This window comes from Dromiciops gliroides, chromosome 2 (assembly GCF_019393635.1).
Source record: "Dromiciops gliroides isolate mDroGli1 chromosome 2, mDroGli1.pri, whole genome shotgun sequence".
Taxonomy (NCBI): domain Eukaryota; kingdom Metazoa; phylum Chordata; class Mammalia; order Microbiotheria; family Microbiotheriidae; genus Dromiciops; species Dromiciops gliroides.
This window is the reverse complement of record NC_057862.1, coordinates 397,572,420-397,847,033: the sequence shown is the minus strand read 5'-3', so window position 1 is coordinate 397,847,033 and position 274,614 is coordinate 397,572,420. Positions and strand designations below refer to the sequence as shown.

Sequence of the window (274,614 nt, the reverse complement as noted above, 5' to 3'; positions counted from 1 at the left end):
AAGCTTCATCTCTAAGCATGTCTTCTTTCAGGTCAGTCTCTGATGAGGAGGTGGCCCTTTTCCTTGCCAAGAACAACATGCATTCTTGATCCCATCTACAGTCATTCTTTTTTTTTGGGGGGTGGGCAATGAGGGTTAAGTGACTTGCCCAGGGTCACACAGCTTGTAAGTGTCAAGGGTCTGAGACCGGATTTGAACTCAGGTCCTCCTGAATCCAGGGCCGGTGCTCTATCTACTGCACCACCTAGCTGCCCCCACAGTCATCTCCTACAGCAAATTACCCCTATCATCATCCCTACTTACTCTACAGTCTTCTATCACTCCCTATCTACAGGCTTCTGTCCTGTTGTCTACAAATGCTCATGTCTCCCCTCCATCCTCAAAAACACCTCATTTCATCCAACCATATCTGCTAGCTATCAGTTCTTTTATCTTTCCTTCCCTTCTCTGCTAAACTCCTTTAAAAAGCTGCTTATATTCTGTGCCTCTACTTCCTCTTCTCTCATTCTCTTCTAAACCCTCTATTATCTGGCTTCTGATATTATCATTCTATTAAAACTGTTCTCTCCAGAGTTACCAATGATCCCTTAATTCCAAATTAATCTTCATCCTTGACCTCTCTGGGGAATTTGATGCTGTTGATCGCCTTATCCTGTTAGACATGCTCTCAGAAATTCTGAGTTTTCCTCGTTTTGCTCTCTCCTGGCTCTCCTTTTTCCTTTCTCTAAGCCCCTTCTTGGATTCCTTTGCTGACAGAACTCATTAATTCTCCCCCCTCCAAGTCTTCCTCTTTTCTGAACGTTTCTATTACTGTGGAGGGCACCACCACCCAGGTTTGAAACTTCTGTGACATCCCTGACTCCTCTCTCTCACTCACCTTCAAAGATGAACATAGAACCTGCCACATTAATAAGTGCTTGTTGTTTCAATGATTCCTTTCCTCCCTTTCTCCTTCAGATTCACACTTAAACAACTTCTGGTGTCCCTCATCACAGTCACTCTCCAAGTCACTTAAACCAACTGACATCTACACTAAGAAAACATTATCAATTGCATTGTTCTTCACTCTGTGAGGGGTGGGAGGGGTCTCTCCTCTGGGCTCTCTCTATCCCCTGACCTGTCTATTCTGTCTACACTAGCAATAACAACAATAATGACATGGGTTTTCATTTTTCTTGAGACCAGGGGGAAGCTGAAAAGTGAGGGAAGAACAGGGCCAAAGTCACTGGTATGTTCAAAGGATGGAGAGTTTGGGTTAATCGTATAACCTGGTTAATTGAGTTACTACACATTTCTAATATTTATCCAAGATTAAAATGATGGCACATGATTGTGTTGAGATATTTTTGTGCTGAAAGAAGTAATAGAAAGTCAGTGTGGCTTAGCAGCTTAGCTGGCATCAGATTCAGGGAAATTTTTGGGTCCCAGTCTTGCTTCTGACACGTATGACTGTGTGACACATTTACCATCCACACTAAGGGATTTTCAAGGAGTTCTTAATACTGGTGAAATCTTAGATATGGTTTAAAAAAGACTAATATGAATAATTAAGAGAAACTTGGGTAGAATAATATGAACTGGTACAGAGTAAAATAAGTAGAACCAGGAGAACAATTCATATAATGAATGTATAATGTAAAGAAAAACAAAACACTGAAAATGTTCAGGACTGATCAATGCAGTGACCTATCCTAATTTTAGAGGGCCAATGGCATAGAAGCTTCCTGCCTCTCAGCAGAGAGATGGAATACCATAGGAACAGACTGAGGCACATGTCTTTTCAGACGGAGTCATCATGTTTATTTTTTTTTTTTGCTGAAATATATTTATTTGTTACCAGAGGGTTCTTGGGGAGTATTAATGAAACATTTAAAAAGGACACCCTCCATCTCCACCCCTTTCTCCAACAAGGACACAGAATGAAAATTCTTCTTCTTCTTCTTCTTCTTCTTCTTTTTTTTTGGTGGGGCAATGAGGGTTAAGTGACTTGCTCAGGGTCACACAGCTAGTAAGTGTCAAGTGTCTGAGGCCAAATTTGAACTCGGGTCCTCCTGAATCCAGGGCCAGTGCTTTATCCACTGTGCCACCCAGCTGCCCTCACAGAATGAAAATTCTACTGAACACAATCCCACCTGGCTTCGGGATTACAGAAGGCACTTATGGGTCCCAATGAGCATGACATTTCACTAGACTGTGTGAGTTAAGTTTACACACAGACAGACCTGAATGCTCTGGATTTCCTGCAGTGGAAAATATTGGCTTCAAGGAAAGTTTCCTGGCAAAGAGGAAGGGCTATTACTGAATTACTTCCGCAATATTATTTTCAGCTGCAGAAGGCACATACTCTGTGATGAAAGTAAAGGTCAGAGAACATAACTCATCGCCACATGACTTTCCTTCCTGCCATGCTCCTGTCCCCTTCCTCTATTCTTCTGGGCTTCGATCATTTATTATAAGGTAGACCCTAAATATTAACTTCCAGGAATGTGTGTTGCTCCCCTTTACCATGGCATGTCAATGACACACAATTCTGGGCATTTCCCAGTCATCTTTCACCATTACTGTAAAGGCAAGGAATACATGTGTCATTTGTCCTTCATTCTCCAAGAGGATCAATGGCATCACAATTTTGGGAAAGGGTCTGGTCAGCGTGTTGGGGTCAGCGTATCTGGCTGTGGCGGATCAAGCCAGTATGAGTTCAGAAGGCTCTACCACAGGTCAGGCACAGATAGTTCCATATGAATGTTTGGTGTGGAGATAGCTCTAGATTTATACAGCTCATGCTTCCTTTGTGCTACTATGATTTTACTCTGCTCATAGAGCACAGAGTCTTCATTGATGTGGGCACACCATGCTGGTTGTCCTGTACCACCATCTCCCATGACTCACAATTGATATTAAAGTTCTTCAGAAAGTGTCCTTGTACCATTTCTTCTGATCACCATGTGAGGGCCTCGATGTCTGGTACCTTCTCTTGCAAGGTGATCTTCAGAATCTTCCTAAGACAATTCAAGTAGAAGAGGTTCAGCTTTCTGGCATGGTATTAATAGACTGTCTAGGTTTCACAGGCACACAACAATAAGGTCAGCACAACCACTCTATAGAACTTTAGTTTGGTAGGCAGTCTAATACTTCCTCTCTCCCACACTTTCCCTTGGAGCCTCCCAAACACTCAGTTAGCTCTGGCAATATGTGCATCAACCTATCATCTATGTGGATATTCCTAGAAAGTATATTGCTAAAGTAAGTGAACTTATCCACAGCATTCAAAATTTCTCCATTTACTGTGCCCAGTGGTTCCATGTATGGATGGTGCCATGCTATCTGGTAGAGGGCCTCTATTTTCTTGGTGTTGATTGTCGGGCCAAAATTAGCATAAGAGGGAGAGAACGGATTCATACTCTGTTGCATCTCAGCCTCAGAGGCTGCATTGAGTACACAATCACTCAGGAACAGAAGTCTCACACCAGCTCTCCACTTTGGTCTTAGCTTATAGCCTTTTAAAGTTAAATAGTTTACCATCAAAAGCAATGCATGTAGTGCCTGTTTTAATGCAGATATGAAAAGGGTTCTATGACACTTCTTCCAGGCAAGCAATTCTTCCAGGTAAGAAAAGGAATGTGCTGCACACATTTTCAAATGTGAGTGAGTCCAACTGGCCCCTCCTACTCAGTTCCGGGCAGATTGTCAGACCACACATAGGACCTATCCAAATATACCTGCATCTGTGATTTTAAGAGTGAGACACAGATCCTACTCTTGTACAACTTAGTAGACAAGTCTTAGAATTGCCCAAGGCACAGAGGAGTTAAGTGACTTGCCTAGCAGTCACAAAGGTAGCAGGAGAGAAAAAAGTAAACATTCATTAATTTTTTTTGTCCACCTAAGTATTCTATTTTTAAAATCTTTTAAATTCAATTTTATTTTCAGTTCCAGATTCTTTCCCTCCCCCCTCTTTGAGAAAGCAAGAAATGCAACACCCATTATAAATGTGAAGTCATGCACATTAGTTGTGCTGTGGAAAAAGAAAAGAAAAAGGAAGAAAGAAGGAAAAATAGACTTCATTTTACACTCTGAGTTAATCAGTTCTCTATCCGAAGATAGCCTTTTTCATCATGAGTTCTTTGGAACTGTGGAGGGTCATTGAGTTGATCAGAGTTATTAAGTCTTTCACTGTTGCTTATTTTTAATACATTACTGTTAACTGTAAATTATTGTTCTCCAGGTTCTCTCACTTCACTTTTTTTTTTTTTTGGTGAGGCAATTGGGGTTAAGTGACTTGCCTAGGGTCACACAGCTAGTAAGTGTCAAGTGTCTGAGGCCAGATTTGAACTCAGGTCCTCCTGACTCCAGGGCTGGTGCTGTATCCACTGTGCCACCTAGCTGCCCCTCACTTCACTTTTCATCAGTGCAAACAAGTCTTCCCAAGTCTTTCTGAAACCATGCTTTTCACCATTTCAGACAGGGTAATAGTATCCCATCATATTAATGTACCATACCCTTTTCAGACATTCCCTAATTGATGAACATACCCTTAGTTTCCAATTCTTTGCCACCACAAAAAGAGATGCTATAAATCTTTTTTGTATAAATAGGCCCTTTCATTTTTCTTTGATCACTTTGTGATATAGACCTAGTGGTAGTATTTCTGGGTGAGAGGATGTGCTTAGTTTGCTTTTGGGACATAGATACAAATCCAGAATGCGTTGGACTAGTTCACAATTCTACCAACAGTGCATTGGTGTCCCTATATTCCCACATCTCTTTCAGCATTTGTCATTTTCCTTTTCTGTTAGCCAGTCTGATAGTTGTGAGGTGGTAGTACAGAGTTACTTTAATTTGTATTTCTCTCATTATTAGTGATTTAGAGTATTTTTTCATATGATTTGATAGCTTTAATTTCTGCCTCCAAAAACTGCTTTTTTATATCCCTTGACTATTTATCAATTGGGAAATCATTCTTAAAAATTTGGTTTAAGGGGCAGCTAGGTGGCGCAGTGGATAAAGCATTGGCCCTGGATTCAGGAGGACCTGAATTCAAATCTAGCCTCAGACACTTGACACTTACTAGCTGTGTGACCCTGGGCAAGTCACTTAACTTCAATTGCCTCACCAAAAAAAAAAAACAAAAAAACCCCCCAAAATTTGGTTTAGTTCCCTACATATTTGAGAAATAAGATTTTTATCAGAGAAACTTGCTGCAAATATTTTCCCCCAGTTTCCTGCTTTTCTTCTAATTTTAGTTGTATAGCATTGTTTCTACAAAAACTTCAACTTTATGTCATCAAAATTATCCATTTTACCTTCTGTGAACCTCTCTGTCTCTTATTTGGTCATGAACTCTTTCTCTGACAGGTAATTTCTTCCATGTTCCATTAATTTGTATATATCATCCTTTATGTCTAAATCATGTACCCACTTTGAGCTTATCTTGGTATATAATAGCAAATAAGCATTTATTAAGGAAGGAAAGAAAGGAAGGGAACATTCATTTATATAGCACCTACTGTGTGCCAGGCACTCTGCTAAGAGCTTTACAATATAATCTCATTTGATCCTTACAACAACCCTGGAAGGTAGGTGCTATTATTTCCCCCATTTTACAGTTTAAGAAACTGAGGTAGACAGAGATTAAGTGACTTACCTGGAGTCACATAACTAGTAAATGTCTGAGGCTGGAAATGAAGTTAGGTCTTTTTGATTGCAGGCCCAGTGAGTTATCCACTGAACCACCTAGCTTCTTCTAAGTGTCAGAGATAGGACTTCAATTCAGGTCTTCCTGACTCCATATCTAGCACTACATCCTCTATATTATGGGATTTATGTACATATGAAAAAACAGGAATATGACAGAGCAGATAGATGAGATCATGACCTTACTCCTTCCTTGGGTTTCATTTCCTATTCGTGCCTTTCCTTCTCCCACACATCTACATGGGAGAACAGAAAGGGTTCAGAGTTTTTTAAAAGCTGGGAGACCCAGACCCATAATGTTGTTTGACTGTTATTGGGCAAAGAAGTCTTTACATGGATAATGATCAGATATAGTCTTCCAGGGATTGTTGTTGTTATTTGTCCTTCCTTCTTGAAGAGGATCATGACATCAAGGTGATGTCATGACTTGCAATGAATTGGATTTAAGTTGAAGGAGGGCTGTGCAAGGTCACCAACCTCACTCTCTCCTCTGGAGTCATCTGGGTCTAGTGGCAAGATAGCTATCAGAACAACTGGAGATTTTGAAGTGAAGGTCTTTTCTAGCTCTTAGTTTGCTTCAGGCAAAGTCCATGATTAATGCTAAATAAGAAATAAGGCTAAGGATGGCCTCCTTTACCTAGCCAAAAATAAACAAAATATGCGTGTGTGTGTGTGTGTGTGTGTATACACACACACATATACCTACATATATATAAAAATAAGTGAATAAATGAATGAATTAATGAATACATGAATGAATAAGTAAATAAATAAATAAAACTAGGAAGGGAAGATCCTCAGGGCTTCTAGCCTATTAGGAGGTATGAGGAATGCTCTCCATAAACCACAGTGAGGCTATCATAGAGAAGCAAGGACCAGGAAGTAAGGATAAGGCTGAGGACTTTAACTAGAGAACCTTGCTTTGTATCCTAAGAAACTAGTATATTATCTGAAACAAAAAATCTTCCAGTGGAAATTCTTTTTTTTTTTTTTTACATGTCAGACTGCAGCACACGTGGTGCTCTTTATTGAGGCTTGCACGGCGGCTGCAGCATACACTAAGGCACTTTTCTTATATAAAAAATGGGCGGGGCTTGAATTTCTCCGTGCCAGCCTCCAGTGGAAATTCTACACAATATTTTGCAAAGGATAGCCAGGACACTCCTTTCTTCCTGAGTCTGTCCCCATATTTTACATTTTTTATTTTTATTTTTTAAGTAACAAGCATTTTGTAATTCACCTGTCCCTCCCACTACTACCCATATTAAGCAATTTTTAATAAAAGAAAAACAAAAACAAATCCCTCAGTACATATCATTCAGAATAGCAAATTCCTGCATGAGGCATGATCAAATATGTGTATCTCTTTCTGCATCTTAAGTTTTTCATCACTCTATCATGAGGTGAGTAGCATACTTCATTTTTTATCCCTTTGGACTTGGGGTTTGTCATTGCACTGATCAAAATTCTGAAGTCTTCCAAAGTTGTTTTTCTTCATTATATTGTTATTGTATAAATTGTTCTTGGGGCAGCTAGGTGGCGCAATGGATAAAACATCGGCCCTGGATTCAGGAGGACCTGAGTTAAAATCTGGCTTCAGACACTTGACACTTACTAGATGTGTGACCTTAGGCAAGTCACTTAACCCTCATTGCCCCGCCAAAAAAAAAAAAAAAAAAGGAGAAATGGATTGTTCTTGTTCTGCTCACTCCAACCTGCATTAGTTCATAAAGGTCTTCTGAAATTGTTTGTTTAAAAATTTATGGGACTTTTGAGTCCCACAAACCTGGGATCAAGAAGATGGAAGACTAGATACTTTCTCCAATCCGTACAAACCTCTCAACCTCCAAAACAGAAATTATAACCCAGAGATAAAAACTTGAATCCACTGTGACAAGTTTCATCAGAGAAACAAATAAGAGGATAACTGATGGGATTACAAATACTTGGAAGTAAAAGACAACCCTAAAGAAGAGAAACAAAAAAGCAAAGACATTAAAAGAAAGCATTATATCCATAAAATAAAGCATAATAAATTAGAAGACAGAATGAGTAGAGACAATCTAAGGATTATGGGTCTCCCAGAAGAATACAACATGAACACCAACCAAAATGCAAGAAATAACACAAGAAAACTGCCTATAGCTTCTGAATACAGAAGCCAAAGTCACAATTGGAAGTATCCACAGATCACTTCCAAGAAAAAAAAAACACTTCAAAATTAATATACTACAATTTATTCAGTTATTCTCTAACAGGACAACCCTCGGTTTCTGCTATTTGGCTACCACAAAAAGAGCTTCTATAAATATTTTTACCACGTAGATTCTTTTTTTTTTCCCTTTATTTGATTTCTTTGGAGGTATAGGCCTAGTAGTGATACTAGTTGGGCCAAATGGTACATGCAGTTTGGTAACTTTCTGGACAAAGTTCTAAAATGCTTTTCAGAATGACTGGATCAAACTAATTCACAGCTCCACCAACAGCACAATAGTGCTCCTGTTTGTTTTTTTGTTTTGTTTTAACATTTGTCATTTTCTTCTTTTGTCATCTTTGCCAAGCTTATAAGTGTGAGGCATAGTTTCAAAGTTGCTTTAATTTTCATTTCTCTAATTATGAATGATTAAGGGCATTTTTCATATAACTTTTGATATCTTAGATCTCATCTTTTGAAAACTATTTGGTCATATCCTTTGACCATCTATTGGAGAATGTCTCTTAGTCTTTTAAAATTCCTTATATATCTTGATATGAGATCTCTATTAAAGAAACATATTGCAAAGATTTTCCCACAGTTACCTGTTTCCCTTCTAAGTTTTACTACATTGAATTTGTTTTGGAAAACATTTTCAATTTGATATAGACAAAATTGTGCATTTTAAATTGTGTGATCCTTTCTAACACTTGTTTAGTCATGAACTCTTTCCCTATCCATAGTCCTTAATATTCTAATTTGTTTATAATGTGAACTTTCATATCTGGGATATGTATCTGGACATTCTTGGAACTTATCTTTGTGTACGTTATGAAATATTGATCTAAAACCTAATTTTTTGCCAGACTGATATTTAATTTTCTTAGCAGTGTTTGTCAGTGAGTCCTTACCCCAGTATTTGGAGGTCTCTGGTTTTATTGAACATTATGCCACTATTTGTTTACTTTTACAAGTTGCATATATAATTTCTTCCACTGATCGACCTCTTTTTTAAAAAAGCACCATTTTTTTAAATGATTACTGCTTTGTAATCAGCTTAAAATCTGATACTGATAGACCCCCCTCCTTTCCACTTTTAAAATTATTACCCTTGATCTTTTGTTCCTTTAAATGAATTTCATTCTTACTTTTTCTAGCTCCATAAAATAGTCTTTTGGGAGTTTGATTCAGCACTGAATAAGCAAATTCATTTCGGTAGTACTGTTATTTTTATTTAATTCTCTCAATTAGCCACTCCAAAAATAAAAAAAAATGTTTCTAGAGTTGCTATTGACCCCATGGCTGATAAAAGGGTGACTGCTTTTCTAAAAGGGCATGGAAGATTGTACTCTTCTCATTTGGAAGAGCTAGTACAATAGCCATGGAGTTTAACTGAAGCCAGAAACAAAGTGAAACATAACTTCTTACCCAGTAGAGTCATCCCTAACAGTATCCAGTGGTGTAGGATTCAGTTGAGCAGACTCAGCAGTGGCATCGATAGAAGGTAATACCAACCTTGAAATCTCAGAAGCATGACTTGCCTCTATATTCATGGGCCCTAGTCACACATATTTCTCACATATATCTCTTCAAGTGTGCATCCTGGTCTTTCTATGTCTCCCACTTATGTACTCTGGTCCCACGCGTTCCTTCCATGTATGCCCCATCATATTCATTCCCTAATTCACTTCCACCAAACTTGTCACTAGTGGTATGTGTATTTGCAAGAGAATGTACTCCAGGTTTATGGGGGAAATGTTTCATTGCTAATGTTCTTAATATGTCATTTTATCAAATGCCTTTGTTTTAAATTAATTGTGTCCTGTGACTAAGGCTTTTCCTGATTCATCCCTTCTAACTCCCTCATATTCTGGTACTTCCTCCTCCTGAATTCAAATCCTACACCAGCTGTGTGATCCTATTCAAGTCACTAAACTTCTCTATGTTTCAGTTTCATCATCTGTAAATCACTATATAAATTCTAGCTATCATTGTTGTTAAGACTGGAATCAGGGCAGCTAGGTGGTGCAATAGATAGAGCACCGGCCCTGCAGTCAGGAGGACCTGAGTTCAAATCCGGCCTCAGACCCTTAACACTTACTAGCTGTGTGACCCTGGGCAAGTCACTTAACCCCAACTGCCTCACTTAAAAAAAAAAAAAGATTGGAATCAGAAGGTCTGAATTCATTTCCCTCAATAGAAGTATATCAGGGCTTATTTTCTAGTAACTTGTGGGGCTGGACTAGCTGGTGGCCCAGGACCAGCAGTTGGCACCAGTACAAGACAGCATGTACTCTGATCTTTGCACACAACTTCTCCTGTGTGGGAGGCAGGATCCCCCGGACAACTGCACTCAGCCCTCTAGAACCTGAGAAATCCATTCAGAAGGCAAACTGTGTGCATAGAGCCCATGATTCAGCACAACTTTGGGGCTGTGTGCAGGAGGCTGGCCTTGGACAGAGGGGAGGAGGAGGGAAAGGGAGCGGTGCCTTTGCACTCCAGGGGAAGATATGATTATCACTCTAAAACTTTTAGCCCTCCAGCTGACCCTTGCGTAAGAGGTACTGCTTCCTGACATCTGTCAGCTATGGGCCCCAGTTGTGATGACTTGAGTAAAGGATTCCTGGGTTCTAAAACAAAAACAAAACACCTACAGGCCAGGGATTCTTTATCTATGCCAGGTGCAACTCAGGGGACAGACAGGACTCTGGGCTTCTGTGGTGACCAGGGTGGGCTGTGGGCATGGAAAGGATAGGTAATTGCATTTGTCTGTTTTCTCTCCCACAGTTCCATGGAACTAAAGCTTTGAACCATATCTCAAAATAATAATAGACTTCAGGAAACTTTCTAGAAATGTGCTCCTTGAGTTGTAGAGGAGGAAGGGTGATTGGGGAGTGACGAGTGTCAGGTTAGGGGCTCCCAATAATGAGAAACAAGAGAGGCAAAGGGACAGTCTGTCTAGGACTGGCAGTCCTGGGAAGATCTCAGGTCTGGTCCTTCTTCTTGGGGAAGCAAGGCCTCCATAGGGAGCCATAGGGAGCAGGGCTGGAAAATGGAAAATGAGAGAAAAAGGAGAATCTCCAACTTTTATCTTCTACTTTAAGTGTGTCCAGAACTCTGTCTGTATTTGATAACCCTGCCCATTTTTTCCCTCTTTCCTTTCCCTCCGGGTATCTCTTACACCTGTGCAGGTTCCTATAAATGGAATACAAAGAATGGCAAAAACAGTCCCTCCCCTCAAGAAATTCACAATCTAATGGGAGAGATAACATGCAAGCAACTATGTACAGAGAGAGAGAGACAGAGAGAGAGAGAAAGAGAGAGAGAGAGAAAGGAGGATGAAACAAAAAAACAGAAATGTATGTGTGGTTTATATATATATATATATATATATATATATATATATGTATATATATATATATATATATATATATAAACTTTCTCTGGATAAATAAACAAATAAATAAGTTAGTCTATACGCATACACGTGTGTATATATAACCCACATATCTACACACATACACACACACACACACACACACACACACACACATATATATATATATATATATATATATACAAATATGGGTTATAGGATCATTGGATTTGAAACTAAAAGGGAACTTAAAAAGATCAAATATTCCAATCGCTCCCCCTATAACGAAATTTTTAGAGAGTCTGTCCATATCCTCCATCCTCCACCCTTGTCTCCCTAACCCCCAGTTTCTATCCTTAGGAAATAAAGAATTGCCTCCATTTGAGAGAAAGTCCAGGGGTCTCTATGCGCTTGGTTTTAACCTCTCAATGGAAAAGCTCATCTCTGGTTTACCTGTGCTAGAGACCAGCTGTCTTGGGAAGTAAAAAGGCAACTCTGTGGGTCAGCTACTCCCAGGGCCATAGTGATTCTCAGTTTCTTGTCTTTGAACAAAATACCCTGAAGTGATCATGATGGGAGCTACCTCACCTTCCAATACTTAATACAATAGTGATTTTTTCCTCTCTCCTGCTAGTCCCCTGAGCACAGTGCTTGGTGCTGTGGACTGAACTGTCTGATGGAGAAAGAATGGGAAGGGAAGTCAGAAGCTCTGGGGGCCATGAAATCTGTGATGCCTGCTCTGCACACAGTTCTTGCTGTCTAGGAAGCAACAGCAAGGGCATCTGCCCTCAGCACCCTCTGTTCTGAGAAGTATCCTCTGCACCTGGCCCAGATACTGAGCACAGAAACCATGATTCAGGTCTACCTCTCTATGTCCAGGGGCCATGGAAGGCTAGCCTTGGGAAAAAGGGAAGTTAGAGGGGAAAAAGGAAGCTACAGGAGAAAAGCCCACTGGGCCTTTGCACGCACTCTCCTTTATAGCCATTATCCCTTAGTATGTGTTTCTTCCCTGCCTATTCTACCTCGAAGAATTAGCCTTGTCACACAATCCTTTGTTCAAGACCATGCTGGCCCCTAAGGCTTGCAGAGGCAAGGCAGACATCTCTACATATACTGGACTGAAACTTGGGAGACTTAGTTTCTCATTCAGATTCTGCCCCTCACTAGATGTGTGACCTCAGGCAAGTCACAACTCCTCCCAGGGTCCCAGTTCCTACCTTTATATAATGAAAGTGTGCTTCTTTTAGGAACATTGAAAACCTTAACTCTTCTCTATTACTTGGCAAGCCAGGATGATTCTCTCTGATTTACAAATATGGGAGACACAGTAGATGCCCTGGCTTGCAGATGGGGATACTGAAGATGAGAAGGTTAAGTGACTTGTACAAAGTCCCAGAGCAAGTCAGGGACAATTCTTGAGAATGAAGCATGTGCTCAGTACTGTGCTGAGCACTGGAAACATAAGATGTGGTAACTGTCTTCAAAGTTTATAATGCTTGTGGGGAATTACCAAGATACCCAGGAAAAGAGATAATGAACAGTATAAAGTAGTCTGTGATAAGTGCTGAATATTTGATGTAAGGTAAGAGAAATTTGGAAAAAGGAAACTAGGGCTATTTACTATGGAGAGACTTAGGGGAAACATGATTAATGGCTTCAAGGATTAAAGGGCTGTCACACAGGAGAGAGATTAGACTTGTTCTGTTTGTCCCCACTGGGCAGAACTAGGAAAAATAGGTAAAAGTTTCAAAGAGGCAGATAAAAGCTCAATGTCAGGAAAAACTAAGTATTGAGCAGTCCAGGGGTGGAATGAGCTGCCCCTGGAAGTGGTGAGCTCCCTTTCACAGGAAATCTTGAATCCAAGGTCAGATGACCACTATTGCTTATGCCTCTTAGAAGCTTGAATTTCCATCAAAGCTCAGCTCAAACATTACCTTCAACAGCAAACCTCTCCTGATGCCCTCTATCCACCATTGCCATCTCCTGCCAAATTACATTATGTTAATTTCATATATTTTGCATATGCTTGTACATGTATGTGCGATCTCCCCTGATAGATGGTAGGTTCCTTAAGGGTGGGGATTATTTCATTTTTGTTTTGGAATTCTTAGGGCTTAGTACAGACACAAATATATTAGTAATTTCCCAGCTATTTACAAAGGATGCTGCCTATACTCCCCTCCTACTCTTCTCTCCTAACCTCACTTTTCACCCTTCCTGACTTTCTACCCTTTATGTTTTGTTTTCTCTTGAATGTAAGCTTCTTGAGGGTTCCCATTCTGAGCTTCACCTCTCATGGACTGTGTGAGCTGTGTTCACATATAAATGGACCATAATGCACTGTTTTGCCTATAGCAGAAAATATGAACCACAAGGCAAGTTAACTGGTGAATAGGCAAAAAAATATTATCCTTAACTTCTGTCAATGTTCGCCCTTGCAGATGACACATATTCTATGATGAAATAAGGTTCAGTGAGTACAACTTGTTTTCATCTGACTTTCCTCTGCTTCTACCCTCCCCATTTACTTTATTTTCTGGGCATCTTCCATCATTTATTGCACAAGCTCTGTTCTAAATCTGAATTTCCAGGACTGTGTGTTTTTCACTCTCATTATGGCATATTGATGGCAAATTCCTGGACACCCCCAGGGCAGCTCCCTTCAGTTCTGTTACTGGACAAAACCTATGTGCTGTCAACTGCAGGTCAAGGGAATAGAGGGACACACACACACACACAGAGGGAGAGAGAGAGAGAGAAGACAGGGAAAAAGAGACAGAGAGACACATAAGGAAGAAAATATATAGTTAGAACAGGTGAGAATGAGACAAAATACAAAAAGGTAGACTCAGAAAAGCAATGAGACAGAGATAGAGAGCTATTCCTCTGCATGAGGCAATTGTGGGAAGACATGTTCATTTCCTATTTCTTGAATCTTTCTGTAGGGAGGGAAACATTTTCTCTACATTTGAGGCAGTTGCAAATGGTCTCCATCTTTCCTTTTTATTAACCCTTTTCAAGTGTCCCAGCTTTCCTACATCCCCTCCAACATCCAATATTTTCCAAGGTATATTCCTTAAGGCCCTGATCCGCATCTAGCATGAAACCTTGATGAATAACCTTTCCCTGCTATTGCTAAGAAGGATCAAATGATCACAGATTTAGAGTTGGAAGAGTTCTTAGAGTCATTGAGTCCAACCCCTTCCTCATTTGACAAATAAGGAAAATAAGGATTAGAGAGGTTAAGTGACTTGCCTAGAGCTATATAGTTATTAAGTGTTTAAAGCAAGATTTGAACCCAGGTATTCCTGACTCCAAGTCCAGTGTTCTACACACTATAAATAAACTTCCTCTATTTACTAGATAGTAGTCTATGAATGCTTCACTTCATTTAAATACTGATTCTGAATCTGAATCACTGGGCTAGCCTGAGACAGTCCTGGACCACAACATCAGAGAATCTCAAGAACAAGGAAACACGATATACTGGGGACCAGGAAAATTAGTCCCAGTCAATACTAAGAATTACTCTACTTGTGTACCATGTGCTTCTCCTTCTTTCGAGATTTCTGTTAGAGGAAACCAACATTGACCCTCTTCTGACCCACATTTTAAAATTTGTCATCACTGACTCTTCCTCATCCCTTACTTCTTCTTTTTTTTTTTTTGTTTTTTTTTTTTAAGTGAGGCAATTGGGGTTAAGTGACTTGCCCAGGGTCACACAGCTAGTAAGTGTTAAGTGTCTGAGGCCGGATTTGAACTCAGGTACTCCTGACTCCAGGGCCGGTGCTCTATCCACTGCGCCACCTAGCTGCCCTCATCCCTTACTTCTTACTATGAGGGTGCTTTCAAATCCACCTCTGCAATAGCTAGGGCATTCTTCCTCCTTATTTTCCTTTATGCCATCTTAGTACAGACCCTCATCATCACCCAACTGGAGTATTGAAGTATTCTTCTAACAAGTATTCCTGACTCTCCCCTCTACCCCTTCTAATGTATAATTCACATGATATCAGATATAACTTCTTTATCAAGCAATTTGATCATGTCAATTTTCTGCTTGAAATTATTTTTTTTCCTAGGCATTCAAAGCCCTCTACAATCTGGTATCATTCATTCTACCTTTCCAGCCTTGTCTCATACTACTTATGATCACCATTCCTGCACAAACTGACTATTATGTGTTTCCCAAACACCCCATGAGTTTTCTTGCTCATATTTCCCCCTATATTTGCAATTTCCTTGTCCTCTGTTTTTTCTGTTGGAAAATGAAATGGACCCAGAGATCAGAACCAGGAAGAAGACTTTTCTAGAGTTGTTGAATTATGGGATTTAGAGTTAGAAAGGACTTTTAAAATAATCTAGTCAAACCCCCTCATTTTTTTTTTGGTGAGGCAATTGGGGTTAAGTGACTTGCCCAGGGTCACACAGCTAGTAAGTGTTAAGTGTCTGAGGCTGGATTTGAACTCAGGTCCTCCTGAATCTAAGGCTGGTGCTCTATGTACTACACCACCTAGCTGCCCCCAAACCCCCTCATTTTACAGGTAAGGAAACTGAGGCCCAGAAAAATTAAGTAATAAGTAGCAGAAATGGGATTCATACTCACATTGAATGACTTCAAATACTCTTTCCATTACATGACTCAATCATACAAGCACAAGAGGGCCTGGAACTTGTCTTGACATTCCAGGACTGTTCAAATCTAGAAAACCCCCAGACCTCAAATATTCACTTTATTTCCCTGGGCCTGATGTCTAAAATTAGACTATGAGTAACACATTGCTTTTGGTTAAGCATTGCCCTCATTCTCTCAGAGACTTTGTAAGTGCAAGCTCCCCTAGGAGAGGGAATACACTGGGGCATTAAGCCTTTGTTGTGAATAAGTATATGCACCTCCCAGTGACAAAGAGGACATGAGGCAGCTTGAGAGAAGCAGCCCCAGAGAGATGGTAGAAGTACTTTTCTAAAGACTCCATTATTTTCCTTCCTTTGAAAATGAGGGCTCTATCTTGTTTGACTACAGACCTGGCAATTGAGAGCAATGAAGCATAAATGAAATGTGAAGCTTTGCTGGAGAGAGAATTAATAACCTCTGAGCTGCTGTCCAAGGTAGAAAAAGAAAAGTGAGGAGGAGGGGAGAGATTCCCAATCCATACAACCAGTCTTCCTAAAACAAAAAACAACTGCAGTACGTGTGCCCAGGAATGAGAGAGAGACAGATACAGAAAGAGAAACAGAGAGAGACAGTGAGATAGAGAGACAGAGACACACAGAGAGACAGGGACAGGGCGGGGTGGGGGGCGCAAAGGACATATGTGTGTATATAAAATACATTTATATGTGTTTTATATACACACATATATATATACATGAATATATATTTTCCAAACTTCTGAATGAGATTACAGGATCACTAATTTACAGATGGAAGGACCCTTAGACCTGTCTGGATAACCTCTCTCTCTGCCTGATTTTTTAAAAGTAAAACATTCCATCAGTATACACTTAGAGATGTTTGGTGTTTTATTTTTTGTTTTTTTAATCAGCCTTGATTTTTTTGGGGGGCATCAAATCTGTGAGTTTATTTGTATAGGGAATACTGATGAAGACTTTCCCTCTACTAGTGCAGATTATCACTTGCTTTTAAAACAATTTATAGTCTTAGAGAGATTCCTGGGGCACTAGAGTCACACTGCCAGTATGGATTAGAGTCAGAACTTCAACCCAAATCTTGATTCTACAGATGGTTACCTCTCTCCTTTTTTATAGTATGGTTAAGGTGTATGTTTTATAGTTTTAGTATATTGTATGTGTAGTATAAGGTAGCCAAATGGCTCAGTGGATAGAGTGCTGATGCTGAAGTCAGTAAGACCTGAGTTCAAATCTGGCTTTAGACATTTTCTAGCTGTCTGACCCTGAGCAAGTCACTTAACTTCTGTTTGCCTTGGAAGCAGCTAAGTGGTTCAGTGGATAGAGTGCTGGGCCTAAAGTGAGGAAGACCTGAGTTCAAATCCAGCCTCAAACAGTTGCTAGCTGTATGATCCTGGGCAAGTCACTTAATTTCTGTTTGCTTTAATCCACTGGAGAAGGAAATGGCAAACCATTCCAATATCTTTGCCAAGAAAACCCAATGGACCATATTTGTGTGCTATGGTCTACTTGATCACAAAAAGTCAGACATGACTGAATGACTGAACAACAACAACAACAACAAATGTGCAGTGTACCTCAAAGATCATTAAATCCATAAGTAGGAAGTTGTCCTACCCACACAAATTGCTACCCATCTATAATATAGTGTAATGGGATCCTGGCACACACACAATGAAAAAAGCCTCCTCCCAACCATGTGGTTGGCCAACTGGAACCCATTACAGAATGTCTACTTGCTCTCCACAGTCTGTCCAATGTACTTCCCTTACACGTCATTATGGTTCTCCTGGAAGTAGATCCTTAGCTTCTTCCATGTGGAAAGGTGCCATCTGCTCCCTAGCATCTTCCATGTTGTGATCCCATCTGAGCAAGCCCAGGGCAGTGAGAAATCCACAAGCCATAGAGGCCTCAGAGTAGAAAGCCAGTGACACAACCCCTACCTCCCAGCACAAAAAAAGATATCTGATGTTAAGTGGTTTAAAAAATTGGCATGGGGGGCAGCTAGGTGGTGCAGTGGATAAAGCACCGGCCCTGGATTCAGGAGGACCTGAGTTCAAATCCGGCCTCAGACACTTGACACTTACTAGCTGTGTGACCCTGGGCAAGTCACTTAACCCTTATTGCCCTGCAAAAAAAAAATTGGGATGGTAGTCACTAACCCTTAACAAACATGGGAACTACAGTCAGCAATTGGTTAAGCTGAAGACAGTAGAGAATAAGCCTCCCCACTGCACTTTGGAACCCTAAGGACAAGGTAGCAGACCTGGATCTGGGAGAGAGCGCCAGAGGGCTTACATCTTATAATAATAACATCATCATCAACAATAATAATTATAGCTAACATTCATATAGTGTTTTAGATTTTACAAAACACTTTACATTTGTTATCTCATTTAATCCTCACAACAATCCTATGAGGTAGATATTATTATTATCCCCATTTTACTGATGAAGAAACTGAGACTGAGATAGGTTAAGAGGGTCACACAGCTGGTAAGCTTCTGAAGTAGGAGTCAAACTCAATTCTCCCTAACTCCAAGTGCAGTACTCAATCTACTGAGCCACTTAGCTGCCTCACAGATTTCATTGTTGTTGTTTAGTGGTTTTCAGTTGTGTCCAACTCTTTGTGACTCCATTTGGGGTTTTCTTGGCAGAGATACTAGAGTGGTTTATTTTCTTCTCCAGCTCAGATGAGGAAACTGAGGTAAAAAGGATTACTTGCCCAGGGTCACATAACTAGTAAGTATCTGAGGCTAGATTTGAACTTAGGAAGAGGAGTCTTCCTGACTCCAAGCACCATGCTCTATCCACTGCACCACCTAGCTGCCCATGCTTCATAGATACCTTAGGGAATTGTCTGAGACTGAGCTGTCAAATGAATTCCCTATGATTCCCACAGATGGCAAGTGTCTGAGGTAGGATTTAAACTAAGGTCTTCCTGACCCTGAATCCATCATTCTCAATAAAAGTTGCACTATCCTGTTATATCCTGTAGTAGTTATAGTAACATAAACACACACTATATGGTATCTTGTACATTGTCTAGCAAAATTGTTGATTTTAAGGTCATAGTACAGCTACCTGTTAAATTATGGTAAAATAAGCAGAACAAAATGGCACTCAGATATGAATTTTAAAAGAAAATACATCAGAAAAACTATCAAAAGTCAATCTATAAAAAAAAAAGTCAATCTATTCCCACATCAAGCCCTGAAAATACATTATGTATCCTCACAGCTGTCAGCCTCTGTTTTTAGACACTAAACTAGACTAGTTCTTGAAAGAAAAAAAGATGTACCCTACAATGGCTTTCTGTGCAGCAATCTTCTTGTCTGTACAGAGAAGGAATAAATGTTTGCAAGATCAGAAAAGGCAAAAGAAAAAAGATTTGTTAGAACAAACACCATTTCTGTATAAATCCCTACCAGGGGAAAGGAAGGAGTCACAATGACATCTGTGTATTTAGAGGACTTGTGTTGAAATTCTGTCTCTGATACTGAGACCTTGGGCAGACTCCTTAACCTCTTGGCTTTTAATTGCCTCATCTGTAAAATGAGGAACTTGAACTAGATAGTTCCTTAGGCCCCTTCCAGCTCCAAGACCCTATTCTGCAGTTTGAAATATATGTAAACAAATATACATCAATATATTTCATCTATTACCACTAAAATCACCATATATACATTCATACACATATATGTATGCATACATATATGTGTGGCATGCATCTAAAAGCTTATCCATGAAGCAAAAATTGCCTATGGTAACATCCTTCTGTGTGCTTAATAAATTTCTATACCTGCTTTCAAAGAAAGGCTTGTGAAAGTGTGAATTGTTAAGGACAATAATCTCAAAAACTGTCAAAACTGAAAGATCCCAAGTTCATGCATGAGACTCAGGGCATATATACCCATTAAAGAGTGTCTTTTTTTTTTTGCAGGGCAATGGGGGTTAAGTGACTTGCCCAGGGTCACACAGCTAGTGAGTGTCAAGTGTCTGAGGCCAGATTTGAACTCAGGGAGTCCTGAATCCAGGGCCGGTGCTTTATCCTCTGCACCACCTAGCCGCCCCCTAGAGTGTCTTGCTAAACAGACAAATGGCTCTGAGAAATGTCTTTTATTTTTGGTTGATTCTAAGAAGAGTTGGTTCAAATAAACAAAACAAAAAAACCTCACCTTCCCTGTACTTTAGTTTCTTCAGCTATCTAATGGAGTTCCCTGCCATGCCTCTTCCCATTTTTGTTGAAACACATTGGAGAACTAAAAATACCTGGCAGCTAGGTGGTACAGTGGATAGAGCACAGGCCTTGGAGATAGGAGGACCTGAGCTCAAATCTGGTCTCAGACACTTGACACTTACTAGCTGTGTGCCTCTGCACAAGTCACTTAACCCTGATTGCCTTGCCAAAAAAAAATACAAAAGTGCCATTTGTAGGTGAGTTGACATTTTTTGTTAGTACTGTCAATAATAATAATAACAACAATAATAATAACATGGTAATCTACTTTTCATCAAGTCAAGGGGAACAGCATGGGGAGGTTGGAAGGAACATGGCAAAAGACACTGGTTATGCAGTAGTTTTGAGGAATAGATTGCTTTTGTTACTCAAATATTGTGGCTAATAGAAAGTTCTCATATGTACTATACCCAAGATTAGAATAGAGCGAAGGACACTTAGAATAAACTGTACTGAGCACAAACCCATTTGGCTTTGAGGGTCACAGGAGGAGCTTCAAGTACCCTGAACATCACTGTGGATTCTTATTTTGGAGCATTTACATCAGTGGGCAGAGAAGCCTTAGAGTTTGGAATGGAGATGGAATGCTCCAGGCAAGGGTGTCAACCACTTGGTCTTCCCTGATTCACCTCCCTCTCTCCTTACTTTTTATTTCATGGGATTACCTCATCCTTCTTTAAGCAACTTGTATCCAACATCTGAATTTCCAGTATTTCATGTTGTCCACTTTCATTTTGGCATGTGGTTGACAAAATTCTGAACATCCTCTTGCAGTTTGTTCTGGTCCTAGGAAGTCATGCTACTAACTTGATCAAAGGATGAAGGAAGACAGAAGAAATGAAAGACATGGACAGAAACAGAGACAGAGATGGGAAGAGTAAGAAAGACAGAGAAAGGGAATAAGACAGCAAGAAAGACAGAGACACAGAGTGACCTAGAAAAACTCAGATCAGGAATGAGAAACACAATTATAGAAAAAAGAAAGAGCAGAAAAATCCTGGAGAGATCTCTATAAAGAGATAAGGCTGAGCAAAACAGAGAGGAGTGGAAGAGACAAAAAGACACCTGTAATCAAAGAAAGACAAAGGGAGAGTTGCATTCTTCCCAATGAAATCATTTTGGAGAGAGCTGTCTGTATTCTTTACTTGACAAAGCTTCTACCTCTTAGGTGGGAAAATGCCTTTCTATTGTAAGGCACTAAAATTCTAGCTAGTCTGTCTAAAATATCTAATGAGTGGTCACCAATAGATTATAAGTTTTAGAAAGAGTTAGACTTTTAAGCATTTATTAAGGAGAATAAGAATTTGGTGAAGAGAAAGAGAAAGGCCTAGATTCATCTATCTATTAAAGGGAGAGTGCATTTCTAGCTCCACTCTCCAGCAGAGTCCTGGCGAAAGAGAGAGAGAAATCCAGCCTCCCCCTTCTTCCTCCCCCAAGCAAACGTCACTTCCTGACGCCAAAGAAAAGCCTCATGGCTTGCCCTCAGGTGCCTTCTCCTCATGGCTGAGCCTTCCCACAGTAAGTCTCCAGCAGGTGGCATCATTCCAATGGTCATACTGTCTACATTTGAGAGATATGTCAGTGGTTTCCACGTTTTCTTATCAAGAATTTCTCAGCTGAGAATTCCACGTCTCTGGTTTTCCTTCCCAGGCCATATTACTAGAGATAGTTGGTGCAGAAAATGAGTAACTTTTCTTTGGGTCAACAGCTCTCTAGGGCATAGACATTCTCTCAGCTTTCTGGCTTTCAACAATTCAATTCACATAGCATTTATTAAACACTAAAGATCTGACACTCATCTTAGGCACCAGGGATACAAACAGAGGAAATATAATACAACTGCAGATAAGTAGATACAAACCATAGACAAAATAAGTACAGAATAATTTGGGGGAAGGACTTGGGAACTTGAAATCAGGAGAGACCTCGCATTTGAGCTGAACCTTGAAAAGAACAAGGGGTTCAGGGGCAGCTGAATAGAGCACCAGGCTGGAGTCAGGAGGACCTGAGTTCAAATCCGGCCTCAGCCGCTTAACACTTACTAGCTGTGTGACCTTGGGCAAGTCACTTAACCCCAATTGCCTCACTTAAAAAAAAAAGAGCTAGGGGTTCCAACAATCAGGGATAAGTATGGAGATCATTTTAGGTAGAGGAGGTGGTTTATGCAAAGGCACTGAGGAAGGAGATGAAATATCATGTGCAGGGAATATGTAAAGGGGAATAATGTGCAATTATCTTGGAAAGAACACCTGAAGGCAGCTTGGGAAGGGTTTTAAATGCCAAACAGAAGAATCTGTCATTTAAAACCACAAGACAATAGGGAGCCACTGTAGATGTTTCATAAGTAAACATAGAATGTTAGAGCTATAACCTAGAGCTAGAATGTTATAGCTCTTCTTGGGTACATGTGCACCCCTAAACTACATATCATTTGAGGGCAGTGATTATGCTTATGTTCCTCTTTGCACCCCACAATACCTAGTGCAAGCCTCTCTACAGTATATGTTCATTGAAAAAATAAATGTATGTTTGTATCCCCCAGGAAGAATGAATACAGAAGGAAACCCCACTGTGGTAGAGGATGGATGGCATGGCTTCTACCTTTGAGATGCCATGGTTCTGTGGGACCCAGTGGCTGAAAGGTCAGGACCAGCCTCAGGCCCCAGGGTGAGATTGCTGACCACTGAGAGCAAAGCTTTGATAACATCCTCATCAAAAGATGCTGGTCAGAGATGAGAAGCACACACCGCGAAATTAGACCAGGGAAATCCAGGGCCCCAAACTACTGTAGGATAGGTCCTTCTAGGATCAACGATACATACTGCTACCCATCACAGGACCCCCAGATACTTCCTCCCAACTCCCTCTGATATTCTCTCCTTCCACCTTCCACCTGCCTTCTGTCCTCTTATCTACCCAGATTCTCAACTATAACTTTAGACATGTCAGCAGTTCCCAAAGAAATGAGAAGTTAATGGACAGGAGGAACCCCGAGGACTCCTTAGGAGGTCTCTCCTCATCTGGAAAACATGGCTCTCCCCTAGGCTTTTGCAGAGGGCACCTAGCAAAGGAAATGCCCTCCCTGCCAAGCATATATAAGAATTCTGGGAATGGGAGCATCTGGACTTGTTGTCCCAGACAGAAGGAAAGGCACTAGGTTCCATTTTCTGGTAATCTTGGGACCCAAGGGTTGGGACTAGCTAGCCATGAGTAAAAAGCACAATTGGCAGGGCCCCAGAACCTCTTCCCTGCTTTGCACACAGTTCCTCCTGTGTGGGCAGTAACATCTGGGCCTTTCCCAGAAAACTACACTCAGCACCTTGGGCTATAGGGAATCCACCCACAAGGCAAACGCTGAGCATAGAGCCCATGACTCAGTCCAGAGGAGGATGGTGTGCAGAAGGCTAGCCTTGGGCAGAGGTAATCAGCAGGGAGGAGTTCAATTATATTCAACAAATATTTATCAAACACTGATTTGGCAATGTATTCTTTAAGCTACATACATTCAAAGAATGTACAGTGACAAGTTAGGTGGCACATAAAGCAGCTAGGTGGCACAGTGGATAGAGTACTGGGCTTGGAATCAGGAAGTCACATCTTCTGAGTTCAAATCGGACCTCAGACACCTAAAAGCTGTGTGACTCTGAGAAAGTTACTTAACCCTATTTGCCTCAGTTCCTCATTTATAAAATGAGCTGGAGAAGGAAATGACAAACCACTCCAGTATCTTTGCAAACAACAACAACAACAACAAAACCTAAAACCCAAATGGGGTCACAAAAAGTCAGACATGACTAAAAGGACAGAACAACCACCACAAAACAGAGACAAGAGGTAGAAATGAAGAGGATGTAAATCCAGGCATAGGAGATGCCCTGAACAAAGGCATAGAGAATAAAGGAGTGCCAAGGTCAGAGAACAGCTAATGAACCAGTTAGGCTAGAGCACTGAGTACCCAAAGGAAAGTAATGAGGAGCCATATTATGGAAGGTTTTAATTACCAGATTGATAAGTTCATGTTTTATCATAGAGGCAATAGGGAGACACTGAAGATTTTTGAGCAGGGGAATGACATGGTCAGACACATATTTTAGGACTATTAATTATGCATCTGCGTGGAAGATGCATTAGTGAAAGGAGTGGCTAGAAGCAGGGAGATAGATCAGAAGGCTATTAGTATGATCCAGGTAGAATTGATGAGGGTTGGAACCAGAGCAGAAGTTGTGTGAGTGGAAAGAGGAGGATGGATGTTAAATATGTCATCAAGGTAGAATTCAACAACTGATGTACTGACCAGTTAGAGAATGACTAAACAAATCGTTATATATGGATGTAACGGAATATTACTGCACTGCAAGAAATGAGAAATGTGATGAATCCAGAGAAGAATAGAAAGACTGATGTGAACCAATGAGAAACAAAATAAACAGAACCAGGAAATCAATATATACACAATGATGACAACAATGTAAATGGAAAGAACAATAAAACAATTGAATGTAAATTGTAGGAAATTATAAATTTAAGTTTGGTCCCAAAGAATAGGTATGAGAAAGCATTTTGTTGGGTTTATGGACATGGAATATTGCATGTAATGTAGACTTGGTTGATGTAGTTTAGTTTTTTGGATTTCTTTGGTGAGGCAATCTGTGTTAAGTGACTTGCCCAGGGTCACACAGCTAGTAAGTGTCAAGAGTCTGAGGCCAGATTTGAACTCAGATACTCCTGACTCCAGGGCCAGTGCTCTATCCACTGCACCACCTAGCTGCCGATGTCATTTAGTTTTGCTGAACTGTTTTCTCCCTCTAATTCTTTATACTAAGAGATGGTTTGCTGTGAAGGAAAGGGGTACTGGGAAATGTAAGTAATGTGATTATTTTGTTGTTTTTGTTGTTTGTTTTTGTTTGTTTTTGCTGGGCAATGAGGGTTAAGTGACTTGCCCAGGGTCACATAGCTAGTGTCAAGTGTCTGAGCCCAGATTTGAACTCAGGTCCTCCTGAATCCAGGGCCAGTGCATTATCCACTGTGCCACCTAGCTGCCCCAGGTAATGTGATTATAAAAGATATCAATATAAAAATAAATGGACAAAAGATAAAAAGTGATGGAGATGCTGGCGAATAGGATAGAACAGTGGAAAGATCACAGAGTCAAAGGACCTGGGTTGGAATCTCACCTCTGACACTCACTATCTGAGTGATCTTGGACAAGTCATTTAACCTCCCTGGGACTCATTTTCCTCATCTGTAAAATGAGGGGTTTGGACCAAATTGTTTGTAAGGTTCCTTCCAAACATACATCCATGCTCCTATGAAATATCCCTCCTGTCCCATCCTGGCAGAGAAGTGAGGAACTACTTGAATAGAATATTTTATACATTACCAGCTGTGGCCTCTGTTTTTGCTTAATTGTTTTTCTTTGTCATAAGGTAGAGAATCAATCTGTGATATAAGACAAATAACTTATAAATATGCATGTATATATGTCTAAAGCTTGCCTGTTTCTTTTTATTATAATCAGGAATCATCTCAATATATACTTGAATCATTCTCATAAAGATTTTTATAGAGATGAGATGAAAGGCATGTGAATTAGAAGAGAGCAGGCAGAATTGCATTAAGACAACTGTACAGCATTTTTAATAGTCCCAAATTGCTACCTGAAGAAAAAACACCATCTTTTAACTCTAATATTTTTTCAGTTACCTCAACAATATTAAATGAAGCATAAAACCACCCAAAGCCATGCTTGCTAAGCATTCCCTGCTATCCTGGTGGCTGTACAGCACAGTGCCCAAGGGGAAGAGAGATTTTATTTAGATGGTGAAGCTTTCCAGATGTTCCTAATCTCAGATAACATCCCCTTAATTGCATCAAGTCCTGGAATATTGTAGAATCTACTGAAAGAGATCCACAAAAAGTGTTTGGCTTAACAATACACACAAGAAAAATCAAATGGATGAAGAATGTTTACTGCTGTGGTATGCAGTTGATCTGTCAGTACACATATCTTGTATAAGCACCACAAATGGGCCCAGAACTGAAAAGAGGTAAAAGAACAGCTGGATTGTTATTGGGAAAATGTATAATACTACTCTCAAGGATCTCAAGCTGCTTCCTGAAGCAAAACCCCATCTATCTGGCATCAATATTTTCCTAGTGATACCATCTGACTGTAAATCATAAAAACAAAAACAAAAACACATTCCTAAATAATCAGGTTATGGGTGACTCAAAAAGGGCAATAGTGGGTGGAAATTGACTATAGTGTATTAAAATGATTTGTGTACAAGAAATAGCTTCAATTATATCATTCAGGAAATGTATGCTTGGAAGAGGAACAGTTAGCCACATAGCAATCAATCAATGCATCGACAAGCATTTATTAAGGATTTTCTATGCGTCAGGCCTTGTGCCAGGCACTGAGGACAAAAAGACTGAAACAAAACCATCCTTACCTCCAAGAAGTTTACATTCTATTAGGTGAAATAATATGTACATGCATAAGTAAATACAAAATCTATACAAAGTAAAGACAAGATCATTTCAGTGGGGAAACACCAACAGCTAGATGAATGAAGAAGGAGTTAGATTCTAAGAGGCAGAGGAGAGAAGGGAGTGCAATCAAATCATGGGGAACAGTCTGTAGAAAGACACAGAAACAAGAGATGGAATGTCATAAAAACAGGAAGAAGGTCAATTTGACTGAATTGTAGAATGCATAAAAGAGAATTTATTTTTATTTAATTTTTTCTCAATTACATGTAAATAAATATTTTTAACATTCATTTAAAAAAATTTTTAGTTCTAAATTCTCTCCCTAACTCCCCTCCCCCCACCCCTTTTGAGAAGGTAATCAATGATGAGGAATTTCTTTTAATAAGCCTGGGAAGGTAGGTTAAGGAGAAGGGTTATGAAGTGCTTTAAATGACAAGAAGAGGAATTCATATTTTATCTTAAAGACAAGAGAAAGCCACTGTGGTTTTTTGAACAGGGTAGGGGTGGGTGTGGGGGCTACCAAGTCAGGTATGTGCTTTAGGAGAATCACTTTGGCATCTGTGTGGTGGATGGATTAGAGAAAGAAAAGACTGGAGCTGGGGAGCACAATGAAGAAGCTAGTGCAATAGTCCAGGGGAAAGGTAATGAACATCTGAAGATAGTGGTTGTTCAAGGACAAATAAGGGGATGGATATTTAGAGATGTCATGGTGGTAGGACTGACAAGACTTGGTAATTGATTGGGCATGGAAGGTAAAGAAGAGTGAGAAATCAGAGGGGACTTTGAGGTGGCAAAGCTGAGCCACTGGAAGGAAGGAAGAATCATTGAACATATGGACAGCCTGAGGGCTACATTGATATCCATGGGATATTAAAAGACCTGGAAGGCATGTGGCATGTCTGGTGGCTCCTCTAAGGGAGAGTTATGGAAGTTTGAACAAGGTTTACACAAGATAAAGTGGTACAGATGAATTGTGATCTGCACCATGAGATGAGATTAGGGATCACATGGGGGGAAATAAGAAAAAGAGAGTTGGCACATACACCATTAGATTTCCCCAAACCATTAGAATTTAACAAGGAAAAGGTCCCATATACACCAAAATATTTTTAGAGCAGCAACATTTTATGGTAACAATGAACTGGAAAAAAGGAAATACTTATTAATTGGAGAATGGCTAAGCAAGTTGTGGTAATGAAGGTCATGGAATGTGACTGTGCTTTAAGAAATGATGAATATGATGAATACAAAGTAATAGGTAAAGACAATGGGAACTGATGGAAAATGAAGTAAGCTGAAAGAGGAAAACAATATACACAATGATTACAATATAAGTAGAAAGAATGGAAAATGAATTCTGGAAATTATAAATTTCAGTTTGGTCCCAAAGAATAGGTATAAGAAAGTACCTTGATGGAGCTATGTGGAACACTACATGTAATATAGATTTGGTCAATGTATTGGTTAGTTTTGCTGACCTGTTCTCCCTCTCTTTTTCAGTCTTTGTTCTAAAAGATAGCTCTCTGGGAAAGAGAGGGATACATTGGAAAATGTAGATGATGAAAAAACAAAAGATATCAATGACAGTAATTTTCAAAATGAATATCATAGGATGCCTCCAGTGAAAACACAACAGAACAAAAATCTGTCTTTGGTGACAAAGGAAGTTAATGGGTTTTGGAAGAGCTTTAAGGTCTCCATTCTAAACATCACCTCTCATTGGACATCAAAGGTAGACCTTAACATAGTGACTTCCCTGTAGCCAACACTTCTTTCTCTTGGGTAAGTTGGGGGAGGTGCAAGTAAGATGGAAGACAAGTAAGAAGGAGACAAGAATTGATCCTCTCATTTCCATAACCATTTTCAGACACAGATGACACAATCATTTGGTGATGACCATAACTATTGTCCCATGACTTCCCCTTTCTTCCTTTGGCATCTCCCAATAGTCAGTGAGTAACCTCTGTCCTAAATCTGAATTTCCAGAAACTTGTATTTCTCGTTTTTCCTACCACAAATCAATGACACAATCCTGGACTTGCCTAAGATAGCTGACTTCAGTTCTATTACACTTATATGGTTAGCCAGACAAAGATCATAGAGATGAACAGGAAGAGAGACAGGGAGAGATGACAGAGAGACAGAAGTAAAGTATGGGTGAGAGAAAGAGAAAGACTGAGAAAAATTTAAAAAAACAAAGACAAGTCAGGAACAGAAAGGAAAAGCAAGAAAAACAGAGACAGACAGAGATAGAAACAGAGAGTACAGAAAAGCCAATGCATTTGGTGTATATATATATACATATATATGTATATGTATGTATGTGTGTATATATATATATATACATATACATATATATGTGTGTGTGTGTGTATATATACATATATATATTCTAAGACTAATGGACTAATTCCAGTATACTCTGCACTGATCTGACCAAGTCTGAGAGTTTGACAGGATTGGAAATGACTCAACAACAAAAATCTCTTCTAAAAGCTTTTCCCCAGAGATCATTACCAGTCTCTTATGTCTCATCTTTCCTCTCAACTTTCTATAAACATGTTCAGGTCTACCTCATACTTAAAAACTTTCATTTGACTCCACCTTCCCCTCAAGCTATTATCCTATATCTGCCCTCTCTTTCAATGCCAAACTCTTAAGAAGAATAATTTACTCTCATTATCTCTACCTCCTTATCACTCACTCAGTTCTCAATCCCTTGAATCTTACTTCCCAACTGCACCACTTTACTGAAATTGCTCTCTACATTGTTACCAACAGTCATTCTTTATTTATTGGTTTCTTTCTTTCCTTTTTTGCAGGGCTGTGAGGGTTAAGTGACTTGCCCAGGGTCACACAGCTAGTAAGTATCTGAGGTCAAATTTGAATTCAGGTCTTTTACTTTAGGCCAAGAACTCTATCCACTTCACCATCTAGCTGCTTCTTTGTTACCAACAACATATCTGCCAAATCTGGTCTTTTTTCAGTCTTCATCAAACCTGACTTCTCTGCAGTTTTTGATACTGTCAATCACCCCTTTCCACTAAAAATTTTCTCCTCCCTTGGCCTCTGTGACATTATTCTCTCCTGGTTCTTTTCCTACCCATCTTCCTTGGTCTCTTTTACTGGATCATCACCTATTCTCTACCCCTTTAGGGTGGGTGTTTTCCAGGGCTCTGTCCTAGGCTCTTGTCTCCTCCCTTTCTGTACTCTCTTGGAATTCTGCAGATCTCTATGTTCAATCATAATCTCTTTCATCAACTTCCTAACTGCCTACTATATGTATTCATATAGATGTCATGATGTCACCTCACGCTCTACACATCCAAAAAAGAACTCATTATTTTTCCCTTTAAATCTGCTCCTCTTCTAAACTTCCCTATTTCTGCTAAGGACATTACTGTCCTTCAAGTTACCCATGTTGATCATCTCTGAGTCATCCTCAACTCTTCCTTCCTCTCTGTAGTTAATCAGGTGCCAAATCTTGAAGAATGGAACCCTTCCAACTGCCTTGAAGCTGGACTCTTCTGTATGTGTTGTCTTCCCTACTTAGAAAATGAACTCTGCATACAAGAACTGTCTGCTTTTTTATTTGTATTCCTAGCACTAAGCACAGTGTATGGAACATTGTAACTTAATAAATGATTTTCTTTTTTTAAAATTGTCTTTATCTTATTCTGAACTTAAGAAATATAACAAACATTTCCATAACATAATAGAATACAAAAATAGATGATTGTACATGAAACTGCAAATCTAGTATGTACAACTTGCTATTTTAAATATGTAATAAAATAATCATGTAACTTTCTTTTTCTTTTCTTTCTTTTCCTTTTTTCTCTCCCCCACCCCCACCCCTTGGCTACCACTGGACACAAATATGTATACATATGTAAAACTATTCTATATATACTTCTTCTTCTTTTTGCAGGGCAATGAGAGTTAAGTGACATGTCCAGGGTTGCACAGCTAGTAAGTGTCAAGTGTCTGAGGCTGGCTTTGAACTCAGGTCCTCCTGAATCCAGGGCCAGTGCTTTATCCACTGTGCCACCTAGCTGCCCCCCATATACTTCTATTTATCAGTTCTTTTTCTGTCTTCCTGCATATATCCTTTGTAGTTAATTTGGATATGTACAATAGTCAAGATGATAGATTCTACCTCTATAACATCTCTCCCTTCTCTCCACTTGTATAGACCCTCATCACCTCTTATTACCCATCATTGTCTCCTTACTGGTCTTCCCACTTCTCCATACAGTGCTCCAAATAATCTTCTGGCAAATCTGACCATGTCACTCCCACTCACAAACCTCCAGGAGCTCCCTACTGCCTATAGGATAAAATAGAGAGATTCCTTAGGGCAGCATTTAATGCCTCTCACAATCTGACTCCCACTTACCTTTCCTGTCTTGTTTCTATATTACTCTCACTTGCTAAACTTGGAGTTCCCTCTCTACCTCTGAGCATTTGAGTAATCCATTTCCAGGGCCACCTCATTTTTGCCTCTCAGCAACCTTGTCTTCCTTTGAGGCTCGATTCTGGTGCTAGCTCATCTGTGAAGTCTTCCCTGACCCCTCACTATTTTCCTCCTCCTTATACTATAGCAATTTATATGGCATAGTAGACAAAATATTGGAGTCAGAATAGACTTGAGTTCCAATCCTCCCTCAGAAAAATGGAGATAATTATAACAGCTCCTACTTCATGGTGTGAGAATCGAATGAGAAAATGTAGTTTACCTACATTTTCCTTTGCAAAATTAAAACGCATTGTAAATAACAACTAGCATCATTATTTACAAAGTGTATCCTTACTATGGAACAGAAGCTCCCCGAGGGAAAAGATTGTTTCATTTTTGCCCATCTTCCCAGTGCCTAACACATAGTAGGGACTTGATAACTGTTGAATTGAATCACTGGATTTAAGAGAAGCTTACTGACTCACTCTTGGGTGCTGTACTATCCTGTCTCCTTTTATCTCTCCACATTCCTAGTATGCAGAATATGTCATGGATTTTATCATTTTGCAATCACTTCTCCTCCAGGGATCTCGAAGTGAACTTGGATTGGGCAGAGGAAGGTTGGTTTATTTACTTGTTGCTAGTTATTTCTGTTTCTCTAAACCAAAGACATTATAAGCCTGGGGTGTGAGTGCGAGTACATAGGAATGAAGATAACCCAGCCTTTTGCCTTCAAGCCCTCTGTCTGCTTCACAGATTAACATCTTGTCAAGGCTCCCAAAGAAGTTGAGTCAAAGGGCACAGGTGCCTGTACTTGGCAAGTCTGTTTGGAACACTCTCCTCTTGGGAATTTAAGGAAAATAACCTTTAGCAACGCATCCTAGAAACCTGCCAGTTCAGCTGTGAGGAAGGAGTACCAGGTATGGAAGAAGGATTGAGCTATTTGCCCAATGAAAATAAGAGGCTGTGGGACTGAACCAGGAGAGAGCAGATCTTAGCCTGGGATTAGTTTGGAGAATACTTTTAGAACCTCCATCAGACCCAAGGGCTCATGAGCTTTGGTTTTGACTGAATGCAGACCAATAGAATACTTTGAACCTGGAGAAACCAACTCTGAGGGGAACCAGCCTATAGGAAGAAGGTTGGAATAGTAGCCTGAGGGTACAAATCTCTATTGCTGCACAGAAATCATTTCCTAAATCCTGCCAAAACTTCCACAACTGGCTTCTTTCCTCCATTCACACAGCCACCATCCTAGTTTAGGCTCTAATCACTTCTGGCCTAAACTACTGTAATAGATTCCTAATAATTAGACCCCTCCCTTCAGTCTCTCCTTTCTCCAATACATCCTTCCCACAACTTTCAAAATAATCTTCCTAAGGCAAAAGCTTGATGATGTCACTGCTGTGCTCATAAACCTCCAGTGGCTTTTTTTTTTTAATTTTTTTTTGCCAGAAATCAGGACTTGATTTATTGTTTTGTTGACTGTCTAGGCTTAAGAAAGTAACGACAAGAATAATAATGCAGATTAAATTTTAAAGTGCTCTATTTTTCAGAGAGCAGGTTGGTTTTTTTTTTTTTAGATTTTAGAATAGAATTTTATTTTCCAAAATATATGTAAAAACAAATTTTAACATCAATTTTTTTAAAAAAAATTGTTCCAACTTCTCTTCCTCCTCTATTCCCACCCCCACCCACTAGAACTCAAGCATTTCAAAATAAATTATACATGAGTAGTCATGGAAAACATTCCCACATTAGCTAGGTTGTGAGGAAAAAACAGTCAAAAAACTCCCAAAACTTCAGACTGAGGAATTGTCAAAGAGAAAAAACATTTTTTTAAAAAATGTGTTTCCAGGGGCAGCTAGGTGGTGCAGCGGACAGAGCACCAGCCCTGGAACCCACACACCCAACACCCACCAGCCACATGACCCCGGGCAAGCCACCCAACCCCAATTGCCTCACCAAAAAATAAAAAAAAAAAGAGAAAAGAAAAAAAAATGTGTTTCCAACTATTTCAGATACTATCACTTCTTTCTCTGTAGATGGGTTGCCATTTTCATAGTCCTTCAGGGTTATATTGGACCATTGCCTTGCTGAAAATAACCACATGCTTCCCAACAGATCATTTTACACTATTGCTGTTATTTTGTATACAGTGCATTTCACTCTGCTTCAGTTCATGTAGGTCTTTCCAGGTTTTTCTAATAGTATCCTGTTCATCATACCCTAAATAATGTACCTTAAGCTTGACAAAGAATTTTCTTCGTATTAGCCCAGCAAAGTCATCATAACTATTTCCCTCCATCCTATTCCCTTCCCATGATATTTACTCTATTTTCCATCTTCTTTTAAACTATTCCTCCTCAAAAGTATTTTACTTCTGACTGTCCCCTCCCCTACTCTACACTCCCTTTTTTCCCACCCTTCCTTCCTTATCCTCTTCCCCTCATACTTTCCTGTAAGGTTAAATAGATTACTCCTCCCAACTGGGTGTGAATGTTATTCCCTCCATGAGCCAACTCTGATGAGTTTAAGGTCTTTGAGTTAATTCTATGTTCCAAATTTTCTTCCTCCCTCTCTCCTCAACCCTCCCTATGAAATCAAGCAATTCAATATTTCATACTTGTGCCGTTATGCAGAACGCCTTCACCTTCCTTGAAAGTATTTTGCTTTTTACTACTCTCTCCCAGAATCTGCCCTTCCCTCCTTCCCCTCCCCCCCCCTTATCTCCCTCCCCTCCCTCAGGGCAAAATATATTACTATACCCACTTGAGTATATATGTTAGCCCTTCTTTGAGTCAATTCTGATGATATTAAGGTTCAATCACTCCCCAATTCCTTCCCCCTCTTCCCCTCCCCTCCATAAGCTTTTTTCTTGTTTCCTTCATATGAAAACCTCTCCCCAGACCATCTCTCCCCTTCCCCCTCCCCCAGTCTATTTCTCCTACACCTCAACCCTATTTTAAGGATGTCATTATGGGTTAGTTAGGTGGCACAGTGGACAATGCACCAGCCCTGGACCCAGGAGGCCCCAAGCCCAAATCCGGCCCCATACATAAGACACCCCACAAAGAACAAAACATAACTTCCCTTCGTATTCAGTTCAGACCTGTGTCCTCTGTATTATCTTCCTATATAGGAATGTTAACAGTTTGATCTTTTAATATCCCTCATGAAGTCTTTTTCCTGTTTATCTTTTTATGCTTCTCCGGGGTGTTGTATTTGAAAGTCAAATTTTCTATTCAGTTCAGGTCTTTTCATAACAAATGCCTGAAAGTCTTCTTTCTCCTTGAAGTTCCATGTTTGCCTCTGAAAGAGGATGCTTAGTTTTGCTGGGTACGTGATTTTTGGCTGTAGTCCCAGTTCCTTTGCCCTCTGGAATATCATATTCCATGCCCTCCGGTCCTTTAATGTAGAAGCTGCTAGATCTTGCTTTATCCTTAAAGGAGCTCCACAGTATTTAAATTCCTTTTTTCTAGCTGCTTGCAATATTTTCTCCTTGACCTGGGAGTTCTGGAATTTGGCTATAATATTCCTGGAGGTTTTCCTTTTGGGATCTCTTTCAGGAGGTGATCGGTGGATTTTTTCAATTTCTATTTTAGCTTCTGCTTCAAGAATATCAGGGCAATTTTCCCTCACAATCTCTTGGAGGATGGTGTCTAAACTCTTGTTTTGGTCATGGTTTTCAGGTAGTCCAATGATTTTCAAATTATCTCTCCTAGATTTATTTTCTAGGTCAGCTGTTTTTCCAAGGAGATATTTCACATTGCCTTCTATTTTTCCATTCAATTGGATTTGCTTTACTGTGTCTTGGTTTCTCATAAGCTCACTAGCTTCCATTTGTTCAATCCTAATTCTTAGGCAATTATTTTCAGCAGATAGTTTTTTAATCTCCTTTTCCATTTGGCTTTTCAAACTGTTGACTTTTTTCTCATGACTCTCCTGCATTGCTCTCACTTCTCTTTCCATTCCTTCCTCTCTTTCTCTACATCTTCGTTCTATCTCTCCTACTTTCTCTTCAAAGTCCCTTTTGAGAGCTTCCATGGCCTGAGACCAGTTCATATTTTTCTTGGAAGCTTTGGATGTTGGAGCTTTGACCCTATTATTATCTTCTTTTTCTGAGGATGTATTGTGGTCTACCTTTCCCCCAAAGAAGTTTTCGATGGTCTTCTGCTTTCTCTGCCTACTCATCCTGGCTTACTGTTTCTTGGCTTTTTACTCCTTAAAGTGTAGCGCTGCTTCCCGGACACACCGTTCGTGCTACAGCGTGGCCCAGGGGGTGATTGGGCTTCTTCTCAGCCTGCCTGGCTTGTGAGTAATCACAGCAGCTTTCTCTTTGACCCGGAAACAGGCTCCAGTGGCTTTTGATAGCCTATTGGATAAAATAAAAAATATAAATTCTTTAGCATTCAAAGCCTTCCACAATCTGGTTCCCACCTATCTTGCCAGCCTTATTCCACATTACCCTGTTTCACTCCATGTCTTAGGCAAATTGGACCATTGGTTGTTTCCCAAACTCGATATTCCATGTCTCAATTCTACATCAACTCACCCACATGCCTTGAATGTAATCTCTACTTCACCATCTTTATCTTCCTCTCAAGGTTCAACTCAGGGACCAGGAAGCTTTTGCTGATCACTACTATTCCTATCTCTTCCAGTTGCTAGTATACTCTTTCTCTCCTCAAATTACCTTGTATTATACTTAGTCAATAGTCAATAAACATTGATCAAGTGCTCACTTCGTGCCGGACACTGTGCTAAGCACCAGGGATATGATTATAAAAAAAAGACAGTCCCTGTCTTCAAGGAGCTTACAGTCTAATGGGGAAAGACAACACATAAAAAGAACCTGGGGCAGCTAGGTGATGCAGTGGATAAAGCACTGACCCTGGATTCAGAAGGACCTGAGTTCAAATCCGGCCTCAGACACTTGACACTTACTAGCTGTGTGACCCTGGACAAGTCACTTAATTCTCACTCTCCCACAAAACAAAAAAACAAAACAAACAAACAAAAAGAACCTAAGAAGCTGGGGGGGGGGGGCGGGAGGCGCGGGGGAGAGAAGAAATGTATTTCATGCAGGAGCATTGTGGGTAAGTCAGAGAATTCCTAAAGTAGGGCAGCCATGTGAGAAATGTACACTTATCTGTGTACAACATGCATCTCCCCAGTGGAATGTAAAATGATGAGGGAGAGATGCAGAGGTGTGCCTGTAAATGTTTAACAACCACCTTTACAGAAAAAAGCGCCCTCACTCCCTTTTTTTTTTTTTCAGTGAGGCAATTGGGGTTAAGTGAGTTGCCCAGGGTCACACAGCTAGTAAGTGTTAAGTGTCTGAGGCTGGATTTGAACTCAGGTACTCCTGACTCCAGGGCCGGTGCTCTATCCACTGTGCCAATAGCTGCCCCCCCCACTCACTTTTAATCTGTGTTATTAACATTTTCTCCAACACTTTCTTTTAAGTCTAGGAGATAAATATTTTTAAAAATAAGCAGAGCCCTTGATTTGGAGGGTTTGCTGATTTCTGAGATGTAAATGCCCACATTGAGAAGCCAGTTGAAGCTGGTTGCAGTACAAGTCTGTGTGTACTTGACTTCTCAGATCCCTTAGAGCTCTAAATCTTGATCCTAGATGGTAAACAAAGCATTCTGTCAAAGGTGCTGACAATCAAAAGACAAAAACAAAACAGTTTTTGCCCACAAGGAGTCCACATTCTCCTGAATTGGGGAACAGGAGGGGAAAGAACATGTACATAGAAAACTAAATACAAAATAATTTCAGGAAGAAGAGAGCATGTATTGAGACTTCTGTTTTAGTAGCCCCAAACCATCTTGTAAACAATGGAGGGAGTCAGGCGGATGTGGGATGCAAATTCCAGCTGGGAACCAGGTATCACTAATGGCCTCATACATCTTTGCCTTTAAACTTTGTTTCTTCCTCAAAGTTGGAAGGAACAGTTGCCTCAGAAATGCTAAACCTTAAACAGAGTACTTCTAGATTAACTGAGAACAGGATCAGACTTATTTATGGAAGGCTTCATCCCTGCCTAGTAGTATGACTTGGAGAGCCCAGGAAATCTTTCTTCCCTAAAATTTCAATGTTAGAGAACCATTCCTTGGGTGCAAGTCATTGTCTCCTTTTCACATAAAAATATTTTCAGAAGGTCTAATGCATTAAGAGGTTATTGGCTATTAACACATTGGCATAATTAAGGAGATAGTTTGTGGCAGTACAAAGGAGGCCTAGAATTGAGGCTCCCAAGGCTCAAGCCCCAGTACAGTTGCCAGCTAGCTGTGTGGCCTTGGGCAAATTAACCTGGTCTCTGTTTAGGCCTCCAGGACTCTCTTCATCTGTAAAACAAGGGGTTTGGTGGTAGGAAGGAGTACTGGATTTAGCACCAGAGAGCTAGGTTCAAATCCTTACTTTACCATTTATTCCTTGTATGACCTTGAACAAATTATTTAACATCTCTGGGCCTCAATTTCCTCATCTGTAAAATGTACCCTAAGTCTAGATGACCTTTAGGATCCCTTCCTGTTCTAGGTCTATGATACAATGACAAGATGATCTCCAAGGTTCATTTTAGCTCTAACATCCTTTTACTCTCAGATTATGGTGGATTAATAGGTGACCAGGCACAGCCTACTTATACTGGTGTTGGGATGAAGGGGATGAGAGAGACAGGAAAGTGGCTCAAGGACACCAAAGTCTTCATACTTGTAGCAGAGGTGCTATGTGGGAACTTCTGGTTCAAAAGGGAGGGAATTCAAGGAGTGTTCAAAGTTTCTAGGTTCTCTAAAAGCAATTCCCAGGACATTGTGTAGGTGTGGCCTCTCTGTTCACACCTACAGTCCTTGGGCATGTCTGTTCAGAGTTCTACAAAGAGTGAATTTGTTAACCCCATGACCTCCGCCCCGCCCCTGGCATTGCTTGTGAGAAGGGATTATCTTTTCTTTGGCACATTCCTCAGTACATCAAGTAGTCTTTAAGCCAGTCTTTTAAATGCATGGCGTCCCTGACAGAGCCCAATTGATGGGCTTTGTGTTGATTGATTCTTATATTCAGAGACAACCCAAGACAAAACTCTGAAGTAAGGGAGATTTGGTTTCAATGTCTTCCTCCCTTTCTGGGTCTATATTCCCATTTTCAAGGTTTCTTTCTCTTCTTTCCACACCTGATGCTCTTCTCAGGCAGTCCTAGACCCACCCTACCAGAGAACCACAGATTCACAGAATTTCAGATTTGGAATGGACCACAAAGGTCATCTAGTCTAATGCATGCCTGAAAAGCATTTCCAAGTCATCCTCAATGAATGGCCACCCAACCTTCACTTAAAGAATTAGACAGGGTACACATATGAGGATCATATAGGAAAGTTTATCTTAGGGAAGAAAAGAGGCATGTGTGAGGGTAGGAATGGATAAGAGAAGGCTGGTAGAAATGATAGCTGTCTTCAAGTATTTGAAGGACTGTCAGATGGAAGAAGGATTAGATTTATTCTGCCTGCTGCCATGGGGCAAAGCAGGAACGGCAAATGGGTGGAAATAAGAGAGAGATAGATTTCAGAACATCATCAACCTGCTAACCAAGGGAACTGACCAAAAATTGTTCCCTACTAGCATATTTTCAAGTGGGAGTTGGATGGTGACTTGCCAGGGATACCATAGGGGTAGGTATGGGTTCAACTCAATGATTTTGGGGTTCCTTTTTAGTTCTAAGATTCTCTGTTTAATGGGTCATGCCTCTAAGAGATGTTTACTTTTTTTTGGTTTGTTTTGTTTTTGTGGGGCAATTGGGGTTAAGTGACTTGTCCAGGGTCACCCAGATAGTAAGTGTCAAGTGTCTGAGGCCAGATTTGAACTCAGGTCCTTCTGAATCCAGGGCCGGTGTTTTATTCATTGCTCCACCTAGCTGCCCCGAGATGTTTACTTTTTCTAAGAGGACTTGCAAGTAGAAAGCAATGCTTAACCCAAAGGCGTAAAACTAATGGTGGAACTCCAGGGGGTACAAGATAGCTCACCCTGTCCAGAAGTTGTTAAATTTTCAGTGTGAATATTTACACTGTAGAAAATGGCAAATACTACAAATAAGGTCTTGGTTTATCATTTAGTTGATTGTCCAGACTTTAAAAAGTGATGGAGAAAGTGTAAATAATACAAATTAAACTTAAAAGGATGTCCTGCATCCTTTTCCCCCCTTAAACAGAAGGTCATTAACCATTTATCCTGATTGAGCACCTTTTTGGTCATTGAAATGGTTTTCCCCAAGAGCAATGGATTTTCTATCACTGCAGATCTTAGAGTAGAAGCCCCTGACCACTTATCAGATATATTGTATTTATTTCAAAGACAGTTGAGGTTTTTTAGAAGTGTTATTTGTATGGAAGGATTTTTTGTTTGTTTTTTGGTGGGGCAATTGGAGTTAAGTGACTTGCCTAGGGTCACACAGCTAGTAAGTGTTAAGTGTCTGAGGCGATTTGAACTCAGGTCCTCCTGAATCCAGGGTGCTCTATCCACTGTGCCACCTAGCTGCCCCTATCAGATATATTGTAAAGAAGAAATTCCTCTCCAAGCATAGGTTGGACTAGCCAACCTTTGAGGACCCTTTCAGCTCTCAACTAGACTGGATCACACTGCTCCCTTCTATGATTCTGGAGGTTCAGAAAGTATCAACATTTAAATGATCCCATATAACAGTACAAGATGGAGCCCTGGGTTCAAATCTTGGCTCCAACACTTGCTAGCCATTTGACAATGAACATGTCACTTTAACTTTGAGCCTGAATTTTTTCAACAATAAAAGATGAGCATAATATTTGTACCACCTACTTCATAGGGATGTTAGGAGGAAAGTACTTTGTAACAGTCTCAAAACTCAATTGTTTTAATTCTATCTTTGTATAAAGGGATATGCTCTATCTATGAGTGTCCCAGGGTAAATTCCATAAAGGTAAATAAAACCTATGAGACTTGATCATAACATGAGTTCTGGGAACAGATGCTTGCCCATTGGTAATGGAACTTAGTGCCTGTCAGGACTCGTGAGACACACCTTTGGGTGTTGCCAATTCTGATGCTTCTAAAAGGAGTTTCTAACCCTGAGGGAATTATCCCTTTCTGAGAAGGGAAGACAGGCTTCCTAGGGGGAGACCTTTGGTTATCAAAATAGCCAAAAGCTGCTTTTGAGAAGGTCTGTCCCCTTACAGCTAACTCCCCAGGAAGCCAAGCTTTTTCTGTGGGCCCAACCCTGTGCTAAGCACTGGGCACTGTGAAGGAGCAGAAGGTGAACAAGAAAGGAGTGAAGCAGGGTCCTTGCTCTTAAGTAGCTCATAAGTCCAGTTGGGAGGCCAGACTCATACCCATGAAAAAATCAAAGAAGGGGGCAAGATGCTAGAAAATGAGCCATCAGTTGTTTAGGATAGATTCTAAGCACTGTATGAGTTCAGAAAATGGAGGATTAGTGTGGACTGGGGCAGGTAAAGAAGACTCCATATAGGAGCTGGGATTTGAACTGATACTTAAAGGATTTGGGCAAGGGGAGGAAGGGAATGGAATGGGGGTGATATTCCAGGCAGAGGGAACAGCTCGAGCAAAGGAAAAGAGGTAGGGATAATCATGTTGTCAACCTCTCTCCCCAACACTCTGCATATGTCCCCTCTACTCTGTTCACATGGCTACCATTTTTGCTCAGTCCCTCATTTCTTGCCTGCAATGCTGCAATAGTTTCCTATCATAATGGATCTCAAATTGCCCTCCTTTCATCCATTCTCTCCCTTCTCCAATCAATCACATTGTTCCTCTTCTCAAAAAAAAGTTTTCTAATTGCCTATAGGATAAAATACTCTTTAGCTTTATCATTTCTACCTCCAAAATATTTCTTTCATCCTCCCATATACACCACTCTCTACTTTAAAACGGGATGGAGAAAATAATACAAATTAAACTTAAAAGTATGTCCTACATCCTTTCTCTCTACTTCCATATCTACCACTTTAATTCAGGCTCTTATCATTACTGCTGTAATGGCTTACTAATTAGCCCCCTCTACATGGCTGACAGTGATTTTCTTGAAGAACAGATCTGATGCTGTTGCTCCCTTACTTAATAAGATCCAATGACTTCCTATTTTATTTTCTTTAAGATAAAATTAAAGCTGTTTGGTTTTTTAAATCCTTTATAACTTGGATGGACTTAACTATATTTCCAGCCTCATTATACATTATTATCCTTCATGTATTCTGGGGTCCAGCCAAACTAGCATGCTTCTCTGTTCCTCGCATTGGGAATTCTATCTCATGTCTCCGTCTCTGTACACTGGCTATGCCCAATGTCTGCAATGCTTTCCAATTCATAGAAGCCCTCTTTTCATTCAAAACTCAGTAGAAGCATCACCTTCTACAGGAAGTCTTTTCTGATCCCCACAATTACTAGTACCCCCCTTCCCTAACTACCTTGTTGTTATTGTTTGTCCTTCATTTTCAAAGAGGACCAATGACTTTGGGAGGGTGATGTCTTGACTTGCAAGTGAATTGGATTTAAGTGAAGCAGGACTGTGCAGAGTCATCAGCCTCACTCTCTCCTCCAGAGTTTTGGAGTCCAGTGGCAAGACACAGGTCAGGATGACTGGTGATGGCTCCAGATGCCTTGGGAGACCTTGGCTTTTTTAAGCTAAGATCTTTACCAGGTCTCAGTTTGTCTGGGGCAATGCCCATTTAGTCATTAAAGTATAGGTGACAATTGAGGCAAAAGATAACCCCCTTGTATTTAATCTGTAGAATCATGGGGAAGACTGTGGAATGTAAGCTCCTTAAGGACAGGGACTGTTTCATCTCTTGTCTTTGTGTACCCAACATTTGGCATAGTGATTATAAATGCTTGTGGGCTGATTGATGTTCCATAAGAAGTTGGAGATGTTTCTGAAGTCCAAAAGGTCAGAACTAGTGTTAAAGATACAAGAGTCCTCTGTTTAGACATGTTAGTTGAAACCATCACACCAAATGAGGCTGCCAAGAGTATGTGTATAGAAAGAGGGGAAAATAGGCCAAGAATATAACTATGGGAGCATAATCACATCAAGGAGCTGGGAAAAGATGGTGAAAAGTCAGTGAAGGAAACAGAAGGTGCAGTTAGGGAGGTAGGAGGAGAACCAGTAGCCTTTGGTGGAGGGAGAAGAGAATATCAAATGTGAGGAGGGAATCAACACGGTAGAAAGTTGTAGAGAAGTTAAGAAGGATGAGGACTGGGGTAATTTAATTTGATAATTAGGTATTCTTAAGTAATTGGGGGGGTCTTCAAACAGAGGCTGGATGACCATTTGTCAAGTACATTATAATGGAGATTACTTTCAGGTATGAAATGGGATTTATGGCCAATCCAACTCTCAAAAATCCTATAATTCTGTGGTGATAGAAGTCTAACCTCATGGGGTTAAAGAGAGAGCATGTCAAAAGAAAATATAGGGGCAGCTAGGTGGCACAGTGGGTAGAGCACCGGCCCTGAATTCAGGAGGACCTGAGTTCAAATGTGACCTCAGACCTGTGACACTTACTACTGGGCAAGTCACTTAACCCTAATTGCCTCACCAAAAAAAAAAAAAAACCCCAAAAAAGAAATATAGACAACTTTTTCAGTAAGTGTTATCAGTTAAGGAAAGAAGAGATACAATATAGTAACTGGATCCTCTGAAAGGGTCAAAGGAAGGCCTTTCAAATCTGGCCTCAGATCCTTACTAGTTCTTTGACCCTGGACAAGCCATTTAATGTCTGTTTGCCTCAGTTTCTTCAACTGTAAAATATCAATATTTATCTTGCAAGGCTGTTAAAAGGCTTAAATTAAACGAGATTATATTTATAAAGTGTATAGTGTATGGGAGGAACTGTATAAAATGTCTATTCCTTTTCCCCTCTTCTGTGAGCAGAGGGAAAGAGAGAATGATGATGATGCTGAGAAAGTTTGAGGAAAGGAGATGGGAGTTCAAATCAGGTGGCCTCAGTCTTCTCGATGATGTAGAAGACAAAGTCATCTGTGCAAAAAAAAAGTAGGGATTATAGAGGATGGGTTTTAGCTGCAGGACAGAATCTAAAAAAAAGAAGAATGGATTGTAATGAAGTGGAAAGAATCCTGGACTTGGAATCAGAAGGTTTAAGTTAGAGTATTAGCTTTGCCACTTTGTCCTTGGGTGACTGTTTCTTTTCTGCACCTCAGTTTCTCCATCTGGAAAGATCCCCTGCAGCTTTAATGAAAGTTCTGTGACCATCATTGTTCCTTTACTCCAAGGGTACATTGCTAAAGATTTCTAGAAGCAGATTCAATGTCTTATTGTAGTATTATATGATGTATCTTATATAGTATTGTGTCATATCTTATATCTTTTGTAGTATTGATTTATAAAATATACAAGAAAAAGGGAAAAGGACCTATATATACAAAAATATTTATGGCAGCTTTCTTTGTGGTGGCAAAAAATTGGAAATTGAGACGATGCCCATCAAATGTGGAATGGCTAAACAAGTTGTGGTATATGAATGTAATGGTATAAGAAATGATGAGGGGGCAGCTGGGTGGTGCAGTGGATGGAGCACCAGCCCTGGATTCAGAAGGACCTGAGTTCAAATCCGGCCTCAGACACTTGACACATACTGGCTGTGTGACCCTGGGAAAGTCAGTTAACCCCCATTGCCCTGCCAAAAAAAAGAAAGAAATGATGAGCAGGAGGATTTAAAAAAAACAAACCTGGAGGAGCAGCTAGGTGGTGCAGTGGATAAAGCACTGGCCCTGGATTCAGGACCTGAGTTCAAATCTGCCTCAGACACTTGACACTTACTAGCTGTGTGACCTTGAGCAAGTCACTTAACTCCCATTGCCCCACAAAAATAAAATAAAAAAAAACTGGAAAGATTTACATGAACTGATGCCAAGTGAAATGAACAGAACTAGGAAAACATTGTACACAGTAACAGCAACATTGTGTAGTGATCAACTATGGATGATTTAGTTCTTCTCAGCAAAATAATGATGCAAGATAATTCCAAAGGACTCATGATGGAAAATGCTAAGTACATCCAGAGAAAGAACTGTTACACTCTGAATGCAAATTGAAGTGTACTATTATCACTTTATTTTGGGGTTTTTTTCCCTTTTGTCTGTTTCTTCTTTCACAACATAACTAACATGGAAATGCTTTACATGTATATAACCCATATCAAATAGCTTACTGTTTTAGGGGAGGGGGAGAAGGAGAAAAGATGAAAAATGTGGAACTCAATTTGTTTAATTGAATGTTAAAATTGTCCTTACATGTAATTGGAAAATAAAATACTATAAAAAATAACATGCAAGAAATGTGATATAACTCAATTTTCAAAAAAAAAAAAAACCTAAAAAACAAAAAACAACCCATGGAAGACTTCACTATGGGGGATCTATTTGGACTGTCTTCAGGACATCCTTCATAACAGTGGCAAAGACCTTAGGTAAAGATGTGTTTTTCTGTTTTATAACTCACTAGGTAGTGGGAAGAGAAGAAGGAGAAGGAGAAGGAGAAGAAGAAGAAGAAGAAGAAGAAGAAGAAGAAGAAGAAGAAGAAGAAGAAGAAGAAGAAGAAGAAGAAGAAGAAGAAGAAGAAGAAGGAGGAGGAGGAGGAGGAGGAGGAGGAGGAGGAGGAGGAGGAGGAGGAGGAGGAGGAGGAGGAGGAGGAGGAGGAGGAGAAGGAGAAGAAGGAGAAGAAGAAGGAGAAGAAGAAGGAGAAGAAAAGAAGCAGTTTCAAGGCAAAGAGATACATTTTTCTCCTTGCCATGATGTCTTATTGACATTTATGTTACTTTACTGTTGCCAAGTGCTTTACTTACATTATTCCTTATGACAATTCTGGGAGACAAGTAAAGAAGATTCTATTATTCTCATTTTATATCAAAGGAAGCTGAATCCATACAAGTTAAGTGAATTGCCTAAGGTTAAACAGCTAGTAGCTATAGAGGCCGACCAGGTCTTATGGGGCAGGGCAGTAAACCTCTTTCCTGAAATATCCTCTCCCAGTGTTAATAACAGTAGTCATAATAATGATAATCTTTTACATTGACATAGTCCTTTCCAATTCATTAGCTCCTTGTGTAGGCATATAAAGGAATAGTTCTCAAGTTCCACCAAGATTCTCTGTTGTCTAAAGTACAATCCACACAGAAACCAAGAAAAATTATATGAGGAACTTAATATAGATATTGTCATTTATAATTCATTGTCAGATATTTCAGTTTTTCTGCTTAGCTTCTGCCACCAGGGTCAGGAAGTTACAAACCTTTTCTCCTTGTGTGAGCCAGATCTGGATATTTGGTCTCAGGGTCATTCGCTGGAGATTGTGATTGCTCTTGGTCTTTGCTGCCATCGTGTGGTTATCTCTCTTCATGACAACATAGCATGTAATGGCTGCAAGAATGCATTCTTGACAACACTTCTATCAAATCAGGCTTATTTCCTCCTTCCTCACCCCTAAGCTCCTCTCCCTCTCTGCCCCACCTTAGCCCAGGAGAAGCTATCTATTAGATGATAGAATTTTAGATTTGGATAAGACATTTTACTGTTAAACTACTCCAACTTCCTAAGCATTCATTAAGTCTGGAACCAAAAATTGGTGTGGAAGATTATAAAGCCAATATATGAAGTAACCTTAGAGAAGCAAATTGACCTAATATTAAAAAAAAAAAAGAAGGGGGAGGAAATTAATAAGCATTCGTACACCACCTACAATTTGCCAAAGGATCTGCAAATATCTCATTTGATTCTCACAACAACCTGCAAGATAGATGTTGTTATTATAACATTTTACAATTAAGAAAACTGAGACAAACAAGACATTAAGTGATTTGCCCAGGATCACACAGTAAGGCACTTGTAAATTGGGTCTTCTTGACTTCTGGCCCAGCAGTCCATCTATCTACTGTGCCACTTCACTGCCTCAGCTTAAAAAAATTTTTTTTAAAAGACTACTAACATTTTTGAATTTTTTTCTTTTGGAGATAGTGTCATAGAATCATTGAGTATTAGAGTTGAAAGGGACCTCAGATAACAAAAAATCCAATCCCCCATTTTCATAGATTTAAAAAAAAACATAGCCCAGATAAGGAAAGTGATTTTTTCAAGTTCACACAGCTTGTAGGCCAGAGGCAGGATTTGAACCCAGGTCCTTTGACTTCAGAGCTAATATTCTTTTCACTATACCCTGCTGCACAGGCAGATTTCAGCAAGGCATTTAGTTAAAATTTCCCATGTTATCTTTGTGAATAAGATGGAAGAACTGGCTAGAAAACAGTATAGTTTAGGCAAATTCAGAACTGATTGCATAAGCAGACCCAAAGAGTAGTCATGAATGAATTTGATGTCAACTTGGATAGGGGATAGATGACTACTTTGGTGGGGGGAATGTTATATTTTATTTATTTGTTTGTTTGTTTGTTTATTGCAGGGCAATGGGGATTAAGTGACTTGCCCAGGGTCACACAGCTAGTGTCACGTGTCTGAGGCTGGATTTGAACTCAGGTCCTCCCGAATCCAGGGCCAGTACTCTATCCACTGTGCCACCTAGCTGCCCCAGGGGAATGTTATAGAGAGGATTCTTGGTCAAGATACTGGTTTGGCTTCAATGGCCTCTGAGGTCCCATATCACATTGAGATTCTGCGATTCTATTAAATGAAATGTAGGTAAAGCTCTTTGCAAAGTATAAGAAAATATGTGAACACAGATTATTCACAACAGTAATAGTAATAGCAGAAATATTGGAAAAAATATTTATCCTGATATTACTTGGTATTAAACTCTTGTCATTTTGCATATAAACATATTTTCAGCCTATGTGTTCTGAGGCTAATGGACACCCACATACTTCAATAGCACAAGGACCTTTGTGATGCCTATTTATGAGGGAACTTTCATAAGAAGCATCTATGAAGTTAAGCCAAAGCTTTAATGCTATTTAGATCTAATGTGAGGTTTTGGAGGGTGGTCAGATAAGCTTAATCTGTTTTCATATCTAGCTGCAAAGCCCTCATACATACAAGCTCAGGTTCGAACCAGAAATGGAATGAGATAAGAAATGTACTCCACGTGACTATCAAAACTGAATTTAAGAAAGAAAGGAGAGATAAATCAATAAAAGAGGGGGGGAAATGATCACTGTTTTTGACAGATTCATGGTCCTCAGGTCAGAGCCAGCTAGGAGGATTTCATGAGCTAGAAAAGCAAAGGCACTATTATGAGAAAAGAATATTTAGTTATTCTGTGACTGAGCTCCTATTTGTTACAAAAGATTGATGGCTCAAAAGTTTGTTGGGTTTTTTTTACAATGGAAATACACGAGCAAGCAGCAATGCAATAGCTTTTGTTCTCTATTTGCAATGCAACAGTGGAAAGTTCAGATTCAGTAAGCATCACTATTTGGGGGGTGGGTGGGGCTATGACGGTTAAGTGACTTGCCCAGGGTCACATAGCTAGTAAGTGTCAAGTGTCTCAGGTCAGATTTGAACTCAGGTCCTCCTGAATCCAGGGCCAGTGCTTTATCCACTGCGCCACCGAGCTGCCCCACAGCATCAGCATATTTTCAATTGATTTAATAGTTATTCTTAAATCCCAGGCCTGACCTTTCTCAAGAAGTCAGTAGTGTTTCCAAGGTATATGCTGTGCCCTGCCACAAAACCTGGAAGGGAGTGAAAGATCGTTCAAGGTAGCCTCTTCTTCCATTGAGGAGAGAATTCTTTAATAGTGGCTCTAAAAACTCCATATTTAGTCTTATTATGGTCTCATTATACATTTGTATAGGGGAATGGAACTTTTTCAGGTGAGAGGATGATAAGGAATAAAATGTTTTCTAAGACCCAAAATATGAAGAGTTAAACTTCAGGATGTCTAAGGAAGGAGAATTCTTCCCATCTGGGATCTGGCTCAGGAATAACACTATCAAGCCCTCCCCAGATACACCATATCTTTGATTTTAGGATCACTCCTCCTGCTTTAAATGGATTGGTTATTGTTGCAGGCCAGGACACTGGTGGAGCTGGGGACGTTTGAGTTAACACCCCACTCCATTCCCATTAATCCAATCCCCAGGGCTATTTAAAAAAAATTTTTTTTTTTTTTTAGTGAGGCAATTGGGGTTAAGTGACTTGCCCAGGGTCACACAGCTAGTAAGTGTTAAGTGTCTGAGGCTGTATTTGAACTCAGTACTCCTGAATCCAGGGCCGGTGCTCTATCTACTGCGCCACCTAGCTGCCCCCCCCCCCAGGGCTATTTTAACCAAAGAAGCTATGGAGCAGACCTCGAGCAGCTGGAATTAACTTTTCCCCCAAGTCAATTGATTTGGCCCTCAGATGTGAGCCCTTTTAGCAAGAAGCATATAAAAATAGTTTTAGGTCTGTGTCTGAGGATCTCCTGAGACACTAGGGAACCTCCTTGCCAGCAGCTTTTACCTGTTTTTCCTTTCTTTGATTGCTTTCTTCTACTTTGTGGGTTGTATTTTACCTGGAGATTGTTGTATGTTTTTATTAAGGGAACTATTTATCTGAACCCTCAGGCTCTGAGTGATCCATTACTTGAGACATTTAACCATGACTAAGACAGTAATGAAAATCAATATAACACAAAGTATTTGAAGTCCTAGTCCTAATGTTACTGTGACAGAAAACACTTCATTCAGGCCTGGATTCAGTTATATTGAGGGTCAAATTATGTTCCACTGTGTTTATACAGAACATGTATCTCTCATTAATATCCAGGAAGCAGAAAACTTTGAATGTGTGCTCTATTCACATCTGCCAGTAAGTCTTTCATTAACTGTGGTTGGATTAGAAAATCTGTTAAGGTTCTATATAAGTGAGATCCTGACTCTTAAGTACTTTTTTTTTTTCAGATGATACCAAAGGCAGCCTTGTAAACCAAGCATTTAAATCTTCAGGCACCCAGTGTCCTCTTGCACACAGTAGACATTTGATAAATGTTTTTAATGATGGAAGATGAGAGTGGTAGGGGTGGTGGTGGTGATGATGAAGAAGAAGATGATGAAGACTACAAAGAAGATTTCTACAAGTCAAATGAAATTCACTCAAACTCTGTTAGGATAATCATATCCCTTTCTGACTACCTTGCTAAGCAGCTACTCAATGTGGGACTATTTTTCCAATAGTAAAATAAAGAGGTGAGACTAAGTGATTTTAAAAATAGATATATTTTCTTTTTTTAAAAAAAATAATAAACATTTTTATTTGTAGTTTTGGGTTCCAATTTTCATCCCTCTTTCCCTTGCTCCCATCCCCTGTCCTTGAGGCAGCAAACAATCAAATATAGGTTATAGATGTTTGATTATATTAAACATTACCATATTTGTCATTTTGTACAAGCAAACTTGATTAAAAGAAAAAAATGAAAGATTTAAGAATAGCATGTTTCAGACTGTTCCATCAATATCAGTTCTTTCTTTGGAGATAGATAGTATGTTTCATCAATAGTCCTTTGGGATTGTCTTAGATCATTGTATTGCTGAGAATAGTCAAGTCATTCACAGTTCTTCATCAAACAATATTGCTATCTCTGTGCACAGTGTTCTCTTGGTTCTGCTCACTTCACAATACATCATTTCATACATGTCTTTCCAGGCCTTTCTGAAGTCATTCTGCTTGTCATTTCTTATAGCACAATAATATTCCTTTTTTTCCTTTTTTTTTTTGGCCGGTGCTTTATTGACCGTGCCACCTAGCTGCCCCCACAATAATATTCCATCACCATCATATACCACATTTTGTTTAGCCATTTCCCAATGGATGGGCATTCTTTTGATTTCCAATTCTTAGCCATCACAAAAATAGCTGCTATAAATATTTTTGTACAAATAGGTCTTTTTATCTTTTTTGGGATGTCTTTGGGATATAAACCTAGCAGTGGTATTGCTGGATCAAAGGGTATGCACAGTTCTATAGCCCTTTGGGTATAGTTCCAAATTGCTCCCCAGAATGGCTGGATCTTTTCATAACTCCACCAACAATAGATTAGCTGGGACACTTTCCCACATCCCCTCCAACATCCATTTTTGTTATATTTGCCATTCTGATAGGTGATACCTCAGAGTTGTTTTAATTTTCATTTCTCTGATCAATACTGATCTAGAGCATTTTTTTTTCATATGATTATAGCTAGCTTTGATTTCTTTGTCTGAAAACTGCCTGTTAATATCCTTTGACTGGGGAATGAGTAGTTGTTTAAGTGGAAAATATGGTGTTTTGTCAGAAAAAGTAGTAGTGGTGTGGTGTAGGGCAAAGATTCAAATGTGTAGCCCACAAGCCATATTGTCACCTGGAACATTCCCAAGTACAGCCTTGTCTTTGGGGGGCAGCTAGGTGGCACAGTGGTTAGAGCACCGGCCCTGGAGTCAGGAGTACCTGAGTTCAAATCCGACCTCAGACACTTAACACGTACTAGCTGTGTGACCCTGGGCAAGTCACTTAACCCCAATTGCCTCACTAAAAAAAAAATTGTCTTTGGGAAATATTTAACAAAATAAATAAAAATACAATAGAACATAGATAATGTTAATATGTGGTTTTCAAAGTCAGTCTGTGTCCTTCGAGGGTTCTTATATGTGACTTAGTGGCCCCCATTTCTGTTTAAATTTGACACCACTGTTATAGAGGATAAAGTATAGGATTTGGAGTCAGGAAGACACAATTTCATATTCTGTCTCTGACACCAGTTGTATGACTTTGGGCAAATTACGTAACCTCTCTGAGCCTTGGTTTAACCCTCATCTGTAAAATGAGGGGAACAAGATGACCTGTAAGGTCTTGTCCAACTCTAAATTCAGGGTGTCTACTAAAAGCTACTAAGCTACTAAAGTTTAAACTTGTACAAACCTAAAACTGCACTAATACTTTTGGAACACCTCAAGAAATGGTTCAAATATTCTTTGAACTGAGATCATGTCAGATTTAAATATTCCTGTAGTATAAAGTTGACTATGAAACCAAAGACCAGATTCTTTTTTTTTTTTTTTTTTGGTGAGGCAATTGGGGTTAAGTGACTTGCCCAGGGTCACACAGCTAGTAAGTGTCAAGGGTTTGAGGCTAGATTTGAACTCAGGTCCTCCTGAATCCAGGGCCAGTGCTTTATCCACTGTGCCACCTAGCTGCCCCCAAAGACCAGATTCTTTGTGATTTAAAACAAATGAAAATAAAAAAGTAAACTCAATGAATGACACATTGATTTTTTTCTTAATCTTTACACACTTAATAATTTAGACATTATTGGCTGGATGGCTAGAGAAATGCTTTTCACTGACCTTCCCTATTGCTTTGGGGGCACATTTATCTTTAATCTAATAAGTGGGCTATTTAAAACCTCTCTCATTGTTTTATTGACTGCCTTTATAACGGCGCACTCTTGAGTTTTATTAATATAAAGAATCCAAAAAGCCTGATCAGCTAGCTCTATACTTCTGTGGTTCAATGTTTCCTGTTAGCTATAAGCAAATAACATTTGAATTGTATCTCCAGAGAATTTTTCCAGTGCCCAGCCATGCAACTAAATAATCAACCAACCAGTTCCTAATAATGTCTGATTTTCAGAAGAGAGAACCATGCATACTGAAATCAGCATCATATGATTGGAAAGTGCCAGTTACTGACATTAGTTTAATTATGGCATAGCTTTAAAAAGCTGTATAGAGGAGGGCATCTAGGTGGTGCAGTAGATAAAGCACCGGCCCTGGATTCAGGAATACCTGAGTTCAAATTCAGCCTCAGACACTTGACACAAACTAGCTGTGTGACCTTGGGCAAGTCACTTAACCCTCATTGCCCCACCAAAAAAAAGCTGTATAGAATTGAACCTAGACTAAGACCTGAAATATTAGGTATATCTGAGAATGTTAAGATCTTCCATTAAATTCATCTTTATCTGGTACTTCAAAAGTAAAGAAATTGTGACTTCAGTACTCCCTCCACTGATGCCTTAATAGATATACGGCTTTATGATTTGTCATAGACAAAAACTTTGTCACTGGTAGACAACCTGCTGCTGTTGCTGCTGCTGAATTTCTCTGAACATAGGTTAAATGATTCTTGGGCCAAAATTTTCACTGGGAATATACTTGAAGCCTTTTCAGGTTGGTAGGACTCATCAGGACTTAATCTCCATTCGTGTCACCTTCAAAAACACTGAATCACCTTCATGCCATGATAAGATACCAGAGAAGGACTTTAGCACTCTGTTTATATATTTGGCCTAGTTCACACTGCATCAAGATTCAAAGCAGTCATGAAGTCTCCTGTCTGGTGACCATGCTTCAAAACTTAGCTATATGCAGATACTAAACCACTTTCTGGGAGAGGATGGGCAGAGCAGATTCATGTAAGTTTTGGCTGGCTCTAGGGCTAGAAAAAAAAAAAAAGATAACACGTCATCCATTCTGGGAATCATATCCTCTTTTCATCCAAGATCCTACACCTACAGGTTAATTAGGACATAGCTGCCAGATGAAAAAAAAAAAGCCTCTAAAACTGAAAACCCACTTCTCTCTCTCCTTTGAGTCACTAATTATTCCAGGGAGGTTTCTTCTTTTCTACTATACTCTAATTGGCCTCAATTTCCAAATGCCCATAGGGCAGATCAGTTACCAGGTGCAGAACCTGCTTGATGCTTGTCTCTAGCAAAAGGCAGCTTACCCCTTAAAGAGCAAATACTGATCAAGCTGAAAGATGTTCATTGATTCTTTGCTAGCAGCAGATTTCTTAGTCTTCAGAATAACTTACATACAGTATTATCTATGCCAAATGTTAATGCTTCTGAGAAGCATTTGTCAGGGATATTGGTATAGGTTCTCTGAGAGTATCAGAGGAGGCAATACATATTTAGGGAACTCCAAGCCCTTTGCTGGAGGGTCTAAAACATGGGATCTTAGCCTTTTTTGAGTTCCAGACCCTTTATGCATCTCGTTAAATCTATGGATTCCTTCTCAGGATATTTTTAAATGCATAAAACACATAAGATTACAAAGGAAACCAATTATAATGACAATTACCAAGTTGTTTTTTTTTAAGTTCACAGAGTTCTGGACCCACAGTGGTAAAGGACTATAGTAATCTCCTGTTTAATAAACTGAAAGACTCCAGCTTCTAGGATAGGAACTCACTATTTGACAAAAACTGCTGGGAAAACTGGAAGACAATGTGGCAGAAACTAGGCACAGACCAACATAAAAGAACCTCTGGACCAAAGTAAAGAGTGAATCATAGAATTAGAAACTTAGGGCTATAAGGGGTCTTAGTAGTCCAAGAATGAAAAAAAAAATTGTAGAATTTTGGCATTGGAAGGAACCTCGGAGTTAATTTTTCCCCAACCTTCTTAATGCAGGTATACCCTTTACACAATCCCTCAGTGAGGGGTCACCACAAGATTGTGTGATGAGTGAAAAGAGACAGACAGAATCAAAAGACTTGGCATTTGAACTCCATTGGTGTGCATAGTGTAGATGATCTGGGGAGCATTCTCATTGGCTCTTCCCTGGAAGGGCTATACAAATCTATAAAAATAGAGATCTGAGTACAAAGAATGTATGCAATGTGAGAATGGCACAGAGTGGGCACCTAACAAATATGTATTGATTGATTGATTGATTGATCACATGACTGTTGTGAGAAAGTGCTTTGTACAATATGAAGCACTATACATCGTGAGTGTATTCTGTCTATTTTCCAGCGTCTGATGGAACTCTTTTAGAAAGAAGGAGCTCACTACTTTATGAGGTAATCTGTTCTAATATTGGACAGCTCTATCAAGAAGCTCTACCTTATATGGGATGTCCCCCAAATTCTTTTTTTAAAAAAGGGGGCAGGGCAATGCGGGTTAAGTGACTTGCCCAGGGTCACACAGCTAGTAAGATGTCCCCGAAATTCTAAGGCTTTAATATCTTAAAAACAGCACTTAGACTTTTGGGACACACCATATAATTGCTAGTTCAGTCCTTGAGCTGAAATCCATCTTCCTGTAATTTACACCAGTTGCTTCTGGTTCTGGCTTCTGAGGCTAGTCAGAACAAGTATAATTACTATTCCATGTTACAGACCATCAAATACATCCCATTTCCTCCTGCTAATTCTCATACTAATCAGTTTTAAGACACTCTTATCATCCTGGTCATTCTATTCTAGACAGATTGCAGTTTGACAATGTCTTTCTTAAAATGTGGTGCCAAGAAAGAACACAATTATCAAGATGTGGTCTGACCCACACAGATTAAAAAAGTGGAATCCACTTCTCACCATATGTTACTCTAGGTTGAGCCCTTTCTGTGTCCATCCTTATTTCTGAATAATTTCTTCTTTAAAAAACAAAATGACATTTTGTGAAAACATTCATTTCTTTTTTTCTCACTTACACTGCCTGCTAGTGACACTAAGTACCAATCCACATGATGCTGATAATTTTCCAGAAATGCATCAATGCAGGAAGTGAGGATGGGCTAAGATTTTATAATGACACAGGGAGAAGGAAGAATACAAAGGTTCTTTGCATCTAGTGGTCAGATGTCTTGTGTTTTTTTTTTTGCTGTTGTTTATATGATAAATGTGAGGCTGTTTTTTTTATCTAGAAGAACAGGAAATGAGAGGGATATGCAAAGTGGTGATGAATCTGTTTTCTTTGTTCTTAGGCAATAATTCAAAATATAACATGATGTAGTGGTGTAGTAGGGGAAAAGATAGGATCTGTAGTCAGGAAACCTTGGTTTGGAATTTTGACTCCTGACCCTAACTAACAGAACGACTGTGAATAAGTATTTGGTTTGTATATGTCTTAGTTTCTATAAAATCTGGGTGACAATTTGAAAAATGGGAGTGATGATATACTACCTACTTCAAAATAAGGAAATAACTTTGTAAACCTAAAGGTATGAGTTAATTCAACAAACATGGATTAAGTGTCTTCCCTATGCAAGGTCCTAACCTAGGTTCTGAGGATAAAAGGATGAAAAATTTTTAAATGATTCTTCACAATGGACTCTTAACTATCAGTTGCCTGGCCTTCCCTCAGTGGCTGTGGTGCTGTCCACCATCTAGGTGCTGACAAGGGGGCAAAAGCACTTCTCAAGTCTGTCTGCCTAGAGTAGGAGTCAGGAGCTAGCCAGCTATCTATATCTCTTTCCTTTACCAAGGCCTTGCTTCTCTCTAGTTTGCTTCTCTCTACCTCATCATCATTCCTTTTCTTATTCTTCTCTCTACTGTTAGGATTCTAATTCTAAAATAGCTCTGAAACTGACACAGGTTAAATTTGGGTTCTTACAGAATGAATTATCTTATTAGAAATAATTACATTGAATTCATATGCTTTCCCATTTTTTTGGTCATTTGCTCAATTCTATTAACAAAAGACATTTATTAAATACCTACTATGTGCAAGGCACCATGCTAAGACAAAAATAAAACAGTTCCTACTGTTAGGTTCTTTTTGAAAAAAATAAATATTTTTTTAAAAATCTGTCTTCTCTCCCCTCACATTAAGAAAGAAAAAATAAACCCCATTATACACATGTATAGTCAAGCAAAACAAACTCTTGCATTGGCCACATGTAAAAAAGATGTTTTAATCTTCACTCCAAGTCCAACACTTCTCTGACATGAGGTGGGCAGTATGCTTTGTCATGAGTTCTCTAGAATCATGGTTTGTCATTGCACTGATCAGAATTCCCAAGTCTTTCAAAGCTGTTTGTTTTTACAATATTGTTGTTATTGCATAAATTGTTCTCCTGGTTCTGTTCACTTCTCTTTGCATTGGTTCATGTAAGTATTTCCAGGTTTCTCTAAAAACTATCTCTTTTATGATTTCTTATAGTACAAAGGTATTCCATCACATTCATATTTTAGTAACTGGGGAGGGAAGCATAGTTTCAAATTGTTTTCCAGAATGGCTAGATCACTTCACAGTTCTACCCATAGTACATTAATGTACTTGTTTTCTTATAGCCCTTCCTGCTTTTTTCATTGTTATTTTTATTTACTTTGCTAATCATATGTGTGTGTGGTAGAACCATAGATTAATTTGTATTTCTCTGATTATTAATGATTTAAAACACTTTAAAAGTATGCCTATTGATAGCTTGGATTTCTTCCTCTGAAAAATGCCTATTTATATCCTTTTTCCATTTATCCGTTGGGAGAGACCCTGTGTTTTATTGTTCTTCCTGCATTCCTCATTCAAAGCAAACTGGATTTCAAGCTATCCCCTAAAATTGTTTTGCCATCATCCACCTCTATACATTTGTGCAGCTATAGTGGAATATGTCACATTCTTATCTACGCCTTTCAGAATCCTTGTCTTCCTTCAAATTTCAGGTCAAGTGCTACCTCTTCCATTAAACCTTTCCTGATGCTCTCAGTTGAAAGTGTTTTCTCCATCAAACTTTCCTAGAATCCTCTGCTAAGATTTCTTCCTTTGTACCAATCACATCCTACTTTGTATCACATTTATTTGTGTATATATTTATATTCTTCTTCAACACCACAGTAGATTATATATTATTTGATGGCCAATATGTCATTTTTTATTTTTGCACAGACACATGCCTGAAATGCTCTTCTTCCTCATCTCTACCTCAAATAGTCCCTACCTTCCTTCAAAGCACAGCTCAGATGCTACCTCCTACGTGTCTCTTACTGATTTCTCCTGTTGTTCATGCTCTCCCCCATGCCTAGTAATTACTTTTTATTTACTTTGTAATTTGTTTTCCTCAAGCAGAATGTAAGTTTCTAGGAATACAGAGAAGCATGGTAAGATTTATATGAACTGATGCAAAGTGAAGGATTATGTTCTCCCTACCTCCATACTATCCTATTAAGTAGAATGAGGAAAACAACATACACGATGATAACAACAATGTAAATGGAAACAGCAAGCTCAAAAAAGCAATGGAAATTAAATTATATGAAATTATGGTGACCACGCCTAGGCCCAAAGAAGAAATATGGGAATATACTTCCTTTCCTTCTTTGTAAGGGTAAAGGTTACTGGTGTGGAACATTACATATAACATCAAACTCGGATGATGTATTGGTTATATTTCTTTCTTTCTTTCTTTTTTATTTTTGGTCAGGGCAATGAGGGTTAAGTGACTTGCCCAGGGTCAGTTGGTTATATTTCTAAAGAGTTTTCTTTCTCTCTTTTTTATTCTTTGTTACAATGAATGGCTTTCTAGGTTTGAGGTGGTACCTATTGGAAAATGTAGGTGATGTAAAATTTTAAAATACCAATAAAATTAAAAAAATAAAAAAATAACACAAACTCCTTGAAAGTAAGGACTGTTTTATTTTTATCTTTGTATCCCCTGTACCTCACAGTGTCAGGCACATAATAGGCACTCAATAAATGTTTGTTGTTATTGAATTTGTAATTCTATCACCTACTGTGGTCCTTTGCACAAAACAGACCCTAATGTATATGGATAGAGGGAAAGACAGATGTATAGATTAAACTGAATTGGGGCAGCTAGGTGGCGCAGTGGATAGAGCACTGGCCCTGGAGTCAGGAGTACCTGAGTTCAAATCCAGCCTCAGACACTTAACACTTACTAGCTGTGTGACCCTGGGCAAGGCACTTAACCCCAATTGCCTCACTAAACAAAAAAACAAACAAACAAACAAAAACTGAATTGAATTGAATAATGAAAGATTGAGGGAGATGAGAAAATAAGGTAGGATGAAGATAACTCTTTAGTTCCCTAGGGATTAAACCCAAATAAGGGCCTCTTCTTTAATAAAGGCATTACAGGACTAAATTGTGTGCATATAATACAGACTATAAGTGCCAGACAAAGAGTCAAGAAAGAGGGAGATGATTGAAAAAAGGGACATGATCCAGGCCTGGAAGAGCAGATAGGATTGAATTAAGTAGAAAGTAAAAGGGTGGATATTACAGTTGGGAAAATAATTGGATCAAAGGCTTTGAGATCTAAATGAGCATGGGGGAAAGGGAGGGATATTGAAGGCACCTTTGCAGTTCTTGAGGAAGAAGATGAAAAACTTAGAAGAAAAGAGAAAGAGGTAGGTAGCAAAGGAAAGAGAAGAGACGCACCAGAGGAGGAGAAAGAGGTAGAAAGGTATTTTGAAGCAAGAGAGCAGTCAAAAGCTGTCAACAAAATTGATACATCCTTTCCAATAGCTTCCTCAATTTATCTTCATGTCTGTCACAATTTATTAATCCTTTATTAACTCTTCATCTTGAAGTCTCTAGCATGTCCCAAAACATTCATTCTGAGGATTTTACACAGTCTCAGGTGGTAATTGTGGTCAGTTTCATTTGTGGTACCACAGAAAACTCATCAGAGAACATCAAGGTGATACCTATTCAGAGGGACTTGAAGAGCACTTCTGGATTTTTTTTTTTTTTTTGCAGAGCAATGAGGGCTAAGTGACTTGCCCAGTGTCACACAGCTAGGAAATGTAAATGTTTGAGGTTGGATTTGAACTCAGGTCCTCCTGAATCCAAGATCAGTGCTTTATCCACTGCACCACCTAGCTGCTCCCAAGGGGCACTTCTTAAGAAAGCCTCCCTGTTTCCAAACATGTCCCTAATTCAGATACCACAGTGCTGAAATTCCTCCATTAGAGATTCATTGATTTGTTCATGATTCTCTTATACATTCCATTTAAGAGGAAATATATAAAGCCAATAATATAATATATAATAATATAATTATTTGGGTGTATGTACATGTGTGTGAACTTATATTTGCATAGTATTTTATAAACAAAACACTTTTATCACAATAACTCTGTGAGGTATGTGGTGCAAGCATTATTTCCATTTTATTGATAAGGAAACTAAAGCTCTGAGATATTAAGTGACTTGGCCATGGTCACAAAATACTGCATCAAAAGCTCTGGATTCAAATCCCTACTTTGTTAATTGTGTGACCTTAGGCATGTCACTTCTCCTCCCCTCTGTTTTAGACAAGATGATCTTGAAAGTTTCTTCTAGTTCTAGGTTGTTATGATCCTACAGTCTTTTGACCTGGGAGAGCAGGAGAGCCCTGGTTGCCTCTAGAGGGAGAAGGTGTTTAGAAAGAGGAATGGGGGGGAGAACAGAAAAAGGCACTGAAGACCATCAAAGGTAAACCTGACTAATTGTGCAGTTTTCCTGATAGCCAGTCCTGCAGATAAGTCAAAAGGAAACTGATTATGATTCCATATGGCATCAGTGAAAAACCACTTGGAGGAGAGCCAGGCTGGTAGACTGGTCATTAGGGGTTGTTTCATTGCGACCTTCCAACTCATCTTTGAAAAGGAAGCAGGACAGACTCTGAGTTTGCCAGCTGTATAAAGATGAGTGTCGAGAAACAGAGTGATTTCCTTCCTGGCAGACAGGCATAAGTGACTTTGGCAGCCCACGTAGGAGCCTTGGAAACTGCTCAGTGTCTATTGCTTATTCATGTCAGATCTCACAGACGCAGAGAAGCTTAGTCTGGACAGCTGTTGGCTAAAAGGTAAGCAGAGGAGAAGAAAAAAGGATGCAAAGGAAGGAAACAAATGCAGAATCATTAGGACTGGGTTACAAGTGACATTTGGGGAGAACTGATGAGAGAGAAGGGAAATGAGGATACCTCTTTATTCCTCTTTTCATTGCCTCAATTCAATCATGTAATAATGACGATGATGACAACAACAACAAACCAACAATAAGAACTCATATAATATCCAGAGCCAGAGCATGATCACAGACCAAACTATTGCCTACAATTACCCAGGCATAATATTGGTCTAAAACAACTTAAGAACATTTTAAATAGATGCTGCCATTTCAAATAGTCATAATCCCCGAGCTGCATGGAATGAAAAGTTTTCAAAATATAGAGACCTAGAGAAAGAAATCAAAATCATGTGAACAGAATTGAGGGCCTTATCATTCCTATTGATCTGTCTGCTACTGAAGTTGTACTAAGAATGCTTTAAATGAGAGCAAAGAAGAGAAGATTACATCCTAACACTTTTATTCAACCATGAAAAGCCATTATTCTTTGTAATAGCTTATAGAATATAAAATATAAAAAGCCAAAGAACAATTTATCCCAAGACCATTTCTATCTGAACTTCATTGAACAAGATGAAATTTTTTTCAATATTAACAGTGACAATAAGATAACAAAAACAATACTGACAACAACTCACATTCCTATAGAAATGTAAAGTTTGAAATGGATTTTATTTAAAACATTCCCACAAGGTAGATAGTCCAAGGATTGTTGTCCATATTTTAAAAATAAGGAAACTGAAAATGAGAGTGGTCATGTGCCCAGGGTCACATGAGTTAAGACTCAAACCCAGGTCTTCTGACCCCATGTCAATTAAATGATGAATTAACAGGTGGAGCCAAGATGGCAGAGAGAAGCCAGGAAGTTGCCTGAGCTCTCCCAAGTTTCCCTCAAAAAGAACATTAAATCAAGTCTCTAAATGATGAAGTAAAAATATTTATATTGATTAAGATGCCCTTGGTTTAAACCCTCCTTTTGACACACACTGACTGAATGATCTTTCTTATGTCACCCAACTTCTCAGTGCCCCAAGCAACTCTCTAAGACTTTAAAGTTTCAGAACATGTGCCATTCTGTGTTAGCAGAGGGAGGTGTTTGGGGTTTTTTCCATCAGGAATTCCCTATAGCAATGAAATCTCAAGTCCAACTCCCTAGAAAGAAAAAACATTTACTGAGAAATTACTGCATGTTCTGTGCTGTGGAAGATGTAAGAGAAATCTGAGACATGGCCCCTGCCCTCAAGGAGTTTACACTCTAGTCAGAGAAATAAAACAAACACCCATGAATTAATGAACATTAAGCAAATCATTCTGGAATTCAGTACTTAGGTAAGGTGACCATGTAGTACCCCCAAAAGGGAAATGACTCCTAGAACCAGGAAGTCAGCATTCAACCATAGTCCTATAAGGCTACCTCTCTGATTCAGCTTTATACTTTGGATAGGAAGTAAGTTATACTTAAGTATCCTCCTACTTGCCAAGTTTGAATCTTAGAATCAGCTATATGGGTCAATTTGTTTTTGTGTGATTTTAAAAAAATACAGACACTACAGGAATGTTCTTTCAGTTCTGCAAGAACTGGACATGAAAGAGAGCAAATACACAGTTGCTAAATAGTGCTTAGCACAGAATTCTGTAAAGAAAAGTAGATGGGCACACAACTTTCCTTCTCCAAACTCATAGATCTCTGTGTTATGTTGGTTTGTAGTTTGGGAATTTAGGTGGGTTATTCTGGTAGTAGTAGCTGGGATATTTGAAATTGGAAAGAAATTTGAGAATAGTTAAAAGGTCATTCTTGCTTGAGAACAAAAAAAAAATTAGCTGCAAATAGTTCTGGTGTCAGCTTACCTTGCTAGTATATAAAATTATTAAGATTTGGAACAGAAAAATGTTTGGATTATTTGTGGAAATGTTTTAGAAAAGTTAGTGAAGTGCGATCTCTGGTTCAGGTTCAGAACTCCAAACTGAGTTTACACAGAGAAAGTTCAATCTTGGGGGCTTCTTCGTCTAGTTCCTCCACCCAGGTTTTCCCTGAAAACATCAGATTATTGTTCAAGTCTAGGGTTTTATAAACATAGACAAAAAGGGTCTTAAGCTCCAGTGCAAGCACTTAAGATAATACTATATCTCAAATACAACAAAACCTTTATTTCACCTCATAGAAAGAACATGAAAAGCACAGAAGACTCAAAGAACAACAAAATAGTTTTCCTTCACTCTCTGCTGAGTCCCACCTTCTCGCGGGGACAATTTGTAGTCATATGACCATTGGCAAATCACTTAATATCTCAGAATCTCGGTTTCCTCATTGAAAAAAATGGGGTAATAATACTTATAGTACCTACATTATAGGGTTGTTGTATGGAAAATGCTTTAGTAACTGCTGAAGTGCTACAGAAAGGTGAAATATTATTGTTAAGCACACATATTTATAAGAGCATTTATTGAAATCCATTTCTATGTTCACTACTATAGGGGCCAAATTTTAATTGGGGAGTGTTAGCTAGGCAGCCCACCTCAGTATTGGGGCAAGGAAGGAGACCAACAGCCTCCCTCAAAAACAGAATAGGGTTTATTAACAAGAACAAACTTAAAAACACAAGCAAGATCAGTAGAATTAAGGGAAAGAAAAAAATGGGGGAAGGGAAATAATACAACCTGAATAACACCACTGCCCAAGGAACAGATGAGAACACATGGCTGAGAACACACGGCTGTGTCCTGTTGCTTTCCAGCTTCAAGCTAGAATGGTGAAACTTCTCCTTCCTCCTTCCCAGAAGACCCCAGCCTGACCACACACAGCCCAAAGGTAATTGGCTGGCATACCTTACTGACAGTCACATGACTGCCCTCACTGGGCTTCCAGTCATTATAATTTTGCCAGATCCATGGCAATGGCTACAACCAGTGGATGGAGCACCATGCCATTGTGGAGGTAGCAGCACCTGAGCCCCAGGCCGGTGCGCACACCAGGGTTTTTTAAATTCTAGCCAAAAGATGGGGTTCTAAAAACCTCAAATAACTATTAATTCTTTACACTACTAAGAACAGGTTTTTCTCATTAATGATTTTCCTGAACATCCAGGTGTATATACATTTAATAATCACTCCCAACAAGGGGCAGCTAGGTGGAACAGTGGATAAAGCACTGTTCCTGGATTCAGGAGGACCTGAGTTCAAATTCGGCCTCAGACACTTGACACTTACTAGCTGTGTGACCCTGGGCAAGTCACTTAACCTTCATTGCCCCGCAAAAAAAAAAAAATCACTCCCAACATATGGGACCTCAGAATAGATGGCTTCTTAGGAAATTCAGCAATTAAAAATGGAGGGCATTTGGATAAAACAACTTACTTCGGTCTTTCAGAGGCAAACTTTCAGCAGATACCCAAACTACAGATTACAATTTCTTTTTATGTTTTTTTTTTTTTCAGTAAGCCTTCTTGTGGATAGGATCAACTTCTGTGAACATCTGGAACACCAAGAAAGAATATAGATAAGCCCCAGGGCATTGTCAGTCAAGTTGAGTTTTTCTTTTGGCTAATTCTTCACCAGCAGCGATTTGTACAGTTTGACATAAACAAAGTTGGTAGAAGTCTGCAGAGCTGTTTTGAAACAACATCAACACAGTGATGAATGGGATGCTTTCTCCCCCTCTCAACAGACAGTATGTTTAATAACAAACCAACTAAACAAACAGATGTTTTGAAAAAACCCTTCAAAATGTCATTAGAAAGTTAGCTGCCTTGAGATGATGACTAAATATAATGTAGGATTCAGTTTTAATGTTACTTCAAAGAGTTGGCACTAAACTCTACCAGTGGAATAACGGGTATTTTTTACACCAGAGTGGGCCAATGGACAGCTCATTATTATGGCCACTTAACAGGTTCCAAGAAGAGGTCTAGTTAATCTTACAGATCACATGGTACAGAGGAAATAGTACTTGATTGGAAGATGGAAAACCTAAGTCCCAGCTCCATCATTTGCAAGTTGTGATTTGGGGCAAGTCACCTGTCCTTTTTGAGTCTCTTTTTCCTCATCTGCAAGGAGGAGATATTAATACTTGAAGCTATTGTTCAAACTGGTCTACTTTGAAGATCAAATAAAACCATAAATGTTCAGTAAAATGCTTTGTTAACTGTAAGGTTGCTATGTAAGTATGAGCTGTTAATATAAATCTTTTGTAATTTCTTCTAGGCAGCCAGGTCGTGCAGTAGATGGGGTGTAGGCCTTGGAAGAAAGACCAGATATCAAATTCAGCCTCACTTACTAGCTTCATAACACTGGATAAGTCACTGTATCTCTCTCATATTCAGTTCTTCTTATCTATAAGATGGGGATATTCATACTACCTATATCCCAGAGTTGTTGTGGGGATGATATGAGATAATATTTGTAAAGAGCTTTGCAAGTCTTAAAGGGCTTTAAAAATGATAATATTAAACATAGTTAGCATTGATATGGTGCCTACTATGAGTCAGGCACTGTGCTAAGTGCTTTGCAAACATTATTTCATTTTATCCTCACAACAACCTTGTGAGGTAAGTAATATTATTATTATTCCCATTTAACAATTGAAGAAACTGAGGTAGACAGAGGTTAAGTGACTTGCTCAGGGTCACATAGATAGGAAGTATTTCAGGCAGGATTTGAATTCAGGTCTTCCTCACTTCAGGCTCAGCATTTTATCCACTGGGCCACCTAGCTGTCTTGCAATTTTTGATGTTGTTGTTATTGCTGCTGCTGCTGCCACTTGTGACTTTGTCGATATTAGAGGTTGTCCCTTTTATTAAATTAGATATGCATGACAAAATCTTGCAAATTCAGAGCAAATTGGGAGAAATCAAGCCTAATTCTCTCAAATTTGTAAGAATTTCAAATTTTAGAATATTTTAACAATGAAATACAGCATTTATTTTTTTCAGGTACTTTACCTCATATAATCTAAGATACAGATTCTTAGGCTTTAGAGCTGGAGGGAACCTTAGAGACCCTCTTGTTCAATGCCCTCCTCTACCTTTCCCAGCCCCCCATTTTACAAAGAAGCAAAGTGAGGCCAGAGAAAGGAAGTAACACAATTAGGTGATGGCAGAGCAGGGATTGAACCCAGATCTGAGATGATAAGTTCACAGCACTTAGAGCTAGAAGAGATCTTCTAGAGATCAACTAGGTCAACTTACTTGTTTTATGGATAAACGTTGAGGCCCATAGAGGTCAAATGATTTATCTAAGGTCACACATGTCCCCAGACTCCCAGATGGCAGCTTTTTAGTTGACCAAAAAAAATTTTAAATGAAAAAACTCTAATTCATAATAGGCATACATTATATAATAAGCTATTATAAACCAGAGGCCTTTAACTTGCTAGAATTAACTGCTTAATTAAGTACTTAAGGATCTTTTTACTCAATAAAAACCATGTATATTGTGTCCATATTATCACAAATTTCAAATTAGTAGGATTAAAGTAATTGTCATTTCCAGATCACTACAAATCATCTATGAGCCCTTGTCCCTGAGAAATTAGCAAAAGAAATGTACTAATCAGTATTGGATTCAGTTGAAACTGAAGGAATATTCTAGAGAAGTGGATATAAATCGTTAAACTGGTAATTTGACTTATGCAGCTGATGAGTATATTAATTGTCCTGCTGTGAAAAAGACCATTGGATAATTGTCAGCAAAAAGGAAATTATCAAAAACCCTAACTAAACAACAATTTATTTGGATTTCTAGATTACATTTACCTGAAGAGTTATCTAGAAGACTGATTTTTGGTACATTTCGAAATGCTTTGTTATCAGGTAATATTTTCATGTTGTGAAGAGGTAGAGCTGGTTAAGAATTCTGCTTTTTTGGCTTCCCCATTGTGTCCCAAGTATAGGTTACATTTCTTTCTAAAATAATATTCTGAATCTTTGCTATTTTATTTTGAATACTTTTATTGTTCAGTCATTTCAGTCATTCTTGACTCTTTGTGACCTCATTTGGGGTTTTCTTGACAATGATATTATTGGAGTGGTTTGCCGTTTACTTCTCCAGTTCATTTTATAGGTGAGGAAACTGAGGCAAACTGCATGGCCTAGCTGGAGACCTAGAGAGAAGAGTGCTGATAAATATTTAACAACCAGCTTTTGGGAGGGGGGAGCATGAAGGACACATTTTTCAGTCTAATATGTAGTATTAAATTTTTTTCTATCACTTCCTTAAGTACAAACCATAAAAAAATTTAAGTAATTAATCAAGCCCTGATTTGTAACATTTGCTCATTTCCATAGTGTAAATGCTCACACTGAAAATTTACCAATTGGCTCTGGAAAGCTAGTTCCAGCACACCCCTAGACCCAGAGGTCATCTAGTCAACCACATTCTCTTCATTTTACAAATGAGGAAGCTGAGGTTCAGAAAGGAAATTATTTAACCAAGATCATGCAGGTAGTAAGTAGCCTCAGATGGATTTTGAATCCAAAGGCATCGGTTCTTCCATTATGTTGTTCAGTCATGTCCAACTCTTCCGGACCCCATTTGGAGTTTTCTTAGCAAAGATACTGGAGTGATTTGACATTTCCTTCTCCAGATCTTTCCCATTATCAGTTTTAAAAGACATTACTTTATCAAAAGAAAAAAAATTTCCCATTCAGAATATTCATCAGTCAATTAACCAGCATTTATTTAGTGCCTACTAGATGTTAGGCACTATTATAGGTTCTAGGGATTCAAAGAAATGTTATTCCCAACATAAGTCCAGTTGATTAGCTAATTCTCCTTTCATTAAGTGGTCCATTGCTTTCCTACAACTACATTATCAGTTCTGGACATAAAAGTCCCTGGCAAATTATCAGTCAATCTTCTGAGTGTACTTCAAGCTTTTTTTGTTTGTCTGTTTATCTTCTGTCAATTTTTTTTTGCATAGTTATAGCTGATATGGGTCCTTCATTTTCTATTTTGCATTATTTGAGGTCATTTAAAGAATCAATTGAGAATAGAATATGATCAAACAAGAATGTGAGCTGAATAAGGCAGAAGAGAAGAGCTGTCAAAGGAGTGTGAGAAAGGGGGTTTCCCCCTTAATCAGGGATTTCAGAAAACCTGACTTTTTCAAGGGCAAATGATGCATCAGTTTTCCTTTCATTCCCAGTGTTGTTGAAAAAGAATTATGAAATGGACGTGGTAGTGGTGGCGAAAATACTAAGATCTACCAAAAGCCCTTGGTTTCCTCCTCTCTAAAAGGACGGATCTAGATTTCATCTCAATGGTCCCTTCCAGTTCTAAAATCCTATGATCTCTCCCTGTGAGCTTCAGTGTATCACCAAGAACAGACACTTCTAAGGCAGGTTGCTGTATCTCATGTCCTTGAGAGTTACCACCATCAGATGGTAGCATTATGAATGTCAGATACCAGACAATCACACAGCATCATGTCACCAGTGGGGCAGTCTGAATAAAACATATCCAGATGGCAGGAGTGGAGGAGGGAGGAGATGGAGGTAGCATGGATATGATGCTCTCTGAACGCCTTTGAAAGAATATTGTAAATCCCTTCAGCTACAGCACAGGAAGGATTATTAAGAATTGCTTTCCACACATTTCCCAGAAAGCTCCACACCTGGCATGGAAGTAGCTTAATACAGTCAGGAATGATCAGTTCCTGCTCACAAGGACTTTTACGAAGTGCAAGTGATGTGATGACAGCATTCAGAGAAATGGTGCTTCTCAGCTGTTTCATAGAGAAGTGGTGTTTCTCCATTGTTTCACACAGCCCAAATCAGCATTAGTAATGGCAATGCACAGTGCAGGGAAGATTTCCTGTCATAGTGTCCTAGGTTTAAAATGCTCATCCATAATCACAAAAGTCATGCCATTCAGAAGCATGGCCAACCTGCTTGGCATTTCAGATCTCTCATATAGTTTATTATTTATCGACATGGAGAAAGTTCAATTCAATTCAACAAACATTTATCAGGTGCCTATTATGTGCAAGGTATTATGTTAGGAGCTGGGGATGCAATGACAGTCTCTACTCTTAAGGAGCTTGCTTTCTCCTTGAAGAAAACATGTGAATAAGTAAATATAAAAATACATAAAGTGGGGGCAGCTAGGTGGCGCAGTGGATAGAGCACTGGCCCTGGATTTAGGAGGACCTGAGTTCAAATCTGGCCTCAGACACTTGACACTTGCTAGCTGTGTGACCCTGGGCAAGTCACTTAACCTCCATTGCCCCGAAAATAAAAAATACATAAAGTAATACAAAGTAGTTTTAAGAGGACAAGTTTCAATAACTGGGGAGAAGAGGGACACTAAGGAAGAGGAGAGAAGGTTGTCAAGAAACACCTCCAAGAGGGTGTAATGCTTGAGGGATTCTATGAGAGGGCAGAAGTAAGTTTGAGTGCATTCCAGATCCAGGGGCCCAGTTGTGTAAAGGCACCGATATTGAAGGGGGATTGTTGGGTGAAGAGATTATTTTTCTGGACAGAAAATGAAACAGAAGAGGAAGGGAGAGAGAGAGGAGAGAGAGAGAGAGAGAGAGAGAGAGAGAGAGAGAGAGAGAGAGAGAGAGAGAGAAAGAAGAGAAGAGAAGAGAAGAGAAGAGAAGAGAAGAGAAGAGAAGAGAAGAGAAGAGAAGAGAAGAGAAGAGAAGAGAAGAGAAGAGAAGAGAAGAGAAGAGAATTGAAGAAAAGAGTTTAGGTCCTTAGCTCTTCTTGAATGAACTATTGCAATGGCATCTCTTGGGTCTTCTTGCTTCTAGTTTCTCTCCTCTCCAAGTCACCCTTTCAAAGATGTCAGAAATGGTTCTGCTAAAGGACATGTCCTGCTCCCAGTCAAGAATGTTTAGGGGATCCCCATAGTCTATAAGGATAAAATGTAAACACCCTCGCTTAGCATTTGAGTATCATCTGCCCCAAACCTGAATTCTTCATCTCATTTCTCATTACTCCCCCTTTAATGCATTCTATACTTTGACTAAATCGGTCAAGTATGTATTTTTCAAGTTTGACCTGGGTCTCATGCTTCCATGTGTTCTCAGAGCCTGCAAAGATGCAAAATTTGTTCTGCCCTGATTATACCAATTGTAGGGTGGCAGACCCTTCAAGACAAATACCGAGATCCCTGAAGAAAGAAGGGCAGTACTCATCAGCATGGGTATGTATTTATGTACGTAGCTTTATTAGGGTTTATTGGGTTAATTGGGGGAGATTAGGGAGTTTACTCATGAGACTAGTCCTTGGCACCCAGAACACTGAATAGTGGATCCCCACCTCTGCCCTAAGGCCAGGTCAGATCTCATATAGAAATAGAACAAAGAAGGCATCGTGCCAAGGATGGCTCAGGGTCACATGCAAGTTTTCCCTGGGATAATCTAGAACTTCTAGAACTTCCTTTGCTGTTTACTTTAATTCAAAGTAACTTAGATTAACTGTGGAGTCATAGGTCATGTTCTCATATGCAGCTCCCACCATACAAGGCCAGGAATGCCTCCCACTTTGTTTTTGTCTGCTAAAAATTCTTCTCTTCCTTTAAGGCTCGGCTTAGCTCCTGTCTTCTCCATAAAGCCTTCTCTAGTCTAGCCAGCTGAAAGTATTCTCTCCCTCCTCAAATTTTCTTAGCATACATTTTGTGGATCTTCCCCTTGTTCCTATCATATTCTATAATGTAGCATACCTATTTCTGAGTCATATGACCTTCCCTCAGTAGATAGTAAATTTCTTGAATGCAAGAGCTGTGCCATTTTTCATCTGTGTACCTTGAAAGCTTGTCATAGTACCTGTATAAAACAGCTATTTTTTTCTATTGAGAGAAGCATGGGAAGACTTACACAAGCTGATGCAAAGTAAAGTAAGTAGAACCAGAAAAACAATATATACAATGGACTAAAAGAATACACATTTAAAAACAATGATAATTTAAAAAATTCACTTGAACTCCATGTAATTATAATGACCAAGTTTCCCCCAAAGAAAAGATATACCTCACTCCTTTCTTTGAGGACAAGTAGGAATTATAGATGTGGCATAAATTGTCAGACCTGATTGATATGGTGGTTTGTCTTCCTAAACTGCTATTTTCTCCTCTTTCTTTTACTATTTTTGATGTAAGGTATAGATTTCTGGGTATGGGAATAGGGAGGAATACATGCAGAAATGGAGAAAATAAAGCAATGAAAACAAGTGTTCTAAAAACAAAAATAATGTATATTTAATTGAATTCTACAGAGTATTCTTATAAAGAATGTAGAGGTACCAACTACTTTTCATCCTATGTTATTTGATCTTTATCTTCTAGGTATTAAAATTATTAATATTCTTATTTTACAAATATGAGGAAAAGGAGGCATAGAGAAATAAAGAAATTTATCCATCATCATGGATCTATCAGGTGGCAAAACCAGGACTGAAACTATGATCTTTCTACCACATAATCTTGGTACTCAGTCAACATGAAAAGTTAAATAATGATATAAAATAGTTTTCCCTCCCTTATTCCACTTAAACACTTATTAAGCATCTACTCTGAGGAAAGCCTCCACTAAAGTCTTCCTCCAAGAAGTCATGAGTAGTCCCTGGATTCTCAAAGGCCTTGACATGCAAAAGCTTGGGCAATTCCTAACAAGTTGGAAAGGTTTTGGATAGTAACTTAGTTAACTTTTCATATTTTAAAAAAACATTTGTATTGATATCATTTTTCAGCCCCTTGATTTTATTTTTTCAATCAGCAAAAATAAGCCCTCTGCACCTCTCCCCCCGAGAATGAAAGAAAAACAAATCCTAAAAACCAAATATTTTTAAATTTATTTTAAAAAATTATATAGAATTTAATTTTTTCCTAATTACATGTATAAACAATTTTTTAACATTTGTTTTTTGTTTTGTTTTTGTTTTCAGTTTTTTTTTTTTTTTCACAAAGCAATGAAGGTTAAGTGACTTGCCCAGGGTCACGCGGCTAGTAAGTGTCAGGTGTCTGAGGCCAGATTTGAACTCAGGTCTTCCTGAATCCAGGCCTGGTGCTTTATCCACTGCACCACCTAGCTGCACCACATTGGTTTTTTTTTTAATTTTGAATTCTAAATTCTCTCCCTCCCTCCCCGCCCCTCTCATTAAGAAGACAGGCAATTTGATATAGGTTATATATGTATAGCCATGTAATACATATTTCTATTAGTCATGTAATAAATATAATCAAGCAAAACAAATTTCTGCACTGGCCATATCTAAAAGAAACACATACATACATACATATATATGTATCTATGTATACACACACATAATACATTTTAAATATATATATATATATATATATATAAATTCTGCACTCTTGATTCTTTCACCTCTATCGAAAGATGGATAGCATGTTTCATCACTATTTTTCTGGAATCATGGTTGAGTGTTATGTTGATCAGAGTTTTTAAGTCTTTCAAAGTTGTTTGTCTTTACAATATTATCATAGTATGAATTTTTCTCCTGGTTCTGTTCACTTCACTCTATATCAGTTCATATAAGTCTCCTCAAGTTTCTCTGAAACCATCCTCTTCATCATTTCTTACAGCACAACAGTATTCCATTGCATTCACATACCACAATTTGTTTGGCCATTCCCCAATTGATGGGTACCCCCTTAAACTTCCAATTTTTGCCACCTCAAAAAAGAACTATAAATATTTTTGGATACCCTTAGTTAGAGTTTGTTTTGCTTTGGATTAATCCCTTCCTTAATCTGCCTTCCTTCTATTTCCTCCTTCTCCCTTCTCCCCTTTCCTTCCTATTTCCCTGTTGAGTGAAATGTATTTCTTTTTTCAGCTGTATATATTTTTCCTTCCTTTGATCAATTCAGATGAGAGTGAGATTTAAATGTCAGATGATCCCCTCAGCCCTTCCTGTTTGTGTAGACCAAATATCTGAGATAATTTTCCCTAATCTTCCTTTCCCTTCCTCATCCTAGTATTGTTTTCCCTTCCTTTCCCATTCTTCTTTTAAGAGAACATAACAGAATCACCTCCAGAGCACTTCTAGAGCTTCCCTCTATGAACTCTGATAAGATAGATTTCAAGGAAAACATGTATCATCTCTCCATATTGGAATGTAAGCAATTTATCCTTTCTTAGTTCCTTATGGTTGTTTATTCATGCTTACCTTTTCATATTTCTCCTAATTGTGTTTGAACTGAAGGATTTCTATGTACCTCTGATCATCAGTAATGCTTGGAAATCCTCTATTTCATCAAAGAGCCTTTTTTATGGCCTTTAGGATTAAACAGTTTTGCTGAGTAAGTTATTCTTGGTTCCAAGACTTCCTTTGCTTTCTGGCATATTGTATTTCAAGCTCTTCATTCCTTTATTGTGGTGGCTGCTAAATTGTGTGTAGTTCTGACTATGGCTTCTTGGTATTTGAATTCTTTTTTTCTGACTGCTTGTAATATTTTTTCTTTAACCTGGAAGCTCTGAATTTTGGCTATAATGTTCTCAGGGGTCTTTTGGGGGGATTTCTTTCAAGAGGTGGCTAGCAGATTCTTCCTATTTCTACTTTGCTTCTGGTTATCAGAAATTTGGCCATTTTTCTTTTAAAAATGAAATATTATGTCGAGGCTCTTTTTTTTTTTGGTCACAGAATTCAGGTAGTTCACTGATTCTTAATTTTTTCCCCCTCAATCTATTTTCATTTTTTGTTTTGTTTTTGTTTTTGTTTTTTTGGTGAGGCAATTGGAGTTAAGTGACTTGCCCAGGGTCACACAGCTAGTAAGTGTCAAGTGTCTGAGGCTGGATTTGAACTCAGGTCCTCCTGAATCCAGGGCGGGTGCTCTATCCACTATGCCACTTAGCTGCCCCCCTCAATCTATTTTCAAATTTAAGCTGTTTTAGCTATGAGATACCTTACATTTTCTTCTATTTTTTTCATTCTTTTGATTTTGTTTTAATATTTCTTGTCTCATGGAATCATTGGCTTTTGTTTGGTCTGTTCTAATTTTCAGGAGGTTTGTTGCATAAGCAAGGTTTTAATAGCTTGTGTCAAGCTATTAATTCCATTTCTAATTCTTTCATCCAAAGCTCTCATTTCTTTTCAAATTCTTTCCTCTATAGCTCCCTTTTCATATATATTTTATGTATGTATATATGCATATATACATATACATTTAACTGTTTTTTTAAACTCCTGCTTCATCTCTTCAAGGAATTCTGGTTGAGTTTGTGCCTAAGTTCTTGTTTTCTTGGAGGCTTACTTGTAGATGCTTGGAGTCCTTCTCTTCTGGGTTTGCATCTTGAACACCCCTGTCGGGGCAGCTAGGTGGCGCAGTGGATAGAGCACCAGCCCTGGAGTCAGGAGTACCTGAGTTCAAATCCAGCCTCAGACACTTAACACTTACTAGCTGTGTGACCCTGGGCAAGTCACTTAACCCCAATTGCCTCACTAAAAAAAAAAAAATCCTCATGCACACCCCTGTCACCACAATAGCTTTTTATGATAGGATCCATTTTTGTTTCCTAATTTTCAAAATTTTCTTTTTTGTTTGCTAATTCTTCCAGCCTACTTTCTGACCTCAGACTTTATGTTAGGTCAGAGCTCTGTGCCTGGGCATTTCTTTCCATTTCTTAAGGGGAAGTCTGGGCTTATCCTGCTCCTGCTTTCTTAGGGGTATTAAGTGTTGTGTTATGCTAAGACCTCAAGGACAATGCAGCCTGGGGTCTGTAAACTTCCAGTATACTCAAAGTGGTCCTTTCCAGAGCAAAGTGTGATAAATGCCCTTTGGTCTGAGCTCTACAAGTTTTTTACCTGGGTTTGGGTCTGAGAAATAGTAGAATATTCTCGGGCTGTTGAGCCCCTACTAGCCAAACTGGAAAGTATGGCTGGTTCAGAGTGATAGAACTGTATGTGACCCATCGGACTGGGATTCATATATTGGCTATTCCTCTGAAGGCTTCAGATTAGGCTAGAAGTTGAAACTGAGACAGTTCTTGACTCCTAGGGTCAGAACCACACCCCTGATGCTTGCTTCTGAACTTTCTCCTTGTTTAATACATAGGCGTTTTTCTACTTCTTACCCTGGAATACAGGGTCCTTTCCTCAATCTGTCCTGGATCTATAACCCAGAACTGGAGAGTATGTGATAAAGCTGTCAGTTAGCACCTGTTCCCACACAATTCACAAAACTGCAATGTCCCTATAAGGGTCAGTGACCTTGTCAAGCCCTTGGACACAGTCCCTGGATGTTAGAGTGCTTCCTTTAGCTGTGTTTCTGGCCAGATGCCGTCTCTAATGTACACATATCTCTCTATGGAGACCTAGGATGGACAAATGATTCACTGTGATTTTTTTTTTATTAGATTTCTCAATCAAGATTAGTCTATTGCATTTTCTATAGTTGTTTAGAGGAGTTTGCGGATGGGGGGAGCTTGCTGTACTTCCTGCTATTGCACCATCCCAACTCCATCTGACCTCAACTAACTCTTAAGAATCTCATTAACAGAAAGTTGGTCACCAGTTGTCGATTATTATTATTTTTATTTTTTCTTGCCACAGCAATTGATGAAGAACAACTACCAAGGTATAGAGGGCTGTGGTCAGCATCACTAGAAGAATCCACATTCATGAAATCATAGGAGATAATGCCATTTCTCATGTTTGGAATGTGCTGACTCCTCATCTTAATCTTTCATAATATTGATCTTCCTTTGAGATTCAACCCAGATACTACTACTCCTTTCTTTAATTTCCCAACGCTCAGCAAAGTGGCTTGCACATAGTAGGTACTTATTAAATCCTTATTGACTTATGTCCAGTAAATCCCCTTGTGTTTACTTATCTATTTGGATATTAAATTATACATTGTCCCCAATAAAATGTACATTCATTAAGGGAAGAGAAGCTCATTTTTTCTGTGTCCTTAACATGTAGCACAGTGCCTTGAACACAGTAGAAAATTAAAGTTAATTGTTGTACTGGATCCTTTAAGCACTGAAATAAATAAGAATGTGCAGAGCATTGAGTTGGGTGGTAGGTAGCAACAACAAAAACCAGTGACAGAATATGATCCTTCACCTAATGGACCCTACAGTCTAATTTTTTAAGGGCACATATTCTTGGGAAATGTTCTTACTATCTTCTCATTCTTCCTTACCTCATTCTTCTGCAAAGTCCAAATGACTGATTATTGGAAAAGTGGTATAATATGAAGTTGTATAATATATACAAACCTGTTGTAATTTGTAGTAACTGCTTTGTGAAATTCCATGGATGTTTTGTTTTATTTTGTTTTTCAATGCAATGAAGGTTAAGTGACTTGCCCAGGGTCACACAGCTAGCAAGTGTCAAGTGTCTGAGGCCAGATTTGAACTCAGCCATGGATGTTTTATAAGGTATACTTGCAAGTATAATCTGTACCTGTGGACTATACATTTGTACCTGGATATTTGTGAGGCCTGTATATTTTTTTTGTTTTGTTTTGTTTTTTGTTTTTTTGTGAGGCAATTGGGGTTAAGTGACTTGCCCAGGGTCACACAGCTAGTGTTAAATGTCTGAGGCCGGATTCGAACTCAGGTATTCCTGAATCCAGGGCTGGTGCTCTATCCACTGCGCCATCTAGCTGCCCCGGCCTGTATATTTTTTAACTGAGGAGAGTATAAAGGGGAAATGGGACTTTGCTGTGGCAACAGGTTGCTAGCAACAGCCATTAGATTGGTCCTCTCATCTCTTCTCCTGAGGTTTATAGTGTGTTCTCTGAGCCTCAGCATCCTGGTAAGGGAAGTGGAAGTAAGGAATGTTTAGAACTGGGGTGCAGCTAGATGGCGCAGTGGATAAAGCACCAGCCCTGGATTCAGGAGGACCTGAGTTCAAATTCGGACTCAGCTACTTGACACTTATTAGCTGTATGACCCTGGGCAAGTCATTTAATCCCCATTGCCCCGGGGGGAAAAAAGAAAAAAAAGGAATGTTTAGAACTGCAAAGGCAAATGGAAAGGATTGCAAATGTTTTTAAATTTGCAAAAAATGACCAGTGATTTCTGAGGTGAGGAAGAGGTTAATAGAATTGAATTATCCTAACTGAGATGGGAGGGAGGACTGGAGACAAATGGCTGAGATAGACAAGTCAGGAGGTCTTGACAGCCACCCGAGGGGCCCTTTCAAATGTAAGTTTGGCAAAGGTCAAAGGTCTGACTAAAAGAAAAAAAAAATGGAAATAAGTTATAGAATAGGTTAGGCACACAAAACACAGTAGTAAATGAATATAGCAATGACCTGTTTGATAAACCCAAAGACTCTAGCCTCCAGGATAAGAACTCACTATTTGACAAAATCTGCTGGGAAAACTAGAAAATAGTATGGCAGAAACTAGACATAGATCAATATCTTACACCATACACCAAAGTAAAGTCAAAATGGGTACAAGATCTAGCTATCAAGGGTGATATCATAGGTAAATTAGAAAAGAAAGGAATAGTTTACTTGTCAAGTCTATGAAAGGGAAAGAATTTATGACCAAAGATGAGATAGAAAACATTATGAAATACAGAATGGATCATTTTGACTACGTTAAATTAAAAAGTTTTTGCACAAACAAAACCAATGCAAGCAAGATTAGAAGGAAAGCAGAAATCTGGGAACAATTTTTACAGACAATGTTTCTGATAAAGGCCTCATATCTAGAATATATAGAGAACTGAATCAAATATATATGAATACAAGTCATTCCCCAATTGAGAAATGGTCAAAGGATATGAACAGGCAGTTTTCAGATGACAAAATTAAAACTATCTACAGCCATATGGAAAAAAATGTTCTCAATCACTACTAATTAGAGAAATACACATTAAAACTACTCTGAGGTACCACCTCACAACTATCCAATTGGCTAATATGACAAAAAAAGGAAAATGATAAATGTTGGAGAAGATGTGGGAAAATTGGAATACTAATGCACTGTTGGTGGAGCTGTGAACTGATCCAACCATTCTGGAGAGCAATTTGGAATTATGCCCAAAAGGCTTTAAAACTGTGCATACCCTTTGACCCAGCAATAATTCCACTACTAGGTCTATATCCCAAAGCTATCATCAAAAATAGAAAAGGACCCATATGTACAAAAATATTTATAGCTGCTTTTTTTGTGGTAGCAAAGAATTGGAAATTTAGGAGATGCCCATCAGTTGGGGAATGGATAAACAAGTTGTGGTATATGAATGTAATGGAATACTATTGTGCTGTAAGAAATAAGCAGATGGATTTCAGAAAAACCTGGAAAGACTTACATGAATTGATGTTGAATGAAATGAGCAGAACCAAGAGAACATTCTACACACTAGCAACAACACTGTATGATAGTCAGCTGTGATAGACTTAACTCTTCTCAGCAATACAATGATCTAAGATAATGCCAAAATGCTCTCTGCATCCAGAAAAAGAACTGTGGAATCTGAAAGCAGAGTGAAGCATATATACTATTTTCACTTTTGTTGTTGCTTTTTTGTTATTGTTCTTGTTTATTCTTTCTGTTTTTTTCTTTTCGTTCTGATCCTTCTCTTATAACATGACTAATGTAGCCATATGTTTAACATGATTGTAATGTATAGCCTATATCAGATTGCTCACTGGCCTCTGGAAGGGAGAGGGAAGGGAAGGGAAGGGAAGGTGTGAAAAAAATTTGGAACTCAATATCTTTACATGTAATTGTGAAACAAATTAAAAATTAAATTAAATTTTAAAAAATAAAATTAAAAATAAAAAAAAAAATCATAGAACCCAGAGGACCCAAGGAGTTCATTCTGGGAGAGCTTTAACACTTTCCTGAGGAGAGATAGCAGGAAGTGGTTGACAGGAGGAAGCAGAATAGCAACAGAATCTTGAAGTCTTCATAGGACTAAGAGATGGGAGTGATGCTGAGCATTATTGTGTGGAGTTGGAGATAGAAGTAATAGAGTGAATATTGAAGAATTCAAGGATTAAGCAGGGACCCTTAGAATAAAGAACTGGAGGAGAGACCAGAAACAAACTGCAATAAGCTACACTGGGGAGGAGTAAATCTGGGCCTTTCCTTTCATGGGTCTTGTGAGTCATGAGGACTGTGCTGTGCCAGATGGAAGGGGGGGTGTGTGTGTGTGTGTATTATTATTTTCCTACTAGCTGGGGATTTCACTTCAGGGTGGCTCTATAACAGTCATTGTATAGAATTCTTGGGGAAGGTGGAAAAGTGGGACCCAGCATATAAGAAACTTTTCTGGACTGGGCTTCAGTATAGATTCTTTTTGCTTTTGTCATTGTGGCAATTAACTTCTTCCATGTTCCATACCTTGCTATCCTGGGTCCTCGTCCCTAAGAGTAAGGTAGAAATGAATCAGATCCAGATGGTCCGAGGGTTTCTTTGGGTGGGAACGTGAGCCAAAGAATTATTGAAAGCTACTGAAAAGCTTCCAAGATTGAACTCAGTCTCTTCGAGTACAGAGGTGTGGGTTCTAGACTACAGTTTACAAATAATAAAGATCACAATATTTTACAATCATATGGTATTTTATATTTTCCAAAGACCATTGTCATGTTATCTACTCAGTTTCAGAGTCAGGTTTGTGAGCACGACAGAGTAGGAAAGGAAGAGAAATGGAACTAGTCAAACATCTTTCCTATATAAGTCATAGGAAGACTAGCATGGTTTCTAGATATATGTAGGGGCAATATGTAGATATGAATGGATGTTTCCCACAATGCCCAGGATACAGGGTTTCCTGGAAAGAAGAAAGGCTATTCTCAGGGCTGGAAGGAGTTTCCAGGGCCTACAGTGAAGATTAGGATCATGGAACTGACTGGACAAGTAGATATGTTAAGAAACCTAGTGGCAGAGAACAGCTGAACCCAGAACAGCATGGGCATTGCAACAATCTGTTTTGTGGTTCAGAAATTCCAGGACAAGACTGGCAACTGAGATAGAAGCATGAATGCCAAAGAATATGAAGAGTAGAGCCAAGACTCCAAGAAGGCCACAAGAGGGAACACAACTATTGGATTCCCTGAGGTTCCTAACTCTACTCATATTACTATGGATGTTCCCTTATGGAAGTTGTGAGTTTTGTCTCTGTGGGTATCTTTTGAAGGAGGAAAAACAGATTTGTTCTTCTGCTATCTAGGCTCAGATACGAGTCCAGTTTCTGTTTTCCACATGTTTTATAAGAAATTATTCATTTCCATATATTTTTTTGGCTGATGGAGAGGTCAAAAGTGGGGGCTGGGAAAGGAAGGTCTGACTATCCCTAATAGAGAGCTAGAAATGGGCCAATTTTAGATGTTTGCTGAGAGACCTCTTGTTGAGACAAACACAAGGCATATTAATTTTTAATAGAAGTTCCTCAGGATGGAACCTAATCTGTCTGTTAGTAGAAAGGGAGTATCAAGGAGCCCCACTGTGGTCCTAGGAACCCCAATTTTGATTCAACAGTTACAAAACTAAAATGCCCTGGGATATTAAGGATGTTTAACTGTTTTCTTAACTAAATGAAACACTAAGAAACAAGTGACACTGATAGCCTGGATCCAGGGTTGTATTATCATCATATTTTCCCCTAAAGCCATTTTTTAACTTAATTGTTATTTATTCATTGCAGGTGTGGACTTAAAGACAAACTGAGGCTATTATTAGCCCCATTTTACAGTTGAAAAAAACTGAGGCAGACAGGTTAAATGATTTTCCCAGGATCACACAGCTAATAAGTGACTGAATCCAAATTTGAACACAGGTCTTCACAACTCCAGAACCAGTGGTCTATCCTAATTGCTATGATAAACATAAATAGTATGTTTATCAGATTTACAGATGGCACAAAGTTGGGAAGGATAGCTAACACATTTTATGAGTCAGGATCGAAAAAGATGGGTCTTGATGACCTAGAATGTTAGGCTAAATATAATAATTTGAAACATAATAGGAATAAATGTAAAGAACTACACGATGCAAAGCTGTCTTAAAGGCAGCTAGCTAGGTAGTACAATGCACAGGGTGCTGAACTTGTAGTCAGAAAGACTGGATTTAAATTCCTCTTCAGACATTTACTTTATGACCCTGGGCCAGCCACTTAATGCCCTTCTGCCTCAGTTTTCTCATCTGTAAAATGGGGATGATAATGGTGCCTTTGCTTGCAGAGTTAGGGTCATAATTAATTTAATTCCAGTGCTTCCCTTCTGTTAATTAGTTCCTATTTATCCTGTATATAGCTTGCTCTGTATCTGTTTGCATATTATCTCCCCTATCCAACTGTATCCTCAGAGCTTAACACAGTACCTCGCACATAGTAGGCACTTAATAAATGTTTACTGAATTATTATGAGGATCCAAAGAGATAACACATATAGAGCACTTTGCAAACTTTAAAATACTATGCAAATGCTAGTGATAGTTATAATTATTATTATTACTCATTAACATAGATACAAGATGGGAAGGCTTGGCTACACAATAGTAAAAGATCTAGGGTCCTAGATGTACTGAAAGCTCTCATGAGCTTGGTATGACAGCCAAAAAGAAAACGTGATCTTTGGTTGTGTCAAGAGGCATAAAGCCCAGAACACAAATTCTCAAGAGTTAGGAGAGGCTATTTGCAGTCGTCCCTGACGAGGAATTCCCTCAACAACTAAATGGTCCCTTGGCCTTCACGAGAAGACCAGCATGCTCACGGCCTGTTTGTCCAGGTTTGTCTCCCCAAACACGGCTCCACGCTGCGAGTGTTCCTTGTTCCTGAACGCCCTTTTCCAATAAAGTTAATTTGGCGGAGAGTGCCGCGCGGAGGTTGCTGGGAGAAACCCCTCTCCGCCAATCAGGGAGCTTGGGCGAGCGGCGCGAGAAGCGGCAGCTCCCTCCGGCCTCGTTCCTGCTCCTCCTCCGAGCCGGCTCCGGCGGCAGTGGCGGTGGTGGCAGCTCCAGGGCCAGGTAAGGAAGCCTTCGCTGGCCTGCCCTCCATCCCGGGTTGCCGCCGGCTCCTGCCCCGGGCCGTGTCCGCCCCCTGCACCCCACCGGAAATAGCGCTCTTGAGCCGTTCCACCGCCCCCGGCCTTGCCGGAGTTGCGCTCGCTCGCGGTCGGACCTCGCCCCTGGACGGGGCCGGAGTCCGGCGTTGTGTCCGACCACCCTTCCGCCCCCAATTTCTTCCATGGCTGCCTGCCTGTCCCCTTCTCGCCCATGTATGGACTGGATTCTCTTTCATAGCCTTTTTGCTCCTGGGATAGCGCTGAGCACCCCAGGAGAGCGCCTGCCTCCCCAGTACGGTGGCCCATTGGTCCCCTCCTGTCATCCAGGCCTCTGTCCTCCCACCCTCCACTCCATTCTATCAGCTGCCTGGCAGCTCTGTATGGGGCTGGGCTCAGGTGGGTTCAAGGCTGCCAGCGATTTTGCCATCCCTTGTCTCCTCTCTTCAGACGCCTGGGTGCAAAGGCTAGGCAACTGCTGCCTGAAGTGGAATTATTTCCAGGAATAATAGAAATTAAATCTGGAAGCTACTTTAGAAGCAATCTAGGCATTAGGTCGTAGTTCTGAAAGGGATCTCTGAAGTCATTTCCAGGCTCAGCACCGCATTTTACAGTTGAGGACATTGGTTCCTGATTACCCAGGGAGTAGGAGGCAAGGCTGGGATTCAAAACCAATTCCTCTGATTACAAATCTGAGGCTTTTCCCACTCTACCATGCTGCCTCCCTAACTCCTTTATTTTATAGATGGAGAAACAGACCTGATGAAGGGAAATGATTTACCCTTGATCTCCTAGTTAGTGGGAAGATCAATCAGTCAGTGAAGAAGCATTTATTTTTTTTTATTTTTTATTTTTTTGGTGAGGCAATTGGGGTTAAGTGACTTGCCCAGGGTCACGCAGCTAGTAAGTGTTAAGTGTCTGAAGCCGGATTTGAACTCAGGTCCTCCTGAATCCAGGGCCGGTGCTTTATCCACTGCGCCATCTAGCTGCCCCAGTGAAGAAGCATTTATAAAAAAAGTGTTTAATAAACATTTATGAAGTGTCTACTCTGTATTGGACACTGGGCTAAGTCCAAAGGATACAAAAAAGAGGCAAAAAACAGTCTCTGCCCTCGATGAGCTTACAACTTAATGGAAGAGACAACACACAAATATCTACAAAGCAAACTATATACAGGTAATAATAGGTAATCGAGGGAAGGCACTAGAATTGAGGAGTTAGGGAAGTTTTTCTGTATAAGGTGGGATTTTATTTGAGACTTAAAGGAAGCCAGAGAGGTCAGTAATTGAAGAAGAGGGAAACAGCTGGGGCATAGCCAAAGAAAATGCCTGGAGCCAAGAGTTGCAGTGACTTTTTCATGGAATAGCCAGGAATTCAGTGGCAGTGGTTGGAAGAGTATTTGTAGGGAAGTAGGTATAGTAGTTCTTCCTGCTCAAAGAAAACCAAAATGACACCACTGTGTCAGGGTTAAGATACAGTGTGTTGGACTATGGCTGAATAGACCATTAGGAATTTGGAAGGCTCTATCACAGGTGGGACACAAATAGTCCAGTCCATATGAATGGTTGGAATGGAGCTGTCTCTAAATTTGTGCATCTCTCTTTTTTTTTTTTAAGTTTCTAAAATTCTGCTTTGCTCTCATAGAGGCACAATGTTGTCTTTTTTTTTTTTTTTTTTTTTTTTTTGCGGGGCAGTGGGAGTTAAGTGACTTGCCCGGGGTCACACAGCTAGTATGTGTCAAGTGTCTGAGGCCGGATTTGAACCCAGGTACTCCTGAATCCAGGGCAGGTGCTTTATCCACTGCGCCACCTAGCTGCCCCCCACAGTGTCTTCTTGATGCAGGTATACCATGCTGGGTGGTCCTGTGCCAGTGTCTCCCATGGAGTAAGGTATAAGAGGACTGGAAAGGTAGGAGCAGGCTAGGTTAATAAAGGGTTTCAAATGTCAAACAGCATTTAAAAAATTTGATCCTGGAGGCACGAGGGGAACCACTGGTGTTTATGGAGTCAGAATGGGGGTGTGACATGATCAGAACTGAGCTTTAAGAAAATCACTTTAGTGCCTGAATGGAGGATGGATTGGAGAGAGGAGAGACATGAGGCAGGCAGTCACAGCAGTAGGCTATTGCAATAATCCAGCCAATCCAACTGCACCAAAGTGGTGACAGTGTTAGAAAAGAGATGGGGTTGTGTTGGAGAGATGTTGGCAGTCATGGCAACAGATTGGGATATAGGAGGTGAGAAATAGTGATGATAGACACTGAGCTAAGCATTGGGGATATACGGAATTGCAAAAACATAGTTCCTACTCTCACAGAGCTTATATTCTAATAAGGGAAACAATTTGTAAGTAACTGTAATACTTCAAGACCCACACCAAAAATGGAAAGTAATCTCATGGGGAAGGCAGTAGTGATGAGAGGGGAGGGGGAATCAGAACTTGAAAAGTCCTCCTGTAGAAGTTGGGATTTGAGCTAAATCTTGAAGGAAGCCAATGGAAGTGGGAGGAAGAACATTCAGGAAAGGGAGTCATCCAGCGAAAATCCATGGAATTGAGAGAATGTCATGTATGAAGAACAGTTACATAGACTAGTATCACTGGATGGATGGGAGTAAAGTGTAAGAAGACAGGACAGGTGGGAAAGAAACCGATTGTGAAGGACTTTAAAATGTTAACCAGATTTTTATGTTTTTATTCTCAAGATAATAGATATCTATTGGAATTTATTGAGCAGAAGAGTAACATGATCAAACCTGCATTTTAGGAAAATCACTTTGGAAACGAGGATGAATTACAGTAAGGAAATACTTGATGTAGGGGTTACTGATTTGAAGGCTATTACAGAGTACGGGCATAAGGTGACAGAGCTTTCATCAGGGTGGTAGCATGTCAGAGGAGAGATAGGGGGACATATATGAGAGATGCTGTGGGGGCAGCTAGGTGTGCAGTGGATAGAGCACTGGGCCCTGGAGTCCGGGAGTTCCTGAGTTCAAAATCCAGCCTGTCAAACACTTGACACTTACTAAGCTCTGTGACCATGGTCAAGTCCACTTAACCCCAAGTGCCCTACTAAAAAAAAAGAGAGAGATGCTGTGAAAGTAGAGTCAACAGGCCTTGACACAGATTGGATATAGGAGAGTGAGGTGAGGAGTCAATGTGCAAGCCTGGTGTGGACCTAGAGGATAGTGGACCCTTGACAGTATCAGAAGTTGTGGAAGAGGAGAGCATTTTGGAGGGAAAGATAATGAGTTGTGTTTTGGACATGTTGAATTTGAGTTCCTTTGGGACATCCAATTTGGGATGTCTGAAAGACAGTTGGTAAGGTGGGATCAAGACTAGGAGAGAGATTTGGTTTCTATATATAGATCTGGAAATTATCTGTATAGAGATGATAATTGAAGCCATCGGGTCTGATGAGACCACCAGGCAAGATAATCTAGACTAGAGGTTCTTTACTTTTTTTCTTCATGGATCCCTGTGACAGTCTGGTAAAGCCTGTGGACCACTTCCCAGAATTTTTTTTTTTTAATCATAATTGGAAAAAATGCTAAATTTTAGTTGAAGGTTAGTACAAACTTTTTTTTTTCCTCATCTAAGTTCAAGGATACCTTGAAATCTACATTAAGTCCATGGATGCCATGTTAAGAACCCCATGTGTAGAGGGAAAAGAAAAACAGGCTTAAGACAGAGTCTTGGGGGAAAGCCACAAGTATGACCTGGATGAAGGGAGGGAATCATCACACTGTAGAAGTAACACTGGAACAGGAATAAGCAGGACTGTGTTCTATTTCTGGTTTGAGGAGCAATTTGCTGTATGCTAAAGAAATCATCTTGGAGCCTCAATTTGCCTATCTGTAAAATAGGAGGTACTGATAAGTGTCCTATCTAGAATACTGGGTTTTTGTGAAGATTAAAACACATAATGTGAGTTAAAGCTTGATATTTACTTGTAAAGTGTAGATAATGGGTTTGGGGGGGGTTGTTTGTTTGGTTTGGGGGTTTTGTTTTTGTTTTTGTTTTTTTGTATATTGGTCTTTTCAGGAAAAACAATTCATTTTTGCATCACCTGATAGGGCAATAGAATGTAAACTACTCAAGGACAGGGCTTGTCTCATTTTTGTTTTTATATCTTCAACTCCTGGAATTTGGTAGACACTTAATAAATGCTTCTTGTTTGGTTGTGTTCAGAATGAAAGATGGACAGCTCTCCCTCTGTCTTAAGGTTTCCTCAGTGATTTCTTTTAGAAGTGTCTAGTGTCTGGACCTTTTGTGTTTGTCATACTTCACATATCAGGTAATATATGAACTTTATCTAACACTTTGAAGTTTACAAAGTGCTTAATGTACTTTATCTCATTTTATTATTATAACAACCTAGGTAAAGTAGGTAGCAACGATATTCAGATAGGTGACTGGACCATATTCTATACCAGATGAGGCCTCAGCTAAACTGTTTTAGTCAACTTAGTCAACTGAGGGAATTGATGAGATGTGGCAACTGATTGGACAAGTGGAGTGGAGAGTGCAAAGCAGAGGCCCTCTGCCTCCAATCAAATCTCAATATTGTTCATATACCTTATGTGTCATTGCCTCTTTTCCTTTGCTCCTATCTCTTCCCTGACCTAGCCACACTTCATTATTGACTGCATACTGTGGTCCTAGCATTATTAGGCACTTGGAATGGGGAGGAATTACAGTCAAATACAACAGACTCATGGTTCCCTAACGCTCAGATTACAGTTTAAGGAGACAAGAGATATATTCATTCAACAAATATTTATAAATTACCTGCTATTTTTGTTGAAATGATTATATGTGATACAGTGTTAGGTGCCATGGAGGATGCAAATAAAAAGATAACTCAAAATACAAGACAGTTACTATATGATAAATATGAACTAAATGAGACACATTGTAAGTACTTTAGGTGTTCAGAGGAAGGAAAATTATTATGAAATGTGGTCAAGGAAAGCTACACACGAAGGAACTGCAACTTGAGATGGATTTTGGAAGATGTTCATGTGTCAGAGAAGAGGTGTGGGTGTGTTAGGATTATGTTAGCAAAGGAGCAGAGGCTGTAAGTCTCTCTGAATACCTTGCACCTCCATCTCCTGGCTTCCCTCAAGAGTCAGCTCAAATCCCACCTCCTGCAGTAAATTCCCATATTGTTCTCTGCCCTGGTCTCCCCCTTCAACTCACTTTTATTTACATTGTATATGTCTTGTTTGGGCAGCTAGGTGGTGCGATGGATAGAACACTGGGCTTGGAATCAAGAAGACTCATTCATAAGTTCAAATGTGGCCTCAGATACTTACTAGCTGTGTGACCCTGGGCACATCACTTAACCTTGTTTGTTTCGGTTCCTCATCTCTAAAATGAGCTGGAGAAGGAAATGACAAACCATTCCAGTATCTCTCTCAAGAAAAGTCCAAAATGGGTTTCAAAGAGTCTGACTGGACATACAACTTGTTTTACATGCTTATTTCTTTTGCACATTGACTTCTCCATTAAAATGTGAACTTCTCGAGGGCTGGATTGTGTTTTTATGTTTATGTACCTATCACTTAAAATAGTGCTTGGCACACAATAAGTGCTTAAATGCTTGTTGACTGACTGATTAAGCAAACTTTGCTGAGAACTGCCTGGAACTGGAATGTGACTACTCTGTAGCCTCCCTCACTCCATATATTGGATTAGTTGCTAAATTTTACCCTTTCTGCATCTACAACATCTTTCATATCCATCCCTTTATCCCCACACCCCATTAGAGTCCTAATTCAGGCTCTCATCACCTCTGTCCTAAACTATTGTAATGGTTATCTAATTTTTCTCCCTTAAGTCACTGCCCACTCCAGGAACTAATAGTCCATTTCCATTTTGGGGGAAAGTCAGGGTCGGGTGCCCAAAGTACAACTTTGCAAATAACCTTATTTCCTCCTACTTCTTATTAAACAAGCAACAAGCATTTATTAAACACCTACTGTGTATCAGGCATTGTGCCAGACACTGGGGATACAAAGACAAAACTAAAACAGCCCTTGTCCTCAAGGAGCTTACATTCTATCAGGGGAAACACCATGTATATAATAAGTATATACAAAATAAATACAAGGCCATTTTCAGGAGGAGGAGGAGGTCATTAATAGTTGGGGAAATCAGGAAAGGCATCATGGAGAAGATGACATTTGGTTTGAATTTCTAAGAGATGGAGGTGAAGGGAGAGCTCATTCCAGGTGTGGGGGGACAGCAAATCCAAAGGCATCTAGACAGAAGGTTGGATTGTTATGTGTGAGGAATAGCATAAGGGCCTGTCTGACTAGACTTCAGAGGGCAGAACGGAGAGTAATGTACATAGCAAGGCTGGAAAAGTAGGTTGGGGACCAAGTTGTTTAAAAGCCACAGGAATTCGTATTTTATCCCAAAGGGAGCCACTGGAGTTTTGAGCAGTTGAGCACACTCTTAGATCCATACTTGAGAAAAATCACTTTAGCTGTTGAGACAGGAGCTTAGGAAAGAGATCTAGGCTAGAGATATAGATTTGGGAGGTATTTACCTAGAATTGATAGCTAAAGCAGTGACGATGAAGGAAATATCAAAGAGAGAATATAGAGAAAAGAGTGGCAGGTTAAGGATTTAGACCTTATGATATTAGGGACCAGGAGACAGAAAAGGAGACATAGACAATCAGTTAAACTATCAATCATTTACTATGTGCCAGGCATTGGTCTGTGTAAGTGAATTAGAGGAGAATTGGTCAGAACCATAGGTTTAGAGATGAAAGGGACCTGGACATCAAGTCCAGTGTTTTTTTGCCTTTTTTATGTCATGAACCTCATTTGCTGTCGAAGTCTATGGATTCCTCAAGATAATGTTTTTAATGCATAAAATAGAACACAAAGGATCACAAGGAAACTGGTTATCACAATGTTCTGGTTGGGGTTTTTTTTGTTTTGTTTTGTTTTGAATTCAGGTAAAGAACCTCTCTGGTCTATTCCAGTGCTACCACTTCACAGCTAAGAAAACTCAGGTGCAGAGAGTTTAAATGACTTGCACAAATTGATTCCAAAATTACATGTCTGAGCCAGCAATCAATTCCATATCCTCAGACTCCAAATCCAATGTTCTTTCTACTATACTGCACCGAGTTTGTTGTTGAATTGAATTGGAGTCAGTGAGGCTATCATGGAAAGAGGCTGATTTAATCTCGGTGTTGGTTGATAGGGATCTAGACTGAGAATTTTTTAAAAATTTGTAATAAACATTTTTATTTATAGTTTTGGGTTCCAATTTTTATCTTTCTTTCCCTCCCTCCCCTCCCCCTTCCCTTAGGTGGCAAACAGATATGGGTTATACATGTATGATTATGTAAAACATTACCATATTGGTCATTTCGTACAAGAAAACTTGATTAAAAGAAAAAAATGAAAGAAAGTGGAAAATAGCATGCTTCAGTCTGTTTCATCAATATCAGTTCTTTCTTTGGAAGTGGATAGCATGTTTCATCCATAGTCCTTTGGGGTTGTCTTGGATCATTGTATTGTTGAGAATTAGACTGAAGATTTTTTTTTCCCAGGGCAGTGAGTGTTAAGTGGCTTGGCCAGGGTCACACAGCTAATAAGTGTCAAGTGTCTGAGGCCGGATTTGAACTCAGGTCCTCCTGACTCCAGTGCCAGTGCTTTATCCACTGCACCACCCAGCTGCCCCTAGACTGAGGATTTTAAGAGAGATCTTTTGAATTTGAAAAGACTTGGCCATAGACTTTGTGTGGGGAATAACATACAGGTCAGATCCTTATTGCCTACTAGTCTATTGCAGTAGTTTCATAATAGGTCTTCCCACCTCTATTATCTTGCCTCTAGGCCATCTTTCATCTTGCTGCTATGATAATCTTTATTCTTCAAAGATTGCTCAAAAATCTGAAGTAGCTTTACATTGTTCCATGGATAAAATTCAAACTCCTTTGTTTAGCATTCAGAGCCCTCCACAGTCTTGGAGAATCTGCTTGAGGATCCATTTTAAGAACCTGTGCTCTGACATTAAATACAACTTCCCATGTTTGGCATTTGAACCCCTTCACCATATGGCTCCATCCTGTTTGCCAGGCTGACTACACATTGCTTACCTTCAGGAGTCTACGTTCTAACCAAACTGTCCTATTTGCTGTTATTCATACATGACACGCCACGTGACATCACAGGCCTTTGCATAGTCTGTCATCCATGCCAGGAATGCTCTTCCTCTTCAGTTCTGTTTCTTGGAGGTCTTGGCTCCCTTCAAGGCTCAGGTTACATGCTATCTTCAGAGGACTTTTCTGACTCCACCAGTTGTTAGTGTCTCTCCTCTCCCTCCCTTCTATTATTTTGAGTTTATTTCTTGTATATTTTGTTTTTACTTATTTGTGTGTATCTTCCCCACCCCCAAAGAGGGACAAGCACATTTGTTTTTTGTCTTTGTGTCCCCAGCATCAACCTTAGGACCCAGAATATAATAAAATGCTTGATAAAAGCTTCTTTAATTGAATTGTTCCTTATGCCTGGAATGTTTTCCCCCTCCTGTTCTGTTGAATTCCTACCTACCTCGTAAAGCCCAATCAAAACATGTGCCCTTCCCTGATTACACCCTCCACCCTTTCCGGAAACAACTTTCCTCATAAGACTTGGCACTTCGTTTCACAACTCTATAATGCACTTACATAAAATAGTCAGTCAGTATATATTTATTAAGTGCCTGCTATGTGCTGGCACTGTGCTAAGTGCTGAGGAAAAAAAAAAGTGGAAAAAGAAAGTCCCTGACCTCAAGGAGCTTACAATCTTTTTTTTTTTTTTTTTGGCAGGGCAATGAGGGTTAAGTGACTTGCCCAGGGTCACACAGCTAGTAAGTGTCAAGTGTCTGAGGCTGGATTTGAACTCAGGTCCTCCTGAATCCAAGGCCAATGCTTTATCCACTGTGCCACCTAGCCACCCTCAAGGAGCTTATAATCTAATGAGGAAAAACAGCACATAAAAGGAAGCTAAAAGGGGTTAAGAGAGGACCATACCCTGTGCTGGAACCATGATAGCGAAGTGCAGAGGAATACAGTTAAGTGGGAAAATATTGTATATTTTCTATTTGACTTATCCTCTTCCCGGACTGTAAGCTCCTTGAAAGCAGAGACTGTGTCATATTTATATCTCCCAGAATTTAGCTTAGGGTCCTTCAACCAATATGTTCTCAATAAATATGTCATATGAATATGCCAAAGGCGGTAAGTGAGTTGAAAATTGCTCCTAAGGTTTTTGTTTGTTTGTTGTTTTGTTTTGTTTTTTTTGGTGAGGCAATTAGGGTTAAGTGACTTGCCCAAGGTCACACAGCTGAGAGGTGTTAAGTGTCTGAGGTCGGATTTGAACTCAGGTCCTCCTGAGTCCAGGGCTGATGCTCTATCCACTGCGCCACCTAGCTGCCCCTCCTAAGGTTTTTTTAACTTTTTTTTGTGATATGGACCTCTTTGACAGTCTGATGAACTCCATGGCCCCCTTCTCAGAATAATGTTATTAAATGCATACAATAAAATATAAAGGATTACAAAGGAAACTAATTACATTTAATAGCTGGCAGTTATTGAAATACAGTTAGCAAAATGTTTTGAAAAAAAGTTCATTAACTTCAAGTCAAGAACCCTTGTTCCCAAATTATCAGGAGAAATGTGTGGTTAACATAGGATCCTAGGATTTTAGAATTGAAACAGGCTTCATGTAGAGCTCATGTAGTCCAAAGGAGAAGAGACCCTTGAAAAAGGGGAATTGGCTTTAGTGGATGAGATGTTTGGCTCGAGGCACAATGAGTTGGAGGTAATAGCATCTAAATAAAAATATCCTTTGATAATTACTGGGGTGAAGAGAAGACTAGAAATGTAGATTTTTGGATTATCAACATAGCATTTACAATGAAGGCATTGGAAAAGATGAGCCCTCAGGGAGAAAGTACTAGCGAACAGAGATTTGTAGATTCTTTATGTGAGCCTTTTAAAAATACAGGATTCCAGAGAAGGTAGAAGATTGGATTTATTCATACATATACTTAGTCTGTTATAAATTATGACCACAGGGGCAGCTAGGTGGAGCAGTGGATAAAGCACTGGCCCTGGATTCAGGAGTACCTGAGTTCAAATCCAGCCTCAGACACTTGACACTTACTGGCTGTGTGACCGTGGGCAAGTCACTTAACCCTCATTGCCCTGCCCCCCCCCAAATTATGACCGCAAAGAATCATAGAACTTACATAGTTCTTGTAGCATGTTATATAGTATATATTATGTATGTTATTTATTATAATTCTTTGTTTTCTTTAGATATTTATATACTAAACAATGATCAGAACCGGTTTTCTTTAGCCTTATGTCTTAGACCATAAAAAATTGTCCAACAACACTTGTAATGTCTATTCTTTTCAACCTTCCCTCCTAACCCCTTCTGTTAGGCATTTGGAGATAATAGATGCTTACCAAAATACAGTTTTCTCTTTATGCTATGTGACAGTGGACACCTGCAGCAGGATGAGACCATAAAGATTATTTGTTTCATGTAGATATGCCTGATAATTTTCCTAACAACTAAAATGGGATTGTTTGGATGTCAGCAGACATGGTTCTATAGTTTGATAAAAATGAAATTTCCCTTATTTATAAAATGCTAGAGCCTAGCAGTCACCTAAGTCAGCCTCTCTCATTTTACTTTTTTTTTTTTTTGCGTGGCAATGAGGGTTAAATGACATGCCCAGGGTCATACAGTTAGTAAGTGCCAGGTGTTTGAGGTCGGATTTGAATTCAGGTCCTCCTGAATCCAGGGCCGATGCTTTTATCCACTGTGCCACCTAGCTGCCCCCTGCCTCTCATTTTACTATTGGGGAAATAGCCCCAAGAAAGATATGAACTTGCCCAAGGTTCCATAGATAATCAGTAGTGGAGCTGAGACTAGAACCCAGTTTTCTTGACTTTTTGTCCAGTGCCTTTTCTACTACATCATGGAATTGAAATCGTAGCATAAATTTTGTTAGACAGATTTTTTTTTGTTCTAATGATGCCACCTCTTGCCATAATAGAAAAATAATTATTTGAGTTGGACTTTATGATAATTCAAGATCATCATATCAGATATTTACTAGAGACAAGATTTTTGAAATGCCAAATCTGTAAGATGGTGATTAGGGCAGTCATGAGACTGCAAAACGCTTTCAAACCTGTTATTATTATTATCATATAAACAATGTCAGATGTTAAATTGGCAGTTTTGTAATGACACTTAAATATATTTGCATGTGATTTTCACATATAAAACATTTTTTAACTCATCAAGGAGAAAATTTTGTGAAGATGAAATAGGTTTCCTTAAATGATACATAAAATTTACTCTTCTACTGACAGCATCCCAAACATACTCCAGATACCTATTGTGCATCTGTTGGGATGTAGAGGAAATGATTTTGGGTGGGGTAGGGAAGATGAGATATGGAGTAAATCCAAACAGTTAATAATAACGAGTGTTTTGGGGACATATAGGAATCCCTCAGTGAGAGGATTCATGTAGTAGACTCAATTGAGAGCAATCTGTTCCCTTGCCATACAAAAAAGAAAGCTGGTCTTTTTCCTATTTTTTGATCTTTCTCTTTAGGTCCTTAGCATTTCTTGAGTGACTGTGTCATTTTGACTGGAGGGAATAAGAAGGAAAAGAAATAATTATTGTGTTGCTGAAGTGCTTTCAGGATTTTCTTATTAGAATAAAAGAAAAGCCTCACTCTCTTAAGCAGAAAACATTCCCTATAACAATCCACTGAATTAGGTCAGTAGATCATTTACATAACTAGTATCAGGTGAAGCCCACCTTCAGCTAAATCCCATAAGCCCTCATTTTAAGTACTTTTTTTTTTTAAACAAAGTAAAAAAGGCTTGCAGATTTCTGTTAGTCTGGTTGACTGTGAAGCTTTTTAATAGTTTCTTTTGCTTTATTTCTTGGCACTGTGGTCGCTATGATGGTGGTAACTTTCAGGGCCAGCTTCTTTCTGTTAGAAATAACGTAGAGAGTGGCAACCTTTAGTCTCACATGCCGTAATCATTTATGGGATGACATAAACCATAGTGTATTGAAAGCAGTAATTTTCAAGCTTTGGAGATCACCTGCTTGAACCTCCTTTTGTTAGCTTGGGGCTGGGCACAAAGATTTCAGCAGAATAAATGCTTTGTGCAGCTTTTCTTTAAAAAAATGAGACACCAGTGAAGTATTACAATGAAATTATTAGTACAAGATATAGAAAAATTAACCTTTTCATTTAACTGCTGTAAAAGTTTAGTCCTCAAACCAGAATTTTGCTGGGAATTACACTTTGGGAACTACTGATTTAAAAGACAACTGAGTGCTCAGCAATTTGAATATTGAAGTTTCAAGTCTTTTTTGGCCTGATTCAGAAAATGGAAATGATTACAGTTTTCATAATTAAGTCTTGTTAATACCAAGTAATGATTTAAAATAATTTCTCATGAAGGAATTTAACCTTTTTGCACTTTTATCTTTATTTCAATTTATTTCACACATGAAATATGGAAATTCCTTCTATAAAAATATTGGAGCTCAGTAAAATGTTGGAGTTTTATTGGACATAGAATATTAACATGAAGTAGCAGCCAATGGTCTTGGTGTCATTTAACAAGGTTTGCCCTGGTGTAAAATTGGTTATATGGAAGTCAGTAATAATTTTCCTGTATTCATCTTTTCTTATCAACTCAGAGTCTCCTAACCCAAATGCAGAAATCTAGAACCCTAGAATGCTCATACTACTGCTCAAAGTTCTCACTTTGAACAGTAAGAGTCTTATACTACAATCTCTAATTCACTTTAACAAATTTAAAAAATTAATCTCTTGCCATGTGCAAAGCACCATAAGCTACAAAGACAAAAATCAAAGTCCCTGCCCTCAGTGTGAATAGTTGTCTTTCAGTTTTGAATTAGATGTATTGACTGCTTATAATTTTTATGTACCAGAGCACCTAAAAAGTGTATAACCTGGAGTACATGGGATATTTGCCTTTGAATCCCCTTCTTTGCCATCTCCAGCCCACTTCTATTAATATAAAGAAAGACTTCACTTTTCTCATTTGGACAGAGATATAATTTTTTTTCTAACAATCTGAGTTAAATTTATTGGTCAAGATTCACTTTGTTTAATCCTTGCATTTTGTTAGACTTCTTTTCCATTTCTTATTTCATGAAGTAGATTGAAATTGTACTTTGAATCATAGATAAGCAAGACAGCTTTGAAAGCAACAGCTTGAATTTATTTTATAATTAAAAAGAAAAGCAAGCTGTACATAACAGAGATCTGTAGTTTCATGTACAATTCCTTTTTTGTTCTACTGTGTATATATTAATGCCATTTTGTTTTTTATTTGAATGAGAATAAATTTTTTAAATTGCCCCTTGATAATTAATCACCTTTACCTAGAGCAATGTTGGTATTAATGATGTAGCTTAAATGTAGATTTGGGAACTCTAATAAAATCTTCTTCTAACGCTTTCTAAACCTCAGATTCAATTATAGTGCAGGCCAAATCATATTTCTTCTGTACATAGTATTTTATAGAGTTTTTTCCTCTCTGGCCCCAATGTATGTTGTATCCTCAAGTGCCATGTAAGCTCATTGAAGGTAAGAACAGACAGTGCCTGGCAAATAGTGAGTATTTAATAAATGCTTGTTGAATTGAATTCTACTATGGAAACGACTAATAATAGTTGTTATATTTTTCTCCATTACCGGATTATAACATAGTTCTGTTTTCTTGTTCTGGGCTTTCATCCTTTTGGTTTTAGATTTTGGATAGCCTGAGAAATGAAGTATTATGTAGTATATTTGTATAAACTGTATAAGTAATATTATATAGCTATATAGTTATATGGTTTATACATAATACATTTATCTAGGTGATCTAAATAGAAGGCAAAGAATTAGATTCACTAGTTTGATAGGAATTCATACTTTCCAAAAAGCCTTTGCCTCAGAAATATTCAAGATGAGTGGTTAGTTTGTGAGAGTACTGTTTGCTCAGTGGCAAGGCCATGTTGTGTGTGCTGGGAGCCTTTGATAAAGGAAAACAGCTGATAAATAAAAGTGGATGCTGTCCTGTGCAATCTTTTATTTTCAGTGTCCTGTTACAGTCAAAGTATATCCATAATTAATTTTCCTATGATTCATTAATATTAAATCAATTGATTGCTTTTACTCAAATCCACCAAAGTGAAGATTTGCATAGGTAGGCTAGTTGAAAGTTTCTGACAGCTTTAGGACATGAGTCTAATACAATTATCTTTTTTAGCAAAATATATTTGAAAAGTAGAATATTTTAACTTATGTTCTTCAACTTGTATATTCATGAAAACAAATGCTCCACTGTCTAGACTTTTATTATTCAATCTGGTAGTAGGAGTTAGAGACAGTTGTACATACTGTTTCCTCAGAACTTTCCCTACAAAATGGAATAAAATAGTATTGATATTTGCTGTATTTCTTTCCCTTTCCAAGGAAAATTTCAGGCTTTTACTTTTCACTATTAAAGTTAGTAGAATGTATATGTTAATGTAGCTATATTCAGGTGAAGAGTGTGTGTGTGTCTGTGTGTTGAGTTTTGCAAACCTTTAAGCTCTATATGTTAACCATTATTGTTATTATGAAAGTGGAAATGATTATACATCCTTCAGTTACTGTTTTGTCCATTCCATTTCCACAACATTTCTAGCATCTGTCCCCTTTTTATCTGCTTTTAGGACCACTACCTTTTATTTGGATTATTGCAGTTGCCTCATAATTGGTTTCTCTGCTGCAGGTCTCTCTGTTTTCCAATATGTCCTCCATGATGTTCCAGACAGTGTGACATGTCAGTCCCCTAAAACCTCAGCAAACTCTAGTGGCACCCTATTACTTCTAGAATCAAATACAAATTCCTTCAGAAGGCATTTAAAAGCGTTTATAATCAGGCTCCAACCTACCTTTCTAGCCTTATTCTACACATTACTTCCCTTTATATATGCCAAACTGGCTTTCTTGCAATTTCTCATCCATGTCATATCTCATTGCCTTTGTACCAGCTTTGTCCCTTGTGGTTGGAATGCATTCCTGCCTTGTCTTTACTTCCTAGAGTCTCTATTTTCTGTCAAAGCTGAACTCAAGCTCGAAGTCTACATTGGACCTTTCCTGGTCCTCCCGCCTCCTAGTGCCTTCCCTAACTTACCTCATGTTTATTTTGAATATACTTATGTGTATCCTTGCTCCCTTAACAGAATTTAAGTTCCTTGAGGGCAGACAGTTTCATTTTTGGCTTTGTAGTCCCAGTGAGCCTACATAGTAGGCTCCTAATAAGTGCTTATTGCTTGATTAATGTCAAATATCACAAAACTAGGTGAGGAAAAAAAGTTACATTTTCAGTCAGTAACATTGGGAAACTACCATTTGAGAACATCATTTACCCTTGTTTTTCTTTCTTTACCTCCTCTTTCCCCTGACCTCAGACCATTCCAGAACCCTACCCAGGATGGCTGTATTTCAGGAAGAGTCACGGGCTCCTTTGGCGTCCTTCTTTCCTCTATAACCCAGGTTGCCTAAATATTTACAGGGATTTCATGAGATGGGTGGGAGTCAACAACTCCATTCCTTCTGATGAGATGGAAGGCCTTCAAACCCTGCCCCACCAATGCCTTCAATCCATAACATCTGCCCTGCTATTATATACTGTGTTAGCAGTGTCCGTCCCCTTCAACCTCTGCCTTCTCCCTCATTTTTTTTTTCTGAGTGGGCCCAGTGGGCACTTTTATTAGCACTGTATACATAATCCACTGCTCTAGCCTATGCACCCTTGATACTTCCAGACATTGCATCTGCCCTGAAGCTGTACTTTCTTTTACTTATGTCTCCTCCAATTAGAGTGTGAGCTCCCTAAGAGCAGGAATAGTTTCACTTTTCAGTTTGTGTTTCTAACACTTAGAAATGTGCTTGGCACTTCGTAAACACTTAATAAATGCTTTTTCCCTTTCATTCTGTCCTAGGAATGCTTTACTTAAAAAATCTCCCATTTTCCCATAGATATAGACTGTTTGGTCAAACATTTGAAATGATCATCATTTAATGTTAGGTGGAAAATAAGTGTTTATATGAGACTTAGTCTAGGATTAAAGTCTAATTTGTTCGATAAGGAACATTTCAAATTTTCTGCTCATTTACTCTAGCTCTAAGTAGCTATAGTTTTGCTTTGAGTGACACTTTACTTTCATGCCCTCTAGCACTGGCCTGTTCATATCAGAAAAATAATTATATTGCATCTAAAGATTATAACTATTCTAGTGCAGTAGTAGGACATCAATAAGCAGGGGAGAAGGTAGGAAGTGAAGGAAGAAAAAATATTATGATGAAGCTCTCCTGTTTAAACTGTCTTGTTTGTTTACTATCCTCTAATAGAATAATACTACTTATACCAATGAACTTTATATTCTGCATAGCTTAAATGTAGTAATTGTCAAAAATAGGGTTATAGGGGAAAAACATTTTTTTTTCCAGAAACATCTTTATTGATAAATTTAGTTTCAGTCATACAAATCCCCAGAATATTCTAGGTCAAATCCTTCACAGTATGTGCTCTCTGAAAATGACTAAGTGCAATAATGTATAATATAGAGCAGTGATTTAGAACAATAGATAGTATATGCTTCCTTGCACTTTAGTAGTTTTTTGCTTCTTAAAAGAAAGGGCAGGTATTTATTAGTTAGTTTCCATATTAGGCTTTGGTTTTTTGTTTTGTTTTGTTTTTGTTTTTTTAGTGAGGCAATTGGGGTTAAGTGACTTGCCCAGGGTCACACAGCTAGTACATGTTAAGTGTCTGAGGCTGGATTTGAACTCAGGTCCTCCTGATGCCAGGGCTGGTGCTCTATCCACTGTACCACCTAGCTGCCTCAGGCTTTGTTTTTGATCTAAGATTTATTGCCATTTAAAAGTTTTCTTGATTTACATAATTGTAGTAATTGTGTATATTGTTCTTTTGCTTCTGCTTTGTTTGCTCTGCATCCTTTCATACGTGTTTTCATATTTCTTCATATTTCCATATTCATTGTTCCTTATGGTTCATTAATATTTCATAACATTTATATAACACAATTTGTTCAACATTTGTTACTGTAATGGGTTATCAGATTTTCCTTTTGCAAATGGTACTGCTATTGATATTTTTTACATATTTTTTTTTTTTATTTATGCCATAGGATATAAACCTAATAGTGGGATAATTGGTTAAAAGGTATGAGCAGTTTTGTAAATTTTCTTACATAATTCTAGCATTTCAAAAATGGTTGGATCAGTTTACAGTTCCATCAGCAGTGTATCACTATGTCTTTTCCCATTAGAGTCAGAATTTTGCATGTGGTTCACAAGGCTTAAAATTTTATAATAATTTATTCAATATTGACGTTGGCTTTTCTTGATAGTATTTTAAAGCAGGTATTCCTGCTATCATTTGTGATCTGGAAGCCCTTCGGTGGTATCATCATCAATTCAGTGGTGGTACTAGTAGTAGTATCAACAGCAAAACAGCAATAATAACACTTATCAAGCCCTCATTGCCCTGAATTAACATAATACACAGAAGTGGATAACTGGCTCAGGAGTGATTTATTCTAAAGATATAATACACTAGTAATATCTGAGTGTACATACAACAATGGAGCTTTTGTGCTAATGAAAGAGAGACAAGGTGGTGCAGTGCAAAGAACCTGGGATTAACAGTGGAAGTCTAAACTTCTTGTCCTAACTGCCATTTGGCTACTGGTTATTATGAGTCTCAAATGCGAAAATTCTTTGAAAATGGTAATGTACCATAGAAGGTATTCTCCTTGAACATTCTTAGAAGAATGGGGGAAACAAGTAGTTAAGAGCTGTTGATCATTTTTAAAGCTCCCTGAGGGTGGTGCCAGAACTAGTACCTGTACTATTTTAGGTCTAGGGCAGCTAGGGAAGGGGTTCTGTGAACTTGGATGAGCCAAAAAAAATTTTTAAAAAAATTTCATCTTTATTTTTACTAACCTCTACCTGAAATTTAGCATTTCCTTCAGTTATTTAAAAACATGAAGGAGTCCCTAGGCTTTGCCAGACTGCTAAAGGGGGCCAGGACACAGAAAATGTTTTAAAAAAAACAAACAAAAAAAAACCCTTTGGTGCCATGAGAGAGGCAGGAATTCTGGTCTGCTTATTCATATCTTTGCATTTGATCCGTTTTTCATTTGATCTAGTATGCATATACAGAATATTTTAAATGAACTTGAGTCTTCATTGTGCATGCACATTCCAAATATATTTGCTTCTCCATCATCTGACTCATTTCCTCCATCAGTATTGTTCTTATGCTATGCATATAAGGGCCATTAATATCATTTGGTGCTAATCTCTATTGCTCCTTTTGTTTATAAAAAGGCCTAGTAATTTCTTAAGCTTTGCTGAAAACCTGCACAGTGTTTGAAGTTTGTCTTTTTCTTTCCTTAGGTTCCCTTTTTTTTCTGCATAATATCTGCATCAGAAATGGATACTGAAGGGTTTGGTGAGCTTCTTCAGCAGGCTGAACAGCTTGCCGCTGAGACTGAGGGCATTTCTGAGCTTCCTCATGTAGAACGTAACTTGCAAGAAATCCAGCAGGCGGGTGAGCGCCTGCGCTCTCGAACACTGACACGTACATCTCAGGAGACAGCTGATGTCAAGGCGTAAGTGCTTTATTGTGAAAATGTTGGACTATGTGAGTTGGGAAATAGAATACATTTTTTCTCTTACTATTTTAATATATTCTGTAAATGAAGGGGGGAACATAAATAATTACCCCAAGAACTTAAAATAGTTTTTGAAATATGTTAAAAGTCTTAATTTTGTCTACCTTGCCTATTTGGGTTATAAGGATATGTTGCCTACAGAGATATTTGAGGGATAGTAGAAGTAAGACAAAAGCCATTTGGTGCTATAGTTTTACAGCAATTATGTAGTAAAATGAGATAATATTTGTAAAGTGCTTTGTAAACCTTAAAGTATTATAGAAATACTAGCTGTTACTATGATTACTATTAGTCTTATGTTATGTCTTTAACCCCTGGCTCAGAAATGGCTGTTGCTACAGGTTAACAAATGTGAGCCATTTAGACAAGTCGTGTATTCAGAGCCCAGGGAGTATGCCACAAAGAACAGTGTTGGAGAGTACCAGGAAGAGCTTATGCTCAGTCAGTAGTAAGATAAATCATTAAAGCATGATGTGATCCTGATCTGCTTAGAGTCAGTGACTCCAGAGGCCAAGACGGAAGGAAATGAAAAGTGTTGAAAGTATAGCTTTTCCTTAGGGACAATAAAGCAGCAAAGCCAGAGAGCTCTGAGAGGGAGTAGCTAATGGACATTGCTGACTGGTAGCTATCCACAGTGATGATAATGTCTTATAGGCCATGGATGTGTCTACATTCAGGATTTGGTGTAAGAGCAAGTAGGAAATGGTTATTGCATATTTCCTCATTCTTCCAACCTCAGAAAAACATTTGTGTTTGTGTTTGATTTAGGGGACCAACATATGTGGTATGTTTTCAACAAATACATACCCAGTGTTAATTGTTTGAACCAAACTGTACCTATCTTAGGTAGCAGTAGCTTCTAAACTGGCTGAATGTTTTGATTTCAGAATAGAATCAGTAGGTACAGACTAGAGGATGGTTTTTTTGTTTTTGTTTTTTAGGCAATTGGGGTTAAGTGACTTGCCCAGGGTCACACAGCTAGTAAGTGTTAAGTGTCTGAGGCCGGATTTGAACTCAAGTCCTCCTGACTCCAGAGCCAGTACTCTATCCACTGTGCCACCTAGCTTCCCTGAGGTTTTTTTTCTTGATAGTATTTCATATTATTTTTTCCAATTACATGTAAAGATAGTTTTCAATATTTATTTTTGTAAGATTTTGAGTTCCAAATTTTTCTCTCCTTTCCTCCCTTCCCTCCCCCCTCTGTAAGACAGCAAGCAATCTAATGTAGGTTATTCAGTACAGTTATATTAAGTATATTTCCACATACTCATGTTGTGAAAGAAGAATCAGAACAAAAGGGAAAAGCCACAAGAAAGAAGCAGCAAAAAAAAAACCCAAACCCACAACATCAAAAAAAGAGGGAATATAGTATGCTTTGATTTGCATTCAGACTCCATAGTTCTTTTTTTTGGATGTGGAGAGCATTTTCCATCATGAGTCTTTTGGAATTATCTTGGGTCATTGTATTTGCTGAGAAGAGCCAATTCTAACACAGTTGATCATCACACAATGTTGCTGTTACTGTGTACAATGTTCTTCTGGTTCTGCTCACTTCACTTAGCATTAGTTCATGTAAGTCTTTCTAGGTTTTCCTGAAATCTGTCTGCTCATCATTTCTTATAGCACAATAATATTCAATTACATTCATATACTACAACTTATTCAGACATTCCTCAGTTCATGGGCATTCCCTCAATTTCTAATTCTCCTTTTTCTCACATCTTATGTTGGCTCTATATCTACTTGTGCTTATAGACACATATATTTTGTCCATTTTAAAGAGAGGCTAAAGGAATTCTGGGAAGGACCTTAACTAGGTACTCTGAAGCCACCTGCAAAAAAAAGTATCAGCCTCAGACATTTTCTTCAAGCTTGTCTTTTCTTCAGGATACTCATTATTCTGATCTACTAGAAAATTGATATACAGTTCCTGAACACATAGGCTATATGGAAGGCTTCCATTGAAAGTAGGAAAATGACATGATACTATTTTAGTTGCTACTATAACTTCATTTTATAATATATAACTATGTAGTATATATATTATACATATAATATATAACTATAATTATAATATGACTTGTAGAACTTAGGACCTAGAAAAGTGATTTTTTGGTAACTCATGTTCTCCTTTCCTATATCTTGTCAGTTCTATTCTTTTTTCCCTAAATTTCTTTAGGGAAGAATAATTAATGCACTGGAGGAATGGGAGTAGGCTAGGGTAGGTACATATATTAAAAATAACATGAATGGACAACAGTCTTTGTGCATTGTTTTTCTGATAGGTAGAGGAATATACCATAATTTGAAAAGAATGTTTTAATATAGGATAAGGCCAGAAAATGACAAGTTGAATGGGAAATTTTCTTCTTCAGATTGATAAGGTAAATCCAAGCTTTAAGATTTCAGTTTAGGGATAGAATTTAAGCTTGGCATTTTCTTGATTAGATGTAGTAGGGATAACATTGTAGGGGTTACTTCAATTAATTAATTAATTAATTAGTTTGTTTGTTTGTTTTACTGAGGCAATTGGGGTTAAGTGACTTGCCCAGGGTCACACAGCTGAGGCCAGATTTGAACTCAGGTACTCCTGACTCCAGGGCCGGTGCTCTATCCACTGCACCACCTAGCTGCCCCAGGGGTTAACTTTAAGATATAGGACTAATATATATTAGACTAATAAGTTACATGAAGCAACCCTCAAAATTTAAGCAAAATAAATCCTTAGCTCCCAAAACAGTATTTGGGATATTCCTGAATTAACACACACGTAATATTTTAATAGTTAAAAAGCTTGAGTAAATTTTGCTACTAATAAAGTGGCTGATTAGAATAGCAAATGAATTAAAGCAAAAGAAATCCTTTCACTTCTTAACTAAATATTTTAGAAAATGAGAACTTGAAGTATGATTAGCATGTACTTATTGCTTACAGGTATTAGAGTCAAAAGTTGTGTTAAGCTACATTTATTTGCTAGGCTTTGAGAGGGGGATCCAGAAAAAAATAAAAAAAGGAAGTATGTTCAGAGGCCTGGATTCTGGTCTGCTCATCTTCAATCTTAGGTCAAGCATACTGTCTGCCTTCTCCAAGCCACTTGATATTCCTGGAGGAATATTTCCAGAGCAGTAGATTCTTTCTGCTTCTACTTTACTTTCTGGTTCTAAAGGATCTAGTTAGTTTTCTTCTAAGATTTCTTGAAATATGATGTCCAGGCTTATCTTTTTTGTTTGTTTTTGTTTTGAAATGGGAGGTCATAGCTTTCAGGTAATCTAATGATTCTTGAATTTTTTCTCCTTGATCTCTTTTCCAGGTCATTTGTTTTTACTATAAGATAGTTTACATTTTCTTGTATTTTTTTTTCATTTTTTGACTTTGTTTTAATATTTTTTGTTGTCTCATGAAGTCATTGGCTTCTACTTAATCCGTTCTAATTTTCAGGGAGTTTGTTGCTTGGGCAAGATTTTATACCTCTTGTGCTAAGCTGTTAATTATCTCTGTAATTCTTTTTTTCATAGCCTTCATTTATTTTCCATTTGTTTCCTCTATTGCTCTCATTTCATTCATTTAAAAAAAAACATTTTTACTCTTTTTTAAAAAAGGAATCCTCTTGCTTTATCTCATCCAGGAATTCTAGTTTAGTTTGTAACCAAGCTCTAGTTTTCTTGGAGACTTTGCTTATCGATGCTTTGGAGTCACTCTCTTTTTTGGGGGGAGGGGGATGAGGCAATTCGGGTTAAGTGACTTGCCCAGAGTCACACAGCTAGTGTCAAGTGTCTGAGGCCGAATTTGAACTCAGGTTCTCCTGAATCTAGGGTTGGTGCTTTATCTACTGTGCCACCTAGCTTCCCCCACTTTCTTCTTTTTGATTTGTGTCTTGAACATCCCTGGCACAATAATAGCTTTTCATGGTGAGATTCTTTTTTTGTTTGCTCATTCTTCCAGACTACTTCCTGATTTTGGACTTTATGTTTGGTTACAGTTCTGCACACTTTTGTGTGCAGAAGGGAAGGTTTGGGCTGATTCTTTTTGGGGGGGGGGGCAGGGCAATGAGGGTTAAGTGACTTGCCCAAGGTCACACAGCTAGTAAGTGTCAAGTGGCTGATCCTAGACAGACAGCCCTTTATCCATAGACTTCTCTCTCACTGTGCTGACCTGGGCTGCAAAAATGACTGGCCCATAATTTAATTTAATTAGAAATATATACATATTTGTGTCTGATAGTAGCCACTTCTAGGATGGGGGGGGGAGGAAGGAAGAAAAAACTTAAACTTTATTGTATATTTAAATAGAACAGTAAGTTGTACATAGATTTGCAGTTTCATGTGTAGTCTTCCATTTTACTATGTTATGGAATTGCTTATTTTATCCCATAAATTAAAATTTTTTTAAAATTTTTAAAAATTTAAATGACGCTGACTTTTCCTTGGATTTCTACACCAGATTTCAGTCTGGTGTATTTTTTATTTGGAGTTTTGGGGAGGAACTCCTTGTACTGCTTTTTGCTAGTCCAACTTGGCTCTGTCCCTTTTCTCTGTTTTTAAAAATCTCCTTCTTTGAAGGTTTAATTGAGTTACTACATCCTCTATGAAATCTCTTACATCTTCCCGCCCCCGCCCCCAATGAGTACATTGTTTCTCTCCTCTGATTTTCCTAAAATACCTTTTCTGGATTTCCCCATTGCCTAACCCTGTTCAGCACTGGGCCGTCCTCACCTGGACATCCATTACACCTGCTTTGGCAGAATGGGTGCTCCTTGAGCTGGGCACTGAAACATTCCTCAAATTTTCTACCACCAGAATCTAGCACAGCACCTTGCACACCTTGCACATAATCAGTACTTAATAAATGTTTGTTAAATTGGCCTAACTCTGCTACTAAACAGTGGTATGATCTTAGTCAAACTGTTTTACCTATTTGGGACCTTTTGTTTTCTCATCTTTAGATGTGGGATTTAGACTCGATGAAGTTTAAGATCTCTTTCTAGGCCTTAAAAAGCTGTCATCTTAAACCTCTCCCCTCAAACTATTTATTGGTTTGGTGGAGACAAAACTTTGGTCTTTGAAACAGCTAGAGAACAGTACCCAAAGGAGCATCTTCAGGTGCTGAATTCTGAAATACTACCTGTGAGTGGTGAAAACCAGTCCTACCCCAAATCACTGGGGATTGGAGGTAAATACTGTCTGGCTAGAACCAGAGAAACTGAACTAGAACAGGAAGACCAATCACTATGCCAGTGTTTGTCTTTGAAGAAACAGTGACCTGGAAACATGACTCCCTTAGAGCGAGTCTTTGGTTAAATGTTGATGCTGTGGATGTTAGAGATGGATTTTAGATTAAGACAGAATGGAAAGCACAGATGAGAGGGGCTGGGGTAAACATTGAAAATAGGAGCATAGGGAAAAAAGAGGGGAATTATGAAAGAAACTCAGGGGAGCAGAACATGGTTTGTATATTCACAATAGATGACAGACTAGTTCTGGGAGTTTCATTGGGTACTGGTGGAATTGGGGTTCAGGTGTCTTCAAAGAAAGTGGTTTTGATCAGAGTTCAAGAGAATGTACCAGACACAAAAAGACCTTGCTTCACCAGGGGGTAAAGGAAGCTGAGAATAGCTCTGACATTTTCCTAGGAGGTGGAAATAGAGTAAATTAATAAGAAAGAACAGTGACCCCAAAGGATTGAGGCTAGAGGAAGAAGGTATAGATTGGAAAGGAGGGGTAAAATAGAGTGTCTGAACAAGATGAGTCAATGTTTTGAATGTGTTCCAAGCTAATTGAATAATGTGAGGCTATTTAACTGTAACTTATCTAATAGATGTATCATTTGGATTCTGAGATTTTATTTTACTATAGAAGAAAAACAGCAGCTTGTCTTGTACTGTAGTAGAAGCTGTGGGGGAAGGGCTGCTATAAGAGAATGGAAAAAGGGGAAGAATTTGAATCTTTGAAGAATGTGAATCTAGTTCTTTGGAAGAGTGAACTCTCCTCTATCCCACTGTGTATTGGAACCAGGAAATGACCTAGAGTAAATATAATAGGAACCTGCTTTGGAGAGCCTTCTGCTTTTTGTTGTTTATTGTTTGAGGAATTTCCATGTGTTTGTGCTATTTTTTTTTTATCACAAGTGTGTAGGAATTCAGTGAAGGAAAAGATCAACAATATGTGAAGGCTTCACAGAGGAGATGAGACTTCAACTGTGCTTTGAAGGGCAAGAAAGAATTTATTAAAATCTTCTATGGGGATACTTTTTTAGGTGCTATACTCTTAGCATAGTAATTAGAACCTGGTGCTACTGAGACTAGGTTGGGAGTTCCATCTCATGTGGGGTAGTGTTCCTCTTTTTCCACAGACTGTAGACTTTATCCTTAATCCTTAACTACCAACTACCTTGTAAATTTTCCACAGGAGGAACTGGAAAGATTGTATGAATGTACTGGTACAAACTCATCACCAGAAAATTCAAAGTATATCCCCTGCTGATGGTGCCTTAGTTATGCTATTTTTGTATAGGAAAAAAAAAAAGCACATTACTAATTTATTTAAATACACAAAGTCCCTGTCCTCTAATTTCATACTATGAGGCAGTGGAACCTGGAATCAGACCCCAGACCTCTTAATGTCTAATTGGAACCAAACTTTAAGTTAATAATTAAGTGAAGGGTCATGAGGCAGAGTGGATAGAGAACTGACCTTAAAGCAAGGAAAGCCTAGGTTCGAGGCCTGCCTTTGATACATACTGGCTATGTGTCTTTTGGGCAAGTCACTTAAACTCTTAGTGCTCTAAGAAACTCTTCAAAGACAGTAGGTTGCAGAGAAGGTTCCGATCTTTATTGGTAGAGGAAGATTCCTCACCAAGGAGTTCCCTTTGCCAGTGAAATCAGAGATGTAGTCCCTAACCCCTGACGAATAGTTGTCATTTATATCGATTTGGGGTTTGCAAAGCACTTTACATACTTTGTTTCCTTTGATCCTTACAACTTGTGGAGGAGGTGCTATCATCATCATTTTACAGATGAGAAAACTGAGAATTCCAGAGGTTAAATCTATTGCTCAGGGTCATGAAGCTATTGTGTCCAAGAAGAGACTCAAATTGTTTGGGGTATGACTGTTTTGTCAAAACAATATAACAATAATATATACATATTTATAAGCATGGGGCAGCTAGGTAGTGCAGTGGATAGAGTGCTGGGCCTGAAACCAGGAAGACTCATCTTCCTGAATTTTAATCTGGCCTCAAACACTTATAAACTGTGTGACCCTGGGCAAATCACTTAACTCTTTTGCCTCAATGTCCTCATCTGTAAAATGAGGTAGAGAAGGAAATGACAAGCCACTCCAGGAAAGCCTAATATGGGGTCATGAAGAGTCAGATACACCTAATCCACCAACCCCCCCCATAATACAATAAAAATAATTGAGACATTTATAAAAGGGCAAGAATAATCCATGTATATATAAAGTCTTTAATATAGAAAAATATTTCATATTCATAATGTAGTAATCCAATTTCTTTTCTCATTTTTGTCTTCCTATTCTTTCTGTCTTCCTGTTCTTCCCCTATGAAAAACCAGGTCAGTTCTTCTTGGGTCTAGAGGACTTGACATATCCCACATCTCACAGAGATTGGAGAGTTTGAGTGCTGCAACTACATTTGAACCTCTTGAGCCTGTGAAAGATACAGATATTCAGGTAAGAGTAATCTGACTTAATTGAAATGAAAATAAAATCCTTGACAAATAGTTGATTATCTGTTTTATAACAATTTACATTTGACCAGCTATCCAAAAAAGCAATATTATTATTGTTTTTCTTCTTTCTGATGAAGTGAAACATCTGACCAAAAAGACCCCAAACTTCTGATTGGGAGTATGGGGGTGGCAGTGAGGAGGGCCAGGATATAGTTGGATATATTTAGTTACTTTTAGGAGTTTTTGCAATACTACATTCTAGAAAACAAGCAATTTCCATCTTGAACATTTTCATTTCTTTATATTTCCTTTTTTTTAAACTTCAGTCCAAAGGACAGAAGTCATGGCCACAAGATCACATTTCAGAGTTGTCATGCTCTGTCTACTAGAAATCAAGTGGTGGTGTTACATTCCTTTTCATGTTCTTGGTTCTCAATTGGCAAAAGTTTAAAAAATTTTGGCCACTTATTAAAATCTTTTCTTTGTTGATTTCTTTCTTTTTTCCCCTCCAAACTTAAGAAACAACTGTAAATATGAATATTTCAACATATAAAGATCAGAAAAGAGGAGAGTAAACCTCTTTATGTAGGTTTTTTAAAAGGTGTTATTATATTTAGCACAGTAAATGTACAACTGCTTTGCTTGTTACCTTCTGAACTTTGCTCTCTTCTACATATTTTTAAATGTTTCATTGACATTCTAATGCTACTGCCCAACTCCTTTCTCTACTTTCTTCTTCCTAATATAAGCCTTCTCTTGTAACAAATAAGGATAGTTGAGTAAATCAAATCAACAACATTTTTTTTTCTTTGTTTTTTTTTTTTGGTGAGGCAGTTGGGGTTAAGTGACTTGCCTAAGGTCACACAGCTAGTAAGTGTCAAGTGTCGGAGGTCGGATTTGAACTCAGGTCCTCCTGACTCCAGGGCTGGTGCTCTATCCACTGCGCCACCTAACTGCCCCTAAATCAACAACATATTGAATAGGTCTGAAAATGTGTGTCTTGTTTTATATCTGTGTTTCATCATTTCTGTGACAAGAGGTGGGAAAAAATGCTTCATCATCATCATTTAGTCTTCTGAAGTCAAAATTGGTCATTATATTAATCAGAGGACTTTAACCTTTAAAGGTTATTTTTATTTGCATTATTCTAGACACTGCTAATTATTCTTGTGGTTCCGTTCACTTCATTCTGTGTTAGTTCATGCAAGTCTTCTCAAGTTTCTCTGAATCTGGTCCTTTAGTCACAATAGCACAATAGCACAATAGCATTCCATTGTTGTTGTTTTTGCATAATTTTCAACAATTCCACCAATTGCTGGGCAGCCACTTTGTTTCTGGTTCTTTGCTACTTCTTTATTGATTTCTAAGGAGTTTTGTTGCCTTTGTATTAGGTACATAGAAATAATATGAAAGAATGTTTCAGTAAAATTTAATGAAATGTGCTAACAGTATGAGACATGCATTAATCAGGAAAAAAAAATAAGACCGTTAAGAAAGGTATGTCTCCTATTAGTTTCAAGGACCTTCAGTACTGTATTTGCATTTGAATTCTTCCATGGGAGAGATGGAGGTGATCTTTGTTGTCATTTTGGCCACTAATACACCTTTCAGATAGCTTTGAGACATGTATCTTGAGGACTTACAGAGAAGGATACTATGTGCATGCTATAAGGGAAGAACTATAAGAGTTCTTCCATTATTCTAATTTTGCTTTACTTATGCTCTTTTCCCCAAACCTGAACAATTCTTATTTAGTTAATTTAGTACCCCAATTCCATTATATTAGGTTTCACTTGTAACTCATAAACTTTTTATACTAATTTTGTGTTTGAGAGTTTCACTATAGAATTGATAGAAAGCATTTCTTTTTCTCTAAGAAAATATAATAAGAACTCATATTTACATCGTGCATTAGAACTTGCAATGTTTTTCTCCCAACACTTCAGGGAAGTTTGTAATCTGTCAATCAGCAAGCATTAATTAAGCTCCTACTATGAGCTAAGCACTGGGGATACAAAGAAAGGTAAAAAACAATTCCTGCTTTCAAGGGTCTCACAGTCTAATGAGGATGATAATATACTCAAGTTAAAGCTATATACAGGATAAATTCGAAATAGTCAACAGAGGGAAGGGGAATAAGGAAAGGTTTCATACATATACATATATATATATTTTAGCTAGGACTTGAAGCTAGGAAAAGTAGGTTATAGAGGTGAGGAGAAAGAGAATACCAGATGTGGGCAACAGCTAATGAAAATGCATGGAATTGAGAAATAGAAATAGAATGTCTTGTGGAGCGAGCAGTATGTGGATTGAATAACAGCTGTAGGGGGAGCAAGGGGTAAGACTGCAGAGGTAGGTGGAGACCAGATTAAGAAGGCATTCAGGACTAGTGTATTTTATATTTGATTCTAGGGAGGTGATAAGGAGTTAAATGAGTGGTAGTGATATAGTCAGATCTGTGGTTTTGGAAGATTCGACAGCAGAGGAAGGTGAATTAGAGTGGTGAAAGACTTAAGACAGGAATACCAACCAGCAGGCTGTTTAACAGTCCAGGCATGAACTGCTGAGAACCTGTATTGGGGTGGTGGCAGTGTCAGGAGAAAGAGGCATATATGTAAGATGTTGGGAGAGTAGAGTCAGTAGACCTTGGCAACAGACTGGAATTGGGGGGAAAGAGTGACATGTGGGTGACTGAGAGCATAGTGGTGTTCTTGACAGTAATAGAGAAGTTAGGAAGAAGGGAGTCGGTTTGAAAATAAAGATAATGAGTTCAGTTGTGGACAGCTGTTGAATGTAAGATGTCTATGCGCTACGAAGTTTTAGATCTCTAATAAGCAGCTGAAGATGGAAGATTAGAGAGTAAGGGAGAAGTTAGGGCTGGGGAAGTATATCTGAGAATCATCAGCATAGAGGAAATTGAAATTGTTGAATCCATTGGAGTTGAAAAAAATCATCAAGCAAAGTAGTATAGAGGGTGAAAAGGACCTTGGGGAACACTCACAGTTAGCAGGCATGACCTGGATGAAGTTCCAGAAAAGGAGACTGAGAAGGAGCAGTCAGGAGAAGAGAACTATGAGAGAAAAATGTCATAAAAACATAAAGGGAAGAAATATTAAGAAGGAGGAGGGGGATTGACAATGTCAGAGATTACAGAAAGGTCAAGAAAGATAAGGATTTCCAAAAGGCCATGAAATTTGGCAGTTAAGATATCATTGTTAACTTTGGAGACAGGAATTTCTGTTGAATGATGAAGTCAGAAGTTAAACTACAGAGTTGAGAATGAGAAGAGAGACCAATTGTTGTTGGCTTTTTCAAAGAGTTTAGCCAGAAGAGGAAGAAGAAATATAGGATGATAGCTAGTGGGGAAGGGAAGCTCAGTGGTGCAGTGTCAGGCCTGAAGTCAGAAAGATTCATCTTCCTGAGTTCAAATCTGGCCACAGACATTCACTTGTTCTGTGACCCTAGGCAAGTCACTTAACCCTTTTGCCTGAGTTTCTTCATTTGTAAAATGATCCGGAGAAGGAAATGACAAACCACTTCGGTATCTTGGCCAAGAACATGGCCAAAAAAAACCACTGAACAAGAACAAAGCTAGTGGGGTTATATGGATCAAGTGAGGGTTTTTTGAAGATGGAGGAGACATGGGCAAGTTTGTATGTAGTAAATGAAGTAGCCAGTAGATAAGGACATTTTGAAGATTAGTAAGAAAGTAGAGTTGATAGAGGAAGCAATCTCCTGGAGAAGACAGAATGGAATGTGATCACTTGCATATGTGGAGTGTTAATCTGAACAAGGAGAAGGGCTACCTTTTCACTAATATTTATTCATTTATTTTGAATGATTAGCATTTTATTTAAAGTTTTGAATTCCAAATTTTATCCCTCTTTCTCTCCCTCCCCTCCCCCATCCCTGAGGCAGTAAGCACTCAGATATAGGTTATACATATACAATTATGTAAAACCTTACCATATTAGTCTTTTTGCATAAGAAAACTTGAATAAAAGAAAAAAATGAAAGAAAGCGAAAAATAACATGCTTCATGTTCAGTCAATATCAGTTCTTTCTTTGGAGGTGGATAGTATGCTTCATTATTAGTCCTTTGGGATTGTCTTGAATCATTCTATTGCTGAGAATAGTTGTCATTTACAGTTCTTCATACACTATTTCTGTCACTGTGTTCTGGTTCTGCTCCCTTCACTGTACATAAAGTTCATACAAGTCTTTCAAGGTCTTTCTGAAATCATCCTGCTTGTCATTTTTTATAGCATAATAATATTCCATCACCATCACATACCACAGTTTGTTTGGCCATCCCCCAGTTGATGGGCATTCTTTTGATTTCCAAGTCTTAGCCACCACAAAAAGAGTTGCTATAAATGTTTTTTGTACAAATAGGTCTTTTATTCTTTTTTGGTATTCTTTAGGATCTAAACCTAGCAATGGTATTGTTTGATCAAAGGGTATGCACAGTTCTATAGCCCTTTGGGGATAGTTCCAAATTGCTCTCCAGAATGGTTGGATCTTTTTTACAACTTCACCAACAGTGGATTAGTGTCCCAATTTTCCCACATCCCCTCCAACATCCAATATTTTCCTTTTTTGTTATATTTGCCACTCTAATACTACCTTTTTATTTGAGACAGAGGTGTAGGCAGAAGTAGTGGTGGAAAGCATCTTGGTGATGGAAGATGAGGAGACAGAGAGAAGAAGGACCTCCTAGTGAATGGCCTCAATTCTTTTTTTTTTTTTTTTAAGATTTATTAGTTATTCAGTATTATACTGACTAAAATATTTTGGCGATCATAATATATTGCACATGTACATGGACCCTCACATTGCTGCCCAGATATATATTTTTTTCAATCTTAATAGTATTTTTTTTTCCAGTTAAATGTTAAGATAGTTTTCATCATTTGTCTCCATAAGATTTAGAGTTCCAAATTTTTCTCCCTCCCTTCCCCCTTCCCAAGACAGAAAGCAATCCAATATAGGTTATGCAGGTATGATCGGCCTCAATTCTTAAAGTAAAATATGAGGCAAAGTTCTCAACTGAGAGAACTCTCAACTGGGAGCAGGAGCCATGGGAGGCTTAAGAAGTGATGAAAAGGTTTAGAAAAACACTGGGGTAAGTGGGCAATAGTGAATTGATTAGGACTGTGGAAAAGGATTGCCTAGCTGTAGTAAAGGTCCTTTGAGATTATTTAATATACATCTGTAGTAGACCCAGTCAGCATGGTTTTGTGATTTTTCTCCAGGCTTGCTCAACAGCACATTGAGTAAGAAGGAAGGTAGTGGATGGTGGAAGTAATCCAGGGCTGAGGCTTGGCAGGGCAGGATCTTTGATTGATAGGACAAAGGGGCAAGGGATTAAAGGTAAGAACACAGTGAAAAGTTGAATTAATTCACCAAGAAGTCATATGAAGAAGGGAGGAGGGTGTAGCCAGTGGAGGGGTGATGGCCTTGGAAATAAATGAGAGGTAGAGTGACTAGAGTTTACCACGAAGCCAGCAGGATTTGGGGTTGCAAGTCAGAGTGGACTTCCCTGACAACAGACTGTATTCAGATAAGGAAACTTTAGAGCTCATGGACATGGAAGTAGAGCACTACTTGTGGATGATGACAGGATTGATGTGTGTAGGGGAGGTGGAAGAGGAAATTAATTAATTAAGGAACTAGGAAGTTAGGGGGGTGTTTTGAAATTCCCTTTTGAAGGTGGGAATTTGGGAAGAGAGAAAGACCAAGCCAGGCACTGGATTTATTGAGGTAATGAGAGTGGTATTGCATAACAGCTATGAGAATTTTGACTGAGTGATAAGTATGGATTGAATGAATCTTAGAGAAACAGAGGTCACTGAGTGATGGTGGTAGAGAGAGAGTGTGGAGGTTACTTACTTTTAAGTCCCATTGTTTCTTTGGCTTCTTTGGCTTTAATTCTCTTGAAGTGAAACAAGAAAACATCAAGAGCTAAGCAGTGTTTCTTTAACCGTGGTCACCTACTTTAAATTATTTTGTATTTCATTTTATTTTTCAGTATTAAGCCATGACTGAGGTTTTGTAGTGATGTTTATTTTTCGACATGGTGAATTTTTTTGCTATGCATTAAAACAATTCACTGCCTCTAGTACTCTATTGGGTAACTTCAAAACGTTAAGACTAAGGGTGCTTCAGTTTTGAATTGAGATGAAATTACTTCTCTGGGTTGGGTTTTTCCGTAAGTAGCCTTTACAATGCAAAATGTTATCTTTTTTTCCCAATTAGACACAGAATGGCTTTAAAAACAATACCACACATTTGATATTTGAAACCATAAGAAGAGAATATTCATCTTCTAATTTAGAGTACCAGTAATCTAAATCCCAAGTAATAATTGAGGGAATATTAACATTGAAATAAGATGTTAGTAGAATTTATTTTTCTTACAAAAGTCTGAAGGAAGAAAACTCAGAGATGATAACCTTCTTTGCGGGGGTGTCATATTTTTACTTATAATTTGGGACTGTAGGCTTTGACCAAACTTAAGATTTCTTTTGTTTTTAAAAATTCATTTTAGTTTGGGCCTCATTTTTGTGGTTCTTAAACTGATTACATATTTGGTAACATTATGCCTTTCAAAAATGAAGCTGTTCACATTTTTTATGCCATTGAGTTTAGGAGCTAGCCATTATTCCTAGAGACAGGGCCTGAGATAACCCTCAGCTTTCAATAATTTGAAAATGTTGTGGTAGTTAAATTTATATAATCAATTATGTGTTAAGTCAGACCTTATCTTACTTTCAAATTTTTATTTTCCAGAATTATAAAGGCAGCTCTGTGATTTGATGGACTTATTGTGGGTAAAATGATATCTTCCAAACAGTGCTTTTTTTTTTTTTAAATAAAGGTACAGCAAAATTCTCTATGCTGAACATAAGTCAAAGTGAATTTATTATGTCAATTTACAATAGTCTTCAAGCATAGTTTATAAGTGGAAATGCTGATGCATTCTTAAAAGAATGCTGCCAAGTACTTTGCAAACCCCAACCATCATTTGTGCTGCTTAGAAGCTTGAAAAGGCATTTTCTTTTTACAGATCACCCTTTTCTATTTGGTAAACATTGATTTTTTTCCCCTTCTTTTTCTAATGGAGCTTGAAATTAATATTGTTTTTTGTTTGTTTCCTTGTTTGTCATAATCAGTGATGTTGACGTGCTTTGGGAAGACTTTTTTTAAAGTTGCCATGGCTAGCAAAGAGAACTTTTTAAAAACCATTTATACATGTATGAATGGTGTGAGTGGATTTTTTAAAAAAATATTAATTGCTTTTTTAAAAACATAGCTCTGGGGGCAGCTAGGTGGTGCAGTGGATAGAACACCGGCCCTGGAGTCAGGAGTACCTGAGTTCAAATCCGGCCTCAGACACTTAACACTTACTAGCTGTGTGACCCTAGGCAAGTCACTTAACCCCAATTGCCTCACTTAAAAAAAAAAAAAACATAGCTCTGAGAAACCACTGCAAAATTGTATAACAAAAGCTGAGCCATAGCTGTTAACTAGATATGGTAATAAAGAGCTTGTTTTGAGCCACCTGTGACTGAACTGTTGTTGGAACTAAAATCTTTACAGTTTTACAAAGATCATTTTACTTGTGTTTGTCTTTTGCAAACAAGCTTCTTAAGGGCAAATTTTACATTTTTGCTGCAGACTGATGCATAGTATTGGTTACCAGTATATTCTGTATGTCTTATATGTATTGAAGAAAAACAAATTGATGTGCCATTTGTTGTAGGCATAGCAAAATCCCCAGTGAGGAAACTCCCTCTATCCTACTAATGACAGCACTTTTTTTTGCAACTCGGAGTTTTCGAGAGTTGCTTAGAATAAATACAAGGTAGTTTAGGGAGAGCACTAACAGTTATGGGGCTCAGGGAATGTTTCATGTAGGAGGGGGTGCTTGAGTTGAATGTTAAAAAAAAGAAGAAGAAGAAGAAAAGGAACTGATTCTACCAGCCACAGGTGAGGAGGGAGTGGGTTCCAAGTCAGGGGATAGTCAGTGGTACAAAGGTATGGAAGCAGGAGATCACTCAATCAGCAGTTATTTATTTAGTGTCTATTATATGCCAGTTACGGTGTTGGGGATAAAAGTACAAAGAATGAAACAGTCTCTGCTTGAAGGGAGCTTATTCTTTTTTTTTAATTAATAAAGTATTTTATTTTATTTTCCCGTTACATGTAAAGATAGTTCTCAACTTTTGTTTATACAAGCTTTCCAATTTCAGATTTTTCTCCCTCCCTCCCCCCTCCCCTAGACAGCAGGTAATCTGACATAGGTCTTTATATATATATATATATGATAACATTAAACATATTTCTACATTAGTCATGTTATAAGAGAAAAATCAGAGCAATGACGACAAACCTCAAAATAGAAAAACATCAGCACCAAAAACAAAAGAAATAGTATGGTTCATTCAGCATCTATACTCCACAGTTCTTTTTTTTTTTTTTCCTGGATTTGGAGATCCTCTTCTATCATGAGTTCCCTGGAACTCTTCTGTACCATTGCATTGGTGAGAAGAATATAGTCCATCACAGTAGATCAACACTCAGTGTTGATGATACTGTGTACAATGTTCTTCTGGTTCTGAAGGGAGCTTATTCTAATGGGAGAAATAACAGCTACATATTTTAAAATGTACAGCATAAATGTAAAGTAAATAACAAATAACAAACTATATACAAATTAGTTACATACAAGGTAATTTGAGGAGGACACTAGCGATTGAGAGATGAACGGTCTTATTTAGAAGGCATGCTCTGGGCAAGTCACTTAACCCCACTTGCCTCACTAAATTAAAAAAATAAAAAAAAGAAATGACAACTTAAAAAAAATAGGGGCAGCTAGGTGGCGCAGTGGATAGAGTACCGGCCCTGGAGTCAGGAGTACCTGAGTTCAAATCCGGCCTCAGACACTTAACACTTACTAGCTGTGTGACTCTGGGCAAGTCACTTAACCCCACTTGCCTCACTAAATTAAAAAAAAAAAAAAGAAACGACAACTTAGAAGGCATGGAGAAAAGTGAAGGAGTGTCATGTAATGAATAGAGAGGACAGTTTGCCTGGATTGTATAGTGTGAGAGGAAAAGTAATGTCCAATGAGGCTGGAAAGAAAGTTTCAATCAGAGTTCTTTAGGGCTTTAAAAACTAAACAAAGAAATTTATATTTTTTTCTAGAGGCCATGGGAAGTCACTAGAGTTGATTGAGTAGGGAGATCACATCTTCAAATCTGTAGTGCTTAGGGTGGCCTGGAATGGGGAGAATCTTTTGAGGTGGTGACTGTTGTCATTAATGATCTAGGAAAGAAGTGAAAGTGGTAGCTGTTTGAGTGGAGAGAAGGGGTTAATGTGAAAAATAATTGTGGAGGTAGAAACAGGAAATTTTGGCATCTGATTGGATATAGGGGGTGAAGGAAAATCATGTTATTGAGATTAAATAACCTAAACTGCTTATTACCAAACCAACCATTCAGCTATTTGAAGTACCTGGCTATACCTTATCTCTGACATAACTCTGATTTAGTGAACAAGAGCACAGGATTTGGAGGGAGAGGACTGGGATTCAAATCCCAACTCTACCATTTATTAGCAGTGTGATCTTGGGCGTCACTGATCTCCCAGGGCCTCAGTTTCAACATCTCTAAAATGAGGGGCTGTACTAGATGGCTTCTAAGGTCCCTTCCAGCTTTCAGGCTCTAATCCTACGTGAATGCTTCTGGTAATAACTATCTACATGCATTATAGTAGCCATATGATTGCCTTGATAATAGTAGTGCTTTATAGTTTGCAAGATAATAAAAATAGTATTATCTTCATTTTTAGAAATGGAAAAAGCTGATGGTTGAAGAGGTCAAGTAACTTGCCCAGTCATTAGTACTTGAGCTGTCTCTCAAATCTAGGTCTTCTGACTCAAGTACAGTTGTCCTCAGTATGCTGAAACTTGTGTTAACTTTGGCAATGTGAATATTACTGTACTGTTTGTTGTATTAACATTTTGTCCTTTTCTCTCCCCTCAGTTATACTGTCTCTGTTCTATATTACACCTGTTTTAACACTTGGGAAAAGCCAAAGCTTCTTGAAACAAATCTGTATTATGAAGCTAGATGTTAGAAAGTAGTTCATATTGGGATAGCTAGGTGGCGCAGTGGTTAAAGCACCGGCCCTGAATTCAGGAGTACCTGAGTTCAAATGCGGCCTCAGACATTTGACACTTACTAGCTGTATGACCCTGGGCAAGTCACTTAACCCTCAATGCCCTGCAAAAAAAAGGAAAAAGAAAGTAGTTCATAGCCTAATCTTAGACATGTTGGAGAGTGTAATGGTCTCTAATGAGAGCTCACTTTTAAAAAATGTTTGCATAATCTGCCTTCATTGCTGAATTAGAATCTAGCCTGTTAATGAAGGGGGTCCAGGATAGAGAAACGGTTTTAAGTGATTAGGGTAAGGGAAATCTATGTGTCATTTATAAGAATAGATCTTCAACAATTGATTTTTACTCCACTATACAGTAACAATAATGAAATATTCATGATTCCCTTCCCTTTTCCGCTCATAGGCTTGTAAATGAAAAAGAAAATACTCAGAACTCTTTTAGCCTGTCTTTTAAATAGTTATAAGAAGCTAAAAGGCATTGACAGGCATAAAACTAATTCAGTACTGAAGTAATCCCATATACTTCTTTAAAAAGACAAATCAGTTACTTTAAAATAGTAAAAAGCTACAGAGTATAATGAATTCTATTTTAGGAAAGCTTAAAATTCTACTTTTTTCCCATTGGCTTTGTCTTTAATAATGTATTTGCATGGTTAAAGTTTTAAATTAATTTTTTCTTTGTTTTCCTTCTAATTTTATATATTTAGATTAAATCAGTAGATTTTTAAATAAAGATAAGGAGAAAGATGATTTCCAAGTGTAAAACAATAGTGCTGTTATTATCATCTTTATATCATTTCCATTGTTTAACTGGGGCTTAACTGGTATTTAGTATGGGATTTTTCCAAGCCAGCAAAATGGAAAATTGAATTAGGCATAAGTAGTTTGGAGAATTTATGTTTTTTCCTTGCTTCTTTTTGATTAAATACCATTAAATAAACAACCTATTCCTCCTCTTTCTTTGCAGTTCTTTGTTTTCTATACCTGCTTTAGTGTCTTCATCTATCTACCATCTTTTTTTTGCAATCTTAATATTTTATTTTTTCCAGTTACATGTAAAGATAGTTTTCAACATTTGTTTTTGTAAGATTTTGAATTCCAAATTTTTCTCCCTTCCTCCTTTCCTTCACCCCTCCCCAAGAAAGAAAACAATCTGATGTAGGTTATATACATACAATCACATTAAACATATTTCTTTATTAGTCATGTGAAAAAAGAATCAGAACAAAAGAGAAATTTTTCAAATCAAAAAGAAGTAGAATGGTGTGGTTCAATCTGCATTCAGATTCCACAGTTCTTTTTTCTAGATATGGAGAGCTCCATCATGAGTCCTTTGGAATTGTCTTGGATCATTGTATTGCTGAAAAGAGCTAAGTCTATCACAGTTGATCATCGCACACTGTTGCTGTTACTTTGTTCAGCATTCTCCTGGTTCTACTCACTTCACTCTCTACCTTATTTTCTAAGGTGAATATCTACATGAATTCCTTGCCCCAAATAATAATATTATACAGAACTTTAAGGTATGTAGAGTGATTTACTTAATCTCATTTGATCCTCAAGACAACCGTTTGAGTCGAGTACTAAAGATAAGGAGACTGGAGCTCATAGAGTTTAATGACTCTCTTTCCCTGAGACAAAGACCTACTGAGTGCCAGCAGTGGGATTTTAATCAATGGAACCACAAATGTTTATTGAGAACCTAGTATGTGCCACTCACTGAGTTAAGTACTAGAGATACAAGTACAAAGAATAAAACAACCGCTGTTCACAAGAAGCTTACATCCCAATGGGGGAGATTAGAAGTACATATGTAGGGGCAGCTAGGTGGTGCAGTACATAAAGCACTGGCCCCGGATTCAGGAGGACCTGAATTCAAATCCAATCTCAGACACTTGATGCTTACTAGCTGTGTGACCCTGGGCAAGTCACTTAACCCCAATTGGCTTACAAAAAGAAGAAGAAGAAGTACATATGTACAACATAAAAGGAATAAATATAAATTTAAGAGGTAAGGAGGGAGAATAGTCCAGGCAGGTGGGATGGCCGGTGCAAAAGCATGAAGACAAGTCTGACCATGTCACAATTCAGTCAGTTCCTGTCCCTCCCTATTGTTTTCAGGATCAAATATAAAATCCTCCATTTGGCTTTTAAAAGCTTCCTATTCAATCTTCTTTACTCCCTCCTCAACTCTCTCTTTCCTACACCCCCTCCCCCAAACCCCATCCAGTGACACTGACCTCCTTACTATTCTTCATGCACTACACTTTGGCTTGTGCCTATCCCTGGAATTCTCCCTTTTGATCTCTGCCTCCTGACTTCCCTGGTTTCTTTCAGATCTCACCTAAAGTCTGAGGTTTGCCTCTCCTTAATCTTAGTATCTTCCCTCTGAGATTGTCTTCAATTTACTCATTATATGCTGTTTGTACATAACTACATATTGTCTCCTCTGTTATACTCAACTCCTTGAAGGCAGGGACTGTGTTTTGTGTTTCTTTGTATGCCCAGTGTTTAGCACTGTGCCTGCCACAGAATAGAGCTGCTTAAATGCTTATTGACTTACTGACTGGTGGTGATGTGAGAAACAAAAAGGAGGCCTTTTTGGTGGATGGTGGATGGAAAAATGCAGGATGAGAAATAATGTCCAGTGAGGCTGGAAAAAATAGATTGGAATTAGGTCGTGTAGGGCTTTAAAAGCAAAACAAACTTTTTTCCTGAAGGCAATAGGAAACCACTGAAGTTTGCTTAATAGAGTAATCAGATTGGTAGATCTGCCCTTAAAGAAAGGATTCGATAAGGGAGAAATTTGAGGTAGGGAGACTAATTAGGAGACTATTGTAATCAACTGGGCAGGAGGTGATACAGGCCTAAACTGAGGTGGTAGCTTTGTGATTAGAGACAGTTTTATTTTGCAAGTAAGAACATCTATTTCACTCGCTTTCATTTACCACTCTAAAAAAAATCTACTTTGGATAAATTTTTTTTTTTTTTTTTTAGTGAGGCAATTGGGGTTAAGTGACTTGCCTAGGGTCACACAGCTAGTAAGTGTTAAGTGTCTAAGGTCGGATTTGAACTCAGGTACTCCTGACTCCAGGGCCAGTGCTCTATCCACTGCGCCACCTAGCTGCCCCTGGATAAAATATTTTTGAGAACCTTAACAAGTAAAATTTTTCTGTCAGGAAAAAGTAAATTTGGTTTGGGGAGACGTTAGTCTGATTGTGGCTCTCAAAACAACAGAAATACAGCTATGCCTGCCCCTAATCTAACTACAAGATTTAATAATTACATACGAACTCCTGACAGGGCACACAAAAATATACAAGGAAACAAAGTATTCCACCTCACTTCTCCCTTTAGGTCCTATTCTTGACCTGGTTCTGGAAAATGAAGTCCCACAGGTAAATGCACTCCAGGAAGTCAGTGATATTCAGACCATAGACCACCACAGATTAGGCTGAGGCAGGTAAAGTCTGTATAATTTTATATTGAGGTAGATAGGAACCTGAAGTCTTTTATAGATGTACCACTCAAAGTAAGCAGACCCTAAGCACCTTTGAATACACTACTCATGAATAGACTACATATGGATAAACACAAGGATTCTTAGAATTCCTTTAGTTTGAGGTCTGGGCTGCACTTAATGGTTCATCTTCAGTTTTTTTCAGCTATTTCTATTTAATTGTTCCCTCTTCCTTCCTCTGAAAGTACCCAGACTGATCAGTCTGTGTTAGAGGGAAACCAATCAGAAATATTGATACAAGACTATATTAACTGCAAGATTAACAACCTACTTGGCTGCAGGCTCGGTACAAACCCAGCCAAAAAAGCAAGCATAACATGGGATTGTATCTAGCAGAAGTATAGGAGCACAGCTGTAGAATAGTATCACAGCTATAGGTTCTGCTATACTCCAGTTGTAGTCTGACAGCAATGACATTTCTGTGTGTAAAATATTGCAGGACACTGGTAAATTATAGTATATTCAGAAGAGGGCGGCCAGAAGAGTGAGAGGTCTGAAAGCTATGTTGTAGAAACCATTTAAGGACCTAGGGATATAAGTCCCGAAGATAGATGATTAAGGGAGATATGACAGAGAGCTATCTTTATATATTGAAGGGCTGTGATGTGAGTTATGGACATAACCTCTGTAATTCCAGACACCAGAACTTGGGCTAAATAGATGAAAATTATAGGAGGGTATATTTCAGCTTAGTATTATGAAGAACTTCCAATAATTAGAACAGTCTAGCAATGGAAAGGCATGCCTCAAGTTGCATTGAAGTCCCCGTTTCTTGAAATACTTAAAAAGCTTAAGAATATTAGTCAGATGCAATGGAAGGGATTCCTTTTGGGATAAGGGGGCCTCCAAAGTCCCTTCTTACTCATGAGAAATCTGTAACTCAAGCCTAGGTACTAAGTAGAAGCCCTACCTAAGCATGAGTCTTATGAAACAGATAAGTAAGTGGTTATATAGGCAGACACTTTGTTCAGGTTCTTAAAAGTTTGTTTTAAAGTAGATGTATTCCCTTTCAAGAAGAGTTTACACTTGCTTTAGAAACTACTTTTGTAAATTATGTTATCCTCTAACTCCTAAGTGGATTGGCAATTAAGTTCATGGTAGCCTTGCTTATTTGATCTTTTGACATTTCCGTGGTGAAATGAGTTGTTGTTGTGGCCTTTCTTTTATTACAACCTACATTCTTTTTCTCCTGTGTTCATAGACAGACACCAGTCTTTTTCTCAGTGGATCTCAAATTCTGCTTAATTCAACATAACTGTTTTGAAAGAAGCCCTTTCCTGACATAGGAGGTTTCTTTTAGGTCAAGATTTAGCTATATAGACTACATCTGGGAAGTTCACAAATAGTATTTACCTGCCCTGTATCCTGTTTTCATACTACATGGTAGATAAACAGAAACCCTCAGAGCTGGGAATGAACTTGGAGATTATTAGTGTTGTATGTATCTTTGTCTCTTGCAAAAAAAAAAAAGAAAGAAAGAAAAATAGAGTTCACATCCTCTTCTTGTAAGTGTATTTGTTCTTCATTGTCACTGAACTCTGACACAGTGTGAAACTCAAAACCAGTAAACCTGAGATATAATATTTACATAGATTTGCTTAAAGCATCTGCTAGACTGTAAGCCCCTTCAAAATAGGGTCCATGTCTTATCTAAGCTTTGTGTCTCTATGAACACCTAGCACAAGTCTCTAAAGGGAGGTGGAGTTTATTGACTATTACTGGTCAGGTTAATGGACTGTCCTATTTTGTTTCCACTTAGAGTGGATATTTAGAGCTAACCTAATGATGATTGTTTTGGTCTGCATTGCATTGATTTACTTTTCCTGCTTTACTGTGATAAGAAAAGGTAGATTAGGTGGAATGTTCAGTCTAGTGACAAAGGAGGCAATTAACTACAAGTAGTCTGTGAATCAAATTAAAAACAGCAATTTTGGAATAGCAATGGATATTGCAGGCATCTTTTAAGAAGAATTTGAGGGAAAAACTGCATTTATGGTAAGCCAAGCATATAAGATTTCAGCTCTTCATCCATTCACAGTTTCTGTCTCAAGGCCATACATTCTAAACAAACAAGTAAATGGATGTTGAATGCATTTGGAACAAGCAGGAAATGACAAGCCTTTTTGTTTTCTCAGAGGTTTCTTAATATCCTGTAGTGAGTAAGGGAATATCAATTACGGACTTAAAAAAGAAGTAAGTTAAAGTAGTTCAGTAAGAGTATTTTGGAATAACCCCTGACTGAAATATTTATCCCACATTTTAGCATAGCTCTTTATTGACTAGGCAGTGGTATCTTTGAACTCGAGCTCAAGTAAAACCTGCATTTAGCTTGCAGTTCTCTTAGCCTGCCAATATCTATTGATATCTAGACCCTTTTGAAACATAGGTTGTCATATTCTAGTTTATTGGTTTCTACCACTTTAAGCTGTTTGTTTCCAGGAACTAAAAATGAGCATGCAGTTTTGTCTTTTAGAATATTTGATATACAAGTGGGTAGGACTTAAAAGAAAAATAACCTATAGAATAATGTATCTGTTGTTATAGAGCTGTAATATATCATGTGTGGCTTTTTCATGTTCAACCTGCCACTCTTTGAGACAACTAATTTCAGTACATGGGTAGTAATATTATATTGGTTTTGGACTCCCCAAGTTTCTTTCCCCTGCCAACATTGTGGTACTTGACTCTATTAGACGAGAGTTTTGAATAAGGGTCCTCATTAATGGTGCTTGTAGATGTGGCTCCAGATTTGCAGAACTATGAGAGTCATTATTATAGGACAGCCTATGGTAAATCATGTTAAGTAGTATGCTCATAGTATATTACCTCAGGGTTTGTCTGCTTTCTTTTAAATCTATTTTTGTTGTTGTTGTTTTTGTGTGTGTATATAGACAAGAGAAAAGGGTATATGTGGGAAGCACCTTTTTGGATATGTTGGGAGAAGAGAAAGCCATCACTCCCCTCATTCCCCAGTGTATTGTGATTGTACTGCTTTTTATTTAAATGCTTTTTGTTCACATCTACATTTTATATTTTGGATAGAGAAAGGTTAAGTGATTTCCCCCAAAGCAGAACGTTAGTGACAGAGCTGGGACCAAGTTGTCAGTGCTGTCATCCACTAATCTGAAACACTAGTGATTAGGCTTTGCAGACCCACTCCAATTATGTTGGATGACGGCAGGGTGAGTCCTTGCTCTTAATGGAGTGACTGTGAAGCTGAGACGTGATAAAGAAAAGCTTGCCTGTGCCTTCTTGAGACTGCAGTTTTTAAAGCACTGCAGCAGTGTAACACAGTTTCCAAGAAACTATATAAAAAGAGCCCTCATCTTGTAAAAATATACTTCCGACTAGGCATAATTCATTCGTTTTTTGAAACAAAGGGGCAGATTGTACCAGTGGCTTGGCAGTATGTAGGTGGGAGTTCAGAATTTATACCCTCATTTGGGGCCTTTAAAAGTGATTTGGCTTATTTCTTTAATTTTGTGGTGTGAGATGAAGGATTCTGAGATAAACATTCCTCTCACCTTTTTCATTTGTTTATTTTTAAATGTTACTTCTTGGAACAGCCACAAGACTCTTCACATCCATTCAGGTTTTTGCTTTTGGTGCCTGTTATCTAGGTGGTGGAGATTTCTGTGGATGTTTTATACTCTTGTGGAGGAGGGTGGAGATAGAGATTTGATCGTCTCTTATTATTCTAAGATACAGGTTAGATTAGTAAAGAACTTGTAGTTTGTTCATAGCAGGTGAACATCAGCCAAATTATGGATGCTTTGACTGGACGTAGTCTATAAATGGTCTTCCTATAATAAGTATTTTCCTGAAGATTAGTGAATGCTTAAAGGTTTAAAAGTATTTGAATGAATGGTGTTGATGAAATTCTCTATTTCTCCAGATGTCATAGAGCAGAGAGAATAGCATAATGGGTGATGTACTTACCCTGTCACTTGAGGTATTTAAGCATAGACTGGATAACCACATGGTAGGTGTTGAAAGCTCTTTTTTTGTTTTTGATCATTTTTTTTTAGTGTATATTCCCTACAATGGAGTTAATGGGTCAAAAAGTATATTTTCTTTGGTAATGATGATGGTGATAAATAACATGCATATAGTGCCTCAGAGTTTGCAAAGCACTTTACATACTTTTTCTGCACATAGCCAGATTGCTCTCCAAAACAATTCTGCAAATTTTCAATTTCACTAGCAATAAATGGGTGTACCTGTTTCTATACAATCCCTTCAGCATTGGATTTTATTGCATTCCCTTTTCCTTTTGGTGAATTTAATGGATGTGAGGTGATGCCTCAAAAATAGTTTTTATTTGTATCTTTGGTTATTAATAAGATTGAGATTATTTTAAATAGTTAAGTCCGTGTTTCTTCTTTTGAAAATTATCTGTTCCTTGTGCCATTTATTTGTCATAATTCATAGATATATGGGAGGCCACCTATTCTCTTATTTTACAGTTGAGGTTAAGAGACTTGCTTAAGATCATACAGGAGGCAAGCATCAGGGGCAGGAGTTGAACACAGGTGCTCTGATTCTAGATTCAGTGTTCCTTCCCTTGTAGCATATTCCTTCCCCATTTGTGCCATGCTGCCTCATTTATCATCAATAATTTTCCAATACAATATTTCTTTTATATACACATACACACAAATAATATATGTCTGTACATATATATTTTATTTTCAAAAATTAATGCAATACATTTAATATTTGATTTCCTAGAGGATGATTGGTGATTGCTATTTCAGATAGGAGTTGAACTACATTATCTCTGAAGTCCTTTCCAATTCTAATATTCTTTGGTTCTGTACCTTATGGAAGGCTAATAGATTTTGACTTGAAAAGGTACTTTAAAGTATTTGAAGATCAAAAAGCAGTCTCTCTCTAGTATGAAAACATGATACCAAAAAAAGATAGTAAAGGCCCAATTTGCATCTTCTGCTTTCCTGCTCCTAATGTTGGAAAAATTCCAGTTGCAGCCTAGACTGTTTTAGAAAAGGAGTAAATTATGAGGAAGTACTTGAAAGTACAAAGTTAACAGGATAGAATAAAGGTAGTGTGACTCAATGAGCCAACAAAATAAAATAGGGAATGGGAAGGAAGTAAATCTGGAAAAAATCTGGGACACATAAAATCTTCTGGGGTGGGGTGGGGGACAAGAAAGATTGTGGAAGTATGGTTTCCATTCATATGTGCTTAGTAGTAAAATGATTTAGATTCATGGAGAAACTATAACATACCTTTATAAACACTGATGCAAACTTCTCACTTTCCTGGGGAGATGAGTTCTGGGAAGACCAAGCCTAGTTTAGCCTTTAATCTCCAAGGTGCTTGCTTCTTGACCAGAGTTTTCTACTTCCCTGAGCTGTCAGCTTAATTTACAATCTAAAGCCTAGCCTATTATTTCTTGGTGTTTGCTGCCCTACAGGTACAGTGTAAAAGATTTCTGTGAAATCCTGGAGCAGTATTTGGCTTAGAAACACTAAAAGTCTTGTGCTTGTGAAAATAGGTTGTATTTCAACCTCTGCTTGATTGTCTTCATTTTGTTTTGCTTCTGAAGCTGAATCTGAACATCTGACAAAGAGAAGGATGATGCTAGAAGCAATTTTAAAGGGCACATCACGTTTTACTGTAAAACTGAACTATTGATTGTTGACTTATTTGTAGGCTTAATGCAGACCCATTTCCTTCCTTAGTGTCTCGATGGCCATTAAGATTCTGGCATTGGGCCGGAATGTTGAAATCTGACATTATATAATATGATTTGGCTCTCCAACAGTATTAATGTGGGTTTGTTTTTAAAGACATAGAAAAGGCCAAACTTCCTTTCTAGTTATTTGTGTACTTTCAAATTTTGGAAAGAACCTCTGTAAAATAAAATTATTCTTATTTTCCGGAGGTGATTTTAAAAGCTCAGACGTGACATTCATTGTAGCATTGATACACACACACACACACACACACACACTTCATATATAAAAGCATCTTTGAGATATAGTCTTGAACATAGATATATACATACATTACATAAATTCAAATTTGTACCAACTGGGCTACCTAGTCCTTCACATTAGATTGTTGTAATGACAGGGAAGAATTGAAAGACAGGTCCCGTCACACTAAACAGAACAGCAGTAAGTATGGCAGTGCTGGATGGTATAAGCTTACCTATAATTGTCTTAGAACACCTGCCTTGGAGGGAAGAATATTTGAGCCACATGTTAGGTTTTATAGCACGGACCTGAAACTACTATTTCAGGACTTTGGTTCTGTTTCTTGGGAGACCACTGCCACAAATAAGGGAGGAAAAAGAAATACTAATCCTCATGGTTATTAACATAATTTTTTTCTCCCTTTGCTCTCACACTCCTGACATCAGTGTTTGTTATTGTAATTAAAGATGACTTAGGTTAGGAGGAAGCATTAAAGTCCATGATTAGAAGTTTTTAAGTGGGTGAGTGATACCAAGGCAATTGAGTTGTGATGGTGTCATAAGTTTAGGGCTCTAAAGAAAGTATTAGACAAGGCCAGTTTATTTTTAGACAAAGTAAAAGAGCCTTGGGATATAAACTTGAACCTTTAGATTTTGAATAAGAAAGTAAGCACTGATTTCTTGCTCCAAATAGCATACTATGTATGTATGCTATTTACTTCAGCCCATCTGACAAAAAAAGTTTGGCAAGAAAGCCACCGTTTTCCCCCTAAGAGTACTATACTGGTTTGGCAGTAAGAAAGGGAATACTTGAGAAAATGTAGCCTTACCTGTCTTAACAAGGAAAGTGTATAACATGGAAATGCAATTATCATCTCCAGAATAAAAAGACTATGGTAGTGATTAAGATATAGGAGGGGTAGCATTATGTAGTAGGAAGAATCTAAGTTCCAATTCCAGCACTAATACTTCATACTTGTTTGACAATGAGGAAATCATGACTCCTCTGAGCCTCAGTTTCTTGATTAATAGTAAGAGGATAATGTTATCTGAGCAACTTGCCTTATTGGAGTGGTTTGGAGGAAAATTTTATGTAACCTCTAAAGCATCATGAGTATGGACTCTTGTTATTATTGTAAGCTATTATCTAGAAATAGTTAACCTCTCAAAATTAATCAACTCTTGAAATGTGAAGAATTAATCAACTCTTAAAATATGGGGAAATTTTTTTTTAATGAAAATAATTCTCTAATTTTGGAAAGGGCGTTGATATTCAAATCTTTTTAGCAATCACTGACTATTTTAAAAATCATTTTAAATTTTTTATCATGTTATATATCATCATTCATATCCTTTTAAGGGCTGGAATGGAGCATAAAATTACTGTGACATGATTTAGAATGAAATAGGTCAAAAATATCCCATAGCCCTGTATAGACTTAAAATGATAATACTTCACACCTTTTTTTTTTACTTCACACTTTTATATCACTTTATTCTCTTCATGGTACTTTTTCATTTGATTGTCACAGCAGCCCATTTTACATATGAGAAAAATGAAACACCATGCTTTGTCTTCAGATCACACAGCTGGTTAAGGGGTAGAGTTGGACAGGGAACCCAGATTTCTCAACTCCGCTTTCCACCAACACTGTAATAAAATTCTTAGATATCTGAGGGAGGCATCAAAGTTCAGAATAACTGAATAGCTCTTCCAGTATCTAGTACTTTCCTACAGTTCATTCTTGGTGCTTTGAAGAGAATCAAAGCTCTGTCATGGTGTTGTCTCCCTATTTCCCAAGCTTATTGAGAAGGAAAAAACAAAAAAACCTTTGCGTTTACTTTGATGTCTCTTTATGGTACGGAAGTGTCCTACAGTTCTAAACTGGAAACTTTTCCAGTCAGACCCCAGAAACACATTGTCACTTCACTCAAGGGTAGCCTCCCCAAATTTAGAGAGGCTCATGAGGAGATGGTTAGTTTAACCAGGTGGTGATTTTCTTTCAAAAGTAGCATCTCATGAATATTATTTACTAAGGTGGGTAGTGACTGCAGTTTATATGAGTGGAGAGAGTTTGATCACCAGCAAAATAGTGGATCCTTGAAAGTATTGAAGTAGCATCATGATAGTTAATAAAATTAATGGCAGAAACAAATGTGCTTCCTGCTATCAGATAGCTTTCTGTGGATGGAAACGAGCAACTTCTTTCTTCCAAGATGCCTAATCGTAGTAGATGATGATATTGCTGTTTATAATGCCTGTCCTGGTTTATCTATGAAATACTTATACTATATTTGACAAGATTTGTTTGCCTTGCTAGTTTGCTGAATCACATGCCCTATTTTCTTTACCTTAAATTGTGGTTCTTTTGAGAGTCCATCCTTTTTAAATCATGCTACCTAAAATGATTGTGGAGGCAGTAGTTAGTACTTTTAACTGAAATTCTTCTAATAAAAAGGCTTGCAGGGACAGCTAAGTGGAACAGTGGATAAACCACAGCCCTGGTGTCAGAAGAACTTGAGTTCAAATCCTGCCTCAGAAGTTTACTAATCCTTTCTCCCTCCCCTCCCACAAAAACAAACAATAAAAAAACTTGCATGTCTGCTTGCTCCAGGTTACAATTTGAAGGTTGTACCTTAGATTTAAGTACCCTTTTGTTCTTTTAATTCCTTCAAAATTTGTAGATTCCAGCAGAGGAGCTGGTTTGAAATAAGACATCCCTGCCAATTGAATGCAGGATCCAAAGCATAACATATTCAGTACTGTAAGTGTTCTACTCCTACCTGGGGTTTTAGAGCGCATTTCTTTTGTCCACATCAGAGACTGGCTGTCATTTCAAAGGCTTTAGAATTGTCTCATAGGCAGAACTTTGTATGTTGCTATTATTGGCTTTCTTAGTGGAAGATGCCAATTTATATATTTGGAATCACAGGGACCTAGGTGCTTACTACTTTTTTGGACAAGCCACTTCATCTTTCTCAGCCTCAGTTTTTATATCTGCAAAGTAGGGCATTTGGACTAGATCTCTGTAGTCCCCTCTAGCTCTAAATTCTCTGAGAATATACTCAAACTCATTTAGTGTACCTTGGACTAGCGTTGATTAGGTCTCCGTGACAGAATTCTTTTGACTTGCTTCATCATCTTTCTAAACCTTATATATTATCTACTAGTATTTGAAAGACGAAACTAATAGAATTTGGTTTCCCACTTAGCACCTTAGCTCTGTGAATGATTACTCAAAAGTGAATTTCCTTTGTCATTTTTGTGGTTCTTGTCCAGATGCTTGGAAATTTTTTATATCTTATTCTGAGGAGCTAGATTCAGATTGTCAGTAAAAGTAGATAAGCACTTTATGGAATGGTACATTGGACTAGCAGTCTAAAAGTGAGATTGCATACTTTTTTAAATTCAAAAAAGGAACTATTTACTCTGAATAAAATAACTTTTTTCTATTGTTTACCATGCTATTAAAATTAAAAGTTAATCATTGCAAATCAGATATGTTTTGCAATAGAGGCAGGTTGATCCTAGACTCAATAGCTACTCTTAACTGTCACAGAAAATTTGAGAACATATCTCAAAAGCAATCTAGTCCAGTATTTCAATGGGACTCATTCCTGCAGCAACCTCAGTAAGAGATCATCCAGCTGTGAAGACTGTGAGGGAAAAACCACTACCTGTGGTGACAACTCATTCCACATTTGGACAGATCTAATTATCAGGAAGTGTTTGTTTTTAAAGTTTCATTACTGTCTTTTGCTTTATCACATTCATTCCCTAATGTATCCCTTCCCCTTCCCTATCTAACAAACCTTCCCTTGTAACAACAATTTAAAAAACCTCCAACAACTCAGCAAAATCAAATGGCATCCTCTGATCCTTTATGTAATATTCCACACCCATAATCCTCCATCCCTGTAATGAAAGGAAGAAGGTACATTTTAGGAAGATTTTCTTACATTGTGCCTAAATTTGCTTCTCTGCAACTTCTATTCATTGTCCCCAGTTCTGTTCTTCTGAAAATCAGCATAGTAAATTTAATCTCTCTTCCACATGGCAGCCCTTGAAATACTTAAAGACATCTCATCCCCCCTCCCCACAGTCTTCTCTAAACATTCCCCTTTACTTCAACTAATCCTTATATGTGTTCCCTCTTCTTCTCCCTACCTCTTCCTGCTAATTGAGGAAAAACTATTATGGCCGGGTTTTCTGAGGAAAAGTAAATGTATATTTTTAAAAGCTGGGGCATTCTTTTGGATTTGGGGGGGGGGGGGTTGGTAAATAAGGAAACATCATGTTAGAAAACACTGAGCTATATGTCAAGAAAAAGTAAGTTATAGACATTATTTGTGGGGTTTAATCTCATCTTGGTCTCTTGTGTTACTTTCCTAATTTAAATTGAATTGAAGTTGGTTCCCATTTTCTTTACTTAATGATAATTGAAACCTAAAGGAAGGTTTTGTTTAAATGGTTATAGGAATTAACTGTGAGTAACTGCTTTTCTGGGGACGAGGGGAGAGAGAAGGGAATAAGTATTTATATAGTTCCTACTATGTCCCAGGCACTACTAGGCTAAGCCCTTTATACAAAATACTATTGCATTTGGAGAGTCTTTCCGACTTTGGAATCCACCATCAGGCCAACACTTTGGTGAGCTTTCAGTCTACAAAATCTAGGCCCTTTCTAAGAAGCAAGGTCTTTTCTGGAATGTTTAGACTAGACTTCAAAGAATTTCCAACCAATCCACTTTTGAAATGTATTTAATTATGTAAGTATGCCATGAGTGGTAACATTTTTATTTTTAAGCTTATTGATGTATTTCTGCTGGTTGGACAAAGGGGTAAGGGAAAGGAAGCTTGTGAGAGAAGAGGGACACAGACATAGAAGAGGGACATAGAAAGCAAGGGGATCCATAATCCATTTTGGTTAATCATCGTTATCTTCTACAATTACTAGTAGATGATGCTAATACTACCACAAGAGTTAATAATTCATAGCTGGGCTGTGCCAAAGGGAGGCCTGAAATCTGGTTCCTTCACCAGTATTCATCACTGGGTGTCAGTAGAGATGAAAAATTGTTTTTAGTCATTTACCTGGTTTTTCTGGGTTTCCTTCTTTTCTATCACTGATTTTCTTTTTTTGTTACTTTATTGATGCTTTTTATATGCAAAACCACAGTCATTTCCTTTATCTCTCCCTTTGATTTCTTTCTCATAACAGAAAAAGTTAAGCAAAACCAGTAACAGCTACTCTCTGGAGACAGCACATGTACCATCTGACATTAGTAGTAGTCCTCCACTTTTCTTTTTTCTTTTTTTTTTTTTTTTTAAGTTTTTTAGTGAAGCAATTGGGGTTAAGTGACTTGCCCAGGGTCACACAGCTGGTAAGTGTTAAGTGTCTGAGGTCGGACTTGAACTCAGGTCCTCCTGACTCCAGGGCCGGTGCTCTATCCACTGTGCCACCGAGCTGCCCCTCGCTTTTCCTTTTTTTAAAATTTGAAAGTATTGAATTTAATAGAAAATATCATTATAAACAAGTTCATTGATCCATCAGCTTAAAACTGATCACATGAAAGCTAAAATAGGGACATACAAGTAGAAAAAAAAAGCACCTGAATCACAAGATTAGGAGCCAGCTGCAGCTTCCCATAGGCACATAAAAGATGAGATGGTAGGAAGGCTACAGCTTGAGTCGTCCCTCTACTAAGAAGAGGGAAGTATGTTTCAGCGGCCATTTTATTAGATTGTACCTCTGTATTTTTCTCTATTCCCCTTTCTTCTCTTTTTCATTCAAATTAGTCAAGGCCTGTGCTACTTTGACACTGTAAGTAATAGTAGACATTGCTTTTTTTTCTTTTTTCTTTTATTTTCGGGGCAATTGAGGTTAAGTGACTTGCCCAGGGTCACACAGCTAGTGTTAAGTGTCTGAGGCTGGATCTGAATTCATGTCCTCCTGAATCCAGGGTGGGTGCTCTATCCACTGCGCCACCTAGCTGCCCCTAGACATTACTACTGGTTACAATAGTGTTAGAACTCAGATGAGTGGATTGGACTTTTAAAGATAGTTTTCAACATTTGTTTTTTTTTTAGTGAGGCAATTGGGGTTAAGTGACTTGCCCAGGGTCACACAGCTAGTAAGTGTTAAGTGTCTGAGGCCGGATTTGAACTCAGGTCCTCCTGACTCCAGGGCCGGTGCTCTATCCACTGTGCCACCTAGCTGCCCTATAACATTTGTTTTTATAAGATTTTGAGTTCCAAATTTTTCTCCCTCCCTTCCCCCATCCCCAAGACAGAAATCAATCTGATACAGGCTATATATGTACAATCACTTTAAACATATTTCCACATTAGTCATGTTATGGAGGAAGAATCAGAACAAAAGGGAAAAAACTCAAAAAACAACAAAAAAGTAGAAATAGTATAGTTCTGATATAGTGGGAAATTGGGGTATGGGTTGGGGTTGGGGTTCTTGGGAATTCCTCTTTAAAGAATTACACCCTCTTGCACACAAAACTTAGAACAAGGTGATAGTTTATTTAGGAGCAAGGGAAGGGAAGGGTCGGGGGAGGGAAACCATGAAAGAAATCCTTAGACTTTTCATGGGGAGATTTGGCATAAAGCACATGGCTCAGAGGTACCAAATCTCCTCGAACAGGAGACTGGAAGGTACTTTTATAGAGGCCTGATGGGGGTGGACCATCTGCCTGTGGAAAGTTCCTTTAGTGAAGGTGGACCATCCCCCACTAGTAGTGACTAGAGGAATTGGGTGAGGGGTGGCTACGGATCCCTCTTCTGGACACAAAGGCCGCAGCCACACCCAAACTTATCTCCCCAGGGTAAGGGAGACCAGAATGAAGGGTAGGAATCCCAAGCTAGCTCAGTCCGATTTGGTTCCTCTAGGCGTTATCTGTCCTCTGGTTTAGTTTCTCAAGGAGAAGATTCCTCGGTGTGTCCCAGAGAAATTCTGGGGTGCTCTGCGCCCCATGACAGTTCAATCTGCATTCAGATTCCACAGTTCTTTTTACTGCATGTGGAGAGCAGCCATCATGGGTCCTTTGAAGAATTGTCTTGGATCATTGTATAGCTGAGAAGAGATAGCTTTTATTTTTGTATCACCTTCATTTTCAAATTTTCCTCTCTTCTCTGCCATTCAGAAAACCATCTTTTTCTAACAAAGGGAGAGGAAGAGGGACATTTGGAAATGAAAGTGATGTAAAACAAAGAAAAGTAATTTAACAAAACTCAACAACATACAAGAGCCTAGCTATAGAGTTGGAAAAGCCCATAGAGGTCATCTAGTCTAACATCTTCATATTATGGTTAAGAGAACCGAGGCCTAGGGAGGTAAATGACTTACCCAAAGTCACTCAGGCAATAAGTGGCATTCACTGAGTCTGGCCATGTATGCATGTTCCACACCCTTGGTTTCCCATCTTTGCAAAGAAGGGAAACAGTGCATGTTTTCCTCTTTTCCTCATGGCCAGGCTTGTTCACTATAATTGCACAGTGTTCAATTTTGTAGTTCTTTCCATTTACATTGTTGTAGTCATTGTGTATATTTTTCCTAATTCTGCTTCACTTTGCATTAGGTAAATTAAATAATTAGATAAATTAAGTCTTTCCTTACCCTTTTCTCTTCTTGGTATTCATTGTTCAGAATGCCTAAAACCTCAAACAGAGTAGATATTTAATACATATTTGATTATGGCCAGCAATAGAATCTCTGGGTTAAAAGGTATGGGCATTTTAGTTACTTTCTTAGTATAATTCCACTTTGGAAATGTACGAATCTAGACTGAACATATATAAGGCTTGGTTTTAAGTGGTCTGTTTTAGAAATTCAACTTTAAATGAGTTCTTTTTCATTTCAGAAAATGTTTAGAAGACTTTGACAGTTTGTTTTACTCTGGGAAGTTGTAACTGAGTTTGACTTTAATTGCTAGCAAAATCTTCCTTTTTAAAAATTGTTATTTGCAGTTCTGAATTCTCTCCCTCCAGATCCCTCCCCACCTATTGAGAAGGCAAGAACTATGATACATATTTCCACATTGGCCATGTTGTGGGGAGTGGGGAAAGCAAGAATAATAAAGAAAGTAAAAGAAAATATGCTTCAATATGCACTTAGAATTCATTGGTTCTCACTTTGGAATTGGATAACATTTTCATCAAGAGTCCTTTGGAATTGTTGTGGATCATTTTATTGATCTGAGTAGTGTAACGATGGGAATGATGCCACCTGCTGGAGACTTACTGTAGAAGAGTTCCACCCATGAAGCGAAGGTCTTTGAGGGCAAGACCAGGAGTCTTTTCTTCGGGCATCAGGAAGTGACGTTGGCTAGTGGGAGGAAGAAGGAAGAGACTGGCGCTCGGTCTCGCGCTCTTTCCTGAGGACTCCGGCGGAGAAGGGAGCTAGAAATGTGCTCTCCCTTTAATAGATAGGAATCTAGGCCTTTCTTCTCTCTTTACCAAATTCTTATTCTCCTTAATAAATGCTTAAAAACGTAACTCTTGCTGGGGCAGCTAGGTGGCGCAGTGGATAGAGCACCGGCCCTGGAGTCAGGAGTACCTGAGTTCAAATCCGGCCTCAGACACTTAACACTTACTAGCCGTGTGACCCTGGGCAAGTCACTTAACCCCAATTGCCTCGCTTAAAAAAAAACAAATAAATAAAAAGGAAAAAAAAAACGTAACTCTTGCTAAAGCTTATAATTTATTGGTGACCACTCATTAGATATTTTAGACAGTTTAGCTAGAATTTTAGCCCTTAACAGAAGTAAAGTCTTTTTACAGTTGGTTGTTATTACAATATTGCTGTTACTGTGTACAGTGTCCTTCCAGGTTTATTCACTTTACTTTGCATCAATTAGTATAAGTCTTCCCAGGTTTTTCTAAAACCACTCCCTTTGTCATCTCTTACAGCTCAATAACATTCTATCACAATCATATACCACAATTTGTTCAGCCATTTCCCAGTTAACAGGTATCCCTCAGTTTCTAATTCTTTGTCACCACAAAAAGAGCTGCTATAAATATTTTGTATATATAGATCTTTTTCCTTTTTCTTTGATCTCTTTGGGATACAGACTTAAAAGTGTGTTTGTTTTTTTCTTTTTCTTTCTTTCTTTTTTGTTTTTTGCTGGGTGATGAGGGTTAAGTGACTTGCCCAAGGTCACACAGCTAGTAAGTGTCAAGTGCCTGAGGCTGGATTTGAACTCAGATACTCCTGAATCCCGGGCCAGTGCTTTATCCACTGTGCCACCTAGCTGCCCCCAGAAGTGTGGTTTTTAAATATATTTTTTAATTAAAAAAAACACACGCACACACACCACGAATTCATTATCTATTTATTTTTTGGAGGGGGGTTCTTTTTTGAATTTTGAATTACAAATTCTCTGCATTCTTCCCACTCCTCCCACCCACTGGGAAGGCAAACTATGATATCAAGTATACATGTGAAATCATGCAAAACATATTTCTATATTAGCCATATTTTAAAAAAACAATAATAATAAAGTGAAAAATTTAGACATCAATTTGTACTCAGAGTTCATCAGTTCTCTCTCTGGAAGTAGATAGCATTTTTTTATCATGAGCCCTTTGGAATTGTATGGGATCTTTGTGTTGGTCAGAGTAGCCAAGCCTTTCACGGTTTACTATCATTGCAACATTGCTTTTACTGTGCACAAGGATCTCCTGGTTCTTGACACTTCACTTTGCATCACTTCACGTAGATCTCTTGTCCTGTTTTTCTGATACCACCCCCCCCTTGTCATTTCTTTTCTCCCCCCCCCCCCCAGGGCAATAAGGGTTAAGTGACTTAAGTGACTTGCCCAGGGTCACACAGCTAGTTAAGTGTCAAGTGTCTGAGGCTGGATTTGAACTCAGGTCCTCCTGAATCCAAGGCTAGTACTTTATCCACTGCACCACCTAGCTGCCCCTGTTTCTTTTTTTTAATCATAAAAGTATTTTATTATTTTCCAGTTACATGTAAAGATAGTTTTCAACATTTGTTTTTACCTCATCATTTCTTATAGCACAATAATACTCTCTGGGGGCAGCTAGGTGGTACAGTACATAAAGCACCAGCCCTGAATTCAGGACGACCTGAGTTCAAGATCGGCCTCGAGATTACTTGACACGTACTAGCAGTGTGACCTTGGGCAAGCACGTAACCCACGTTGCCCCTCAAAAAAACAAAACAAGTCAAAAGAACACATTAATACTCCATCACCAATCATATACCTCCACTTGTTCAGTTGTTCCTCAGACTGATGAGCATCCCTATAACTTCCAATTCTTTGCCACCACAAAAAGAACTGCTATAAATATTTTTGTTCATATAGGAACCTTTTTCCTTTTCCCTTTATCTCTTTGGAATATAAATCTAGTAGTGGTATTGTTGAGTCTAAGAGTATACACGTTTTATTGCCCTTTGGCTAGTTTCGGACGTTGTTCCCAGAATGTTTGGGACAGTTCACAGCTTCACCAGTATTACATTAGGGTTCCTATTTTTCCACATCCGCTCTAGCATTTTCATTTTCCTTTTCTGGTCATCTTAGTCCATTTGATAGTGGTACTTAGGAGTTTTAAAAAATGTGTATTTCGTGTAGTAATGAACGAATTAGCATTTTTGCATATGACTTTTGATAGCTTTGATTTGCTCTTCTGAAAACTGCCTGTTTATATCCCTTGACCATTGATCATTTGGAGAATAGCTTTTTAGAATAATTGGCTTAGTTCCTTATATACTTGGGAAACGAGAGTTATCAGAGAAACTTGATGTAAGTTGCACACACACACCCATTTCCCTGCTTTCCTTCTCATTTTGGCTGCATTGGGGTTTTGTGCAAAAACTTTTAAATTTCATTAATCAAAACTACCAGTTTTTACTTCCCATATCCTTTCTGGTTCATGGAACTCTTCCCTTATCCGTATATCTGACAGGTAGTTTGGTGTTTTGGTTTTGTTTTTTCCGTGCTCCCTTATTTTGCTTAGGATATCAACCTTTATGTCTAAACCATGAAATCCATTTTGAGCTTATCTTGGGATATGGTGGAGATATATTGATCGATATTTAGCTTCTGTCAGTTTTTCAATTTCTTCCCCAAATTTTGCTGACTAGTGAATACTTGCCCCAATAACTTGAATATTTGGGTTTATCAAACACTAGGTTACTGTGGTCATTTACTTCTGCATATTGTGTGCCTAATCTCTTCAAAAGATCAACCATTGTATTTCATTTGTATGAAATTGCTTTGATGATTACCACTCTCTAGTTTAGTTTGAGATTTGGTACTGCTTATGCCTTTAATTTTTTTTAATTGATTCCCTTGATATTCTTGACCTTTTGTCCACCAGAGGAATTTTGTTATTTTTTTTTAGCCCTATAAAGTAATTCTTTAGTAGTTTGATTGTTATGGCACTGCATAGGTAAATTATTTTAGGTAGTATTATTATTTTTATTATTATCATCAACCTACCCATGAGCAATTAATATTTCTCCAGTTGTTTAGATCTGTATTTGTGTGAAAAGTGTTTTGAAATTGTGTTCATGTAGTTCCTGTGTGTGTCTTGGCAGGTAGATTCTCAAGTATTTTTTTTACTGTCTACAGTTATTTTAAATGGAATTTCTCTTTTTATTTCTTCCTGGTATGTTTTGTTGGTAATAAATAAAAATTCTAATGATTTCTGTGGGTTTATTTTATATCCTGCAACTTTGCTAAAGCTGTTGATTGTTTCAACTAGTTTTTTGGTTGATTCTCTTGAGTTTGTTCTCTGAGTATGTCATCATATTTTCAAGAGGAAAATGGTTTGTGTGGGGGTCCTTAGGAATTCCTCTTTAAAGAATTACGCCCTCTTGCACACAAGTCCAATTAGAATAAAATAATATTTTATTTAGGTGCTAGAGAAAAGAAACCAAGAGAGAAATCAAACTTCTCTCATGGGGAGATAGTTTCAGAGACACGGTTCTCTGAGACACCAGTCTCCTCGAGCAGGAGAAAGGCAAAAACTTTTATAGAGGACAGATGGGGTAATCATCTGAATGGAAAGTTCCCTTATTGCGGATGATCACCTGAGGATGGAACATTGGCCACTGGTGGTGGACCTGGGTGAAGTTGGGTGAAGCAGCTCAGATCTCTTGAGCCATCTCATTCCCCCTGGTGCCACTCAGGCAGCAACCACCCCTAATGGGCTTATCTCTTTTGCTTCAAGGTGTGTCTGTCTTCTCCAGGGGAAGACCCATGTCATCTGGCCAGTTTAAACTTAATAGTCTCAACCCCATAACAGTATCAACTACAAAAAGTGATATTTTGTTTCCTCCTTGCCTATTCCTTATTCTTTCCATTCTTTTTTCTTGTTTTTTTTCTTTTACCAAGTAAAATTTCAATATTAATCTTTAACATTCACTCTAAATAATTAGCTATAATTCCTCTGTGTCTTAACTTCAGTGTTTAGAAGCATGTTCCTCTTCATTCTTTGGAGCAGTTAGGAAATATTCCACTCCAACAGCTAATAAAAATGCTCCAAAACCCCATTTGAATCCTCTTGACAAAGCAGCCCACAAAGTAGCAGGTTTTCCATAATGACCCATGTATCGCCAAGCTTCATTGCAGCCCCATGGATCCCTGAGACCTTGCTTAGCTAACCTCTCCTGGATTCGCTGTAGTGGGTGTTCCTTCTATCTTCCACTGTCTGTAATCAGGGAGTTCAATTTTTCCATGACCATGTCTGTGTCCATGCTCATGTCCATGTGCCATGTCTGACAGGAATCTTGACCTCCCGAGGACACGGGAATCTCAACACCCCCACCCCCACCCCCAAACCGTAGCCAAGAGCTTTTCTTGTTTTATTACAGAGCTAATTGCTGGCAGAATTTTAGAATATGTGATTAAATTGATAGTTACAAATATCTAGAAAGGGAATTGATGATCCCTAAGAGCCAGCATGATTTATCATGGTCCTGGTCCAGCTAACCTCATTTCCACTGATAGACCAGGGGGAATGCAGGGGAAAGGAGGGAGGGATGACGGATATACTCATTGAAAGACTTTGGGGGTTAAGCGGAGGCTCAGGGCACACAGAGAGTCTAATTTGATAAAATTATGTTTAATATGGACATGTGTAAAGTCATGACCTGCCTTTCGTTAAAATCACTCACAGGATAGTATAGGGAAAGCTTAGTTGGATAACAGTTGGTGAGGAATTATGACATTCCAGGGGACTACAAGCTCAATGGGAGTCACACATGTGGTATAGGCCAAAAAAAAAAAAAAAAAAAGACTGATTTTAGGTTCATTAACAAGTTTGGAGTTGTGAACTTCACAAGGCAGGCAAAAACATCTCTGTACATACTCTATCCTTACCAAACCATATCTGAAACATTCTGTTCAGTTTGGGTAGCCTATTTTAGAAAAGACTTGAATAAGCTAGAATAGGTTAGATAAAAGAATTGGAGATATTTAACCTGGAGAAGGAAAGATTTAGAGGACAATATAATAGCTGTCTTCAAAGGTTAGAAATGCTTTTGTGTGGAAGAGAGATTAGGTTTATTTTTCTTAACTCCATTAAGCAAACTGGATAAAACTGGGGGCAGTGAGTAAAAGTTGCAAAGAAGCAGATTTAGGCTTTTAATATAAGAAAAAAATGCCAAATGATTAGAACTGTCCACAAGTGTAATGAGCTGGCTCATGGGGTTTATAATTAGTGTAAGTCTTCAAGCAAAGAACAGAATAACTCCTTCTTGGAGATAGAGGAGATTCCTATTCAAATATGAATTAAACTAGGTGACCTTCAAGGCTCCTTCTGACTCTTAAGATTCCATTAAATGCTGACACAAGATTCTTTACTTTAGAATTAGGGTCAGGTATGAAATCTCTAGAGGTATATTTTCCCTCGTGTGATAACTAACAAAAACCAAAACAAAACCCTAAAATACCCTAGATCAAACCTGGAGTTTATCAGATGAATGATTGTATGTGCCTACAGTTGATCTAAGCATACTGTACATGTCATTCTGAGTGGCACATAGGGGTATGAAAGAATATTATCCTTGAAATCAGGAGAATGAGTTCTGTTCTTGGCTTTGATACCAACCTCAGGCAGGTGCCTCACTTTCTAAGCTGTTAAATGAAGAACTTGGACTAGATTTTCTTTTAGGCTGTTTTAGCTCTAAAGTCTCAAGATTCTGTAAAACTGAATGCCGGATCATTCCAGACACTTTTGCCAAAAAGGTGCACTACTTCTTTCTTCCCATTCTGTTGTTGAAGGAGAAAAAATTTGTCTTTGTTTATAAAGGCTTAATGTCCACTATCTGTTGTATGTGTGCAAGTACGTGTGTATGTACATACTAGAGAAAGGGAGTAGACTCACTAAAACTTGAAGAACTCCTAAAAGAGCACTGGATTACACTGCAGAAATATTTAGAAGACAGATGCTACCTACCGCTATTTAAACTTTCTTTTTTTTTTTTTTTTAAGTGAGGCAATTGGGGTTAAGTGACTTGCCCAGGGTCACACAGCTAGTAAGTGTTAAGTGTCTGAGATCGGATTTGAACTCAGGTACTCCTGACTCCAGGGCCAGTGCTCTATCCACTGCGCCACCTAGCTGCCCCCCCCCCCCATTTAAACTTAATACCAACAACAGCTGCTTTTATTGGGAATCACTTATTGATAATGGGTTTAATTTGAAAAGAGAACTTGTAAAATCTCATTTCATCCCCTTGAAATAATTCCCTTGTTCATCTTTTAAAAACCCAGTTTCTGCCCTCATTCTGTTATAAGTCTTTCAAAGGAAACTGCTTCCTCCTTTTGCTGAGGGAATGATTTAGCCTCTCTGTAGTCTGGCATCTAGATGTAGAAAGATCTTCTCTCAGTTGTGTCCAGACCCCGGGCAAATAAACAAGTTGGCACATGAATTGAAGAAGCAACTAAAATTGCACAATAATTTGTTTTGCTGCCAAGTAAAGAACTGCAAAAATCATCTCTATTTTATCAACTGCTCAAACCTGGAATCACCTTGCTTCTTTAAAAAACACACACAACACTTTTTAAAAAGTACTCCAGTTATAACTTCATTGGCAAATCATATCACATTACTTTCTCATTTTCTGCTAATTTGTCTATACATCATCATCATCATAGCTAACATAGGACTTTAAAATTTGCAGATTGCTTAATATATGTTCTCTAACTTCACCACAACTCTATAAAGTAGGTAGTGCAGAATTTATTATCCCCTTTCCTATAGATGAGGAAACAGGTTCAAAGAGGATAAGTGAATTGTCCATACAACTTGCTCATGTACCTGTTTCAAATCAAGCGCTCTCCCTGGACTTCAACCATAGTGTTCTTTCCACTCTATGGTATTGTCTTGCTGCGTTTCCTCTTTGTCCCTGAATTCATTTCTGCTGAATTCCTTTGCCATTAGGTGTATCTCCGTACATGAGAAGACATCTTCTCATTGGTAGAAGCCATTGTTAACCACAGAGAAATGCTAGGTAGCTGTGTATGCTGACAAATAACCTGGCTGCCAAATCTTTTCTTGAAAATAGAAGTGTCAGAAAGTGTTATGGGGCACTTTTGACTATATTTGGCTCCCTCTTAGTAATATGAAATCTACTTAGGCTGTGCCTGTTGAGTGATGATCCGTCATTCTATATTCTCTAGGTTGCCAGTCTTTCCCTTCTCCTTCCTTCCCCCAAAGAGAAAATGGTCTTCTTTTGGCTAACATTCCATCTATTCACCTTTCTAGGTTTAGCTAGACTGATCCATCACTAGCTCCACACACAGAGGTTTTTAAGAGCTGACAGTTTTGTTTCACTAGAACCTTCAAAAAGGCTGGCAAGGGGATAAAAGGCTGCAGTTGGAGTCAGAGGACTTAGGTTTGAATGCTAGTTCCACTCCTGACTACCTGTGTTACCTTGAGCTAGTTAAACTTTCTGAGCCTCAATTTACTCATCTGTAAAACATAGGGGTTGGATGACTTGATCTCAAAGATCCCTTTTAGTTTACAATTTTTGCTCTTTGAAGAACCCAGTCATTAGAGAAAGACTTTAGTGTAATAACCACTAATTTTTTTTCTTAGGTGTTTAGCACTGTGGATGTGAGAAAGAGGAAAGTAGATACAGAAGTGGAGGGAGGGAGGTGGGGGGGGCGGAGCATGAGCGCGTGCTAGCAAGCGCTGGAAAGCAACAACACAAGCACACAAGCAAAGTGGGAGAATTCAAAAAGAGAGACTATGCACATTACTGTTGAAGGGAACAGCATGGAAAAGCCCATACTAGAGCAGCGGGTGTTTGGTCCTCCCTTGGATCTCACAAAGCACTTCTGTTTTTATCATTTCTAATATGCTTAACATATAATTTGTATTATAATTGCCTGGGTTTATGTCTTTCACTTTCTAGATGTATGCTCCATGAGGATAGGCATCAATCGTGTTTTATCTAAACTTTGTTTAGTTTAGATTTGGTTCAGTAGGAAATAGAGATTTTTGACCAGGAGAATAACATGTTAAAAATGAGGTTTTGGGGGGGTTTGTTTGTGAGGCAAAGGGTCACACAGCTAGTAAGTGTTAAGTGTCTGAGGCCAGATTTGAACTCAGGTACTCCTGACTCCAGGGCCGGTGCTCTATCCACTGCGCCACCTAGCTGTGCCCAAAATGAGTATTTAAAAACTATTACTCTGTTAGCAGTGTGCAGGATATATTAAAAGGCAGAGAGACTGACATCAAGAAGCCAGCTGTTGGCTTTTGTGTTCATCAAAGTGTAAATTGATGAGGATGTGAGCTAGGTAGGATGATGGTAGTGGGAATAGGAGAAGGGATGAATTAGAAGATATTTTTAAGAAAAACTCTAGGATTTGATAAGTGACTAGAAATAGATGATGAAAGGCAGGGGTGAGTAAAATATAACAGTGTTTTGAGCTTGCGTCACTGGGGAAATAGTGGTGCCACTGATGGCAACTTGTAGAGTTGGATTGGATAGCTATTTGGAGAATGGGATAATAATTTGTTTGAATATGTTGGATTTGAGGTAACACAAAAACATCTAAGAGTAAATGTCCAATAATCAGTTGAAGGTACAAGACAACCATAAACATAAGAACAAGATTGCAAATAGAGATTTCAGTCATCAATATAGAGATGATACTAGTTAAAGCAAAGTAAATAGGTAAGCTCTCTGAAGGAGAAAATGGCAGAAAAGAGCTGTGAGCCAAGGATTTTGTCTGCCTGTAATAGGAAAGAGTACAGAGGAGGGAGCATGGAGAGGAGTAGTCAGCCAAGAAAACAATAGCACAAGAATCAAGACAATGCACTATTACAAAGTTGAGGGAAGAGTGAGTTATAGTAATATCACTTTATATTGGTGTGGTGCTTTTAACTTTGTAGAACACTTTAACATCTGTTATCTCATTTAATCCTCACAACAATGCTATAAGGCAGGTCAGATGCAGAGCATGACTTAGGCTTTGATTTATGGTGAAGCTCAGTATATATGCCAGCTATATGAGCTTCAGGATTGTGTCTGAATGTTATTTCAATTGAACATCATCATTTCAGTAGTCCCCCTATTTCTTTTACTTCTTTGCCCCCTACCACAGTCCTAGTATTAATTAAAGGCAATTGGGGAAAATAAAATAATAATAGCTAACATTTATATAGTTCCTACTATATGCCTGGCTCTATTCTAAGGACTTTACAATTATATCATTTGATAAAAATAGGTAAGATCTCTTACCCTGAAAGTTTCTTCCTAATGTTCTAAATTTTGAGATGTACCCCATGTCTCATTTCCGTTTTTCCCCTTGGTGCATTTTAGTAATTAAATCTGTATTTAAAATGTGGTTTAAGCTTAAACAATGGGTCTCCTTGAGCAAAAAAATAAGCATGAGCCTCCTTACCCTTAGTTAATTACAATGTAAATTAGTCTCCAGTGGCTATAGGGCCCTCTTTTGGGGGGGGGGGGGACGACAGGGCAATGAGGGTTAACAGTGTCTGAGGCCGGATTTGTACTCAGATCCTCCTGAATTCAGGGCCCGTGCTTTATCTACTGTACCACCTAGCTGCCCCCTATAGGGCACTCATTTTAAGTGGGTTGCTTGGGTATTGTTTATAAATGTATACATATTGGGCAGCTAGGTGGTGCAGTGAATAGAGCACCGGCCCTGGATTCAGGAGTACCTGAGTTCAAATCTGGCCTCAGACACTTGACACTTACTAGTTGTGTGACCCTGGGCAAGTCACTTAAACCTCATTGCCCCACCCCAAAAATTAATTAATTAATTAATTAATTAATTGAATGTGTGCGTATTGAAGTATGTGTGTGACCTTGGATAAGCGAATTAACTTTTTGAGTCCAGTTTTCTCTTTTGCAAAAGGAGGGCATTGAATTAAATGATCTCTAAATTCCTTTTCAACTCTGACGTATGATTCCAAATCAGATTATTGATTTTATTTCCTTGAGATTCTTTGTGATGGGAAGAAAATCTGAGTTGTCCTATTGCATATTCTTGCCATAGAAAATATTCCCTCTTTGATGGTAATTAGGGGGGAAAAGTCTGAACAAGGCTTGTATGTATTTGAGTAATTATATATTTTGTTCCTTCCCTTTCAGTAGTGCAGTCTTTCAGGGATAGCTTGTAACCATCAGTGAAATAGTGTTTGACCTTAACTACATTGGGGTGATAGGATCTGTTTTTGTTGAAATCTGACACCTCTTTTCATACTTAGACTACTATTGCTATATGTGTGCTATGTTTCAATGCTTTATCATTTGGTCAAAAACAAAAGAAAGTTTGCTTCTTCCACTAGTACAGAGAAAGGTCCCCTAGGATCACCTTTTGTCTTAGTAATTGGAGCATAAGCTGAAGTTGGTTAGTGTCGAAGCATGGTTACACACACAGAGATGCACATAAGTGCATATGCACTTGCATCTACACACACTCACTCATTCATTCACTCACTCACTCATGTACTTGTGAAGCTTCCCCAGACTTCAGTAAGGCCTAATATTAGGTCTGAAACTAGTAAGCTTGAATTGTTGAATGCTTTTGCAAATAAGTTGACATGTGCTATAGCACCAGGTAGAACTATTGGTAAGGTTCATTTTAAACAGCAAATCAAAGTACAAAACAAAACTAGAATCTCTTTAGTTTTACAGTGCTTATTAAAACATGCCTCAAAATTAAACATTTAGTGCTATCACAATGAATAAAACAATAGAAATAATGAATTTATTTTATGTATCCAACAAATACTTAACATTTAGACACATTCATGTGCTGTTCTGTTCATTCTTTAGAGTTGTTTTTTAAATAATGAAACACAGCCACCTGCAATAGTAGGCACTAAATTGGTCAACGTTCTGGTCCATAAAATATTAGCTAATGGAATTACTTTAAAAGATTTTTCCTTTAAAAAAAGATCAAAATCCATAAATCAGTTTTGTCCTGTTAAATGGGAAATTGATGAAGACAGAAGAGAAAATGCCTTTGTTAAATGCAACATTTCTCTATGTTTAAAATGTAGGTTAATATTTCAGTGGGACTAGATTATGGAATTGGTCGTTAAAATAACCATCTTTACAGTATTCTTCAGTAGTGATATTTATTTTGCATGTGTGAAAGCTTATTTCTTATTCTCTTAGAGTTCATCTTTCATTTTGAAGATGGGGTGGTCCATTTCTCAGTTTTTCTCTAGCTTTCTGCACTGTAATGATGGCATCATCACCTGACTGCTGGAATATACTGGCCTGACTTTAATCATGGGGTGACTGGCTCTTAGCATGGTTTCATCTCTGCTGTTTTACATCCCTTCCTGTAATTGCAGGATTGTTTGCTGCATTGAATTTCTATGGGTGATAATGAAAAATGCAAGTTGGTATTTTAATGTAATCTTTAGTTTTCAGATGTATATGTAACCCTTTTTTAAAAGTTTATTTCTAAGAAACAAATTTTTAATCATTGAGAGAGAATAGGAATATTCATGACTTACACATCATATATTTTTGCCTAAATGTCATACAGGGAAGTGGCAGTTGAGCTGAGCATATGTTAATAAAGAGTCTGCATTTTCATGTGTCACTGACAGTTTCATTGGCTGTATATTCCTGAAATGCAAATAACCTCTGTTCAAAGCTATAATTAATCTGAATAGTTATTTAAACAGTATCTAAATCTTTTAACCACTAAGAAGTCAAACATTTAAAATATCAAATTAAGTGCTTTTTTTAAAGGACAGTGAAACTGACTTGAACAGTGTGATGAGCGATTGTTCTATATGTTATATCTATGCTCTCTGTAAGTCTAAAATGGCAGGATCTGTCTGCTGCTGCTGCTGCTGCTGCTGCTGTATAAAATCTTTTAACTACCATTTATTTTAGCACCATGGCATGTGCAAATTCCTGCTGCTCAGTTAAGGGAATAGCTTCACAACTGGTGTTACAATCTGTGGCCATAGCATTGCATCACAATGCACCAAATGCATTTTCCACATTAACCAAACATGACAGCTGAAGCGATTATTAACCATGCAAGATGTCGGAAGTCATCAAAAATTCACATCAGAGTAATTGCAGTGGCTTGGGGGGGAAAAGTAGCATATCTTTCCTTGCCTACATGTTTTCTCTCCCCCTCTTAAATCTTAACTTGGTACAGTCCGTTAACAATAAAATACCCTTCTGTAACCTATAAACTGTTACTCCCATCAGTTACTGCTTTCAAACTGATGGTTGACTTCTCAGAATTTGAATACAGCAAACTGAAAAAGGATCAAAATCCTTCATAAGCAATAGTGGTCAGCTTTTCGAGGAGATCCTGCAATCTCATTGTCTTATTAGACTCTTCACTGCCTCAGCCACATCGAGACTTGCAGGGTATTTTCTTTTTCTTTTTCTTTTCCTTTTCTTTCCTCTCTCCTCTCTTTTCCATCTTTCTCATCTTTCTTTTTCCTTCCCTCTCCTCTTTTTCTTTCTCTCTGTCTCTTTCTTCTTCAATGGGGGGGGGGAGGGGGGACGGACTTGAGCACTAATAGAGCTTTATAAGCCCAGAGAGAAGGCACGGAAGAGTTACAGTGACAAACAGCATCGACAGGTTTGTAACTCCTCAATTTTGTTATCTACAGGTAGGATTGTCTTCATTTTGTAAAGAAATTCAGATTAATTCTCCCCAGTAAATAGGTTGACAGTTTTGTTATTGTATCTACTCTCAAAGACAAGGTCATGCTTGAATTTGTGAGATAAATTCTGGTAACAGTTGGCTCATTTGATAGTAGAAATACTTGGCTCTCTGGAGAAATGTTCAAATTTGTGCCTTTCTATTCTAATGTTCTTTTATTTTTGAATCATCATAGGGTGGGGCAATATGGTATATGCTCTAGGATTATAACTTATTTTTAAAAATCCATTGATTTCATTTTTGAGTTTTAATTATAAACAGTATAAACTTTCTTTAGGCTTTAAACTGTATATGTGGTGGTGTGCAGATTTCTTGCATGAGATAAAATATGAAATTATTTTTTTATTGGCTAAAACCAGATATTTCTTTAAGATAGAATATCTGCATCATATAGATTCTTTTCCAAGAAACGCTGTTATTTGTAATTATGTTTTTATTGTAGTGAGTCTGAGAAAATGAAAATGTTAAAGAGGTAAGACATTTCTCAGTAAACATTTTATTTAGTATCAGGCTTTAAATGCTTTATGAATAACAGGAGACTTGTATCTTTATTATTGAATTTAACAAAACTAAGATGATTGATTACTTTTCATTTAGTTAAATATCAAAAGAAAATGAGATGAGTTCTTTAAGTATAATTTGTATCTTTGATTTAAAGAATCTGATTATTATAAATAAAATGAAAACTTTTAAAGTCATGTAACCATCATGTTAGTATTAATATTACAAATATTAAGGTCCTGAATCACATTAAATAACATGATCTCTAGCTGACATGAAATGAACATTGTAACAGGCGATAGAAGTATAGCTTTTTTTAAACAAATATATTTGTAATACTAAGACTTGTGGGTATGGACTTATTACTCTTTCAAAAGTATAGACTAGAGAAATCACTAACCTAGTTTAGAGACTCAACTCTCAGTTCATAGGTGTGACTTTGCCTGCTAATAACAATAGAAAGTCTGGAGGAGATGTCAAGTGGGAAATGGATGAACTGAACAGGAAACAGAGTAACTGTTGAGCCTTTGGCTTATCTTGATACTCTAGTTCAGTATTTGAACAGCACTAAGGTTCTTTTAAAAACTCTTACCCAGTACGGCTTTGAAAAGAATTGATTTCCTGGAGGAGACAATGAGCTGTGGTTTACATTTGTGTAAAGATGGAGGAAACCTCTAACACTGACCCTGTGTGGGAGATGGCTCAATTATCCATGCGTTGGTACAGTTGCAAATTATTTTCCTTTGTCTGAAGTGGGTGGATGCCAGAGCCTTCAACTGAGCTCTCTAATTTAATGTATGGAAAATGTCTAAGCCACCATTTTTAACAATTAGCTGTACCACTGTCACAGTAAGACGGTTACTGAAAGCAGCTGTGGTGCCATTTCATTTACATTAAGTCCTATGACACAAGAGCTTTGTTACTGTAAAACTCAGAAAATAGAATTGTACTCTAGAAAGAGTTCCTTAGTAGGGTGGAGTACATTCACAGGAAGAAAATGGAATCCTTTTGTCTACAGTAAGTATTTATCATACTAGTATAGCGGTGAAACTGTAGAAGTTTAAAATCTTTTCTTCCCTAATAGACAGGATAGATTTTAGAAATTGATTGTGCAAATATTAAAATATGACATGAGAACTATCAAATGCATTTTTGTGTTACAAATCATCATGTATATTAATAAGTGTTAATTACATGTTTGCACTATAAATTTAAGTAAATAATTTCCATATTTAAAATTTTAATCAATTATTCATTAATACTTTTAGTAATGAAATGGATGGATTTATCAGCCATGAATTTAGCACTAGCAGGAAAAATAATTAGTATTTAGAGACATCCAGCCTTTTTACCACCACTTGTATGTTTTCTGTTTCTGAAAGGGATTTCTGTATTTCCTTAGAAAAAGCTGCCATATTAGAAATGTGTAATCAGTTGCTAAAATATACGTGAAAATTATTTCAAGAAATATGTTGAGATAAAGAGCCAACAGATCTGGGCTTTTTCTTCTTACTTCTGGGGGTGTTGAGCAGTACCTTGTGTTTAATTAATATTGTGCAACTTCAAAGCTACTTGTTTAAAACTCTTATTTGTGATCATGTGCTTATAAATCTTGTTATTCTTTAAAATAATTGGATTTGACGCTTGCTGTTCCTTTGTTCTTTTATGAAACAACTCATTGGAGAGAACAAGTGGATTTTCATTTTGGATTTGTGTGTTTATCTTTTAAAGGGACCGAATTACTGAAATTACTGTGAATAAATTTTACAGTAAGTCATGTCATGAAGAATTTACTGTCAAAAGCTTTGTAGTACTGCTTCAGTAGTTGTTTCCCATTGCATTAGTTGCCTGTGAATTCTGGCTTAACTTGATCTCTAGTTTAAAATACCAGCTATCGTTCTCTCCTTCCTTATATCATCCATTGCCCATCTTAAGTGTTAGATGCTGCATAGTCTGATTAATGAGGATTTAAAAATGAAAAGGTGGAAAGATTTTGCACATCTGCTTTTATAGCAGCCCTAATATTGTTTAGGTCTTAAAGGAGATTTTCTTAGAAGTCTGGAACACAAATATTAACATGGCCCTGAAAGTACCTTAGACCTCAACTAGCAAAATATACAGTTTGCCAGGTAGACTGGCTAAATTGTAAAGACATTCTTTCTTGTTATTTTTGCAAGACAGATTTATTTTGCCTACAAAGAAGGCAAAGTAGGCTAAGTACTAAAATTACTTGACAAATAGAGGGGATACAAGATCTTAGATTTTAAATGTAGTCACCTCCATTGATAATGTACATTCTTTGGTTTGTTAATGTTAATACGAATTTAAAGTGACATGAAATGACTTTTGAATTTTTCATTTGGAACTTTAAGGTTCTATTTACTATATTTCTTTTTTTTTTTTGTAATACTCATTCTGTAATAAGTTTCTTAAATGCTACCTTTTAGGAATACTTGGAAAGTAGAAATAAATACCATATACTTTCTTCCCTTCTTCTTTCTCCATTCCTTTTACCCTCTATCCTTTCCCCTCTCCCCATTTTGTGGCACTGAGATATTTTGTCAAGTTATTTGGTAGGTGCTAGGAAGCTTTCCAGCAGATTTGTTCCAGCATTCTCCCAAGACTACAGATCTGCATGTTATTATGAGGAGCCACGGTGCTTCCCATCAGTGAGCACTGAGTTATACTTTTGTGCTACCAAAGTGTCACAGCATCAGGCTGGCAAGGAGGACCTTACTTTGCCATAATTTAGATAACCGAGTATACCCACTAGCTTACTAGGAAATGTGCTAAGATGGCAGTAAAGATGTAATGAAATGGCGTCATCAGTAAAATTGAGTTAGGGAGTTGATCTCATAATGTTTCTTGAAAAGTTCCAAGATAGCGTTACTCTGCCAGTCTGTAGTGCCTATTTTGTTCTAATGTAGAATTGAAATTTCAAGATTATGAGAAAAGAAAATAATTTAAGCTTTTAAACAAGGTTTCTCTAGTATCCCACTAAAGGCATTAATGTTGAATATGGCCAGACTGCAAGTTTACCATAACAATTAACTTTTAGTTTAGCAATATCTGTTTTGTGCTTTTTGACTTAGATTTTCTTTTGTTCAATGTCCATTGCTTTCCATAGTTATTCAATGCATAGTATAAGCTTTTCCCCTGTTAAATTAAAATTAAGATTCCTTAATAAACAAAGGGTTCTTTGATTCTGGATCTCTCTCTAGATTATTGTGATTTGGTCTTATATAATAATGTAGACTTTTTTAAAACCAAGCAATATTTGTATTCCTCTTTAGTCTCAAGGTGTGGGTGATTTAAGAAACATCAAGAAAGCAGCCTCTGGTTGAGTAGTAACCATGCTGATGAAAGACCTAATTTCCTGATATACAAAAGCAGACCAATTCCCATTTCACCTGGATCTGAATTTAGTTGAGTTTCTTGATTATTAAAGGAGAGAAAAGGCTCACTTATGGTTCGAAAAATCTGAGTAGCCCAACTTAATGGGTCATTCCTTGTCAAACTCTGTTCCCCACCAGTTAGCTTTATTAAGCCATGCTTGGCCCTGTGATATAATCAGTTACCTCTATTGTTTTTATTTAGTACATTAAGATTTTTCAAATCATGTGTTCTCTCTGGTGCATTACCAGTTCAGGGAGGATGCTAGAGTGGCCAGTCATCTGCCCTGGCAAAGAATTAAGGGCGTTAACCATTTGGTATTAGGAGGGCCAGAAATGCTTATTCTCAGGCTTTATCACTGTTCCACAGTCCCCTGAGGGTTCCCAAAATCTACCATTTCCATTTCTACTGCTGGTTAGAGAGCACATCAAAAGATTTGAATGTGTTCTTCCTGCTGTGGCACCCCCTCCCCCATTTCTAATAGTTTGTACTAGAAAATCAGCCTTGGCTTTTTGCTTGCCTATGTTGCTTGTAATTGCCACTGTGGTTAAGCAATGTTTTACATGGTCTGTACCTGTAGTGAATTGTGCCTTCTGCAGCATTTTCTCAACTCAGACAGGGTAAAGTTAAAATGTTTTCTAACTTAATTAGAGCTGGGCAGAGAGGAAGAACAGTATAACTAGTTGGGAGAAGTGCCCTTAGAAATTAAATCTAAAATAATATGAAGATATAAAAGGGAGGGTGTTATTGTTGGGGTTTGTTTTGTTTGTTTTGTTTTTTAGTTTTGGGGTTTTTTGGTTTTGGTTTTTAGTTTTTCTCAGAGAGAGAGAGAGAGAGAACACTGCCAGGGAAAAACAAACATTGAACATATATGAAACTAATACTGAATTAGAAGAAACCCAAATCAAGCTGGGGCTCACTTTTCTATGACAACAGTAATGATCTTCTGCTTGCACACTATCAGCATGAGCATTGCTACATAGCAGGAAGAGTTGTATTTTTTGACTGCAGTGTAAATGACTGACACCGTGTACCAGCAGGGAATAAATATGAGAAGTAGTTCCTAAACATTATCTTGGATAATAAAGCTGGTTTTACCATTTCTTGTGCTTGTTAAATAACACTACAAGATCTGATTAGGATCACTCCAGAAGCTAGCCTGGCACACCTGATGCAAATGGAAACCTTAGCACTTCTGTTTACTCTCTTACCTCCCTCATCACCTCCCCTATCTTCCTTTCTATTCCTTTTTTCCAGTGGAAGAGAAATCTGGTCCATTGGATCAGAAACAATTTTTTTTTTAATGTAAAGCCACTTTGGTTTTTAGGGAAAGAGTTATGGAGGGGGTTCTTTTTAACATAATGCCATTTTAAACTGCAGTGCAGATGATATTAATGCTCATATGGTATAGAGGTAGACTAATACATCTTAAAACTGGGAAACATTTCCCTTAAAAGTCTCTTGAATTTACTTATAATAATTTAATTGTTCTACTTGCCTACCATTACATAGTTATCTTGTTAATATATTTAGTAATAATTATGATGACTCTACTAATAGAGTCAGGCCAATTCATTCTTGTTTATTGAGGAATCCTTTATGGTCCCTTCTGAATTGGAACACAAAACAGTTCACCACTGTATTATATTTCCAAAGCCAGGTTGGAACTTTTTTCTTTTCCCTTTATAGCCTTCTCTTTCTGTTGTTTTTGAAAACTTACTCTAGTAAAGCATGCTTGCTTTTTTTTTTCTTTCCCTTCTTTTTTTCTAAAGACCTCATTAACATAGACCTTGGAATAGTCTGACTAAAAGGTCCTGAATTGCTCTCCAAAGTTTTTCCCTTTGGGGCCACATCAGCAGCCTTAAGCCAGTTGGCAGGCTGCCCCCCTCCTCCCAAGCTTCTTTATTCTCCTACTTTCCTTACTCATTGGTGTGACAAGGGAAGATGGATAGCATATTTCTTGAACACTGCAGTGTGTTCTAGAATAATGTGTCCTTCATATTCAAAGATGATACCATTGACCTGCCATTAGTAGACTGGGAGATTGGTAGTGGGTTATAGATTTGCATACCCCACCCATTTACATTGTCATCTGATTCTAATCCTGAGACCAGTAGCATGACTTTGTAACCCTATCTCACTAGGGTTAGAATAGGGAGTGGCTTGAGTGAAATTGTAAGGAAGTATTCCTTATTGATAGCTAAAATTCTGTGACCAAGGTGTTTATTTGATTTAATCCATCATTCCCTAGTGTCACTTTAAAATATGCACACTCTTGTGAAAGCTAACACATTAAGTTCCTAATCTAAACATAAATTGCTGGGGTGGGTGGTAAAATGGCAAAGAAGGAAACACTTGACTTTAAGGGGTTGTTCAAGACAGGCTTCACCTGTACTGTATTTCATAACTTTGCAAAAAGTTGACCCTCAGTAGGTGTGCAGTCTGTTTCCTTGGCACAGAGCAGAACTAATAGGCCTATGTAAGGATTGAACCCATAACCTTGGCCTTGTTATCAAAGTGTTCTAATTAACTAAGGCAGTCAACAACAGTTCCAATCCTTTGCTGTAGGGGTAAGTGGAAGTCAAATGATCATTTTCCTATAAATTATCAAAGAGAGAAAGATGCCAAATACCCTGTGGTGTTGCTCTACATTGATGACACATTCCCTTCCTTTGACAATAAGTTTTACAACGTACCTCTTAGCAAACACACAGCTTTGCCATCTGTACCAAGGTGATTCTCACCTTATTTCTGTATTCAGTAGTAAGTCATGGAAGTCATAGGGAGAAAAAACCTGCAGAAATAGTAAGTGCAACTACATTAGCACCCCTCTGGAAATATTGTTCCTTCTATACAAAAAGTAAAGCCAGATGGTATTGGTAAAAGGGTGATGTTGAAGCTCCCTTAAAGATATTAAATAAGCCAAAATGCTCTTAACAAGGACCACTGTAGGTCTTAGATGGAAACACTGGGTAGATGTTTGTTTTTTCCTTGTTTATGCAGCAATCTAGGCCCTTAGTGAAGAAACTACATTTTATAAAGGGGTCCAATGAATCTGAGATTATCCTAACAACCAACTTGGATAAGCCAGGCAAACTATCTACCCAGTTGGCTTCATCAGATCAATTGGGTGTGGTCACAAGAATCCTAAAGCTGAAAAGGACATGAGATGAGCACTTTCTGAGGTCTGACCTCCAGAGGTAGCCTCAGTCATTTTGGGAGCAGCTCTCAGTGTTTAAAAGGGCTTTCCCTTCTTCTAGCAAGCTTAAATATGCCTCTCTGAAGCTTCCACATATCGAATTCAATTCAGCAGATATTGGTTAGGCCCCTACTATGTGCCAGGACGCTGCAAGGCACAGATGGCCTTTTATGGCCTTCCTGAATAAATTTAATCTTTCTTCCACATGACAGCCCCACAAATACTTGAAGACAGTTTTCATTACATCCCCCTCCTCCCATTACTCATCCCCATCTTTTCGTCTCCAATACATTTGCAGTTTTGACCTTTTTTGTGTCATGTACCAAATATAGTGCAGGCCATCAACCCCTTCCTAGAATGATATTTTTAAATGCATAAGATATAATACAGAAGATTACAGAGGAAACCAATTATATTGAAATATAACTGAATTTTTTTTTTAAGTTCATAGATTCCAGGTTAAGAATCCTTGTTCTATACAGTCCTTGTGGGGCATTGTTTTCAGTCCTCTGGTCCATTTATTTATTCCTTTGTTTATCTAAATTGCCAGACCCACATCTAAAATAGAGTGTAATGTACTCACCACAGTAGAATGGTGGTATTTCCTGGTCTAGATCAGCACCATACTGTAAAATAAAGGCCTATAACCTGTGGCTCCAAAGCTGCCTGCAGTGATGATAGATTTGCTGAGCCGGCAAATGGCGGAACACCACGTTGATTCTTGCCGTGTCTGCTGCCACCTGCTGAAGAAGAGCTGTTAGGTTTCTGCATATCTGCACAGCAAGAAACCACACCACAACATTAAAAATATATTACATTTGGCACATGTCAGTTCGACTAGAATAGCACTGATTAATGTAGGGATTTAAAAAAAACATTTTCTAAGATTAATTGGGAACAAACTAATAGAAGTTGAAAAGACTTTTAAAAGTAGAGTATTGGGGCAGAGACAGGAAATAAAATAAATTTGAAATATCTGAGAAAAGTGTAGGTACTAATAGTCTGACAATGACTAGCAGAAGAAAGAGTTTCTGATTTTTGTTATATAGAAAGTAACTGCCAGCAGTTAAGGCAATAGTAGAACATTTAAATTTGATATATTTGGTACAATCTACTTTTATTATTGTTTTTATAGCATTAAATTTTGATGGACTTTAACATTCTTTGAAGTCAGAAGGGGAAGTTCCAGAGACCTTAGAAATAGTCATAGTTCTTAGCCTCTTCTGGTGTCTTTCAGTTTTATCAATAATGAGAATCTCTTTGCTCTTGAAAAGTTCCAAGAGGATTTCCAGTGTAGATACAACAAAAGAGAGCTAATGAAAATTGGGTCCATGATCTCTGATAAACCCAGTAGCCTTTCATGTTCCAGACCAGATGTCCATTGTACTTATCTGATAACAGTATCTTATTTCATTCTCTTTACCTTCTTGAATGGGAATTTTTCTTTTTCAAATTCCACCAAAATAAAGGTTTTAGAAGAAGCTATCCATTCAGACCCTATACTTTCATGCCTGAGGGTGGACAATAGGTGGGGAAAGTAGATATTTCCCCCAATGACTAGATTTGTAGGATAACGTGTAATCATATCATGAGTTCAATTCACTTTACTATCTTTATAGAAATCAACCATTCCACATTTCTCTGTCTCAGAGCTAGTAAGCTCTAGTAAGTATTTAGAGCTTTTTGAAACACCATTCAGTTAAGACCCTAAAGTTCTTAGCTCAGTTCCACTTTTGTTTTCCTTTTATTATCCAAAAGAGGTCCTTCTTAGCCATTACTAAAGTGGAAGAATTTTTTTTCCCCATTCTAATCATTTTACTCAACATTTACTCTGCAGTATATTAACTCACACTCACTTTGTGTTGACTTGCACATGTTCATCTCAAAGGCTGTAAGATCTGTGTGCTAAACTAGATTGCTAGCTCTTGGAAAATGAGAATTCTGTCTTTGTAGTCACGCTTGTTTATTATGGATGCTTGGCAAGTATTGCAGATGGATTGATTGGCATTAGTCAGCCCAAGAAAATACTTATTTCATGTTAAAGGAAAGAGAGTGTACACACCAATCACTGTAGGTTCTTTCTTGCTTTTTTTCTTGACTGGATTAATAAGTTTACCTAGAGGTGTTCTGTGGGCCATGACTATAATTTTTCATTTACTTCTTTGGTCAGCATAGAAACTGAGTTTTTTAGTGTTAAATATTAAGAGAAGCCATAATCTTAACTAATAGAAGTTGACTATCCAAAGATGATTGTATGTTTCCTTCCTACCCCTACCACCCTCATGCCATGCCCAGAGTATTGGGTTGCCTCATCTCTTTTCTGAGATTTAAATATACCTTTTGCAGCCACTTGCTTTTTTATCCTAATTAGTGTCCAGCATGGTGGACAAACATCAGAAGTTTTCTGACCATATGAAAGCAAATCGAAAGCATAGACCTTGGCAAAGGCAGATGTGTATATAGAAGATCCATAAATGGATATTTCCATTTGCATTGTTGTAGTTGTTATGTATATTATTTTCCTGACTATGCTTACTTCATTTTGCATTAGTTCGTAATAGTCTTTCCATTCTTGTTGGTATTCATCATGTTTGTTTCTTGCTGTTGTTGTTCATTATGTCTGATTCTTTGTGACCCTGGGAATCATAACAATGCTAATTCTGTCCATGGGCTTTTCTTAGAAAAGATATGGAGGGGCAGCTGGGTGGCACAGTGGATAAAGCACTGGCCCTGGATTCAGGAGGGCCTGAGTTCAAATCCGGCCTCAGATACTTGACACTAACTAGCTGTGTGACCCTGGGCAAGTCACTTAACCCTCATTGCCCCACAAAAAAGAAAAGAAAAGAAAAGAAGATACGAGAGTACTTTGCCATTTTCTTTTCCGATGGATTAAGTTTAACAGGAGTTACTCATTCGGGGTCACAAAGTTAGTATCTAAGGCCAGATTTGAATTCAGGTCTTCCTGACTCTAGGTATCAGCCATTTCACTGCCTCCTATTTATTTCTTACAGCAGCATAATATTCCATTCCATTCATACACCATGGTTTGTTTATTCATTCCCCAATTGATGAGCATCTGTTTTGTTTCCAGTTCTTTGCTACCACAAAAAGTTTAGGTCATCACTTAAAAAGTAATGCTAGGGGCGGCTAGGTGGCTCAGTGGATAAAGCACCAGCCCTGGATTCAGGAGTACCTGAGTTTAAATCCGGCCTCAGACACTTAACACTTACTAGCTATGTGACCCTGGGCAAGTCACTTAACTCCAATTGCTTCACTAAAAAAAAAAAAAAAAAGTAATGCTAACAGGGGCAGCTAGGTGGCGCAGTAGATAGAGCACTGGCTCTGGAGTCAGGAGTACCTGAGTTCAAATCCGGCCTCAGACACTTAACACTTGCTGTGTGACCCTGGGCAAGTCACTTAACCCCAATTGCCTCACTTAAAAAAAAATAATGCTAACCTTTAATTCACAGAGTTCATCAGAATAAGTTGTGTCTATAATTAATATCCATTTAACTATGTTCATGGTAGCTAAATAACTAAGTTCAAAGACTTTCGAAGCATGCTTCTTGTAATGTTTATATCATGTGTGATATTTCAGGTCTTGTGCTTACAGCTGATTACTTCAGATATGCTTCCTTAAGTTATGTGAGAGATGCTAACTGTTATGGGGTTAGGACATGGGTCCTAAGGAGGTAACTCTCCTTGAGAAGACAGACACAGTTTGAAGCAAGAGAAATAAACCCATTAGGTATGGCTGGTTGCTGCCTGATTGGGGCTAGGGGGACTGAGATGGCTCAAGAGATCTGAGCTGCCTCACCCAAATTCTCCCAGTCTACTACCAGTGAGGGATGTTTCACCCTCAGGTGATTACCCCCAATAAGGGAACTTTCCACAGTCAGATGATCCCCCATCTGTCCCTCCACCATCCGTCCTCTATAAAAGCTATGGTCTTTTTCCTCCTTGAGGAGATAGGTATCTCAGAGAACCATGTCTCTGGATCTATCTCCCCTTGAGACCTCTCTCTAGGTTTCCTTTCTCTAGCGCTCAAATAAAATATTATTTTATTCTAATTGGACTTGTGTGTGAGAGAGTGTAATTCTTTTTTTTTTTTTGCAGGGCAATGGGGGTTAAGTGACTTGCCCAGAGTCACACAGCTAGTAAGTGTTAAGTGTCTGAGGTCATATTTGAACCCAGGTACTCCTGAATCCAGGGCCGGTGTTTTATCCACTGCGCCACCTAGCTGCCCCCGGGTGTAATTCTTTAAAGAAGAATTCCTAAGGATCCCCACACCAACCATTTCCCCCATGACACTGACTACCAAATTTGTCTGTTAAATGTGATATTTTTAAGTCAGTTTTAGGAGTCAGCAATATGGAAGGCACGCGATACAAAGGAATGCCTAAATACTAGTTTTTCAAGGCACCTACTTTCTACTGATAGCACATTTTTGCAGATAAGTAAACAGGAAATGTTTTGAGGAAGGAGAGAACCACTAACATTTAAGAGAATTGGAAGAGACCCAGGTAGGAGGTGTACCAGTATCACCTTTGAAGGAAATTAAGGTTTCTAGGAAGTATGAGTGAGGAGGTTCTTCATTCCAGGCAGGGAAGTCACAGGCCTGTGAATGGAGGTAAGAGGTGGAAGTCAAGGGAGATCCAAGTTCAAATTATTGGCTGAATGACACTGGGCAAGACACTGTTCTGAGACCATTTCTTCCTCTGTAAAATGGGGATAATATGCTTAATTTGTTGAGTTGTAAGGATTCATGAGACCTTTATATATGCAAAAACTTTTAACACTTTTAAAGCACTATAAAAATGCCAGCACTATTATTATTGTTGTGGATAGATAACAACAATAGCAAAGATTTAAGTAGCATTTACTATGTGCCAGACTTTGTGATAAACACTTTATAGTTATATTCCATTTGAGCCTCACAACAATCCTGACAGGTAGATGCTATTATTATCTTTATTTACAGATGAGGAACTGAGGCAAACAGGGGTTCTAATTTGTCCGGTGTTACAAGCTGGTGTCTGAGGCCATATTTGAACTCAGATTCTTCCTGATTCCAGCCCTGGCTCTCTATGCACTGTACCATCTTGCTGCCTTATTATTAATAAGGTAAAAGAGATAAATATAATTGATTATCATCTATTAGATAAATTCCCTGTAAAAAAAACCTTTTGTTTTAATTATATAAATGCCTTGTTCACCAATTATATGAGGGATGGGCAGTGTCAACCTGATAATTAATAAAACAATCAATATAATAAATAAAGATTAAGGTCTTTGAGACAGAGGAATTGCAACTCACGATACTGCCATAGCAAATGCTAAGAGTAACCAAAGACAGGAGCTGGGGGACAGGGTTTATATGAAGTATACCAGAACAGAGAGAATCAAGGGACTTCTTTTGGAAGGGTTAATTACTTTATAGGTTTCCCCAGTTAAGTAAAGAAAGCTTAGGACTCTTTAGAGAGGAGAAATCAGAGCCTGGAATAGACTAAGTCTGGTCCACCCCAGGCAATTCATTGGCTTGGGAAGAAGTCAGTCAGTTCTTAGTCAACTGTATTTGTAAGCAGTAGTATATAATCAAGGATTAAATGGCCTTGTTCTCAGTCCTTCATACTTCTTTACCTCTCTGGAGTACTGGATACTGTTGACCACTGAATATTGTCTCTTTTCTTGGTTTTCACCCTACCTGTCAGACTCTTCTTCAGTGTCCTTTCCTAGATCGTTTTTCTTATCCTACTCTTCAACTGTAGGTGTTTCTCTTGAGTCCTCTTTTCAGTCTTCACTTTCTCTTGGTAACCTTTCTTAGTTCCTATGAGTTTAATCATTATTTCTGTGTAGATTGCTTTCAAATCTATATACTCATCTCTAAGCTCTCTCCTGAGCCTCAACTGCTTCTTGGACATTTCAAACTTAACGTCCTAGGAACATCTCAAACTCTGCATGTCAAAATGCAGAACTCAACCCATGCCTCCCTAATTTCTCTCTGTAGTAACTGGGGTTTATAGCCTTAGCTTTTGGTTTCTGCCTTAATCCACATGTCTAATCAACTGCAAAGTGTTTTTTCACTGTTACCTCCACATCTCTCAAATCTGTCCCCCAACCTGATCCCTGCCCCCCAAACTAAACTTCATTAACTTCCTGTTTATCTCCAGGAACAATACAAACTCCTATTTAGCATTTAAAGTCCTTTACAACCCAGCCCTGCTTACTTTTCTGACTTTCCATTTATTTGTCTCTTCCTGTATTATAAAGTCTGGCCAAATTCACCTTCTTGCCTAGTTAATCTCACAGGACCCTTCCATCTCTTCTGTCCTGTGCTAGCTGTGTTCCAGTGCATGGAAGCGTTCCTTCCTCCCCCTGCTTCTTAGAATCTGTAATTTCCTTCAAAACTCAGCTCAGGTTCACCCTTGTGAAGCCTTTGTTGATTCTTTCAGCTCCTAGAGGTCCAAATTATTTTGTTTTGTTATTTTCATTTTTGTTCAGACATGATTTTTCTGACTCTTTGTGACCCTGTGGACCATTCTGTCCATGGGACAAAGATACTGGAGTGATTGGTCTTTTTCCTTCTCTACTGCATTAAGGCAAACAGAAGTTAAGTGACTTGCCCAAGGTCACACAGCAGTTAGTGTCTGAGGCCAGATTTAAAGTGAGGTCTTCTAACTCCAGGCCCAGGATTTCTATCCACTATTATTTTGCATGTTTTGTAATATACCTCAAAAAGTATGTACTTACACAAAAAAGACAGAAAATTATACCCCTCAACCCTCAGGAATGATAAGCATCCAAACTTTCCCCAACCCAGCCCCAAAAGGAACTTTCCATTTTCAGGTAGTCACCCCATCTATCCTATATAAAAGCTTTTGCCTTCCCTTCTGTTCTGGGAGAAGATGCTTCTAAGCCATCTCCTCCCCTTGAGGCTAAGTCTTCTTTGACTTCCCTTTATGTCACTTTCTCTAGGGACCAATAAAGGACCATTTTAATTCTAATTGGGACTGTGTGCCAGAGTGTAATTCTTTTTTTTTTTTCTGGAGTGCAATTCTTTACCGAAATATATCTAGAGGACCCCCACCACCATCTTCCCCCCCCCCCCATGACAATTCTCAAAAAATTCTAGGCATTTTCACATTGTCCTCAACCCCCAAAAGTTTACAAATTTGGGTGTAATGTATAAAAGCACAGTCATTCTCTTATATTACCTTGGGATAAAGTATTATTAATTCAGTCAATAATTAAGTAACTCTTGCCCTGCACCTGGGCTTTGTTCTCACCTAAGCCTGAGAACTTTAGTAGAAACTTCCTGAACCAGAAGAAAACGGAAGGAAACAATTTCCATTGACCATTAGCATAGATGGGCACTGTCGATAGAACAAGGCATTTTGTGAACTAGCCATAGAGATAGAAAAGTTGGCTGGAAGTAATGAAAAATGAACTTTTTTAGAGGGTTGATGTTAGAGTAATGGTGACAGAAATAGGAGTTATTGGAATTAAGAGTTTCAAGGGCGAAAACTCAGTAATTATTGAGGAGGAGTTAAGTGATATGGGAAGAAAATATTTTATGGAATTCTTCATATCCTAGCCTTACCGGGGAGTAATACATATAGCCTCAGATGAGCTAGTGATAGTTGAAGACAGTAAATCATTGTGTAGTGCTGGAAATGGGGAACCCTTGTAGCAGTCAAACGTCTCCTTGTTGATCTCATTTCTGTGCACATAAAGTTGCTTGCATAGACTTATTGTGGCACCTGCGTGCTTTATAATTATTTTTCTTTCTGCTGAGAAATTGCATGGCATAATGGGAAGAGTACTAGGGTTCAAATCCTAGGTTTAATCCTGACTTCGGGAAACTTACTATATGACTGAAAAGTAGGTGACTCTTGTTTTTTTCCTTTTGTATAAATTGGGAATGATAATATACTACTCCTCAGTGGGTGTTGTAGAAAAGTTCTTTATGAATCTTAAAATGCTAATACAAATAAGATTTTGAAAAAAACTAGGAATTCTAAGAGGCAGAGATAAGAAGGAAGTGTGGTCTCACCATAGGGCCAGCCAGTACAAAACCGTAAAGATGGAGGATGGAGGGGCAGCTAGATGGCGCAATGGATAAAGTACTGGCCTTGGTATTCAGAGGACCTGAGTTCAAATCCAGCCTCAGACACTTGACACTTAACTAGCTGTGTGACCCTGGGCAAGTCACTTAACCCTCATTGCCCTGAAAAACAAAACAAAACAAAAAAGATGGAGGATGGAAGGTTGGTGTATGAAAAAGAAAGCCACCGTGAACTGCAGAATACATGAATGGGAGTCATAAAGAATACAGCTTAGGGGCAGCTAGGTGGTTCAGTGGATAGAGCACCAGCCCTGGATTCAAGGAGGACCTGAGTTCAAATCTGGCCTCAGACCCTTGACACTAGCTGTGTGACCCTGGGCAAGTCACTTAACCCCAATTGCCTCACCAAAAAAAAAGAGAGAGAATACAGCTTAGAGTTTACCTGAACAGAAGAGAGACAGACATACTCTAGGAAAGTGACTGATATCTCTCTGGAGGATGGATTGGAGAAAAATAGTTGAAGAAAGAAGGACCAATTATAAAGGAAGAGGAGGAAAGAGTTGGGAAAGAAAATGGAAGGAAATTCATAAGGAAGGAGGGGTGGGAGAGAAAGACTAAATCAAGCCTAGGTGGAGAATATGCACCAAAACCGTTTATTCTGGCCAACTTTTTTGTTTTTTAATTGAGATGGATTCTTAATTTCCTTTTTGGCAGCAGGGATTTTTTCAAAGCTAATTTTGTGATTTGTACAGAAATTATTGTTTGTGTGTGCTTTAAAAATGACTGCCTCTAGGTGGCACACAAATGTCACAACTTAAATTCCAACTATTATGGTTCTATATATGCATGCAAAAAATACCTTTGGAACGAATAGGCTGCTAGCATGTGGCTTTAAAATACACACACAAAATGTCACTTATAATCTGTTGCTCCAGAGCTCAAGGTAAGTAAGGAGAAACAAAACTTAGTATGTGCATTTCCCCCACTTTGGATCCTGGAAAAAACTGGATATTGAGATGCACAATGGAAATGGACCTTATTCACTTTGTGGATGAGATCTAATTATTTGTTTCTTGTACACAGATGTCTTATCTGGTTGATTTGTATATCTTTTGTGAACCGAGAAGTACTTTTATTTATTTATTTATTTATTTATTTATTTATTTATTTATTTATTTATTTATTAAGGCATTGGGGGTTACGTGACTTGCCCAGGGTCACACAGCTAGTAAGTGTCAAGTGTCTGAGGCCGGATTTGAACTCAGGTACTCCTGAATCCAGGGCCGGTGCTTTAACCACCTGCGCCATCTAGCTGCCCCCGAGAAGTACTTTTAAAAGTTATTTTATGATGAATTTAACAAACATCCACCAACATGTTTTAAAATAAAGAATAGAGAAAGAAAAATATACATGAAACCATGAACTTTTGTTGCATTTTATTAGCATGCTAGTAGTAAAACCTATCTTGCTTGTCCATGTCCCTTTCTAAACTTTCTTTTGCTATCTTCTATATGATTTATTTTTTAAAATATTGACTAAAAGCTATTTTAAAGAGGACAGGAATACTCTGCCCAAAGTTGAAAACTATGTTAGCAGTAATTTTTTCTGAGTATGTACAATTTCCTCCTTTAAGAAATTTGAAAACTAAGTGATGCAGAATATTGGACTACTTTTAAAGGGGCACCTTAAAACCTTGTTTTCAAATTTTGTATCTCAGTTTTGCTTGTTGGGGGTTATTTTCTACATTGAGTTTAGATTAACAGTGCTAATAATTGGCAGAAGGTCAGGTTGAAGGTCTGGGTTCAGGGGTGAGTGTGTATAGCATGTAGGATGGGATTTAGTGCACACATATACATAGAAAAACGTGCAAGCTAGTCTCGCTTAACGCAGCTACATCTAGTTAAAGTCTAGATTGACAATAACTTTTACCCTTTACTTTCAGTGAAGGCTGGACTAGGTATCAGATACATGTCATCCATGCATACATCCATTATCTAAAGGGCTTGTTGAGATCATTAGCTTCTTGTGGAAGCATGCCCTGTGTTACCAAAATAAAATAAATGCCTACCTTTTGTTGATAAATAGCAATTAATGTTAAGAGTTCGTTAGCTTTACTAATGAGCTGGCCCTGTGTGGTACTAACCTCCTTGGTTTTGGTAATTGGAGACCTATCTCATGGAGAATTACAAAGATGATACCTGTTTCATGCTTTCATCAAAACCTTGGCTGGATATAACCACTGATTTTGAAGTATTAATGAACACTATTAGATTCTGCCCCCCATTGTTGCAGTTCTCACTCATAAGTACCAAACTCCTTCCATTTAAATTAAGCATATGCAGTAGTTGTGATTTTATTTCTTGTCTTGTTTTTGAGGTAATTTTGTTATTATAGGCCAATATGATTTTAAAAAACCAAACCACCCACATTCCTATTCCCCAGGTGTTATTCTACCACAACCCCCATTAATTTGTGTTTATTTTGTATTTGTTTTAATATTTGTTTATCTGTGATCATGTTATATATCATCACCACTACCTCCTTCCCACAATAGAATGTAAAGTTCTTGAGGGCAGAACACGCTCTCTTTTTTTAATCCCTGGTGCTTAATAAATGCTTTCTGATTGATTGATTTTGGAAAAAGCAATGGATCTGGCAATTCTGAACCTTCCTTCTCTCTCTTCACTTTCCACTTCTCCTTTGATAAATTCATGGAAGCTTTGTTGTCCTCGGGGTTCATATTATAAGACTGCTTTATAAATGAAACCACCTTATTTTGAAGTCCTTTAATTTGGCAGCATCTAAACTCATTTAGGAACCAGAATGTACCTCCTTACATTGAATTCCATCCGGTGTCAAATCATGTCATATGATGTTTTAATGTAGAACTTGATTGGTGTGGTGGTTGATACGAATGCTTGCCAAGACTAAACTGAACCTTTTTGTATGTAAATAGGACATACAGGCAGTTTCTTAAGTTGGTGAAAATTTGACAAACTTTTTAGGATTTTTTGAGGGGGGGGTAGGGGTGGGAGTAACAGATTTGTGTCTGGGAACTGTTCTAGCAAAGGATACGAAAATATTTCCTTTAAAAATACATTAAGCAGGGCAGCTAGGTGTCGCAGTGGATAGAGCACTGGCCCTGGAGTCAGGAGGACCTGAGTTCAAATCTGGCCTCTGACACTTAACACTTATTAGCTGTATGACCCTGGACAAGTCACTTAACCCCAATTGCCTTACCCCCCCCAAAAATACATTAAATAACTTAATTCTCAAATAAGTATAGGAAAATTTTTTTTAATTTAAGACCTATTTTGATTAAACTTGGCCATTTTAAAGCACTTCAGCCTAGGGACTACTTTACCTGTGTGTAATGTTCCATGGCAAAAGGTCTTTGTTTTGTTTTTGGTTTTTTCCAAGTTAAGGAACAGAAAACATGGGTGTATGTTATTGTTGTTTACATTTCTTGATGTAGCTATGATTTCCTTAGAAGATACAATTACTCTATGTATTGCAAGAAATGTCACCTCCATTTACAGGCCTAACTGAATTTTTCTCTATCAGGTTTCAACCTATAGTCATTTTATAGCAGGAATTCTTAACCTGGGGATTCCAGGGGATCCATGAACTTCCTGGATGGGGGAAAAATTGCATCTTATTTTCACTAACCTTTGGACTTTTTTTTTATAATCCTACATTTTTGTTTTTTTTAATGCAGTTTAAAACATTATTCTAAGAAAGCTTCATAAGTTGTCAAAGGAGTCTGTGATACAACAAGATTAAGAACCCCTGTTCTAGGCAATGATCCAATATAACTCTGAAGGACTTATGAAAATCGCAGTACACCTACTAAGAAAGAACTGGTGGTATCTGAAAACAGACTGAAACACATTTTTTTTTTGACAACTCCTTAATCTGAAGTTTTGTTTTTATTTGTTTTCTCTCACAACCTAGCTAATGTAGAGATGTTTTCCATGACTACTTATGTATAACTTACATTGAATTGCTTAAGGGAAGTTGGAACACAAAGTTTTAAAAAAATGATGTCAAAATTTGCTTTTACATGTAATTTGGAAAATAAAATTCTAAACGGGGAAAAAAAAAGAACCCCTGTTCTATAGACTGGTCTTTTCCTTCATCTTGTTTATTATTAGCACAATAGCAACTGCATAGGCTTTTGTTGGAGAGGAACATCTCTGCTGTTAGTCAGGTTTTGCTGCAGACAACCAGGGTGGGTAATAGGTCAACAATTTTGGTGAAGATTTTTTAAAAGTCTGTGCTATAGGGGCAGCTAGGTGGCACAGTGGATAAAGCACCGGCCCTGGAGTCAGGAGTACCTGAGTTCAAATCTGGCCTCAGACACTTAACACTTACTAGCTGTGTGACTCTGGGCAAGTCACTTAACCCCAACTGCCTCACTAAAAAAAAAAAAAAAAAAAAAAAAGTCTGTGCTATACAGGACTCATGATGAAAAAGGCTCTCCAAATCCAGAAGGAAAAAAAAAGAACTGTGGAATATGGATGCAGATTGAACCATACTATTTCTTTTGTTTTTGGTGCTGTTGTTTTTCTTTTTTGAGGTTTTTCCTTTTTGCTTTGATTCTTCTCTTATAACACGACTAATGCAGAAATAGGTTTAATGTTATTGTACATATATAACCTATATCAGATTACTTGCTGTCTTGGGGAGGGGGGAAGGGAGGGGAAAAATTTGAAACTAGAAATCTTATAAAAACAAATGTTGAAAACTATCTCTACATGTAACTGGATAATAATAAAATACTTTTATAATTTAAAAAAAGGTAAATATCTTTTCTAAAAGCAAAAAAAAAGTATATGCTATACAGTTAACCTATACAATTATAGAAACTATTCATCCCTTCTGTGTTATTAGCAAGTATAACCTGCTCAATTCTAATTAGCTTTACAGGTGCTTTTTACTCTACCAATATCCTTTCCAGTTTCCTGGTAAATATTTGTTGGGAAATAAAAAGGAATGGCAGGCTTCAAAATATATTTTGAGAATTGGGTACTTTTAAAAGTATAAACTGGGCAGGAGTGTCAAAGGTAAAAAACAGGTACTGGGGTATAGTTTTTGATCAGACTTATTTCAACATATGCAATTTGTCCCCTTTTTAGGGCTTTCTGAAGAATGAAAAGGACAATGCATTGCTGTCTGCCATTGAGGAGTCCAGAAAACGGGTGAGTAAGAAAGCAGAACCCCAAAGGGAAATCTGTTTTGAGAGACTCAGCATATACTGTCACTAAAGGAATTTTGATTTTAGCTATGGAGAGTCAGTGTCCTTTAACTCAGTTATTTTATTTTTCCCCAATTACATGTAAAAATAATTGTTAACATTCTTTTTTTTTTTTTTTTTTTTTGCGGGGCAATGGGAGTTAAGTGACTTGCCCAGGGTCACACAGCTAGTAAGTGTCAAGTGTCTGAGGCTGGATTTGAACTCAGGTACTCTTGAATCCAGGGCGGGTGCTTTATCCACTGAGCCACCTAGCCACCCCCTAACATTCATTTTTAAAACTTTGAGTTCCAAATTCTCTCCCTTCTTCCCCTCTACCCTCATCCCCACCCCCCACCATTAAGAAGGCAAGTAATTCAATATAGGTTTATTTACATGTTGTCATGTAAAACATTTCCATATTAATCATGTTATAAAAGGAAACATAGACCAAAAAAACGCCTAAAGAAAAATAAAGAAAAATTTTAAAGTATGCTTCATTCTGTATTCAGACACCTTCTGTTCTTTCTCTGGGGATGGATAACATTTTTCATTGTTAAGTCCTTCGAAGTTGTCTTGGATCATTGCATTGCTGAGAATAGCCAAGTCATTCACAACTGATCATCTTACAATATTGCTGTTACATTATACACAGTACATTTTACTTAGCATCAGCTCATGTTAGTCTTTCCAGGTTTTTCTGAGAGCATCCTGCTCATCATTTCTTATAACATAATAGTATTCCATCATAATCACATACCACAATTTGTTCAACCATTTCCTAATTGATGGTTATCCCTTCAGTTTCTAATTCTTTGCCATCAGAAAAAAGCGGCTTTAAATATTTTTGTACATATAGGTCCTTTTCCTTTTTTGTGTTTTTGCTTGTTTTGTTCTTTTTGAATACAGACCTAGTAATGGTATTGCTAGGTCAAAAGGTATGCATGCTTTTATAGCCCTTTTGGCATAGTTCCAAATTGCTCTACAGAATGTTTGAATCAGTTTATATCAGTTATTTTCTACTAACGGAATTTAATCCAGCCACAAAAGATCTGTATATGTAAGGAAACATGTTGCTTTCACTTGGGAAAATATGGTGCTTGGGAAAATACTGTGTTTATAAATCATGCTAGTTAACTATATAGATAATGACTGAAATGGAAATAAAGACCTGTTAAATTATTTGCTAAGTGGAAAGACCAAAAGATCTTTGAATTCTATATCTATTACTGGGTATATACTTCTGTAGTCAAGGGAATAATTGAATTCCTGTTGAAGTACCAGATCCTGAAAAGGTCCAATTTAAGGAACTTTTTACCTTTTTGGTGTCATGGACCTCTTTTACACATTAATATTTTTAAATGCATGAAATTAAATGCATAGTATTTCAAAGGAAGACAATTATAGTGAAATAAAGGTATCAAAATATTTCTTAAAAACAAGTCCAAAAGTCCTGAGGTCAAGAACCCCTGATTTTAAGGGTTTTCTTAGCATCTCTTTCTATTAAACAATATATCTTTTTTATTACTCCTTTTTAAACTATTAGTACCTTCAAGTACTTCAAATGTAGGCTTGGTACTGAATTCAGTAATAACCCAAAATAGACAGATATGACTATTAAAATTCTCTAATGAAAGTAGGGAAGAGAATATTTATCACATCTAAGTTATCTCTAGTTATTTCCAATATACATATTATTTGTATCTGTTAAGGATCCAAGTGAAATGAATGAAGGAACGTCACGTATCATTTCTGAAAGTTATATGTACAGACAAAATGATACTTAGAGATTTCCAATAAAGTATCCCTTGCTTCTTTCTTTGTGGTCTGCCTTCCTTTTTTCCTAACTATAAATGTACTTATTTTGAAAAGTCCATATTAAGATGATTTGTGGTGTTGAAAATACCTAATACATGTATTGTGGCGCTAACAGATAACATTGATTTGAGCTGGCTCTCTATAGGCATATAGTCGGGTTTGTCTTAATTAAAGATATTAATTTAATAAAATTAAGTAATTTAATAACAAAATTAGTTATCAGCAAGTTCTTAAAAAGTTAGTACTTTGTTATTACTAGAATGTAGATTCTAACTGGATTCATGCCTCCAGAATAGGGAAAAATAATTCATTCTTTGAATCAAATTTCACCAAAATTTGATGGAATTAAATTATGATTGTTAAATGCCACCAAGCCTTATTAATTCATTTATTCTGCTGAATGTTTTTCTGCATTTGGCAGTCTCCAAACATTGTGCCATACTGAGACTAAATGTGCAGCCAACCAAAACATTTAGTGACATGCTACAGTGCATAACATGTGCATATGTGTTTGTGTGAGACACATTCCAGTCTTGTAAGTTGGCCTGGAGGGAGAACTTTTGACTTGTGCAGAAGATATTAAGATGCTGAAAAGCAAAATTTCTGTCCAAAACAAAGGTGAATATATAGCTGACATTTCAGCAAGTGGGTAGAGGGGAGATTTCATGCTAGAGTAACTTGCCAATATCATGTTGAAATGCCAAGAAAACCGACACAAATTATAGAACCACAAATGTGCTTTTCCTTTTAATGCATCCCAGCAAAAACAGAACAACCTTACCAGAACATATGCAGAGTTCCCAGAAGTCAGCAATAGCACAATAATAAATTGGCGTTGAGTCAAAACAGGTTACCCTATTCCTTGAGAAAAATGGGGGCCCAAGTACCCACCACCTGTTCTTTACTAAGTTGCCTAGTATGCCAAGTCTCTTATACTATATGTAACATAAACTGTCTTTTATTTAACATAACTTGAAAGCATCCTACTTCCCTTAACTTTAGTGTAGCTTACATGTTTGCCTTAAAATTTCTTATAATTACCTTTGTTTTTGTCTGTGGTGCCTTATTTTTCCCACCCTGTGTTATCTCTCTCCTCCCTTTTAATTTGTATTATTATGGCAGCCTTCCAATTTCTCTTTCTCTCTTCTCTCATGGGCTTCTTTTCCACTTGTTTCTGCTAGTCTAACCCTCCTGCTTCACCTTATTCTTACGTTTCCCCATCTCCTATCCAGTTAATGGTGGTATCAGTAAAGCTCCTCTAGCTATCTCATTATCCCCTCTTGTTGATATTCTTCTTTACATTTAATAAGGATTCATAGAGGGTATAAAAGAGAGGTTAGATTAAGGCATGTATGTGAGTGATCTTCCTTGGTTATCGCCTGAATTAGAAGTACTATCTTTGATGTAACTGAAATCAGGGGGTTGGGAAAAACATGGACAGTCAGGGAAGCAAAGAAGAGAATTGATTTTTATTGATAATTGAAAGCTTCTTAAATGAAATTTCTTGTCATTTTCACACAGATTGCTTAGTTGAACTACAGTAACGTCATGTCCAATTTGTAGGATTCTGAGCTAAGAAACTGTCTTTCTTAGCCTTGTATAAGGGTCTGTAAAGTCCAGTGGCCTGCTAAATTTTTAGGGAATTTTAGTTCTTTTAGAAAAGGGAAAAGGATCTTGGCATTTGGGGTTTTGTTAGGATGCTTTGCCACTGCCTCTGTCTGTTACATGACCGTAGCTTTCCCATTTTCTTCTCGATTGATTTCTCTGTGGGATAGTAGATTCCCATCATTATCAATGTATATATTCTACTCAATCAAAATTCACAGTTTGGGTACAAAAGAAATTGCCTAAATTAGAACAGCTTTGCCATTTATTTTTATTAGCCAAAAAACTACTTTTTAAGTGAGTAACCTTAATGGTCTCTTAATTGCCTTTTCTGCTCTCTCCTGTTTCTCCTCCTACATGTCCAACTGTTCCTTCTCAGTTTCTTTTGCTGAATTTTCATCCAGATCATGCTCCCTAAAGGTAGTTGTCCCCCAGGGCTCTGCCCTGGGCCTTCTTCTCTTCTCCCTCTTTACTTTTCCTTGGTGATCTCATCAGTTCCTGTGGATTCAGTTATCATCTCTGTGCTGATCATTCTCAGATCTACTTATCTAGCCCTAACCGCCAGTCCTTTATCTCCAAATTGTTTATTAGACATCTCAAACTAGATGTCCTGTACATATCTCAACTTAAGCTTGCCTAAGATAGAATTTACTATTTTCTCCCACAAACCCTTCTCTCTTTCCAATTTCTCTTTTATGGTCAAGGGCACCCCCATCTTCCCAAGTCACCTAGACTTATAACCTAGATGTTATCCTCTGCTCCTCACCCCACCCCCCCCAAACTGCCTCCAAATCTTGTCATTTCTTTCTTCACAACACCTTTCATACATGTCCCTTCTCTTCTCTCACACTGCTGCCCCCAGCTCGAGCCCTTGTCCCCTCATACCTGCATTGTTACAATAGCCTGGGGCCGGGGTATGGAGTGGGGAGTGCCTGCCCTCAAAGCTTCCCACACTTGAGTCTTTCCTCCCCATAGCTGTCAAATTTGTCTTCCTGACACTCATGTCTGATCATGTGTTCCTCCTTTCTCCTTCTCCCCTTTTCTAGGCAATACCAGTATCTCCCTGTTATCTCCAGGATCAAATATAAAATTCTATGGTTTTTTTTTTACTTTTAAAGACCTTCATAACCTGGTCCTTTCCAGACCTTTTCAGTTTCTTTTGTTTTAATCTCTTCTGTGTCCTGTATAAAGCAGTGACACTGGCCTTCTTGCTGTTCCTCATATAGCACACTCTAGCTCCTAACTCTGTGGCTTTTCATTGGTTGCCTCTCATTCCCAAAATGTTCTCCCTCCCCACCTCTACTTCTTAGCTAGGTGCCCCAGTAGATAGAGTACTGGGCCTGGAATCAGGGAGACCCAAGTTCAAATCCTGCCTCAAACACTTACTGGCTTTATGACTCTGGACAGGTCACTTAACCTCTGTCTACCTCAGTTTCCTCAACTGTAAAAAGGGTGTAACAGTAGCACCTACCTCCCAGGGTTATTGTGAGATTCAAATGAGATAATATCTGTAAAATGCTTAGCACATGGTAGGCACTTAAAGAATGCTTGTTTCCTTCACCTCTTCCTAGGTTTCCTGATTTCCGTTAAGACTTAGCTCAAATCCTACCTTTTTTAAAAGGACTTTTCCCTATCCTCTCTCCTTCCTACTTCACTGCTAGTGGCTTCCCTTGCAGATTGCTTCCCATTCATATTGTATGTATTTTATATTAATATATATTTATTTATATATTGTCTCCCCTATTAGAATGTGACCTTCTTGAGGGCAAGGACTGTGTTTTTGCCCTTTTTTGTATGCCCAGTGCTTTAACACAGTGCCTGGCACATGGTAAGCACTTAATAGATGTTTGCTGAAGGACTATTCAAGGATTCTTATTGACCAGCAGACTGAGAAAGAGAATGAATACCCACCTATTTCTTATAATGAGCTGGACTTCCCTCAAAGACCAGAAGTGCCACATTATTAGCTATTTTTTGTGAATGCTAATAGCAGGTTTCAAAAACTACACAGCATGCCTCTCCTTGAGCTCCCTCCTATTAAGGCTCTGCCTTGGGAGATCTGCCCAAAGAAAGGTTCCAAGTCAAAAATGCTCTGGGCTTGACTCCTGGATTGATAGGGACCTCCTGTGAATCGAGTAGGAATTGTTCAGTCTTATGGACTATATCCAGGGCAGTTGCTCATGCCTCAAAACAGTCCCTCCATGCAAACTAATGTGCTTCCTCTCTAGCTGTACTTGTTTAGGCAAAGATCATGATGGGGGAATATTCAGCACTGTAACATGTCACCCAGGTTACTCTATGGAATGATTCCATTCTGCCTTTCTCTTAGGGCACAAACAACTAAATAGGAGTCCGATTTTTCAATTTGTGATTATAGTTTTTTCTGTGTCTGTAATAGACTGATTTGAAGTCATATTCACTAATTATGTAAGTAAATCAAAAGCAAACGTGTAACATCCCCCGAGCTGCTTCTTCTTTAGTATTTGTTGTCTTTCTCTTTTTCACATTTTAACAAATATTGAACCAAAACTAAACTTCAGAGAAAAGGCAGGATAATCGTTATGTCTAATAGTCTCACAAAAGCTTGTGTATAAATATATTATCAGTATAAATTATCTATGTTGCCAAAAAATAAAGCAGGCATTACTAACAATCATTCCCTTGGTGCTGCCTAATTAGATGCCAATCTGATTCTAAATGAAATAGGTTTTTGAAAAGTGTATTTAAGCTGATAGGAAACCTGGTCTGCCAATTAGAAAATAATAGGTTGAATGCTCATGGTACAGTATGTTTCTCTATAAGTGCTTTAATTTCCCCTTGGTGTTTATCTTTTCCTTCTGTGTGCCTGTGCTTTTTGGCAGGAGAGTTTGCAGTGACACTGACAGAGGTAGGGTTTGCCAGACATACAGTAGTGGATCTGAGTAGAACATTTAGTAACCTAATTACAGAATAGTCTTTATTTTTTGTCATGGGTTCACTTCTTCCTATGAAAAGGCTGCTGTGCGCCTCAGAGAATCACTTGTTAACATTTTTTAGGTTTATGTTTTACTACCTGGCATTCTTAGAATCATAGGCTTTTGGAGGAGGGATCATAGAGAGTTGAAAGGGACTTTAGAGGTGGCCTAGCCCAACATCTTCATTTTACAGATAAGAAATTGAGGCACAGAGAGGTGAAGTGACTTGTGCAAAGCCACATAAGTATTAAGGGGCAGAGTTGGGATTTGAACCTAGATCATCTATCTCTAAACCCAACCAACTTCCTGGGATGTAAATGAAAGGAATGGATAGAAAAAAGTTAGGAAAGGAGGAGGAAGAGAGCAAGGCATATATTTTCTGACACAGTGAGTGTGTGTTATGTTCACTTAGTGGCAAAACTGGGACTATATTGTGGCTCTCAGCCCAGTGCTTCTTCTAATGGTTTTCATATCATACAACTGCCTTCATTACTAATTGTGTAAATATAACCATATCTTTCCATTTCATTTGAATTTTTTCTCTTAAATTCTTCCTTTATAATCATATTTGAAAGCAAATCATTTTAAGATTTTTAAAGGGAGGTTACTTTCCCTTTACTAATGGAGAAACAGTAGCCTGGGGTTTTTTGGGGGGGGTATTTCTTCTGTGCTTTAAAGAAAATTCTTTTGTTCTTTGCACGTTAGATTCATTAACATCTGTTTGTTTTGTAGACTTTTGGTATGGCTGAAGAATATCATCGAGAGTCAATGCTGGTGGAATGGGAACAGGTTAAACAAAGGATTCTCCATACACTACTTGCTTCAGGAGAAGATCCTCTTGACTTTACACAGGAGAATGAAGTAAGTCTAGTCCACAAGAAATGTGTATAATAATCTCTTATATCAACAATATTAGAGCCAAAATCAAAGAAATATTTAGCTTAAGGTCATTTTGATAGTTACCGATATGTGTCTATGTATGTGTGTGTATAAATATATATATATATGTAAATGCGTCTCAGGAGTTTTGAATAATAAATAAAAATTATTACAGTAGTTTTCATTTTAGGCCTCTAAGAGTTTGTTACTAAGAGTTCTTTGTTTATCTATTTTAAACAGACCTATGTTATGGGTGATCATTGTTCTTATCACCATATTTTGGGGGAAGCATATACATAGTAGAAGCTATATTAGTCAGTATGACTCAATAATGCCAGCTTCCATTTTGTAATTCTGACCACTACAGTCTAGATCAGAGATGCCTAAATGGCAGGTCATTTCATAGTATCTAGCTTACAGAGTAATTTTGTGCAGCAAATAAAGTCACCTAGTTTCTAGAAATCTCTTCCCATTTAAAACTTTACTTTCGTTTGAACCAGTCCCTAAGTAAAAAGATGGAAAAGCTAAAGGCATTAGGGAATGGTCCATATACAATCTTAGACCATGTTTCCTTGTCAAATGATGTTCCAACCAGAATCTTCAAAAAAAAAAAGTATTAAACCTTAACCAGCCCAATTTTTCAGTTTTACTTCTTCATGAAGCTAGGCAAATAACTAGAGCAATTTACTGCACCATGAACTTCATTTTTTAAAATGGTGTTAATAGGCTGTGGTCTGTAGTGGGATTTGGAAATAATTAAAAGTTGTTAATGAGATGTTCTTTTCTGGTAGCTCATCTCTTAAAAATAGACTAGTCTACTTAGCAGACTATTCTTTATCAACCTAAGGAGTCCCATTGGACAGTATTTTATCGATGCTGGTAATACACTGTTTTGTGACCTCCCAGCAGGGTGGATAACATTGCTGTCATTCTAACATATCATGTGAGTGGTACTTATTCCAGATTAGCCAAGATAATAACACTTTCTGCCAACATGGACCTCTGGTCACTCCACTAATGTAATGAAATCCTTCTAGATTGTAGGAAGGGTAATGTGGCACATAGGCAAAATGCTGTATAGGCTTTCTTTACAGCAATATTTTCCATCTTACTTAAAAGTCTTTAGCTATAGACCCCCTTGGAGATAGGTGGTGTTTTTCCCTTTATGTTTAAAATATCATGAGGCATATATAACCTATATCAGATTGCTTGCTGTCTTGGAGTGGGGGAGGGAAGGGAGGGAGGGAGAGAGAAAAATTTAGAACTAGAAATCTTATAAAAACGAATGTTGAAAACTATCTCTACATCTAACTAGAAAATAACAAAATACTTTTATGATAAATAAAATAAAATATCATTAGGTAAGAAGAGAAAAAAGAAAGCAAGTATAATTTGATATCTGAAATGTTCTTCCAGTCACATTGTTCTTAGGAAAGGGGTAACTGAGAAAAGAGTAGTTTTCAATGAGAAAGAGAAATTACTCTTACTGGGGCAGACCTGATCATTGAAGGAAAATGTCAAAATTTGAGTACTTTAATAAAAAAAAAAATGGTGTATACAAAAAGTGAGGGAGGGGAGGGGAAGGAAGAAACGTGATAGAATTTGAAATATCCCTCCCTGCCAAGCTGTTGTATAATTGAAGAGCAAGAGGCCATTCAGTCATATCAGAGGCCGGCAAGTTTTAATAAAGGAAATGCTTCAGTAGCATAAAGTTAATTTGGGAAATTAATTTCCTCAGGATGTCATCAAGGAAAATGGTATAATATGATTGTTAAAGGAAGTTCAGTAATTTTATGGTCATTAATAACTTTTATAGGGTGGTCTGAATAAAAATCTCATGCTTTAGAATTAAAAAATGATAGCACCTAGTTAAGCACCTCATATGCTTCTTTGGTTTCAGTATTTGATTATGACAAACTCATTATCTGGAGAAAGCAAAGAAGAGGCATGTCAAAGATCACATTGGCTAGCTGACTCTATCTAAATTGTTTTTATCATATATGATAAATATGCCTTTTTTTCTTGAACACCGAATTAGCTCTTCTCCATTTAGATTCATTCCTGTAGCTCGGTGTTTGCTTTTGCGTTTAGAGTCTATAATGAAGATAGTAAAGTTCCTTCCTCTTCCAAGTTATGAAAAAGCCCAAGAGCAGGTTTCTTATTATTAGCCTATGATAGACTTTGTATCATTTCAAGAATGTTTTAGGTCCTGGAGATACTTTTGTCTAACCTTCCAAAGTACATTAACTGTTTATAATGTTCTTTATCTAACCCTCGGCCTGCAAGTGATTCTTTAGAAATCTGTTTGAGTTAAATGGCAGGCACACTTGAACTGGAGACAGAATCCTAGAACCTTGGATTTGGGAGTGACCACAGAGGCCATCTAGTCTAACCTAGATCAAAAATGACTTCTACCACAATATACTTGAGAAGTGGTCATCCAGCCTTTGCTTACAGAACAGATAATCCTTACTCCCGAAGTAGTCAATTCCACTTTGATGTAGCTAACTGTTTAAAAAAAAATTCAAGGGGGCAGCTAGATGGCACAGTGGACAAAGCACCGGCCTTGGATTCAGGAAGACCTGCTTTCAAATCCAGCCTCAGACACTTGATACTTACTAGCTGTGTGACCCTGGGCAAGTCACTTAACCCCCATTGCCCTTGCAAAACAAACAAACAAAAAAATTCATTATGTGAATCCCAAATTGGTATCTCTTTGGTATAATGATATAGCACTGGACTTGAAGTCAAAGGACCTGGGTCAAATACCAGCTCTGTTACTATCTGTGGAACCTTGGACAAGTCATTAACTTCTCTGTGCCTCAGTTTTGTAATATGTAAAATTAAGTGGTTGGACTAGATGACCTCTAAATCTCCTTCCAGCTCCAAACCTATGTTCCTGTGATCGACTGCTGCTCATACTTTTGCCCTCTGGGACTTCGTAGAATGAATTTAATCACTTTTCTATATGACAATCCATCAAATACTTGGAAATCACTATCATGTTTTTTTCTTCTTCAGACTAATAGCAAAATTTGTTCTTTTAGTCAGTCCTCATGTGGCATAATGTCAAGGCCCTTCACCATCCTGGTTGCATTCTTCTAGATGTGTTTCAGCTTTATAAAATGTGGTATCCAGACCTAAACTTAATACTCCAGATATATTCACACACTAGGGTAGAGTTGACTGGGACTATCACTTCCCTCAATTTGGATGCTATGTCCTTTTTAATGTAGCCTCAGATCACATTAACATTTTTGGTTATTGTATCACAGTGTTGCCTTTTATTAAGCCAGAAGTCCCTGCAATCTCCAATAGATAACGAATGGTTCGTTGTACCTAACCCCGTCCTTTGCACCCAGTAAGGACACTTAACAAATGCCTTTGAATTTACATACATTCATAATGTAGAAGTTGCTGCAAAGGAAAGAGGCAGATTTGCCTTTAAGCAGGAACTTAAGACTAATTTCAGATGACAGTTCCAAAATCCAGTGAGTGCCTAGTTTAAAATGAGATAAATTAAAAAGACAGAGCTTTAGCCTTTAATACTTTATTTGCTATTTGATAAACTAATCTTTCCACAGATTAGGAAGGGGCCTTAGAGGTCATGTAGTTAAACTCCTCCCCACTGCATAGCTACTCTAACCCACTCCCCCCCCCCTTTTTTTTTTGATTTGAGGAAATAAAATCCCAGAGAAGTTATGACTTGGCCCTATTCAAACTACTAGTTAGTGGCAGACTTTTAGTTAGAAACCAGTTCCTGATTCCCAATCCAAAATGACATTGTTAAAATAGTATTCCTGGGGGGCAGCTAGGTGGTGCGGTGGATAGAGCACCGGCCCTGGATTCAGGAGGACCTGAGTTCAAATCCGGCCTCAGACACTTAACACTTACTAGCTGTGTGACCCTGGGCAAGTCACTTAACCCCAATTGCCTCACTAAAAAAAAAAATAGTATTGCTAAGATTTTTTAAAGGAAGCTGCCTCCTATAGTTTTATAGATAATGATTTCTTATAACTTATTTGCTAGTTTTATTAGTTTTTTTTTTTTCTTGGAGGATAAGAGGAAGAGAAAAAGAATAAAAGAGCATGACTTCTCTATACTACCTTTAATCCCTCACCATATTCTGTATATTTCTGAGCTCTTTCTTCTTTAGGTGAGATGTTTTGGTAATTAGGTCAGCTCTGTTAGTTTCTACCCATCTATACATTGCCTGAAGACTCTGTTTTCAAACTGACCTCAACCTTTACATTTATCTCATAGTTTGGTACTTTCCTTCCATCTTCACTAAAGAGTGCTGCCTCTGCCTGCCATTTCTAGTATATGGCTCTCTTCTCCTGTCATTCTCTTCTATGCCTCATTTCAGGCACCACTGCTGTGAGAAACATGGATGGTGTTTGAAGCCATTATTCCTTCGCTGTGTGTTAGCACCCACCACCAAACCATAAAACAGCCTCTTTCTTTGGAATTCTGAAAAAAGTTTGCCCAGTTCCACTGCTCAGGAATGTTCTTCTACACATCCTGTTGATGAATAATGCATTTTATGTGTATGGAGCCTGGTACACAAGTAGAAAGGAAAGCTAATCTAAGGGCAAATGAAGGAGAAATGCTTTGGAAAACAAGAACATTAGGCAAAATTAATTTAAATGGAAATGTGAGGCTAGAAAAGCAACTACTTTTTAAATGAGTAATTTCTTGTATTGGATTTTTTTTAGTACTACAAAACACTTCTTTTAGCTATTCAGCAATATTTAACTAAAACAGACATATATGTTTTAGCAGATAAAAATCACAAACCAAATAAATACCATTCTTTTTGCATTCCCCCCCCCCCAATCCCATTTTGGTTTTTTGCTAGCTCTCACTACTTTAGGCGATCATATCGCCTTTTGAGTATAACTTTCAAATACTTTTTCACATTCCCTTTTGTAGCAGAGCATTTGACCTCGGTCTAGGATACATTACATTAATCTTTCACCCCTTCCTTCCCTACCTCCCACCATGTTTTGGTCTTGTATATGTAATATGTAATTAATACCATTTGTTCAAAATATCCAGCTCCCATTGTTACTGAATTGTAAACATTATTGGCAAATCCTTAACTTGAAATGCATAATCTCCAGATTCCAACAGATTGGGACTAACCCAGAAAATTCACGTTGTTTATAATAAGAACAATTACGAAAAGCATCGTGACAAAATTACTTGAGGCAGACATGAAATTGTACTCAAAGGAATTAAAAATGTAGGGACCAGACTGTCTATTATTAGGTATTTTTGTGGTGGAAAAATGAGGTAAGATGGATATTTCCAGGATGGAGAGATCAAAAGGCTGTGTAGGCCATGTTTTTCCAATATTCTTCTCTTCATCATTTTTCAGTGCAAGACTCATTTCTAGGGGCAGCTAGGTGGCGTAGTGGATAGAGCACTGGACCCGGAGTCAGGAGTACCTGAGTTCAAATCTGGCTTCAGACACTTAACATTTACTAGCTGTGTGATCCTGGGCAAGTCACTTAACTCCAGTTGCCTCACTTTAAAAAAAAAAAAAGACTCATTTCTTAGGGCACTTTTTTATAATCTCAACTTTTTTTCAGTTTTCAATGTCCTGTGATAATTACTATTCCTTGAACATTTACCCCATGTGATTATCATCATCCAAAACATTTTGAATTTTATCTTAAATCCTCATTCTGTAAAATGAATATTTTAAATTACATCATTTACTGGAATTGGAAGATTTTAGAGTTGGAAGAGGAATTAAAGGTTCAGAGGGTTACACTGACCAAAGCCACATAGCTAATTAGGGGGAAAGCCGGGCTTAGAACCCAGATTTCCATTACGTAATGTTGCCTTTGAATTTAATCTTTTTGTGACCCCCAAAGTCATATGTTCACCCTTGTTTCCTTTAAATAAAACTATCATGGTTTTAGGATTTCTTTTTTAAAAAATTTCATGAGGCCATTCTTTCCACAATAAAATCATTATTAATCATTTTCTTCAAATCTCTTAATTGTATTTTCGTTCTTAGTTTGCCTTTGAGGTACTTCCTTCAGTCAGCACTTCTATGGTAGGTCTGGGTTTTTAACTGCGTAGCAAATTGCATAAAATTAATGTCCACTGTGACTATTCCATCTCGTGTATTTGTTTCTCAGCATTAAATTCTACTTAATTTTTTTACTCCATTTTCTGAATTTTCTTCTTTTCATTTATCTGTTTCTTTATTAGCAAAGATAATTTACTTGAAGCATTTACTGTCTTGTGTGTTCTCGGTTGTAACATGACCTTGCCAAAATAATTTTCAACATAAAAACGTTCCAATTCAGATGGGGGGTGGGGGTGGGGAAGGGAGGAAGAATTGTGTGTTGAAGGATTTTTTTGTTTGTCTGTTTAAATAGCTTGCCAGAAATACACTTTTTAATTACAGATTCTAGTATGTACTTTTCAACTAGTCAGACGTTCATTATTAAAAGTAACAACCACAGTGATATTTTAAAATCCTTTAAAATGGCAAAGGAGAAGAAATATTGTGATTCATAGAAGGAGTCTTTGTTTGTATAACAATCCCAAATCACACAACTTCCTCTGACTTCCGTGTCCAAGGAAAACTTCAGTGAATGATGATAGTCATCTAAATCCAGAATTACCTGTGATAGCTATGTAGTTTATCTAAAGCAGCCTAGAGAGAGGTTGCATAGTAGTAGTTTTTCCTTCACATCTGTTTCCCAGGAAACCTGCCTCAGCAGCTGCTTTGTTCTCAAGAACAAAGCATTTGTCATTTTTGAGGAGGGCTCAAGGAATTTTGCCTTTGCTTTTGGTTCAGTGTGGAAGTTACTGTATTTGAAATGTATAACTAACATCCCTAATAAGCATTATTTTGATAACTGTAGTAAGTTACATATAACGTTTAATAAATTATGCGTTTTATCGTTAGGAAAAATGACTTATGTGTTTAACTTTTCACGTGTCTCAGTCTCCTGACTAGATTGTTAGATTCTTGAAGACAAGGACTATATTTTATTTCTTTGTGCCCCCCACTATGGCCAACACAGTGCTGTGGAAATACAGCAGATATTCAATACCCAAATTGGACTGATTTAATTGATCATAATTCTTTAAAGCATCTGAGTGCCAAAAAATGAATCAGCAACCATTGCCTTATATAAGACATAGATTAGAAATATGTTTGTGAACATTGGTGCTTCATAAACCATATTTGCCACACTATCTTGACATAATTGATGATGTTAGCTTAAACAGAAAGACTTAAGCTTTATTATAGGCACAAGGGAAAAGATGTTTACTGAGGGAGGATTGCTTGAGGTCTAAAGAGAATGTTTGAAATAGTCTTATCTCAGAAATACCCAGTTGAGATACTAATAAGTCTGACAAAGTTTTCTGTCCTTTTCAAGACAATCAAGTGCCATATAACCTTATAATTTAGGCAGGGAAAGTTGCTTTTTATCTAAACTCCTCAAAGCCATCCTTTGAGGGAAGGACGGAATAAAAAAAATCATAAATATGCACTTTTTAATATCATTTTAACTTGGTGTCCTTGACTGATTATTAATGTGTTTTGACCTATAGCCAAGTTACATCAGTGATTTGGGACCTCCAGGCCGAAGCTCTTTAGATAGCATTGAGATGGCTTACGCCCGCCAGGTAAGTCTGATGGCCATTGTTTTCACTGACAAACAAATTATTTTAAAATATCATATCTGGGAAAGGTAGTCTGGAATAGAGATCTGGCCTCATATGAGGATGCTAGCCATCCAGCTGGCTGTTGTGATCCTGGTTGGTGCCACATGTAACTCTAAATTGCAGAGCATATGCCAACATACATTGGTGAAGGGTTTTCTTCACTGAATGTTTTACCAATAAAAGAATATTTCTAATATCCCCCACCCCCATTTTTTCTAAATCTGGGAAAACAATGTGTGAAACCTAAGTGCTGTGAAAGAAAAGATGTTTCATGTTAAAAAAATAGAGAGAAAATAGGTTAAGAAAAATGACTGGTTTGGTTGTTTGTTTTATATCAGAAAATGAGTTATAGTCTTTTATTAAATAAAATCCTAAATAATTGGGAATCCTGCCAAACTTTCAAGGCCTACCTCAGTTCTTAAAAACAACAACAACAATAATAGCTAATATTTATATAGCTCCTACTATGTGCTAGCCATTATGTTAAGCACTTTACAAATATTATTTCATGTGATCCTCACAACAACCTTGGGAGATTGATGCTATTATTATCCCCATTTTACAGTTAAAAAACTGAGGCAAACAGATTAAGTTGCCAAAAGTCACATGGCTAATAAGTGTCTGAGGCTAGATTTGAATTCAGGTCTTCCTGACTTCAGACCCAGCACTCTACCTTCTCAACCACCTAGCTGCTTCATTAAGTCCTTCTTGTCCATTATAGGTCACAGTGATCTCTCCTCCTACTGAATTTATAGCCATTCATTTGGCTAAATAATTATTTCAAATATATTTTTAAAAGATTGTCTTGGTTTTCATTACCCAGAAAACTAGATTGATGATCTAAACTTGACAAAGTGAGTGTGGTCACTAAGTCAGTACTCAGTAAATATATTAATTAGCCAAGATGCTTAAGGAATTTGGAGGCTTTGCATAATGGAATTTTCTGAACAACTAACAGCTAAGCAGAAATTCTCTTTTGTTTCAATAAAAGCTGTCAATAAATATTTGCATAATTTAGTATTCAAAATGAAAACTTTCCCAGAATTCTGGTTATGGTCAAGAGAATAGATTTATTTACTTGATTGCCATTGTTGACTTGAAAAAAACTCTAAATGGATGATGTTGTTATGTTTTTTTAAATTCTCATTACAGTTATTTGATTTACCTTCCGTGTTTTTCACTTCCAAGTTAATTTACAAGAATCAGGTTAAAAAATTTTTTTTGAAGAATTAAGAAAACGTTTAAAGAATGTTTTTTTAAAAAGACAATCCTTGTCATTGTTGCTTTAAAGTATAAAGATTTCCTCCAGAACAAGTATAGCTCCAAGTTTAGAGTAGTGATCATTATAACATAACAGGATGGTCCACATAACGTTGCCCATTTGGCTTGAGCTTGTTACCATTATGTGTCTCTGGACTAGAAGGAAGCTAAAAGATTTTTGCTGCTGCTTTTTTGGATAAGCCTCCCTTCTGGTTAGCAGATGGTAGCAGGAGGACACATTTCTCCATACCCTATGCTCTCCTTTGATTCCTATCAGCTGAGACCAAAGGACGGCTAAGCCGAGGAGCCATGGAGTTGCCCACTGTGCTTCTCTCCCTCATTTCCCCTCTTTCCTCTGTACTCCCACTGTTCAGTTGGTGGGTGGTGGTAGGATGTCAGGTGGCCTTGGTGTGTCTTGGTGCTACTACTTATCAGCTCAGACATGAAACTGGGAAACTAGCTATAAGAAATCCTTCCTTAAGTGTGTTTAACTTGGCTGCCCTGAGTTAGAAAATTCGAATGAAGGTTCCTTTGGCCATTATTTGAAAATTTGCTTTAGATTTGGTCCAGAAGATTTTTTTTAAAGGGGAAGAATACAAATAGCACTGCTTACTTTGCTTTTGATAATTTCAGATTTATATTTATAATGAGAAGATAGTGAATGGACATCTGCAGCCTAACCTGGTAGACCTCTGTTCTGCTGTTGTAGAAATGGATGATAAGGTACTGACAAAGTGTTAGCATAAGTAGAAATGTATAATCTTGGTTTTTTTAGATGCGATTATAGTAACTTGCTGATTTGGCTGAAATCTCCTGATAATACGTTATATTTCTTGGATATGAAAATAGCTTTCAGGGGTTTTCTTCAACATTTCATAATGAAGATTAATGTGTTGTGATTCTGTTTTTGCTTTTCCTTTAATCTGTTTAGAAATGGCCTGTGTGGATTCTTTGCCACAATTGTTGCATTTTATTTTGAAGTCAGCCATTCCTTTCTGTTTTGCCTCATAGCTCCCCGACACTTGTATTGATGTGGAGCTTTCACAATTTTCCTCTTTTGGTAGACTTACTGAACTTGATTCAGATGATATATAGCCTGGTAAATGTTTTCTCAAGTTATGATCATTTCTCTCTGCTACTACTACTATTCTACTTACTTTTCCTACCTACCTTAACCCCTCCCTTTTCTCTTGGGCATCCTCTTCATTCCTACCACAATTCCACCACAACCCCACCACACCACCCCATCCCCCCCCAAAAAAAAGAGACTGGGGAAATAAGCTGGAAGCAAAACAAATATACAGAGAGACAGATGAATATGATTTCTTCTTTCCTTCCTTTAAAACAAAGTCTTTATCTACTCATCTGTGGCTAATTTTATCATAGTAAGTATCCTTAACTTTAACTACTAAACTTTTTTTTTTACAGCGGAAATTTGCTAAATGCTGAAAGAGATGTTTTAAGGATAGATTTAAAGACAGGAAGATACTCAGGGAGGGGGAATGTGTGGGTAGCACAAAGGAAAGAATGACAGGCCTCCTTTAATTGTGGGTCGTCAGGGGAAGAATCTTTGGTAAGGGGGTAACTGAGTAGAGAGGAAAGGTTGCTATGTAGTCCAAAAAGTATGGTTAGAGCAACAGCCCATGATGACTTCCTGGGAAGACAAAATACATATTATTTAGGTTAAATTCTTATTTTAGCCCTTGTGAAATCTGAATGACCTTGTAAGGACTGAATCGTAGCTACCTGAATTTTCAAACTCCTAGAGCTTTGAACAATTACAAATTTATTCACACTCTCTTAATAGATAACCCACTGAGATTCACTGTTCTTGTTACTTTTAAGGTCTTTTAATTATGGAGGTGGGCATGTTAGACAAGGAGAATAATTGATCCAAAAACTAGTTCTATTTGTTAGCTCACTGGAGAGTTGAGCTCAAAAGCCTTTAAAATCTGACAGAGGTAAATATTATATATCAGAGCAGCCAGGATAAGAACCTGTGGCTCTTCAGCAGACTAAATTAGCCTCTGTATTTCCTATTTCTTTTCAATTATATCCAAGTAACTTTTTTTTTCTAAGAGGGGAAAAAGTGCCATCTAAACCACAATGACTTCTTTAATATCTGCAGCATTTCCTTCTGATTTTGTTGTTCTTGTGCAGAATATTTCAGATATGTGGGCAATGGTGAAACAAATGACAGATGTGTTGTTGGCCCCTGCGACAGATGCCCTGAAAAGTCGAAGGAGCATGGAGGTACGAATGGAATTTGTAAGACAGGCTTTACATTACCTCGAGCAAAGGTAAGCTGGAGCCAACCACATGAGCCTTTAAGATCCTTTGTAATTGAAAGTTTTAAATATATATGTAATCTTCATATGGAATTTTTTATAGATGTGACCAGTTGTAATTTGGAGTAAATGAGGCTGAAAGACATTATGTTGTTGTCACAAATGGCTATTTACTTGGGCATCGCTCCATGATAGGAAATTGCATCAGTAAAATCATATAGTAAATAGAGAGGCCATTAGAACACACCTCTTTCTTTCTCATTTCCTTTTTTTGCCTTTCTTTTTTCCTCTCCCCTCCCTTCTTACAGTAGAGAGATGCTATGATTGTTATATTGTAATGCCTTGGACCATTTCCTAGTATGGTTCCACTTGCCCCCTTTATGCCTGCTTGTGCTCTTACAGCATTTTAATTAGACTGCTAACCCCAGCAATCTTACTGCCTTCAGACCATCGACAGGCCTGTGTACCCCTATTAAATCCCTCTTTAATCTTAATTTTCCTTTTGGCTACATCCAGTTAATCCCTGTGAGTCCACACTCCACATTTGATGTGCTGATTTCTTCCCTGCTGTTAATGCCAGTGGTTTGTACTAAGGTTTCTCTGCCACCTCCACAGCAACTTGAGTCAGTCATTTAGGGGGATTACGGTTGTGCTTTTGTCCCTTCACAATTGTCCACTCCATTAATAGGGGGTTGTGCCATTCATCCTTCATTGAGGACATTCAATTCAGCTCTGAATTAGCCAGCAGGGGTTGCCATAAGTGTTGCAACAAATCCTCTTTATTTCAGAGAGAGAGCACTGTGCTTCTCCCTGCTGGCTCAAGAAGAGAAGGCTGCTGAGTTGAATACACTCACAAAATTGCAACACTTTGCCACCGGGCCATGTAGGCTTGTGGCTGCTGCCTTATGATATTGTTTTCAGTGCATCCACTCTATATAAAATGATCTCCTATTAAGAAGTCATAATATTTTCCTGTGTAGAGCTGTGCATTCATTCAGAGGCATTATAGCATCGTACTGGTTTTTAAAACTAATATTTATTTGTTAGACCATAGATAAATAAGATAAACACATCCAATGCATTAGATAAAGTAACTATATTCTGCATTTAGCAAATTTCTCTAAAGTTCTATGTGGTGTTTTGTGTTACAAAGGGTTTATGCTTCAGTCCAAAATCCTTCACTAAGCTGTAGATGAATTATTTTGAAATAATCAATTTAAGTTTCATGTGTATTTCTTTTTCCCCACAATTTTCAGCACAGTAGAAGTAGTTAGCAATTGTCTGTTTTGATCGATTCTATACCATGTTGCTATCTAAAATGTGTAACTATATTAAAATGACTCTTTTCATGGGGGATGGGGAGAGGTTCAATTCAAATTAAGTTAAATGTCAAGTGTTGCAATATGTTTGTCCTTGAGTCATATATATTTCAGTGGGTGCTCACAGTATTTGTTGTCTGTGAACTTGCAAAAGATGGTAGCAAAGGATTTTATACCAGGCTTATATACAGGCCTGAAAACTCCTTTCAGGAATTCTTTCCATATGCTTGGTGAAGCATCTGGCCACTCTGGCTCTGCCTTTTTACTTAGAACACAAGCCTTTCACATCTGCACTGGTATTCTCTCATCATATCTTTACCACTTGCCTAAAAGCTTTTAAAATGATACCAATATGTCTCCTTTGGTTTCTATAGCTTTAATAATGAGATCCTATTTCTTAGTTTCTTTGCCTTTCCCCCCCTTTGCTTTATTCATCTCTTTAACTGAACTTCTTGAAGATACCTGGTGAACTGTCCCTCCATAATTTATTTTTAAATTGTATCTTGTTTTACCTAGTAGTTGATTGTGATCTTGTAAGGAATTTATTCTCACTTCATTGTAATTTTTGCAGTACTAATTAAGACCAAATTGGAAAAAAAAAAAGACCAAATGAAATACTTGGGATATTAGTACTTTACAATCAAATACCTTTTGCTGAGGCTAAAATGACAATAGTATGAATAATATAATTTTGTGTTTTGTTTTGTTTTTTGCAATAGATGGCAAAGTAGATGATTTTGGTTAGGTATCTTCCAGTGACTAGCTGTATGCTGTTTATTACCTCTGCAGAATCTAGAATTTCAGAAGGAATCCTAGAAATCATCCATTTCAACCTTCCACTCACAACGAAATCTCTTCAATATCATTGCTGACAAGTGGCCTTTCAGCCTTTGTCTAAGCATTTTTAGTGGTTGGAAGAGGGAGAGTTCATTATAATGCAGTCCATTTCGTATTGGAGGGTTCCGATTTTAGAAATTCTTCCTTATTTTGAGCCAAAATCTACCTTCCTATAATTTGTCCTAGTTTTACCCTTTAGAGCAACATAGAAAAATTCTACTCCATCTTCAAGTATTTAAAGGCAAAAATTGTATCATTCTTATTATTTAACAATTTTTTTAAAGGAATATCATTAATTTGGGGCTGTTCTTAATGACTTTTTCCTAGTTACAAAAATTATACACTTGTTACTGTTTTTGGTAATCTGCATCAAGCTCAGCTGGGTGGTGTGCCTGGTACTTACCAGCTGGTTCGAAGTTTTCTTAATATCAAGCTCCCAGCACCTCTTCCAGGACTTCAGGTACCTTAAATTTATTTTATTCCTTCCTCACCCCAGCAACCTCTAATGACTTTATTTAAACTGTATTATGTGTAATGATCTGAATGATGCCACCTACTGGAGACTTACTATAGGAAAGCTCCACCATGAGGAAAATGCCTCAGAGGGCAAGGCCATGTGGCTTTTCCTTGGCGTCAGGAAGTGACGTGTGCTCATGGGTGCTGTCTATCAAGGCTACCAGCCAGTCAACTGGAGGAGCCTCCTATTTTCTAGGAGGAGACAGGAAGGAGGAAAGAGGGCCTGCGTGGAGAGCTCTCTCTCTTTTGGGTTCCTGACTTGATGGTGGTGGCGGCGGCAGAGGACTTCACAGGAAATTTGAGGAAAGATAGGAATGCCAGGCTGTTGGAATTCTGTTCTCAATCTTTTTCTTTCTATTTTTCAATAAACCCTTAAAAACCTAAACTCGTTTTATCAGTGATTTTAGTCAGTTTCCCCCAAAACTGGGGGAACAGATTAGAATCCACATTTAGAATCTTAAATTACACATATGTAATAACCTGTATTTATCTTTATTATTGTTACCCTGGTAAGACTGAAGGGAAAAACAAGAGAATACCTGCTGTTTTAGGGAAAGAAGTTTTCTTTTAAACTTGTCTTAAAGTTCACCAAATATATTTCAACATGTTTAACTTTTTCATAAAATGGTTATTTCATATAAGTTCATTTTCTTTAAAAATGAACTGGGGTGGGGCAGCTAGGTGGCACAGTGGATAAAGCACCGGCCTTGGATTCAGGAGTACCTAAGTTCAAATCCAGCCTCAGACACTTTACACTTACTAGCTGTGTGACCCTGGGCAAGTCACTTAACCCCCCATTGCCAAAAAAAAAAATGAATTTAGGTATTTGACTTTCTGAAACAGTCTGACACATTCCAATGAAGTTTGGAATTTTAGACTTTACATGAACCTGAGATATTCCACAAAATGCTCATATTTCACCACACCATTTTCAGCCATGGAGCCAAAAAGAAACAGATTAGCCCGCAGTGCAGTAGTTTCCAAGTGCTTGATTGTAATCCCCATTCTACTTCAGGATAGGATTTTAGAGCTGGAAGGAAGATTAAAGGCATTTAATCCATCATGCTCTTCCCCTCTCCCCACTCTCATGTTACCACTGAAAAAAGTAAGGCCTTAAAAATGAGATAATAGTTTGTGACAGAATGCCAGTAGTAGAACATAAGTCTTCTGGCTCCATTTCCAGTGAGGAATATATGGTCAGAAACATATGTAATGCTAGAGGTTACCAGTAAGATATAACCCGCCACCCACTCCAATTTTTCATGATTCACCAGTAGCACTTCTTGTCAGTACCCCTTCCCTAATAACTTGGCCTTGCCTGTTAGCACATGCCAAATCTCACCCCCAATCATCAGTAAATCCATGCCTAGTGGTATTATAATCTGCCGGTTCTCATCCTTCCTCCCCCCCCCCCCAAAAGCTTTTCTTCCTCACTTTAGTTCTCTGTATGGTTTTCCCCACTGTGGTAGTCATATGACTCTTGGATAATATTCACAATAACCATTATCCAAAAGAGCCACACAACTATGTTGTTGCAGCCCTACATAATATCAGAACATCTCAAGAACCACTGGATTTTAACTTGAAATTATACCCCCAAAGTGATTCAACTATGTATACCCTTTGACCCAGTGATCCCACTGAGTATTTCTCCCCAAGGCAACCAAACATAAAAGTATATGCCAAAATATTCATAGCAGCACTCTTTGTGGTGATTTTTTTTTAAAAAAATGGAAACAAAATAATCATCCATGAATTAGAGAGTGGCTGAAAAACATTTGGCAGGTAAATGTAATGAAAAATTATAGTATAGTAAAGATGATGAATAGGAGTAATTCAGAAAAACATGGGAAGATTTATATGAACTGATATAGAGGGCAATAACAGAACCAAAAGAACAACATATTTAATGACTGCTGCAGTGTAAATGAAAAGATTCCTAAAAGAAGCAAAATTCTGAGTAAGCAAAACGCCAGTGTTGTCCCTCAAAAACACTGTTCCTCCTCATAACAGAGAGGTAGGCAGAATATTGCGGGGGGGGGGGGCAGTGAGGATTAAGTGACTTGCCCAGGGTCACACAGCTAATGAAGAAGTAGGCAGAATATTGAAGGCAGAATGTTTTATGCATTGGCAGATCTGGCTGTATTGGGCCTTTTGGCTTAAATGCTTTATTATATGGGGTGAGGCAGGGATAGGATTCATTATGGAGATGGGTGAAAGACTTTCTAGGAATGACTGTGATAGAATAACAAATAACATCAATAATTTTTTTAAAAGAAAGAAATAATACATAGACTTGGCAAAGGGCCATCTGCCTTATGGGTTTAAATAATGCTGTGAAGAATCTTTAATGATAACTCACAAGGACACTGTGCTTTAAAAAGCCTTTTGCTTGCATCTAGCCATTGAATTGGCAGTACAAGTAGTAGATCTTCACTTTAGAGGTGAGGAAACTGAAGCTAAAAACAAGTAGCCTACATTTCATAAACCTTGAATATTGAAGTCGGGACTCAAACCCAGGTCTTTTGCGTCATAGTCAATGGATTTCAGAGATTTTGTTTGTTCTGTATTTAACCCAGAAAAAAAAAATATGCCCAGTCAACATAATTATATTTATAAATAGAAAGATAACAAGATTGGATCTTCTCGAGTAGAATATTAATATATCCTCATTAGGATATAAGCTCCTTGAGAGCAGAAACCTTTTTTGTATCCTGGCACATAGTAAGTACTTAAGAAATGCTCTTTTTTCCCCCTCAGACAATCATTGTTTATTTGCTAAATTATTACTGACTTAATTTTGAACATGAGCAAAACCAAATAAACATAAGTATTTACATTTAAATATATGAATTCCAACAAACAAAAAAGAAATGCTTTTTAACCAACTAGGTGCTTTGTGAGTTTGTATTTTTAAAATATTTTCCTTTATTAGGATGGAGAAGTGGAAGGACATCCTGTTTGGGCATTAATTTATTACTGCATGCGCTGTGGGGATTTAGTTGCAGCTTCGCAAGTGGTTAATCGAGCCCAGCATCAGCTGGGAGAATTTAAAACTTGGTTCCAAGAATATATGCACAGTAAGGATAGAAGGTATGTTGAATAAGATAAAGGGTATCCAGAAGGAATTATGTTGTAGAAATAGAAAGTCCTAGTTATGACTGTACCTTCCTTTGCCTTTGTGATTAGAAATAACCTTCTGTTTTAAAAACCAAATTCTGTACATGTATAAAACAGTCATTGAGAATGTTAAATCTGATTAATAATGTTGAAGGATCGCCTCTACTCGTGTTCCCCAATGCTTCATTGTGGCTTGGAGGTGATCCTGGTCTTCAAAGACTGTACCAGCAGAGAGCAAGCAAGCTGAGGCGGGTCCCGCTAAGTCTCTGTGTGCCTAGTACCAGCCTGTATATTTGTCATCCTTGGATTAGCCCAGTTAAGTTCATTAAGTGGTTGACCACCAGGTGCTAAATTTTTTAAAACCCCAGCAATTCTTGAAGACCAACTTCCAAGTCCTGCAGGGCTTATGATTCAGCATCAGAATGGAGGAATGCATCCTTTTTGTAGACTTTGTGTATGGTAATGAAAGGGATAGTGGAGAGGAGCATGATTTACTCTTACCATTAATCTCTGGTTAAGAAAGATACTTTACAATGTGATTTGTATTCTAACATTTTATTTATGAGCTCTGAGCTGATTACCTAGTCTTCTGCTTTCAAAAATATCGTTTACTACATTGGTAAGTTGGATGGTAGATAATAATGTTCAATAGTACTTCTGTATGACAGTCAAATCAGTTCAACAAGTATTAAGTTCCTGGACACTAAGGAAATGCTAAATATTAGTGCTTATGCTGGTTTTATCGATGTTTGGTGTATCATCAGCACCTGCCTACCAATAGAATATTGCCTCCATGAGAGCAAGAAGTTTGATTTTTTCCTTTGTATCCCCCTCAGTGTGCCCAGAGTCTACTGTAATGTAGATACTTAACAAAGGCTGGTTCAGCTGAATACTGCGAACCTACAAGAATTTGTGATATATGGGTCTGAGTGCTTAGTGGATTAATGCATATTGCATCCCCTCTGTGACTTGGAAGATTAATTAATGAGTTGTTGTGATTATTTGGGGGGGGGGGGTGTCAAATGTGTTCCATCGTGCCCAACCTTCTAATGACGGCCAACTTTAGCTAGACTAGTCCTGGGATAGTAGATGTGTAGGCTATCACCAGTTCTATAATTGAAACTATTTCCACCTTAATAAGATGAACCAGAAGTTGTGCTTCCCTAGTCTAGAATTGGACACTTTTCTAGGATTGAATATGTTTGTACATTTGTGGGAGCCTAAAAGCACGTTCTCAGAGGTTCTTACTAGATAGCCACTTGAACATTTCCCTTTGAACATTATTTTAGATTCTCTCAAGCCCTGATTTATTCTTGTTGAAGCATTCAAGTTTAATTAGAGTTTGGGTACTTTTCAAATACTCTCAGGAATTTTCCCATGAGTTTATATGCATTTGTAAATTTTTAAATCTTTAGATTGTCTCCTGCCACTGAAAATAAGCTTCGTCTCCATTATCGACGTGCCCTTAGAAACAACACTGACCCTTATAAAAGAGCCGTTTATTGTATCCTTGGAAGATGTGATGTCACTGATAATCAGAGTGAAGTGGCTGATAAAACAGAAGATTACCTTTGGTTGAAGGCAGGTTGCTGCTTTTGGGGGTGGGTGGGTGTGCATGTGCATACCTTAGGAAATGACTTAAAACTGAATATGATGTAATTTGCTATGTCTACTTTCTGCCTCTGTTTCCGACATTTAGCTTCTTGATTGGGGGGCAGGAGGGTGGGCAGTGAGATAACCAGAGAGATGTGTTGTGCTTGGTTAGCAGGGGCAGCAGATCTGTTTCCTGATGCCTTCCATTATTTGTTGAATGACTCGTGGTTAACCACACCTATCATAGCCATGGCCAGCTTTCCAAGATAGATACAGTTGCATACTATCCATTGTCTATGCTATGCCCTGGTTTGAGAGGAAGTTTATAAAAATGTATGTATTTCTTTTGGGGATTTAGTTGAATCAAGTATGTTTTGAGGATGATGGCACCAGCTCTCCACAAGACAGACTCACTTTATCACAGTTCCAGAAGCAGTTATTAGAAGACTATGGTAAGAGTTTCTGAAGCCACCTTGTTGCTTTCCTAGGCATCTTCTATATTTTCAGAAGTCTGAAAAATTTTGCCCCCAAGGTCAGTAGCCTTCTTGGTCACTTTCAGAGGCCTTGAGTACTTAACTCCATAATTATAAGTGCTCTCATTATTCTGTAGACTAGTAGCCACATAGTAAGAATCTTATATCCTGAGTGACTATTTCTTTGAGCTACCTTGGTCATGGTGCTACTTATTGGACAATATATAGAGTGCACTTAGGGGCAGCTAGGTGGCGCAGTGGATGGAGCACCGGCCCTGGATTCAGGAGGACCTGAATTCAAACCCGGCCTCAGACACTTAACATTTACTAGCTGTGTGACCCTGGGCGAGTCACTTAACCCCAATTGCCTAAATATATATATAAAGAGAGAGAGCACGCACTTAGGTGGGCCTCTCTCCTGTGGCTTGCTCACAGCTCAAGAAGTCTGCCCTGGATAAGTCAAAAGGTTACACTGAGGCATATTTAAACCTTTCCCTTTTCTCTCTGCTGAATAAGCCTTGTTAGGCAAGAAAAGAGGCATGATTCCTTTTGGAGGTATTTGGAAGGCAGGTCAAATGGGGAGGGTTTTTTTCTCAGTGCTTCCTCGTGGGTGGTTTCTGTGACACTAATGCCAGCCCCATTTGCTTGTCACTTCCTGAGGTACAGAAAACACTCTTAATGTCTCAGCTCATCAAGTCATTGTAGCCAGGCCATCTTGTAACTGGGTATTCTCCAGCAAGATGAATTAGAACACTGTTGAAGTTATTTGCAGTTACATGGGGTTAAAATTCTTTGAAAAAGCAACTTCTTCTTTAAGGATGGCTCTCTCTAACTCCATGTCTTTCCAGGGGAATCCCACTTTGCTGTTAACCAACAGCCTTTTCTCTACTTCCAAGTGCTCTTCCTGACAGCACAGTTTGAAGCTGCAATTGCTTTTCTCTTCCGTGTGGAGCGCCTGCGCTGCCATGCTGTTCATGTAGCGCTGGTACTGTTTGAGCTAAAGCTTCTCTTGAAATCATCTGGCCAGAGTGCGCAGCTCTGTAAGTACCACTGCCTTGACATGGGAAGGGAGCAGAAGCAGTTTCTGATTCATTGTTAAACCCATTGAAGACAGCAGTGAGAGCATCACTGTACCTACCTTCTTTTTTTATGGGAGTGGGAGATTGGAGATAAAAGTCACTTTGAGGTGGATGTATTCCCAGTGGGTCCCCTGGATGATTTGAATTTGGGTGCTTTCCCTGGCATTCATTTGGGATGCATATTTTATATTTACAAATGTGTGTGTGTATACTAACAAACTTTTTTACATGTTATTAGCACTGAACATAGTTTGTGCTCTTATACATGTACCACATTATGATGTAAATCGTTTATCTGCATATGACTTACCTTCCTTTTAGACTATAAGCCCTTTGAAGGCATGGGCCACATCCAAGGTATCTTTGTAGGTCTTCCAGTGCCTACCAGGTGTAGCACATTGCACATAGTAGACACTATGTATTTGAATAGACACATTCCATGCTAGTCATTTAGGATACAATGCCAGTGAAGTCATGAACTTCTTCCTTTATGAGCCAGTCACTTTTTCAGTGACTTCAGACAGCTAACCAAACCATATCTCATCCATGCTATCTGTGTCCAGAGCAGAGAGTGTGGAGGCAAAAGACTCTAGGTCGTTCTATATAGCCACTTACCACTGTTGGGAAAATAATAGTATATCTTGGTTTTTACTACCGAAACAGTCATTGTTATCCCCATTTTATACTAGAAGAAACTGGAATCCTGATTCCTTTTTTAAAACTTCATCACTTTATTTTCAAAAATGTCTCTTGTGATCAAGAAGTGCATTTTTTTTCTTTTCAATTCTCCACATGGAAGAAAGAAAACACAGATTTAAGCAAACATGTAGAAAGGTTTATCGCTGATTTAGCTTCCAGCATTCAAGTTTGCCAAGGTACTAAGCAAGGAATTAAGATCACCCGGGAGCAAGTTTAGTAATGGCAGAGATCAGGTCCCAAAATAATGACTGACCTTGAAGTAGAGTAGCTTTGTATTGTATTTTGTTTCATAAACTATTTGATCCATTGAGCTTCTAGTTTCCATTTATGTGACTCTATGACTCTGTGTATTAATAAAGGAATATGGTTTGACCTCTTATTTCTTATAGTAAGTCATGAGGCTGGTGACCCTCCTTGTGTAAGGCGTCTCAATTTTGTTCGCCTTTTGATGCTCTATACCCGGAAATTTGAGTCAACAGACCCAAGAGAAGCATTACAATACTTTTACTTTCTCAGGTAAGAGATTGAACAGTTATTTTGAATGACTTTTGTTCCATAGTTGTTTGAATAAATATTAAAGGCCTCAAATTCATAAAGCATGAATTAAAGAATAGTGTTTATATTTGCTCTTACAGGGATGAAAAAGATAGTCAAGGAGAAAACATGTTTTTGCGCTGCGTTAGTGAGCTTGTAATAGAAAGTCGAGAGGTATGAGCTGTTTTTGTCCCCATTGTGCTCAAAAACATGTTAGCATATGTGTATTTCTTCTGTATTTCCATATGATAGACATGTACATATGATGCACAGTAAGTAATTTTTTTGTATATATTTCATTTAAATCATAGAGTCTGAGAGTTGGGAAGGACCTTGGGTTCATCTAATCAAACCCTATATGAATACCCTCCAGAGTGCCATTGAAATTGGAACTTTTACTGTTGCCTTCAAACAGTAATGATATAGAATTTAGTTGTGGTATTTTGAGCATTTTCCCTACTTCCCTCTCATTTTCACCTCTTTTTTGTCCTTCAAATAATGACATTATTATCAAGTGGGTTGAATTGCTTATATTATTTTTTGTTTGTTTTTCTAGTTTGATATGATTCTTGGGAAACTGGAGAACGATGGAAGTAGAAAGGTGAGTAAGTTTTTAAATCCTCCTGATTTTAAAAAATTTTCAGAGATGTGCATTTGAAAAAAACTGTTTAGTTTCTAAACCTACTCAGGGAGGCATCTCAAATGCCAAACAGAAACAAAGAAAAGGATTTAGCAAAAAAAGTAACAGGCTCAAAGTGATGAGCTTAATATAAATATTTTTATATCAAATATGCAGATTTACCTTTATAATATTCTTTTGAAGTGAGCAGGATACTTTTTTGTTGTTGTTGTTGTTTTTTGTTGGGTTTTTTTGTTGTTTTTGCAGGGCAGTGGGGGTTAAGTGACTTACCCAGGGTCACACAGCTAGTAATTGTTAAGTGTCTGAGGCCGGATTTGAACTCAGGTCCTCCTGAATCCAGGGCCGGTGCTCTATCCACTGTGCCATCTAGCTGCCCAGCAGGATACTTTTAATCTCTTCACACCAGCAATTTTTGGAGAAGACTTTGACCAGGAAATAGGCCAAAAGAAGAGATTTGCTTGGATGATATACCTGGTCTTCCAAATGGAAAAGTTTGGCCTTCTTTTTAAAATCTTCTTTTATAAAGAGATCTTAGAAGAAACAAAAATGCATTCTTGTCCAGAAAAAATTAGATCAATAACCTTTATGGATTCCTAACTCATTTATTCAGATATCAAGACTTAGTATAATGTTATAAAGATAAATAAGCTGTTGTTCTTATCCAAAGTAAATAGAGGAACAAAGATTTTTGATGTAATCTTTACTAGAATACTAACATCGATTTGAGATCAACTTGAATTTTCTAGAAAAGTCTCTTCTAGCAGAGACTTATGTAATACCCTTCCTGGGGCCTTTTCTATAATCATATCTGGTTGTTTATGTGGAGGCCCTGATTTTTTCAGCACCAAATTTCATTTGCCATTTGTTTTTTAAAAACAAATTCAAAATCCTTGAGAGATTACTTTCCTAAATGTTTTGATTTCCTTTGTTCCCCAGGGTCCTGGCATCAGCAGCTACTTTTACCTGCTTTCTGAGTAATTTTGAAATACTAGAAACCACTAATGTTTTGCTGCTGACTTCTGTATGCTATTTAATTAATTTTGTCTACTTAGGTTACAACATTTTTCATAAACACTCTTCATATTTTTAATGTTATGTCCAGCATATATTCCCGTAGAAATGTATACTCTTCAGTATAACCAAATTGTATCCGTTACCTTGGGTAAAACATTTTTCATTTAATGCTTTCCTTATCCCAGATTTTTCTTTGTGTTGAAAACAATAGCATATATGTGCTTTTCCCCTCCCCTATTTTTCTTATCAGCCTGGAGTTATAGATAAGTTTACTAGTGACACAAAGCCCATTATCAACAAAGTTGCTTCAGTGGCAGAAAATAAAGGATTATTTGAAGAAGCTGCAAAGCTTTATGACCTTGCAAAGGTAAAACATGTTCTATTCTTTTCACTTTAATACATTTGTTGCCCTTTTGGAATAGGATGCACAAACATTTTCACTAGGCTATCATCTTGATCTTTTAGGAATTGTTCCATCACCAGAGTGTTAATGTTCTCTCCCCATTGAGCTGTTTTCTCATGGTGCTTAGGCAGTTAATGATCCCAGTCATGGTGAAATTCCCATTTTACAGAATTGTTTTTGCCCATAAGATGTTTCCAGTTGACAGAGCAGCTTATTGAAAGTATGTCCTTCAAGCATCTAATAGTAATATCATCTGGCAGCAAGTTAAATATTTGTCATATTTAGACCATGAAGTTTCTCAGTGAGAAATATGTTGAGCTCTTACACCCTCTGTAGCAGCTAACATGGTGCTCGACATGTTATATAATAACAAAATGAGGTTTTGTCAGAATGTGAAAGAAATATTTCCCTATGAAAACATATGATGACTCAGTGGTTAAGTGTAAATTTTTAGGATTAAATTCTATGTGGTAATTCAAGAAAGGATGAATAAGGGTGAGGATAACAGCACACTGAGTCATTTGGCAGACTGTTATAAATCCGTTATGCGTATTTTTAGTTATACAGCATGCTTTTTTGGGGTCTCTTTTTGAAAATATATATTTGACAGAATGCAGACAAGGTTCTAGAGCTGATGAACAAGTTGCTCAGTCCGGTCGTTCCCCAGATCAGTACTCCTCAGTCCAATAAAGAGAGGCTGAAGAACATGGCACTTTCCATCGCAGAACGGTAATAAGGGTAACAAAAATGGTGGTGGTGGTGGTGATAGCTTACATTTACATATCACTTCATATTCTCTCTCTCTCTCTCTCTCTCTCTCTCTCTCTCTCTCTCTCTCTCTCTGTGTGTGTGTGTGTGTGTATATATATATATATATATATATAATATCAATAACAGTAATAATAATCAAAGCTCATTTTTCTGTAGTGTGCAACTAGTGTCTATGTAGGATTCAAACCCAGGTCTTCCTGACTCCAGATGCAGTTTTCTTTCCATTTTTCCCTGCTGTCTTTCAGATAGGTAGTACAACTGTTGTTATCCTTATTTCACAAGGTAAGAAATGTAGGTTTTTAGAGGTGAAATGACTTGTCCAACATAATGTTTCAACTGATAGCTTACCTGGGACGCGAAGCTGACTTCTAATCTAATGCTCTCTCTACTCTAGCTATAAACTTTCTAAGTTCTAAAGAGGCAACTGGAAGAGTCCTAATAGAATCCTAGTCCAAGTCTACAAGCCTCAAATAACAAAGCTCGAAGGCCATGTTCTTGACCTTGCCTGGATTGCTTTGAGCCAACAGAAATGTAATTGGGTGGGGCAGCTAGGTGGCACAGTGGATAGAGCACTAGCCCTGGATTCAAGAGGACCTGAGTTCAAATCCGGCCTCAGACACTTAATACTTACTAGCTATATGACCCTGGGCAAGTCACTTAACCCCAATTGCCTCACCAAAAAAAAAAAAAAAAAAAAAAGAAATGTAATTGGGGCAGCAAGGTAGCATAGCAGATAGAGCACTGGCCGTGGAGTCAAGAGGACCTGAGTTCAAATCCGACCTCAGAAACTTGACACTTACTAGCTATGTGACCTAGGGCAAGTCACTTAACCCTGATTGCTTTACCACCACCACCCCAAAAAGAAGGGGGGGGAAAAGAAATGTAATTAGCATTAATCTAGGTAAAAATCCTTGATGTTTCACAAATGGCACCATGTCTGTGCAAGTTTTCGAATTTGGCACAGCTGAGAACCAAATCTGCGAGAGCTTTTGATACTCTTAAACAATTTGTGGGGGGGGTTCCCCCTCAGTTGTCACCCATCATAGAATCACAGGATTTTAGAGTTGGAAAAGGGATTTTGGTAATCTTCTGGACTAGTCCTTCTCTGAAAAGAATCTCTACCATAATATGCCTGGCCAATGGCCATCCAGCCGCTACTTGAAGACCTCTAATGAGACAGAACCTACTACCTTTCAAGGGAGCCTATTACACTTTTGAACAGCTGTAATTAATTATTAATTATTATCTAAGTAATTATTGATGATTATTCCTAACATCAAGCCTACATTTTTCTCTTTGCAACTTTTCCCTGTTGCTTCTGGTTCTGGTATCCAACAGAACTTCTCCATGATAGGCTTTCAGATATTTTTTTCCTTAATAGTATTTTATTATTTTTTCCCAATTACATATAAAGATAATTTTGACATTCATTTTTGTAAGATTTTGAGTTCCAAATTTTTTTTTCTCCCTCCTCCCCAAGGCACTCATCCAAGTGTTCTCTTCCCTAGGCTAAAGATCCCCAATTCCTTCAGCTGCTTCTTAGATGACACCAACTCAAAGCCTTTAACCCTCTTAATCTCTCTCTTAAGGGCACTCTGCAGTTTATCACTGTCCTCCTTAAACTCTGGCCCCAAGAACTGACCATAATATTTAACACATGGTCTGACCAGGGTGATGCCTGTCTTTAGTTTTTTTGGCTACCACACTATACTGCTGACTTATGTTGAGCTTATAGTCCAGTAAAACCCCCAGATTTTTTTTTTTCAGAAAAAACTGCTGACTGAATGTGCCTTTACCATCTTGTACTTATGAAGTTAATTTTTTTTAACCCAAGCATCAGACTTTACATTTATCTCCTTGTTGAATTTCATCTCATTAAATTCAGCCCAATGTTGTCGTCTGCCAAAATCTTTTTGAATCCTGACTGCCTTTAATTGTGTCCCAACAGTTGTGTCATCTGCAGGTTTGATGAGCACGCCATCTATGTTTTTATCCAAATTATTTATAAAAACATTAAATAGTATGGGACCAACTACAGATTCCCAGGGCACTCCATTAGAGACCTCTTGCCAAGTTGACATTGAACCATTTTAGTCCAGCTATTCTAAGTTGTATCACCTTCTAGTCCACATTTTTTGTGTGTTCTGTTAAAGGGTAGTATGACATAATTTCTCAAAATTTTCAGTAAAATCTGGGCAAACTACATCTATAGCATTCCTATGATCTACTAGTTTAGGAACCCTGTGAAAAAAAGGAAAGAAGGTTAGCCTGTCATGACCTTTTCTTGAAGAAGCCATGCTGGCTTTTTGTGATCATTAGTTGTTGCTTTTTTTCCTAGATGTTCATTATCTATTTTAGAATTTTACCAGGTATATGCCTATAATTTTGTGAACTCTTTTCTCTTTAAAATAAAAAATATCAGAACATTTGCTCTCATAGTCATTCAGAATCTCTGCTGTTTTCTGCTACCTTTCAGAGATGCTTCTCACCGTGACTGAGCAATCACTTCTGCCTGTTTTTTTCAGTACCTAAGGCTCCAACTCATCTGGCTAGGTGACTTGAATTGATTAAAGGCAACTAACTAGGTGCTTTCTTACTGCCTCCTTCTTTATCTTGAAGATCAACTCAGCATTAGCCATTTCTGATGTCATTTTTAGTGCCAAAGTCTTGGCAGAAAAAAACAGGAGCAAAATAAGAATTAAAGAGTTCTGCCTTCCCTCTGTTGTCAACTATTATCACTGCATACACTCCAAACAACAGGCCTATCTCTTCTTTGATCCTCTACTTTCCCTCAGGGTAGATTTTTTTAAAAATCCTTTTTATTGTTTTTCACTTTTTTCTCCACTTTGTGCTCACTCTGAGCTTTAGTACTCCCAACACTATTTTTAAAAGATTATGCCATGATCTTATATTCATCCTCTTTTCCCTGCCCTTACTTCCATCTTATATACATATCTTTTAAAAATTGAAATTGGTTGTTTAAATTTCCTGTATATCTACATTAATCTGTTCAGGCAACTCCAACTTTTCTTGCTCATTGAAATGTTTTCCTTTTTGTCTTCAGAATGTTATTCCTGAGAATTTCCCATCCTTCCTAGGCTGCCTTTATTTTTAAATTATTTTTTTATTCAGTTTTATTTTTATTTTCCATTCTAAATTCTCTCCTTTCCTGTTTTCCCTCCCCCATATGTTGAGAAATCAAGTAAAATAACCCATAACACATATACATATAGTCATGCAAAATATATTCCTTTGTTAGCTTTGTCCAACAGAAAATATTTCAATCTGTACTTTTGAGTCCATTAACTCTCTACCTGGAGGTGGATAGCATGTTTCATAATTAGTCCATAGGCAGGGACAGCTAGGTGGCACAGTGGATAAAGCCCCAACCCTGGATTCAGGAGGACCTGGGTTCAAATCCGGCCTCAGACACTTGCTAGCTGTGTGACACTGGGCAAGTCAATTAACCCTCACTGCCCCGCAAAAAATAAAAATAATAATTTTTTTAAAATTTAATTAGTCCTTTGGACTTGTGACTGGTCGTTGTATTGGTCAGAGTTCCCAAGTCTTTCAAAGTTGATAATGTTGTTACTACATAAATTATTCTTCTGATTCCACTCACTTTACTTTGCGTCAATTCATACATATTTTTTCAGGTTTTCCTGAAACCATTCCCTTTATCATTTCTTACATCATTCATATGCCATAACTTGTTTAACCATTATTACCCAATTGATGGTTATTTCATCAGATTCCAGTTCTTTGCCACCACTAAAAGAGCTGCTGTACATATTTTCGTACTTACGGGTTCTTTTACTTTTTTCTTTATCCTCTTTGGGATATAGAGTTTGACCCAGTGCTATCACTGGGTCAAAGGGTATATACAATTTAATATCCTTGTGGGCATAACTCCAAATTACTTTCCATAATGGTTGGACTAGTTCACAGCTACACTAACAGTGCATTAGGATGTCTAATTCCTCTTTCTTGATATCTAAATCTTGAGGGGCAGCTAGGTGGCGCAGTGGATAGAGCACTGGCCCTGGATTCAGGAGGTCCTGAGTTCAAATCCAGCCTCAGACACCAGACACTTACTAGCTGTGTGACCCTGAGCAAGTCACTTAACCCTCATTGCCCTGCAAAAAAAAAAAAGAAAAAGAAAAAAAGAAGAATGGAAATATCTAAATCTTGAGTATTTGTAATTAGACATTTGAAGCCATGAATTTTACTACTAGTTCCTTTCTTGGATTTAGTCACCTAGAAACTCTCTTCAACATCCCTTGTCTTTAATGGGAAATGATGCAAGCATCCCAGGACAAGATGCTGTCACCATCTTCTGGCTTCTGTCCACCTGTCCCCAGGGCATTCTTCAGAAGTAGCCTGCCCTAGGACAAAACCTTGCCTCTTAGTTTCCCTAGGTTCCTTCAAGACTCAGGTCAGATCTCATGTCCTACAGGAGGCTTTTCACCAGCTTTTTTGGGGGGAGGGAGGGGGAGGGAGAGGCAGTTGGAGTTAAGTGACTTGCCTAGGGTCATACAGCTAGTAATTGTTAAGTGTCTGAGGCCGGATTTGAACTCAGATCCTCCTGAGACCAGTGCTCTATCCATTGCGCCACTTAGCTGCCCCCTATACATGTCTTTTTAAAATGGAAAGTGGTCAATGAGTTCCCTGTGCACTGGTCTTTATATCATGGATTGTCCAAATTATGTAGAACTGGAATTTTGGCATATTATTATCCTACTCTACCCCAAAGAAGAGCCATTGACTAGGACTTGAAAATATTTCCATTATAGTAGAGCTTTCTTTTTTATAAAAAGTTCTTGAGCTAGGATTTAAGCTGTATTGAATAACTGACAAAAGCACCATTCATTTGCCAAACTTGAAGACTACTTAAGAGACACAGTGTTATCAAAGCAGTATATCTCTCAATTGACTGGGTATTTCATCTTTTTCATTCCAAACATGAAAACTACACCAGTTTTAACCTGATAAATTTGTCATCTTTATTGGTTATTAGGAATAAGCATTGGGCCTTATACTGATGTGTCTAGCAGAGTTTTTTTCTGTAGTGCTCGTGTGGGAAATTTGGCTTTTCAGGATTTCTAAATATATCTCATTGGTATCATTCCATCATACTTAATGCAGAAAAGCCTCTCCTTGAGTTTCTAATCAAAATGCTAGCCAGGTAGCATGAAGAGGTGTGTGTGTGTGTGTGTGTGTGTGTGTGTGTGTGTGTGTAAAAACATATCTTAATAGCAATCCACTTCTTTGCCCTCCAAAGTGAACTCAAGCTGAATTGGCCCTGAGGACTTTGCAACCTCTTCTACTTGCTTCAGCACTTGATATGGAACATGGCTATGGTCTCAAAACAAAAGTTACTTGTTTGAAGGTGACCACACTTATTGGATCCAAACTGTATTTTTACATACACACACACACACCCCCAAAGTCTTCCAAAGATTGAGCATATGGACCAGCACTGATTATAACTACTGGATCTCCAGTGAACTCAGACCTATAGCAATATATAATAATTTGTTCATCTGTTGGGAAAGTCTAGCGCCCCCTTTAAGAGACAAAAAAAAGGAGGGTTTCCTTTAAGAAGCAAAAGTATTATCTTCTACTTAAAAAGTATTTTGATATTTGATTGTTTTTGTCCAGATTTTATTTTCAGGCATTATATTTATAGTTTTCATATTAAGAACATAAAAAAGATTACATAGGGTCAGTGTCATATTTAGGTATATCCTGCCTGGTATTTTGGTTCTGATGGTGAATACAAAGTACAGATTATACAAGGGCATAATTATTCTCCATAATATCAACCTCAAAAAGTTAAGAGTTATTTTAAAGTTTCCCTCTTTTCCCCAGGTTCCCTAGTGCAGTAACACAAAGAAATTGGACTAGATGAACTCAAAGGTCTGCCAACTCTAAAATTTTATATTTTATCATCTTTGAATATATCTGAATCTTTTTTAAACTTGGTTTTATAATCAGTACCATTCCTTGGAACAGAGTTCCATTAGTGTATTCCCTGCTGGGTAAAGTAGGAATGTTTTTATATGCCCTAAATTTAACTCTGGGAAGTTTCTGTCTCATTTCGGAAACATGGAATATCCTGATGTTCCAGAATGGGGAATTCATCTTATACATCTTCTTTATAGACTTCATAGACTTCTTTATAGTCCATCTCCTTCTCTGTCTTTTGAGATTGAAGATTTATAATATGTTTAGTTTTGCATCATATGTGAACTAGCATATAACAATGGTCACACACCCCACCCCACCCCCCTTCAGTTCCTCTGTTTGGACCTTTTCCAATATTTGTTTGTTTCTTTGTTTCTTTGTTTTGATGAGGCAATTGGGGTTAAGTGACTTGCCCAGGGTCACACAGCTAGTAAGTGTTAAGTGTCTGAGGCCGGATTTGAACTCAGGTACTCCTGAATCCAGGGCCGGTGGGTGCTCTATCCACTGCACCACCTAGCTGCCCCCTTTTCCAATATTTGGCTTGATGTATGGTGGCCAGTGTTTTGGATGCAGATGCACCATGGTTTTTATACATGCGAAGAACACTTTGCTATTTCATTCTTCTTTTTATCATTTTCTTACTGTAACAACTTTCAGACTAACTGTAAGGGCAGGGGTCAATTTTTCTGAATTGTGTAATTTCCATAGCACCTGGTCCAAGTGCCCCATGATTTTTTTTTTTTTAAGCGAGGCAATGGGGGTTAAGTGACTTGCCCAGGGTCACACAGCTAGTGTCTGAGGCCGGATTTGAACTCAGGTCCTCCTGAATCCAGGGCCAGTGCTTTATCCACTGCACCACCTAGCTGCCCCGCCCCATAAATTTGATGTTAATAAATAAATGCTTGCTGACTGACTGACTAAATTAAAAGAGAATGTTTCATTTTTATTTTTATCTAATGGGAAATATATTTGTGGAACTTTGCTAGGTAGTAAATTTGCTCCTTAGCCAAATATGCTTTAAAAAAAAAAGGAAAAAAGAAATGACAGTCCACCAATGAGCCTTCAGCAGGTTTTTGGACCATTTAACAAACAAACAGAGCATGTTTTGTTCCTTAAGAATTTGTCACTAGAACAATGGCTGTGTGTTGGGTTCAAACCAAATGTATAATCAAACTCCCACTACACATTAGTTGTTTCTTTACTATTTAAATTGTGTTAGACAGTTTTTTAATGCTTATTTACCACTAAAATCATAAACATTTTTCTTGTCTTTCAGGTACAGAGCTCAGGGAATAAGTGCAAACAAATTCATTGACTCCACGTTCTACCTTCTGTTAGACTTGATTACATTTTTTGACGAGTATCATTGTGGTCACATTGACAGGGCCTTTGATGTAAGTTTGAGGAGCTTTGTTTGAAGTAGAGATTAGTGAATGTCCTTCAAAATTCAAAACAGTTCACCATTTAAACACAAAGGAAATGTTACTAAATTACGGGTTTGGAACATAAAGAGACAAATAAGAGATCTGGGGATTTTTAAAGCATTTTGGTTTTTTCTGTCTCCTAATTAGGAGAGATAATTTAAAATCTCCAAATTAAATATTCATTTTGTTTCACTAAGATAAAATTAGAATCTCTTTTTACATTAAAAGAAAAGAAAAGGGGGGGGGGTCCTTTATGCATATTTTAGAATTATTTCCATGGTTTTAATGTGGAAAAAATTAAATGGCTAAAATGTTTCATCCATATCCTGTTTTTTACAGATAATTGATCGCCTGAAGCTTGTGCCCCTGAATCAAGAAAGTGTGGAAGAAAGAGTGGCTGCCTTCAGAAACTTCAGTGATGAAGTGAGCACTTCCCTCTCTCTCATCTGACATTTCTCCAGTTTAAAGTTTGGTTTTTGTGGATAGAGCACCGGCCCTGGAGTCAGGAGTACCTGAGTTCAAATCCAGCCTCAGACACTTAACACTTACTAGCTGTGTGACCCTGGGCAAGTCACTTAACCCCAATTGCCTCACTTAAAAAAAAAAAAAGTTTGGTTTTTGATGCAGTTAGCATTATGATATATAGTACACGTTCTAGAGTAAATGAGATCTGTATTGATCTAATTGGGTTTGATTTGAGTTGTCAGTTTGATTTAAGTACTCTGTTGTTAGATGGCACAGTGAAGGGAGTTCAGGGCTGAGTCAGGAAGACCTGAGTTGAAATCCTGCCTTAGAAATTTATTAGCTATGTATCCCTGAGCAAGTCACTTAATGTTTCTCAGCATCAGTTTCCTCATCTGTGAAATAGGGATAATAATAGCACCTGCTTCCCAGGGTTATTCAGAGGATCAGATGGGATAATAGATGTGAAGCATTTTGCAAGCCTTAAGGCACGCTATTTTTGTTATCGTTGGATGTCACCATATATCTGACCACCTGAAGATATTCCATTGAAGCAGGAGAGACAGAAATAGAGTATGCAGTTTATTTCATTTCTCCCTTAGGCCTAGAATACCTCTATAGCCCAAGAATGCTGTCTGAGTAATGCAGGGAATAAATATTGACTTTATTTGCTGACAGGAACACTTACTAATATATTATACAGAGAGCATGACCACATTTGTTTACTTTATTAATTAGGGATAGTATATGGAAAAATTGGCTTTGTGCTATTTTAAATGCACAAGTTAATCTGTGTTCCTTCAAAAGAATATTTTCTGCAAAACTAAGTACATATGAAAAACAGTTCTACTTGTGTTGTGGGTTTTTTCCCATCCTAACTTTCTTACTTTTCTTTCTTAATCATAAAAGATCAGTTCTCTTTTTATAGAAGGGGTCAGGCCTATGATATGACTAAAGTAAGCAGTCACTTACCTTGCTCCCCAACTATGTCCCCTAAAAATTCCCCATTAATGGCTAAAATGTAGAGAATTTAAAGATAGAAAAGATCTTAGAGATCATATAGTTTAACTCCCTTATTTTATGGATGAGGATAACTTAGGCCAGGAGAACTTTAATGATTTGCTCATGGTCACATTTAATTAGTCAATGAATCAGGCATTTATTAAGCATCTATTATATGCCAGCCTTGGAGGATACAAAGAAAGGCAAAAATAGTCTTTGCTTTCAAAGACCTTACACTCTGATGGGGAAGACAAGATATATGCAATTGAATGAAGGAAGGTATCCTGAGAAGGGAAGACTCAAGTCAAGTGTATGAGAAGACTAGGAAAATACAAATATTCCTGGAATGGGGTAACATGATAACAGGCCGTTAGTGAAGATAATGTTGTTTTCTTGTCACTTTCATGGCTGAAGGTAAAGGGGCAAAATGGCAGCCAGAGTCAAGACAGACTTTACCTATTTACTGTTTCTGCTAAATGCCTGTTAGGTGTGGAAGATTGTCATGGGAGGGAGTTTAGGTTGGTGTCTTATTCTTAGGGTGTTCTAACCCTCTGATTGATGGTATATGTCTGCAGATAATGCACCTTGAGCACACTGCTGAGTTGAGGACATTCCCCTAATGAATGCCACATGCTGTTTTCCTTCCTCAATTATTTTCCTGTTCTCCTTATCTAGGTCAGACATAACCTGTCAGAAGTGCTTCTTGCCACCATGAACATCTTATTCACCCAGTTCAAAAGACTAAAAGGCACAAGTCCATCTTCAGCATCCAGACCCCAACGAGTTTTAGAAGACAGAGATTCAGTAAGATTCCATTTTCCTCCAGAAATGATTCTGAGAAAATCATTTCTGGTTCTGCTATAAATTTGTGATTCTAACTGCTTCTCCATATTCCAATTTTCTTAAAATTTCTTAGTATTAATAGTTGACATATGCAAAGGATACTAATTAACCTAGTCTGTAGAATGAATCTTTCGCATTAATGTTGTTAATCAAATCATTTCATGCCCACTAAGAATCAGCTAATTGTTTTTTTAAAGCAAAGCAAGGACCTTTCTTCTTAAGAAAAAAGATGCCCTAATTTAGACCTTTTTTAAAAAAAAGTTTGTACCTAGTATCTAAAGCACTTCCATTTCAATGACATGTAATTTCTTTAAGGTATATTTTTCCTCTCAATGGAGATTGCAGCCCCATAGCACACAGTCCTTCATAGTTGTAGTAACTAAATATTTGTCACCTCATGACTAGCTCTGGCGATGAGCTCTCTACATTTACATAGGCTAGTTCTCAGATATCATTTATTCTCTTGTTGGGCCTTTCCCAATTTAGTAGAATATACAAGAACTTGGATTCCATTAGCACAGCCATTGAAGTATCCTCCTTATAGCCACATCATGATAAGGGGTCATAGTACTTTGACAGAGATATTGTCCCTAAACATAAGGCTAATTTGCATATGGAATTTGAGAACTTCCACGTCACCTGATGGTGATTTGTAAAGTTTTAGTTCATAGAAAGAAAACTGCATCTGAAAAACAATGATAAAACAGTCTTGATCCTAGTAACAGTATCCCAAGTTGTAGTGGCTTATGTTCTTACATGAATGGTTGCTTAGTAAGAAGAAAATATTTGACAGTAAAACTTTAGGAAAGCATGGTAAGGCATTGGACTATTTTAGCCACTTTTCTTTCTTCAGCTTATTTTTGTGAATAAGTTTCCTCATGCTATATAATATTGTACTGGACAAAACAGTTGTAGACTTAGCTGTACTGAAAATCCTAACCATTGTGTTCTAAGATGTTGGCTCTTTAATATGTCTACATAATATCAGGTTTTCAATTTCAAAACATAATTGATGATGGTATTTTTCATCTGTAAAAACACTGAGGACGTTACCCAGAAAACCCTTCATTTAAGTTTCAAATCCAGGGGGTCATGATGGATAAGCCACTTCTGATGCCATCTGAAGCCCTCTTCTCTTAAATCAGGGTCAAAGGCAACATGAGCTAAAAGTGCGGGTGTGTCCGATGTGTTTTATATCATATCCCAGCATTTGTTACCCACCTTGCCCATGCCTTTATACAAATCTAATTTTATGTTGATTTGAACTTACATCATTCTTGACCAACTTCGAGGAAACTTAGGAGATTATCCTAAAGACCCATTTTTGTGTTAGATGGATGTGCTTGAGGAAGGAAATAGTTATAGGAAGGAAGGAATATATATTAGCTACTAGATGTGCCCAGGCCATTTCTTCACATCTGAAGTCCATCATTTGAAAATCAGTTGGGGGCAGCTAGATGGCGCAGTGGATAGAGCAGTGGCCCTGGAGTCAGGAGTACCTGAGTTCAAATCCGGCCTCAGATACTTAATACTTACTAGCTGTGTGACCCTGGGCAAGTCACTTAACCCCAATTGCCTCACTTAAAAAAAAAAGAAAGAAAAGAAAATCAGTTAAATTGGGGCAGCTTGGTGGTGCAGTAGATAGAGCACCAGCCCTGGATTTAGGAGAATCTGAGTTCAAATCCAGCCTCAGACACTTGACACTTACTAGCTCTGTGACCCTGGGCAAGTCACTTAACCCCAATTGCCTCACCTCCCCCCAAAAAAACATCAGTTAAATTGGCTGTAGCCCTAGGGATACCTTTTAAAAAAAAAAGGCCTAAACATGTCCTCTTCACCATCACAAAAGAGAGCTTTGAGGATGGCACCACCTGCCCAGAAAGTGGCCACCTGAATATAAAGTGAAAGTACCATCTAACAGGGTAGTCCATTTGCCAGCTGTCAGATACATTTTGTATTGTATCAAAATAGCTGGGAATACATTTCACTCCAGCTTCAACTCTAGCCTAATTATATCTTTAAAGTAGAGTCCATGTATCTTTAATAAACCTTTTAAGAACAAATAATGAGCACTCTTTTGGTATCTTAAATTTCCCAGTTGGGGCAGCTTACCTTCTCATGTTCCCATTCTCTCCACCACCCACCACCCACCACCCCAGTTTCAAGCAGAAGTATTTCTTCTTCTTCAGTATTCATCAGTTAATTGTAGAAAATGTTCCATATCTGTAGACTTTTAATTTTCTTTCACTGTCTTGTTACCATTCCAGAGTGGATATTTTTAGTATCTTCCTTCCCGTTCCAATTAATGCTTTTTCTTTTCTGTTTCCATAGGGCTCTGGGGTAGGCGTCAGACATTCATTCATATGGGACGTTTGCGATTCCACAACCCTAAACTTAACACATTTCTCATTCTGTACAGAAGTTACCATCCCAAGTTTCTTTGTTTCATATTCCATACTTTAATTTTTATAGAGAGTAAGCATTGCCCTGTTTTTAATGGCTAATGGATACACTATCATTTAAACTCATAAAACAGTCTCATCTTCCCTTTAACATTCTCCTGAGATTATCATGTAAACATCTGCTTTATTCTGGAAGAGGAGGAACAGAAAGAGAAAAGAGATGGCAAAGGAATAGAAAGGAAAAAAAAAAAGACTAGTCTTTCTGGGATCAGATGGTAAAAAGCCATCAGAAATCACCTCATTTGTTACAAGTGACTTACATTCACCTTGGAAGTTAAATTCCAATGAAAATCCCTTAGGAAAGAGATGAATAAAATTATTATAGATTTGACCAAAAGAGAATTGTTCTGTGGTGTCAAAGCAGTGGTGCATTTTAAGGAGTATGGCTTGTTACTTTGTGGGTAGTTTGGGTCCACAAATTTAGCTAGTCCTGATTGCTAAATAATCCTTTTGTTAACTAGGAGAGCTAATTCATCAACCCAGTTAAACTTTACTTATTGGACACCAGAATTGATAGCCATAAGCTAAGAACATGAGAAATGCTTTCTATGCTCAGCCAGCTCAGAACATGGTGGTAACTCTCTACACATTGATGCCATATATGAAAACTAACTCCAAGGGTTTTTTTTCCCCCCTCTTTCTCATAGCAACTCCGAAGTCAAGCACGAGCATTGATTACGTTTGCTGGGATGATCCCCTATAGGACATCAGGAGACACAAATGCAAGACTGGTGCAAATGGAGGTCCTTATGAATTAAGAGAGTATTCACATGTTGTTACTAGTACATCAAAGAGATGGGCCCCTTTTATTTTATTTTATTTTATTTTTTCTATTCTGTATTTTTGTCAACATAAATAAATTTCTTTGATTTGTATTTCCTTTTAAACATCCTTTTATTTTCATTGTTTTGTCTTTTTAAATTTTTTTAAGTTGTTATTTGTGTCTTATAGAATCATTAGTTAGTCCTAGGCCATTGAGAGAAAAGAAAATAGATTTTGTTTGGGAAAGTTTTAAAAGTATGAAAATTTATTCAAAATAAGCAAACAACCTTTGGGAGAGCACTGTTATTGATATTGAACATTCAGCAATTAGGGCACATGATACTCATCACTATTAATAACAGCTTACATTTAAATAGTGCTTTTTAAGACTCCAAAACTACTCTCATTCTCTCATCTCAACATCAGCACAGCTCAATGAGGTAGGGAGGGGAGTGTGATCACTACTATTTATAGATGAAGGAACTGAGGCCCAGAGAAATTAAGTTGCTGAGTAGAGGTTGAGATCCTCTGTTTGCTTCTAGCACACGGTTGTGGAAGGTGAAAAGGAGAAAATAAGCCCTTGGAGTTGCAGGTGTCAATTTGATTTTGATGGGATGAAGAACACTTTGACCTATAGTGGGAAAATTCAGGACTTAGAGATGGAATGGAGTTTTGTTGACAAAAGGGATACCTAATGTTTGTACTTCTGTATACACAGCCTAGAGATGTAAGAGGTACTGAAACCATGTTGTGAGGTTGTCTAGGAATGAGACTGATGAGTTATAACTCATTTGCCTTTAAGACTCCTCCAAAAACATGTCACTATGACTAAAGAAATGGCTAAATAAGTCATCCTGATAGTACTTGTTAAGGGAATTAAATCCCATTCATAGAGGATGAACCACATTGTCATAATTTACCCCCTTATAAGGTCATTACCCTGAAGTCCCTATGTCTCCAAGGGAAAACATGCCCCCTTCTTTAATCAAATAGGAAATCCTTGGTAGCTGACCAGTTCAGGGCTTACCAGGACCCAGTCTATAATAAACTATTTTTCTTAGTAAAAGACTAAAAAAGACAGTCAAATCAATTATAGATCATTGTTCAAAGGCCTGGGAATCAGATTTCAAGGCAAATGTTACATTCCTTTGATTTTCTTAAACTGGCCCTGGCTGCCCATTTTCAAAGTGAAATCTGAATTAGAACCTGTGAACTCTCTCCAAGTTGAGCCTTCAGTTTTATCAAAGTACAGACATGCAGAAAGCATTAAGTGCGTGTTCACACGGAGTGTTTACAAAAGGTATGTTTTCAGGCTATAGAGCAGTTACCTTTTGTCATTCATTCAGTGATCATTTAAGTATGCAGTACTCTAGGATGCACTGGTGGTATCCAGTATCAGCACTCAAACTTGCCATTACTTTGTATTACAGGACCAGAGATTTAGACTTGTACAAGGACCTTACAGGTATTAGAATCCAAACCCTTAATTTTACAGGTCAGAAAGGGGAGGCTCAGAGAGGTGTGATTTGCCCTTGGTCACACAGGTGGCCAACAGCAGAGTGAGGGTTTGAATCCAAGTCCAGTGCTCTTGTTACTATGCTAAGTTGATAATTCTTTTTTATTTAGCCCTTGAAAATTTGTAAAGAACTTCACAAACATTATCTCTTTTGATTCTCAAAAGTCCTGTGAGGTAAGTATTATTGTTTCCCTTTTATAGAGAAAGAAGCAAGCTCAGAGAGATTGAATTATTTGCCCATGAACATAGGGATATTATTTGTCAGATGTGGGATTTGAACTCAGTTCTTCCTGTTGCCCAGCCCAGAACTCAACTATGCCACACTGCCTCTAGGGCAATGATTCTTAACCTTTAGTAATTGGGTGAAGCCTATGAACCCCTTCTCAGAATAATGTTTTTAAATGCACAAAATAAAATATGTAGGATTATTAAAGAAACCGGTTATATTGAAATATAGTTATCAAATCATTTTTTAAAACACAGGTTCATAGACTTCAGCTTAAGAACTCCCCTACCTTTTATTTGTGTAGAGTTGTCTCACATTCTGAATTTCTCAGTGATAGACTCATAAAAAGGATTTGTACAGATAAACCAATAGCCAAGTTATTACTTTACAGCTTTATATATGTGTGATCATTGTGTTTTTCCATTCAAGCATCCAAATCTGTCTCTGCCTCATTAAATGTCTGTTGTGACCTGCCAGATTTTCTTTTAGCCACAACTTCATATCATCTGGGAGATGGCACATTGAATGCCAAGGTAGAAAAGAGAAAACTAGACTCGTGTTGTCATCATTGTACTTTTTCCAAAACACTGATAGATGAGTTTTTAAATGTATGACTGTTTTCTAATGAAGAAAGCTCTGGAGGTCAGTTAAACTCTTGTCTACAAAATAGAGGCACTTGATAATTTGCAAAATTCATGGTGGAAATGTGCGTTTTATTATCCAACTCGTGGAACTTAATTTTATAGCTCATGAACTAACCAGGGCATTTTCCTCCTAAGGAACCCTGAGATCATGTAATGTCACTGGTGTATTTTTAGGTCTATACACAGAGTTTATGCCTCCTTACTTTTATTCCACTTTTTCCTTGAATATCAGTGCATGCAGCTAATTTGCAAAGCTCTAAAGCAGCCAACTTTCAATTCTCCCACACTAATTACTCACTTTCTAGATGATGAAGGCCCTTTGCTTTTTCCCTGGCCCACTTTTTCATCCGTTTTACTACTTAACATTCCCCTAGGGAGAAGTGGAACTGAGCTATTATTCTTACTTATTTAAAGCTCAGATGAAAGGATTGAAAGAGAAAGATCTTAAATTGTACCCTAAAATGAAGGTTTGGGACATACTTTGTTTTATTTGTCCATACTGTCATCCATTCCCTTCCTACTGTTTGTAATTGAGAGTTGGCTGTAGTCCCAGTTGTCCACACAAAACAAAGCACTATATTTATTTGTCAACCTGTGTATAATGCAGCTTTATTTGACAGACTGCCAAATGCCCTGTGCCAAGGTCACTTGTATTAGAAATACTTCCTGTAATGAGCTGGTGACAGGTAAACCAGTTTGTCTCAAGGCCAAGCTTTTGAAGCCTTCCCCTACTTCTTTGCCTCTCAGCTCTAGTATTCTCCTGCCTCAGTACCAGCTGTGCAGTGATTACTTGGAAAACTTAACTTGCCTTGGTTCATGCTTATTTCTCTTCCAACAATTAGATCTGAAAGACAGGGGCAAAGAGGCTCCCTCATGATAAGAACTTGAAACTTTGCCTCAAAAATAGTCATCAGGGCTGGGCCATTTTGAGAGGGGAAAGTACAGGGTGCCCTAATGGGAAAGAAACTATAGAGGTGTTTAGATTTTGCTTTAGTGATGGGCCTACCTTTTTCCTTCAAAAAAAGATCCTAATGGAAATCTGGTATTGGGCTTAAAAGCAATTAAATGTGCTTTGTGTCTCATTTTTATTGCCTTTAACTTTGGTCTCCTTGAGCCTTCAGGTATCTGTGGTGGGGAGGGTGCTTCTGGTTCCTGTTCTCTTACCCCAGTTAGAGGACAGCAGCAGAACCCAAGATGCAGGGACACAATGTGATAGACATAGCCAATTCATATTGGGTGGCCTGAATAGAACTGCAGCTTCATTTGGGGAAGCTCTTTGCAAGGCCAAGTTATTTGTGAGCCATTTGGATGGTGTGTGCTGGTCCCATTCCAGCTGTCTCTCTGCTGGCACATGCCACACTGCTGAGAGGCCTTTGGCCATGTGGTACCAGATGATTGGAAGCACTCTTGCTAAAGTGGATTCCTATGATTTGTTGCAGCTTCTATGGTTTTATAGATGATGGAAATTATAGTGCAAGATGGATCACTTTAGAGGGAAAGGAGGCAATAAATGGAATTAGGCATTGAAATACATAGGAGAAGAGCCATGCTGTCTGGGCCATGCTGTATGATTGTGTGCCCAGCAATGACCTTGGCCACCATGAGCAGTGTAAGATTTCTGCATCAAGAATTCCAAATTAAATTAAATTTGGGGAGGGGGATGAGACATGCAAGGTCTTCTTAATTTGTGCTTTTTTTTTTTCTTTTTTTGAGAAAAGAGACAAAAGAGCTTTTGCTCTACTCAGCCTGCCTCAGTTCCATCTGTCCTGCTTTCCCAATTTTCTTACAGTTGTCACTGTGGTATATTTGCAGACATTGCTATGGGAAGCTGTAATCTGCATGTCCTTTTCCATATAATAATTCCTTTGTTTAGGATGCTTCCTTCATCACAGATTCTATCTCTGATCTGAAAATTCCTACTTGTTCTTTCAAATGAAATATAGAGTATAAAGGTTAATGCCTTGGGAGTTGAGAGATGTGGATTCTGATGATATCTCTGCTACCAAGTTATATGGTTTGAGCAAGTAATTCCACTTGATTGAGCCCCAGAGTTCTTATTTCTAAAATGAAAATGGTAAAGTAGAATTATCTGTGGTCCTATGTAGCTCCCAAGATTTTAGGTTTCTAAACTAAAAACAACCTGAAAAATAATCAGGAAAAATGACTTTCTGACCTTTTAGTGTTACTGAAAGGAAATCTTTAGTCTCCAAGTTGACTTCCCAGAACTATTCCTAATACTATTCCTTTTTCTGGCCAAATAAATGTTTATTAGTTCATTAACTCTTAGAAATGAAAGGGACCTCAGAGGTTATCCACTTCAATCTTCTGGACCAATATGGGTATCCATCCAGCCTCTCTTTGAACACTTAGGAATGACTACTTCATTGGACACTTGTAATCACTAGAATGTTCTTCATATTTTGAGTGTATCTGCCCACCCATTGGTATTTACTTTGTACCCTTGTGTAACACAGAAAGTCTAATCATGGCCTTTCTAATATTAGAAGTCAGCTACCATGAACTCACTAAGTCTCCAGGCTTAAAAATCCCATTCCAGGGGGCAGCTAGGTGGTACAGTGGATAGAGCACTGGCCCTGGAGTCAGGAGTACCTGAGTTCAAATCCGGCCTCAGACACTTGACACTTACTAGCTGTGTGACCCTGGGCAAAGTCACAACCCCAATTGCCTCACTAAAAAACAAAACAAAACAAAAAAAACAAATCCCATTCCATCAGCTAATATGTGTGACATGGTTTCTAAATGGACCACTTGCCATGAGAATCAGCATGTTAGAATGGGAAGGAATGGATTGGTGTCAGACAGCCAGGGTTCAGATCTCACCCCTGTCACTGTTTGTCTTCAGTCAAGTCAGCTTAACCCTTTTGAGCCTCAGTGTAAAGGGAGTTAGACTAATGACCTCCAAGGTCCCTTCTAGCTCAATCCATACTAGTTTGTCCGTGCTTCTTAAAATGAGGTACCTGGAAATGAACACAGTAGTTGAAGCTTATTCTGACCAGGGTAGGATATGAGACTTAACCGCTCCCTTGTTCTGGACATACTACAATTAGAAAAGCAGCCTACCAAAAAAAAAAAAAAAAAGAAAGAAAAGCAGCCTAAAGTGCCTACGTGCATATGCTTTGCAAAGCAGTATTTCGAGACCCTGAAATCAGGCAATGCTAAACCTAAATGAATGAATGGCTCAATACTAGTAGAACTCAAGGCATCACAGCACCTAACAGGAGGGATTAGGAGCATGTTTCAAACAGCACCCTATAGGTTTGTGATGGTTCACATTTTAGCCTTTCACTGTTTCACACTTAGAGAAAATGAGGCCTGCCTCCTTTGGTTGGGGTACAGGGTTGAGAAGCCAAGAGGAGGTGTTTTCAGTGGCTTACACACCCCCATCCAATTTTAGACAGATGGTTTTATATGTATAAGTTAATATTGACAGGAAATGGCTTTTTCATTATGACCTCTTGACTACTCTCAGTAACTGACAGAAGAGTAGGCAGAGGAAGCTAGATCAGCAGAACCTTTTAAGAGACTCCTAGAGTCAGAGGATTGTAGATTTAGAGCTGGAAGGACCTTGGAGGCCATATAAGTCTGACCCCAACATTGGAGGAAAATAAAGCCCGGAAAGGTTCAGTGATTCGAACTCAAAGCTGAGTCTTCCTGAATCCAGGCCAGCATTCTGTCCACTGTGTCACCTAACTGCCCCAGTTGAGAGACTTTACAGCACTATGTCTTCCAGTAAGTTCTTGCTTCTTGGCATCTCAGCCCCAGTGGTGGTCATATTTCTGGCCATGGCAGTTAGGTCCAAGTTGTGTGAGGCCTGTAGGAGGTCACACCATTGGATGGGAAATGTTTGGTTGTGCTGATAAATACAAGTTATCTGGTGGTGGGCCCTTTCATGGAGAAGTTGGGCACCTCTCTCCAGAGAAACTGATCCATTCTCCATGTGTAGTACTTGCAAGGGAGAGTGGTCATTTGGTGTTGGCTAATGATGTGCTAGCTATATGAGCAGTGTTGTGACTGCTGTCTTTTTTGTGGCAAAGGAATGCTATTAGGTAATCATGTTATTCCATTAGCTTTCTGTTGTCTAATCAGCCAAGTCCCAGACTAGGATGAAAAGAACAGAGCTAACTTAGCCAAGCTTTTATCTCAGAATGAAGCAAATGATCACTTGTCTCATCTTTTCCAGCTTCAGTCTATCCTGGTTAAATACAACCTGTGAGTGTCATTTGTTATTTCACTAGCTAGTATTAGTCATACCTGCCAATGAAAAACCCAGGACTAACCATGTGGCTTCAGGGGCTCAGAAGGCAATTGTTTGCCAAGTAGAGGCCTCCAAGGGGAGGCTGGGTGGCCATTTGCTGGAGGTACAGAGGAGACTTTCCTCTTTGAGGTAGGAGATTGGATTAGATGACCTATAAGGACCCTCCCACTTGTAAGATTATGTGATCCCTCACCCAGGAGAGCAGATTCTTTTCCCCTGTCCCTACCACGATGTGCTTTTTATTGAAATAGGAAGGTTGGATTCAATTATTTCAAGTTCTGGCAATGATGTGTGATCATTCTGCAGGCCCTGCCCTTGCCACAGTCATCTTAGGTCTTTTCCTTAATTTTCTGGTACCATAGGGAATTAGGCAGAATGCTGTCAATTATTTTAAGCCTTTCCAATTTCTTAGCCCTCTTCCTCCTCAGAACATCCCCATTTGACAAATAAGAAAACAAGCACTGAGAGGCAAAGGAGTTTGCCCATGGGCGTAACTGTAGTGAACTTAGTGACAGAGCCTAGTTTAGGAGCCAGATCTCCTCTTTCCACTGGACCACATTAAAATGATCGCTTGTCCCTTCAGCCACACACTGTCATGGAACCATAGGAATTTCAAGTTAGAGAGGAGGGATCATCCAGCTGCCTCTTAAAGGGACCTGCTCATGGGGATCTCCCTGCTTCCTCATAGAATCCCAGATTTAGAGGCCCTCTTGTTCAATTCCCTCAGTTTACAGATGAAGAAACTGAAACCTTAGAAGGGTGAAAGGGTTTGCCTGCAATCACACAGCTAGTGTCAGCCAGGATTTGAGCCCAAGTCCTCTAGACTCCAAATCTAGGAGTACACTTTCTACCATACCTTGCACTCTTCTCACTTGCCCTCTACATTGGAAGATTGCTCTGTGTAGAGGAAGAAGCAGAGGCTAGGCTAGTAACGACTGCTATCCCAGACCCTTGCCACTCCTGCAGTTCTAGGTCAGAGGCCTGTCCCCTATAGGCATCTAGTCTTTAATTGCCATCCTGGGGACATGAAAATGAGCCCATTGAAAGATCATTCTGATGAGAAACGTCCCTCTGAAATACAGAATGAAATAGCAGAATGACTGCATTTCCCAAATTGCTTTGGGGAGGGGGGGAGGGTACAGTAAAGCCACAGGACATGTTTAAAAATTCTTTTAAAAAGCTATAAAGGATAGGGAGATTAGCTTGACTCGTTGGCAACTGGAATAGAGCAAATGAAGAAAGCTGGCATGGTCATGAGTTGATTGCTTAGCACATGTATACTCCTATTACTGAGGATACCACCTGCCACTGCTACTTAAATTATTTTGGTGCAATGGGTTTATGACCCTGGTCAGGTCCCTTAACTGGAAATTGCTTTAGCTAAGCTTGGGTCCCGAAGAAGACAATACATGTCTAGGACTGGGGAAGCCAACCACATGCTCTGTGAAAAGGCATCAGCCAGGTAGCCCAAGCCCAGAGCTAGAGTTACATTGATGACAGGGACAAAAGGGAACCCCACTCCTCTGTAAGTGGTTATAGGAGGGCATGAAAAGGATGTGGCCTCTCTACCTGTCTGTCTCTAAAGATGATTTGCCTTGCTGCTGACCGTCTCACCACGCCCGGAAGCCCCAGAGCCTCAGCCCCCACGGATTCTGGTATTGTTGCTGCAGCTGGTGTTGTGAATCAGGCCGACAAGCAGCTCATCCTATTACCCGGCTATTTCACCACACCAGGGTTGCATCATACCGCTCTCCTTCAGAAGGCTGAGAAGACGCATGGAATCCAGCCCCAGACATCCTGTGTATTGCTGCAATGAGTCGGACATCTGTTGAGTGTTGCTACGATTTGAGTGTTCCATTCTGAGTGTGGCTCTTTCTCCTCTCCCCAGGCTCCTAATAAATGACCAATCTGCAGAAGTCAGGGGGTTGTATTGTGTGTGTGATTTCTGGGATACTCTAGCTACGGGATTGTAAGTGATCCATGATTTGGGGTGGTGGAGCACGGACTGGATTTCCTGAGGCTTCCAGAAACAATTGTCCTCTTTATTTGGGATCTTGGAATCAGGGACCCCCAACCTCTCCCACCCATGGGTTCTAATCTTTCTGAATTTCTCACCAGTGGTATGCTGACTAATTAAGCTGACATCATTTTGCTGGTCCCAGCCTACCAAAGGTAGAGATCAAAAAAGAAGTAATGGCCTTACAGAAGTCACACACTGGATAGCTAGCCCCTTAAAAACAGTAAGAACACTTGCCTCCCCTAGACCTGGGTTGGGGTGGGGGAAATGAGGGGGTGGTGCAGAAGGATTGGCTAATTCCACCCAAATGTCTGCTGGGACTCCTTCCTTTATCTTCTTCATCCCATAAGTGAGATTAGCTCTTTCTTGTGGCACCCCATATAGATGACCCTGAAGTTGCCAAAAAAGTGAAGTAACCCATTCTGGATTTTAAACAGTAGGAAGTACCAATTAATTAACAAGCAAATTATTAAGAGCCTATTCTGTTAGGTGTTGGTTACAAAAACAAGTGAAATAATATCTGCTCACAAAGGAGCTCGTAATGTTGCCTTGGGGTAACACATTTCTAGGTACAAAATGGAAACAAGAAAATTGGGGAGGGGAGAAGGCACTAGCAGCTATGGGGGTAAGGGGGTTGTTGTCAGAAGAGGCTTTATGAAAAATGCATCACAAGCTAAGCCCTGAAGGAACTAGGGATTCTAAGACAAACACTTTTCTCCTCCAATAGTTCTTAATCAGGATTTTTTTTTTCCTCCTGCAAACCTGGATTGAAGTTCATGTGAGGTGGTTACAAAATTACCCAGTCACATGGGAATTTCAGAGCAGCAAGAGATAACATCTGCAGAAAGACACCAATGGGAGTAAATTAATAACTTCTCTCCCCCACACTCAGTCATTGGGGAGTGAAGTGAATGGAAAATTGCTGAGTGGGTGGGAGAAATTGGGCTGCTCTTTAATGGGGCGTGAGCCCCTTCTTGACTTTGAGAGCCCTAGAGGCACACTTGAGAGCTCTCCTGCCACTGATGGTTCTCACCCTACTCTACTTGGCTGGCAAACATCCTGTTGGTGGAAATTGGCACTTTTGCGAGGCTGAGGTTATAGATGTGAGCTCTTGGGCTTCCCCTCTCAGGACAAAAGAAGGGTGCTGGGACACTGTAGAAGTGGGCACATGGGGCCTGTGACCCATTGAGGGGGTCAAAACCCTCCAGCTACTCATTCCAAAATCTGCAGCTATGACAGGAACAAAAGCCAGGCCAGGGAAGTTGGGGAAATCCCTCCCCCATCTCCAACCTATTTACACACACCTCTCTCCTGAAGTAGAAGGCCACTTCAAGTCATCTGATAGAAGGTAAAAGGATAGTTTCAAACCTGCATTGGAGAGATGAACTAGGGAACAAGTTAGTCAAACACCCATCACTCATACACCTTCAGTTAGTTCTATACATGTCGTTCCCTTTGCCAGCTAGTTTCTTTTCTTTCTGCTAACTACGTATGGCCAGTGTTGGGGTTTTTTTAACAATAAATGTGTATTGCTCTCTTTTGTTTTACATTCCCAAATGTGTCCATCCCTCCTTCTCCTCCCAGAGACCTATCGTAAAGCATTAAAAAGCAAACAAAAAAACAGTTCAGAAAAACTACCCATCACAGCAGTAGAGTTTCACATCCAGGCTCCCTCTGTGAGGGAGTGTCTTCTCATCTCTTCCTTGGGACCAAGCTTGCTCATTATACTATCACGATTTTCACTTGTTTTGTTCTTTTTGCTTAGGTTGTCATTGTCTATATTGCTTTCCTGATTACTTGACTTTGCACCAATTCTTCCCATGATTATCTATATTTGTCTTATTCATTATTTCTTTTAATACAATAATATTCCATTGCATTCAGATACTGCAACTTGCTTTGCCATTCTCCAATCTTTGGGCATTTTGCTTTGGTTTCCAATCCATTGCTGTTAGAAAAGAGTACTCCTATAAATATTTGAGTCTTTCTGGACTTTTCTTTTTATTAGTCACCTCTGGGGATAGAGAAGCAGGCTTGAAGCCATGAATACTTGGGTTCAAGCCCTACACCTGATAAATCCTGACTTTGTGAGCCTCAGCAAATTATTTAACTTCTCCATTCACTACACAACTCTCGAGGACTAAAAGTTGCTTCCTACAGTAGAGAGTTTCCTGTGCCAATGAAATGCCAGGTTCAGTCCCTATCCCCTATCCCCCTACTTAGGATATAAGCCTATCAGAGAGATCTCTGAATCAAAGTGGATGGTCATTTTAGTTATTTTCTTCAATTAACTTAAAGTTGCTTTTCTTAAGGGTTGGACCAATCCACAGCTCTACTAATAGTCCATGAGTGTGCCTATCTTTACACAACCTATAGGCATTTTCAAAACAAGTTAATCTCACCTCTGCCATAAACCATTTTCAGACCTTGGCCACTTAGTTCTCAGTCTTCCCAGTTAAAGTGTGGCAGCATGATGAAAAGAAGGCTTTCTGTAAAAAGTTATGTTCTCTGACTTCAAATCCCAACACTTCCTATCAGTGTGACCTAGGGTAAGTCACTTAACTTCTTAATATTTTGAAGTTAGACAAATTCATTTAAGTACTGGCTCCTCTGCATGTACATACTACATATATATGTATATATGTGTGTGTACACGTATGTACATATATACATACATATGCATACATATACACAAATATACATACACACACACACATATATATATATGACTCATGTGTTATGATCCTTGGCAGGTCACTGAACTTCAGAGCCTGAGGCAGCTAAAACTAAAGGTTAAAGAAGAGTGGCAGATCTGTACTGGTGGAGGGAATTCCCATACCAGGAGTTTCCTTTGTCAATAAAATCACAGGACTGTACCAAAAAGAAGAATTCTGTTGTTGGCAAACTCTGGCCCCTACCTTCTGGTCATCCAGCATGTGGCCTGCTCGCCAAAGCAGCCCTGCCTCACCCTAGTTAGGGGGAACCTCCCTGAAATGTTTAGCAAAACAATATTTAATTAAATAGGCCTAATGGTGTGAAGCTTCTGGCTCTGTGGAACAACTTGACAGTGCTTGTATCTATTGACCTGACTCTGTGAAAGCACATTCTCTTCATGAAATTACTGGAATTAAAGTCCATGTGCCCCCCACATAGGAATTTCTAATCATGTGGGGTCCATTACTGGGGCTGCCCTGGCTCAGTAGCCATGGCTTTTTCCACCTTAGCCTTCCAGCTCTTCATTTGGTGCCATTCAATTGTTTCAGTCATGCCTGACTCTTCATGACCTCATTTGGGATTTTCTTGGCAAAGATACGGGAGTGGTTTGCCATTTCCTTCTCCAGCTCATTTTACAGATGAGGAAACTGAGGCAAACAGGGCTAAGTGACTTGTTCAGGTCCACACAACTAGTATGTATCTGAGGCCAGATTTGAACTCACAAAGATGAGTCTTCCTGACTCCAGGCCTGGCTCTCTATCAATCACTGCACCACCTAGTTCTTCATCTCCTTGTTTTCATAGAAACTTCACTTTCTCATGTTGAGAAGCTGCATGGTATCATGAATACCACATCAGGAAGACCTAGGTTCAAATCCTAATTCAGACATTTACTTAGCTGTGTGACCTTAGCTAAATAACTATTCTGAGCCTTGGTTTCCATGTCTAAAATGAGGGGTGGACTCTGGCTTCTATGGACTCTTCTAGTTCTAAAATGAATGATCCTATAATCAAATAAGATAGCACTTTTCCTAAAAGTGTCATCTCTGACTCTTCAATGTAGTAGAGAAAAATGAAAAAGCACTGCTCCACATTGGTTGGTGTCCCTTTTAGACTATTGTCAGCCCATCCTTGCTCAACAATATAGCCCTAAAGCTATTTTCCTGGAAGACATAGGTATCAAGCTTCTGTGTTGGTCCAGGCTCAGCTCTGCTATGTTGTTTCTCATTGGGGAGCCCCTGATCTCCTGGGTCAAAAATTCTCTGAATAAAATGAGGGTTCCTAATTGTGTGTGTGTGTGTGTGTGTGTGTGTGTGTGTGTGTGTGTGTGTGTATGAGAGAGAGAGAGAGAGAGAGAGAGAGATCCCTTTGGCTGTCTGATGAAACCTGTCTTTAAATGCATAAAAGAAAATGCATGGGATTACAAAGAAATCGATCATGTTGGAATACAGTTATCAAAATACTTTTTAAAAAATTCATGGATTCCAGGTAAAGAACCCCCAGAATAAAGCCATTCAGGCCAGGGAACCCAGAAGCAGGTGGAAGGAGTAAGGCTGGGGCCATGGTCAAGAATAAGAGAGGAAAATGGAAGGAAGGGAGGGAAGGAGTTGCTGAAACTGCCAGAAAGAAGTGGTGTGTTTTTTTTAATGGATGAACAAATGGATAAGACTTTTTTCCAAATCTGCAGTACCACCCTCCCCACAAAGCTGAAACACCCTCCCCTGAACATCAGCAGGTCAGTTAGGCTGGATGCCAGGCTCCAGGATGAGATCAATAGCACCTACCCTTGAGGGGAGCATCTATTTCCTAGGGAGTCTTTCTGTGCCCCAATCCTGCTTTTAGGAATGGCAGGGTGAGCTGAAAGTTTGGAGAGCTGATGTGCCACTTTGCCCAGAGAGCTTATCAGGAAACTCTTCTCTCCCTCCCTGGGGACTGTAACTTCATGCTTAGCAAGCCCCTGACTCAAAAGACATGCTCAGAGTCCCTAGCAGCAGAGACCAAGTCCAAGGGTAGAGCCCTAGGGGACAAGCTGAGATATCTTCTCCAGGATCCAATCGGGAGGCAGGTGTGGGGAGGAGGGAAGGAGAATGCTCTCCAAGTCTGTCCTCGGGTCACAGTTCCAGCCTCTCTTATCTCCAAGCCAATCAGGTGGAAAGGGGCACCTTATTTTTTCTCTCTTCCTCCCACCCCTGGGGGACCATTCACCAGCTCTGGGTGGTTGGGGCTGGCTGGTCCACTCTGGTTTCTCAGCATATAAAGCTACCCCCAACATCTTGAGCCTCTCCAACTTCCCCCACTGCACATACATATACACACACAAACACACCCCAACTCACTCCCCACTACTCCCCTCCTCCACTTCTTGACATAGTGGAACCTAAGAGAAGAGAGGGTCACAATGGCTGAACTGCCAGCTTCGGAGATCCCTGGGGATCCTGGCTTGTGCAGTGGCCGGTTCACTATCAGCACCCTGTTAGGGGGTGAGGATGGGGGGCGACCCCACTATGGGCAGCCTGACCCACCCCCTGCTGCCTATGACACCACTCACAGCAGCACCCTCTACATGCGGACCTTTGGCTACAACACCATCGATGTTGTTCCTGCCTATGAACACTATGCCAATAGTGCCATGCCTGGTGAAGTCAAGAAGGTGAGGCCCACACTGGCCGACCTCCACTCATTCCTGAAGGTAAGAGCAAAGCCTACACAAAGTCCCTCACCATCCCGGCCTGCCCTCCTCCACCTCTCCCTCACTCTTTCAATGGTAGGATCAAATTGGTGGTGGGAAGGGTCTTTTTCTTCTCTTCCTTCTAGGTTTATATTGACCCATATGTCACCACCAATGGGAGCTGAACAGCCAAGATCCTCACCTCTGTCTCCATCCCTGCCTCCCTTTCTCCATCTATAAAATGGGAAGAGTAAATGCTGGGGCTGGGTCAAGATCATCTCCGGGCCTTTTTTGTAACCCTCTGTATCAGTGGTTCTTGAACTGTTTCTATCCCACAGGCCTATTGCCTTAGACCAGCTGGCAGTACAAAGACAAACCAAAAAACTTATCCCAAACTGAAAGGGGAGAATGATGTTCCTTTAAGGTGAGACAGCTATGAGGGATGTCAGCAGAAAATCACTAATTCAGGTGCCAAGCCAACACAGACCTGGGGGCAGTGTGGTCAACTAGAGAGTCAGGAGGCTAGAGTTCAGTCCTAGCTCCACAAATGTGACCTTAAGCTCCTTAGCCCTAGGCTTAATTTCCCCATCTGAAAAATGGAGATGATACTATCTACCTCACAGGATTGTTATGAAGACCAATAAGACAATATATATGAAGTGTGAGTTATCAGACACTGTCCCGATACAGACGCCACAAGGGTTCAGCCCTTAGACTTCACGCCAAGAACTAGAGCTTAGCACTTAGTTCCCTGTACCTGATACTCAGCCCCCGCTCTGGAACTGAAGACATCCTGGATGGCTTCCAGAGTAGCGTGTGAAGATGCCTAATTCCTTAAGCTGTCTATTTTTAAAGCTCTCCACCCCATGTCAGCCCTGTGGTGGCAGTCACAGCTTCAGCACACTCCTCTGATGCTTTCCCCTCTCATGATCCTACCAGGGCCCTCTCCTGGACTTACTTCCCTCCCAGCCCACCTAACACTGCCCCCCCATCCCAGGGAGGATGGCAGTTCCCCAAAACACACTCTCCACCCCTCTCCTCCTCATCCTCTTCACCCCCCATCCTCTGTGGAGGTGGACACTGAGCCCCCAATCCCTACCACTCTCAGCAGGAAGGCAGCCACCTGCACTCCCTGGCCTTCGAGAGCCGGTCCAGCCACGAGCTATCTGATGGGCTGGTGGAAGACGCCAGCAGTACAGCCGGGGAGAAGCCCCCAGGGGAGCCTGTGAGGTTCGGATGGGTCAAGGGGGTGATGGTAAGTGGACAAATTCACCAGGAGCTCTGAGGTTCTGAGATCTTTCTTCAGGTTATACTGATTATGAACTTGTGTCCTGCAACAACACAATGTCCTCCCCACCTAAGAGGGGCAGGGTGGTTCAGTGGAAAGACCCCTGAACTAGCAGTCGGGAGACCCACTTTCCAGTTTATCCCAATTCAATTCAACAAATATTTATTAAGTACGTATTATGTGCAAGACAGGGTTCTCCATAGAAAGGATATACATCAGGCCTTCTTAACTTGGGTTGTGTGAAATTTTTTGGAATACTTTGATAACTCTGTATCGATACAGTTACCTTTTTAGTCTTCAGTGTTTTATTTACGCATTTCAGGCTTCAACACACTGCCAAAGGGACCTGTCACATAAAACATGGTGAGGCCCCAGAATAAACCAAAAACCACCACCACAACAACACAAACCAGGAGCTTCTATTCTCTGAGAGGAAATGTAATCTCTGGCCCAGATTCTCTGTGAGACCCGGGGTGAGCCATTTTCCCTCCTGAGCTCTCGGTTTCCTCATCCATAGAGGGAGAGGTTGAACTGAGTCACTTCTAAATGTCCTTCCAGCCCCGAAATTCTTTGTTCTCAGTTCCTTCCAAGTCTGACATTTTGTGGTTCTGTGGTTCTTGGATGATGGGTAGGGCTGTGGATTAAGACTCTCCTCTGATGCCTCCTTGGGCCAGGGAGGTAGACTTGAGTTCTCAAAGACCCAAGGCTAACAGAACACTTGTTGTTCATTTTTCTGTCATATTTGACTCTTTGTGACCCCATTTGGAGATTTCTTGGCAACGATAGTGGAATGGTTTGCCATTTCCTTGTTCATTTGACAGATGAGGAAACTGAGGCAAACAGGGTTAAGTGACTTGCCCAGGGTCACAGAGCTGGTCTGAGACCAGATTTGAACTCAGGTCTTCCTGACACCTTGTGTGGCATTCTATCCCCTGTGCCATCTAGCTGCCCTTCCAGACTCTGGCAACTCCCACCCAACCCCAGGGAAACTGTAAATGTGCTGGCAGAGGCCCAGCTAAGGCTAGACAGGCTCATCACTACAGAGTTGGCCACCAGGAGATGACTTGGGTTTCTTGGGGTTTTTTGTCCACCAGGATTCATGGAGGTCACTTCACTGAGGCACAGAAGGGGCAATGCCAAAGGAGGGGTTGACCACAATGATGAGATCCTAGATGTTTTCAAGTATTGAAGGACAAAACAACACAGGTTTGAGTAGGAAGGGCCCTCAGAGATGCTCCTGACCCAGCCCCCAAAGCCTTAGCCATCCAGCCTCGGCTTGTTGGATCAGAGGACCTCTAAGACCCCTTTGCTCTGACATTCCTTATTCTCTATTCTAATATTCCAGGGTCTCATAGTACAGAGAGAGATGTAGCTCATACGTAGCAAATGGGGATATTAAATGAATGACATATGGGTGTAAAAATGAAATAATAATACATTCTTTGTATAGATTATACTTTAATCAATCAATTGATGATTAATAAATTTTCTTTAGACATATTTGTTATATTAATATTACACAGACATTTTATACTTGTGGCATACTATATATTATATTCCTCTATAAAACAAGGAAAGCTATGTATGAATAAAATAAAAAAACAATAATTTATAATAAAATATCAAAAAAATATAAGCAACAAAATAGAAACAAAAATGTTTATATTTATTAATATCATATTCCATCAAAACCCTCAAACCAGCTATCCTCTCCTTGGCCATTTCTAGGAGGCCTCATGAGAATCAACAGCCCAACAGAATTTCTCATTCCTATCCTACAAAGAAAGAGCCCACAGAGAGGGTTCTTTTCCCTCCACCCAAGGTTTTATAGAATGGCTAAAACTGTCATTCTCCCTAATGGAATCTTTTCATTTAAGCAGGAGCCAGAGCGGAAAATCCAGAGGCTACAATTACTTCTGGGGCCACCAGATGGCAGCCTTGCTTCATAGATTCATAGCATCCTAATCAGTGTAGACAATAGGTCAGTTAACCAGCATTTATTATTAAGTGCTTGCTTTATACTCTGTGCCAGGTGTACTAAAACTGGAGAGACAAAGAAAGACAAAAACACATTCTGTTCCCTAAAAGAGCACACTGTCAGGAAAAAAAAAAAAGAACTCATATAATGGGGGAGAAAACATGCAAAAGCCTAAATAAACAACAAAAACCCACCCCACCTATACATTGAAGGTCTATAGATTATAAAGGGAATGTTGTTGTTTGTCCTTCATTCTCCAAGAGGAGCATGACATCAGGGTGATATCATGACTTACGGTGAATTGGAATTAAGTGAGGGAGGGCTGTGCAAGGTCACCAGCCTCACTCTCTCCTCCAGAGTCATATGGGTCCAGTGGCAAGATAGACATCAGGACAACTGGAGATGGCCCCATGTGTTTAAGGCAATTGAGGTTAAGTAGGTCACACAACTAGTAAGTGTCTGAGGTCAAATTAGAACTCGGGTCCTCCCAACTTCAGGGCCAGTCATCTCTACTGTGCCACCTAGCAGAAAGGGAAAGTAATCATAGAGGGAAGGTCCTAACAATCAGGGAGGACCAGGAAAGGCTCCCTACAGAAGGTGGGATTGGCCTGAATCTTGAAGGAAGCCCGGGAAATCAGGAGACATAGGAGAGGAGGGAGAGCCTCTGAGACTTCAGGGACAGCATAGAAAAGGACCTTAGAACATAGAATGGACGAGTTGGAAGGGGAATCTCAGAGATCATTGAATCCATTTTCTGAAGGAGTAAACTGAGGCTTGGAGAAGAAATGAGAGATGCCGCCCAAAAATGTTAATACCATCTTGGGCCTCATTAAAACAAATATATTTTTTCCAGGAATAAAGAGATCACAGAATCATGGTTAAAGAGTCAGAAGGGACGTCAGAGTCCATCTGGTATGGCCTCATTTTATAGACAAATGACCCGAAGGAAGAGGAAGTAAAGTGATTTGCCCAGAGTCTACCAAGGAGTAAATGTTAGACATTGAATTTGAATCCCGGTCTGACTTCAGGCCTCCTGGAAAATAGTCCCTCTCTTCTCTGTCCTTGTCAGATCCGAGCTGGGGAACTGTGTTCAGTTGTGGGCACCAGAGTTTAAGGGCAGTTAGGTGGCCCAGTGGATAGAGCACTAGCCCTGAAGTCTGGAGGACGTGAGTTCAAATCTCTTACCAGCTGTATGACCCTGGGCAGCAAGTCACCTAACCCCAATTACCTCAAACATCCAGGGCCATCTCCAGTCTTCCTGATGTATAGCTTGCCACTGGACCCAGATGGCTCTGGAAGAGAGGTTGGTGACTTTGCACAGCCCTCCCTCGCTTAAATCCAATTCACTGAAAGTCATGGTATCACCTCCTGATGTCACAGTCCTTTAAGAGAATGAAGGACAAACAACAACAAGGAAGGACTGGGAAGTATCCAGAGGAGGACAACTGGGATTATGTTGGGTCCATGTCATGGGAGGATTAGTTGCAAGAATTGGGAGTGTATAGACAAGAGAAGAGATGACTCTAGGGGGCTGTGAGGAATGTCTCCTAATAACTGAAGAACTATCTTGTGGGAGAGGGATTTGACTTCCTGTTTGGTCCTAAAGAAATGAGCCACGAGCAAAGGTTGATGCCAAGAAAAATGTGGTGCAGAAAAAGAGGGTCTGCCTTGGGAGGCCATGGCTCCGCTTGTGGGGGAGAGGCTGGATGAATAATCATCTGGAAAGTTATAATAGGGATGGGGATCAGATGAGATAGTGCCTAAGGATCCCTTCCAGCTCTCAAATTCTATGATTCTTTGATTTTAACCAGGATCATATAGTAAGTCAGGGATGGAGTAAGGACTTGAGTCCAAGTGTCCCAACCGCTATCCCAGAACTCTTTCCACAACCCCTACCCGCAGAGGCAGCCATCCATCCAGACATGGCCTCCCATTCACATAGGGCTAACCAGAATCCTCTTCAATTCTCTTTGAGGATGGAAAGTAGGACTGGTAGGGATAATCAAAAAAAGGGGCGGGGAGAGTCCAGAAATTACTTTCCTGGGATGTTTTATGGGATTTGAGAAGGCCATAGATCTCCTATTTTAACCATGATAGGTTGAGGCCAGTGTCAATAGTTTCCCCAAGCTCACACTTCCTGGGCCCGCCCCAGTGCTATACCCACTTCCTCCTGTTTAGATTATCAGTCTAGTTCTCTAGGTATCCGAAATGAAGACATTCTTTTAAAACTGTATTTAATATAATGACTTAGCTAGGAGAGGGAGAGATCACTGTGGCCTATAATGGGCAAGAAGGATTTAACCAGTAGCTAGGCAGTGCTATGGATCAAGTACTAGGCCTTGAGTTAGAAAAGCCTGAGTTCAAATCCAGCATAAGACACTTAACTAGCTGTGACACTGGGCAAGTCACTTAATTTCTCTTTGCCTCAGTTTCCTCAATTCTAAGATGGGAATGATAATAGCATCTAAATCCCAGGTTGCTGTGAGCATCAAATGAGATATTTTTGTGTGTGTGTGAGGCAATTGGGGTTAAGTGACTTGCCCAGGGTCACACAGCCAGTAAGTATTAAGTGTCCGAAGCTGGATTTGAACTCAGGTACTCCTGACTCCAGGGCTGGTGCTCTATCCACTGCGCCACCTAGCTACCCCAAAAGAGATATTTTTAAAGCACTTAGCACAGTACTTGACACACAGTAGGTGTTATATAAATATTTATTTCCTTCCTTCAAAGATTATGATATAGTTAGTCCCCAAAGCAGATTTTTGTTGTTGCTGTTCGGTCATGTTTGACTCTTCATGACCCCCTGGACTACATAGCACACCAGGCCCTCCTATCCTCCACTGTCCCTTGAAATCAGTCCAGCTTCCATGACACTCTCTATCCATCTCATCCTCTGCCGTCCCCTTTTCCTTTTGCCCTCAATCTTTCCCAACATCAGGGCTTTTTTCATTGAGTCCTGTCTTCTCATTATGTGGCCAAAGTATTTAAGCTTCACCTTCAGTATTTGACCTTCCAGTGAATGGTCTGAATTAATTTCTTTAAATAATTGACTGATTTCATCTCCTTGCTATTCCAGGGACTCTCAAAAATCTTCTACAGGATCACGATTTGAAAGCATTGATTCTGCAGCACTCACCTTTCCTTATAATCCAACTCTCACCGACATACATTACTACTGGGAAAGCCACAGCTATGACTAAACAGACCTTTGCCAGCAAGGCATCACCTTTACAAGGTGCTGACAAAGGTCTTGGCCTTGTTAACACCTAAATGCAGATGATAAAGAGGGGGAAAAAAGGATTGATTTTCTTTTGTTTCTATGAGGCCAGGACAATAACCATCCACCAGTTTATCTGGCTTTGATAACCAGTTCTCTCATTCTTTTTCCTTCCTCCCTTCCCATACCTCTCCTGTGATTTGCAGCCTCATACTGAGTTCCTTCTCTACTTGCTTTTATGTGGGAAGGTCTGGTATGTACCTCTCCTCCCCCACCCTACCCCCACACACTTCCTCCCCCCCCCTCTCCCCTCTCTGTCTCCTCTCTCTCTCTCTCTCTCTCTCTCTCTCTCTCTCTCTCTCTCTCTCTCTCTCTCTCTCACTCTCTCCCCCTCTCTCCCCCCCTCTCTCCCTCCCTCCCTCCTTCTCTCTCTCTCTTTCTCTCTCTCCTTCATCCAGGAAGTCTCAACAACCTGTTCTCCTACTTCTCTCCAGGCAGAAAATATACTGAATATAATTTCACTGGGGCTATTCAGGCTCAATTGTGAGGAGAAGGTGAGTGGTGGTAGGGAGAAAGTGAACAGACCCAAACAAAACAAAGACTGTTTTTCCTCAAGCTTCTTGCACTGGGCCTTGTGTAATAAATGCCAGCCCTCGACAGTCTGATGCCCACTCTCCTTATCCCCATGCCCAGCCCCAGGTTGGCCAAGCCATAAGACATTCAGTCTGGGGTGAAGTTGCTGCTGTTTCTTCTCCCTTGGGAAAGTGCCTAATTTTTCAATCTCTCTCCCATTTATCCCCTCCTCTATTCCCACTACCACCACCCTGGTACAGGCCCTCATTACCTTTCCCTGGACTGTTCCCATAGGCAAGGTTTTCCTACCTTCATCTTCTCTCCCCTCCAATGCATCCTTTCTTGCCACTGTCAGACTAGAGTTTTTTTTATTTTGTTTTGTTTTGTTTTGTTTTTATGAATAGAATTTGGTGGAACCACTCCTCTGGGGGGAAAAAGTTTATTTCCCATTAGCTACCAAATAAAGTTATTTTTTCCAGGCCTGCACATGTAAAAGCCTTCTACCAAGGATCCATTCTTCTAACCTGATACTATTGTCTTCTATGCTCAAGCTAAACTGGACTATTTTCTGTTCCCCAACAGTGTCTGTAATCTCCTGCCTCCAAACCTTTGCTTACACTGATCCCAATCCACCCTGTGCATGTTGAATCTACCCTGTAAAGTCCAACTCAAAAGTCACCTCCTCCATGAAACTTTCCCCATCTCCAAGGAAATTATAGTCTTTCCCTACTCAAATTTCACTTAGTACTTTGCTTTTGCCTCTTCTGTTCATTTATGGTAAATCTTTGTGTCCTATTCTCTTACTAGATTCATATGCATGAAGTCAGCAACAATCTTTGCTTAATATTGTATCTCCTTTTGTGCCTTCCACAGTGTCCTGCACACAAAGCACATAGTAGGTCTTTGAGAAATGTCTGTTGAGTTGAATTGAGGTGAAGGCCCTGTCCCCCATATCCCAGGTACCTGGACAGAGAATCCATGGCCCCCTTGGGGTTTCCTTGTCTCCCTGTGGTTCAGGGTGATTCTGCACTCTCTTCTCAGGTCCGTTGCATGCTCAACATATGGGGAGTGATCCTTTACCTGCGTCTGCCCTGGATCACCGCCCAAGCTGGCATTGGTAAGTGGGCCCTCCCAAGGCTAGTAGAAAGTTAGAGAATGGGGCTGCCAGGGGAGGGGCAGAGCCCTGCTCTGATCCCAAATTCTGGCCTTTCCTCTTGTGAGAAGAAGGAAGGGCCATGGAACACCCAGGATGCAGAAGGAAACAACCCCCAATAGGCCTTAGGGAAGATCTTGGAGAACAGAGGCATGGTGGGTGATCAAGCATGGTCAGGGGTCTTAAAAACACAGGGTGGTGACTTCAGAGAGGACGAGTCTACCCCTTCCCCAAATAGAAAGTGGAGCATTCCTAATATCTTTGTGACAGGACTTCCTGCCTCCAGGGAAGGAGCTAGAGCCCTGACCCCTCATGTTAGAAGTCAGCATAGGGAAGTACAGAGAGTCCCAAACTAAGAATTTAGGCCTGCCTGCTCCACAACTCCCTGCGTAACCTTGGCAAGTTACTTTATTTCTCTGGGCCTCATTTTCCCCATCTGTCAGATGGGGATGATCAGCTCTGTCTTGCCTAGTTCATGGGGGTGATGTTAACAATCAAATAAGGACATGAACATCAAAGAACTTTGCAGTTATCTAGTCCCTTACAGGTATGAAGGATTAGTATGGATTCCTTCCCTGGCAGGGAAGTGGTACTTAGACCATCCCCCTTCATTCCCCAACACTCTCTCTCCACAGTCTTGACGTGGGTCATCATCCTCCTCTCAGTGACAGTGACCACCATCACTGGCCTTTCCATCTCCGCCATCTCCACCAATGGCAAAGTCAAGTCAGGTTTGCTGCTTTGTTAGACCGATAGCTGTTCCCCTGCTACTTCTTCTTTTTTTGGGGGGGGGGCAGGGCAATGAGGGTTAAGTGACTTGCCCAAGGTCACACAGCTAGTAAGTGTCAAGTGTCTGAGGCCGGATTTGAACTCAGGTCCTCCTGAATCCAGTGCTGGTGCTTTATCCACTGTGCCACCTAGCTGCCCCTCTCCTGCCACTTCTTTTCTCCTTCCTCCCCTGGGTCCACAAATATAAATCTCTTGTTACCCATGGTACCCACAAACTCCTCTCCATCATCAAGAGGGGCAGAAACCCTTAGTACTAAAGGAGACTTCAGGGGAAATGCTTGAATTTCTCTAGTTCCCAAATTCTAATTCCTTTTCAGCTCTCAGTTATCCTCATTATAGATTATCTGTCCATCTATAATGTAGAATACAGATGGATTTCTCCCATGTCCACCATGTGCCTGCACTTCCTTTTCCTGCCACTAGGGAGTATGCTTGGCCAATGGAGACAATTTCAGTATTAACCTGAGCCACAGAACCTTTAGGAAGGTCAGTCTTCTGCTTCCAAATGCAAATAATGTCACCCATCTCCCGATTAATGGGATTGTTAGCACAGGGCAAAGAATCTAGAACTTAGGTCTTTTGATTCTTAATCTCATGTCCTATACAAGAATTTATTAAATTTTTGCTTGCTATGCTCCAGGTGCAGTGCTAAGGTTCTGGGGATACAAAGAAAAAAAAAAATCAATCTGTCCTTGCTTTCATGGAGCTTACAGTCCATTGGGTGAGACAGTTGACCAATCAGCATACATTTACTAAGCACCTTCTTTGTGTTAAGCGCTAAGGATGAAAAATCCTTGCCCTCGAAGAGCATTCATTTTGGGGGGGGGGGGGGGAACAACATGAACCTACATAAGCAAATGCAATATAAATAGAAGATAGTTTTTTAGGGAAAAGGCACATTTCTGTATCACTTTAATGCTTACAAAACACTTTCCTCACAACTTGCTTCTGAGGTAGACAAGGAAAATATTATTATTCCTATTTCATGGATGAAAGAGCTGAAGTTCAGAGAGGTTAATTGACTTAACCATGGGCAGACAGCTAATAAGCTTCAAATGCAGGTCTCTTTCTACCATGTTAGGCTGCCATCACTAAATATCTATTTTTAGCTACTTAGAGTATCCAGAAAATCCAAGTGAGGTGCAATGGTGAGGACTAATCTGGGAGCCCAGAGTCCCGAGACCTAGAGCTGACTATCACTAACTCTCTGTGCCACCATAGCCAAATCACTTCCCTTTTCTATGTTATGGTTTCCCTATTTATGAAATGAGTGGGCAGGACTAAACACTGAGGCACTTCTAGCTCTGAGTAAAGGGCTCCAAGCACTGTCTTGTATTCTTAGCATTTCCTTTTTTTATGCCCTCACGTCCCTATCCCTACCACCCTCAAGCCTTTTGACATCTCACCTGGAGTGGGGGTCGGGGATTGGGGATTGGGTCTCTGTCAGGTGGCACCTACTTCCTCATCTCAAGGAGCCTGGGCCCAGAGCTGGGTGGCTCCATCGGCCTCATCTTTGCCTTTGCCAATGCTGTTGCCGTGGCCATGCACACTGTGGGCTTTGCTGAGACTGTACGAGACCTGATCCAGGTAAGTTGTGGTTTCTGGGGAGAGCATGGGGACCTGGAATAGAAAGGGAGACTATGGGAGGCTCTTCCATATTTGGGCTACCCTGGGGTCCAGCTAATCCTTTTTATAATAGCTATTAAGATGACATAATTACTGGTAAATGAAAAGGAAAATTTCATTTAAAGAAAACTGATTGGAATCCCCAGTTTCACTACTTTGGGGAGTATTGTTGCCCTTAGGGCAAATTCACCAAGCAGCCACTTTTAGGGGAATGTTGCATTTGATGAGAGCTTAGACTAGATGACCTCTAAATTTCCTCCTATCTCCAGGATTCCGTAAGTCCCCTATTCTGCATCAGCAAATAGGGCAATTTTAACCCTAGCATTCTATTACCACAGACAATTGTCTGTTTCTAAAGAGGGAGGGGTGCCCATGGACTGAGGAGAGAGCTGGCTGGAGGAACCTAACAGAAGCAGCTCCCCATCCTGTTGGTCTTGGGCTCCCCCTCTGCAGGAGTATGGCTCTCCCATAGTGGACCCCACCAACGACATAAGAATCATCGGCGTGGTCACCGTCACGGTGCTCTTGGCCATTTCCTTGGCTGGGATGGAATGGGAGTCTAAGGTAAAGTGGTTTGGGGGAGAGGGAGTGGGGAAAGGTTCCTACAGGTTGGGAGAAAGCACTTTCCAAGCACTAAACGAGCCATCCAGTTCAGGTGGCTTCCTTCTCTGCCTCAAAGGAGGGCTGGCTGGACTCCAAATAATGACTGGTCGAGTGGAAGCTCAGAGGGCTCCCAGGTAAATGGGAGCCGTGACTTTGCTGAGGAGTGGCAAGTAGAGCTCTGTCAAGGATGTGCTTGATGTGGCGCTGCCAGTGGCTCAGGTGGCAAAAACGGGCATTTCACCCATGCATGGATTTCCTGATTTTGTCTGAGCTCTGGTGGAGCTTTATTAAATGCCCTGCTCCCTCAGCTGGGAGAAGCGAGTGCTGTTGATGGAGGGGGAGGACTCTGGGCGGTGAGAGAGTTCCAAGGCACCCTTCTGCTCCTAGGTCAGGAACTTCCCCTCCCCCAGCCCTGGTTCAGTCTCTCCCCTTTTCAAGGTTGATGGCATTAGGAGGTGTCTCCCTAGGAAGCTTTAAGCCTTTTTTCTCCCCTCCCCCAATACTCGGTCCCTCCATAAGCATTTATTAAATGCCTTCTATGTGCCAAACATTGTGCTAGGGCGTGGGCGTCCAAAGGCAAGAATGAGCACGCCTGTCCTCAAGGAGTTTACAACCCATCTAGAGAGATGACAAGTACATATAGAAGTACATATAACAAATAAAATATTATATATATGTGTGTGTGTGTAGGTATATGTATGTGTATGTATGTATATGTGTGGATATAGAGATAGAGATAGAGATATATTAAAAACACAAAATAAAATTAAAATGCTCCACCTGGTCAACTTTACAGAGAAAAGGTTTAATTCAGGTCCATGATTTAACTCCATGTAAGTTGCTAAGAGTGGACTGTTCTCTGAATTGGAAGATAGAGAAGATCACTCATGGGGGGGGATGTGGTTTGGGGGGGGGTCCTACACTACCTGCCCCTACTACCAGGTTTTCAGCCCAGATGTCTGACTCCTCTAGGCCCAGGTGTTGTTCTTCCTGGTTATCATGGTCTCTTTTGCCAACTACTTCGTGGGAACACTGATCCCTCCATCTGAGGAGAAGGCATCAAAGGGCTTCTTCAGCTACAGGGGTATGTCTGAGGGCATTGGAGGGAACGGTTGGGATTTCCTTCTTCCCTGGGCCCTGGGGATAAAGTCTGTACTGAACAAAGCCTGGCCCAGTCTTAGGGAGATGGAGGTAGGTGAGCAGGGGTGGGGGTTGTTGAGGTTGGTTAGGTTCTGAGGACAATTAAAGTCCCTAGATCCCTCCCTACACAGAAAGGCAAAGTCATGTAGTATAGGGTGTTGTGTGGACCTGGAGTCAGGAAGACCTGGGTTCAAATCTTACCTCAGTTAATCATTGTATGACCTTGGGCAAAATCACTTCACTTCCCTGGGGCTCAATTTCTTCCTCTGTAAAATGATGAGGGTGAATTGACTGACCTCTAAGACTCCTACCAGCTCTATGATTCTATTCTCCTATGCCCTGTATTAGAAATCCATTCCTTTGGGTACCCTTCTGATGGCCACCCTAGTCCAATGTCCCACCTCCAGTCCCTCTTCTCTATGGCTTGGGAATAGGAAAAAAAAAAAGGAGGTGAATCACTCAGGGAAAAGGACTGACACAGCATGGATTTTTCCAGGGGACATTTTTGCCCAGAATTTAGTGCCAGACTGGAGGGGTATAGATGGCAGCTTCTTTGGAATGTTCTCAATCTTCTTCCCATCAGCCACTGGCATCCTCGCAGGTGCCAACATCTCCGGTGACTTAAAGGTGAGTTGTGACCATAAAGCAGAGATCTAGAACCCCCTTTTCCACCCTCCTCCCTAGAAACAGTGAATGAGAAGTTCTTTATTGAGCACTTACTGTATGCCAGTCCTAGGTGTGGTCCTGTCAGCAATATAAGAGAAAGATCATAGAATTAGAGCAAGATCTTAGAAATCATTTAGTCTAAAACCCCTCAGTTTTACAGATGAAAGAACTGATGGCCAGAGAGTGGAAGTGATTCACCTGGACTCACATGCGTAGAAAGGAGCAGAACTGCTATGCAAAGGATCATGGGAAACAATCAGAGATCTAGAGGAGGCAGAGACCTCAGCGGTCATTCAGTCCAACACTTTCATTTTACAGATGAAGGAACTGAGGTTAAATGATGTACTTGAGATCACACAGTTAGTAAGTGGCACAGTCAGTATCTGGACTTGGATCCTCTGATTCCAGAGTCACCACATTTCTCCCACTACACCAGACTGACTCTCTGACTCCAACTCCATTGTTCTTCCTACTGCTCCATCCTGCCTCCCACCACTGGAGGAAAAGGCTTAGTCTCTGCTGCTGGAGATATGGAAGCGTGGGACAAGTAGGATCAAGCACAGATTATGGGATAGGTCCATGTGACATACCCAGAGGCAGCCTTAACTCTCCTTCTGACAGTGTTTCCGGGAGCAATGTTTCAATTCTGACAAATTTATGCCTTCCCTGAATCCCTAGACCCCAGCCTAGAAAGGTCCAAACATTTGGGGTTGTGACATGGTCATCAGCATCAATATAAATTCATGCTCCACCCTGCCCCAACCATGTGTCCTTGGACATTTATTTAGCATGTTGTAAACCATCCTTCGATCAAAACCCAACAAGCATTTATTAAATGCCTACTGTATACCAGAGATCTGGGGATACAAAGACAAAAAAATAAGCAATACCTTCCCCTCAAGGAGCTCATGTTCTATCAGGAAAAAACACTCATGAAGTAATAATAATAATAATAATAATAACAAACAACAACCATATCTAAGCTTGATATAGCCCCTTAAAGATAACAAAGCCCTTTATGTTTATGTGTGTGTATGCATATGGATAATGGCCACAATGGATAGTACATTGGGTCTGGAGTCAGGAAGACTCATATTCTTGAGTTCTAATCTGGCTTCAGACACTTACTAGTTGTGCGACCCTGGCAAGTCACTTAACCCTGTTTGCCTCAGTTTCCTCTTCTGAAAATGAGCCAGAGAAAGAAATGGCAAACCACTACAGTATCTCTGCCAAGAAAACCCAAATGGGGCCATGAAGAGTTGGTCATAACTGAAACAACTGAATAATAGCATATTATATCATGTTATATTATATAACATGTTATATATGTTATAGTATATATAGTATATACACAGATGTGTAATTGTATCTAAATACATAAATACATATATGTGCATGTATGTGTGTATGCATATACATATATATACTGTCTCATCTGATTGAGTTTATACAGAATAAGTACAAAATATGTACAAGGTAGTTAAATACAAGAACAGGGAAGAAGGGCACCAGCAGTTGGGAAATCAGGAAAGGCCTTGTATAGAAGGTATTGCTTGAGTTGGGTCTTAAAGAAAGAGAGGGATTTCCTGACATGGAGGTAAGGAAGCAGTATATTCTAGGCATGTGGGACTGCCATTGCAAAGGTATGGAGATGGGAGATGAAGTGTCACATATAAAGAAGAGCATGAAGGCCAGGTTGATACCTCATCTCCCATGCCCCAGGATGAGTTATGTACAACTGGGCTGGGAAGCTAAGATGGGGCCAGGTTGTAAAGGGCTTTAAGAATGAGACAAAGACATTTCTATATTATAATTCAATTATTTTTGTTATTCCTCCACTAAAGTGGAGCATTAGGAGAAGTAAGGAGAAAAGTGAAAGTCTTCCTCCTTGGGGCAGCTAGGTGGCACAGTGGATAAAGCACCAGCCCTGGATTCAGGAGGACCTGAGTTCAAATCCGACCTCAGACCCTTGACACTTACTAACTGTGTGACCCTGGGCAAGTCACATAACCCTCATTGCCCCGCAAAAGAAAGAAAGAAAGTCTTCCTCCCATGCCTCCTGTTGGCATCAATGTGATCACTCACTTAACTGTGTGATCCTGGGCAGGTCACTTAACCTGTTTCCCCAACCATAAAATAAGGATAATAATAGTATCTAACGCCCTGGCTGTCCTGAGGCTCAAATCAGATGATATTTGCACAGTCCCTGGCACACAGCAGGCACCAACTAGATGTTTGTTTCCTGCCTTCCCAATGTCTGAGCCTGTCAAGATATTTTTGGCCATGGCTCTGGATCCTGATTCTGGTTCCAGTGTTTGGGCTGTCCCTCCCAGATGTGTGTCATCTGCCCTCCAGGCAAGGGCCTTCTCTGTGACAGGGGCACGAAGGAACAGGTTGGAGAAACTAGGAACACGAGCTAAACATGCTACTTTCCTGTAAGAATCCCTTAAGAAACTTAGGAGGTTCTTCAAACCCTTCCAGAATGTGCTGGTAATCGCAGTGAGGGCCGCTCTCCCCCCCCACCCAACACACACACTGACTTTTTATTGATCTTAAACATCCTCCTATAAGCTACAAGACATTGTCCTGTTTCTAGTGTCGGGTATTCAGTGACTGCCCATGTGGAGCATCATGGAAAAGTGCAAAGTGCAAAGACTTTACGTTTGAAGACTGAGAGGCTGGGGTTAAATCTTGGTTCTCTAACCTTGGGCAAGTTACTTTTCTCTGGGTTTCAATTTCCTCAGCAGTAAAATAAGGGGTTTGGACCTGGATGACCCTTTAAGGGGTTTGTTTTAGTTATAAATCCACAATCTTATGTTTCTACCTTTCCTCTCCATCGCCTTCCCGATTGTGTAGAGGTCAGTACTGTTCCATTCAGGGTGAAGTTTGACTTTGTATGGCTGCCATTACCCAAAGCCCTGGCCCAGTCTAGCACCTAGCTCAGAGTTTTAGCACAGCAGATCCCTCACAACTTTCTTTCTCTTTCTTTCTTCCTTCCTTCTTTCCCTCCTTCCTTTTCTTCTTTCCTTCCTTCCCCTCCCCCACTTTCTTTTCTCTTTCTTCTTCTTCTTCTTCTTCTCCTCCTCCTCCTTCCTCTTCTCCTTTTTTCTTCTTCCTCTTCCCCTTCTGCCTTCCCCCCATCTCTCTGTCTCTCTGTCTCTCTCCCTCCCTTCCTCAGCAGCTATGGAGGTCAATGGGAGTACACCATATTTACCAAGTTAGCTACTTGTACCAGATGGATTACATATGTGAAAATAAAAATTTCAAGACCACAAGACAGCAACACCCCCTCTGCCCCTTCTTTCCAATAGCCTCAAGATGCTTGATATGCCTATCAGGTGGCCACAGGGTGTGAGGGTGGCACAGAGGTGGTTGCATTACTAACATTTTTTCCATCTCTCTCTTAAGTCTAGACAGTCAACAGACAATAAATCAAGTCCTGCTTTGTAGCATTTGCTGATTTCTGGGGTGTAAATGCTCATAATGGAAATTTAACAGCTGACTTTCTCCAGCAGTTTTGAACTGGCTCCAACACAGTTCTGGGTCTAGCTAAGGATCAGGGGAAATTCACATGGCTTATTACTATAGAAAGGGTAAGGAGGGAGGCCTGGGAATCCCCTAACCTACAAGTAAAGATCAGCAAGTCCTCTTTCCTCAAAGGGAAAGAAGTAGTACCCTGCTGAGCGACACTCCTCCCAGAACCACAAGAGTGGGCTATGTCTTTGGGGCTTTCTTTTTTTTGTTTTTTGGTAGGGCAATGAGGGTTAAGTGACTTGCCCAAGGTCACACAGCTAGTAAGTGTTAAGTGTCTGAGGCCGGATCTGAACTCAGGTCCTCCTGAATCCAGGGCCGGTGCTTTATCCACTGTGCCACTTAGCTGCCCCCTCTTTGGGGCTTTCTAATGATGATAATGATGTGATGAAAGCAAGGGTTCCTTTGTAGGGGTGGGCAGATGTCTGCAACATTAATTGCATTGAGAAGTGGCTGTGTGGTCTTTACTGATGGGTTTAGGGCAGGACCTCAGCATTGCAGGTGCATAAGCTCAATGGGGTGAAGAGGACAATGGCCACAGGGTCTGAGAGCTGGGCCCCCTGCCTGGGTTCACTTTCTCAACTAGTAACCCACTTGTAAAGATGAGCCTTTGCTTTGAGCTCCTCCATCAAAGCAACTCTTTTGTGGGGGCGAGGAGAGGGGGGAGTGAGAAGGCAGAAGGACACATTGCACTGAAAAAGATTTATAAATACCATGAAAATCACCAGATTGTACTCTTGGGGTTTGGCTCTATGAGAAGCCATGAGCAAAGCATTTCTTGCAACAGTTCTAGTCCTGTTGCAAAAACTGCCCAGTGATGCCTCTATTCCCAGGTGTGGCCTGGCCTACCATCTGAACCTGGCAGGATTTCAAAACTCTACTTTCTAGAGAGACCTTGGGCCTCCATAGAAAGAGAAAGGGACTGAGAATCAGAAAGGCTGGGCTCTAGTCTCAGGTCTGCTCCTGACCACATCTAGTCACCTACCTTCTCAAAGCCTCAGTTTCTTTATCTGAAAAAATGGGACAATAGCCTAATTCCTTGGAGATGATCCACACAAAAAGTACTTTGATGGCATAGGATCTCAGGTTCAGAGCTGGAAGGGGTCATCTAGTCTAAACCTTCAAGTTATACAAAGTGTCAAAAAAATTTTAAAGTTATACAAGTATGAAAAATAATTTTAAAAAGTTATACAAGTGTCAGTGATTGTTACTGGAACGGAAAAAAGGACAGGGATGGGAGAGAAAGGGGGAGCTCCTCGCAGAGGACACCTTTGTTGTTGTTTTTTTTTTTTTGGTGAGGCAATTGGGGTTAAGTGACTTGCCCAGGGTCACACAGCTAGTGTCAAGGGTCTGAGACCAGATTTGAACTCAGGTCCTCCTGAATCCAGGGCCTGTGCTTTATCCACTGCGACACCTAGCTGCCCCTCAGAGGACACCTTTTGATCCTTCATGGCATGGCACTAGCTTTGTGGAAAACCAGGAGACTCCAATCAACAGACAGTCATAAAGCACTCACGAGTACAAGGTGATCACGTACCAATGTACTCAGTCTGTACTTACCCCTCCCCCCCATAGAAGGACTTGGCATTTGGAGGATATGAGTTGGCTGTAAATCTTCCTAAGCAAGGCTACAGCTTAAGGGCTCTAGCAAGAGAATCCATTACCCAGTGCCCAGCACTTGGACCCCAGCAACACAGCAGACCTCAACCGTGGGGCTGGAATTCCCTTGTTCACTCAAGGCATTAGACAAGAGGGTTTTAGGCTGGGATACAAGGAAGCCAAGGAAGAATTTTTCCCTAATAAAGTTTTATTTCATTAAATATTTTCCAACTATGTGTAAAAAAAAATTTAACATTCATTTAAAATTTTTTGAGTTCCAAATTATCTCCTTCTCTCCTTGAAAAGGCAAATAGGGGGCAGCTATGTGACGCAGTGGATAAAGCACTGGCCCTGGATTCAGGAGGACCTGAGTTCAAATTCGGCCTCAGACACTTGACACTTACTAGCTGTGTGACTCTGGGCAAGTCACTAAAACCCTCATTGCCCTGCAAAAAAAAAAAAGGCAAATAAATTTGATATGGATTATAAGTGTGAAGTCATGCAAAACATTTTTTTCCATATTGGCCATGTTGCAAAAGAAAACACAGATTAAAAAAAGGAGAAAAATAAAGAAAAATTTTAAAGTATCTTTCGATGTGCATTCAGAGTTCATCAGTTCTCTCTCTGGAGGTGAATAGTATTTTTCATTATGGGTCCTTTGGAATTGTCTTGGATCAGAGTAGCTAAGTCTTTCACAGCTAATCATCCTTACAATATTGCTGCTACTGTCTTCAATGTTCTCCAAGGAGGAATTGTTTAAAAAAAACAACAACAACAACTTTCTCTCTCAGGATCCTGCTGTGGCAATCCCCAAAGGCACCTTAATGGCAATATTCTGGACTACAGTCTCCTACCTGGCCATCTCTGCCACCATTGGTAAGTAGTGGGAACTAAATTATATCAGAGATGGATAAAGGATTGGGGCTGTGCTAACAATTGAGTCTGATGGAATCCATTACAACTAAGCTCATCATTACATTTCTTTTTGTGGAGAAGTAGAGGGGGTGTCTAAATCTATGATTTCATTGGTGTAGAAAACTCCCTCTACCAATGCAGATGGACATCCCTCCGTAGAGGGATGCTTGAAGCACTGAAAGCCTAAGTTACTTGTCCAGGATCACAGAGCAGGAGGTATCAGACTTCTTAAACTGAAATCTTCCTGACTCCAAGACTATCTTTCTATCCACTAAGCTTTGCATCATTAGATTTGGATACCAACTGGCAAATCCCATTCCCTATCATGCACCTGTCTAGGAAGCCAAACTATTCCATCCAGGTGAAATAGAATCCAACCTGGTGATCCCATACGTTGGACACAGTCCCAACCCCAACAGTACCAGGGTAATACAGGCATGTGAATTAGGAAGACCAGCCACCTACTCCAATAACTTCATTTTGTCAGTGGAAGTATACCAAAGTGGAGATTCGAGGCCAGCTGTCTCTCTCTTCACACCACTCTTCCTTGCCAGGCTCCTGTGTAGTGCGAGATGCCTCTGGAGGCCTCAATGACACAGTGATCCCTGGTTCTACTGACTGTGAGGGGCTGGCGTGTGGCTATGGTTGGAATTTCACTGAGTGTACCCAGAAGCGCAGCTGTCACTATGGGCTCATTAATTACTACCAGGTACTCCAACTCTACATGCCTTTGAGGAGTCATTGTGGTAAGGGGGAGCCCCGTCCTCATCCCCAGAACCTGATTGCTTAGTGTCTTTGTCAAAGCCATTGCCAAAGTCCTGGTCACACCATAGGGAGAGGCACAAGGGGAAGGAAGCAATAGAGGGCATGGGACTAGGCCTTCCAAGACTAGACTGGCTGCCCAGCCCACAGAAGGCCAGGCAATAAGCCTGGTGCTGCTTCCACTCTTCCTTCAAAAGTCAAATAAAATTATTAATTTACCAGAATTGGTACCCATGAATGAGAGGTGCAGGGCCTAGGTTTAAGGGGAGCAGTACCCAAGAGTGAGGCAGTTCACTCCTAAAGGATGGGTGGACTCAGCGCCCAGAAGCAAGGGGCTCTGGGGCCCATAGCTTGGGCAATGAGGAGGTACTAAAACCTATGCCCCTCCTGCAGAGCATGAGTATGGTATCTGGCTTTGCACCTCTGATCACCGCAGGCATCTTTGGGGCCACCCTCTCTTCTGCCCTGGCCTGCCTTGTCTCTGCTGCCAAAGTCTTTCAGGTAAGAAAGTGGTGCCCAGTGTAGTGGTGAATTCCAGCTGCCATCCCATCTATAGCACTCAGTGGGATGGGCAGACCTCTGATTGTACAAACCTCCAGCAGAGGGGTGAAGGAGAGTTTTGGGATGGATGAGGGTGCCAAGAGAGAATGGGGACATAAAATGTCAGTATCAGTAACTTCACTGTGTCTTCTACTAGAAAGATAAGATGGGGATGGGGATGGGGATGGGGGAGGGAAAAGGAAAAGAAAGAGGAGAGGAGTGGGAATGAAGGAAGCCTAGAAGCCAATTGAAAAGGGTTCCCAAGGAAGATGCCTAAATGTAGCTCACAGCTTGTTCTAGGAAAACAAAAACAAAACCAGAACTGGAGTAGGGAGAATAGATTCTGACACCCTAGGATAAAACTTTGCTGTCTTTCTTCTTTCCTTCGCATGTCTCACTCTCCAGTGCCTGTGTGAAGACCAGCTCTACCCTCTCATTGGCTTCTTTGGGAAGGGCTATGGAAAAAACAATGAGCCTGTCCGGGGTTACCTCCTGGCTTACTTCATCGGTGTGGCCTTCATTCTCATTGGTGAGGCTGGACCCTGGTCCCTGAGAGGAGGCAGGCATGGGAGCTGGCGATTGAGAGGATGGGAAAGAGTACTTACTTGGCTTGGAATCTGAGGGAAAAAATCTAGATCTCCTTCTGACCCTCTCTAGGGATGAGGGTGAAGAATTAACTCAATTCAGATGCAGTCCCATAGCACCTGAACTGGATTTGGCATGAACTGAAGAATGATTTAATAAGAGGCATAAGTATTGCACTAGGAGGCCTGGCTTCTCCCTCTGCCATATGCTAATTGGATGGCCTAAGCAGGGCACTTCATTTCTCCAGGCCTGAGCTGTGTCATCTGAAAACACAAATAATATTACCTCACCTGATGGTGAAGGCTGGACCAGATGACCTTTGGAGGTCATCTGTTTAAAGATATATGATTCCCTGAATTCCCTAGTGTCATAGCTCCTGAGTTTTTTCCAAATAAAGGGGCAGACATATAGAGAGAGGGAGAAGAGGAGAGGGAAGAGGAGAGGGAGAGAGAAGGGTGAAAGGAAAGGAGAGAGAAAAGGAGGAAAAGAGAAAGAGGAAGGAGAATAGAGAGGAAAGGAGAAAGAGGGGAGGGAAGGGAGAGAGACAGAGAGGTAGAGAAAGAGTAAGAGAAAGAAGGATGAGAATTAGAGAGACAAAGGCAGAAAACTAACCCTACTCCCAACCTGATATCCTGACCATGTCTCTCTTCCCCTCTCTTCTCCCCTCCCCCTGTTTGAGGAGGTCCATTCAAATCCACGATGGACCAGGATAGCGGAGATTGTTGTTAATTGTTTCCCTCCTTCCCTGGTCCCTACAGCTGAGCTCAACACCATTGCCCCCATCATCTCCAACTTCTTCTTGTGTTCCTATGCACTCATCAATTTCAGCTGCTTCCATGCCTCCATTACCAACTCTCCAGGTAAGTGCTGATGGAGGAACAGAAGCCTCCTAGCTTATCAGGACTCCCACGGCCCAACTGTCCCTCCTCAATGCCTTCTCCCCAAAGGCTGAGCTACCTCAGCAGCTCTGCACCCACATCAGAGACTAGGTCAGGCCCTTCAGGTATGTTTGCCCAAATTTAGGGGTCCAGTGGGCAAGATCCCACATTGAGAATCTGGCAGAAGCAGAGTCTTCTTCACCCACTTCCCCTAGAAACTGGGGCTATTGACCGACTATAAGGTCCTGGGAAAGAGTCTACCCACTGTTTTCTGTGCTGAATGCACCTTCCTTTCTGTCCCAGGGTGGAGACCCTCATTCCACTATTACAACAAGTGGATAGCCCTGTTTGGTGCGGTCATCTCTGTGGTCATCATGTTCCTCCTCACCTGGTGGGCAGCCCTTATCGCCATTGCTGTCGTCATCTTCTTGCTGTTATACGTGCTCTACAAGAAGCCAGGTGTGGAGGCCTTGGTGGAGTTGGAAGGGTTGGGGGTGGTCAGTCTCTCCGCCAGGAAGTTGTGTAACCAAAGCTACTTTCACTAACAATCGCTCACACTTGTGTAGCACTTCACAATTTATAATATAATGACATTCACATAACTCTTCCTGGTTACAAAGTGCATGACTGAGATGACTTCTTTTTCTCCTCACAACTGCATGGAGGGAATTCTTTGCTTTGATGCTATGGTAAATCCATGGCTTTTTTAGTCATGGCAGATCTCAGGATTCTTTTCGGTTTTCCCAAGAATCTTCCACTGAAGAGCTATCCCCATGTACTAAAGATCTTTCTTTGATTCTCTTAACATCTCAGGGACACCAGTGTTAATACTGAGTTATCCATCTCCCATGTGTTTAAGAGACAATAACAGTGCTCAAAAGGTCCTTAGAGATTAACTTGTTCACTCTTCCCATTTTACAGATTGAGGAGACTGAGTCCATGAGAAGTTAAAGGATTTTTTGTTTTTGTTTTTGTTTTGTTTTTGTTTGTTTGTTTTTTAGTGAGGCGATTGGGGTTAAGTGATTTGCCCAGGGTCACACGGCTAGTAAGTGTTAAGTGTCTGAGGCTGGATTTGAACTCAGGTATTCCTGACTCCAGGGCCAGTGCTCTATCCACTGCGCCACCTAGCTGCCCCAAAGTTAAAGGATTTTGTTAAAACCACACAAGTAGTATATGATAGGGCTGGGATTTGAATCCAGATCATAATTGTGAGAAATGGGTAGTTGTCTCCTCTCAATGTGAATATAACAGTCATACTCCCCCTGACCTGTTTGTAGGACAAAGGTCTCAGATCACCTTCCTACCCCTCAGGTTAGCAAGGTCACATGGTTCAAGGAGCCCTGGTCTCAATAAGGTCCTCTCCGGAGTTGTGTCCATATAAGGAAGTAGAAGGTCCACTCCTGAGTTATGCCCATACAAGGAAGAGGGGTGGGAATACTGCGTTCCTATTAGCTAGTTTTTGCCCATAGATTGTAACCCCACCAGTGATGAAAAAGGGGAAGGTCCATTCGCGTTAGGGACTAGGGTATAAAACAGGGCCCGCAAGCCCCCCTTTCTGGGCACCCACTAGCTGCACACTAGGGTGCCTCCTTCTCATGATAATGAAATAAAGTCTTTGTCACTTCGCTGCTGAGTTCCTGAAAATTATTGAGAAGAGGATGGATTTTTCCCTCACAATAATTCATCATACATTTAGAGACAGAAGGACCTTAGAGGTCATCTAGTCCAAGTCTTCCATTTTATAAATGAAAAAACTGAAACTCACAGAGACAAAGTAGTAGGGTCAAAATTTGAACCCAGGTCTTCTGACTTCAGATGCGGTGTTCTTTGTACTGTGTCACACTGCCTCTTGTTTCCAAGGTCTTTGCTCTTTTTAGAATTCCTCATTATTCTCCCTGTTTATTAACTCACCTCTCTTCATGGTTAGATAGTTAGACAGACACATACATATGTATATGTAGGTATATGTATATATTCATGAAAATATTTTGTACACAAACCACCTAGCTAACCCCTTTCCTGCCATCTTTCCTTTACTCATTGAATGACTGACTAACTTTTTGCCAGTGATATCAAAGAACCCAGAAGTGTGTAGAGGAAGAATTAGTATCTCCATTTTACAGACAAAAAGACTGAGATTCAGACATTGCAAGTGGTTTATTCAAGGTTAGCTACGCTAGTTAGATGGCAGAATACAGCCTGCAGTTTAGTTCTCCCGACTCCTGGTCCAGACTCCTTTCTCTCCAATACACTGCCTTGCCATTTCCAAAACCTGTTCACAGCAATTATTTTAATTTCTCTGCCCTTTCCCCCAATCCCTTCCAGTAATCTTGGAAAGGAGGAGGGTAGGACTGAGCACTCCCATGATACAGATGAAGCATTTAGAAACTGATCTAAGATTAATGACCCCATGCAGGTGTCCAATGGGTGGCAGTGCCTGCTCCAGGTTGTGATTGAGCCAATGGCTGCCCCAATCATTCGCTATCGTCTTTTTTTTTTTTTTTTGCGGGGCAATGGGGGTTAAGTGACTTGCCCAGGGTCACACAGCTAGTAAGTGTCAAGTGTCTGAGGCCAGATTTGAACTCAGGTACTCCTGAATCCAGGGCCAGTGCTTTATCCACTGCACCACCTAGCTGCCCCTATCTTCTTTTTCTTAAGCCAGCCTTGTAGATACTCCCCTACTACCCTATCAAAAAGCTGGCTCTTTTTCATAAGATAATGTATGCAAAGTAGTTTGTAAACCATAAAGGCCTACATTAGTTTCACCTGTACTGAGAGCATTCGTGTTTTTTTGAAGAGGTCACTGCCCCTGAAGTCGGGTGATACCTGGGTTCAAGTTCTTAATCTTTCTTTGTGCTACCTATGTAACCTAGGACAAGTCATCTAAGACCTGTGGGCCTCATTTTTCTCATCTGAAGATGAGGGGGTTGGACCAGATGATTTCTGAGGTCCCTTCCTGGATCTGACACATCCTAGCTGAGAGACCCTGGGCATATCCTTTAAATTCTCTGAGCCACAAGATCCTCATCTATAAAACAGGAAAAATAATATTTACACTAGGGGCAGCTATGTGGCGCAGTGGATAGAGCACTAGCCCAGGATTCAAGAGGACCTGAGTTCAAATCCAGCCTCAGACACTTGACACTTACTAGCTGTGTGACCCTGGGCAAGTCACTTAACTCCAATTGCCTCACCAAAAAATAATAATAATAATATTTACACTATTTACTAAGGTTTGTTGTAAGGAAAGTGGTTTTTGAACCATAGAACACAATAGTTTTATTATGAGCTATTTTCATTATTTCCTATAGCTTGGCTTCACCCTTTGGTCCACCAGCCAGATCTTTTGACACCTACCTCTAGGTGCATGTGGTGTGTGATTCCTTCTTTCAAAGCTTCTTCTTTCTTCCCTTCCCCACTTTTTTCTCTCTCCAGAGGTGAACTGGGGATCTTCGGTCCAAGCTGGCTCCTACAACATGGCCCTGAGCTACTCAGTAGGACTCAATGAAGTTGAAGAGCATATTAAGAATTACAGGTGGGGCAGCTAGGTGGTGCAGTAGATAAAGCACCAGCCCTAGATTCAGGAGGACCTGAGTTCAAATCCAGCCTCAGACACTTGACACTGTATGACCCTGAGCAAGTCACTTAACCCCAACTGCCTCACACACACACAGGTGAACAGGCCACCCTTTCCATCCCATGAGCAACCATTCAAAAGCGCAGATATCCCTGCCTTCACCTGGCCTTGCATACCATCAAGTTAGTCAACAAATGAGTAGTAAACACTCACCATGTGACAGGCCCCATGCTAGGGGCTGGGCATGTGCAGAACATACCTGCCTCCCCAGTGCTTCTGAACTGATGGGAAGAGAATGGTACCAACATGGAGCAAGTTCACTGACAAAATAAATGAAATATTGAAATCACTAATATTATTTTATAATTAATCAGCATTTTATGGTTCCTCTGACTACTCCGTCAACATTGACCTCTGATGCCTCATTGGAGCACAAAAGGTACCCTGGCCTCCAGAAGACTGCCCAGGGAGGGAAGGCTCTGGCAGGCCTACCTACTGGCAGACTGCATGTGTCCTTTGGCTGAGAACCAACCTAGCTGAGTGCAAAGAGATTCTGCTGGCCTTAGGATGAATGTTTAGACCACATCAACTCTGAGAAAGCATCTATTTAGCTAAAGAGGAATGGTAGAAGGAGTGTTCACACTGACAAAATGGCATGACCTTGAATTTTTTAAATATGTGTATCCCTAGTACTTCAGAGGCTCATTTTGTTGTTGATCAGTTGTTTCAGCTGTGTCTGAATCTTCATGACCCCATTTGGGGTTTTCTTGGCAAAGATACTGGAGTGGTTTATCATTTCCTTCTCCAACTCATTTTACAGGTGAGGAAACTGAGGCAAACAGGGTTAAGTGACTTGCCTAGGGTCACACAGCTAGTAAATGACTGAGGCTGGATTCAGGAAAATGAGTCTTCCTAATTCCAGGCTGTCACTCTATACACAGTGTCACCTAGATACCCAAGGAGGCTCATAGTAGTGGGTGCTTAATAAAGTCTTGATTGACTGCCTGATTGTTTCTTAACTATAATGATCCCTTACATTTATGCAATGACACATTTTCCACAAAACTTGTCCATAATCATTTCAGTTTGATTCTCTTAATGTGCCTATGATATAGGACAGATTTTTGCAAATGAAGGAATAGATGCAGGGCATAGAAGAGGGAGAGACCACACCTGAGACACAGGAATTCAGCTTTAGGATCTGAGCAGTTGCTCCATCCTTCGTGACATCGACATTTTCTCCTTTGTTTTCTTTCTCAGACCTCAGTGCCTGGTCCTTACCGGGCCTCCAAATTTTCGACCGGCCCTGGTGGACTTTGTGGGCACATTCACCAGAAACCTCAGTCTGATGATTTGTGGCCATGTGATCATTGTGAGTGTCTGCCTCCTCCTTTTCCTCCAGGTTTGGTGTGGGAACAGCCCTGGGCTGTGGGACAATCACTTGCTGTTTTCTATAAAACACCAGCACCAAGTTGATGGATGATGTGAGGGACTTTCCATGGGCCACACAGGAGCACACATTTATGAGGCCGTCATTCTCTTGCTCAAGAAGCTCTAATGGCTTCCCATGGACACTAATTAAAAATATAAATTAATTTGTTTGGCATTTAAAGGCCTTCCCAATCTGGCTATGGCCTACGTTTCTGGTCTTCATGCAACATCACTTGATTAGCTTCATGTTTTTTCTTCCTTCTTTGTCACCTCTTTCTCTCCATCTTTTACTTCCTGCCCTTTCTCTCTTCCTCCCCCTCCAAAGATCTCTGCATTTGGAGGCATAGATCCAAATCTTAGCTTTGTCTTCTGTGTGACTTTCCCCACTTGGGTTTCCCTATAATATAGAGAGTATGCAGGACTAGACACTTCCTAAGATCCCTTCAGACTAAATCCTTTTCTCCTAGCTCTTCTTTCCCTTTTCTTCTTCCTTCTCTGTCCACTAGACCTGCCAGGCCCATGTCCTGCTGATGGTCTGCAGGGCTATAGATGTTGACCAGCCTTAAGCTAGCACAGAGTTCTCCAACCCAGAAGCCCCTCATTCTCTGTGGGGGGCTCTTTCTTTCACTCCCATGACAGGGACCTCGAAAACAGAGGATGCCAGAGCTCCGGCTCATCTCCAATGGACACACAAAGTGGCTAAACAAAAGGAAGATCAAGGCTTTCTACTCGGATGTGATTGCGGAGGACTTGAGGAGTGGGGTCCAGATTTTAATTCAGGTGAAGTGATTGCCTGGGGAAAAGCAGAGAGCCCCAACCATGCCTAACCAAGGGTGGAGAAATGAGGGTCCAGCCTGCTCTGAATGACCTTCTCTGAACATTCCATAGCCACCCCTAGCCCTTTGTTACAGTCTTTCCCATGGAGAAGTTCTTCCTGGACTCTGGTCACTGTTGAGATGGGATTCCTACTTCATAGAATCATAGATTTAGAGCCTGAAGGTGCTCAAGTCCAAACTCTTCATTCTACAGGTGAGGCAACTGAGGCTCAGAGAGATTAGGTGACTTATTCAGGGTCACACAGCTAACAAGTGCCTGAAGCAAATTAGAACTTGGGTCTTCCTCTGGTCCCTGTCCCATTTTGAGATGCTTTTGTTTCAGACAGCTTCCCATAAATTTCAGGAGAGGCAAGAAAGCTCAGTATGGGGAACAGTGGAGCTGAATATTTGGGGAGGGAAGAGCCTGATTCTTCATTATTAGAGTCAATTTTTAATTGAGCTTGGTGCTATGGGGCAGCTAGGTGGCACAGTGGACAGAGCACTGGCCCTGGAGTCAGGAGGACCTGAGTTCAAATCTGGCCTCAAACACTTAACACTTACTAGCTGTGTGACCCTGGACAAGTCACCTAACCCCAATTGCCTCACCAAAAAAAAAAAAATTGTGCTTGGTGCTAGGTGCAATACAAAGAGGAATAAAACACAGATGGTCCCTGCCCTCAAGGAGCTTATAGTCTAGTAGGAGAGATAATTATCTGTATTAATGTAGGGGAGCAGGGCAAGGATCATAGGCTCTAGAGCTAGAAAAGAGCTTAGAGATCATCTAAAATCTCATTTTACAGATGAGGAAACTGAGGTTCAGAGATAATCCACAACTTTTTCCGTACCTGGCTCTGGATACATGTGTGATGGGTTGTACAACTTTCTAATAATATGTAGGCTTACAGTCATGTAGACCTGTGGCCACATCCAGAGCTTACAAGAGTCAAGAAGTATGGGAACGGCCAACTCAGTGTTAAATGATGTGTCTCTAGTAATCAACATGTAAATGATGAAGAGTTGGCTATATTTCTCTAGCTATTTCTTAAATACAGGCAGCCGGTCTTGGGAAGATGAAGCCCAACATTCTGGTGGTTGGATACAAAAAGAACTGGCAGTCAGCTCACCCAGCAACAGTGGAAGATTACATCGGGATCCTGCAGTGAGTTTAAGTGGCTGGGGCTTTAACCATGCCTTTGGTCTTCAGGAAAAGCAGTGCCCTCTTCCCACCAGCTCTTGGATCCAGATCATAGTGGGGAGGGAGAGGGGCCAGTGCAGGTCAGGAGAAGATGAGAGATTCTGAAGGCTTCTTCGACCTGAGCAGAGAAAAGGAGAAAACCCCCACATTGTCTCCCCTAATCCCACCTCATTCTTAACATTGTCACTGTGAAAAGGGCCTCTGCAGTTCAACCTCTGAGACTGGCATGTTTGACAAATGGGTCACAGTTATGATTTTAATTCAGGGGCTATCTCAGGGCTAAGCAATGGCTGTATTCTCTCAACTAAAATATCCAAATCACTTTCCTGCCTTAATGGCTAATGGAGCCAGGGTGGCATAGCTCATAAAGACTATTGTGCTGGGAGCCAAGAGGACTGAGTTCTTGCCCTCCCTCTGTTCCTAATTAGCCATGAGCCTCTGGGCACATGACTCTCCCTCTCTGAGCCTATTTCCCCTGTAAAATGACCACATCAGACTGAGTGGTTTCAAGTCCTTTCTCAGCTTTGACATTCCAAGATTCTGCTATAAGTTGGCCTTTAATGATGGGGCTATCCTTCTGACCATCAATGCTTTTTAGCCAGACTCACAAATGGAGACCCAGAAACCTTAGGAAGCTGCTCTCTGTCTATACTGACCATAGGAGCTAAAAAATAAATCTCTGATCTCAACTCTTTTTTTCTCCTTGTTCCTCTCTTTCTTCTCATTTTAAGAGAGGCAGTGGGGTCTAGTGGAAAGAGTAGAGGATTAGATGGCAAGAGACCAGAGATTTTGTTAAATGAATGGCATAGAAACACTTTGCAATTGGGAAGGGCTAAGGACTGTACCTGTGAAATCCCAACTAAAATATCATGTACAGCAGGGCTTCTTAAACTTTTTCCACTCATGACCCCTTTTCACCCAAGAAATTTTTATATGACCCCAGGAATATAGGTATATAAAACAGGTATACATAATCTTTTACTGGTGCCAAATTTTTCATGACCCCCACATTGAGTTATGGGACCCCACATGGGATCACCACCCACAGTTTAAGAAACTTTGTCCTAGAGGAAGCCTTTCCCAACCCTTCAATTCTAGTACCTTCCCTCTGTTAATTACTTCCTATTATGGGCAAATAATTAAATTCTTCTACCAGTGTATGACAACAGCTCCCTCTTGTCTGTATGTAACTGCTTGTTTATCATCCCCCCCCCCCATTAGATTGCAAACTCCTTTAGGTCAGGGACTGGGTTTTTTCCCCTTTCTTTGTGATCCCAGGGCTTAGCATAGTGCCTGGCACATAGTAGGTGCTTCATAACTGTTTATTGATTGATTAATGTAAGTGGGGCAGCTAGGTGGTACAGTGGATAGAGCACTGGCCCTAATTCAGGAGTACCTGAGTTCAAATCTGGCCTCGAACACTTGACACTTACTAGCTGTGTGACCCTGGGCAAGTCACTTAACCCCCATTGCCCCGCAAAAAAAAAAAAAAAAAAAAAAGATTAGTGTAGGGAACCCCTTGTGAGGAACTTCCTCTACCAATGTAGGACAACAGCTCCTCTATAAGTTGCAGTCAAAGAGGGTTACCTGAAGCCCTGAGAGGTTAAGGGTCACACAGCCTGTCTGGGTCAGAGGCAGGATCTGGCCCCAACTGTTCTTAGTTGCAAGGGCAGTTTTCTCTATACTATGCCATGCTCCCCCTTGTAAAGGAGGATAAAAATGTGAGCTACTTAATTGAATGTAGCCATGAGTTGGGTGCTGGATAGTTGGGTTTGTGCTATACTAGGATAATCTGATAAAACGTAGTCATCATCAAGTTGTCTTTATTAAGCATTTGCTGTGGGGCAGCTGGGTGGCTCAGTGAAAAGCCTGGAGTGGCTGGACCTGGAGTCCGGAAGAGCTGAGTTCGAATCTTCTCCTTAGACATTCACTTAGGTATGTGACCCTGTGCAGTCACTTGTCTCCTTTGTGTCTCAGTTTCTTCCTCTGTAAAAACAGGGATAATAATAGCCCTTATTTCATAGGGTTGTTGTGAGGATCAAATGAGTTAAAATATGTAAAGCACTTTGCAAACTTTAAAGTGCTATGTAGCTGCTAGTTATTGTTGTTGTAGTTATTGCCAAGTAAGAAGAGAAACCCATGCCCTTTAAGAATTATTAGAAAGAATACTGGATTTGGGGTCAGAGACTGGTGTTCAGTATCTGTCATGCCTGATTCTTCATGACCCCATGCACTATATCCTTCCAATACTGTCCATGAGGTTTTCTTGGCAGAAACACTGGAGTGATTTGCCATTTCCTTCTCCTGCTCATTTGACAGGTGAAGAAACTGAGGCAAACAGGGTGAAGTGATTTACCTAGGATCACACAGCTAGTAAATATCTGAATCCAATTTGAACTCAGGAAGCTGAGTCTTCCTGACTCCAGGCCTGGCATTCTATCCACTGTGACACATAGATCTCCCCATACCACCCCCCCCAAACCAAGGTCTGCCTGACTCCAAAACCAGCACTCTTCCCATTACACTTCCCTCTCTCATTTCCTCTCCTCCTCAGCAGCAGTGTTGTGGCTCCGTGTTACCTCACCTCCTCTTGCACTGAGAGGAAAGCAGATCTGATCGACTCAATCATAATAAAGCTCTGGGGACTTCTTATGTTTTTCTCTTCTCATGACACCTGCGATTTAGAAGAGGAGCTTAGAGATCCATTAGCTTGGCCCTGAGCATACCCTAGGAAAGAATTTCCAACACAGTAGCAGTCAGATAGGGAGGATATTTGGGGGCAAATGCCCTTCTAATGATACCAGTAGGCCATCATGCACTATGCCAAAGCATAAGGCCTTCCCTGTGCATGACGCTGGTCTCCGAATACTTACATTCTCAACTAGCCTAAGAGGCCTATGTTGATTTCCTGATTCAAGGAACTCAAAGGACAGACAGCGAGCAGGATTGTGTGTTTATTCTCTTCCCAGTGATGCCTTTGATTTCAACTATGGTGTGTGTGTGATGAGGATGAGAGAAGGTCTCAACGTCTCTGAAGTGATGCAAGCTCACAGTAAGTACCTTCCTCTACATCCTAGACACTCCCAGGCTCTTATGGACAGGCTGAATTCAAGGACACCTCTCTCCTCTTTCTTGTAGTTAATCCTGTGTTTGACCCAGCTGAAGACCAGAAAGAAGCCAGAGCCAACGGAGCTAGGCCTTCCATCAGTGGTACATGGCAGTCCCCTCTAAGATTCAGCCATCCGTGATCTGTCAACCTGTGGGGCAGTTAGCTGACTGGCTTAGGCCATATTCTTTTTTTTTTTTTTTTTGTGAGGCAATTGGGGTTAAGTGACTTGCCTAGGGTCACACAGCTAGTAAGTGTTAAGTCTCTGAGGCCGGATTTGAACTCGGGTTCTCCTGACTCCAGGGCTGGTGCTCTATCCACTGCACCACCTAGCTGCCCCCTAGGCCATATTCTCACATGGGCTCCTTCCTTTGGAGTCAAGATCACTGAGAGTGCTGCAGATAGACTTGTCTATGACATAATATATCTGACTTTGGGATGGCCCAGGGAAGTCCCTCTGGCTCTCCCTGCCTACAATGAAGTCATGATCAAGGAGCAGGGTATGGGGGAAGGGTACTTTTTGTCTGCCAAAGGGAAAGGATCAGGGTGAGTGAGCCACCTGTCTCCCAACCATAGAGTCATGGGTAAGTATGTCTCTTGTTATATGGCTCATTCATTATCTTTTTGTAGTGAACCCAGAGGTCCTGGTGGCTGAAGAACAAGCCAGCACCGTATTCCAATCTGAACAGGGCAAGAAGACCATTGATATCTACTGGCTTTTTGATGATGGAGGTCAGTAACCCCAAAGTACCCTTCCCTTCCCTTCCCTTCCCTTCCCTTCCCTTCCCTTCCCTGAGACATGAGTCTAAAAAGGAACCCTTCTGCCTCTCCCTTTGCCATCCCCTATCCCCTAATAGGTTCTTCTTCTTCTTCTTCTTCTTCCTCTTCTTCTCCCTCTCCCTTCTCCTCCTCCTTCTTCTTTCTCTTCCTCTTCTTTGCCATCTTTTAGGGCCATCTTTACCATATTCTTGACACGATCATTCATGAGACACAGTAGTTTCTAGTAGAAATGGTATTGTTCTGGGAATCCTGTCCTGGGTCTTATTGATTGAGATTCCTGAGTCCTATTGATTCTACCAGGAAATAGCCATGAAATTTGGGGTGGATTCCCCTCTTTGTGCATCTTGATCCTGTGTTGTGAAAGTTCGAACAAGTAGATGACTCTCAGTCCCTTGAGACTCTCAAGTCTTATAATACTGATCTTGTCCATTCTCTTTCTTCTCAGAAATGTCCTGATAATAATACCATATAGAATCAGAATTTTAGAGCTTAAAGGGACCAACTAATCCACAGACCTCCCACATCCCTTATTTTCATAGGTGAAGGAACTGAAACCTAGGGGTGGTGGTAGTGATAATGGCAACGATGATGATGAATAGCTAGCATTTACATAACACTTTCCAAATATTATCTCATTTTATCCTCCTAATAGTCCCAGAAAGTAAAGGTTATTATTATCCCCATTTTACAGATGAGGAAACTGAAACAGAGGTTAAGTGACTTCCCCTATTTTTCCTGTATATACGTTATATGTAATGACTTGTTTATCATTTCCCACATTAGATTGCAAGCTCCTTTAGGGCAGGGACTGGGTTTTTTTTTTTCCTTTCTTTGTGACCCTAGGGTTTAGCATAGTACCTGGCACATAGTAGGTACTTCATAACTGTTTAATGATTGATTAATGTAGGGAACTTCTAGTGAGGAACTTCCTCTACCAGTGTAGGACAACAGCTCCTCTATAAGTTACAATCACAGAGGGTCACATAGCTAGTGTCTGAGGCTAGATTTGAACTCAGACCTTTCAGACTCCAAGCATAATGCCCTATCCACTGCATTACCTAGCTGCCTACATTCTATGATCCTATAATTCTATGAAGTTAATTGCCCAAGGCCAAGATTGACTTAGTATCAAGACCTAAGACCAGAACCCAGGTCTCCCAACTCCCAGGCCAAATGGGAGTTTCAGTGAACCACATTCTTTCTTTGACCTTGTAAAACAAACTACAAATGTCTTTCTTTTAATGAGGCACCTGGTCCAGTCCCTTGAACAGAGTGGTTGGTATTTCACACAACGTTGTTGATTAAGTCATAAAATCCACATAGTTGATCCACAGTAAAAAAACTGTGACTCAGAAGAGGCAGGTAGGTGGGCAATGGTGCTGCTTGTGGGGCTGGTTCTGATGGGCTCTTGACTTCTTTGATGTGTCTTTTACTTTGGCAAGGCCTCACCCTCCTGATTCCCTATCTCCTCCGTCGAAAGAAGCGGTGGAACAAGTGTAAGATCCGAGTGTTTGTTGGGGGCCAGATCAACAGGATGGATGAAGAAAGAAAGGCGTAAGTGGGTGTGGATGGAGACTTACCTCTGCCACCATCAGAAGTTTGGGGTATTCAAAGATACTTGAGGACTTGTTTATGATACTATCTGATGAACTGTAAACAATGATGTGCTGATAAATGTTTAACAACTGGCTCACCAGAAAAAAAAATTCTGTAGGACACATCAGTTTCATTAACCTAGACAATGAACAAAACAATAAGTCCTGATATGTAGCATTTGCCAGTTTCCAAGGTGTGAATACTCACTGGACATTTAACAGCTAACTGGCTCCAGCACACCTCTGACTATAAGGCAAGTCAGTCTAAGGCTGTGTAAATCAATTCAAGTCAACAAGCATTTATTAAGCACCTACTATGTGACAGACATGGTGCTGAGCACTAGTTACAAAGAAAGGCCAAAAAAAAAAAAAGTCCCTCCTCTCAAGGAGGATCACCTCACAAACAACTATGTATAAACAAGATCTAGACAGGATAAATTGGAAATTATCTCAGAGGGAAGGCATTAAGATTAAGGACTGGGAGAGGCTTCTTAGAGAAAGTGGAGCTTTAGCTGAGACTTGAAAACCAGGGAAGCCAGAAGGCAGAGATTAAGAAGGAGAGAGTTCCAGGCATGGGAGACAGCTAGGAAAAATACCTGGAGCCAAGAGAGAGTGTCTTGTGCAAAGAACAGCAAGAGGCTAGTGTCATTGCATCAGCAGAGTTCTTGGAGGGAAGTAACGTATAAGAAGCCTGAAAAGGTAGGAAGGGACCAAATTATGAAGGGCTTTAAAAGCCAAACACAGGATTTTATATTTGATTCTGGAAGTAATAGGGATTCAATGAAGTTTTTTGAATAGGGGAGTGACATGGTCAGACCTGTGCTTTAGGAAGATCAATTTGATAGCTGAGTGGAGAATGAACTGGAGGAGACAGACAGACAGACAGAGACTGAGATACTTAAGGCAGAGAAGCCAATCAGAAGACTAGAAGGCAACCCAGTCACCCAAATAATCACACAGTATTTTTGTTGTTTTTTTTTTTGGTTTTTGCTTTCATATCCCCTTTTCATATTTCTGAAAATGCCAGGTGCCCAGAAGCATAAACCACCTCCACTGTGAGACAGAAAGAAGATGGGGAGGGTGAAATTTGCTCTTACAATTATATCAGATGACACATTGCTTGCCTTATTAATGAGGGAAGAGAGAGAGGAAGGGAGAGAATTCAGAACTCAAATTTTTTTTAAAGAATGTTATAAGTAAATATTTTTTTAAAAAGAAAATAAATCATTTCAAAAAGGGTCATTCATGTGTGAGGGAGAAGGTTCACACTGGGCTGGAGAGCTTCCTTCCCCTCTAGCAAAAAGCCAATAAGTGGGGGCAGCTAGGTGGCACAGTGGATAGAGCACCGGCCTTGGATTCAGGAGGACCTGGGTTCAAATCCGGCCTCAGACACTTGACACTTACTAGCTGTGTGACCCTGGGCAAGTCACTTAACCCTTATTGCTCTGAAAAAACAAACAAACAAAAAGCCAGTAAGTAATGGAGGAGGGGTGGGGGAGAATGTATTTTGGCCTTTCAGGGAAAGTGATAAACAGCTTAAGCAGGCTCTCAGGGATGTTATTCTGACAGGTTCCACCCTCAACCCTTACCCCAGCCCCTCCTCCACCCACTCACTAGCTTCATGGGCACCAGCCAGACCAGCCCCACTTTGGACTGTCCCCTTGGTCTCCCCCTTTTTGTAGATAATTGTCCTTAAATAAACAAACTAAACAACATGGAATCACCTGAGTGGATGCTTTGACGGCCTTCTCTGATCTCATTCTCCCATCCACACCTCTGCAGGCCACCTTTTCTCCTTCCACTCTCTAGCACAAAATCACCATTCAAATCAGGTCTCTTTCAGTCCCCCCCCCCCCCTCCTTCCAGCTGGGATGACCTTCCTACTCTTTACCCTCCATCTATCCAAATCTTGTCCATCCTTCAAGGCCCAGCTCAACCCCCTTACCTCTTCTGAGAATCCTTCCTGACCCAGACAGATCCCTCCCACTCTAAATGTCCACAGCACAGTCAGAGCTACAGCGCCAGAAACTTGAATGTTTTCTGTTTCTCCTCTTTCCATCAAGATTGTAAGTCACTTGACAACAGGGAACATTTCCTGGTGTCCTTCACAGTGCAGGGCACATTGTAAGCAGGGAGGTAGCTCTTTAGCAACCTAAGCGCCTCCCAAAATCATACTGTAGGGAGTTCTGAGTAAGCCCCACCTCATAAACCCCAAGCTCTGTACTCGATGTTTGCTTATCTTGAGACCCAAGTGTGTTCCTATTAGAGGACCATTGGAGAAATTTTGTTTGTTTGTTTTGTACTCCCTTTTCATGCTTTTGAAAATACCAGGTGCTTAGAACAAACATTTACAGCTCCAATCATGAGATAAAGACATAAGAAGATGGGGAGGGGAGAATTTGCTCTTAAAATCAAATCAGAAGAGATGTAAGGGGTTTAGAATCAGCTCTGCTTTTACTCCTATTAGCTGTGTCCCTAGGCAAGTGATCACCTCTTTTTTTTTTTTTAAGTGAGGCAATTGGGGTCAAGTGACTTGCCCAGGGTCACACAGCTAGTAAGTGTTAAGTGTCTGAGGCTGGATTTGAACACAGGTACTCCTGACTCCAGGGCCGGTGCTTTATCCACTGCGCCACCTAGCTGCCCCAACCACCTATCTTTCTGAGAAACTGTGGTAATAATACATTGCATGGGATAACTAAATGGGCCTCATAGGATTCTTATGAGGAAAGCTCTTTGTCAACTTTAAAGCACTATGGAAATGAGAGGTTTTTTACATTACTTGATAAGTAATTGAGGGAAAAAGAACAACAACAAATTATCTTCACCTGCCTTACAGGATCATTTCACTGCTGAGCAAGTTCCGTCTAGGATTCCATGAAGTTCACGTCCTTCCCGACATCAATCAGAAGCCTCGGCCAGAACAGTAAATTCTCTGTATCTTGGAGCTTTGGGGCACAGGGGCATGGTGGACATGGGTAGGGGCAAATAGCCCATTTTATAGATGGTCTCAAATGGAATTCCAGTATTTGTATGTATGTCCTAGGAAGAGATGGTAGCTCTCCCCTCAGCGGTAAGATTCAATTTCTTAGGATCCTGGACAAGTTACACAGTGGCAGATAAAGGTTTGACTTAGGGAAAAACCACCTAACAAAGGTGTCCAAAAGAGGAATGGGCTCTCTAGGGTGTTTCCTCCCCCAGAGGTCTTCAAGCTAAGGTAGGAGGACCACTCGTTAGATGTGTGGTACAGTGGATTCTTTTTCAGGCCCTTATTGGATCAGAAGGCCAGCTCAATGATTTTGTGATCCTCTGAAAGAAAGGAAGGGAAAACAACCATCTGAAGCCACTCACTGTAGTGGTGGTGATGGTGGAAGCAGGGAGTTTCTTTGTGGTTTCCTCTGGCTTTCTGAACATTACTGCCTAGGCCTTTCTCCAAGGCATACCTGGAGGTGAGACCTGGCAAAGGTTCTAAGTATTTATCAAGGTTCTCTCCGCTTAGTGGAAAAGGGCACTAGATTAGCATGACAGGACCTAGGTTTGATTCTTTACTACTGTTCAATCTTGATCAAATCCTGTTGTTTTCCTCTCTGGGCCTCAATTTCCTCCTTTGCAAAAGGATGATCTTCAACTGTCTTTTCTGGCTCTAAATCCAATGATCCCAATGTGTGCCAGCTCACAGCTGAGTTTCTCCCCTTCAGAAAGCCTTCCTGCCAGGTTTAATCAATCAGCAAGCATTGATTGAACACCGGCTATGGGCCAGGCCCTGTGATAAGCCCTGGGCACGCGGACAAAAGTGAAATACTTCCCTGCCCTCAAGTAGCTTGTATTCTAATGGGGAAAATAACATGAACTTAATACATACAGAATATCTTAAAAAATGAACACAAAGTGATTTGAGCAGTAAGGGCACAACCTGGGGAGGAGGGGGAGGGGGGGAGAACAGGAAAGGCAGCATTTGTACTGAGTTTGGGAGGAAACCAGGTTTTCCAAAGACAAGAGTTTACCCATAAAGAAGCACTTTAAGCTGCGGGATGCTTCAAACTCCAAGATTCAAGCAATTACTGAGCTTCCTACTAGGAAGCCCTTGAGGGGCACGAGTCTGTCCATAGAAATGAATGGCTTCCAGGGGCAGCTAGGTGGCGCAGTGGAGAGAGCACCGACCCTGGAGTCAGGAGTACCTGAGTTCAAATCTGGCCTCAGACACTTAACACTTAACTAGCTGTGTGACCCTGGGCAAGTCACTTAACCCCAACTGCCTCACTAAAAAAAAAAAAGAAAAGAAAAAAAGAAATGAATGGCTTCCTAGCTTCATTAATTCCTAAGCTTTCTCCAGCCCTGGAGCTGCTTCTTGTTATGAGATGCCCTTAGTCAGCTCAGGGATGGAAGGTCCCCATCCTTATATTTCAGGATGGTCTGGCTTTATGCTTCTTCTTCACTTTCCCCACCAATGCTTGGAGGCTGGAAAAAGGAGGAACTGGGATGTTTTGGTCAAGAACCATCCCCCCTCTCCATGTAACGACAAGTGTACTCCCACATGAAGCTAATATGAAATCAATCAACAAGCATTTATATTAAAGCACTGACTATGTGCCAAACACTGTGCTAGGTACTGGGGATTTTTTATTTAAATTTAAATTTAACAAACAGTCCTTGCCCTCAAGAAACTTAAATTCTGTTGGGAGGAAATAGCATGTGTCCATATAAGCAAATATAAAATAAACCCAAGGTAAAAATGTAGTGCAAAGCAAATAGAAGGCAGGCTGGACATTGTTGTCCATGCCTACAATCTCTTTGACTGGGGAGGCTGAGGCTGGCAGATCACTTGAGCTCAGGAATTCTGATCTGCAAAGTCCACACTACATTTTGCACCAATATGGTGAACCCTTAGGGAATGAGGGGCCAAGTGGCTGCCTGAGAGGGGAGCTGGCCCAGGGCAGAAATGGAGCAGATCAAAGCTTCCTTGCTGAACAGAGGTGGGATCAGACCTGGGAGTGGCTGCTGAACTTCCAACCTGGGCAAGATAGGAGACCCATAGAGAAGCTGACATTACTGACAGTCTAGATCTATACTGAAGATCTGATCGATAAGAATTATTATTCTTTTGAAACCTTTCACTGTGATCCTTTAACTGGCACTCTAACCCACCCTATCCCCCACCTCTGTCCAGGCATTTAAAATAAGATTCAGTTTAGAAAACTTTAATTTACATAGTTTTCGGGGGCAGCTAGGTGGTGCAGTGGATAGACCACTGGCCCTGGAGTCAGGAGGACCTGAGTTGAAATCCAGCCTCGAACACTTGACACTTATTAGCTGTGTGACCCTGGGCAAGTCACTTAACCCCAATTGCCTCACACACACACACACACACACACACACACACACACACAAATTTACATAGTTTTCCCAGAAATGTACCTGATGTATAAGATAATACCTTCTTGTACCCCCACCTTCCACTCCCCACTCTTCCACTGACCTGAGAGGAAAAGGAAAAGGGGGAGAGGCCAAAACTGGTTTATTATAATAAGGTCTAGAACTGGGATCAGAAGATCAGGGCTCAAGTCCCAGCTGGGCCGTAGAAGCTGTGTAACCTTGAACAACTTAGCCCACTTTTGTAAAATGAGAAGAATACTTGCATTACTCAGATGACAGGGTTCTTAGGAAGAGTGAATAGGACAATAAATGTGAAGTACCTTGTGGCTCTCATGCCAGCTATTATCATTCCAGGAAGAGGAGAGAGGAGAAGAGTGGAAGGAACACTTCAAGATCTGTTGTGGGGAGTGGGGTGGATAGATATGGATGGATGGTATTGAGTCTTATTAGAGCCTGCTAGATGGCACAGTAAACAGCGCGCTAGGCCTGGAGTGAGGAAGTTGTTCTTCAGTCATATCCAACTCTTTGTGACTGCATTTGGGGTTTTCTTGGAAAAGATACTGGAGGGGTTTACCCTTTCTTTCTGCAGCTCATTTTACAGATGAGGAAACTGAGGCAAACAGGGTGAAGTGACTTGCCCTGGGTCACACAGCTATTAAGTGTCTGAGTCCAGATTTGAACTCAGGAAGACTCATCTAGCTGCCCTAGGAATGGAGGAAGACCTGAGTTTAAATACAGCCTCAGACACTTACGAGTTATATGACCCTGGGCAAATCACTTAATCTCTGTCTGCCTCAGTTTCCTCAAGTGAGGATAATAATAGCACTTACCTTACAAGGTTGTTGTGAGGTTCATATGGAATTGTAAATTGCTTAGGACATTATAGGTATCATAGAAATGTTTGTTCTTTTCCTCTTCCCTTCCTCTCTCCTTATCCCACTCCACTCCCACCTCCATCTTCCTACTACCTGGTATGAAGTGAAGGAAGAGTTTCTCACATTCTTTCCTCTGTCCTCAGCACCAAGCGGTTTGAGGACATGATTGCCCCATTTCGGCTGAATGACGGCTTCAAGGATGAGGCTACCGTTAATGAGATGAGACGTGATTGCCCCTGGAAGATCTCAGATGAGGAGATTAATAAGAACAAAATGAAGGTAGAGTTGGCAAAGATGTTTCTGAGTTGGTGCCACTGGAGGGAGGGAAAAGGGCAAGTGGAGAACTGGGAACCTCCCCACCTTCCTGCTACAAGGGCATCTGGAGCTAATTAGCTGGACTAATATGAGTACAGTATAAATCAGACCATGCGGCCAATTTTGTTGCTCACATGGGCTGCTGACCTTCATTTAACCCCTACACCTCTCCTCCGTCTCTTCTCCAGGGTAAATGATAGAATGGGGTGGAGTCAAATTGAATTGAATCTTGGAGCTGATGTTAGATATCATCTAGGCCAGTGGTTCCTTAGCCCAGGGAAGAGAAAGCAATTTGCTCCAGGACCCAAAAGGAGTTAGCAATATGGTTAGGTCAAGGATTTGGGCTTCCTAGCTCTGAATCCAATGCCTCCCCCAACACACACACACACACACCTTTACCATGCTGCCTTCTCTACTTTTTAGTGATTCCACTAAGATGTTGACTATCATTCAGTCCCCAGTCCCCTGCAAATCTTCCCTCTATACAGTCAATCAACAACACTCATTGATCATGCCTGTGTCCAGAGACCTTTCCTAGGTACTGGGGGGAGGGAGAGATAAAAGAAATAAAAGATTCAGTCACTGCCCAAGTTTATAATCCAGTTGGGGACACAGGATTCTCACTCAAAATGTTTAGTTGTTTAAATAGACATGCAAACAGTTGCAAATTAATATAGTTCACCAAAATATAAGTGCAAGTAAAGGTCCACTGGGGTCAATCAGGGAAGGCTTCCTCAATGAGGTGAGTTTAGCAATTAAATTCCAAATTGTCCTGAAACTTCTCTACCTCTCCAGGAGATCAGGGAATGCATATTCATTTAGACCAGGGGCCCTTAGCTTTTTTAGGTGTCACAGACCCCCTTTTGCAATCTGGTGAACACTATAAAACTCTTTTTAGAATGCTATTTTTTTTTTTGGTGAGGCAATTGGGGTTAAGTGACTTGCCTAGGGTCACACAGCTAGTTAGAATGCTATTTTTAAATGCATAAAATACTATAAATTATTTTCATAAAATATTTTTATAAAATAAAATATATGAACTAAAAAGCTAATTCTATTGAAATGTAGTTATCAAAACAGTTTAAAATAAATATATAGGGACCCCAGATGAAAAAAAAGTTTTTAAGAATTAAGACAGAGACAACCCTAGATGCCTGCTGTCCACCCTGTGGGTACTGATGAGTTTTGTTCTCCCCTCAGTCCCTTCGGCAGGTGAGACTGAACGAGGTTCTGTTGGATTACTCCCGAGATGCTGCTCTCATAGTCATGTAAGTCAAGTCCAACCAGGATGAAAAGCTTCTCCCAAGTTAGGGAAGGAAAAGTTCCCTCCCCAGATCAAGGGCATAAAGGGCCAAGATCAGTTGGTGATTCCAATATGTTAATGCAGAGGTTATCTATCTCAGATCTTATCACAGAACACACTATAGCAAGATTTGCTGACCCAGAAGCCCCTCATGGTGGGGGGGGGGGGGGCTCCAGAATCACTAACCTCAGTGTGTTTACTTCTTCCCCCTTTCTCTTTTCCCACTAAATCAGCTTCATAAGTAGAACCTGAGGTACCCTAGTGTATTCTAGCAGTATGTCACTCTCAGGAAGAGATACATTTTGTTGAGCTAACTCTCCATCCTGTCACTTTTGTCCTGGCTCATATCAGCTGAAAGTCAGGGACTGGTGCCTAGTTCAATTGCTCTGAAATTCTTCAGTTCAATTCACCTCACACATATTGAGCACCCATTCCCTGCAAAGCACTGTGCTAGGTATTGAGGGAGCTGCAAAGATGAATAAGACATGGAATTTCCCTCCCTTTAAGGGGCTTTCAGTCTAGTAGGAGAGAGATTACAAACACAATTCAAAGCAGAATGAGATCACTAAGTGCACAAGAGTGTAAGGCACAGAGCATGATGGGAGTTTGGAGGTGGGATAAATCACTTTAAGGGGTACCAAGGGAAAGGATATGGATGGGTGGGAAGATCTACCAGGACCACCAGAGACATCCAGCTGGAGACCTCCACCTTGAGTCCTCTGGGAAGATTGCCAAACAGGTGCCTCTTCTGTATTTTTTCCCTTGAGCTAAGGCCTGGAAAGAACCATCAAGCGACATGTGACCTGTATGTTTCAACAGCTGTGTAGCTCAACTTCTGAGTCATTTCTCCTTGATTCTGGGAAGGGTGGCATTCATAATTAGGCAGGTGTTAATAACTACATAGAGTCAAACAGGTGTTCATACCTGGTTCAAGGCTCCATTGTTCATGAATGAGGCCTCCACCTGGTTCTGCCATTTCCTACCTGTGTGACCTTAGGAAAGTTATTTAAGCTCTCTGGACTTCAGTGTCTTCATCTATAAAACTGGATGTGTGTGGAAGAGATAATCTGCAAGGTTCCTTCTAGCTTGAAAACCTGTGACCTTATAGCATCTGTTCTCTTGGGAGTAGGGAGGACATAATATTGTTAAGTATTGGCTTTTTATTGGAAGAGAATAGAGGGGCATGGTGGGGGATGGGGGGGGGGAGGGGAGGGGGAGTAGGAAAGGGAACACCTGATCTCTGGCACCTGTGACTAGAGTCTGTGAAAGACCTTTGGTATCTCGGATCTTGGACCCACCCTATAGGCCCCTAATTAGCATCTCCTTACCAAATCAGAGCTAATGAATGTGAAGTACTGAACTATCTACATGCCAAGTACTATTGTTATCGGTATTCTTTTATTAGTAATAGTATTTGGGAAAAGGACAAGGAGAGAAGATAGATCTTGCATTATTCCCTGGTTATTTGGTGGTGGGATCTAAGAAGAAACTAAAGCAGAAGTTGAGGTATCCTACATTTAGAACTGGAAGGAAACTTAGAGGCATCTAATCCAATCCAACATCTTCATTTTACGGATGAGAAAACTGAAACTGTGCCTAGGGTCAAACAGATACTGATAGAAATAAGATTTGATTTAGGGCAGCTAGGTGAAATAGTCCGTAGAGTGATTGACCTAGAGTTGGAAAGACCTGAGTTCAAATTATGCCTCAGCTACTTCTTAGCTATGTGACTATGAAAAAGTTACCTAACCTCTGTGTGTCTCAGTTTTCTCATGGGAATAATAATTGAACCTACCTCTCAAGATTGTTGAGAAGATGACATGAGATAATATTTCTAAAGTTCTTTGCAAACCTTAAAGCTGTTTAAATGCTAGCTATTATTATTACCAGTGCTCAGAGGAGATAGAGGTAGATTGGGTTTCGTAGAGACATGAAGGCATGGTGGGAGGGACTGAAGAGGGTTTGGTGAGAAGTGAGCCCCCTTTAGAGTAGAAAGAGCACTGGATTTGGAGTCAGAAGACCTGAGTTCAAATTCTAGCTCTATCATTGACTTAGTGTATGGTCTCGACCAAATCATATCACATCTGTTGTCCTCAGTTTCATCATATATAAGATAAGGGGGTTGGATTGCATGCTCTCTGAGATCCCTTTCAGTTCTAAATTCTATGAATTGATGAGTCTCAGAGGGAAACTGGGCATTTTCCCAGTAGTCTAATGAACACTTTCTATAATATTCTGGAGTGGGGGACAAAGTCCTGTGGGAGCTATGCCTAGAGAAACAGGCTCAGCTACAGGTCTTTAGCCAGTACAGAACACAAGAATCCAGGGTGAAGGAGTTTGGTCAGAGGTGTTAGGTTCACCTAGGTTTCAGAAACAGTGAATATCCACTTGGGAAGAAAACATAGTTATGAACCGAGACAGCTATTTAGGTAACGTGTATGGATGTAGGTGTACAAAACTGTAGCCTATTGTACTTTGTTTTTTTATTTAAGCTTGTCTGCTCCCAAATCTCAAACCAGTCACTCAAGCCAAGAGCCATAATCTTTATTCCAAAGGCCAATACCCCAGTGGGTTGGAGCTCTTTTTTCATCATCCTTTTGTAGAAACCCAAACAATCAATCACAATAACTGCCAGAGCATAGGGTGTGAGTGTCCAAATTCTTGCAGAAAAAGTTACTCGGAAGAGAACAGAACTATCCTCAGTGGAAGTCCCTGAAGGTCACAAAAGACAGTGGAATCACTTTCTGTAGGTCTATCTCTTTTGGCCATCACTAACTACCAGCAATGGCTAACAAACCCTTCAGCAAGAAGCTCTATGAATCTCCTGCTCCTAAGCAGGCCTGAACAAAACTGTTTTTAGCCTTTTCTTTAAAACCTCCATGGAGGGGACAGCTAGGTGGAACAGTGGATAAAGCATGGGCCCTGGATTCAGGAGGACCTGGATTCAAATCTGACCTCAGACACTTGACACTTACTAGCTGTGTGACCCTGGGCAAGTCACTTAACCTTCATTATCCTGCCCCCCCCAAAAAAAAAAAGATATAAGGAACCTTTGTTCCCTGGCTGCTGTGTGAATTGGATCGTAGGATTTCAAGATTCTAAACTTAGAACTAGAAAGCACCTCAATGGGCAACCCTTTGTTGGAAGTTCCCCCTTTTGACAAAGGTAACTTCTCCCAGCTCCCTAGGGTAGGGGGAGGAGGGGCATATCAGATTGATCAGAAGTTCTCTCCTTTCCTCTGCTACATACAGTTGAAGAAATGGAGGCACAGAGAGCCTAAGTGGCTTGCCTGACACTAAGTGGCCACTAAATAAATGCTTGTTTATTGATTACAACCCAAAGTTGAAAGGTGACAGAGTCTGGATTTGAACCTAGCCCCCCTGTCTTCCAAATGAATTGATATCTCTAAACCTCACAAGCAAATGGAAGAAAGCAATTTGGAAACTTGACATCTGAGTTACATATGTGGGTGCCTGAAAAGGGATGCTGAAGTGAACCCAGTGACCCACAGTTAGGATGTGTCTAGAGGTTTCATGAAGGAGGAGCTAAGTTCTGAGCAGATTCTTGAAAAAGCAGAGAAAAGCCATGAAGAGGAGAGAAATCTCTCCAGGGATGGGCAGTGGTGTATGAGCAGGCCAGATAAGCCTCAGGAAGGGAACAATAAACCTAGCTGCCAGACTGAAAGACAAAATAAGAAGCTGGGTATAAATGGGAAAAGGTCAGTAATTCCCCTTCTTTTGCTTTCTCCTGCCTTGCAGAACCTTGCCAATAGGAAGGAAGGGAAAATGCCCAAGTTCCCTATACATGGCTTGGCTGGAGACACTATCTCAGGATCTGAGACCTCCTGTTATCCTGACCAGAGGAAATCAAGAAAATGTTCTGACATTTTACTGCCAGTAAGGCCAAGACTGGGCCTCGACTCTCATTGCAACTGTCCCTGTGTGGGGACTGGCGGGTCCTCTTTCATGTTTATACTGCAGTTTAAGCAGAGACCCAATGACACCACCATAAGCAGATTTCCAAGCACTGACTCAACTTTGTTTTCCTTAGCTCTCATCTTGGGGCAATGCTTCTTAACCTTTTCTGGGCCGTGGACCTCTTCCACAGTCTGATGAACCCATGGATCCCTTCTCGGAATAAGATTTTAAAACCTAAAATAAAACATGTAGGATCACAAAGGAAGCCAATCATGTTGAAATGTCATCATCCCAAACACTCAAACCTAAGTTCACAGGCCTTACCTTCAAGACCACCTGCTTTAAGGTCATCATGGATTAAGGAACCATTAGAAGGTACTGAATAAGGGGAGAAATATCTTGATCCACACTTTCTTTTTGAAGTTTTCTTTTGGTCATCATTACAGCTATTTGAAATTTGTAACAATTTCAGTGCAAAGCTCCTGGGTCAAACTCACATGTGTGTGTTTGTTGACATTTTTTTAAAAGTACCTTTCATTTATTCCTTCTACTTTGGCATCAGGAAGATATCATCTGGGCCACTGCCCATTGTCCAAAGGCTCTTGGAAGTTAGAGTTATGGTAAGAGTGGTGGTCTTAGTTTCAAGAGAAAACTTGGGTTCAAATTCCAAACCTATCACTTATTACTTGAATGGACTTACAGTCATTTAACCTTTCTTGGCTTCAATGCCCTAACCTGTGAGGGGAATTGGACTAGGGGAGCTCAAAGGTGACTGTCAGTTCTAAATCAGTATGCTGGGCAATTCTGTGAAGTGCTTTCTCTAGTGATCTTTCATCCAATGGCTTCTCCCTTGGATTTAATCCTTGACCTGGATTCGTTTTGGGAAAACACACCAGTTGATCTCAAAGAAAAGGGGAAGCTGCCTAGGAAACCTTGATTATCAAGAAATGAGAACAGCTGGGTTAACAGAGTACAAGGGGAGAGGCAAAAGAGAAGTAGTCTAAAAATGATGTGGCAACATATATAAGGATCTAATGGAAGGATATATTGGGAGGTGATAAAATCTGAAGAGGTGAGAGATCTGGGGAAAGGCTGTCAGTATCCATATAGCAGAGGTGATAAATTAGAAAGGAAGAGAAGCCAAAGTTGACCACAAACAAGACTGAGTGAAAGATGAATGGGTGAAGGCGCAAAGAAGCAACACCAAACCCAAATGAATGAGAAGGGGATCAACATGGGGGTGAGGAGGAAATATATTATAGGAGTCAGAAGCAGCAAAGAGGTTTAGAAATATGAAAAGATGGGGCGGCTAGGTGGCGCAGTGGATAAAGCACCGGCCCTGGATTCAGGAATACCTGAGTTCAAATCCGGCCTCAGACACTTAACACATACTAGCTGTGTGACCCTGGGCAAGTCACTTAACCCCAATTGCCTCACTAAAAAAAAAAAAAAAAAGATGAAAAGATGTCAGTGGAGCAAGTAAGGCAATTGAATCTGGCTCAAAGAAGGTTAGTAGAATCAGTAGAGTTACCTTCAATCAAACACTCTTCCAACACTGTCAAGTATGATACAAGGCAAGGGATATGTAGCATATAGTAGAAAGAGCCCTGAACTCGGAGGCAGGGAGCCAGGCGTCTGCCAATGGCTCTGCCATTAAATAGCAGTATGATGTTGGGCAAGCCACTGTCCTCTGATCTTTAGT

At 39.4% G+C, this 274,614-nt stretch overlaps 2 protein-coding genes and 1 pseudogene across 9 annotated transcripts; 2 read left to right on the top strand and 1 right to left on the bottom strand.

Annotated features, from left to right (window-relative positions):
* Positions 1–80,458: 80,458 nt before the first annotated feature.
* NUP93 (nucleoporin 93) lies at positions 80,459–217,072 on the top strand. Of its 6 annotated transcripts, none has more exons than XM_043986541.1 (23): positions 80,459–80,557; positions 99,133–99,347; positions 106,981–107,098; positions 168,213–168,275; positions 175,417–175,545; positions 181,592–181,630; positions 183,148–183,222; positions 185,155–185,244; positions 186,682–186,821; positions 189,293–189,425; positions 192,417–192,574; positions 194,017–194,182; positions 194,553–194,646; positions 195,516–195,707; positions 196,835–196,961; positions 197,081–197,153; positions 197,536–197,580; positions 198,884–199,000; positions 199,647–199,765; positions 207,051–207,168; positions 207,538–207,621; positions 209,338–209,466; positions 212,615–217,072. In XM_043986541.1, the coding sequence occupies exons 2-23, from the start codon at positions 99,169–99,171 to the stop codon at positions 212,723–212,725; spliced, it is 2,499 nt and encodes an 832-aa protein (XP_043842476.1). In that variant the 5' UTR covers positions 80,459–80,557; positions 99,133–99,168; the 3' UTR covers positions 212,726–217,072. The 6 variants fall into 6 exon arrangements, with proteins under 6 accessions (XP_043842476.1, XP_043842474.1, XP_043842475.1 ...); XM_043986539.1 differs by lacking the exon at positions 80,459–80,557 and adding an exon at positions 82,445–82,500; XM_043986540.1 differs by lacking the exons at positions 80,459–80,557; positions 181,592–181,630 and adding an exon at positions 82,446–82,500.
* On the bottom strand, positions 139,114–139,504 carry LOC122742350 (annotated as a pseudogene).
* Positions 217,073–226,520: 9,448 nt separating the features above from the next.
* SLC12A3 (solute carrier family 12 member 3) lies at positions 226,521–272,895 on the top strand. Of its 3 annotated transcripts, none has more exons than XM_043986116.1 (26): positions 226,521–226,811; positions 227,902–228,045; positions 234,888–234,963; positions 235,635–235,730; positions 237,236–237,375; positions 237,868–237,978; positions 238,990–239,101; positions 239,654–239,784; positions 245,745–245,829; positions 246,423–246,577; positions 247,024–247,131; positions 247,576–247,699; positions 248,514–248,615; positions 248,937–249,092; positions 252,069–252,168; positions 253,471–253,582; positions 254,281–254,421; positions 255,509–255,615; positions 258,621–258,703; positions 258,790–258,867; positions 259,388–259,489; positions 260,980–261,091; positions 263,969–264,055; positions 267,521–267,656; positions 268,893–268,960; positions 272,754–272,895. In XM_043986116.1, the coding sequence occupies exons 1-26, from the start codon at positions 226,521–226,523 to the stop codon at positions 272,893–272,895; spliced, it is 3,099 nt and encodes a 1,032-aa protein (XP_043842051.1). The 3 variants fall into 3 exon arrangements, with proteins under 3 accessions (XP_043842051.1, XP_043842049.1, XP_043842050.1); XM_043986114.1 differs by having other exon boundaries at positions 227,899–228,045; positions 258,790–258,861; XM_043986115.1 differs by having other exon boundaries at positions 227,899–228,045.
* The last annotated feature ends 1,719 nt before the right edge of the window (positions 272,896–274,614 follow it).

Coding starts and splice junctions, on each gene's coding strand:
- NUP93 (XM_043986541.1), top strand. CDS start 99,169: ATGGATACTGAAGGGTTTGGTGAGCTTCTTCAGCAGGCTGAACAGCTT. Junction 195,708..196,834: donor TGGCCAGAGTGCGCAGCTCT/GTAAGTACCACT, acceptor TATTTCTTATAG/TAAGTCATGAGGCTGGTGAC. Junction 207,169..207,537: donor ACATTGACAGGGCCTTTGAT/GTAAGTTTGAGG, acceptor TGTTTTTTACAG/ATAATTGATCGCCTGAAGCT.
- SLC12A3 (XM_043986115.1), top strand. CDS start 226,521: ATGGCTGAACTGCCAGCTTCGGAGATCCCTGGGGATCCTGGCTTGTGC. Junction 247,700..248,513: donor TGTGGCCTTCATTCTCATTG/GTGAGGCTGGAC, acceptor TGGTCCCTACAG/CTGAGCTCAACACCATTGCC. Junction 255,616..258,620: donor GATTACATCGGGATCCTGCA/GTGAGTTTAAGT, acceptor TTCTCTTCCCAG/TGATGCCTTTGATTTCAACT.